The sequence below is a fragment of the Siniperca chuatsi genome, linkage group LG13, assembly GCF_020085105.1.
Source record: "Siniperca chuatsi isolate FFG_IHB_CAS linkage group LG13, ASM2008510v1, whole genome shotgun sequence".
Taxonomy (NCBI): domain Eukaryota; kingdom Metazoa; phylum Chordata; class Actinopteri; order Centrarchiformes; family Sinipercidae; genus Siniperca; species Siniperca chuatsi.
The window spans coordinates 22,294,268-22,530,381 of record NC_058054.1 but is presented as its reverse complement, the minus strand read 5'-3'; the positions used below and the strand labels follow the sequence as shown (position 1 = coordinate 22,530,381).

Below are 236,114 nucleotides of genomic sequence, written 5' to 3'. Positions count from 1 at the left end.
TTGGCCACAACCCAAACAGTGACGTCACAGCAGGTGTTTTAACTGTACAAAATGACAGTATTTAACTTGATTCAGTTTACCTACATAGGACATTTGTGTCTGCTCTCATCTGCTCAGTTCACCAAACATGAACTTCCAAGTCCATTTCATACTCTGACGCAGTGAATCGGAGGATAAACATACTCTTGCAGACTAAGCATAGACCAAGTGAGTTGATTTACAAATCAGTAAATATGCCTTTTTCACATTTTCACGTCACATTTGGAAAAGCACAAGCGTAAATAAAAAATAAAAATAATTAGCCTAATGATGGCTGAATTCCATGTAGCTGCTTCATTTTCAGGGTCCTGGCATTTTGCGTGCTGGCTCACTGTCACACTGTCAGGTCATGTCACTTGAATAGAAGTGAGCATTCATTAATGTTATTAGTAACACCACTGCTTTTCCTGCTATGACAAATCAAAATGTCTGCTGTGAAAAGGCCTCTGGTGTGGAGTCTGAACCTTTTGGAATGACTTAAAAATCCCTCAACACCTTAATAATTGGGGGTGCTGTCAGACTCTCTGGGCATGCCCTCTTTAGTCCAATAAAATGTTACAAATTTGCTCCTTTTGAGTTCATTTGTTTGTCCTGCTATAAAATAACTAATGTTTTTGCTATCATGACTCTACACACATTTGTGCATACAGTGTATACAGTAGGTGGAGAGGCTTTATGTGATTGGTTTGTCCATTGGAGGGAACTTTGATTTCTGTTCACTGCAGCAGTTACCTCTCCTGCCCAGTAGTTGACGCTCTCTACTTAAATCTAAACTGTGACTAAAATCCTAAACCAGTTGCCCTGGGTCTTTGAGCCGTGTGTGATGTTATAATCAGCTTAGATGCCGGAAACTAAGACATTTTAATATGACTACTGAAAATTGAATAATAGGGTTTGATACTTTACACTGCACATTTGTTTCATTGTCAGTTTGGGTGTTTTGGGTATTTTAGCCTATTAAAATCACCATATTAATACAACTTTATTGTATTATATTATATAGTGTATTTAAAGCATATCTGTCTTGCATAACAGCTCTGACAATGTCCGTAAAATCTTGACTTCAGTCAATGCTGGTCAGTCAGGTCAAAGGGTGACCTGAGGTGGGCGGGGCTATGTTGTTGCTTTCCTGTGGGCGGTGCTAAAGAGCGGAAACATTTCATAACATGTTGTAGGAACACCTCACAGATTGTATTCCTTTTGTGGTACAATGGTTGAAATGGTTCACCTACAGGGTGGTGCCAAGTGTTGAAACAAACTGCAGTACGAGCGGGGTTTCAGTTCTTACGTAAAGGCTATATTATACTGAGTTTAAGGTAAGACTTCTCAATGCCAGCCCTATATTTAGCCTACGCTAAATAACTAGCTTACGTTAGCTAGCAGTCTGCAATGTTTCAAAGTACCGCTATCTCTTGAACAGTGCTGGAATCAAGGCATGCGGTACTGACGGTAGTTAACGTTACTGCTAAAAGATACCTCACACCGAGCTAATATCTATTAATCTGTTAAACCAATTGTATTCAAGACGCACACAACCTGTCGGGTAATATCAAGTCAAGTCGATATTACCCGACAGGTTGTAGGACAAGTAGTAGAACTAAACGATTAATTGATTATGAAAATTGTTGCAAATACATTTTCTGGTGATCAGTTAATTTACAGTTTCAGCTCTAATAACAATAATAACTTCTGGGGTTTTTTAATCAAAAAATAATAACCATTCTCCTAAATTCCAATACTTGTTTTTACAGATGGCTGCATCTCTGGCCAACAGAGCGATAGGAGCCGTCGTAGGATCAGCTGTGGCAGATGCAGCAGGTTATAATAGTAAAAAATCTATCATACTGTAGAGTTAAGTTGTATCTGTACACTCAGTAAACTGCCTTAAGGTAAAAAAACAAAGAGCCTTAACATTAGTAAGCTCTTTTCTGCTGAGATTCTAGTTTTTTGCTATCATCTGAGTCTTTGACCTTGAAGACAATACTTTTGCATGTTGTCGCACCTTTACCATACTCAGCTAGCCATTTAATTTCAAGGGACTTCTGGTTCTGATCAGAATTAAATTGACCTGATGACTTGTCCCCTACAGCGCAGCCCCTCCACTGGGTGTACGACCTCCAGAAGCTGCAGGGGATTCTGGCTCAGGATCCAAACCCTGAGTTCCGCTCTGAGTCGGTCAACCCTTTCTACAGGAGGCAGACGGGCCAGCAGAGCTGCTATGGAGACCAGGCGTTTGTCCTGCTGGAGTCCTTGTCTGAATGTGGAGGTACCCAATAGACTGCCTCATGGTCACGTCAAACTTTTACATCTGAAAGAAAATAAAGCCTCAAAGTGTGCACTTCCCATCATTGTTGACACTATAATTAAACCTGTCGAGATGACTCAATAGCAGGGTGATGATCTCCACATCTTTTCGGGACATGCAGCATACCCATCCTCCCCACACCTGAATTATCTGCACATTAGACCCCTCAAAAATCAAAAATACATATTTTTCCTCTTACCTGTAGTGCTATTTATCCATCTAGATTGTTTTTGTGTGAGTTGCCGAGTTTTGAAGATATCAGCCGTAGAGATGTCTGCCTTCTCTGGAATATAACGGAACTGGATGGCACTCGGCTTGTGGTGCTCAAAGTGCCAAAAAAATACATTTGAAAAAACAGCAATGTCTCTTTCCAGACTCATCATGACCCGGTTACTCGAGATAATCCACAGACCTTGTTGTGAGCAGTTTCATGTGTGTATCTGTAGAAAGAAAATAGTTCCTACATGAAACTGCTCACAATTTACTTATCATGATTGTGTGCCTTAACAGTGTGAGGTTTATGTTTGCCTATTAACCTGTTTGGCCAGATCTAAATGTTGACGATCTGAAGCAGCGTACACTGAAATTCTTTGGGCCTGGATCAGAATATGACACGCCTGTCAACGATCCTTACAGAGAGAGAGGAGGTAGGAAAACTATCTTTCATGCTGTTGCTGAAGAATCAATTCACCTCTTTTCACTTAGTGGAAAGGTGGGAATGCTGATGATGTTGTGTTTGTCCTTGTGAATACCAGGGCCGAGACCTCAGCTGCCTATCGAGGGACCATGGAGACATGGGAGTTTGAAGAGCTTTCTGAAGAATGTGGATGCAGGCAAAGAGGAGACAGGTACATCTGCAGTAATTTCATTACAATGACTAAGACTTAACTAAGATAAACAGCTCTAACTAATGTGTTGTATTTGCCACAGGCTGTGAGAACGACTGTCAGGTTGATGGAATAGCCAAACTGGCACCGATAGTGGCTTTTTACGCAGGAAAGCCTGACATGCTGGAAAAGGTTGAGCAGGCAGTCCGTGTCACCCAGAACAATGATGCATGTGTGGCAGAGACTCTGGCAGCTGCAAGGTCAGTTTTCCATATACATCAATTTGCTCTAACTTTTCACTTTCTGTTACTGATGACAATACTGTTCATTTCTAAATCTTGGATCTGAAACAACTACTAAATGCCAAAAAAATCAAACAGGTGCAAAGACATTTTACCTGGTAATCAGCACTGACACCAATGACACTCTCGATGCAGTAGAAAGTAGATGCAGTAGGACACAAATGTACTTTATTACAGTTGACCAAATACAGGCACACAAAGGCCACATCTGTGATGGTGGAATAAACACAAACACTCTTGAAGGAGGGCATACATAGTATTAGAATGTACTTGTCATGTCGATACTTAAAATATGTTATATACGGGAAGTCGCAATGTCATGCCATCTCTCTGTCTCCACTCATGTCCTGTTACCTCTCTAATGTCCACTATCAAGATAATGGCAAACATACCCCCCAATACTTAAAAAATATATACATTGTGAAATATAATATCAACATATATACTTAAGTGTCTCTGCTGACAGAGAGTTGAATTCCAGATATGTCTTTTTGTTATTTATTTTTTGAATGCTTTTTGCCATCCCATCAGTAATGCTGATGCATCATCAGTGTAAATGCAGCACAGCTTTACTTACAACATGGTTTAAATCCTCAAAATAAACTCTTTAAATATAGTTATTGTTTGCTTAATTATTTATTGACATGCGTTATAAACATAAATCAACATAAAATTTGAAATGTAAAGTTGCATGTAAATGTCCCCAGCATTATCTCTGCCAGAGAGCAGCAGGAATCCTCAAACTCAAGCATCTACAATTCAGGTGTGCAGAAGCAGATCCAATGGTTAAATTAACTCACTCCATTTATGTAAAAAAACACCAAGCGCAGATGGGGATCAGACTAAAATTGAAATAAATAATGGATTGAACGTTGACTTATTTTCCAGGTTCCTGGAGTATTTCATCCTGAACGGTCCTGATCCAAAAGCCTTGGACTCGGTGCTCGATCAGCTCAGTGACCCGAACAGAAAGCAGCCCCAGGATCTGGACAAAGCAGTCATTGGTATGTGAGGCCTGCAGCATTGTTGCTTCATCACTACACCAAAGTCATGGGACTGAGTCAGGGGATTAAAGGGTGTACCCTTCCTCATTTTGTGCTAGTTTAATATACTGAATAGTTACTATGTTTGTAATCATTTGAGCAGACTTTAACATCGCCCGTGACTACATTCCTCAGTCTAAAGATACATTTATGTAACTTTACATTTGTACATATGGCATTTTTTAAAATATATTTGAGTGACTATGGGTTGACCTTCTTCTGTGATTGATTCCAGGGCACATTCATCAGGTGAAGGAGAATTTATCAAAGACTCCTCAGGAGCTAATCCCCACTGTGTTTCCAAACACATGAGGTATCCTCACGAAGCTCGTTTTAACCTTTCTCATCACTAAGTCGTACTTTTAATGAGCAAAGATCAGTAATCGATTACTACCTGTAACTTACGCAGCTGTCATTTACAAGACAACCAGTTAAAACGCCTTCATGCCGTTCACATCTGGTGCTGATGTTCTTTCAGGTTTGCCAGGTGCGTTCCAAGCAGCGCTGCATGGAGTCCTGACAGCCAAGCACTACGAGCAGGCTGTCAGAGATACCATGAGCTGCGGGGGTTGCACCTGCAGCAGAGGATCCTTCATCGGAGCCTGTCTTGGGGCTCAGGTATGACTGTGTGCTAACCTTACATTCATTATGTTTAATGTTATGCCAGTATTGTATGTCTCATGATTTATGAAATGTGCTATTTTAATTCTCACAGATTGGACTCGAGGGAATTCCAGCTTCCTGGACATCCAAAACCCTGCGTCATGACTCCGTGTTGGAGCATGCCGTGAAGATAACCAAACACCACCAATAGTTACTCTTTTTCTGGCAGTGTAATGTGTTTTACAATCTGAGGTGGCTGAGAACAAAATGAAAAACTGTTGAGCTTTCACAGAACAGTGAATGAACGTTCTTGTCTAAACTGTTGGACGGCAAGAGCCAGATGCTTTTGTCTCTGTTAAAGTTAAACATGTTTGTTCAGATGTTCAGTAACTGAGTCTTTCTGCAATAAAGTAATTCTGAAAAAAATATGTTATGTGCAGGGTTGAACTATGATGCAACCTATGTTGACCAGTGATGGTAAAACTCATTATGAAAATAAAACTAATAATAAAGCACTAACTATGTTTCATTAAAACATTATGACTGGTGAGTGATGTACTGTATGACTGTCCTCTGCTACCATAGCTGCACTAATAGTCATGGATAGATGGATTTGTGTAAACCTCATAGGTATCTTTATGCTTTCTTATTATAGAAAGAAGATACATTTTAAACATGTTTTTCAACTGGGGTTGAAAACTTCAAATGTTTTACTTGGATATAAATTTTGTGTAGGCTGACTGTAATTTAACATTTGTAGTGAATATGGCGGCCAAAGACCAGTCAAGACAAACTCAAAAACCTTTGCTCATCATCAGAGTATTTCTGGTCTGTTTTTTTTTTTTTTAACGAAATACATAGGCATAAAGCTTGGAAGATTTATAATGATATTATAAACTAAATAATTACAAACTATTAAGAAAGTCTCATCTAAGATAATACATGTAGTTTACTGTGAGAAATGTACTAATAATATTTAAAAAAGATATGGATTATAGTTGCAAGAAAGCATCTCCCAATTATTCTTTCAGTGTGTTTACTCGTCGGTACATATTTACAACATTTGGTTACTTTTTTAGGCCAACAAAAAATAAATCAAGTATTTTTTCACCACAATTATATTCCAGTCAGTGTGAGGAAGGATTTTAAACAAGATTTTGAGCCTCATGTTAGAAAATGACATTTATAGACAATATGATTAAAAAATTAACATATAATATGAAAAGGCATGTTAGAGACTATATATTTGGTAAGTTCCATGGGGAGGGGGACTTGACCTCAAAACCTGGCTATATCCCTGTTTGTAGATTCATGAAATACTTTTCTGTAATTACCATCATAACTTTGTATTATCCCGATGGAATCAAACAAGGTAAACAAATGCACTCTGAATCTAAGACTCGGCGTACAAACACCCGTTGGACTACAACCGCGAAAAGAAGATTGCCCCACCACAGCCACCGTAGAAGTTTCTGACGACAGAGTTGGTTAGCGCTTGGGAGTCAAACATGGCTGGTAAAGGGGGGAAACAGAGTCGTTCGGGCTCTGGCTTTTCAGGTAGAAAAGGTGCAGGTGAACAGGAGGAAGAGGAGCAGCCGCTGCAGGCTGTTTTAGTCGCCGACAGCTTCAACCGGAGGTTTTTCCCGGTGACCAAAGACCAGCCGAGGGTAGGCAGCGAGCTAAGCTAACTGGACCGCTAATTGGTAGCTAACTAATGTCCATGCTGTAAACAGTGACAGGGCTGCACTGACACTGAGGAAACCATTTTAACATCTCTAAACATGTCACCTTTAAGCCCTTGATTGAGCTGTTGTGTTGCTTTTGTTTTATAATGCTTGGTGACTTATTTTCAGTTTCCACCAAGAGGCTGTGCAGTTAACGTTACTCCACTCACGTCATCTGTCACATTGTCATTGTTGACAGGCTTTGCTGCCGCTGGGTAATGTTGCCATCATCGACTACACCCTGGAGTTCCTCACTTCCACTGGGGTGCAGGAAACATTTGTCTTCTGCTGCTGGATGTCCAGTAAAATCAAGGAACACTTGCTGTAAGTTTCCCCAATGCTGTGGGATTATCCACATCTGTGCAAATTGGTCTCAATGAAAGATGTTGACCTGTGGCTGTGTCTGACAGGAAGTCGAAGTGGTGTCGACCCACCTCTCCAAACACAGTCCACATCATCACCTCGGAACTGTACCGCTCCCTGGGGGATGTGCTCAGGGATGTTGATGCAAAGTCTCTTGTGCGCTCGGACTTCGTGTTGGTTTACGGAGATGTTGTATCGAATATTGACATCAGTCAAGCACTGCAAGAGCACAGGTAAGAGATTATCTAAGTCTTTTTTTATATAGTCAGGAGGAATGACAATATTAGAGATCCCAAGGTCTGGGTTGCCCTAATATTCAGTGTCATTTTGCTTATGCACAGGCATCGTAGAAAGATGGACAAGAACATATCCGTGATGACGATGATCTTCAAGGAATCATCGCCAGGTCACAGGTCCCGCTGTGAGGAAGATGATGTCATTGTTGCTATGGACAGCAAGAGCCAGCGGATTTTACATTACCAGAAAACACAAGGGCTGAAGAGGCTACAGTTCCCCATGGTAAGAGTTTCACATTTTTTCAAATCTTTAACTTACTCGGGCTTTGGATTGATGAATGACATTCGCTCCTGTTTGTTTCGCAGAACATTTTCCACAGTGGAAGTGACGAGTTTGAAATCAGACATGACCTCCTGGACTGTCATATCAGTATCTGCTCCCCACAGGTTAGTGTCCAAACAGAGACAGGAGCTATTGAACTCATCATTACTTATTGAGGTAACAAGGTTTTTCCAACTTTTTCAGGTTGCTGAGCTCTTCACTGACAATTTTGACTACCAAACTAGGAATGACTTTGTCAGAGGGATGTTGGTCAATGAAGAGGTACTACACAGCCATAGTTATTTTTATTGAAATTCATGTTATGCTACAAATGCCATTTAGTGCAGCCTAAGCCATCATTTATTTTATTTCTGCTTAGATTCTGGGCAACCAGATACACATGCATGCCACCAAGGATGGTTACGGCGTCCGAGTGTCCAACCTTCTCATGTATGATTCGGTGTCGTCGGACCTCGTGCGGCGGTGGGTCTACCCGCTCACCCCCGAGTCCAACTTCATTGACCAGAAGGGACGGAGCTGCACGTATTCTCGCCACAACGTCTACCGAGGGTCCGGAGTCAGCCTGGGCCACGGCAGCCAGATGGAGGAGAACGTTCTCATTGGCTGTGACACTAGCATCGGCGCTAACTGCTACATTTCTAACAGTGTCATCGGTAACAATTGCACCATAGGTGAGCTCCCTGACCAGCACCATCCCAAACTGCAAGTGCTGATTTGTGTGTGTTTGAAAGTAGGAGATGATATATAAGTATGTAATAAAAGTGGTGTTAACAGTCCCCCTTTTTTTTTATTGCAACAGGTGACAATGTAATCCTGGACCATGCCTACATCTGGAGTAATGTTCACATTGCCAGTAACGTGATGATCAGCCAATCTGTGGTCTGCGACAAGGCTGAGGTCAAAGAAGGGGTGACGCTGAGTAAACAGTGTGTCCTGGCGTATAATGTAAGCAATGTATATGTTATCATCATCTGGTTTCTTTACTCCTCTATGACAGTAAACTGAATATCTTTGGGTTGTGGACAAAACAAGACATTTGAGGACGTCATCTTGGCTTTGGGAAACTGATAGACATTTTTCACCATTTTCTGACATTTTATAGACCAAACAACAAATCGATTAACCGAGAAAATAATCGTTAGTTTCAGCCCTAGTAATTAGTTAAAAGCTCATTTGTGAGTTTGCAGAACTGCTGTCCATGTTAAAGATGCTCTGAGAGACTTTGCATGAACACACTTGAGATGTCTCCAACGCTTCCACTTGAGCTGACATTTTTACGTTGTTTCAAAAGCTACAAAAACTCAACACATTCCAACATTAAATCTGTTTCAAATGTTTCAACTGCAAGTTTGTATTCGCCAGCACACGTAAACCCTCTTTAAAATGTTTTCTAGTTAAAAGCTGATATATCAAATGTAATATTTGTGAGTTTACAGAACACTGTTAATGCTGTACTGGAGAACTTTGCATGTTGGGAAAGTTCATGCAAAGAGCTAATAGAACAGATATTGAGGACTGTATGTAGTAAAAGTCATGTAACACTGTTAGTAGGTTTAGGTTTAGAAGAGTCCTGCTTTTTTGGACAATGTGTTTGCACTTTACTCTGTAGGAGAGAGATCTTTTTTCTTTTAAAAAAAAAATTATTATTATCCATCGCTTTCTGTTTGCCAAGATGATTCTCCACCACTCCATTGTGAACAACGGCACTAGCAAACATTTGGTGAAATCTATGACTTTCTCTATCTCATCACTTAATTTTCTGGGAACTGTTTTCAAGGTGGTGATTGGACCAAACATCTCTCTATCCGAGGGCACTGTGGTGTCCATGCACCATCCAGATGAGGAGGAGGAGGACGAGGATGATGATGAATTCCTGAGTGACGATGCCGAGGTTGGTCACAGTAAAGACAAAACCAAACTGAAAGGTGTGTATTGACTGTGTACTGATGTATACATAAATGAACAAAACTCTTAAATGTTTCTGGTAATGAGCTTTGTTTCCTTCTGTCCTCCAGTATTCAACCCAGCAGAGGTAGGAGCAGAGGGAAAAGGCTACATCTGGAAGGCCAGCAGTCTGGATGACACAGAGGATGAAGAGCTGTTGCAGTGTCTCTGGGGTAGGATAGCAGCTTGGCCGGCTTGTAAAGTTTATCACAGAGTCAGTAAAACTGGCATTTCCCATGATGCTGTAGTCCATGTCAACAGCCTGGCTTTTATTTCTTGTGCAACAGGTTTGGTGTTGAACCCTGACCCTGAGAGTGAAAGTGAGGACAGCGAGCCTGATGGTCCTGACGATCCAGTGATCCCCTCCCCTGAGATGGATGATGTCAAAGGTGAGAGTTGTTAATTTCACCTGTTTGTGGAACCATATGACCTGCCCCCTACTGGCCAAAGAGACAAAATACCAACCACAAAACCAGTGATTTTAGTCATCCTCTGATTTATGTAATTACTCTCACAAAAACAGTTGTACTTCACTGTAATAGAAGGTTGAAATTTAGACAGAACATCAGGAAATTTGATAATGTGTTTTACAAATACATTACATACCCGAATGGAATGCATTAATCACTTAAAGGCTGCAACTTTATTAATGTACTCCTTGTTTATAAAATGTCAGAATATGGAGCTCATCTCAATTTTTCTGAGTCAATTAATCAACTAATTGTTTTAGCCCTGTTTCACACACTCATTGCATTAGATGGTGGCTCTGAGCACCAGCTGTTCAAACCTTTAGACAAATATTATAAAAAAATCAGAATAACATTTTTCATGAAAAAGCCATTAAAAAAAATTCCCTGGGCCTTTTCCTTAAAATAATCATTCTATGCTCACAGAATAAAGTCTGTACCAGAGCACAAAAGCTATTACATTTGCATTCATTATCTTTTGCTGCCTCTGTTTTAGGTAATTTAGGAATATAATTTCATCTGACTTTCTATCTGCCAACACATCATTTTAAGGTGCTGTAAATTCCTAATAATCTCAAAGGAAGTTTCCTGCAAAGAACTATGTAATTTAGTACTAATTACAGTGAAAATCGTTAAGCTAGCTTAACCTAAAGTCTTTCAGTCAGTGCATATCAGGTCAGCTGAACATGCAAAAAGGGGACATTTGTGTTATAGGCACCATTTTACATATATGGAGAATAAAGTTTCCCATAATAAATAAATAATGAATGAATATTTACTAGGATTTAAACGGGTGTTTCCTCTGGAAATCAACATTTGCTTTTAAACCCAAGACAACTAACTAAACTTATAATAATTACTACCAAATTACACAGTTCTTTCTAGGAAAAATTATTAGGAAATAACAAACCTGCAAAATAGGGTTATTTCTTTTTCCTTTCCTTTCTGACTCTTCTTCTTTGGTCTGTTCATGTGTAGTCTTCCAGATGGAGGTGCTGGGGACTCTGCAGAGAGGATTGGAGGAAAACATCAGCTGTGACAATCTTGTACTTGAGATCAACTCTCTCAAGTAAGGGGGAACTTCACATTGCCTGCAGTTCTATGGCTCTCTGTCAAAGTGATTGTTTTTGCACATTCAGTTTGACACACTCTTTCTTTTCAGGTACGCCTACAATATCAGTCTGAAGGAGGTGATGCAGATTTTAACCAGAGTGGTGCTGGAGTACCCTTTCCAGCAGCAGGGCCCACAGATTACCCCATCACAATATGTTGCTCTGCTCCTACCTGTAAATACGTTTTTTTAATTTTTTGTTTTTTTACAGCACATACATGTTAAGTGTAGATATGATAGAAATACATATCCTCAATTTAGTTTTGACTTTTGTCTTTGTCCTCCTCTCAGTTACTGAAGAAATGGGCGCCGGTGTTTAAGAACTATGTGAAGAGATCACAGGACCATCTAGACTGTCTCTCTGCCTTTGAGGAACACTTCCTGGAGAAGGAGAGTCACTGGGCTGCTATGGTCAAGGTCAGGGTCAATCAGCACTACCATGTACACTCAGTAATCTGCTGACTCTTATAAAGGTTGAACTCAGGTTACAAGAAAAGATGTTGGTCATTGAACATCAGGAACCATGTAATTCTGCAGTTTATACATCAAGCCTGGTGCTGAAGGTGCTGTGGGTGTTTTTCCTATCCAGGTCCTGATGAACATGTACCAGCTGGAGATCCTGGAGGAGGAGATGATACTGCGCTGGTTTTACCAGGGAGCCACCACCGACAAGAGCAGACAGCTCCGCAAGAACCAGGGGGTAGGTACAGTACAGGGGGAGCTGGGTCACAAAGGACACATGGCTTTATTAGATCATTTCACAATTATACAATAAAGGGTTGAAGTTTGGATGATGTGGTAAGACACCTATAGAGACAGAGTAAGAATGCGTCATACTCTGAAAACCACGCCCACCGGAAGGTAAAACAATCAGTGCCACAATATGCATCCAAGGGCTGAGATGCTGACAAAATGCCTGTAGCTAGCTAAAAACATTAGATTTCAGCATGTCAAAGGATTATTTTAGCACCCCATGTCTACCAGAGAGGAAAAGGTATATTGACAAACTCAATATTGTGGGTTTATCTCAGTGTCCCTTCTCCTTACCTCGCTTTTCTCGGAGAAATGTTACTATAGTAAGCGAAGGCACTTGGAAATGTAATACTGCATAGCTTTCTGATTTATCCACATTCCCCTCTACTGTCAAAATGCTTTAGCTTAACTTACAGAAATATAGTTAGCCTAAAACTGAATATTTGACTTACCAGTGACAAAATGCTTGCTGCACACGTAAGCGTACTGAGTGTCAGGATCCCACAGTTTTCCCATTCTTCCTGCTGATGCCTCACGTCTTATTGCCTGTATCCAATTTTGTCTTCTTAAAGGCTCTGCTTTTCGGTTCGGCAGCTTATAAAAACTTAGTGCTGGGTTCTTTACCCAGTTGGTAGTGCATCCGACCACACAGCAGGTTTTAGGCATTTTTCTGTTGTTTGCTAGCAGACGGAAGTGAATCTGCATCTTCACGCAATACAGAGTCAATGGAGAGCGATGAATTGTTTTCCCCTCCGGGTGTGGGCAGGACTTAATTGCGCTCTGTCTCTATGTAAAAATAAAACAGCAATATGTTACCAGCTGGTGTCAGCACAAGAGAAGTAAAACATGTGAGTATGGATAGCATTGAGTTAGTTACCAGTAGATGTTAAAGAGAGGAGTTCAATAAACACATTTGGCCTAATTCATCCTTTCTTTGAATGCTCAGAGGAAACTGCATTGCTTATGGCAAGGCGAGTTTATTTATGTGGCACCTTCCCCCCAGGTAATTCATTAATGCAAAGTTCTTTACATAAGGAATAAAAGGCATTCAGAAATAGACAATGTAGAGGAAGATAAAATGGTAGGGTAGAGGTAGGTAAAATTACACGCTGTAACACTATTGTAGTGACCCAGTGATCGGTAATAACTATATTATACTATATAACTATATGATTTTTATTTTCCATACCTATGAGCACTGTTGAACTTTCCTTGAAATTCATTTTAACTACAGTTGTTCAACTCGCCTAGCATGTGTCCACCAGCAAATGTCATGGAGTTTATGAATGCCAGATTTCTCACACAACCCTGTTCTGATGTATATTTTTCTCCAACAGCTTCAGAAGTTCATCCAGTGGTTGGAGGAGGCTGAGGAGGAAGAAGGAGAATAATGAGGAACACTTGAGACAGGACAAAGTTGACTCTGTAAAACTTAAGAACCTGTTGTGTGAATAAAGGGATCTAGGCAGTTGGTTTTATCTCTACAGCAGTTTTCTGCTACTAGTATCCATCAGGACCTTCTCTGTACAGTTTAAGCTGACATACATTTAATCACATAGTGCCACGTCATGGTAAGGGCTGCGTGCTATGAATGTCAATATCCAAATAAACAAGAAAGATGCTCGGACTGCTTGGAAATGCATATCATCTGTCTCACTTTATTGTCAACACAAAATGTCTCATTCAAGATAAAACGGTTCCTACAAGGTTTTTAAAAGCGGTTTTATTCAGACTAAAATCATCACATTTTTAAAAAGACTGAACAACAGTGTTTAGCGCCCTTTTTCCCTACAAACTGAACACTGACTGCAGGTCATAAAACAATACAGTAAAGACCTAATGATCTAAGAGGTAGAAGATTATCTGCTAAATTGATACAGTCCAAATCTCCTTAAAATTGGATTTTGATTCCATCCTGGAAACTTGGACAGACAGTAATAAAAAAAACAATCATTTCTTTGATCCAGTTCCCAGTTAAAATCTTTAATCAAAAGTGAAAGTAAAAGAAAATAATACTCACATAATGCCATAAAATTACTGATTTTATCTAAGATTACAATAAACACAATTTCATTACAAAAAAAAAAAAAATTGTCCCTTGATAAAGTAGCTTTGAATTCTAAAGTAATGCTCCCCTGAGTTGTTTCATCATTTGTCACATGCTTCTCATAATAATTATGGCCCCATGACAGCAGAAGAAATTAGAGATTGCTTTGAGGCCATTTGACCAGCCTGTTCATGATTTCAGCTGAATTTGTACATGTCATAGCTTGACATGCTACTGTACAGTGTTAGACCTACAAGGAATTTTTCTTGTTGCCAGGTTGCTTTTAATCCCCCTAAGTAGACTCTTTTAGGCCGACTTCTTCATGATACAACAATTTTTGACAAGCGGTTAAAAATCTTGTGGTCCATTACTTCAAGTACGGTGGCCCTGAGGGGCCAAACAGAACAACATTGGATACAACACTAAAACAAAATATCAAACATTTCAGGAAACACAATAAAAGAGAAAACACAATAACATTTTATAGAACACAACAGTTTAGAAAATACATAATTGACTTGGGTTCTGTCGAATTACGACATTGTCGCTACCTTTTCCGTTTTGTGAAATGTCATGTTTTCAGTTTTGATCATTTGTTTTCAGTTTTGTTGTTGTGTTTTCTACTTTGTAAATGTGTTTTTTTAAAATGTGCTTTCTATTTCTCTAACATGTTTCATCCAGTGTTGTTGTGTTTTGCCCCTCACAGCCACCGTACATAAGGCTCTGATGCACCATGACAAGAAAATACCTGTCGGCAACGAAACAAATCTAAACATCCAACTGAATTATCTTAGCATCAGGATGGTGCTATGGAATATAAGATGCAACACCTGAGGCAGTATTGGGACACCCAAAAAGCTGTGACACTTGTTATCTGCAGTATCCACGCCTTCAAGCCTACTTTGATCTGTCATCCTGTTTCCCCACCAAGCCGTAAATGACCCTGGCCAAAAGAGAAGCCCCTGTGATGCCAGTAACAGCAGTCAGTGTCTTCCACATGCTGGCTGATCTCTCGTGCCTGTCCAAGAAGCTCCTGTAGTCAGTGGGTACCAGGATATACCTGCGGCCGTCCTGCGGGGCCTGCAGCCTCATCACCTGGCCCCCCTCCAGCACCAACTCACCAAAACCAGTCAGGGTGCTCCCCACCCGCAGCAGCTCCTCGCTCTCCTCCATCGCCACGGGTTTCTCCCCGCTGAGGCCATGCATCACCACGTTCACCAAGCCCTCCTCAGCACGTCTTACTTTGAAATAAACCCTCTCCAGGTAGCACCCAGCGGCATCCAGAGGGTTTTGCACCTTCACGTACAAGTCAGTGATGTAGGCTCCAGGGCTGACCAGACTGAAAGGCACCGAGTTGTTGGTTTCTTTTCTGTTCATTGTCCGAGAATTCCTGGAAAAGTAATCAAACTGTTATTAACAGGCTAGTAGATTGATAAAGAGACATTTTTGATTTTATTCTATAGTCTAATGTACCATGTCCTGCTGAGGGAGTTCCAGTATTTCCAGTGCTCCTCCGCTGTTATCTTCTGAATCACACCAAAGCATCGTGGGACAAACTGGCTGGGCAGAGGCTCCCCATCTGCCTGGACCAGACCTTGAAACAGATATGAAGGAAACTGTGATTCGTCTTATCTTAAGTATCTCCGCTACTGACCCCATTCAAAACTGCATTTATTAAATTGTTAATTCTAGACATATTTGTACCTTCTACAGCTACATACTGAAGTCGCTTGTGGGGAGATGTTTTCAGTACTCTGACCAAATGCTGATCTGGCTTGAAAACGGGTATTTCCTAAAATGAAAATTATTTTTAATTGTTAAATAACTAGAGCTGTATTAATTAACGTGACTCAAACAATGGATGTACTTACCTTCAGCTTTTTCAACTCTTTTTTCTTTTCTTGGTATAAATGATAGAAAAGGCCAGAGAAGGCAAAGCTGGAACCGACGCCAATCAAAACCAGCGGGTTCACAGGGAAGTCACCCATATCTGTATCTATGACAGGAATGCATAAACAACAGTCAACTACAGTACACATAGAAATTATCAGCGCAGAACTACGTCGTATGTTTTTGAAGAATAATTAGATAAAGGACAGAGAGCTGGAACAAAACTTACCTGCTAAAACTCGGACACATGTGCAATTTGGCCACAGAAATCGAAAACAAAAGCTTCAATTACGTTAAGTTCATTTCCTTGTCTGCCCACGTAGCGTCATGTTTCATCAGCCAATAGGAAATAAGAAGCATTTTTCTTATGAGCGTTTTGACCACCAGGTGGCGGCAGTGTCCGGTTTACTACTACGTATTACTTTCTTGCACACATAAATTGACACTGTTCAGTTTAACATTTAGTGTCATCCCAGCAGTGTTTAATATGAAATTGAAGCATTTTGTTCAGCAGGCTACCTGAACTCTCTATTTATTACTTGTCAGCAAGCCCACACTCATTTAAAACCAGTGGTAGAACATTGTTTCAAATAATTTACTTCAGTAAAAGTAGCAATACCACACTATAAAAATACTCTATTACAAGTTGAAATCCATCATTCAAAATTTTACTTACAAAGAAAGTACAAAAGTATTTCCAACACCTTTTACTTAAAAGTACTCATTATGCACAATGTTCCCTTTCAGTGTTATATCATATTTGATGCATTGACATGTCAGTGTTACTTTAATGTTGTGGTTGGATGAGGTGGCACTATTTTTTACTACTTCATATACTTTTGGGTAGATTAATCTGTAACCATGCAGCACATTTTATAAAGTGATCACATGTTTTGTATGTAAAATCTTAATCTGAAAAGTAGCTGTTAAACAAATGTAGTAAAAAGTAGCATAAAATACCTCAAAATTGTATTTAAGTATAATACGTGGATACATGTCATTTGTAACTTTCCAACGCTGCTTAAAACATATTATGTGTCGTGTAAATGTTCACATCCAGTTATCTTGAGTTTCAGATTAAAAACACACAGACCATAGACCATGTCATATTGCTCAGCAGTTAAACAAAAAGATCTAAAAAATGAGGAAGGAAGACCCCGAAACAAGTTAGTTCAAGTCAGGTTTATTTGTATGGCCAAATATTACTTTACATATAAAGTCTCAATGGGCTTCTCAAGCCCACAACATGTGCACCAGCAGGACAAGAACTCCCACAAGTGGTTGCTAAGTACATTTTCTCAAGTACTCTACTTAAGTAGCTACAATTTTGAGGTATTTGTACTTCACTTGAGTATTTCCATGTTATGCTACTTTATATTTCTACTCCACTACATTTATTTGACAGATAGAGTTACTTTGCTAATTAAAGGCTCCGTAAACCCACAGGTGTTTTCAATTACTTTGGCTGATTAGACCTTTAGTCAGGTGTAAAGTGGGCGGAGCTATGCTGGAAATTACGTGATGTCACCGAACTCTGTGCACTAATAATAGTGTTAACAGGGTCAATTGTCCCGCCTTAAAAGGTACAACAAAATCAACAGGGGGTAAGGGAGCTGTCAATCAAGCACAGTTTGTACACACCCACACAGTCAACACGAGTGAAAGCACCTCTGTGGGTGGACTATGGGTGTACAGGGGCACTAAGATTTTACATGCAAAATATATGATCACTATAAAATATTACATATACATTATTATTGATTAAACTACCAAACAGTATAATAAACTGTTAGAATTTGCTCCACTTTGACCAGCTACAACGTTAAAATGCAGCTTATTGTTTGATGCATCAGTAGTAACAAATCAATAATATATAAAATAACACTGACAGGGTCCACTCTGCATGTTGACTATTTTTAATTTTGATACCTCAAGTACATTTTTTTTCTGATAATTCTTTTTATTTAAGTAATATTTTGAATGCGGGACTTTTTATTAGTAGTAGTATCACCTTTACTTAAGTAAAGCATCTGAATACCGATGAATAGTTGCTGCCTCAGCCCTGGCTCTCTGAGAAGATAACTTTTACTTTAATGTCTTTTACACTTCACGCCAGTTTAATGCAATATGTTTACTGCTTACTATCATGATGTGATACTGATTAGATGCAACAGATGTTGCCAGTCTGAATGCGGTAGTCATCAACCTCCTCATTACAGGTTGCATATGTCTACAGTATGAGGTGTGAGCAGTTTCACCAAGGAGGATTTTCCCTTCTCTGATGGTTTTATTATAATGACTTTTCCAGTACTCCTATCCAGTATTTCACAATAGGAGAAAAGTCACACAAAATTAAAAAATCATTTGTATAGCAAAGTGATGGTTTTCTTCTTCCTCTTGTATCATGTTAATCATCTCATGATCTCTCAGATTTAGGTCCAGATCACCTAAGTACACTCACCACTAAAGCAGCTAATCCTCTGATTATGTTTTTACTGAAAGTTGCCGGCACTGACCAACGTAATATACCCATGCATCATAAAGTAAAGCGTCACAGCATTTGCCAACTTCCTTTTTCTCTGTCTCTGTCTCTCTCTCTCTCTCTCTCTCTCTCTGTGTGTGTACTGAATAGCTGACTTTGTTCTCTTGGCAAACAGCGTTTGACTGTGAATGCACAACTGTTTTAAATGCGTGGTCATATTTTCTCCTGTCATTTGGATACTATCTACGCCTGTAGTTTCTAGACCCCCTTTTTTTTCAGGCTGTGAAAAGAGTTGCTGAAATTGACAATGTATCTGCACTGCTGGAAATACTGGAAATATATTCCCCTGTTGGTCCGTTTAATTCCTCAAATAGCAGGGAATCTTCAGGGTCATCTCTGACACCACTTTAATACAGTTTAACACCTGATGCCTAGGAGAAAAGAAGGCATATCATTAAAGAATGCCTTGATTTAGAGCTGCTTTTGTCTCTTAACTATACTTAATGCTCATCCTGATTGAGGTGTTGCTTCATTCCTCTTCAATATGTCTGTCCTTGACTGCTCAGTGAAAGCAAAATTGCGTTCAGTTCAAAATGATGGCGTCAGTTTTCTTATTGTTGGAATACCTTTCACTCAAACATACGCAACCTTGGTGCAGCATCTCCAAGCCTGCATGGAACAAAACCCTCGGATGACAATGACAACACTGACAGTCTCATATGAGATATGCAATGGCTTCATATACACAGGAAGTGATGTAAAGTGCCACCTCTTAAACTCCCGTGCTCCCGGTGGTGATGGAGGATTTAAGCACTGACCTACGCTACTCTCGATTGTTGGAAATAGGCCTTGACAAGGTTTGTGATGGTCTCTGGTATCCTGAAGAAAGGATGCCCAGAGGAAACTGTGAGGGACAGTTTCAAACGCGTTGGCAAGGTCAAGGAAAATAACATGGAGATCACTCTTCTCTTTCTTAGCAGTGTGTATTTGTTGCCAAATCATAAATCAGGACAAAATGAAAAGTCTGGCATGACCTCGTCTTTGGATACTGAATAGTTGTTATTCTTATTTCAACAGCAAAAAATGTCCCTGAGTTTTCCTTTCTGACTTTGACAGCTCAAAATTCTCACATATTTGTTTTAAAGACACACACACCCTTTGGCCCTTCCTTTCACTGATGAGTGAGAGCGGACAAAAGACACACTGCTTTAGAGCAGCCGGCCTGGATGTCTATGCCAAACTATTTCTCTGTGCTATTTCCCTACTGTATAAAATGCATTTAATACAGTGGAGAATGGGTGATACAGGAGTTATCCAATAATAACGGATGGTTAACACAAATGTCTGCATTTATGCTTTACACATCAGAAGCTCTTGACATAAGGGGACTTTGCGGCCTTGAAAATATAAGGTCTATTGTCCAGTATTTCAGACAGAAAGATTGTTTTCTTGTAAGACAAGTAGAAATGAAAGATGTTAACGATAATATAACACCATATCCATGAAATTTGGGATTAATTACATTGAACTACTGACTTCGGCTGATGTGAGGCATCCATACTTGTTTTGGTTTTTCAGCCACTTCCGTATTATTACCGAGTATAAGTATAAGTTTGTATAAGTACCGATATATACCGAAGTATAATTCGTATAAGTACCGAGTTGGAAACTCTGATATGATATGAACCTGGCATACGTCATGAAGTATTGGACACATTGACCTGATGATGGTGCTAGGTGGAAAGTTAGGGGATCACCAGAGTCGTTAGAAATGATCCTCTGGGGAACATTAATGTCTGTACAAAATTGAATCCAAAAGGGCCTGATTGGTGGACCGACCTGCTGACAGACAGACATTGCCATCCCAAGAGCCACACTGCTAGCGTGGCTAAGAATGACCTGGATGACAAAACCACTCAAAAGTCCTCTGAGTGCAGGTGGTAAATCCACTTCATGTGCGTCCCTGCAGGGAACTGCTACTAAAACATATCTGCCTGCCTGCAGTTTTGGTGACTTCATGTAATCTTTCCATTTTAAATGATAAATGACACAGTTGAGAAAATCCTACACTCAAATGGTTTATGGAACACTTTCAGCACCCACGAGATAATACCAAAAACTGTTTTCTGCAAACCAAAACAGAGCTGTCAAGCTGCTGATCAGCTGTTTCATTTTGTCAAGGAAGCTTGACAAAATGAAATAGTATTCCTCGTCTCATTGTTTTATCAGGATTTATAGGCATTCCCATCAGGCATTAAAGCAAACACACACACACACACACACACACGCTGTGCACTTACAAACTGATTTACATTGCTTTTGGTTTCCCTGCTGGGAAGATAATTTCACTCTGATCTTGATTTCAGTTTGATGACTTTGATGCACCTTCATAATTACCATCATTGCCTCCATTAAAATATCTAGGGCGTTGACTGACAGCTCGTGGATCAATTCAGACTCTCATATCAGCATCTCAATGAACCCCACAGGTTGTTTGTCAGGAGTTATGTTTCAGCTTGTGTGTTAAAGGCAAGAATTTATGCAGCAATTACCAACAATGAGTAATTCCCACATTCATTTTGAGCGATTAATGCTTTAATTACAGTAAATGAGACCCTTGCAGCCTCTGATTGGCACCACATTTCATACTGTTTGTCATCATGTTGAGATTTTGCAGCTGTACTACGACTGCTTTATGGCACAAAACAGGAAGATGTCGTTGATCTAATTGTGCAAACTGAGCTAAAAGCTTCCACACTTTCGAGCAGAGAAGGACGACAAATAGAGAACATGTAAACACGTTTATCCTCTTTAGAAGCAAAGATGATCTTTATGACAGAGGGTTTACGAGAAACGTGTTCTTAATTTTGAGACACTGGCAATAAAACGCCACTGCCAACTGGTATGGGAGAGTGGTAAACATGGTGGTGTCAAATGTTCGCTGTAATGACACCTAAGTAGCACAATTATTTTGACTATGAACTACTGAATTATTTTGAGATACAACTACTTTCTGACATTGCTAACAAGTGCACTCATTCTGGAATTAAATGTGATTGCACACTATCACAGACGACGTTAATAACACTTTGTGTTAGAAGTAAGGAAGCATGCACGCAGATCAGGCCTCATCAGATGTTTATGGATGAGCACAAGAAACTAGGGATGGAAAGGAGCTTCCTGTCCTGAAATTCCACAAGATTCATCCAGCAGAACTCAAACGGCCAAATATTTGACTTCCATCCCAGAGGAAGGTTATTCTGACATCCATCAAAGCTTTCATAAGCCTCGGTGAGTCACCCGCTGATATTAAAGCCAGACCAGTAAAACACAAGGTAAAGCACGTGCTGCCACCGGAGGATCCAGTGCATGGGAAACAAGGATCGGCTCTGTGTATTGTTATCAGTAACATATATTCCTCATGCACACTGACTCACGAGCGCGTGATGACAGAGCAACCGTCTGAGCAGACACAAACAGACACACGCTGTATGTTTTTCACTTGTGTCGAAAAGCAGAAATATTTTCTCTTCCCACACCTGTTTTTGATGAATTATGAGCTTCACAACTCTATTCTCCACAGTTTGTTGCAAACACTTCACACATGTGCACCGTGCATCATTCTCTGAGCACACAGTAGCTTTATCTTATCTGAGAGCAGTGTGTCAGCTATGACCAGCTCCATATCTGGGAGCCAACTGAGAGACACTGATTTTTATTGCATGTACTTCCACACTTCAGCTGAATGTCTACTGTATATGGTCTTCTATACGGTCTGAATAAAAGCAATAAAGAAAGATGGCTTAGTGGTTCTAGTGCGTATTTTGTTGGACTGTGAATGTTAAGTGACAGTGACATATTGGCTGATGACCTTAATCTATAGAAGCAATAATAACTGTTGAGACTGTAGAGAGGATGCTTCAACTTTATGGTCATTTTAGTGGATTTGGTTTGTTGCAATGTTTTATTGGATTGTATTATATTATAAGGTGTGCCTAATATTTCTCAGCCTCCCTTTTTCATCTATATACACTATACAGATGGGCGACAAATTATAGTTTTTTACAATTGCTATGACAGTTTTTTCGATACATTTAACAATTTTCTTAAACTCTTAACACACCTAAAACACACAATTGGCAAAATGGTTAATTTCATGCTCAAAATCACACATTGTAAACTAAACCCCAAAACTAATTTTAAAAATACTAATAATAAACTAACACAATACACTTTGTCTAACAAAACACTGCAAACATGTTTTAAAATCAAATAATTATTCAAAACACTAACACATGTTCTCTTCCATCAGGAACATTTAGTCAATCATAACACAATGACAAAAAAAACCCCACTATCATCAGCTAAAATTACAGAAACTGCATTATTTTATGTGTCAGGTCTGCCCTTATACAACAGACAGTGTATTTTATTGATCATAGATTGTGTTTTGCATTGTAGTTTCTTTTGAAGCCTCTCTACATTTTTGTTTTGTTGGGTTTAGTAAATGCATGTATATTGTTCCTTTTCCACACAAGATCAGCCCAAAGAGTCTTCTTTTAGAACATATGATCATGCGATTGAAAAAACCTCAACACCTGAGTGTGGTTCCTAGATGGGAATCAGCTGTGATTTATATATTTGCATAATTGCAATAAGCTGTTTCTCATTAGCAATGGAATAAAATACAGGGAATATATTTGTGTTTCAATTCACAATATGAACAGCTGTTCACTTTGACTTTAGCCTATATAAGTTTAGATATATAGATATATATGTTTAGAACATCCCCTCCTTGAACCGCCACCTTAACGTGGTGGAGGGGTTTGAGTACCCGAATGACCCTGGGAGCTATGTTGCCTGGGGCTGTATGCCCCTGGTAGGGTCACCCATGGCAAACAGGTCCAGGGTGACGGGTCAGACCAAGAGCGGTTCAGAAGACCCTTATGGATTATTTAAAATCAAGGCCAGTTACGTCGCCCGGATTGGCTCTACCGGGGCCCCACCCTGGAGCCAGGCCTGGGGTGGGTGCCCGACGGCGAGCGCCTGGTGGCCTATGGTCATGAGCTTTGGGTAGTGACCGAAAGGACAATATCGCGGATACAAGCGGCCGAAATGGGCTTCCTCCGCCGAGTGGCTGGGCGCTCCCTTAGAGATAGGGTGAGGAGCTCAGTCACACGGGGAGCTCGAGTAGAGCCGCTGCTCCTCCACGTCGAGAGGAGCCAGCTGAGGTGGCTAGGGCATCTGATCCGGATGCCTCCTGGACGCCTCCTCGGGAGGTGTTCTGGGCATGTCCCACCGGGAGGCGGCCCGGGAAGACCCAGGACACGCTGGAGGGACTATGTCTCTCGGCTGGCCTGGGAACGCCTCGGGATCCCCGGAGGAGCTGGAGGAAGTGTCTGGGGCGAAGGAAGTCTGGGAGTCCCTGCTTAGACTGCTGCCCCCGCGACCCGGCCCCGGATAAGCGGAAGAAGATGGATGGATGGATGGATGGATGGATGGATGGATGGATGTTTAGAACATGATGTTATCTGTTCTGACATACAGTGTGAAAGCATTTGTAAATTTGACTGTAAAATTACATTGTTTTGGTCTTGGTTGAGCTTGTGTGTAAAAGAAGTTCAAGCATTTTAAATTGGTGTTAACTGTATGCATTTTGTATCAAAGCAACAAGAAATGTGTTAATTGTATAGCCTACAAAAACGGATGTTGTGCTAACCGAGTTTAGGAAACTTGTTAAATGTATTGAAAAAACTGTCATAGCGATTGTAAAAAAAACTGTAAAGAAAAAACAACATAAATTGTCTCAGGAAGGTGTTGATTCACATCATTTTCATCCTCATCAAACCATTTAGTGACTCCTTGTGCTTTGTATGGAAGTATCTGCTTTCCTTATGTTCCTCTACACATTTATTCAGATATCCTTTAATTTGTCACCTGGTCTGTAAGCCCTCAGAGGGCTCATATTGCTGTGGTACTCAATAATGTTATTTAGTTTAATTTACAGCTGCAGTGGAGGAAGCACTCAGATCCTAGTAGTTTAGTCCAGTGGTTCCCAACCTAGGGGTCATGAGATGATTAATGGGGTGGGAAGCAGATGACGAAGCAAAGCACTGCTACACAAATTTTTATTCCTTTTTTGGACTTTAATCTTTGGATCATTTTACCTGTTTGGGCCTTTAAAACAGTTTTTAAATGAAACCATGTGAAACATTCAGAGGGGAAACAACTCGTAGACATCAGAAACATGACAAAGGGGCCCACCACGAAAAAAAAAACTGTTTACAAGCCAAAAAGGTTGGAAACCACTGGTTTAAGCTTTAACTATGAACTGTGTTTTATAAGCTTCTATTTTTTATGTAAATTCTTAATCTGTAAAGTAACCAGATAACTATAGCTGTCAAGTGGAGCACTATACTGTAGTGCAAGTATAAAGCATAAAACTAAAAAATACTCAGGTAAAGTACTAGTACCTGAAATTGTACAGCATTTGAGTAAATGTACTTAGTTACTTTCCACCACTACCCTTTTTTTGTACAGGAAAAACTCAGAGAGCTGTTTTACAGCAGTGTCCAGTTTAAAGGGTTTAAATAAGGGTATAAATAGATGCTGACACATTGCAGTTATGATAAAACACAACATTGCAGCCACAGTTACAAAATAAACATATGGTATTGCAACATATTTTTGTGACATTACATGATAAAGCATTTTTGCTTATCACAAATAGGTCATGCAAAATGAAACAAAGGGTCAGTCACGTCTTTATTTGAATGTACGGACACACTAGTTTCCTTCTTTCTTTGCAGCTACGTGTTTACGCCCTCATCCACTGACGTTCAGAGATGACCACGTATTGGTTACTTGTTGGTTGTTCAAGGTAAAGCCCGAGTGGGTGGAGGAGGATTTCAGGAGCGGAGCAGTTCACTCCACTCAGAGCGCAAGAACACACAGAATCAGCAAGGGTACACACACACACACACACACACACACACAGACCTTCGGCGGATTATCACTACACTTTCATTTTTTTTTTTTTTTGCCGTCAAGTACAATCTGTTGTACTTTTTTTAACGAATCAGCTACTCTAAAGGATATGTTGATGGAAGTTCCAAAGAGCATTTTAATCCTTTTCTCCTGCATGTTGCTGGAACCCGTGAGTATATTTAAACACTTTTGACTTTTCTCATGACTTGAACTTGGGCTCGTTTTCAGGTATGTGTCAGTTGCTCGCCTGATTTGGCAACGTAAGACCACACGTAGATCTTTCAAGATCAAGTATATGTTGATGCGCGCACTGGTGCTCTCCTAAACCAGTTTTGGATGCAGGGCGCACCGACGTGCCCCAATGACATGCTTGATTCATTCACTAGTTAACATGTGTGGAGGGGCAGGGGAGCTATGGAGAGTTTATAGTGCTTTGGTAACTTTTTCATCATCATGTATTTTGATATTGAAGACATTTTAAAACAAATATTTTAACTTGAGCTTTAAAAAAAAAAGTTTTTGAGATCACACTGGGCACCAAAACAAAACAGTTGGCCAGACTGTGATTTTTATTTTTTTTTCCCAGTGACATTCATGTGTTTTGATTTCCTAGCTGATCTCTTTTCGTGAAAATAAATTGAACATGAATAACTAGAAGAAGTCACAAAGTGCGGGTGGGTCTCCCTCGTCTGCATCTGTACTCTCTGGTCTCCAGCTTCCTTATCCACAGCTGTCTGCTGTAGAGAGGAATGTATGATTCATGCTGGAATTCAGTTGGAGGTCACAGCCCATAGAATAGCATGCTGGCGTTTACATCTGCATTGTATTACATGTACACACACGCAGACTGTTTCAGTGCATCTGTGTAGAAGTCCTGTTATTACTGGCGGGGAAGGTGAAAGGGATGATTATGATCATAATCATGATGATGGAGTACGGAAAGTTTTCTCCTGATACTCCGACTTGCACTGCTTAAGGCAGCGCTGATCCATCACTGACAACATCTTCTCCAGTCATTGTCCAGAGGTGCACTGTGGGTGAAGTGCTGCGTAGCCTGAGGAGCGAGATAAATCATACCCTAAATGGGGGAGTCACCTTGTGTAGGGGGAGAAGCTGGAGTCATATGGGCTCATTTTGTGGCTAACTATAGCCACATACTACCAGTCTGATTAATGCCCACAGAGAGGAGACTCATCCCAAAACGTAGAGGCAATAAATCTTCTGGTCCTGCAGAGGGTCTCTGTATATTCTCTGGTGGTAAACCCTCATGGCTTCAGCTTCACGTTGAACCAGTTCATGGCTGAAGGCTCCCTTCACATCTCCAAAACACTCACATGCAAATCTAAGGAATATGATGGTTGAATCACAGTCAAAAGATTGATTTTGTGTCTGCCATGTGTGTCGGGCAGAGAGATTAATGGCAGCCCAGGTCAGCTCATCTCAGGAAGACCCCAGTGGAGACAATAGATGTGTTTGCCTTGAGATGCAAAGCGCTGTTGAGAGAGCACATGCAGCATAACTCATGCAGTCTTCTGTGCTTCACTAATGACCTGTGACAAATGACCTGTGACTGACACTTTAAAAATGTCACTGCGGCCTAAGAGATATATAGAAAACGTGTGTAAAATGTTCTCTTCACAGGTGTTTTCGATGCAGAGTCAGATGTGTGACATGATGAAGGAAATAGACAAGGAGAGGGACATGTGTGAGGCTCAGATCGAGAACAAAACCACAGGTACGTAGGTTTTTTTATTTGTTTTAAATGCTATTAAGAAACATAAAACAGTGAGTGTGCAATAATAAAACTTAGCTGATTTTATGTGTCAATTTATTGTTGATGAACGTGGAATTACATGTTGCTAAGTGTGAGTGTTGCGTACTCACAGCACGCAGCACATAATTATGTTCTACAGAGAGATAATTGTGCTTCATTGAGCTTCTAGTACCTCTGTGTGTAACCGAAACCTCACTGATCCGAACTGCAGGTATCACAAGACTGTTTACTTTCACACAATGAGAAAGTCATTAAACACTCATTACTTTTTTAATTTAGATATCATTCAGCTTCCTATAGATTCCATCAAATGTAAATGCTGCCAAACCCTCAGGGTGAGGGTGCAAATATCGCCTTGTAAACTGATTTTTCATAGTGATGAAATGCTGAGCAGGTGCAGATTTTAAAAGTGGTATGACCTGATTCTGCGACCAAACAAGTCACAGTGGTCTGTTGAATTCAAATAACAGTGTGTAACAAAGGACAGGGAGCTGTTTTATTAGTCATGGTGGCGGCGTGTTAACTCAGGTCATCCGCTGTTATGGACCCAGGGCTGTAACAACAGCTGACTTGAGCTGCCACGTTTTGGCTGCCATGGGAACTCCAGTGCTCAACCTTCACCTGAAGCAGGTTGCTGTTTGTCACTGAAATGGAGTTATCGCACAACAGTTTTAGACTTACAGTTTAAAAAAAAAAAAAAAAAAAAACTGTTGTTCTATGTCGTTATCTTGGAACATGTGATGTTTCCATATTTGGTAATTACGAACATGCCTTGCTTTGGCCTCTCTCTCTGTCAGGCTGCAGGGGGACGTGGGACAAGATCACCTGCTGGCCCAGCGCTGATGTTGGAGAGGTGGTCACCATCGCTTGCCCCAAATATCTCTTCTACTTCTCCAGGGACATTCCTACACGTAAAAATCAAGTTTATAGAATACTCTGTGTGTGTGTGTGTGTGTGTGTGTGTGTGTGTGTGTGTGTTTAGGGAAAGAAATGGGGAGGGAAGGAGGCAAGTCACAAAATACTGTAGATGTTTGTGTGATGGTCAGCAATCGCACAAGTTTTTGGGATCTTTTGGCAGAAAAGTTGAGGTAGACAGTGCGGTCGCGCATCACTCAGTGGTCTCTTGCTCTTAGACTTTATTCCACAATGACCCTTCAGGAAGGTATTTGGTCACAGTGTGACCTCAAGCACCGACGACCATGTTTCACAGCTGGTCGATGATGAATTGGTGACACTTTTGACTCAAACGTCACTGTGAGCTCAAAACGACCTTGACAAACACGTTTTTGGCCATAACTCAAAAATTGATGTGGTAATTAAGGCAAAATTTCACACAGATGTTTAATGGGTTACAGCGATGACGTGATGACATTTTTTACCCAAAAGGTCAAAGGTCAGCTTCACTGTGACATCATGATGTCCTGGAAGAACACGTTTTTTTGGCCATTACTCAACACCGTAACTCAGGAACAGAAGGGGAGATTGTGACCATATTTCACAGAATGGGTGACACTTTTGACTCAAAGGTCGTTGTGACGTCAAAATAGGTTTTTAGCCGTAGTTTAAGAATGAATTTGCTGATTCCAGATTTCACACACGTTGAATGAGACAACACAATGAGTATACAATAACTAGCACAGTGCGGGCTTTCCTCCATCTCGTCCTTTCACTTCCTGCCTCATTTTGAATTTCGAGCATCATCAGAATCACGTGACCTCAAACAAACAACGTATTGGAGCGCGCCTAGCTAATCGTGATGTATGTATCATCAATATAGTGATAACTTCCATTTAGCCAAAAAATACATTTATACCTTTTATTCACTTCATTCCAAGTATTCACTACATATATTATATGAGTCTGGACAGACATATTATATTATTATTATTATTATTATTATTATTATTATTATGTTAATATATTATACTGTTTTATTACATTGTATACTATAGTATATTTCTATATTAATACAGACAAACACTAAGTATTATTACTTAATCATATTATATATTATTCTTATAGTAGATCATCATATTACTCTACATATACTGTATTATACGTAGCTGACTTTGCTGGAACTATGTCACTTCACATCAATACTGCACTATTAGTTTAAGTACAACATTTGTCGTGAGTACTGTATATGTACTGCTTGCCTTGTTATTGTGAGTTTAATTGCTCGTATATAGTTTCTATTTTGATTTCCATCTGTTCCATTCATTCTTTTATTTTATATACTTCTATTTATTTATTTGTTTATCACTTTCTCTATTTATCTGTACTTGCAACACCTGAATTTCCCCTCTGGGGATCAGTAAAGGATGATCTTATCTGATCTGATCTTATAATGACAAAGGATCAAATAACTATGTGTAATGTGAAAAGGAGTCGCTCATAGTGACCCACAGAGAATTATCACTCAATTCTGCAGTTCCCTCGCAGCTCTATGGAACGTTTTAACATCTTTTCGCTCATTGTTTTGGTTTTATGGCCCACAGCTTTACTGTTTTGTGTCACTCTCATCGCTCTCATCAGGTGGTTTCCAGCCACAGACAGCTGTTTTCAGCGTAAAAGCTCTAAAAAACGTTAGTAACTACTTTTGCTGGTGAACATAGCGAGCATTTAGCTGCTAAAGAGGCAGTTATTTCCCTCAGTAGTTGATGGAGACCAAAACGTAATATTGGACTTACATTCACCAGAAACACAACTCTAAATGAATAACGTTAACTTAATGTTGCTCAACTTTATAAATTGATAATATGTCAGTGCCGTGTTTATAGCTTTGAACCTATTTCTGTCTTTATCAAAACTGGGACAAACCGACATATAATGATACTCATCTCCCTGATCACCTGTCAAACGTCAAGTACAAAGTCCTGAAACATAATCGTGTAAATATATAGTACCTTCTTTGAAATTGGGAAATTATGACTACCTCACCTTAATTGCGACAGATTAGTTCTGTACACAGGGCTAAGCATATTAAGATATTTTCGAAAAACAAAATCAGTCTTCTTAAACAGCCTATTTACTGTATATTACACCAAGGATTACTGTATCACATCCATATCCTCGACTCAAAGATGAGCTTGAAATTTAATATAAAGGATGCCTATTCATGGAGGAAGGAGTTATGTTTTCAATATTTCAAAGAATGACAGATGCTGCTCATCTTGATCCTTCCTTAACCTCCCTTTTGTTGTTGATGTTCCAAACATTCCCTGCTGTTTAGTCTTTGTCAGTATCATCACTCTCCATATTTGAGACCAGAAACAGGAATTATGAAGTACACTGAGCATCCGAGCGGCTCACCCGAGCGTCGTTTCTATCTTTCCTGACACCCCGTATCATATATTACAAAGAATACAGTAAAACTCAAATCACATGGCACAGTTGAGTCACAAAAAGATAAACAACTTCTCATGCCAGCACCATCCACCCATCAAAGACACATTCTGTTGATTTTTCCTCCTTTAATCTCAGCCTCACAGGGAAGTATGAATAATTATGTGTAAGGAAAACCACTGTCTTTACTGGCTGAATTGCAGTGTGTTTGTACAGTAGTTCCTGAGATTATTCCCCTCTGAGTTTCCTGTATATCTCCATTTGTCTTTGATTACCGCACTGACGGAGTTGTTTATTTGTATTCAGCTGGCAGAGAGGCCTCAATTTCAACTTGGAACCTTGAGAATGTTCCTTTGTTGGAGTTGAGGCAGCTTGAAATTAGCTCGTAAAAACACGGGTATAGTTCTTTGATAAGTACTAATCAATGGATCAGATAGCTATGTGTTCTGTGTAGGGGTATGACGAAATATCGTCTCCATATATGTGGCGATATTTCTCGTTGAGCTGAAAAGCTGTCTCGCAGAGTAGTAGCCCATCCAGCTGCAGCCAGCATGACGTCGGAGTCTGACGATATTAGCATTGAAAATGCCCCCGCCACTTTTAAACTGTTTGTGTGGCAGCATTTTGGGTACCCAGTGGAAATAATAAACGGAAACAGAGTGACAGACAAGACACGAACAATATGTAAGCACTGTAAGAAAACATTGCCATACACCGCGGCAAACACGAGCACTATGCAGAGACACCTACAGAACCCACAGCTCTATACTAAAATCCCCTGCGTCTGTGAAGAAAACACTGAAAGGCCAGGCACTGACTAATGCCTTTGCACCTCAACTTCTACAGTCAAGTCCTAGAGCCATTGTTTTGAGACTCAGTCAAATAAAAGACTATTTTTCTAGTCATATATTTCATCATTGAAGTTTTCTTAAAAGTAATGTTAAAATATCGTCTTGTTGTCGTGAACCCAATATCGTGTATCGTCTCGTCTTGTGAGCTGAGTGTATTGTCACACCCCTAGTACTATGTGTCAGTTATAGTGACAAACCCACAGAGAATTATGTAAACTTGGCTTGGTTATTCAGCTCTACAGAGCTTTTTAGCTTTTTAGCCTTTTTGGCGTATTGTTTTGGTTTTCCCGAACTCTCACCTTATAAACCTTGTTTCAAGATGCAGCTGGCAGCTTTTTTCAGCAGAAAGGCTCTATGCTACCTGCCCAGCACCAAATGGCTAACATACAAAGTTAGGAACTAGCTACTGTAGAACTGTAGCATTTAGCAGAATGTAGCGTTTAGCAGCTAAAGAGCCAAGATATTTTTGTCAATGGTTGATGGAGAACCAAAACAGAGCTAAAACGAGAATTAATTTTGATGAACTTACATTCATCAGGGGGCCAGAGACAGGACTCCAAATGAATGCTAATGTTGCTTTGTGTTAGTTGGATGCATAAATATACAACTGTTTGCTAACACGTTCGCTTTAACAACTTTATAATGTGCCAATATGTTAAATGTTGTGTTTTAAGCATGTTCAGCAAGTGGCTGAAAAATCAATGAATGGAGCTTTGGTGTAAAAAAATGCATACCTACCTCTTCTACATTGCATTTAAAGCGGTCTGCTAATGAAAACTCTTAAAGGTCGAGAACATGTTCACTGCACACAAACAATTTCACAAATTCAGCCCATAGATGTTCCATCACCTTTGCTGTAAGTATAAATTTAAAGACTAGAGCTGTAAGTGATTGCAGTGCTTTTACACATGTGAGTGGCTCTGCAGACATGGTGAGGGGGTTCCTGCCCCCGGAATCTAACCAGTATTTTCCCTGTCTTATTGAGGACATGAGAGGGACTCAAACCGAAGATTTATCATCAGCATGTGAAGGCTCAGTGCAGAGGAGAAGTGTTTTCTGGGAAGCTGTGATGTGACCCAGATGGGAGATGGTGTGACCTGAGAGAGGAGAGCACTCTAGGGAAAAGAGATGAAGAATCACCAGATTTATGGGGTTGAAGGCAGAAGAGGTATTTTTCACTGATATGTTAAAGGTTCACATGATCATCAGGCCCCCACTGTGCCGGGACCAGGCTTAAGCAAAGGGGCCTTAAAAAAAAGATAAGTGATTATAAGTGACCTTTTCTGCACTGATGTGCATTATATCAATTATGCAGTAAATCAACAAATCAGTGCAGGTCTCTGCTGGTTCAACCTACTCTGCTCTCAGGTCATGTAAGGAGGACTTCATTAAAGGATGATTAATGGTCTGGGATTCTGTGCCTTGTAAATTACTGCTGCAGTTGGGTGAGATCCTTGTATGTCCAAATGTGAGCATTACAGGAACTAAGACAAACAGCCTTGTTTGTGTAGCTTGACCACTATACATTTAGCAGTTTATTCATTTTATTTTGAGAAGCTTTCGGAAACCCTGAGAGGTTAGAGAAACATTAGGTACATTTTTCAAGAAGTTGCCCTTTTTGTCAATTTAGCTTCACTTTGTATTCACTGTCAATTGCAAAAGACTCAAGTTATTGACACATCCCGAGCCATTCATTTTATAAGCCTCACACACACAAAAAACAAGCATTACGAAACCTGGCGCCACAGAGATTCAGGGCCAAGTCACAAATTTAGTTGAGATAGAGTTTGCCATTCTCATGAACTCTTTACCTAGTAGGTCTTACACAAACACAGAGTCATTCATCTCTTTCAATAACACGGGCGACTCACCCTCTCTGCAAGCTCAGAGTGACAGAGTGCCTGGCTGTCAATGTTTTCACGTACATGCCGTAATATTCAGTTGAGCTGAAGCTTATCATTGTATACTAATATGAATCTTCCTCCAAGATATAATTAGGAAGGGAAAAGCATTTGACTATACAACATTGACAGAAAAGCCAAAATTTAAAAAAAAAAAAGCTTTGAAATTAAAACAATGACGGGGTGATTAACTCGTTTGAGCTCTCCTCGTTGTCGTGCCTGACATTGAAAATCCTTGCAGTCATGTTTTGGGGGATGATGAAAGCATTCTTCTGGCATTCCCTCAAACAAGCCAAATCCAGTGGTGGCATGGGCTGAAACAGCAGGGGCTTATCATTGCCTTTGTGTCTTGTCATGTTGTTTGGGGAAGCTAAGCCTCCGTCTTCTCTGCAATACGCCACTAAGGTATTTGTGAGCTGACCATATTTTAATGCCAAATAGATTCTAAGACTTTGGATTGTTGGTAATTTCCCAACTTAGTCTTGATTTGATAGTGGCTGTGGAGCGATATGGTTGGGAAATGTGTGGAATGTCCTACATTTAGATTTCTGGATTAGATATGCCTCATAAATGTTGTAAGAAGGATTTTCAATCTAATTAATGATTAGTGGCTCATCTGAACATTGAATTTTCTTCCTGTTATTCAGGAAAAACTCCTAATCTATAGCTCTACATTTTGCCCAACATCTGTACATGTAGCACTTTTAAAGGAAACTATATGATCTAATGGTAAAATGCCTTTTTAAAGGATTTTGATATGCAAAATGAGAGTTTTTGTGAATTACTTGTGTGCACTCTAGTCTATGTCACACCTTCATCTTTCAGTTTTCTTTTAAGATTATTCTTTGGCATTTTAGCCTTTATTGACAGATATATGAAACAGAGAGGAAACATGCAAAAAGAAAGGGGGATGAGATCAGGCTCTCTCTGGGAGTACAGTACATTTAAACATTATTAAATTAATACTCTGCAACCCCAAAATAGAGCAAGCTCTAGTTACCAGATATATTTCATAATCTAGATCTATAACCAAATCACACATCCTGTTGTACTAGGATGTGTGATGGCCATTTGCCAATGTGTCACTGTACAGTGGCAGTAATTGCAGTTACCTTATGCACTCTAGCTGTAGCTGGCTGGATTGAACTCTCTGGGTCTGTCTGACCATGTGCCCTGACGTCTTGGTTACTTTGATTCAGTGGGACACTCTAAACTCTAAACTAAAGCACCTCAGTGTGTTCGCGTGTGATAGATCCGACCTGCCTTGCCTTGCCTTGCCTTGCCTTGGTTGGAAATAATGTTGTTTCCGTATTGTAGACTAATACATATTAATGATAAACAATGGGTAAAAAACAAAGTCAAACCTCTTTCCTACCACAAATATTAGTGCACCATGCATATAAATCCCTGTAAAAAGTCATTTGAAATTGAACTGATGGTTTTTATTATGCCTAATTTTAGGGGTTGCTGCAGCCCCCTCAGCACCCTTACTTCCTGCGTCCATGGATGAGATGCAACAAAGTTCCCCTGATCTTAACCACCAGGCTACCACGAAGTATATTTCAATTGGTTAAGTGATGCACAGTTACTGAAATAGCTCTTTGAACATTTACTTTGGACAATTTCTTAAAAAAAACATGGGACAGAGTGCAATAAAGAGCATTAATCTGATTTTAATGTTGCTTAAGTGACATAAATACTAAATAATACTTACTACATTTTTTGTAAAATGCGCTCACTGTGCAGCTGTCATTTACTGAGAAGTAGCTGTATACATAATGCAAGGGAGGGAGTGAGACAAAACACAAATATACAAATCCATTCACTTATTTATTCACTTATTTATTTGTATCTGTATCCATTCATTCAATCGGTCCTATTTGTTCTTTGCTCAAGCCTACTGTACCCTACAGATCTCTAGCGAGCTCTAGCCTCAGAGCTCTACTCTGCTCCTCTAATCTCCTCGCAGATGAAAGTGCCTTCTCCTCTTTTTATGGTCAGTCTAATGCACTTGGACCTTTCACTTATGCCCCCATGGGCAGGCCAGAGTAAAAATATCTCTCTGCTCGACTGTTGGCCTCCTGGTGTGTGCGCAGCCTGAGAGTAATTATGAAACAGATGGAGGCAAATACACATGGGAACCGTCTTGGCAACTCTGAGCCAGTGGGACGACTGATCCCCTTCAGTCATTCCTTCCATTTCCTTTTAGTTTGTGTGTGAATTCCAGTGAGACACATACATCTCAGTGTGACATAATTAAGTGCGAGTAAATGTAGAAGAAGTTTTTACTTTTAACTGAACCACAGTGAATCTGCCACAGCAATTTGTTGTATTCTTGCAAGAGCAATGTTGAATATTCCCTCTGTCCCTCTCATTAGGTAATCTGTCAAAGACCTGCACTGAGGATGGCTGGACCCCAATCAGCATAGACTCCTATACAATGGACTGTGGATACAATCCCAACAGCACCATGGATGATAATATGGTCGGTATGGCAACCATCGGTATGGTTCCCGCAACTCCTCCAGCCCCACGTGGCTACTGGCTTCATGTTCAGTGCAATATGAGCTGTTTTCAGTGAGTGTAACTGAATATGTTTTTGCAGGGAGAATTCTTCAACGCTATCAAAGTGGGTTACACCATTGGTCACAGTGTGTCGCTCATTTCTTTGACGATCGCCATCATCATACTGTGTCTCTTTCGGTAAGGAGATCAATCAAAATGCTACTTAATGTCCCTGCGTAAAGACAATTAAACACCTTTTTCCATCATTTAGAGTGATAAAACCCTCTCATTTCACACCATACTTCCTTGTTTTATTTTTATAGAGGTTTTACAGTGTTTTTCACACAGTAATGTGACTGCCAGATTTTGTGGGACAAGACGTCCAAATTTGACATTATCTGCTGTTGCAACATTTCTCAAACAAAGCGGTCAACTGCAAGCAGCCATAAAGTCAAACCACTTAGACGGGCGCTGTTGTTCACTGCATGTTCCTTTTTTACCTTCAGTCCTGGGGTTGCAGAGAGTGTGTGTGTGTGTGTGTGTGTGTGTGTGTGTACGTAGGTATGACACAGATCATTAGAATAAGTTTAAAAGTACAATGTGTAAGATTTGGCCAAAATCTTAGTTTAAAGTAGGGTGGGAGGAGGTGAAATGCTGCCCCCTATTTGTTTGGAGCATATGGCCAGGAATTACACATTGCTACTTTAAAGGTTCCATGTGTAAGATTTAGGGGGCTCTATTTGCAGAATATGGTGATAATATTCATAAGTATGTTTTCATTAATGTATAATCACCTGAAAATAAAAATTGTTGTGTTTTCATTACTTTAGAATAAGCCCTTTATATCTACAGAGGGAGCGGGTCCCCATCCACGGAGTCCGCCATGTTGCACCGCCATGTTTCTACAGAGCCCAGAACAGACAAACACTGACTCTAGATAGGGCCTTTCACAGCCACCGTAGTTTCTCCTACACGCTTGGAAGGGGAGGGTGATGTGAGCGGTATTCAAATGGTTTCAACCCAGTCTGTTCAGTTGGGTGTGTTTGCATTTGGAGTGTTTGTGTGTTACGGGCTAAACAACAAGTGATGTGTTTACTCCTCTGGCTTATAAAATGCTGATGGTTTGGACTCTCAAGCAGAGACACAGGATGTGAACAGTGGTTGCTGTTTATGTTCAGCTGCAGATGCTGTGTTCAGGCAGCCGGTTGATGTTGTGTGTCATCACACCCGTCCTGCTGGGATGACTCGCCTGATGGGTTTACACAATTCACCCCCCAATCATAAGCTCACCGGGAAGGCATTTGTTTGAGAACACCCAGAAGAGAGAATTTACATTAGTGACATTTTCTCTGCAAAAACCCCTGATTTGTTCTTGTTTACCTCTGTGCTGAATGTCAAGTCAGAGTTTTTCACATTCGTTTCTGCCTGATAAATATATGTTTCACTGGAAAACTACAAAGTATGAAACATACATAGCTTTTCTTGACAATTGCAGGGTTTATATGTAGCTTGACATTTAGATAAGACAGTACAGCACAGTAGGAGCACATTACAAGCCATGTACAGGAAGTGCTTATAATGACTACTCTCCTCAGCTAAAACACACATTCTTTCTGTGAATGTTTTCCCCACGTAAATTAAGTCAGTGAAGTTTCTGGTGAATATTTTCTTGATATATATTCCAATTGCATGCTTTGGTGCCATAAACACATACTTTATCAGATGATTTTTGGGATAGGTCATGTAAGCAGTTCATTGGAGATCTTTAACTAGAGGGAATTCATTAAGAGAATTATGCGTGTTGTTTTTCCTTCTCGATTTAAATCATCTGACTGTTTATTTGTCGTCTTTTACAGGAAGCTGCACTGCACGAGAAACTACATCCACATACATCTGTTTGTGTCTTTCATACTGAAAGCCGTGGCTGTTTTCATCAAGGACGTGGTTCTGTATGACGTCGGGGAGACAGACAATTGCCAGTCATCTGTGAGTGCGCTGCACACTCTGTGCTCCTGAAGGCTCCCATCTCACTCGCCAACATGTCCATTTTATTAGTGAAGCCATACATTTTATTGATTTTCTTCCCTGCATAATCAAAAGTCCTGCATCATAGATCAAGTTAACTCATCCATCTGATGTACGAGCAGCAGCCGGCTGTTAGTTTCTGCCCACAGATGAGGCAAACTGCATCACTCAGACTTTACTGACTTTAATGCTTTGTCTTGGCGTTTACTTAACGTCCGAGCGCTCAAGTGCTTGTGGGTGTAGCAGTGTTTGCCAAGTCCCTTCCACCCCTGAGACGACGTTTCCTCATTCATCTGTCCAGCAGGATGTTGTGAGAGTTCCTGTTTGCTGAACATTAAGCCTGAACTACAGAGAGCTTTGTCAATAAATCACAATCAGAGTTTTGATATCTAGTTTTAATCACGTCGTCTCGACAACATGATCATAGTGACAATATGAAAACGCTGTAAGTGCTACATTAAGATAAGGAGTTGGATAAGCTGCTGGATTGGGTATAGTTTGATATAATAAGGCTATTTTGTTCTTATTTGATTGATCGAGTCACCAGCGTTAGTGTCTCAGATCTTGCTCCAGCTGTATCCATCGCTTTATTACCAGAGAGGATTAGATCAGCAGACTGTAAATCATCTGCTTTACTATCTCTAAGTGCTGATTGTTAATGGCTGAGTTTAGTTTCCTCTTCAGGGTATATAGATTGTCCTGGTCCAAACACAGCTGCAAACCCTCTCAACTGTTTTTAAACTCAGCAATAAAGAAGAAAAAAAAAACGTTTGTAGAAAGCAACATATTAAAGGGGAACTCCACCGATTTTAGTTAAGGTCTTTATTTGTCATATGCACAACAATTACAGTCGTTGGTAATGAAATTCTTGATTTCAGGCTCCCTCCGACAATGCTCATACAAAATGTAGAAAAGAAAATCACACAAGTAAAACGAGAAATAGAGAAAAAGAGACTCTGAGACAACAACAGAAATAGTGCAGAAGTTAAACTATATGAATAAAATAATTAAATTCAATTTGTTTATATAGCGCCAATTCATAACAGAAGTTATCTCATTGCACTATTCCTATATAGCAGGTCTAAACCGTACTCTTTATAATATTAATTACAGAGACCCAACAAATCCCACCATGAGCAAGTATTTGGCGTTAGTGGCAAGGAAAAACTTCCTTTAAGAGGCAGAAACCCTTGACAGAACCAGACTCAATGGTGGGCGGCCATCCGCTGGGGGGTTTGACCCATATTAGTGACTAAAAGTCTGGATATCTCAGCCTGCTTCTTCGATTTTAACAATTATTTTTTTATCTGGCTCTCATGAGTCCTCTAGCTTTATGGAAGTGCAATACAAGATTCATTGGAGCGCCCCTTTAAAGTGAGACTGTATGTAACTTTTGAAAGAAGAAATAAAACAATTTTCCTCTTCCAAATGAAATGTTTAATTTATAAGCAGTACAAGCAATACAAACAATGCATTCAGAAGTTTTACCTCTACAACTCTTCTCATCTTGAGTTACTGTTATACTTTGTTTTATAGTTTACCCTTACCCCGTGATTGTCACTTGTGGCCTCAGTCTCAGTGGCCGTTGTTCAGGAAATGTCACATAGTCTAGCTTTAAGCTCTTCAGTAGCTGTTGCAGAGCAGGCGTTGCGGTGGATCAGCGTGCTACTCACCATGTATCTTCAATGTTACACCTACTGAGTCACCAACAACAGTATCTTCCCATTGTACTGTGAGGGGCTTTAGATATAAAAAAACAATATGATACACTTTGATTGCAGATTTAATTAGTCTGGCAGTCATAATCCTTATGATCAGCACAACCATAAGGAAACCCATGTAGACTTTGGTCTAATTGTATCATGCTCATATTAATGATAATGACTGTCTCCTCACTGCTGCTTCTGATAAGTGACTTGCTAAGTCTAGCACAATCGTAATCTTGTGAGTCATCAATATTAATTTTAGAGCAATTTACTAAAAACCTTCTCTATGTAGCTTCATCCACTGGCAACAACATTTGTCTTACTCATTTGAATTGTAATGAAATTGCATTTATCTACAGTCACTGGCAATGCAATAAGCCACTAACATCCTGGTTCTCCTGTAGGTGGGCTGCAAGGCAGTGATGGTCTTCTTCCAGTATGGGATCATGGCAAGTTACTTCTGGCTGCTGGTGGAGGGCCTCTATCTCCACACTCTGTTAGCCGTTTCCTTCTTCTCTGAGAGGAAGTACTTCTGGTGGTACATCCTGATTGGTTGGGGTATGTGCCGACCTCCTCTGCCATATGTTGATGAATACAGATAGCTCACATAAGGAGATTTGATCTATCCAAATCATCAAATGCCCATCGAGTCACAATCACCAGGCAACCTGAATGTCTGTTTTGTCTTTACTTCAGCAGCCACAACATACATGATCATATGTAAATGAATTTATAAGTGAGGTTTTATACATCCACAGGAAAATTCTGTGCCTTACCATTTGCATATGAATGAGTCTTGCTGGCAGTTTTAGATTAGCAGCAGCAGGCAGCTGCCACTCCGCTCTTGTTATAATTCAGTCCTGCTTTTGGTGCTTTTGATGCTCTTGATTGGAAAATAGTTCCTTTAACAAATGCATGCATCTATGGAAGACGTAATATGTGAATAAAATGAATTCCTCCCCAAACTAAGAGATCAGACAATTTAGACTTGAACTTTTGATATTTTTAATGGATAGATACATTTGGCAACAAGGATGCTTTTTGACAGCTCTTTTCAAATTGTATATATTCATCCAGAAGTACTGACTGAGCCCTTGAGGACTTTCATCTTAGAACTATTTTTTTTTAAATGTATATTCAACAACCATTCCCCAAATTTCTGATGTTCTTTTTTCCATCACACCCATAAAGTAACTCTATAAATAGGCCTGAAATGTTGTGTCTGCCAGCTGGAAAATGGAAACAAGCCTGTGACTTTCCTGCAGATACCCAGGATGAGCCAATATTGGCACAGAGCACATATGGGTCCAGTTAAAAATGATAAGCATACCCAAAATGCAATATTACTTTAGTTATAAAATCATCAAAAAGATTAACAGTGTACACACGCTCAAGGCTCAGTCATATTTGGTGGTGTTGAGTCAGTGTGGTGTTCGTTTGAACACAGTGGACAGAATTAATAGTTTCTCTCTGTGACATAGAGATTATTTTAATGTTGAAATAACTTACAACCAATTCTGTTTATGTTTCTTGTTTGCAGGGGCTCCAACCATCTTTATCTCAGCGTGGGTGATTACAAAGGCTTATTTAAATGACCCTGGGTGAGTTAACCATTTGTCTTTGTTTTAATCTTGTTGATTAAATGTATTTATCAGTGCAAGTGATTTAAAATGGGTACATATGCAGATGCAAATAAACATTACACACTCAAAAAATAACATCTAGGTTAGTGTGATGATTAATAGCTGGTCTCAGTGGACGTCTGAGGTGAACTATTAATCTGCAACACACAAAGTAATTAGCTACCTCAGACAAGAGCTGAGCATTTCATGGCCCTACAAAGCCAAAATGCAGTAACTATATATTTGTTCAAAATGAATTAAGACCAGACTTTTTGAAATGGGTTCTACCATATAAGAATTATTACATCATTATCTCACTTTAAAAATCTAAATCACTCTGTTTTGTTAGTCTGTGGGCTCTAGAACCTACCAGACAGCTAAAACAAGAGAGCTATGTTAAGTTAAGCTAGCTAGTGAGATAGCCACAGATAGCTTTAGCTAAATTTCCCTACTTTTTTCCTGTAATTGAAAACATGTGTTTTCATTATCTGACATGTTAGTGATACAGTGTGGTATCCCACATAAATTAGGCAGTAGCTAAACCCCATTATGATGGAGGAAAAAAACAAAACACCAGTTACCAGCCCTGCTAAAAGATAAGTAGCCTAGCTTAGCAGAATAAGTTAGCACCACAGCCTCTGACTCTACTGAAATTCATGTGATTCAGTGTGGTTAAGCTACATATAATATTATATTTAAATATAATAAACTATAGATTAATTTATTATACTAGTTCATTAGTTCAAATGGACAAGATAAAAAGAACACATTTTGTTAGATACTGTGTTTACCCTGCACCCTTTAGATTGTCCAAAGGTAGAGTGCAGTAGGCTATCAGAATTTAAGGTAATTATGTAAGAATGTTTCTGTTTCTGAAGTTACTGCTCTCTGCTTTTGTAGCACAGTTCAAGGGTTTGCTTTATCTTAATTAGTGTTTTTATTTTGTTTGTATTTACTCTGACAGATGCTGGGAGATAATCGATCTCGGACCATGGTGGATCATCAAAACACCTATTGTAGTCACCATACTTGTGAGTCGCAATGCCTGTTCATGAGTAACATTTTATATACAGCTCTGCATAATGCAGTCACATTAACAGTCTCTTACTCTCTCGGCAGGCAAACTTTTTCCTCTTCATCTGTATAATCCGGATTTTGCGTCAGAAGATGAATTGCCCCGACATCGGAAGAAAGGAATCCAATCAGTACTCGTAGGTTTTCAGTGCAGAATGTCAACACCTCTATCATAGCATGGGTTACAGTCATTTCTTATCAGATGACATTGAATACATTATTTTTATGTTGTTGATGGTGACAAGTATAGCCTTGACTCTAGCTTTTGTGGGTGAACACAAGCCTTCTCTTCACTTTTTCATGTTTCCACTTTTTTAGGAGACTGGCTAAATCCACTTTGTTGTTGATACCTCTCTTTGGCATAAACTACATCATTTTTGCCTTCATCCCTGACCACATCCACCCACAAGTGAGGATGGTAATCGATCTTATCCTGGGGTCATTTCAGGTAACGTCTCATAACAGCATAGCCTACAAGGTGTTAGGCAGTCTGTCGGCAACATTAACTTTCCAAATGTCAGATAGAAGCGGCCCTACTTGATGAATTAAGGGATTTGATGTACCTAATCCTTCTTTTGACTAATACAGGAATGTCATCTTGTGTTTTGGGCAAAATTTGTGCCACAAATATGGCACCAGATAGAAAGTCCTTTGATTCAGTGAAGTTACATGAAAACAGCTTGGTAGCATGAAGACGGTTTGCCTGATTAAGCAAGTGAATGGTTTGTTTAGCTGACATGTTTCATTTTGTATGTTTGAATAATGAGGTTGCTGATATACTGAGTATTAAATTGAATGTGAATGCTGAGAGCCAAGTGCAATAATGGAAACCTAGCGATGGAAAGTATTCTTCATTTATAACCATTTTAGCTCAGAATGATATCTCCTGGGAACATTTCCCAGCGATCTAAATGATGAACCTCCTGTATGAGCCTAAAGTTGGTCATAATCTTTCCATCATTATTCACACGCAAACAGTTTGAGTGTTTCCCCAGCTGTACTGTCACATGGGTATGTCTTTTCAACATCAGCTCTTAAGGGGCGGTATGTTTTATCTTCTCTCTTTTTCAGGGATTTGTTGTTGCGGTTTTGTACTGCTTTCTGAACAGAGAGGTGAGTAAATTCAAACAAAAAAACCCCCAGCTCTTTAAGATGTTTACTCCTATGTGTCATACCCTCTTAACGCCCCCTTTTCATCCTGTTTGTCCACCTCCTCGTCTCTCCTGCAGGTACAGGCGGAGATTAAGCGTAAGTGGCGGAGATGGATGCTGCAGAGGTTCCTGGGTGCTGACACTAAGTACCAGCAGCCGTCCATGGGCAGCAACGGCAACAACTTCAGCACCCAGATAACCATGTTTACCAAATGCAGCCCTACAACACGTCGGGCATCTGAGTGTCAGGAGCAGCTCTCTACCATCTGAAACCCATCTGAAGTTAACTCCCCTCTTTGTTTTTATTATTATGTAATGAATGCGTGGCTCATGTGCACTGTTCTAATGCAGTTGATATTGGTCACTGAAGGTCAATTTGACATTTTAGTAGTGAAGCTAATATTTGTTCATTGTAACTTTATCCATTACCTGTCAAAAGTGACATGTGAAAGTGACCAGGGTGGAAAGGCATCTGAGACCTCTTTCGAATCAAAGCACCGGTTTAGTAAATGGGTTAAGTTATTACCTTTACATGAAGAATTCATTTCCAAAAAACACAACAAAGAACATTGTCATTTTCTCAGGCTGTTCTAATGTAGCTTTGATCAGGAAGGAACTTCCATTGTACCGGAGGTTGACCGAACTGACTGGCGGGGATCTGATATTCACATAAAGGCCAGTGTCACACTGATATATAGGCAAACAGTGTTGTTCCTACTACAGTGTAAAGCTTTGTTGAGATCACATGATGAGTCAACCTGAACTGGCTACTGACAAGGTGTTGAAAATCAATTCTCAGAATAACATTAACTAAGTCTTTTAGAGGAAATGCACTACAGAATATTGCAGGGAGAAAGATCTTCATGACCACTATGTGAATTAAAGGGAAATGGCGCTCTTGGTCAATGTTTTCCATCTAATGTTAAGCAATAGATAGATGGAGCCAGAGACAAGCTGTGTCCTATAAGAAGCAAGATGTTTATTAAAAGGGTGTGTTACACAACAGGACTCCAAGCACTTAACCTAATGGCCCATGTTGTTTAGGGGACCAATGGTAACATTAATGACACTGTCAGGCTGTCATGAGCAGTAGTCACTGAGGAGGACTCTATAGCATAACCAGCATACTGGATGTTCCTATCCTGTCTATGACAGTTTTATACGGGGCATACACTCTACTAAATTACTGCCGGATAACATTCCAGAGGAGACGCTAAAGCTCCCGCTTGTGAAATTTATCTCAGTTTACAAAGGCTTTTAGTTTTGTTTGAGTGCACAGTCACTCAGTAGATGTTCATTTTTACTATTTCTGCAACTAATGGACCAGATGTATTCCATTATTAGTCTACAATACACAACATTGTGAATACATACGTGGCAACAGTGATTAACTTCCATTAACTCATTTGCATGGACAATTCATTTCATTGCATTGAGTGCTATTTTTCTATTCTATTCTATATTTAGATTAAATACATATGTTATTGTACCATACTGTGGATGGCAATGTCGGTCGGTCGGCCCACCACTTTGGTCCAGACTGAAATATATCAATAACTACTGGATTGATTGCCATAATATTCTGTACAGACATTTATGGTCCCCAGAGGATGAATCCTAATGACTTTGATGATCCTCTAACTTTTTATCTAGCGCCTCCAGCTGGTCAAAGTTTCCACTTATCTAGTGAAATATCATCATCTATAAGATGGATATATTTTTACAGACGTCCATTATTCCCAGTAGATGAATCCTAATGACTTTTCCTCTAGCACCACCATAAGGTTCACATTTGTGGTTTTGAGTGAAATGTCTCAACAGCTACTGGATGAACGTTTGTTCAGACATTCAAGTTCCAAACCCAGATGAATTGGAATTATTATGGTTATGCCTTAACTTTTTATTTAGCACTGTCAACAGGTAAAAAAATTCAATTTGTGCAATACTTTGATTTATCTATACTAAATAGATGCAAAACTAGCACAGCCTCGCACTAAACACAAAGTTGTACTTTGTGTTTAGTGCTAATTAGCAAACGCTAGCATGCTAACACGCTAAACTAAGATAGTGAACATGATAAACATTATACCATCTAAACATCAGCATGTTAGCATTGTCATTGTGAGCATGTTAGCATGCTGGCATTAAACTCAAAGCACTGCCTCACACAGATGCTAGCTTGGCTGTAGATTCTTATTCTTGTTTGATGTAATAGGATGTATTAAGCTAATGGCACTACGCATGATGATTGTTTTACCCTCTGTCTCACTCTCTCTCTCTCTCTCTGGGTGTGTGTGTGTGTGTGTGTGTGTGTTTAATAATGTTTTCAAACATTTATTTTAAGTGACCTCCTGGTCAAAAAAGACATTTTCAGACGGTAATGTGTAGAGGCAGTGACAGTGTCACCTTTCATGTGGGAGTCATGTTGAAGTTTGATGTTTACTTTTTGTTGTACCAGTGTGTGTAAAATGGAAACTGAACTTAAACTTACTGAAAGTACCTCAGACTTATTGTCACACATGTATATAATATCACACTATATAATGTGAAACTGTAAATACCGCTAAAGAATTGGTTTATGATGTGTTTTGTGGTGATGACTAATAGTGCTCAGGTGTCAACTGGCAATCAGTGTTTACATTTAATACTCTACGTTCCTCACTCATGCTATTTGTATAATGTCAATAAAGTGTCTCTTATTTGTTGCCATGTAAATCTTGTGTAAATATGGTGCGCTGCACAGTATGTGGAATCAGCTGTAAAAATGTCAGATGACGATGAATAAAACCATTTGCACTGTGGACAGGCCTTCTGTGTTGTTCCAACTAAAAGTGAGACTCGTCACTTAAAGCAATACAATCAACCCTTATCTTTATTTCTGCTTTAAATAAAGCAAACAGGCAATAAAGAACATTTATGAAATAATATAGCAAAAAAAAAACAACAGATGTACAAATCAACATTTTAACACTTTTTATCAAATAAATTTGGTGTGATATTCTAACGCATGTTGTTCACCTCAACTTTCACTTAGACTTAGCATGTGTCTGTCTCCCCCTGCTGTAAAACACAAGATAAAACAATTTGATGCTGATTTCACAACACTTTTTTTCATCTTCAGAGACCAAATTCAGTTGTTACCCTGAAACATTCTGCACCCCAAGACAATTTTGAGCCAATGTCCACAATGAGTACACTTGTTTACTTCCATGCTAATGTTACATCATTAGCCTCATGGCACCAACAATTCAGTTCAGTTATAACTTGGTGAGGCGCAGAGTGTTGAGACGCACTGGAAGAATAGTGGATCCCTCTGCATAGCTAATCTCTCGCAAAATCCCATTCCAGCACTTCTCTGACTCATCATACCTGTGGGAAACATAAATATTGTAGTGTTTGGTGATCTTATAGCATCATAAGATAGTACAGTAATGCCAAATGCAATCTCAATGCCTTTCATCTACAGGGAATGATTTGACATGAAAGGTGTTGCTCCATTAATTATAGTATAGGAAAAGAATGGAAAAGTATAGGAAGTAAATTTTTGGAGTCAAGGATTTTTATTTTCCCCTCCATTTTAGAACCTAATGAACTTTATGTGTATATGTTTAGAAATAAACCTTTTTCACAGAATACATTTTGACTTGTCATAGAAAGAAAGGCACATTAATAATGATGGTTCAGTTCCATTTGGGCATGCCAGTATGATGTGACAGCGAGCTAACATGCACAATACCAGGACCCTGGAACACCTAACTGGAATGCAGTCATTATTGTAACATATTATAAGACCGGTGTTATTCTATGTTTTTCTTATTGGCAACAAATTTCATGAAAAAAACAAAACCGACTCTAAAACAAATGGGGAAAAAAAACAACATTATTTAAACAGGCGATAATAGTGCATTTTGGGGGGTCTATTTTCAGCTGCGGATTAATACACATTTGGTGCTTGAGTGAGTATGAAAGGAGCTTCCTCTGTGGAGCTCTATGGCACGAGGAATACGCTATATGAGGCTTTGGCCAACAGGCAATACTTGTTAGTATCAATTAATTGTTGGTTTTGGTCTTTAATGGGATTTGTTGACAATTAGAAAAACAAATATCACCAGACTTATCTTTGATGGTTATTAATTAAACCCGAATGAAGGGGGCTCTCACCTCCAGATGTCAGTCATCTCTGTTGGGACGGGCTCCTCACTGGTTTCACTGGGCATCATGGCAAAGCCCCCCAAAGCGTACAGGAAACCTCCCATCGAGATCAGATTGAGAGAGCTGCGTTCCTGAGGGAACTCTGTGAAGTCAGACCACCTGGTGCACAACAGGACAATAACACACACACACACACACACACACACACACACACACACACACACACACACACACACACACACAGGAAATGATGATGGTGTTAAATAAGCTGCTATATTACTGTATGATACCCACAGGAGTACAACGAGTGCTATTTTATGACCTAATGATCTGCTATTCACGCTGAATGAGTCATTTCACTACTGTGGACATATGCTTCACCTCATAACGATGCGATAAAGTGGGTCATATAAAAAACAGTTGTCTCACTTGTTGGTGGCAATGTCGTAGACCTCCACAGAGCTGGTAAGGCCTGCATCTGTGACCCCTGTCACCACAAAGATCTGGTCTTTGTGGACGGTGATACCAAACAGGGAGCGGGCCGTCTTCAGAGGAGCCAGGTCCTTCCACTCAAACTTAGTGGGGTTGTAGACACAGACTCTTCTCATGCATTTCCTACATAAAACATTTAATACAGTGTGTTAAAGGGGATACTACTCAGCCTGTAAAGCCTGCATTACAAACTGGAGGTGTGGAGTTTAAAACAAGTGAGCATTTAGGAGGCAGGGAGGATCTGATGAAAGATGGTGTTGAGTTGCATTATGGGAAGTGCAGGATTTTTTGGAGCTTGACACATACTAGAGATTAAAAGTCAGGATGTCTCTCTCTCTCGGTTTCTGCTGCCTCGATTTTGACCATTGTTTTTAAATCTGTCTCTTGTGAGTCCCCCGACTTTACAGAAGTGCAATATCGTAGAAAAGGTTTCAGTCGTAGTCATCTGGACACTGTTTTCAGAATCAAGACGTTTCGGCTCCCATCCGGAAGTCATTCTCAATTGTGAAAAAATTACGATAGAACACTCCTGGACGAATGAGGGACTACACCGTCTTATTTAGAAGTGCAATACTAAATTACTGCCCCTTTAAATACTTAGTGGTTTAGTTCTTAAATGTCAAATTCTCTGTGGAATCCAAAGTGAGACCTGCGGTTACAAAATGATTGTATTTCACACTGTACAGGTAGTGATCGAGGAATATCAATTGATGGACACACAGTGTGAAAATGCAATCCAGAGGTGTAACCAAATGGTAAAGTATCGTACAGACTACTTGGAGTGCCACATACTTGCTTTCAGACTTTCCTCCAATGACATAAACAAGACCTTTGTGTGACACGGTTCCATGGCCATACACTTCATAAGGCAGAGGGTCAGACTCTCCCCATTTGAACGACCTGTGTGCAAAAAAGAGAATATATCATCATGAATTGATCCTGTAGATGATAAAGGTGAATCTAAAGATTCATGCAGCAGCAATTCTGATTTAAAAAATGATGCAAATGCTCAGGAGTTCAAGAAGCCATGTTGTTGTCAAAAGACAAACAAAGATGTATCTCCAGATTTGGTGATTTAGAATTTTTCAGATAAACTGAATGATTAAATGGTTAAACGTCGACCAACTGTTTAGACTAAATAAACCAATTAAAAACCCAAAGAAACAGGTGGAAAATGCATTGTCACAAAGCTGAAAACAGCTGTTTTTCATGACATTTTGAAGATAGATGGTTTTCAAAAGGACAGAGATGAAATACTCCTTTCATGTGGCATAAATTGCTATATCTAGAAATATATGTAATGCCTTTAATGTGACTATGCGACGAGCGATGGTTTTACACTTTATTGCATTGAATAGGAATTACTGACTATTTGAATGCACTAAAAGGAGGCTCGATTAGTGAACAATAGGATTTATTTCCAGAAAAGACATCCCTTGCAATAGCTAAGTGTTTTCATTTAGATAATGGATACAAAATTGACTATCATTTTAAAGTTCCATATTACATTTGTTATCCTTACTTACTGTCTGTCATAGATCATGACTGAGTCCAGGGCGTGCTCGCCGTCTTTCAGTTCCTTTCCTCCAACAACAAAGATGGAGTTTTCAGCTTCAGTCAGGCCAAACAGACAGCGAGGGCTGGGTTGTGAGGGCATCCCTAACCATTCTGAACTTACTGGGTCAAACTGCGGATGAAAACAACGATATGTGAAAACATTGATATGTGAGGAATGAGAGGCACAAGCATTCAGCATTTTGTAGAAGCAGGTTTCAGCAAACATTCGTCGTGTTTTACAGGAAGAGAAATTAAGAGAAAAGTCAAATGTTTCTACTGATGGTTCTCATGACTCATACACTACCTGTAGGAAGTAAGAGCTGAATGGTTCATCTTTGTCTTCCTCGTTGTAGAGAAGTCCTCCAACAACAAACACCTGGTTCTGATTGGTCACCAAGCTGCAGTGGTTCTTGGGAATTTCTGTAGACTCTGAGACCACGAAGCATTCATTTTCTACCGGTTCATAGGCCACAGTCCCTGTGTCACTGATCATTAGTATAAGGTCCAACTCAAACATCCCAAAGCGAGGGTTGTTGTTGAGTATACCCGGCAGGTAACCTTCCTCCTCATCGTCGTCCTCCTCACTTCCCTCTCCCCCCTGTGCCCTGTCACTGCTGGGCTTCCTGGGATTTGGGAGACATCCTCTGTAAGCATCCTTGACGAGATCCAGGTCCTTCTTGATCTCCTGGCTGAACCGGATGTACCGGTGATTCTCTACTTTCTCTTTGAAGTAATCCAAAGGTATGAGCCTGAAACGGACGCAGTGCAACAGCTCAGGCAGGTCCTTAACGCGGTTTGTCTCATCATGTCTGACCCAGTCCATCAGGGATTCAAACACCAGCTCCTCCCGCTCAACGTTGAGGGCGTCTGACGTGATGATGATGGCCAGCTCGCTCGGGCCCAGCTGCAGGAAGTCGTGGTCCCTGACAACAACCTGGTAGCGTTCACAGATGAACTCCCTAGCAGTCAGAGTAAGCCTGGGACAATCCAGCAGCAGTCCCAGCCTGAAGATAGCCAAGCAGTTTCCGAGCACCAGCTTCTCTTGGAGGTAGGACACACATACAGAGAAGATGGAGGGGATCTGGTACATGTTAGCAATCATGAAGATATCCTGGACGTTCTGTTCTGTCAGATTAATGTCAGAGGTGTATAAGTAGCGCAGGATCATCCCCATAATACCTGGCTCCACGTCTTTGAGGACAATCTCACGCTTTTTGCTTTCCTCCAGGTCAGACAGGAACATGGCCTTGAAGAAGGGGCTGCTGGCTGCCAAAACCAAGCGGTGGCAGGGGAACTCCTTGTCCTGAATTTTGAGGACACAGTCCACAAACCTGTCATTCTCCAAGAGGTCACACAGTCCGTCCTGAAGCAGAGTCTGTTGGTACATGCGAGGCTGCTCCACCGGGTCTATAGTCAGGGCAGCCATTTTATTCTGTCTCCTTGTCCTGGTTGGGTTTCGTGGGCACCCTACTTACTCCCCACAACAGAGCAGGACTGTTAGTGTTCACAGGGCTGCTCAGATTGCTGTGGATAGTCTCCACGGGTTGGTTGGCTGGTGGCTGCAGCTGTCCGTGGCTGTCAGTCACTCTGTAAATCCAGGATATTTATAGACAGGACCCTCACAAAGCTGAGGAATCCATTTTGGTGGACAGGGAAGAGGACCTATCCACTCCTGCACAACACAACACACAGCTGAATGACTAAGCTCGGGGGTGACAGCATGTTAAATCTAGCAGATCATCTCACCAGGTAGCCTGACTGGCTCTTAGTGCTTTGATATTTTCACACACTTTTTCCAAGTTGCTTTTGTCTTTTGTCTTTGCTGTTTTGTAATCCAATATTGACTTGATTAGTGACAGTGAATACACTGGCTACACTGACACTGGGCAGTTTTCCATATTGCATGTACATGTGGAGGTATAGTAGTATATATAGGTAACAGTAGTTCCTGTTAGATTAGCATTTTACGTAATAAACCTCCTAGAAATTAGCACAAACTCATGTTTTGGGGGGAAAAAAACACACACCAATCATTTAAATCACCAGAGAATCGCTCTTACATTTATAAAAAAAACACATAGAAATTGATGAAAATATCAGTTCCAACACATATAAATATTGAATTATACATTTACTGTATAATTGTTGAAATATGATTAAAACACCAGGTCAGTTCAAAATTGTTCATTATCAAATGAATCATGTTTCAGATAACAAGTCAAATTGCTCTCATCATTCATTACATATGGAATTATGATACCTGCTTACACATGTTATATATGTGTGATATGTGTAACCACTTTTACTCATTCATGCATCCATTGTGATGAACAACACTGGCACCTATTGGCTGAAAATGATTCAATGTTTCCCATCTGAAATTAAAATAGAAGCCAAATCTAGAGGGGAAATAGAATTTGTGGAAGATTAAGTCCACCACTTTCACTCATACATACACAGGAAATATTTTTTGTTACTTGCAATTCTGACCATGTAATTTATTCAATCAAATGTTTTCTCCTTGGTTTACTTAAAGGATATGACATGGCCAATGAAAATAAGAATGTCTGCGGTACATGAGAGTGGTATCAGTTGAGGAGATATGTCACCTGTGGCCAAACTCTTTGTAAAGGCTAACCGAACGGTTGCGATTGTGAGGTTTGTGGTAATTGAAAAAGTTGATTGTCCAACTAAAGGGAGGTGACAGAAAAAAATCCCTCTTGTATCCATAATTTTAATTCAATGATACCATATGAATGAATGAAGATCATTTAATGATCAGGATCATTTCAAATGATTTGCATCTACTGGGATTTAATCATGAAATAACCTCAGGATAATAAATTAAATCTATTTTTCTACTTTGTTTCTACTTATTTTCACTATATTGAAATTTGACTGTTCTTTAAAACACTTTAAGTGTGTGTCTTGTATGAATTATTGTCTACATCCATGTGTTCCCAGTCCTCTGCTTATGAAGCTTTCATTGATTTGTAAATGTAAGAGAACTGTTTTGGTGAACTGTTGAAGGAACAATAAGGGTTTAAAGAGTGGGCCACCTGTCGATTAATAATTAGGAACACAGAATAGACCTTGAGACATTTCACAGTAGGGATTTTGACTTGTCATAGCAGGAAAAGCACACATGGAACTAATAACATTCTTCTCTCTGTACCATTTAGCTGTGCCAGTACCACCACATCAGTGAGCCAGAATACAGGCCATAATTAACGTTACATCTGTGCATTTCTTGCAATAACATGTCAAACTGTAAATTATTCCCTGAACAAATAATACTTTTAAGTATTGTACCCATACCTGATATGTTCTTTAACTCTTGAGGGGGAAAAAACAATAGATTTTCTCAACTTCCTCAACTGTGGGAATTTATATAAGGGGCATGAATTAGAAGATAAAAAATACTGTATATTAAAGGCACTGCACCCCCTCAGAGGTGTTTTTAATTATTATGGCAGATTAGTTCTCTGCTCAGGTTGAAGTTGTCACTGAACAATACGCACTAATAAGAATAGGCCTTTTCACAGCAGACATTTTGACTTGTCATAGTAGGAAAAGCACAGGTGTTACCAATGACATTAATGATGGCTCAGATCTATTCTAAGTGTCCCAGTAAGCCAGTATGACAGTGTGACAGTGAGTCAGCATGCGCAATACCGGGACCCTGAACCTGAAGCAGCTAAATGGAATTCAACCATCTCTTATTTCATTATTTACACCTGTGCTCTTCCTACTGTGACACATCAAAGTGTCTACTGTGAAAAAGGCCTATGGTGAAGGTATAAGTTGTCCCACGCAGAGTGAAGGAGATGTCAATCAAGTTCAGACTGTACACACCCACACAGTCCTAATGAGGCAAACTAAGTGGAAACACCTGTGTGGGTGAACCATGGGTTCATAGAGGCATTTGATGTTTTAATCACGCATGCGTTAATTGCAGTCGACGATCAGCTTTGGTCAAACTGGGCCATCTTGTGGTGATAGATGACAATGTCCCAATACCATAAAAATAAAACCCAACTCAGTCTTTATAAACATTTCCATCGATGTTAATGAAATTACCTTTTTAAAATGTTTTAATGCAGACCATGCTCATCCAAGCAAAAAACAATATTTTAATCTCCTCTCCATAATGCAACAAAACAAACTTATAGCCGCACTTGTGTCACTTTTGGATGAAACAAAACTTTATTTCATGTCAAACGCTTGAAATGAACACCTTTGAATAAAAACCCTACAGTGATAAAAGGCATTACAATCTGCATAAACATTTTCTCTCTGCCTGCTGCACTGAAGACACACAGCAGGTTTCGATGACAGGCAGGATAAGACTGACCCATATTCCCCGCTGGGCCTATTGCCTTTCTTAGCGAACTGAGGGCCTGGATCATGTGAAAGAGGGCGGAGGGAAGATATGCCAAAATGTCACACCTACAGTAATATCCTGCAGACGATATGGTGGTGAAGTCATTCTCTGGATGGTTGAACTACATTCAATTTTTCAACATTATAAGAGATCTAATACATTCTCAATCAACATTAGAATAGACTATTCTATACATTGTGACTTGTATTTTTGCTTTGTGACAGCACAGCAAATATACATTACAATCACAGCACCCTATGTTTATTTTCTTCATTGCACTCTACAGGTGGCACCCTGACTTCAAGATTTTTTCCAAGTTTTTAACCCTTTCAGTGTGGTTAAACATTGTGATGATTAAGATCTGAGGCGTCTAAGGCAAAATTAAGACACCATCTGACTAAAAACAATCATATTGATGATGATTTTTTTTTTTTTAAGGAAAAATGTCCATATCTGAGACACAGGAGACAACCACACAGAGCAAAGTAGTTGTTCCTTTAAAATTATGTATGTCCTTATATATACTATTAGGTAAAGCATCATAAAATATTTGTCAGGCCTGTCATTTGCTAAACAATCTTTTGTTCAGATAAAATACAAATACAAAATGCACCATCGGTGGGTTTGTGCCAAAGGACGTGGTGATTATCTACAGCAAGTGCACTTGAGGATATTTCACAGTTCAAAACATTGCCTCGCTTCTGACAAACAAAAACACAGGCTTGTGAACAACAGAGGTGCTGACTGGCTGGCTACAGTCTGGTTCGGTGCAGTTCGCAAAGCCGAGGATGGAACAATGTGAGGGGGCTGTTGACCGTGAAGTCTGTGAAAGTCAGTTTTTCTGTCTGTTTATTCCGCTTTTTCTTTGCCACCATCTACTGGCTTCACCGGCTCCGGATCCTCCAGCAGGGCTTGCTGTCTCTCCCTTTCCTTCACCAGCTGCACGCCACAGTAGGTCACAAGTAACACTGAGAGAGTGGACAATGGAAAACCTGGAAGAAAAACACAAAGAAAGAAAGAGGAAGTGAAGGTGAGAAAGGAGAAGAAATAAGAACAGAAAAGTATGACTTTAAAGGAATGCAGCTCTCATTGTGCTGTGCCCTGAGTAGCTGTTTGACTGGAGATAATCCTGTGAACAATCTCCAATGCTCTGTTGTTAAAAATCTTTTATTCTATGTGAAAGAAAGCAACAAAGAGGATGTTAAGTAGTGTGATATCTGGAGGATGGCGCCCCTTGAGAGTCTATTGCTGTGTTGCTCTCGCTTTGACTAGAACTGACAGAAAAGTCTTAGTTTTATTTGATATAATATACCCTTGTTGTTACCCACCTTTGAAAATCAGTCGTCTTCCCACCAGTTTGGCAAACTCCAAACTGTTCAGGGAGAGAACGTTGTAGAGGACAATGGCCCAGAAGTTGGCAGCATTGAACACACCCCGAATCCTGCGTGACATGGCTTCACCCATTGCACCCTAGATACAGCAGACAAAGGTACATTAAGGGATACGGCACAAAATTACACATAGCATAATTCCATATATTGATTGTGGGTTAAAAAGAGTTGAAAGAGAGTGATTTTTAGCTTAAGGTTTCTCACCTCTATGGTAGAAAATGGCGGAAGGGAGAAGAACTTGGCCACCCACAGCTCAAAGTTGAGGCCAAAGCAGTTGAAAAAAGACCAGATGTAAACCAGCTGACATGGGCCCAGCCACAAGGTGGTGATAGCGAAGGTGCAGAAGGTTGCCAGGAGCTCCTTGAAGATTTTATTGTGATCCCCACCAATAAAGTCATAAACATACCTGCAAAATTACAACTCAAATTCAACTTGATGAAGTCTCAGAATCATCTTCTATATACTGTAGGTTCTGTCATTTAAACCCATGATTTTCAAATTAAACACCTACTTGCATAGCCAGTCATTGATGCCTCTGTCAAAGTGCCTAAAAAAAGAGACATTTTCCATGTAAAGATGTTTACACAATTTCAACAAAGAAACGACACCATGATTTCTTGAGATTGCACACAACTAGTGCCAGACACACGTACGTCTCAGCGAAGACGTAGAGCATGGTGATACACTTGGGAGGCTGAGGAGGGTCCAGGTGGTCCAGTGTAGCCACAGTGTTGATGACACCGAACATCATGGCTGCTTTCACCCAGTCATACACCAGGTTAGAATAAGCCAGACCAGCTGCAAAGGTACACATGGAAACAAAGCAGGATTCCTAAAGGTTCACTGATGGTAGTTGTTGAGAAACCTTAATACAGTATATCAACTTCTACTAAAGTGGTAGATTTTTATGTTTGATAAAGCACATAATGATTGGACTGTGCAACAACATGCAAAAGTGAAGCATAGAGCCAATATTAGATGTTAGCCCTTTAGTAAATATTGGATGTGAGCCCGTCATAATGACCACAACCACGTGAAAACAGTGTGGAAATCGTAATAAAATTGTATTTTCTTTAAAGTTTTATGTATCTATTTAGATGTAGGTTGTAAACTGTCTCATAAATTCTTCTACCATTAACCAAGTGCCTAAAAGAGAACCCTGACAGAATTAATTTGTCTGAGGTTAATTGAATTTTAGTGTTTATCATGGTCTTAATGCTTTTAATGTATAATTTCCACATCCATTTGAGGGTATACAGTGATAATTTGTATTTCTGAACAAAAAATGATACTGAAAGATACTGAATAATTAAATGTAAACTATCAGCATTTAAAAACACACAAGCATCAGATGTACCAGACTTATTATTATTGCATATATCTAACTCACCCAGACACCAGTCAGAAAGCTTGGTGACCAGCTTCATGTCACTGGGGATTGTCAAGATGTACAGGTAGTGGAAGAAGACATCCACCACCAGAATAGCACCCAGATGCAACAAGGCCTTGGTGGTGATGTTCCACATCTCCCTTTCCTTGCGGGTCAGCTGGGTGTTGTTCACCTGGGGAATTGAAAACATTCAGTTTTGTGAACAAGCCACCATTGTTTTGTAAAATCCCAGCATATCATATACATTAGTTGGAAAGATATTGTATAGTAATTGATGTATTCAATGGTTATTCCTTAATTCCTTAAGTAATAACAGTAACAGTAGTTAAAACTGTAGATTTATAAGCAAGTTGGGCCCAAACATTCTTACATTAAAAATATTTAGAATGGGCACATTCAGTAGATTAAAAGACAGTATTTAGAGTATAAAACTCATATATAGCTATGAGGGGAAGGTCATTTGAATTAAATAATTCATAGGCCTAAAATCTTTGTTTTCCTATGGCTTTAAATTGAGTTATACAAACATATGGCATTATGTGTGGGTATTACACGAGCCTTCAGGAGTCTTCTAGCACAATGTGCACATGAGTGATGGCTTAATAACTACTGTCAGATTTCAGATGGCTGCTCACTTGTCACTTTTACTAATTTTTCCTCCAATCAGCCACCACTTTCAGTTGAATCTTAAATCCTCACCTGGGCATGATAACGGTCGAACGTCATGATAGGTCCAAAGAAGAAGAAGGGGAGGTAGAAGTTGTATCTCAGCAGGTCAGAGAATGTGTAGTTGCCGTCCTTCTTCTCACAGTTCTCTAATGCAAAGCTCATGCAGCGCATGATGCTGAAGCCGCAGCCTCCATAGAACAGGATGTCTTGCAGGTCAAAAGAGCCAGTCACCAAGGTTTCCTGAAGACGGAGTCAGAGTCATTCAGAGCCTCGAACATCATCATTTTGCATATGGACAATACCTCTAGACTCCCCAGTATTTGGATTGACTTTTGCACATTGAAACAAGCACTTTACAACAATACACCTGCACCTTGTTCTCAATTCTATATTACAATTGCTATTATCATTATTATTATTATCACAATAGGAGTAGTAGAAGAAGTAGTAGGCACATATCAAACACTACATCATGTTGACTTATATTACTTATATCACTATATAACAATACTATATTACCGCTTATATTACCATTATTGTATTTTTATATTACATACTGCTGTATATGATGGAATCATTATCAATTTATCTTAAATATATTTCATAGAATTGGAATTATTGTGCAGTTTGTGTATATTACATATACTGCACATATAGAACAGCATATATTTAATTGTATATATATAATGTATATTATATATATTATATTAATATATTATTATTAGTCTAAGGTGCTGTCATGTATATAATTTATATAGCTTTTAATGTCATCTCTCTATGTTATTATTTTATTCAAATAGTTCTTTATCTTTCTTACCTCTTAGCCTGTCTCTTGTGTTGCTGTAATGTGAATTTCCCCTCACGGTAATCAGTAAAGTCTTATCTTATCACCTTCAGGCTCCTTTAATGCATCTGTTTACCAAAAGTTAATTGGAATTTAAGGATCTCTATATTTCTACAATTTAGATTTGAACTGAAAGCGCTGACGGTTGTGCAGCACAGCTGTTTAACCCTACTGCACTGTCCTTTTCACTGGTCTTCCTGTAGAAGCCATGCAACGCCTTCAGCTCATTCAAAATACAGAAAATTAAAATCAAATCATGTCGGTTCGCAAACATTTCCACTGGCTGCCTGCTCATTACAGAACTGACGATAGACGATAGAGCATTCAGTGTTTATGCACCTAAGCCATAGAACCACCCACTCACCTGCCAGGAGTTATAGGGCTCCAGCTTGATAGAGGCTAGCGTGGTCAGGCCGGCCGCAAAGCACATCCATTTGCTCTTGACCAGGGCGACGCTGTAGAGTATGATGCAGTGAGACAGAACCAGAGCCATGAAGGTCCAGCCCATCGTGATCAGGACTGCCAAACAACCGTACACACCAAAGATCAAGGATCTGTGCTGTGGGTAAAGAGGGGCCAGCGTCAGTGTGACGTCATGACAGGATTTTTGTACCATTCATAATTCAATGCAACACACATGAGGAGTAGTGGTGTTAGTACAATAACACTGTTGTATCTACAACAATGGATATACTTTAGGATGGAAAGAAGATTAAATTGCAGAGGGGAACTAATCTACTGTCCATGTATCAATGGTTCAAATGAAACACGTGACAAATGTTACATATTGGCAAGTTTATGAATGTTACCTTACATCCATCTATACCAATCTTCATTGTAAGCATGAAACAAGACAGAAAACATGTTTAAAACACAATGAATTGTTTTAAATATGTCAAATTATTCACAGGAAAGAATTACTGGCGCACTCAACAGACTGTGTCACAGTCCAGCAGAATCCAACTGATTATTTTTGCTCAGTAGAATAGGATAGAATAGAATTACATTGAATTGAACTGAATTGAATTACTTGTACAGCCCAAGGTCCACTGTTCACATCAGCACAATGTAGCTTTGCATTTAACGTGTTTATACCACATATCAAATTATATCTGGTCTGTGGCATTGATTGGAGCAAAACTTGTGTTCATTCATAAGTGCGAACACACACACACAAACACACACATATGTATACATATACAATACATAGATACACGTACACATAATAAGAGACATGCCATTATACCTGTGTGCAATCAGATTACAGTGCTAGCTCATGGGCATTCACACACAGGCACGCACCTTTGGAGCTAGCAGGGTGAATATCTTGGCAAAGATAACGTGACCGGTGAGAGCAAAAAGGATATGATTGCGGAATGTAGAGAACCACATCATCCATTCGAAGTCTGCAACATCCTGTGGCGAAGGAAGATGCATTAGTAACACATGACCACCACTCTCTTTTGACATCTTGCATCAGTAAATCCAATTATGGAACACAATGAAGGGATGATGTATGAGCAACTTACCATTTTCCTGCCAAAGTAATGCCATCCTGGTTTCACACTTTCTTTGAAGGCCTTTCTGTTTACATTCTCTGAATAAAGAAGAAAACATACATACAATACAGGGTATTCACCAAACAAAATGTAGCAAATTGTGCATAGGAAATAGTGTTTAATCAATAAAGTATTACAATTTCAACTCATGGTCAATATATGGTAATGCTTCTAGGTTGAGGAGTGCTAAATCCAGACTTCAGGCAGCTTTATTTTGGGGGGTCAGTGTGAACTCAAATAATCATTCTGAGAATTGTCAAAATTTGAACAGCTTTGGTATAATTGTCGGATTATTCACAGTGAATTTAAGGTGTGAGAGCACATTCAGTCCATTTGATAACATCAAATATTACATAATGTACTCATTGCGAAGCTTTCTATTTTTGAGGCTGACATCCACTCTCGTACGGTCATAATCTGGTTGTAGGAGATTAGTTCACTGCATAACCTGAATGAAACGCTAACACAGAAATGATGGAAATAACTACACAAATAGGTGTGATAACAATCAGAATCATGGCAGTGATGACATTCAGTACATAGCAACAAATGTGACTGGCAGGCGCCCCCACAGTAGCTCCTCCAGCTTTGCCTGATTACACTAATGGCCATGGAAAAGGATATCAAAATGTGAGGGTCAGTCAGGGAAAGCCTCTTACTTCTGGGAACACGGCCAGGCTTCTATTACGAGTATACAGTGCTACTGTAGCATGCAGACCTGAGCGTTATAAATGCCCACAGATGACCAATTCAAGAGACGGAGAGTGATAAAGAAAAAGAATCAGGACAAAATGATGGCTGACAACATGACTCTGCCCTGGCCAATCTGACTGTACAGACTGTGACAGACAGTACCACTCACCAGATTACACTCAGTCCATTCAGATCAGTGTGTGAGGATGATAGTTGAAGCATTTTACTGTCTGAATACATGCAAACATGTGGCAGTATTTCCGGATGAACGGTTTAGGATGTGTTGGCTCAGTGAAACTGAGCCTTAGTCTGAAATGTCTCCATCAGGAAAATAATTACAAAAGTAATTAGAGCATCTTTAAATTGTCTTCATATTAATAGGAACATGCAGGAATTCCTTAGAGGAGGGGGTTTCTCTTTTAATCTGCTACATTAACTTTGTTCTACACAGTTTTAGGTTAAATAGAGCAGTGCTATAGGTAGAGGTCTTGTTTTTTGAAGCAGATTTTAATAATACATTTTCATTGTTACATGGTAAGGGATTTTTCAGTGAGATCTATTTGGATTCAAAGTGTTGACTGGGGTGTTTTTCTAGTGCAGTCCATTGTGTGTCCATTCACTCTGACTTCAGTAAATAAGAAGGGATTTCAGTGAACTTGAAGTCCAGCATTGTGTTATTGATTTTTAACTCTCTCTCTTACACTGACAGTATGTGTGTGCTTTTGACATGTCATGCACTCACCACTTGAAGCTTCAAATATCCAACTGCCTGCCCATATCAAGGCCACGGCGAGCACTGCTGTGTAGAGATACAGCTCATATCTGGGGAGGGCAGCCTTGATCCCCATGGTGAATCTGCACACTGGAAGCCTAACGGGGTGAAAAGCAATCAGCCACACAATTTCAGACCTGACTGAAGGCAAACAGCATGAGTATGAAGAAAAAACAGACACATCTGAAACCAGCAATGGATGATTGTGAAAAATCAGCATGATGGTTTACCAAGGTTTATTGAACTGGTGTTTTGGGGGTGATGTTCAGGTGTCAGTGTTTATTCTGAAGCAAATGCTTTTTTAGTCAGATCTGAGACATTAGCGTGAAAGCAATACTGAATACTGTGTAGGCTCTACCATACAAATGTGACTAATAAGACAGACCCAGAGAGGACTATCATTAATAGCAAAACAACATGTAAAATGTATTGAAGCTGATATACACCACTGTAGATGTATACAATTTAGCAATTAGAATGTAGTTTCCCTGGCAACACTAAACCATTTTACCACACAGCCAAGTGGAATAACAACTTAATGCCTCTACTGAAAAAAAAAAAGGATACGCATACAAAAACACATTATGGTGGTTAAAGTAATATACCTTGTGCCAACACCAATCAGCACTGGTTCTTCATGTCAGATACAGACCAAGGTGTTTTAAAGAGGTGGCATTTTACTAATAAGCCTTTAGGATCAACAGGGCAGTGACTTAAATAGGACTGCAGAGCGGAATCAGCAGCGTCAGCTGCGCAACCCTACCTCTCCTTCCTATTATAGCTCTTTCAGTTGGTCTGCTGTACAGCAGGGCAGCTGCAGTGCTATATGATCTGAGAGGCGCCAGGGACTCACTTCTCAGAATAATTAGCACTGACTGGAATGACCAAGAATGGTACATCAGAGTAAGAAAAGAGATAGACAATTACTTTCCAGTGGATAATAATGCACTTGTATCTGGTTGTGTGTGTGTGTGTGTGTGAGAGAGAGAGAGATAGAGAGAGAGAGAGAAAGAGAGAGAGAGTGTGTATGTGTGTGTGTGTGTGCGCGCGCGCGCCCGCCAGGCTCATTTGAGTTGAAGTTACTGGAGTTGGACTAACAAGTCCTGTGCATGCCAAGATGTAACCATGGCTAAGCAGGACCCCAGCAAAGCGTCCTGCATACAAATGCAGGTTTACTGTTTCACTGCCCCATGCATACAGAGCACACAGACCTTTTTGCATTGATTTGCATGCTTACTCTTATATTTATCCCTATGCACAAATAACAGGGACTTGTTTTTACTAACCTTATGTCCGCTTCACACTGCCAAGATGAGGGCAGCAGTGTTTACAGCCCGACTCTTCACTATAGAAAATAAATGAAAGAAAAAGGGGGGTGGCGGTGGTTACAGCAGGTTTTCTAATTCATCCGTCTTGTGGGCTTGCCGCTGCCGCTGCCTGCGATCACCAGCCTCGGCCAGTCAGGATGTTGCGGACTCAACGAAAGGAGGAGGAGGGGGATATATTTATCCTTCACTACTGCACCGCAGTACTGAGGGGTGGTCCACACATCAGACCTTACTGGAGCGCAGACACACTCTGGGACAATGGTTAAAAATGAGGAGGAAAGCAGTTGCGCCAATCAATAGCAGCATCTACAATATACCAGAGTGACAGACGATACATTTGATGATTCTCTAGTCAAAAAATATAATGGTTTAGACTGGAGGAGAAGACATATGCCAATATCACATAATGTAGGCTATGAAATGAAATATGACTTTACTTATTAACAACTACAAACGCTGCTGTAAATGTATGATGTTCACCAATTGGCAGCGACAAAAGCAATTACAAGTTTTTTGATTAAGTGTTTTTTTTTGTCTATATCCTCTTTACTCTGTGTTATCAGAATACCAAATGATAAAGTCACGAAAATATCTGAGAAATTTGGTGATTTTTCATAGTTTTCAGTCATATGTCTCCGATCATAACATGCTTTGAAGTCCTTAATTAAAAGCAGTTCTGTGAACAAATAGCATCTTACCAGCCTATACGGTAGATAGCCTACCAAGTGGTCTCACTCTCTATCTTCAGACACACATAGGCTACACAAAAATAAACCAAGTCATTTGGTTAGAAACCGTCTAGGCTACTCCACATCCGATACTGCGACTGATGTGATTGAGTATCCTGCAAATGCGGGCGGTGTGCTCTGTATTTTATCATTATGAATGCAGGTTATCCTTGGAGCATTTTCCTAATTTAAACACTAGGTGGCGCTCTTGACCTGTTAAAATTAGCCACACACGGGGAAAAAACAAGCACCGAGGGGTTTGAATTAACGTCAACTATTTGTATTGTTGTACGGGCTGTTGTTTGCCCTGGTGCATGTTAAAGCTATGGCTGGGGTTTGCTATATTCAGTTAAAATTCAATACAAACTTTATTTCAGACTCACAAGATGGTCCATAGCAAAGTTAGCCTATGTTTGAATGTATTCTTTTTATGTTAATAATATAGAGCTATAATTTGTTGCGTTAGACCAACAGTAATTACAGAGGAAAGAAAGCTTGAGAAAGCCGCGTCCAGACATCTTCATGGGTTGAGCAATGTAGTGCGGCTGAGTTTGCACTGCCTGCCTGCGAGAATCCATCACAGAAACAAACCGCCCCCTCCCACTTCTCGTGCCCCCGCTTCAGATGCAACTCAAAATACATAAAGCCTCCATGTTGCACAGGGAATGTAGGGCCAGTAGATATGAACGTTTCGCCTAAATGTGTTAGCTAACTTTAACGTTGAGCAACTTGCGTTTGATACATGTTTTTGGACAAGAACAATCATCCGACGGGCTTCCTCGTGTTTTTAACGTTGTTCCAGACTCGGCCTCACATTTTGGATGATCGGAGCTTCACAGCTAACTCGCTAATCCAAGCTACTTGCTAACTTCAGCTAGTTAGCAATTCAACGTCGCTTGTTGTTGTTTTTTTAGACACACACGCTGTCGGTGTTGCCCACAAAAATACTTGTTTGCAGCAATGATATTTTGCGGAGAGCCATAAATGACAGCCATTCACTGGCTTCCATTCACCACCGTGCTAGCTGGCTGGCTACCACCACTGTCACAACACTTCGCCTCGTACGGTTGCCTGGCTTTGTGGGCTGGCTGGTCATCCTCATCTTAAACAGCAAGCTAACAGTAGCTAGCAAACGAAGCAAGCGCGCTAGTACGAATAACATTGTGGGAAACAAAACAGGAATATCCACCCGTCTAAATGGACCACATGTCCATAATAACCCAAGTTTCCAACCCGAAGGAGGAGGAAATCATATCCTTTAACCAGGAGAAAGGTAAGGAAAAGTCAATTAACGATAGAGAACTAACGCTAGCTGGCTACTACTACTTTTTTCGACTGACTTTAGCTTTTAGCTCGCGCTTGCTAGCTGCTCTAGTATAGTATCGTTAGTTGAAGACACTGGTTGCCCGTTTGTGATGGTCATAAAAACCTGGAAACATAATTAACGTTAGTTAACATGTTCTTAGTAAGCAACAAGTTTATCAGAGGGGCCTTGTCCCAAATAAGTTACTAGCTTAACGTTTGCCTGCTGCACGTCCAGTATGAAGTGCGCTCTAGTGTCAAGACGTGTGGTTTTATCCCATTAACGTTATCCGAATTAACGTTAACAAATTTGTTGTGAACCAGTAGTTGTCAACACCTAGTTAAGCCCAATGATGGCAAGTCTTGGCTTCTAAATATCTGTATTTTACACTTTTTTCTTTTTGTGTTTTGGTTACATAGCTGGACTAAATGATCTGATAGGTGATTCACTGTCGTTATATGAATAACGACCACAAGAAGCTAAAAAGTTCATGGTGGTTTGGTCTGTGGGGTAGCAAAAAGATTTTTGGGACGAAGCAAGCATGAGGAGAGAGGAGAACTATCTGCCGTCAGTAATGTTGGATGTAAAATATTGTGTCCGATGAAGATTATCTTATGTATTTACTGTGTTATGTATTATCCAGTGAAATTCACTACCAGTTGGTGTTTTCTCATTTTTATCTTAAGTAAAAATTGATTCTTATGTTCAATAATTATTTTGATTTTCAGTGAAAAATCATCCACATATATGGGGATCTCAGGGTCAAAATGGTTTCTCATGCCTTCATTTTCGCATCTGTCATTGCTCTTTATTTATGCTCTTTATTAATTTCTCTGCTCACTCCTTAGCATGATCTGCAGTCCAGGTCAAATCTCTCCTTCAAGACCATAGCTGCTCATTCCCATTCCTGAGGCTACACTGACACTTTCCGGGTCACCCAGGCCCATGGGACATGTATCAGTATCACATCTCAAGCCTCCCTTGTGAGACCATTAGTAATGTGAGAACTTAAATCTTTCAAGCACAACAATGCATTCTCCTCTGAGGGTACAAAGGTATCCCTCAGTAACTACTATGGATTCTATATGACTTGAACATATGGTTGCGTCATGTAAGATTATAATTGCAGGTATGTGGGAGTTATGGGAGAATATCATTACAGGTTGGGATTTGACCCATGCAATATGAATGTATGGCAGTAAAAATATGCAGATTCTACTGTAATGACGCACACTTTACTAACAGCTTGAGGTTATGTCTCAGTAAAAATATAATCAAGATACAGTTGTTCTGCTTGAAAGATATCAGAAGGTATTTTTAAGGGCTTGATTGCATTTTATAAGCCATAACTTGGTGCTTGGAGGCTGTGTTGTGTGACGTCATTTAGGGTCACTGGGTATGAGTAGTGCTGAAATGATTAGTCAATTAAGTGGTTAGTTGATAGGAAAATTCATCTGCTAATAGTTAAAATTAAATGAATGGTTTAGGTAACTGTTCCAGTAAAAATATAAGGCAGTGTGGGCTGTGGTTTCATACAAGCAGATGTTTTTTGCGTTCCTTTTGTTTCTTTGTAAATTGAAAATGTTCCTTTGGTCTTTTGGCTGTTGGTCAGAGAATGTAAGCAAATGTAAGGCATCATTTTGGGCCTGTGATGTGGATTTGTCTTTATTTATAGACTACATGATTAATTGAAAAATCAACAGTTTTAATGGATAGTTTTATTTTGTAAGTAAGTGGGTAGTGAAATATTTGTATTGTTCTCTTGAGCTCAGGATTTGATCACAGACAATAGGCCTTGTTGTCAAGTCATGGTATACCTGCATTCTGGTAGCATTTAGTATGATTGTTTATCAACAGAGGAGTTTAAGTAGCACTACTCACACAGTGGGAATTCACTGTTGTGCGTTAAGTTGCTGCATGAAAATCACACCTGATGTTAGCCTGAGTTAGAGGACAAAGTAGAGCAGTGATGTTGCTGTTTGTTTCCTGCCTCTTACATTTTCTCTTAAGAATGAGTCACACGGAATTGTTCCCCTGGGGCTAAGTCAAATATTACCACCATTATAGGAATAGTATGGCCATGTCCTTTCTTCCATTTGTTCTGGACATTTTGAAAACAGCAAGTTTTGAGTGGCATAGTCATCAGCTGTGTTCTGAACAGGAATTTAAAAAGATCCAGAAAGTTTTTGGGTTTGTTTGTTTTTGTATTTAACAGGTAGAATATTTTTTTAGTATACAGCACATTTCTTAGCTTTATTCCCTGAGTTTATTATACAGTGAGCCAATGGTTTGACTGTCCATTATCTATTGTAAATCACTTTACATGTAGCACATCCCAGCAGCTGTCCTAGAGGAATTTGACAGGTATTCTTCCATTGACTCCAACAGACTCCAAACTGTCTGGACAAAAATTGACCACCTTTGCTCTCAGTGTTCCTCTACTGACTGTCTTACTACATGTGCCTGCCTTTCACACTGGTTCGGCTGCCAAGCAGCGGCCTAAATATAGACTTGCTGCCCTGTTGGCCAGAGCACTACTGACCTCGAGGCCAAGTATAACCACTTGCAAAGATGACAATGATCTTCTTTTTTTTTTTCATTCTCTCAGTCATACAAAAAACATCTTGTTTTTTTAAAAGAAGAAGACGAAAAGAAGAAGGGCTGTGGTCTTAGTGGGTCTTTTTGTCTTGTTGGGATTTTGGAGGGTCTTGATGAAGGGGTGTTTCAACTATTTAAAATAGTCACTCCACTCAGATTTTTGCCCCAGGACCGTAATGCATTTGTGAGATGAATGGGTGGCTCTTACATGATCCCTTCACCCTCCTTTATAGATGTGGAATCCAAGACGTTTCTGAAGATTGATTTACGTGTGGGTGGTATGCATTGAGCACTGCAGTTGTTCAATGGTTGTCTCTGTAATTTCAGCAGAGAGGTTCTGTCAAATTTCAACTATATTAGACTATTTTTTTCCTGGGGTTCCCTGTTGTTGTTGTTGTTGTTGTTGTTTTTATTTTTATTATAGTAATGTTTTGACCTTTTTATAAGACTTATTTCAAGAGTTTGACTTGCAGTTGAAAACTCTGCAGCTGCCAACTATGTTCAACATGGATTACTCTGTCAAAATGAGCACAGGTTCAGTGGAACGTCAACTTAACTGCAAAAAAACTGGATGTACTGTGAAGTTATGTTAAGATCCTCCCAGCACAGGTAAATCAGATGAATGCTACATAATGCGGTATGTTGAGTTTTTCATTCCCCTCGGAAATTATAAAAAAGAACATGTCGTTTTTTTTAACTCAAGATGAGATAAAAAATATCGCTAGAGCAATATACATGACATGTTTTTATTATTAAAAGGCTTGTTGCATTTGATTATGACAAACAGGGTGGCCCGGCGACATCAGTGGTTAGCACAGTCATATCACAGCAAGAAGATCCTGAGTTTGAATCCACGGGTCAGTTGTGGCCTTCCATGTGGAGTTTGCATGTTCACCTCGTGCATATGTGGTTTCCTCCCACAGTCCAGATACATGCAGGTTAAGTAAATTGGTTACATTAAAGTGGCCATACATGTGAACGTGAGTGTGAAGGGTTGTCTGTCTGTGTCAGACCTGTGTGACTGCCGACATGTCAAAGGTATGGTTTGCCTCTTGCACAGTGTGTGCTGGGATAGCTTCCTGGCTGCTGCGCAGGATAAGCAAGTATAGAAATGAATGAATGGATGGAAGAATAGATCAGTTACTTTCAATCTATAACCTAATTAAAAATACATTTCTTTTTGCATATTGTTTTCCATTAATCTTCCAATTTGGAATTAATAACTTTAATTAATGGGGCTGTTGTTGCAAGTTTTAGTTGCTGTATGGTTAGTAAGTGAATCAAAATACATGTCAATTTGAGAACAATAGCAGGTTCCAATTTTGCTTAGATTTGGATTATATATTGTGCCTTTTTAAAGTTATTGTAACTTTACATTGTTGAGGCAGAGATCCATTCATGGTGGAAGTTAAGAGCGTATCACACTGCAGAGCTGAGGTCGACTCTCATAGCTGCTTGTGTTGTCACCAGAGTGCGTTCACAAACATTCCTCAAACTTGTGAACATGTTGCATTTTGAGGTGATAAAAGTGGTTGCTTGCATTGCTGCCTTTGCCCCATAGTCAGTAGATTATTGTATTCTGCTTTACGTATGACTTTTTAAAATTAAACTTTTTTCAAACTATCGATAAACACTCTTAGAACAGAGTCTAAATCGTTTGTCTCCACTTCTTCACACACACCTTTTTATTAGTATGCAGATATGCATGTTGAATGTCGTTGGGAGGCTTCACTCCATCATTTTCAGATTGAGTTACATTTTTTCTGTACATTAAAGGAGTAAAGGCACTAGACTCTGATAGATTAGCGTATTTACTATTGACACACTGTATATACATGTGTGTCCACTGAGAGATTTGTAGTATTATTTCGATAAAATCAGTGCACCACCTACAGTAGACCAAATACAAAGTGTTAAGATTGCAGAGCACTACCTAAAGCATGTAGTGTGGGAGTGATTAAGCTTCTCACTGTGCTGCACTAACCCTTAGCCAAAGCTATATGATGTCAACAATCACAAACCCCCATCCATGAGTCTAGGACACAACATACACTCCTCAGCTAGAGAGAGAGAGCTTTTCTTGGTCAGACCTTGACTGGTAGTTGTTGTCCCACCTACTGATATATGATTCATTGTGTGTTTGTATGTGGACAGCCTAGTGTTGGATGTTGTACCTGAAAGGCATAAGACCAACAGGAACGGCACAGAGAATATATTGCTGTGTCCAATAAATAGTTAATGTTTTTTGGTAATGAAACCTTGGAATGTGTGGTGGGAAATATGTAAATAAAGGAACTGAACTTGACTTGTAACTTCATTAATTAAACACAGTTTACCCTCTCCTTAGTGAACTATTAACCTCGGCCTCCATCCACCCCAGGTGAGCGATGTGTATTTGAGGCCCAGTTCTGCTCTGTGCATGACTCACTAGTCCTGGGTGTTTTCTGAGGGTCTTTGTGCAGGAATCGGCCGGTTGTATTGATGAGTCACAGGAATTTGACAACTGCTTTACTGTCCCAGTTTTACAGTAATACAGAGCTGAAAAGGCGAGACAACGTCCATTTTAATGAAGGAAGTCGTGTGGTCCTGATTAGGTTTTTTTTTTTTAGATAGAGAACAATTTGGTAAATTTTCCTTTAGAGTTATTTCGGAAAAAAATATATAATTTAATGTTCTGGTGATATCTCCAAACAAATCTCTAAATCAGTTTATTAGTTTAGTATTTGGTGGTTGTTGCAGTGTTGTGTAAAAGTTTGGTATTTTCCAGTGGATTGGGTCTGATGGTGGCCTTTATACTCTGGAAACATTGGGCAGGAATTTCTTATGCATCCTGTTTCATTCCTCTTCTCCGCACTTGCAGTATGCCTCTTTTTGTTTTGGACACTAAGAAGATGGGATAGCATTTTCCTGTGGGATTTCTTTTGCTTACATTACTTACATTTACAAAAGTGATGGGCATGGCCTGTCTCTTCATGAACCTGGTTTCACTCTGTTCACCAACAAAGCTGTTAATTTGTCATGTATCCATGTGTCAGAGTCAGAGATTACAAAAATTGTCAACAGATAAATATACCTATAAAAAAAAACTTAATTAATCCAGCTTTTCTACACATAAGTAATGCATGATAGTTTTGTTAAATATTGTAATAAAATGAACTATAACATAACAAAAAATATTGTCAGATACAGTTTCAGACATACTACTCCATTATCACTGCTTGACTGAGCAGTTCCATGTGTTTTAGGTTTTAATTTACTTAAAATAGTCTCTGAATGTTTTAATGTTTTTTTCTTGTTGACGGATTCATATTGTATTTAACTTGTTTTGGGGTGAAGGAGCTCGTGTCACTGATAAAATATAGTCTGAATATCCAGCACAGCGTGCCCTAGCTTGAAAGGCAGTAATTAATGTGACTGGAAGCCAGTGATAGAGGGAAATGACAAAGATTGCGGAAGGCAGAAAGTGTTTCATGTAGCCGTGACATCCTGTTACTCTGTCAGTGTCTTGATACCTTTCCTCCATGAGTATTTTTAGCGGTGGAATATAGAATTGAAGTAATATTCTTAAAACAATAGTGTGGTAACTCCACATTATGCCCTTTCATGACATGAGATGAGGCTCTGGCTGCTTTTGTGGCCTCAAGATACTATGGTATGGAGGACTGTTTTTTGTTGGAAAAACACTTGACAAAGCTGGATTGATGTAAAAATAGTTCTGGTATTTATAATGGTTGCCTAAAGTTTGTTGTTCTTATTAGTACTAGCTTGTTTTTCAGACAAGTCATTTGATGTATTTTCTTAATGCACCGTGTTTCTTATGACAAATGTCTGGTGGGTATTTGTTTAAGGTCAGGAGCACAAAGTGGCACAATATCAAGATGCCAAAAGACATGACATAATGCTATTTGCTCTTCGCTGGTCTTCAGTTGCAAAAGCATTCTGGTTGTGTGAGCCGAGGGGTGAGCAGTGGGGACTACTGGGTAGAGAGGAATGCGGCCTTGTATAGGCTCTGCAGGGTCTGAGGGCCTCCCACCTCCTCCCTCCCCTCCTCTCTTGTGCATGTCCAGGCTGCTTCAGTCACTCACCTGCCAGCTGAAACATGGGAGGGAAACGTAAGCAAGCTTTCAAAATGGAGACTCCTAAGCCAATCAGGTGGCGGGATCTACGGCAGGGTAAAAAGGAGGAGGGAGGAGCGTGTAGCTTCCAACTTGTCACTATTAATAAAAGCTCAGTGTCTGATTTAGGCCCTTCTCTGTAGTCCTGGAATGAGAGGCGATTTTGCAATCAGAGCAGAGCATGCTCTGAACTGTCACTATGTGTGACTGATGAAGTCATCCGGCCAGCCAAGTTATTTTCTGATCAGTGGTTCTGCCAGGTCAACGAAACCAACACTAATGCCATTTAATCACACTGCCAAGGTCTCACCTATTGTTGTGATTCAGTGTAGCTCACACCACTCTGGTCACTTAGGAGAATTGTAGTGAACATACAAACAACAGTTTGTTCCCAGTTATTCCAGCAGCATCCATGGCTCAGCATGCAAATAACCAAACGTAAATGCTTCCCAGCTTCAGCTTGCTCCATTTTTATGACAGAACATCGATTTGCATATCCACTTATTCACCCTCCGCTCTCCCACCCCTTACTGTTGTTTTGACAGTGTCCCAGTCGAACAGCAGCCTAAAGAAGCAGAGGAGCCGGAGCATCTTCAGCACATTCTTCTGCTGCTTCCGCAACTACAATGTGGAGCCGCCAGCCACCAACTCCAACACCAGCTCCCTGCCTCCACCTGTTGAGGAGAATGGATCGCCTCCCAAGGTGAGCTAATGCTCTACTGAACACATGCTATTTGTTTTGGGGTTTTTTTTCTTTATCTTGGCGGACCCCTTTTTGTCTTTTTTTTTTTTTTTGTTCTCCTTCCTACCCCTCACACTGTTTTTGTATGTGTGTGTCTATCTCTCTCGTGTTGTAGTGTGACCAGGTCGAGGTCATCCCTGTCCCTAGTGTATGTATTGCATATTTTTCCTTTTCCTTTGCATGCAGGCTGAGTGGGCTGCTGCTGGCACGTCCTGTCTGTGTGGGCTCCAGTTCTCCTCAGAAAGCTTTTGCTCTGCTACCGTACTGCGGTTAATTTTCAGCTGATCGTAGCACTGGCTGTGTGGAAGGTGTATGTGCACCTACGGGTTTAAATGGTACCTCAGTGCCTGATCTGCATGAGTGGCACTTGGTGGTTTGTATGCTTTCAGAAATACTGTGACATAGGGCTGGGCAATATAGCTTATAAATAATATCTCAATATTTTTAGGCTGTGACGTGATATGCAATATATATCTCGATATTTTCCCATTTTCTCCAAAATAACATACCATAAATTCTCAGATAGTGGCCAAGGCCTTTATTTCTCTCACCTGCCAGAGGATACCAGGACTTTATTTTTAAGCAGGCTTAGATATAGGTCTTTATTTCTAATTTCCTCTGTTTGATAGTATATTGTGTATCATGTTTTAGTATGAAGCCTCGTTGTTTTCTGATCTGCTCCCGTTTTGCTATGTTAAAGTTACTGCATTATGCTGTTAATACCAACAATGCATTTTTTTTATATTATTTTAATCATTTCCAGAAAAGTGATCAAATATCTATGTAAATAAATTGCACACTTATATAGATTTAATAGCTTGTTGTATTTGCTTTAGGAGTGATAACTGAAAACAAATAGCACCTATTATTTGGTATTTGACATCATTCAGAGACTAGAAGGTTTTTGAGCATGAACCACTTCAACCGCTTCAATCATTTCAACTAGGAACAGGATTTTGATGAGGCCACTCCAAAAACACTTTTGTAGAAATAAAATAATAAAAGACACAATAATAAGCTTTACCTACATACCAAATCTTTGTTGACCTGACAGTGATTCATCTTTTCTGAAGCATTAAAATATTGATTTCCGGGACACTGTGAGTTTACAACTGTCAGAGCCACACCCATTCTCTCTGTCTCTCACACACACACACACACACACACACACACACACACACACACACACTCTCGAAAAAGGCGGTAAATCTGCAGCACGCAAGTGTGGTAAGATCATTGATAATGACGCGCTTTATTTGATCACGTGGTAGCCTACATCATAGTAGATTGTATGTCTATACAAATCAGCTACCAGTCATCTGTAGATTCCTAAGTCCCCTAAGTTTTTTCCCTTCGGATCTACGCTCATACATGGCCTCTCTGGAATCTGATAGATGGAAATCCGTCGTAGCAACAGAGAACTTCGATCCCATAAACTTTAAATGTAGCTGCTGTCATCTTGTGGCACTTGTAAATTATTATATTTTATATAGCTTTATGCATTCTTCATTCTGCACTGGGGGCTGTTTTAGGTGAAGGGATAGATTTTTGGTAGGCTACTGCTGGCTTCAGTAGCAATCGTTTTGTGGTATATTTTGTAGAGGATAGTGGTTTGTTCGACATCTGCCCACCAGAAACTGAACCACCTCCATGTGATTGATCCACTGCTACCTTTGTCTGGAACTGAAGTTTAGTCAGTCAGGACAACAATGGTTAATTAGTTTGGGGAGTCTGTGACTGTGGGAGAGGGAGAGCGAGGCTCCTGCATGTAAACACCGCCTGCTTTTAATGCAGAAATAAATTACTAAAATACGCAACCAATAACTCGAATATGACGATGTGGTCATCTACCATATTGCTTCTTAATTGATGCTTGATTATATCGGGTATATTTCTTGTATCTTCCAGCCCTGCTGTGACACTGACTGTCTAACTGTTTCTGTTGATCGCCTCAGGTGCTTTCACGCCAGAAGTAAATCCATTTATTGTGCTACTTATCCATGCAATTGAATAATATTAGTGAGAGTTAAGCTCCACAGTAGCTTCTAGTCTTTAAGTTTGCTTCCTCAACTAAGAGTTGAAACTAATTCATCCCATCATTCAAGGAAGGAATTATATGTGATCTGGTGGTCTGGTCAACATACCGGTCAAATCATCTATCAGTGACTGTATGAAGGTCAACTCTTAAGATCCATCAAACGTGAATGGATTTTTAATACAGCAGTGTTCCGCATTTTCAAACTGATAAGGTTTAAGTTTAAATGATTTCAATGAAACTAAGACTGCTCTACAACAGCATCAGCTAACCTTTGCATGGCCTTTGCCTGCATGGCTTTTGCCTGTGAGAATGTGATGAAAAGTTTTGTTGAATCTCCACAGATTTGAAAAAAATCTGAGGGGATTTAAGATGGCATTACTCTCTGAGTAGGAGGCTGTAGCAAGGGAATGTTCGGTGTTGAAGAATCCCATAGGGTGATATTTTAAAGCGATGGGTCCATTAAATGCATAATTTCAGACATGACTATCTCAGCTGCTTTGTCACCCATGGAGATGCTCTTCTTAACATGGTGTTGACTTTTCTGCTCAGCCTTACACATTAATAAATGCAAAGTATGTCTTCTATCATTCTCTCTCTCTGTCTGTCTTTCTCTCTGATACTCTCTCTCTCTCTCTCTCTCTCTCTCCATATATCTGATATTATCTGCCTTGTCTTCCCCCCCAGCCACCAGCCAAATACCTCCTACCAGAGATGACAATATCTGACTATGGCAAAAAGTGTGTGGTAATTGACTTGGATGAAACGCTTGTCCACAGCTCATTCAAGGTAAGAAGAGGCTAAAGCTCAAATTGAGGTTTACTATTGATGTGCACAGTTCTGCCATTGTCAGCGGTCAAGGACTTCTGTGTTAGAAAGATACAGCCACCAGTTGGCTTGACCATCTAAATCTTTGCTTTAAAAAAAAAAAATGCAATTTGTAAATAGAAAAAAAAAATAACTTTCACTACCCTAAAAACATAAGTGCATTTTACTTGAGCACTGACTATCATTGTAAAGCATATTGTGTATATGCCTTGCAATGAGAGTAATACATATTGCATATCTGATGTTATCTTTGTTTTTATATCCAAAACTGAGCCAATAACATGCAGGAAGTCAAAGCTAATTAAATCAGTAAGTTAAATCCATTACATCACTGTGTAAACAAAGCCAAGGAAGGAGCAGGTGGTGGAGGATGTGCTGTAGTAAGAAGAGGGGCAATATGGGAATATTCCAGTCCTGATTGTGCATTTCGAATACAAGTAGGATGGTAATAGGAAAGTCTGAAGAGCAGTTGTAGTAACCTACTGTGGCTGTTTTTGTTATAATCCAGAATATCATGTGTGTAGACCTCATTGTGCTCCTCTTCCTGTTTATCTGCCTTCCCTTTTTTACCTCAACTCTTCCTCTCTCTGTCCAGTTCCTGTCAGAGGACGGCCACCTCGTTGTCTGTTGAGTTAGATTACTAGAGAGGTTGCAGAAAGAAGGAGGACAAAGTGGAGGGACTTGTTTTGGCAAAAAAGAGGCTGATTATTTTCTTCTTCCTGCAAGAGATATGACAACCTGTGAAATGCAAAGTTTTAGTGTTCCTAGCAGGACCTCTGCTGATCAGTTGTGGTACTACACCCACAGTTGGAATGACATGGATATGCTGTTGTGTTTCTTCTCACAGCCCATCAGCAATGCTGATTTTATTGTTCCAGTGGAGATCGATGGTACCGTTCATCAGGTATTGTACACGCACACAATAAAAAGACATTTTTAGTGAAGTATACCTTTTTTTATTAGGGGCAAGAGTTCCATTCTGTTCCTATGTGAAGATCCTGAAGAGAATGGCTGTGATCCAGTTCAAGTAATCCAGGATAGGCTGTGTGTATTCTGGTTGGCCTATTCATGATTACTTGCACTGGGTGGCAGCCGCTGGGCGAAGAGAGGAGGGCATCTAAACTGTGAGTGAGAATGATGTCTTTTAGAGAGGGCGGTCACCAAGCTGAAGATTTTTAATAATGCAAGAAATAGGTATTTTTATTTAGCAATCCTCAAATGTGTTCTTGTCGGTGACATCATACTGTCTTAATACTGCCATAAATCACGCGCTCCTCTTACATACTCCTCATACTTTAAGTCGTGCGCTTGTCTGACACGCGTGTTACATGTTGTATGTTGTTTTTTCTCTAACCTGGCCTAAAATCTGTGGTGTCTTTCAGGTGTATGTGCTGAAACGACCCCATGTGGATGAGTTTCTTCAAAAGATGGGAGAGCTATTTGAATGTGTGCTCTTTACAGCCAGTCTTGCCAAGGTGCGTTTAGGCCCGGACACATTTCTATTCTGACGTGTTTTGGTTACAAGCCAGTGACAGCAACATTTTCTATTTCCTTATTCTGCTCTGTATTTTTCATCTGCTCTTGCTGTCTGAATTTTCACACTTCCTCTCTTTCGCTCTCCATCTGTGTCTTTTGCATCTTAGCCAATAATGCATGGGTAAGTTTAATGAATGAGACAGAAATAACCCTGTTAAGGGCCTGGTGTTTGTGTAGTATCAAATGTTCCTCGTGCTGATTTACAAGCTAGGTGTCAGTGGTGCTTGTTGTGTCATAGAGTAGTATTTCCCGAGGCATCTTCCCTGTCAGGTAAACACAACTATGGTCGGTCACCTGCTTTGCTTCCTTTTGGAATAACAGTGTAGCATTTGCAAGTTGTTCTGTTCTAGCGCTCTAGTTGAAGCATGTGACCACAAAGATTTGCGTCGCAACATGTGTTTTCACAACATGCAATTTGATTAATCATGTGCATTTTTCATAGTTGTACAGCAGTGAAATTCAGGATATGTCTACTATTTGTTTTTATAGCAGCATAACATTTCCCTGTGTTTGTTCGGCTTGGACAGTATGCAGACCCTGTGGCAGACCTGCTGGACCCGTGGGGCGTGTTTCGAGCGCGACTCTTTAGAGAATCCTGCGTTTTTCACAGAGGGAACTATGTCAAAGACCTCAGCCGGCTAGGACGAGAGCTCAGCAACGTCATCATTGTTGACAATTCACCCGCCTCTTACATTTTCCACCCAGAAAATGCTGTGAGTTCCTAAACCGCTAATAAAATTGTCACAGTCAGACGCTACTTCAGTTATATAATTTGCCTTGCCCATTGGTTGTTACCTTGATGTAGGCCATTATCTTAAATATATCTGTATTGTACTTTTCCTAACATGACTTCATAAATCTACCCAAAAATGCAGTCAAAGAAGACGCTGGTATTAACTTTTAATATGTAGGCATATCAAGTTACTTTGAGGTCTGCCGCCTTTTTTTAAAAATAATAATAATAAGTTTGGGGTTCTGTTCCCATGTTTCGGTGGTAATCTTGGTGATATTAAATAAAAGCTAGGTTAAAAGGTTTTCCTGTCTCCCAAGGTCCCAGTCCAATCCTGGTTTGACGATATGAATGACACAGAGCTCCTGGACCTGCTGCCTTTCTTTGAGGGACTCAGCAAAGAAGAAGAGGTTTACGGAGTCCTGCAGAATCTGAGAGGCAGGTAGCAGGACACACCACAGCGCCGCCTGTGCTCTCCATCCTCCTCTGTCGATCTCTGCCCCTTTGTACAACCACATCTCTCAGACTCAGGCAGATCCTCCCACACGCGCCCCTCTTGTCTCTGCCCCAAGGGGACGCCTTGGAGTCTCACTGTGGAAAGCTTCATGTAACCCGTCTCTGCTCTCATCTCCTGGCGACTGGCTGCCTTCTGAGTGCCATCAGAAAACAAAACAGAACACTAAATATCCCAGGAGCACTGTGTTTCACAAAAATCACACCAGAAAGTGTACAGAGCGTCCTAAGTTGATACTATTGGGGACAAAATGCTAAGAGGAATGAACTCTGGTCTTTATTTTCAAACCAACAAAGATTTACTATTCAGTGAAGTGCTTGTTTTAAAACCAAAAAAAAAAAAAACAACAACTTTTTTTCTGAAACTTCTTTTGTGGTACCACACAAAAGTCTGAAAAGATTTTGTCCTCGTATTGTTGCTATGCAGGCAGTTTCTGGTAGTAGAAAGGACTGTGATTCTCTTTTCTTACTGAATGAAGTGCCTTGTGTGAATGTTGTTTATATGGGGAGATATTTTCTACATGGCATATTTCCAGAGTACTTCAGTCTTTTCACACACAATATGCTTTAAAGTGGACACAGAAGTATCTTGATATAAACGTTTTACTTCAGTTTTTTTTTTTTTTTTTTGATTATCAAGTCCTGGTAAATATTCTTTCTTTTCCCCAGTATGCTTGTGCCATTATATAGATGTGACTTTGTTTCTTTCTGCTTTCATTATATGTAGAAATAGTTCATTTGTTTTAGGCAAAGGAGTACGTTTGCAATTGTGAACCTCACGCCCCACCTGCAAGTAAAGTAGTTCTTTGCGTTTGATAGTTTGATCTGAAAGCTCACATAAAATTGTGCCATTTATTTTCTGTCTCTCTCATATTACCCCCCTTATCTCATTTTATTATTTGCCAAATAAGGAAATTCTTTTTTAACAGGCGTCATATCTTTAACAGGGGTTCAGCTATAACTTAAACCATTAGTAGTAAGTATAGCATTATAGGTTTTATTCTTTTGACAAATAGTTGTCAAATACATTTGTATGTTTTTAATGTTATGAGGTCCTTGTTTGTCATGTCGTGCTTATCTTATGGCTAGCTATTAGCCCACTTTTTTGTCTTTTTTTTGTGGTACACATAAGTGGTGCAGCTTCACCCTTAGGGGAGGATTTTTCTCCGGAATTGTACACAGTTGCAAACACTTTTTTGTTGTTTCAAATGGTCTGGGATCTTACAGTAAAGGGGTCGAGTGCCATGTTTTTATTTTTTCATGAGGTTAGTGTCTTTAGGGAATATAGGATAGTGTCGGATCGAGTCTGGACAGTGTTAAAATCACACCATTCTCCCCTGATTTACATACGGTGATGGCCCGGGCTCGTCCAGCTCTGGTGTAAAACCAGTGGAGACGATGTGTGGTGTTTACCTTCCCAGACTCTTTTTAACTGCTCTTCACCTCAGTGCCTACGTATGAGAGGAGCCACGCAAACCGAATGCTGCAACATTAGCTAACATGGCAATAACCTTTTTTGGGGGGGTTTCCATCCCAAGTGTTTGGTTTGGTGTCTAGAGCACTTGACACGGCTAGCCAGGGGAGGTTTAGTTGAGGCTAGCCTGGTTATCGCAATGACTTTTAGTTTTCATGATAGAACCTGCAGACATTCATTTTTCATTTGATCTGAAAAACTGGACATACACATAATTTAGTCGTTGAGTCTATTTCAGCCAAGCGACCTCATATAGTGAACTACATTGCCAATAGTTATCAGCTTTTGTTGTGGAAGAAAGTAAAAAAGGACACCTTCCAAACCTACAGATGGGTGCTCAGTCCTGGCCCACCCAGACAGCCTCCAAATGTTAGGGGCCTGCTCTAAATGGAACACTACTGGGGCACTGCAAAAAGGACTGAAGAACCTCATCATGGCATTGACGCCTTACTGCCTGTGGAGGCACAAAGCAATGTTTCTTCATTAATTCCGAGGTTACATATACACATTTAGCGTCGTCTCAGTAGTATTTTCTTATGGAGTGTGAAAATGGCTCGGCCATATATGTAGACCATATATGGTCAGGTGAATGAACATTGTGAAACAATAAAATGAAGCATGAAAAAGCTCTGGTGCCATCAAGGGATTGTACGCTCCAACAAACCTCATTTGCTTTATTGCTTTGTTTATGGGTCATGGTGTTATATAAAAGACCTACACTACTTCATAATTTCCAACTTTTTTTTTTTTTTATTCAAGTTGAAAGGCTGCTGCTCCTTCAGGCCTATTAAAATATTTTCTTTCTTTTGCATAAGCATTTGTGATGGTGAGTGTTCAGCTCATGATGGTTTCAGTGCAATGTCCTTTTTTAAGAAGCGTTTGGTCGACTCTTCTCAACCTCTCAATGATTACCTTTCTCTGAAAATGTTTGTATCATTGTGATATTTTTCTACCTACCTTTTGTCAGTATTTGGTTTGAAAAGTTGCATATTACCCATTGTATCCAACTTTTTCCCTCCTCTTCCTTTCAAATCTGTAATGTCCCTCTCTCTTGCCTTTGGTAAGAAATCTAAGTCAGGTCTGGTCTTTCCTATCAGGGTGTGTGTGTGTGTGTGTGTGTGTGTGTGTGTGTGTGCACAGGCATTTTGTTTGTGCTTCCTTAGTTTTTCTTTGTATCACCTCACTCATAATCACACATTCAATCATTTTGTATTGATTTTAACACCAAAGTTCTACAACACTTGAGTTCAAGTCACTATGGTTTTTTTTTTTTGTTTGTTTGTTTTTTTTGGTCAGGTTATTCACTTTTTTTTTTTTTTTTTTTTTTTAATCACTTGTCGGTTCTTGTTGGCTTACTTTGAGTGTTGGCAGCGTGTTGTCATCTGAACATCAGTTTTTTTCTCTTTCTTTCCATAATAAAAGGCTTTATTGAAACAATTTTGTCATGTCTATTTTGTTTTGTTTTTTTATTCAAATGGCTGATATGGTACATGAATTAAGGCCAAAGATCATCACTTCAGCTTGGTGCGATTGATTGATTGGTGCGTCTCTCTGTACCTGATATGGTCTGTTAACTCCAAAAGTCACGAGAGAGAATGTCAATGTGTTCTGTTAGTATATTCATTTATTTTGCTATTAATTTCCTTCCAGACGTCTCAATAAAGCACATTTTTATGGAGGAATGTTGCTTGTCTTCTGTCAGCAAACTAACCAACTCAGTTTTTAATTTCGCCTGAACGAGTTGGCAGGAGTGAGATCGTGTTGTCTTAGAACAAGCTCACTTGGCAGGTGGACGAATATTTGAACTTAAATCTCTATCTTTAATCAAATTATTTTTTCGGCCACTTAAGGGCAGCCGGAACAAGCTGTAAACACAAAACTGACATACCGTTTATGTTACGTGAGCTCTTATGCTGAAAACAGCGGCCGCTATGAGCGAAAGTAAAGCTGCGGGTCGTAAAATCAAAACAATGAGCTGAAAGAGGCTAAAAAGCTCCATAGAGCTGAGAGGAGCTGAGAGGAGCTGCAGAGTGGGTGACTTACTTTATGGGATAGTCACTAATCCCTTTCACATACAGGAAGTCATGCGATCCATTGTTTATATAAAATATCGATCATAGCCGCTTTAAGTACATAAGACATTAAATAATCTTACATTGGTAAAAGGCTTTCATGCCATTCAACAGTAAGCTAACCCCTGAGCTGCTCCCTGACCTCCCTTTGATTGTTGCACTCTGTATCAAGGGTGTGTCCATCCAAAGTTTACTAGTAGGTAATAATTGTATTCTGTGGAAAGGCTGAAGTGGCTCAGCCCCAAACACGTCGTCTCCTTTCTGTTTGCATAAAATAGAGTGGTTCAAAAAGGTACTTGATCTTCCTATTGTATGCCCTGTAGGCTACTGTTGAGCTGTAAGCTTTATTATTGGCTTAATGGTGAAACACACAAGTTCAGTACTATGCAGATGTATTGTTCCACTCTCTACCACTGGATGAGAAGCCAGAGAATTATTCATTTAATCTTCAAAGTCTTATGTGACTACAGATTAAAAGTGGGCCCCTTCAGAGTGAAAGTGAAACGCTGTTCAGTTCAAAGTGCTGGAAAAAAAGATCGAGACAGGTGCTCATGTTTAAAACTTTTATCTTCATCTTGATTTACAAAAAGTTAAAGAATTAGTGGTGATGATGTTACATGAAAAATAATCATACTCGATGACTAAAATTACTGATGAAGACAAAGCACATTGTTTTTCTGTTGGCTTCTGTTTCTCCAGAATTCATAAAATGGTCATTTGAATAAAAATATTAAAATAGACAATACATTAACTGACCAGAAATGTGGGACACAAGCTGTCTTAACAAAATCCAATGCCATCTCAAACTGAACATGGTATAACACTAGTGCAACTCATACAAACCAGTTAAAACAGTTTGTATAACAATCCCTGTAATGTCACTCATATGGAGAATTATAGTGTGTATGTACAGTATTTGCATGCATACACCCACCTGCCAGTACAACTCATTTCCAGTTGAAGATCTTTAGTTTAAACTGAGACAAATGTGGTTTTTATCTGACTTTTACAGTAGCTGCACAAACTACTGGAATTATGCCAATAACTTAATCATGAACTAAAACTATAAAAGGGCAACAACAAAAAAAAAAGAATGAATATAAAATTCAATTAAAACCAGCTAAAACATGGCTGTGTTATGGAGGTCCTTGTGTCCTGCAGAGGCACGTGCCAGTCGGTGGCGTCTTACTCAGCATCAAGGACCATGATGTGTACGAAGAGTCCAGCTGCGGGGAGAACGTCTCCGTTCTTATTGAGCAGAGGCACATGTCTGTATCCTGCGTGGGAGCACAGAGTGGCTGCAGTCAGTGATCAAAAAAAGGAGAATATTAAGAGCTCATTGTGCAGAGTGTGAATTGAGTTATCTGTGCTCGACCACAGAAGGAGAGTTCCTGTCTTTGTTCATTTATGAAGTGTGAAAACAAAGAACTATCAGTGGTTTTACATCACTGGGTTACAGTGAGGAAAAAAAAGCCTGATCAATTCTACAAATATCCACTGCCGGTTGCTGAACTTACCCATTTTTAAGCTGTTGAATGGAAGTGTGTACTGTCCAACAAACTCATTGTCAGACATGGAGTCGTAGTCTTCGACGACGAAGCGCACCAGTGCGAGATCTGGCACATACACATCAAACTGGAAGTTTTCATTCCATGCAGGGTTAAAACCTTAAACAGAAAAGAAGAAATATGCGGTTGTTAACTTGATGTATCACAGATGTTATGCATCATTCATTTCTGATGTTCAGCGCGTTCCAGGAGTTATTTAGTGATCTTTCAACCTGCCTCGTCTATCTGTGCTTCAAAGGCTTCTCACATTTCCCAGAATGCATTTCGACAACTCCCAGGGGGCGTGAATACATTAGTTGTATGCAGGTGTATGCAGACAGATATTACACAGGGAAGGCAGAGCAGGAGTTTTTCCCAGTAAACAAGAAGCAACAGTTTTACAGCTGACTCAAAATGCTACATGTGTTGTGGATGCACTGCATTCTGGTCTATTGAGGCTATTACTGGTAGAGACATGTTCTACCATGGCTCTAGATGATCCTTACGCCAAATACTGGCATTTACCTTCAGTTTTAGCTAGCTGAAAAATGTCAGCATTTTTCAAACAGCATTGTAACTGTGATAATAAAAATGTTGCATTGGTTACGTTCAGCTAATAATCTGTCAGAATTAGGAGAATATACCCGCTGGTGAAATTCCTGCCCTGTTATGCCCAATATCTGCTTTGTAAAATAAAAGTACAGTACAAAACACATGTATATAGTGTTTGAAAGGAAAGGTACCATTGTTTTCAACAGCACTGGTCTCTTTTTCAGCAACATCAGCTGGCACTCCGTACACCTCCACTTTAACCAGCGGGTCCACAATGGAGGATTTCTTCTCGTTCACTTTGGGGAGCTGCTGGGCTGATATAATCTGATGACAGGTGGGGATACATTATGTCAGATAATAAAGAATCTGAACAGGATACTACAGCAAATGTTTGGGCGTAATGTCAGTGTGTGTGTGTGTGTGTGTGTGTGGTTGGTTGTGTAAGAGAGAGAAGCACTCACCATGACATGGAGCGTCTTGTGCTTCAGCCAGTCTCCTCGGGTCAGAGTGATGGGGTCAAACTCTGTGGCTATGTCACTCATGTAGGCCGGTTTCAGGACGTAGCCGCTCTTTCCGTTAACCAGGAATCTGCCCTGGTTAATGTCCATGTCTGTGCAGGCTGTCTGGAAGTTTAAGGCCACTGAAAAGGAATTAATAAGGTCATGCAGGGACAGTGATGAATCAAGAATAAGCGACTGTGTGTACATGCAAGAGTTTGTAATATCCTCCTTGCGTAAGTATTATGTACCAATTTGGCAGCCAGCATTCCACAGAGGCACTGGGTTGTAGTTGGAGGAGTTGGTCCTGATACCTGCTGGATAGATCCGGCTCAGCTTGTGCGCATTATGCCGGATGTAGGCATTAGCTGCAGAGAACACAGAGACCGAGGAACAGAGTTAATCTACTGAGCTGAAAGTTAGATTATAATTTTCTGTCATCACACAGAAAGGTGCATAATTGTATACACTTTTTTCTGACAGAGGTGCCATCATAACTATAATCAACACATGAGGATACCTGGTGTTGTGCCTGATTTGACAAAATCATTTCAGGATGAGATGTTGTAGCCAGGGAGGAAGTTAATTCATGTTTAACTCATGTTTACATATTGGTTTCCAGGTCAGCCCTATTTCAGCACTTATTAAGTAGGAATAATAAAACAGGAATTTTAGGAAGCAGCAATAAGTAATTTAGAAAATATCCTTAAGATAAGATAAATCTTGACACTAAAACACTTGAGTGAATCCAGCCTGAAGTCTTCCTCACCCGACTCCTCTGCCAGCTCCATGGCCTTTCCCTCCTTGAAGGACGACATCTCGTAGAAGCTCTGGTTTTGTCTCGCGTCGTCAAAGCTGTGGAAGTGGACGCTCTTGCAGTAGATCACCATGTCGGACAGCTCTTTCGCTAGTTTCAGCTTAGTTTTCTTCTACACATTCAATGGAAATGAAATGTAAGTACAAAAGAAACGTCTGCTAACGCTAAACATGTGTTAACTGAGACGATTTATTTACTCTTCCTTGATGTGGCACCCCCCACCTTGCTTTTCTCTTTCTCCTTCTGTTCATCCTCATCATTTGACTCTTCCTCCTCCGTCACGTCCATGTCATCAGCTGCTGCCACCTCAGGAGCAAAGCTGGCCTCCAGTGTGTTTAACCTCTTCCCTTTGATCAGGAACTTCCCCTTTAGCTCCTGGTGGTATACACACACACACACACACACACACACAGTAGTGTAAGTGACTGATACCATCACAACCATCCGTCATTGATAAGAGTGGATACAAACCTCTGGAGATGGGAAGTTTGTGGGCATGCTGTCCCCCAGGGGGGAAGTGATGAGTGCACTGCCCAGGATGGAGCTCATGTGGTGGGCCATGACTGCCTGCTGATCCACACTGCAGTGGTTCTCCAAGGAGAGGATAACTGGGTAATCGGACGTCTGCGGACACAGAGAATTCAGATCGAGGAAACGTACATAGAGTGCTAATGGATATTTTATGATACTGGATACTAAACACACCTTAAAGGCATACTCCTTGATGGCTTTGATTGCGTCTTTGAAGAGGATCTTCGAGGTGAGTGTGTAGCCGTGGTAGATCACCGGCTCATCGTCTGATCCGTCCCAGCAGTCCAGCTCCACACAGCGGCAGCCCTTCAGCAGAGCCCTGAGAGAGTCACAACCAGCATTAGTGACTGAATGGTTGGACTACAAAGACGCTCTGTAAAGCAGCCCAAGGGTTGTCGTTAATAAACCTCAGATGGTTAAAATAACCAATAACTTGTTTACTTAAACATCCAGATAGTGATGAATTTGAAAAAATAATCCCAATCCAATCCCTAGTTACGTGTACCAGACCAGTATAGAAAGGGTAGAAATAACTTGTTTTTCCTCATCTTCCTCCATCAAACAGATTTCTATATTAGCAGGTTGTTTTTGTTTTTTAAATTTGGATATTTTCTGATCCAAACTGTTTCCTTTTTCTCAGCCAGAGCACACTGGGAAAAGAACATATTGCCAGGTTAAAACAGGCCACTCCTAATCATCCATCCATCACTTCATGAACTACACAGCATGAGTTCATCGTCATATTGCCTTGGGACAGGTGCTTTGCTCAAACTAGAGACATCCGGCATCTCTCAGCCTCCTCCCATTGGGGATAGAGAGATAACCAGAGACCAAAAGTTGGATAAATCTCTGCAGTGATTTTATCAGTACATCACAGCTGTAGCAGCTGAATTCAAGACTGGACAGATTCCTTTAGACCAGACGAAAGCTGTTACCTGACATAAGCCTCCGTACTGCTGGGCCCACTGAGCTGATCCTCCATGAGATAGGTGTTGTGCGAGGAGGAGATGAAGTAGTGGTTGAGGGGCTGGCTCATGTCCTGGTACACCTCTTTGTGATCTGAATTGAGGACCAAGGCCTCTGGATGGTGCATGTACATGAGGAAGCCATCTTTGGAGAGCAGCTTCTTCTCTTTGGCTGGAAGAACACAAGGACATGGCAGAACAACAAGCGTGTGAGTGTTATACATACGTATACTGTCTCCTTTAAGGGGAGCTGATTTCCCCTGTGCTAATTTCATATTGAAATCCAAGATAAAAGATCCTTGCTGAAAAGTTAGGCCCCAGAAGGATCACAGATAGAAAAAATATGTATACTGGAGGCCACAAAATGCTATTGCGTGCTTCATGATGGGAGGAAAAGGCTGCAGCCAGGGCTCAAAGTGTAATATTTTACGTTATCTCTTCTGTCATTCTCTTATTGCCCTTACTTTAAGCCCCACAGCAAAGCAAGTACACATTTTGACTGTAAAAAAATCTACCAACGGACCGCTTGTGTTAACTTTCCTCCCTGACAGCAGCAGCAGCAGCAGCAGAGATGTCGGCTCTCAGCATGTCTGCTGTCGACTGTCTGGAAGTGGAGGAAAGTTAATATAGAAAAGGGTCAGATGTGGATGTGCTTCCTCTCCACACCCCAAAGGGACAGATGATGTCATTCTGAATAATAAGTAGCCATGTGCTTCTGAGAGCATGGCTTATTATTATTCAGAATGACATCATCAAACCACTGTTCTGTGTTAACCTCCCTCTAGCTGTAAACCATAAACACCTTTCCATGCGCTCTCACTCAGGGCCAAATCCACAAACGCTGGCCTCTCACTGTAAAGTGTAGGACTGAGCTGTCCAGCTGGGAGAGCGCCTCTCCCATGATGTGCTCGTGCGTTCTGGAACCACCAGAATAACCGCCGGGCTACACTGAACACGTAACGTAGGCCTATGCAGAGCGCTTGGAGCGGATACTGCAACACTACACTTCCACTATAATCAGTGAAACTGTCTACACAATGAGAGCAGCGTTAGAAGATCTGTATTTGCACATCGGCTGGTTAAGCCCTTTAAGCGGTTCTCACTATATACACTTATCTCGTGCCCACGAGTTCATTAAAACGTGCAAACAAGTTAATTAAAATGTACGAACAAATTGTATCTCGTGGGCACGCAATAGCATTTCGTGGCCTCAATATACAGATTTTTTCTCTGTGTGATCCTTCTGGGGCTCCGTAATGTTCTGCACCTCTTAGCATTAAATAGGCTTGGCAAACCTAATGCAAGATGCCCTCGCCTGTGGTGCAGGTATGTAAAACACTCACGTAATACATTACTTATCCTTAAGAGCACCAACAAAACTGAAGACTGTTATCATTGCATACTGCATGTATTTTAAGTTTGTCTTGTAGGTTAATATTGATTCACCAGAGCAGAAAACTAAGCTTTAGCTTTAGATGTATAGTTAGATGTATTTTTTAACTTTGGACGGAGCTATGCCAGCTATTTCCCCCTGCTTCCAGTCTTTATGCTAAGCTAAGCTAAGCTAAGCTAATTGCCTCCTGAATCTAGCTCCAAATGTAGCATACATGAGAGTGGTATCGATCTCTTTATGTAACTGTGGGTTGGATCTGGATTAAAAGGAATAGTTTGACATGTAGAGAAACATGCTTATTTGCTTTCTTGCCAAGTGCAGTATTTTTTTTACTTAATGGTTTATTTAACGGGGACAATGCACATAAATACATAAACATTGCTGTAAATGTACCAGAGTTAGCCAAAAGGCTATTTTTCATCTGTAGTCCCTGGAACACAAGCTCTGTTTCCCTTTTACTCAACATACGATTCCTGCTTGTTTTTTAGTTTTTGGACAGGAATTTGATGCCTCGCAGCTCATATGACGGTCATATTATGGATACATAGAGGAAGACAATGAAAGCTATTTTTGCCCTATAGCTCAAAAGATTGAAAATGATGTCTGGTTTCAATCTCAAATCTCCTAGTACTGAGTTAGTGTGTTCAAAATAGATTAAAAAGGGTCATTCTTAAATACTAAAAATCGAAAACATCAAAAACTTTTAGAAAATGAAAGAAACATATCACCATTCCGATATTTAAAAGCAATACATATAATAACAAAAATGTAAATACAAATGCAAAATTAAAATGAAATGCTAAAAGAAAGTCACAGCCCTGCTGGTTTTCAGTGATTCAGCTGTGATGCTGAAAGACCAGGAGTGAGAACCACTGCTCCGCCACACTATAGAGGAACAACCTGAAACACAAATGCGTTATTTCAGATACGGTACTGACCATTTTCATCTGGCTCAAACTTCTCGATAATCTTGTGTGCGTCAGCCAGTGAGGCTTTCTCTCTCTGTTCTTTCATCAGGAAGTCCACCAGGTTTTCAGGACTCATAAAGCCCGTAGTTTTAGCGTACTCTCCATAGATCACGTCTATTTCCTCTCGATGGGTCAACAGGTCATAGAAATGTTCAATCTCCTCTCCAGACAGGTATCCAGATTTGGAGTTGTCACATTTCTGTATGATGGAAATGTAATATGAAAGTTGGTCCACACTTCACATTTAACCTGAACTCAATATTTTAAAAAAATGATGTTATCAGTCTTAGTAGGCATTAAGGTGAATACCTTTTTCATCAAGATTTTATTTCAAAATTTTTCCTAGCAGCCACTTAAGAGAAGAAGTGCAGCGTGGCAAAAGTCTAGCACATGCACACACAAAACAGGACAAAACAACACTTTCATACACACATAACCTGCTAGGGGCAAAATCACAGGCATAAACTGAACTTCTCTTCACTTAGATCAATGACAAATTGATCTAAAACATTTCTTTTAAATTCACATTTCAATCAATTCATTATTGCAAAGAACTCTTCTTAATTACCACCACATCTGACCTAATAGATCAAGTTAACACTGGTTTTCATGTTAATGTTTTCTGATATTGCGAGCTCTGCCTGCCCACCTTCAAACAGAACGGATTACTTCAGTTTAGGTGAGAAGTGTTGAAAATGTTTTTTTGTGTTGAAATCATACATTTACATTACATCTATGGACACTGCAGCAATAACTTTTAATCTGCTTTTTAAAATAGCTGCTGAGGATATCTACTTATGATGTTGATATTTAGGAATTATCAAAGAGCTCTGAGGGCGTCATCACCTTGAAGAGCGTCTCTGCGTAGTCGTCATCCACCTTGACGTTGATCAGACGCAGGAAGTTCTTGAGCTCTGACAGACTCAGCTTATCATCTTTGTTCTTGTCTGCTTTCCTCAGGCAATTGAAGATCCAGCTGAAAAGTTTTTGATGTAAGGAGTAGATGATATGTATTATAATTTATTATATTTTGATTTGCTTAGCACTTCTATTCCTGTGTGCATTGACGTAATAGTGAGCAGCTGTAACGAAAGAGTTTCCCCTCGGGGATCAATAAAGTATTTCTGATTCTGATATAATGACATCTTTCTGTCTGCATTCTCTAATTGGTTGTGACTCCTATGTGGTCATTCCTGTGAAATGCTGTAAATCAGTCTTGTTCACAGTCTAACCTCCACTATCATGACAAGGATACTGCTCTGTCTTCTGCTGGAGACTCAGGTTGTTTATGTTGGAGACCATTTTCTGCAGGCTGATGACCCACTGCTTGGCCTCCTCCTCTGAGCTGGCGATGAGGTCCAGGTTCTTGCGACGGCCCTTGAACATGATGGAGAAGCAGCGGCCCTCCACCTGCTCCTCTGTGTACTTCCTCAAGCCTTCTGACTGACGGCCCATTCGCACCGCTGATATGTCATAGAGTGAAACTGGAGACAGGAGAAGAGTTGTTAATGTCATTTTACACTTTCAATATATCATTTAGTAAATATCCTGCCATAGGGCTGGTAAAATACTATATGCCTAGTTCTGCTATAACAAAAGGTGGTTCTTTTGTGCTTTTGGTATCTTCAGACATCACAGACCAGCCCGCTTGGTAAACATAAACCTGCTGTTTGCAGTTTGCTGACGTCACATTACAAGTTTCTGGGAACTGAAGTTCGACGTTTTCGAACAGCTGCCTTTTACTTAAGTTTGAAGTCACTTGTGCAGAGTTGTTGGATGCACCTTTAAGGGTTGCATGTTATTTCACATGAATAAAAGAAATAAAGACATCACCATACTACAGTTATCAGACTGTGACTACGTGACAACAGTTTATTGCTGTAACCCAAGAGCAAAATCCAACCAGAGCCATTTAAAACCACTCCTCCATACACAATAAAAAAATTACTATCTTGATAAACACCCAGAAAACAAAGCACTGCTATTCAATTCAATTTTATTTATATAGCGCCAATTCATAACAGAGGTTATCTCATTGCGCTTCTTATAAAGCAGGTCTAGACCGTACTCTTTATAATGTTATGATGAACAACCCAGTTGCATATGATAGTACCACAGACTCAGAGAGAAATAATCTTTTATAGCTCTGTAATCAGTCCTCCACTTTTATTATCCATGAATGAAAAATCCATCTGACCTGAGAAAAGATATCAAAGAAACTTTTAGTTGTATCATCACTGGAAACACAAATGTGTTGATGTTGTTAAGTAAAAAATTATAAGTCAAAAGTAAAGAAGAGGTGTGAGACGTGTGTCAGCCACAACACCAGACAGAGGTGTGCAAGGGTTTTGCGGACCGGTCTACGCTGGGACAGCACTCACAGGTCTGGTTTGTCCTGAAGTATTTCTTCGATTCCTGCCACATGGTCTCGCAGTCCTCTTGGAGTTTGAAGTAGCGGGTCTTCTTCCACGACGGGGAGCGGACCTTGAGAAGATCTCCCCCTTGCAGGAGGAACTGGAGGTCCGGCTCGCCCTCCATACCTGTGAGAACGAGGAGCAGAGAATAAAATTCCAACAGATTAAAAACACGAAATTTTCTGCAAATCTACTGAGCTGAAGCCCATTTTACACGATCCATATGCCACTTGACTCAAACTTTAGACCCTGCTCTCTTTCCTCCTCCTCAACCTGTATTCATCTCATCAGAAAACTCGATGAAGAGTGAATGCCCAAGATCACAAACCAAGCAGGCAACCAAGGCAAGCCCCTTCCCACGTAATTTTATAGCGTTACACATTAAAGTTTAGATGTACACTGTAACAACAAAGCATGTAGTCTGACCCTGGATAACCCTTTGGTCACATCTGCTACAAGATATCGTTCAAATAACTGCAATGCAGCCTACCTAGGAGCTTTATGTTCATTTGTATCACCTTCTGGCTTTTGGCATCGCGGAGTAATTCCTCAGATCTGCTCAGTTTGGGTTGTCTTTGCAGGCATTTCATGGTGCCCTGATGCTGAAACACTACCAGACTGTGTTCGCAAGGCGGTGGGACCGAGCAGTGTGTGGAAGGGCGTGAACCAGCCCCACTCAAAGTTCACTTTTCATCTCCGACAGGACTGCCTTTAGGCGGTCAGCTGACAGCCAGACACGTATGTTACTTCAGCTACTACAACTAGCAATGTGTACATACCGCGGCAAGAGGAGGTGGTTCAAAACTTCTGTCCGGTTTATGCTAAAAGTTGGTAGAACGTTACTTATTTCAGGAGAACGAGTTGACCAGTCTTGAAGACAGTTAGACCAGTTTTGAAGACACCCAAAGACCCCATAGTTAACTTTAGATAATAACCATGCAGTGAAGCTAATACACAGATTTTCCATAATAGTTAGGTTACTTTTGCTGCTAGCTAAAAATCAAACGTCACAATGCATTAATTAGCTAATGTTAGCTGCAGAATTTCAAATTTAAGCTACATGACACTAAAGTTGGCGTCTAGCCAGAAGGAATAACAACAAACATTTAAAATGTGGATAGGTGAATCTATTTAATTAATATAGCGTATGAAAATATAATGTAACTATATTACAGCAATATATTTAATTAGCTAATGTAAGATATAACGTTACATCCTGCACTAAGTGTTGAGTCCTGCTATTGTTGACTCGCGGGCTCCATCTAATGGTGACATCGCGGTACTGCCAAGTGCTGAGATTTAAATCCAATTTAAATTCACCCGACCAGACTTACTCGTTTTACAAAAGTTTATAGATGGCAAACAGGTCTACAAACTAAACATAATGAATGCTGAGAAGAGAGAAACATGGGTCCATTTAGCGCCAGTGCTTGCAGTAGGGGTTTGTTTTTCTTCTCTGGTTAACTAGAGGCTGCGCTGTTGTGGTTTGGCAACACTTTGCACCAAGGTGAACCGAGGCTAAACGACTCCTAAAATGTAAACAAGTGATCTTATTCGAACACGTTTCGTTCAATGAAGTAAATATCCGCAGTTGGTGAAAAAAAAACTATTTGATTGCAACAATTAAAATGTAAGAAGAATTACTAAAAGCCACCCGAGTCTACTCAAATGCCATTTGGGTCTGAGGATTAGTCAATGTTGGAAAATTCTGGAACAAAATTACTTTAATTTGCTAGTTTAAACAGAAACCCAAAATGTGTCCTACCGTTTTTCCTTTCGATCCCATTCGTTTCCATCCTTTCTGAATTTGATCTCTCTTTTAAGCAGTCAGGTCTTTCCTGGTTTCACTTGATGCACCGTTTCATCTAACGTTACTTCTTCTTTTCATGAGCTGCAATGTAAGAAACCTGGGATCGTTGAAGCGAGTATGACGACAACACACCTAAAGGCGGCGACACAGGTGGGTTTCTCCTAGCAGTCTGAATGGTGTCAGCACTCCTGCAGGCTCCAACACCGGTTTGACGAGCCTGCCATGCAAGCAGCACTGCTGATGTCACAACAGGGTAGGTTACACTAACACCAGTTTATGCCATCAGGCACGGGACTGGTTAACATACCGTTTTATTTAACATCCAGAATTTAAAGCATGCCACGTTATTAGTTGGTCTTTGCACCTGCAGCTGAAAGGAAAAATGCTTCTTTAAGCCATACCTTTGATAATCCTGCTTTCTAAAGAACTTCAGGGCCCATTCTTCACCTAGAGGAAACTCTAGATGTGAATAAACAGGGTGGGGACATTCACCTGCAAAGCACTCCTAAGCTTCAAGATACTGTAATCAGGTTTTCTAAGTAATATGTATACAGTGTGGAAATTTCCTATCACTCCATGTCTATAGTCGACTTCTGCTAAAGCCTTTGACAACTAGATTTTTATGTGGACACCTGTTCCTCATTTGAACACAATGTAAACATCACCAAGAAGACTGAATGGCAGAGTTGGCTCGCTGCCCGTCCACATAGTTGACAGTGAGTTTGAGCATATTGGTTACATTGAATGGGGCAGATGAAGTTTTTTGCTTTCCTTTTCATGTGCAGCTTAGCCTTTGCAGGATAATAGCACTGCAATCACTGGTGCAGTGGGGCTCTTGTGGCTCTCAGCACTTCCCTTTCAGGCCTGGCTTACCCTCAGAGCACTGTCAGCATCAGGATGAGTGAGCTTTAATGCAGAATCGGGGGGGGAGAGCTTCCGGGCAAGGGCCGACCACTTGCAAAATCCACGAACGAGGTTCAGGGAAACGCGCAGGAAAACAGAGTGCGGCATCGTCTTTAGAATTTGTATCACGCATCTCTGCACGCATGTTTGAGAACAGAAGAAGTAGGTTACTTTCTTAAATGCATAAGAAACTAACACTGCACATGTGGTTTTTTTAGAGAGAAAAACGTGCAAGCAAACATACATTTTATTCTGGTTTCACATTTCATACACTTACATACCTTCATCTGGGAGCTTCTCTGCTCCATGTGAGCTATTTGGGCTCAAGTGCCTTGCTCAAGGGCATCTTAAATGAGGCAGGAGAGAGTGTTACACTTTCTCTGGTCAGATTGTTTTGACCGTCTGCTTATTAAACAAAAAAGAACATTTTCAATGGTAATAGTTGATTCTTTGAGTGAGACTAAAGTGACAAGTGTGGCGAACTGTACAATTGTTTCCTCACCCACAGCTGGTGTGGATGGTTGTGCTGTTGTACATCATAGAACATTTTTGCATTCTCAAAGTTGCGTTAAATTTGCAGCATGCCAAACTAGTCAATGTGTTTTTGTAGAAATCACTGAGTCCAGTCTTTTTGCAGCAAAGGTTTGTGTGTATGCAAACCATGGAACAAACCAGTGTCTGTGACTATTGTTAAATCAGTGAATTTGAATAAAGTGGACAGCAATTTAATGCATCACATAAAATGTCTCTTCAGTTCAGAACACTGTAAACAGAATATGGTAAGTGACTTCTCTTGGCCAAGTCTGTGTCTTTGCTTGGTGTCTGTGGCTGTTGAACAAGCAAGAACAGGCGCTACTGTTTCCTCACATACCACTGATTACCATCCCCACAACATCCTCATGTCTCTGGGCACAGTTTCAGTGACATAGTTATGCAATTCCTGGGTTACCAAAGGATATAGCCCAAAGAGGAATTTAGATAGGGAACAAATACAAAGACAATATCTAAACAATGGTCTAATGTGTGCATCTGCCGCAAACATTTAAAAAAAAAAAAAAAAAAACTGGGTTTGAGTTATGGATAGACTACTGCAGTCTGTTGAGTTTTTGCACAGTATAACTGCTTTTCATGAAACTTCTCGGCAATTCCCAAATTCCAACAAGGAGATTGAAAGATTAAAGTGGCCGACAAATAAACCTTAACAGGCTACTGTAGTCTGTCTGCTACACCATTGTGGAAAGTATCTAAGCACATTGGCCTATTGTACCAAAGTACAATTTTAAAGTAGTTGTGCTTTTCTTGAACATTTCCATTTTATGCTACTTTATTTTCCTACTCCACTACATTTCAGAGCGAAATATTGTACTGTAGGCTTATTTAACAGCTTTAGTTAGGCTGCTACTTACTTTTCAAGATTTTACATACAAAACATAGGCCTACAATGATTTTATAAAAACAATGAATTGTTATAGCTTAAACTACCTAGCATTATATAAATAAATACAAATGAGCATATTCCTGTAGCCTGGAGGTCTTTCAAATTTCACTGTGAAATGCACACATTTAGTAGAGGCATTAGCGCCCTCTCCTGGGTCTACTCTGCACACTACAGGTGCGGGGCGTAAGAATAGCGTAGGCCTAAAGACTAAAATATTTCAACTAACCGGCATGCCATGGTCCATGAACTATAACCTATTATTATGGTACACCTCTGAAACACCTCTGTTTCGGAGTTGTTCGGATTTTTTTTTTTTTTTACAGACATTTGGCAGACTTTGCCATACTCAAGATGGCGACATCTCTATGCCTCCTACTGAGTTCGTACGTAATACGACGCGTCAGTCGCGCGTAAAGTTATGTTGACAGGAGCGGTAGGAGTTGTCAGCGGAACAGCGGCAGCAGCAGCAGCAGCAGCATCGGAGACGAATGGAGTAATCACAAAGATCTTATTCCAGACAGCGTCTCTGTTATTATTTAGAAACATTGTTTACACCATCCAAACAACGACACCATGGCAGACGACCAGTCCTCTCAATCCTGGTCAATCGACAGGGATGACTACGATCTCAATGAGGTGATAGGTGAGTAGCTTAGCTTGCTAAAGTTAGCATCCTAGCCTCCCCTGTCTCTACAGCGGTGTCGGCTGCCAACTGCCATTAGCCAACTAGCATGGCATGTCTGTAGCTAACAGAAGGTCAGTTATAACCCGTAACTACACGACAGGAAGGTTATCAGCTCTGCAGGGAGCTGGCTAGGCCAAATTAATTAATGGTTGCTGCTAGTTGGCGAGCTAAAGTGAGATGGCTCCTTAGCAAGTCAGCATGAAGCTAAACGGCTAATTTAGCTAACGCAAGTTAGCCTACAGTGCGTGAAGATTCGTCAGTTGTCGGAGAGGGTGGTGCTCTTTTGCACAAGGTATGACACGGATTATAGTGAGCCATTCATACTTTACTCTAGTTCAGGTAACGTGACTGATGACTTTGAACAAAAGAGTTGGTCTGAAGTGGTATTTAACTGCAGTTTTCTATAATTCGGGATTGATGCTGCATATTACAGTATTGTGTAATACTGTAAATGACTTTAGTCCCCAATCTTAGAAACTAGTTTCTGTTTAAGTGTAGCACTCTCTCACATTGCATACAACATATTTAGGTGAGCTGTTATATTTGGACTGCTGTTTGGGGCTGTACTTTCTTTAGTACTTTCTCCTGTGTGCACTGACGTAAAGGCAAGCTACTGTAATAAAGAGTTTCCCTATGGGGATCAATAAAGTATTTCTGATTCTGATTTTCAAAAGTCAAAGGCTTTTCTGCTCCTACAGCGGGATGGTTTCACTCTTAATGTTGTCTCTCCTCTCCTCTCCTCTCCCCTCTCCTCTCCTCTCCTCAGGGAGCGGGGCCACTGCAGTTGTCCAGGCAGCGTACTGCAAGCCGAGAAAGGAGAAGGTGGCCATCAAACGCATCAACCTGGAAAAGTGTCAAACTAGCATGGACGAGCTCTTGGTAAGAAACTGTAGCAGTGTGTGGGCCAGTATCTGCAGTCCAGATGTTCTTTATGTGTGTGTCTGTTTGCTGGGAGTGGTATGGGTTGGTGGGGTCAGAAGTATCAGCTTGATACCACAACAACCACTGAGTACTAGAGCTGGGTGAAATCAATAAGAGAGACAAATTAAATGTGAATACATAATATGTTCCTGTGCAACAATGTTTTACCTGATGAGCACTGAAATAATATGTTTTCTGTACTTTATTTTTGAATGTTGGTGTTCAAATGTGACACAACTGGCAACACTCAGATGAGAGTCAAGTCAGTTTCCTACACATACTTCATCACTCTGTTACATAGCTCATTACCGCCAAGTTATCTCCTGTCACAACAACAGTAAACAATGGTTCTACACTAAGCAGTAGATAAACTATAATACAACTTATGATATGTAATGTGTTATTATTTACAGAAAGTGATTTATCAGCTTCAGAAAGCCTGTAAATAGGATATACAGTAGATGCATGTGCAACAGAAAGTTAAAGCTTTGCTGGACATTTCTGCTGAGTGCACGTGCTGGATTTTGCCATCTTGCACTTTCAGCACCCATAAAACTACATAAAAAAAAAAATCAGTCAGTGTTTCATGTATTGGTATTTCGTGATTCACCTGTGCGATCGGCTGACAATCCAGACTTCGGCAAACACTGTAGAGCTGGGCAATATTGATAAAAATCTGACCAGGGTGTATCTGATTTTATATTGCAATAGCAGTGTATATTGTGATACAGTAATTCAGGGTTTCCTGCCGCATTGTATAGAAGAGACATCCCACCTCGCCTAAAATAAAGAGCAACTCAGCTAGCGTCAGAAGAAATGATTACATTTTTATGAAATATAATATTAGGCTTATTAAGCTTTGGGGGTAACAAAAACACAAAGGCTGCATATTTAATGAGTGAGGTGATTGTTGAAACTGTTATCTAGTAACTACACTGAAAACGAGATGAGATGCGTCAGGATTCACCTCAGCAGGTGATTGATTAATTAGCTTTGCAGTAATTAATCTGATCTAATCTGACATCGATGCAAAAATCCTGTAAACCTAATACTGCCATAAAGCACACAGGTCTATATAACCACAAATTTTATAGAGGTGGCTACTTTTGTAGAATCGGTATAATCTCTATTGGTTGTCATATCTCGATCATCTCATGATATGGATCTGCTTTATCGGCTAACCCTACCGTACAGTTACAAATATGACTTTATTATGTGCTTTTGTGCAGATTTTTTCCCCCAGCTCTGCAGCAGAGCGAATCATTGACATGAAAATGAAACTTCAATTAGAATGTCAGAGAGATGACTCTGCATCAGTCAGTCAGTTCCTCCTCATCCAAGCACAATTATTTCAAAGACAAATATATATATAGTCAAATATCGACATTGCAATGTTTGTTGTCTGACGTGAATATATCGTATCGCCCAGGACTTCCACCTTCCCAGTAATTATATAATAGATCACGGTCCTGAATTCACCTATGTCTGTCATCTAGATTAAAAATGTCTTGGCTTGGTGGCTCAGTGATGATGTAACCCAGGTTACTCCGCTGTCTGGAGTCAGTTGCACTCTGTGCTCCTGATTTGAGATTGAGCCATTTTTAACAAGACAGGTTGACTGAGGAAAGAGTGATCGCAGGGCTTGTCGCATTTAAACCACACTTCCAGCAAGATTTTATTTAATTGAGTTGACAACAAAAGATCAGATCTTAAGATGCAGTATGACTGAGCTTCAGTTTGTCACTGAAAGGGTAATATTAAGATTTAGTTAGTGCTTTGCTCTGTACCACACTATTTCTGCTCCTTGTGTGACCTTGTATCCCATATTTTCTTCTTGGTGCAGAAAGAGATCCAGGCCATGAGCCAGTGCCACCACCCCAACATCGTGTCTTATTATACCTCCTTTGTGGTGAAGGATGAACTGTGGCTGGTGATGAAGCTGCTCAGTGGCGGTAAGTGCTGTAACGTTTAAAGAAACTTTGCTTCTGACTTGACTTGGCTAACTCTTATCTTCACCTTGACTTTGACTTGACTTTCTTTGTCATACCTCATACCCAACTTTGACTGAATGTTTGGAATAAGTCACTAGAGAGCCATTTGCCATTTTCTCTACCCTGTACCTATTAAACTCTGACCCAATTTCAATCAGCAGCCTTACTGCAACATGCTACGTTATTTGATTGAGGTGGATAAAATCTTAAGACTCATTGAGCAGGAGGTCTGATTTCAGCTTGTTTATGCCACATAATTTGGTTGCTAGTGTAGTACTTTTGGGTAAGTCTAACAGGTGCTGGAATACATTAGTAGCCCTGATCTAAAGTCTGTAATAATTATTAGTTTCTATTTGTTAGCCATGAGCCATTAAAATGTGGCTAGAAAATATTTAGTTTGAAGTGATAATCTGTAAGATTTCAGCCATGGTTGATTTGGCGACACCCGTGGTTATTGGTTTTACCAGATTCCAAGTGCGATAGAAAACACTCCTCGGCTGCTCTGTCAGAAATACAACAACTGGTGTATCTGTTTACAGTGCAAACAAACAGTAAACAGTGAGGCTGAGATCAGTGGGATAAAATTACAAACAGTAATGCTGGATTACATGCGGTTGCATTGTTTCCTGTGAATCCCTTGTACATTGACATAGACAATTTGAGTCCAGCGTGGGTTTGATGGGCTCCGCCAAAAACAATGAAAACTATTTATATAAAGAGGTTCTTACAGAATGAAAACACATTGACTATTGCTGAAAAAATGCCGACCATAGATATTATCAAAAACAGGGTTTGATTTAATGAAAATCTTAATATTATTACTTTAAACATTGTTAGTGTGAAATGTGTTTCTGGGTTAAAAACAAAAGAATGTAAAGCCAAGTTTCCTCAGTGTAGCTTAAGGGAAGCCATTGAAAAGTTGGTAACATGATATTTGACAGCCTTCAATTTACTGTCATGTGAAAGCTTTCCCACCAGAAGAAGCGTATTTCTTACAACTATTATTAGACATTTCTGGGCATCAACTTTTTTTGCGACTTGTGAAGGCAGGATCCCTTTGAAGAAGCAACTTTCCCAGAATTCACTCCCAGCTAGCAATCCATTCATAGACAAACAGCAGACTATTCATCTCATTATCATTACTTCAGTATATATGAGGTAAGTTCAGGTGCATTCTTCCAGAGGTTTAGCAGGTGAGATGCCGCTGTTGGCGCGCTCTGCGGAGGTCTGGCAGGCTGTGTTTTGTCGTGTTAGGAAGGCGGACACAACTGCAAGTTTTGTTTACAGTACAAACCACTACCAGATAAATGCCACTGTGTGCCTTCAACTGCTTGCCAAACTGGAGATTCCCTACATGTGTACTGTCAGCGTGTCTTGTGACAAGCCTCTGCCTCTCTCTCAGGCTCAGTGTTGGACATCATCAAGCATATCATCTCTCGTGGCGAGCACAAAACCGGAGTGTTGGACGAGGCCAGCATCGCCACCATCCTGAAAGAAGTCTTGGAGGGGCTGGAGTACCTTCACAAAAACGGGCAGATTCATCGGTGAGTTCTAATGATGTGTCGCCAGGGCTGCAGACCAGTGCCTTGTCATCACTGTACACTGTGTTAGTACAGTTTGAATCCTACCATACACTCCTGTCTCAGCTCACTCTGGCACTGAGCCTTTCATCTCTGCATATGAGCGTGTGGTTTGAACTAGGCCCCGCTCCTTCAATATTTAATACAGTGACAATGCATAATTGAGGAGGTTTGTTTTACATAAGAGTTTCACCCAGGAACACTGTGAACCACCACTGAGAAGAAGGCCTCTATATCCTCTGCGCCTTGTCGTATGACAAGTGTAATTGTTTTCTTTAGTCGCAGTATTGTGAAGTATTTTGACAGGTGGTTTATTTTTACGGCTACACTATGATGATTTATTTCATTGGATGAATCCAATAGAATCGTAATTTGATTTGCTGATATTTTAAATGTATCTGATGTTACAGTTAGAGTGTGAGTGGACAGTATTTTCAGTAGAGAGAGCAGCTGCTGACTGAGCTCAGATGCTGCGGCTAACTCACTTATACCTAATCAGGAAAGGGAGGGGGAGGGAGGCGATTGGGGCCAGGTTAATCCACTCCTGTTCTTTGTTCTTTTGTTTGCACTCAAAGTATGCAAACAGAAATAAGGTGGATTCAGATGTGGCAGATCGAAGGTGCAGCTTTAACTTGTTTGTGTGCAAGAGTAAAGAGTGTTTGCAGAGTCGGTATGCACAGCTTTATCCTCTGTTGGTGCAGTCACTGACTTGGGACATCTTGATTGTTTATCATGTTTTAATCCTCCCTCTCTTCATGCACAGGGATCTAAAAGCTGGAAATATTCTTCTTGGGGAAGATGGCTCAGTGCAAATTGCTGGTACACTCATTTTCTTCAGCATGTTTCTGCATAGTTCTAGTTTTTTTGTCCCTCTGTATACAGTTTTTCTGTCTAGATTTGTCTGTTCAAAATTCTGATCCATTATCTAGCTGAACAAACAAGGGCCACATTGTTTTTAAGGAAGTACAGGTATTTTTCTGGAGATTAGTTTGTCTAAATATTTAAGTAATTTCAATAACTTTTCAGTATTTTTTTCTCTCTCTGTCATACATTCCAAATCACACACTCCCCAGACTTTGGTGTGAGTGCCTTTCTAGCAGCAGGAGGAGACATGACTAGGAACAAGGTTCGGAAGACATTTGTGGGGACGCCGTGCTGGATGGCCCCTGAGGTCATGGAGCAGGTGGGAGGCTTGTTTTGTAGATGGCTTCTTTCTCGCCTTCTGTTTTTTCCTCTGTAATTCCCCGTAACTCAGTGATAAAAGGAACACTTGAGCGTTTTGTTCACTTCTGTTCTGTTTTTAACCCGCAGGTCCGCGGCTATGACTTCAAAGCCGACATCTGGAGTTTCGGGATAACAGCCATTGAACTGGCCACTGGGGCTGCACCATATCACAAATACCCACCCATGAAGGTAACTGTGTACTGGTACTTTGCTGCACGTCAGTAAGGCATCTACTGTCTCTTTGGGAACATGGCATGTTCACTTTTGCAAGCTACAGCTGTCTGCTTGATTAACTCACATGTGATTTTCTTTATTTCATCAGAAAAAGACCACTTTAAACAGCTCTAACAAAACAAGACCATTTTAAGGAGTTCTGCAGCCTGTGACACTTATGGAAATGCTGATGTCCTAAATTCTGAAGAAACTTTTGGAGTCCATTTGTTTCTGTCCAGCCAGTCTGCTTTGGCTGGACAGTGGCTTTGATAAAGGGTCTTTCAGTTTTGAATGAGCAGTTGTTTTCATATCAGTTTACTGACTGAAGCTGATCTCTGCATGTCTGTAGGTGCTTATGCTGACTTTGCAGAACGACCCTCCCTGTCTGGAGACGGGCATCACAGACAAGGAAATGGTGAAGAAGTATGGCAAGTCCTTCAGGAAGATGCTCTCCCTGTGTTTACAGAAAGATCCAGAAAAAAGGTCAGTCAGTCAGTCAAACCTTTTTTTGCCTGTTGCCAGATGAAAGTCGTGCTTGTTTTGCTTTCCATCAGATTCCCCAGTTGGTTAATGAAAATAATGAAGAGCCTTGTGTCTCTTTTTGTATTTAGGCCAACTGCAGCCGAGTTGCTGAAGCATAAATTCTTCACAAAAGCCAAAGTGAGCCTTACATCACTATCATAAAAAATCAACTGAAAAAAATGCTTGTGTTTTGAAGAGAATGCTGTAAGAAATGTTTGTGTTTCTGTTACAGAACAACGAGTATTTGCAGGAGAGGCTCCTACATAAAGGCCCAACAATAACGGAGCGATCCAAAAAGGTTTTATAGTCATTACTAATACACTACAGTACTTCTATTCCTGTGTGCACTCACGTGATAGTGAGCTGCTGGAACAAAAGAGTTTCCCCTCGGGGATCAATAAAATATTTCTGATTCTATGATTGCACACTAGCTGAAGATTTAATGTCTATCAGTAAGATTGTGTTGCTCTGCACTGGTCTTGTCTAGGGTGTGTTCCAGTTTCCAAACTTTCTGCCTAATGCGGGATACGCCCGTGAAAACGATTAACCAGAAAGAGGTGATGAGTGAGTCAGTATCATGTGTTGCATCTTTTTTTTTTTTTTTTTTTTTTTTTTTTAATGCATTGTGTAGGTGCGTCGTGTCCCCGGCTCGAGCGGACGTCTCCACAAGACGGAGGACGGCGGTTGGGAGTGGAGCGACGATGAGCTGGACGAGGAGAGCGAGGAGGGCAAAGCTGCTGTGGCAGCTCTGCGGGTGAGACTCTGCGTGCCTGTGTCTTCAGCCACTCCAGTTTACTTTATAAGGCCTCTATGCTGTATTTCTTACTTCACATGGCATCCTTATGGCCAGCAGATGGCGCTGTGGGACTGTTGACATTTCTTAGCCAAGCCGGAGTTTGCTTTTGTTGCAACCTGTTGCCTCAATGCCAGTGCAGTTCAAATTTAGATTACTCAGGTAAATCAACTGAGATCCACCAGATTCCAAAAATATATTTTGTTCTCGAGAATTGTTTTATCTGGTCTAGAAGCAGCATGCCTTTGTTGTATTATAAGCTCCATGTTGCTGCTGTTGGACTAGAGAACATTTTAGTGTAAACATAACAGGACCAATTATTGCAAAAAATGGGTGTTTCAGCATGCAAGTTGATTGTGTATTTACAACGACTCAACCTGTTTTGGGTTGTGGCGTGGCCTCAGTGTGAGAGAGATTTTGACCTAATACTGATTTGACAAGGTTTAGCCTTTTCAGAGCAAAATATGTAATTGTAGAAGATAAATGGTTTTCTCAGAACACACTGCTAATGGAAAAAAAAACTAGCTGGTAACTAGACCTGTTCAAATTATTCTCCAACGTGTGTTCACACTCAATTTATGTCTTGGTGTGGGATTTTATGTCATTTTGTGTGTAATTTCAGTTAAGCCCCGTGTTTAAAGTCACCTTGTGTCAAATTCCTCTAATCCAACAATACTGTCCATTCATTGGGGGGGATAAAAGGAGAGTTGCATGTTTTTAATCCTGACAATCTGTCATGTCCATTCTGCAGTCACCCAGAGTGAAGGACGGGTCCCAGAATATGGAGGTGAGTCCATTTGTAGTGGACATGACCTGAACATCTTGATTTATCGTAATGCCTTGACAAAGAGATCTGCATGACTGTCCTATGTGTGTTCTCTTTTTATTTATTCATGTAAAACTGAAAACACCAGCTGATTTATTTGCATATTCGTGTCTCTCTTAGCTTTTCCCACCAGCAGATGGCTCCGTGGGACATCTAAAGCCATCTGGTGCAGCGCATGAGAGCCCTGCAAATGTGGGCCAGACAGGAGAGGATGCGCCACCACAGGCTCCCAGTCAAACAGCGAGCCCTTCACATGCACCCACTGCTCAGGTAAAAACATGAAAATAAGTAAGAGGGGTGCTTTTTAGATAAAGAGCCAGTAGCTTTTGGGCCTACTGTAAATGCAGTTAGTTATGCTTACATTCAGTGTTACTCACCAAACCAAAACACCCTGTGTGTACCCTTTAAGTCTGGCAAGTCTCTTTCCTCTTAAAACATTTGCAAAGACGATTTTTCTTCAGTTCGAAAACCTGCGTTGTTTGCATCCATAGTTACTAGCTTGCAGTCTTCTTCTTCACTGCTTTTGTTGCCACATTAATATGTTTCTTGGTGCGTTACCGCCACCAACTGTCACTCAGTGGAATAGCGCAAACCCTGCGGTAGCCTGTGAATCACACGTAAGCGTCCTTGTGCATGTGCCATTACAAACAAATCGTTGATCCACTTGTACAGATGTGGCGCCACAGCACAACTGGTGGTCAAAAACACCACGGTGCACCTTTTTTAAGTTCAGCTTTCTGAAACCTACTGTGCTTTTGTCAAATAAGGGTTTATTTGTGAAGCCCTAATTCACAACTGCACTTACAAAAGGCCTTACAGCCCCTTCAGTGTGAAACAGTAGGTGATAAATGAGCATGACAACTCTAGAGAATCTCTCAATGGAAACAACAGAAACCTCCAACCACAGATGTTAATGATAGACAATGATACTCTTGGGGAGAGTAGGTGTGCCATGAGCACCATGAATGGGCAAGCAAAATTGAAATACTTGACACATGAATCGCCTTGTAGGAACAGGAACGTCAGCATAGGAATAACACATGGTGTCAATACATCCACTCTGGTTGCCATTGGCAAAAAACTGCCAGCCGTGATGAGGAGGGGAGAGTCAAGCATTTTTAGCTCCCTGTTGTGAATTCTAACCAGAAGTGCTGTACAGTAATTACTTTACTGTTGTGCTGTCGCAGGATCCAGCTGCAGCCAATGCCAGTGTTCCCATCAGCCTCGTTCTGCGACTGAGGAATCTCAAGAAGGAACTCAATGACATCCGATTTGAGTTCATGTCCGGCAGAGGTAGGATGCTTTCACTAGCTTTTTTCTCTTTCATCATGTTCTAAGAGACTCCGGTCTCAAGTCTAAATCTTTGGTTTTTCCTCTCCATGTCTGTCCTCAGATTCTGCTGATGGAGTTTCTCAGGAGTTGGTCTCAGCAGGTCTGGTTGATGGGAGGGACTTAGTCATTGGTAAGTAAGAGGATATAGGCCTGTATGGATATAATCAGTGTTGCTCAGATAACCTGATGAAGCCAGTTCTTACATTAGTTGGTCATCTGACACGGTCCTCTCACGTCCTTTTATCTTCTGTCTAGTTGCTGCCAATTTGCAAAAGATTGTTGATGATCCTCACAGTAACAAAAATGTGACTTTTAAATTGGTAAGTACACAGACAGAACGGTGTATGAAAATATACAGTGGATTTCTTCCACTCATGTATAATATATATTTATTTCCAGGTTTTCGTATGATCAATTATTGTTTCCATAGATTTAAAAATAGCCAGTACAGTTTATGATGATGTTCCCTCTCTTCCAGGCATCTGGCTTGGAGGAGTCTGAAATTCCTGATGATGTTAAACTCATTGGATTTGCGCAGCTCAGCATCAGTTAAGTCAAATAGAGCCAGCAACAAAGGACAGAAACTAATGGTATTGCACAGCTGCATTGTAGTCAATTCCAAGAAACCACTACTGCCAAAGAGTGGAGGAGGAGGATGATGAAGAGGAGACATGAAGCTGGCAGGAGTGTGACACGATTGCAGGATACATGAGGACCACATTGAGAAGGGGCTCAGTTCATCACAGGAATCACACTTGAAACGTTTACAGTGCGCTTATACAGTAAATGGGAGAAGAGATGCAATCAACTATATCAACTCCTAATTTCTTTGTCTTTTTTTTATTATTCCTCTTCATACATAAGCACAATCCAAACCATCTCCTGCCAGTGCTGGAAGTGATTGCCTTTTTTTTTTGTTAAATCAACTGTGCCACAAAACTCACTAGAGTGTCGTGCTAGCTTTATATGGCACTTTATGCTACACTGAAATTTAAAAGTGTAAATTCAGCCTTAGTTAGTCAACCTATAGATCTTACCAGTGCGTTAAGTGAAAAATTTAGTCTATCTGTGATTATTCGGTGTATTCTATGTACACCTATCCCAGAAATCTAAGAAAATCTCCCGTAAAACTGATACAAATGACTTAAAAACACACCGTAGCGTAGTTTTAGTTTTGTAATTTGGTAAATTCAGATGGGTTTTTACTCAAGATATAAGAAAATTACCAGATTCCTGTATAAGGCAGCCCAAGGCGTGTGGTGTTTTGTCAAAACATAACCATAGAGTTTAGGCTCTAACTGCACTGCTGAAATCATATAAATATACATAAATCAACTGTAACTGCTGTGTCCCATAACTGCAGTTACAACACTTTGTCAGATAGCGTTTTCCTGAGGTATTCAGAGACAGCATTATTTTCACAGATTGAGATCTGCCTAATATTTTTGTACTATGCAATAGGTATTTTCTTTTCACCGTATGTGACCACTGGTTGCTGATAATATTTCTTTTGAGGTGAATAAATCCACTTTTTGTGCTTGTACCTCACTAGGAGTTCATGAAGTCAGCCAGCCAAACAGGCGGCCTGCAGTGAGAATTTACTTTCAATTTTCACAAGCAGTCATCAAAGTGAAAACTTAACACACCAAGAGACAGACACAGGTAATAATTGCTGTTTTCTATGTCCCCTTGTAAGAGGTCATTTTGCCTGTTACCCATTATTGTTGTAACAGCTGGGAAGAATCCTGAATGCTGGCAATGAGTGTTGAGCCTGGGGCGGCTTGTGTTACAGGCTGACTGCTGATGAACTTCTGTGGAGGTGTGCACGCTCAAAAACTGAAAATGTTCTACCAAATTGAAATAAAGCTTAAAGGGGCAGTTTATCCAAATTGCAAAAAAAAAAAAATAATAAAATAAAATAAATAGATTGGGTCACTTGCCTCTAGTGGTATTTAGTTATGCAGATCGTTTTGGTCTTATTTGCAGAGGTTTTGAGATGTTTGTTTCTGAGATTTCTGCCTCTGCCCCAATACAATGGAGGTGAATTGAATTTAGTTTGTAGCCATGCTGCTAGCATGGCTACAAACTTTAGGAAGACTTTAGGAATGGCAGTGTCAGACTACTTTGAACCAGACTGAAATAACTCAAAAACTATTGTGTTGATGACCATGGAATTTGCTACATAGATTCAAGGTCCCTAAAGCATGAATCCTACTGACTTTGGTGATTCCTTGACTTTTCCTCTAGCGCCACCGACAGGTCAATATTTCAATTTGTCCAGTACGTTGGTTTATGACTGAATGCCTGCAAAACGAATAACATTCCCATCAGCCTCAGCTGTACTTTGTGTTAATGCTAATTAGCAAATGATAGCATGCTAGCACGCTAAGATGGTGAACATGGTAAACGTTATACCTGCTAAACATTCACAGTATTGTCATTCTGAACGTTAGCATGCAGACACTAGCGTTTAGCTCAATGCACTGCGGGCTGTAGACTCTTGCTTCAATGCTGTGAGCACCATGGACAAGATTCCATCTACCCCCATTGTTTTGAGGGGCAGCAGGAATCTTGAGACGGGTCTCTCAAAACCTCAACAGATAAAACTGAAACTGTCTGCATGTTTGGATACCACAAGAGGTAAATCGTTCATATGTTGGGTGAAGAGTAACCCTTTAAACTTCTCCAGAAGCCAGTTATTACTTTAGTTTTTGGTCACTAGACAAGTTGTTTTGACCGTACTCTAGTCTCTTAGCTTTATAAACACTCACCTACAAATCACTGTCGACACTCCCAGTGTAGCTGTATGGTTGTTTTGTACCATGTGCAAAGGGCTGTAAAATAGCTCCTAGTCAGGTACTGATGTAAATGGTGTATGTAAAGATGTTGTAAATGTACGTATGATGGCAACTCCATGCACTGTCACACAAACATGAGGTTTGTATGTAATGATGTAGATGCATTGACCATTTAAGTGTACATGTCAGATAAAAGGAACATTTTACTTGTAAATATTGATTAAGGCAAACAGATTGAGACTCATCATGTTCAGTAGACAGTTTAATTTGTTTTGTAGTGTTTCCCACTGTTTGGCCTTTGTCAGAGCATCATTAATCATGCACAAATTATTTGTTCAATTGGCACCTTATTGATCTGTTAACATGCGTACTTTTGGAGTTACATGGGGCTTGTAATCACACATTCTGTGCTTTGATGTCATGATATGGAACTTTTCTCACTGAAACCTGTCCAACGCTAATGGATAAAATGTCATTTTAATAAGACAGATGGCATGGGTTACACTTCTCTCTCCCTGTGTGTGTATGTGTGGGATTTTGGTGATAAAATGATAGCTCATCAAAGGCTTTGAGCTGAAAGTCACTTAAAGGTTCTAAATTTCTTGCCCTGTTATTGTTTACTCATCAGAAAACCATCATTCTGCCTCTTTATGGGGTCACTGAATGATTAGTATTAATTTAATCATTTGATTGGCAAGTACATTTTTCTCTTTTAAACTTTTTTTTTTTACAGATCATTACATATATTTTTAAAATATGATTAATTATAAAATGTGTACATCAACGAATGCATTATTTGAAGTGGAATATTTGTTATAACATACAAAAGAGATTCCTTGACACGTAGATTATTGGAAAATGTCAACACATGAAGATGATTTTTAGTAGCTGAATAAAGTCACGTGATGGAATTCAGTGAGTGAGGACAATGTCTAATTCCAATTCCAAATTAAACTTTATTATTCCCCGAAGGGGCAATTGGTTTTGCAGCATAAAGTGCAACATAAAAACAAACATTAAAAAGCACATGCAATAATTGAATTGTGATATCTTAACGCCCAGGTGTCATTATTTTTTGCTTTAACAGGTCAAACATTAGTAAACAAGGATTACATTTGGCCCTGAGACGTGGGCTCACCACACATTTAGTTACTGACTAAAGTCAGATGGTTAAACATTTATTTTGAGATGTAATAAAACGATCTACCAGAGTTTGTTTCACACATCATCTGCTGTGTGAAAATGGTGGATTTTGGAGAGATTCTGAGAACTATCGGAGACTTTGGTTTCTTCCAGAAGCTTATCATTTTGGGGTTAGCCTTCCAAAATTTCTTACTGCCCATTTTCTTTAGTAGTTTTCTTTTTATCCAGTCAGATCCAGAGCGACACTGTAACACAGACTGGATCCTTCAGGCTGACTCTAACCTGACTGCAGATGAGCAGCTGAACCTGACTCTGCCCCGGGAGGAAGATGGGACCTTCAGCAGGTGTCGGATGTTTGTCCCCGTGGACTGGGACATTGGTGCCATCAGGGAGTACGGACTCAATGAGACCACAGGGTGCCAAAATGGATGGGTGTACAGCAGCACGCTGTATGAGGCCACCATAGTCACTGATGTAAGTTGAGTATGATGTGTGTTTTCTTCTTTGGTGTCACCTGTACTGACTGCCCCACTGATTTCTACAGTGTTGTTTTGCAGTTTGATCTCGTCTGTGACAAGTCTAACATGGCTGAAGTTACGCAGACAGTCTTCATGACTGGTTTGCTTTCTGGTTCATTTATCTTTGGACCTATATCTGAATCGTAAGTGACTTGAAAAAGATATGTTAGGTCATGTGCTTCAAACCCTTCATTTGACGGTCATCCACTCTTAACTTTAGGTACGGCCGCAGGAGAACCACCCAGTTACCAGTTGTCCTTTTGCTAACATTTGTCACAGTTGCTGGTGTGTCTTCAAATTTCATTGTTTACGTGGTGTCACAGTTCATAGTTGGAGCTGCACTCGGAGGATATAGAATTAACTCCGTTGTATTAGGTATGACTTCTTTGTATCTAACCAAGATTTGTTTGATTTTTTTTTTTTTATGGTCAATATCACAAGCATGAAATTGTCTGGTTCTCATAAACCTTTACTTTGTTCTAGCTCTGCAGTGATTTTGGTGTTTAAATTCTGTTTGTAGCTACAGAGTGGATTGGGGTCACCAAAAGGTCCTTTGCCTCATGTATGAGCCAGATGTTTGGAGGTCTTGGACAGTGTGCCATGGCTGGTCTGAGCTATGCTATTCGTGACTGGAGAATAGCACAGTATGTCATGGCAGGAGTGCAGGCCTTTGTATTCATGTACATATGGTATGTGTTGTATATACTTTTTTATTCTTTGCATAGTGCTGTATTTGGACATTAACGCACTTCCTGGTCATACCTACCTGGTCAAATCCAGTTTAGCTGTGTTTATCTTGGCTTCATAGCTCTGGTGTTACTTCACTTAATGAGCTACCTTGTTGGTAGCTCAGTTTCTGATTTAGACTCAGTTTGTGAGTGACTCTGACACTTGGATTGTGATTAATCTTTTCAGGTGGATTCCTGAATCTGCAAGGTGGTTACTTGGACAGGGAAGAACCGAAGAAGCGAATAAATTGATACGTAGAGTTGCAGCAATCAATAAAAAGAAAATCCCAGAGAATCTGCTGGACGAGGTAAGTCAAGATTCAATTTGAATTACATTAGATCAAGTGAGACGGTCCGAACGATCCTCTAAGAGGCTGTACTTAGGCACAGTGGTGCTTTGAGCTAAATGCTAACATCAGCATGCTAACATGCTCACAATGACAATGCTAAAACATTGATTTTTAGCAAGTATAATGTTTACTATTCACCATACCTTAGTTTAGCGTGTTAGCATGCTAACATTTTCTACCTAGCACTAAACCAAGTGCAGCTGAGGCTGATGGGAATGTCATTAGTTTTTAAGGTATTTGGTCACTGGATCAAAGTTAATCGAATTCATCTTGTCCTGGGGACCATAAATGTCTTATCAGATTTCACAGTGTGCTAGTAGGCCTTTGAATGAGTAAGCAGATTATTGTTCATGCCAGTTATTTCCCTTAATTTGAAAGGTAATGGATAAAAAAAAGTTGAAATAACTGGCTTAAAGTCATGGATAAATGGTTGGAATAGGTAATGGATAAATTGTTATAGAGACAGTAGTTAAAAGTAAATGATAAACAGATAGACGGTTAAAATAGCCAAATATATCGGACCCAGGCCCAAATGTGAAATAGTTAACTGAAAGTATAAACAAATGCAAACTTGACCAAACGGACCTTAACATTAGTTCAATTGTGTGAAAACATTATTCTTTTATATAATTGATAGTGTTAAATAACATCCAGTTTAATGTCAGACAAAAGGTTGAATTTTTTGTATGATAACCATCTGTTAGTTGGATGTTCACTCTTTTTCAGAATAAATGTAATTGATGCCTTGATACATAAAATAGTAACTAACTATCAACTGGAAAAACGCTGCTAGTGTTGTCCTCCATATTATAATAACACATTTGCCCTTCAGGTAACTGGGGACCGAGAAGTCCAAAGTGGAGGAATCAAAGCAATTTTTACCTCAATAATCCTGATGAAATATTTCTTCATTATATCTTTTGCCTGGTAAGTTAAGCACATTTTGGAATGTAGTTTTTAAATACAAATGTGATTCATGTTTGTGTTTGTGGTTTGAAGGTTTTCATTAAATCTAGGCTACTTCTGCCTTGTTCTGAATGTGGGTAAGTTTGGTCTGAACATCTTCCTGGTTCAGTTCCTGTTTGGGATCTCTGAGATACCAGCACATCTCCTCTGTATCTGGGTTCTGGAATTGATGGGGAGGAAAAAATCCCTGATAACAACCCTCCTGACAGGTGGTTTTGTTTGCCTCTTAACCCTGGCTTTCCCTCAAGGTGAATTTCCTCTCCTTCACATTCAGTACATGAGGATACATCCACCTGACTGTCAGTGATTACTTAAATTTTAATTCCAGACAGTGCTGTTGTCATCACAGCCCTTGTAACCACTGGAAAGTTCTTTTTGAACTGGGCTAGTTCGGTATGTATGGTCTACATTCAGGAGTTGTTTCCCACTTCTGTCAGGTACGCAAAATAAAAGCATACAAAATATTTAATTATAGATGTTCTATATATGCATTGTATCTATTTGAAAGTTAACTCCACTCTTTCAGGCAAACAGCTGTTGGCTTAGGGTCTATAGCCTTTAGAGTAGCAGGCTTGCTGTCTCCGTTGCTCAACATGTTGGCCATATACCACTGGTCCATACCCATCACAGTCTTCAGCAGCCTTACGGTGATCAGTGGAGCTCTTGTCTTCCTGCTTCCTGAGACCAGGAGAAAAGAGCTTCCTGATTCAGCTAAAGAGGCCGAAGGCAACAGGTACGCAACCTGCATGATTTACTGAGGAATTGTGGCAATATTGGCTTTTATTGGGTGTTAACCAGGGGCATCCATCTGCACTAACATGGATATAATGGAGTTTATTTGTGTAGTAGATCGATGTTACACAGGTTGTCTATGGAATGACCATAACCCGAATTGGTTCTAATGTGAAAACTTGGTTGGTTGAAAATAGTGCAAATATAAAAGCTATAAAAGTGATTAAGGTGAACATTCTAAATCTGATGATTTGTAACTCTCAAGCTTGCACAACAGTAACTTTAAGATACTGCTGAGAGTTAGATAAGAAGATTGATACCACTCTAATATCAAAATCCACCTACAAGCACTGCTAAAGCTCACTAGTTAACATGTTATAACTCGTTTGCTTTATCCGTAAGAACCGAAATGCAAGTGCTGTTAGGGGAAGCTTCATATTTAATGGACAGACATGAGAGTGGTATTGATCTTCTCAAAAGTGAAAAGGCGTATTTATTAAAATGTCTATTTTTTACCTTAGCATGCTAGTAGGCCTTATGGGGAGTTAGGAGATTCTTTTGTTCTTGCCCTTTACCTCCCTTCATTTCCTTGTTAAAAAGTAGTCGCAAACACATCTGGAGTTGCATCTCAGAATGCAGCCTTTGCATTGAATTCTGGGTATTGTAGAACATTTTTAACTCCAAGCAAAACAATGATACACCAGTAGCATACAATGATACACCAGTAGCATACATGAGCAGAGATAAGAAAAACAGTTTTGTCCATCACAAATACTAGGAATTTGATTCATTCTACAGTAATAGGGTGACATATACTGTATATTCAAACATTGTGAGCTAATCTCACTTCATTTTGTCAGTACATCTATTCACAGTGTGTAGACTATGATGTTTATAAATGAGTGTGGTGTTTTCCTGATGATATGTGTTCTAATATTTATATCTCTTTTGCTAAAAAGCTGCCATAGCTCTGTCAGTAAAGCCTATTTTTATCAAATCTCTAAATGCTAACAGTACTAGGGAAAAAATGGTGTGGCAATGGTAGTTGACGTGACATGTGACATATTGACCTATACTGTATTCCAGGGCAATTGTATGACCTCGGGCAACAAATACACACACTGTTAAATAGGGAAGAAATAAAAACATTGTTAATCTCAAATCTAAAACAATCAAGGGCCATACATTTAGAAGTGTGTGTTCCGTGTGTGTGTGTGTGTGAGCAGCCTAGGAAGTAATTGATCTATATATATCTATATATAGATATATAGATATATATAGATAGATATATAGATATATAGATATATATAGATATATAGATAGATATAAAGATATAGATATATATAGATAATATAAATAGATATATATATATATAGATATATATAATCTATAGATATATATATCTCAAAATGGTGATAAATATACTTAAAAATATACATTTCTAAAAATATGTAAAAATAAAAAAGTAATGAAACTTTTCTAATTGGAAAGGAGCTAAGATAGCCAGGAATAAACAGTGTACTGTAACTGTTCTACTTAATTATCTAGTCCAACTGCTATATATTCCTGATTCCCTACCCATATATGAACACACTAGTAATGATTAAGATAAAGATAAAATTTTACTAAAAGTCAAATAGGTAAAGAGTAAAGGTCAGAATCATGTCATCTAAATGTTGTGTTCCTTTTCATTATAGGAATATGACCACCAAGAAGACGGGAAGTGACTCCAACATGGCTGAACACATCAGAAAATCCACCAAACTCTAGTCGGAATACTGTATTTTTACATGTTTTTTGTTGCGTGTGATATGAGCTTGTTAAGTAGAATATTCTAATTTGGACAGTTTGTACCTTTTTAATGCTGCGTTTAATGTTGAGTCACCCAGTGTGTTTGCTCATGTACTATATCTGACTCAGTTGTATGTTTTTGCTGCTGTCGTTACCGTTCTGTCGTTAAAATAAAACAGTGATGGAGAATGTACCCCTGACTTGCTTGTGAGAAGGTGTAACAAATCTCTTTTGATTTGATAAGCTCAGGTCAGCAGTAAATCTTGCATCTAGCACCATGAACTGGTCCCAAGAAGGCATGAATGAGACACGATATATTAAGAAAAACAGCAGTCAGGTTTAGCACTCCATGAAACTATAATCAGTACCAGTGAGCTCTTATTGCGCAATAGTAGCAGCCAATTCCAGCTTAATGGTAAATATATGACAGTTAAGAAATATGGCTTTGCGAGAACAGAGGAATAAGCTGGTCTGGAAATGTAAACACTTGTTAGCAGGGGTGAGAGCAAATTGTCCCTACAGTTGCTGCTGCGAAACTAACAGCCAGAGAGGACGAGACGGTTTCCCAGAGCCAGCACAGCAGCTCCAGACAGCGATACACACAACTCTCCTGCTACTGTAGCTAACATCACAACAACAGCATATCTTGGCAAACTAGAAAGTAAGTTGAAATATGTCCGTGGGCAAGTCATTAAATGTTACCTGGCGCACAAATCATGGCTGGGATGGCCGGAATAGTGTTGTGTGGCTCGGTCCGAACCACTTCCTTTATTTCCCATTTACAGAGCCACGGCTGTGTACAAACACCGGAGTTTTTTTTCACCGCGCATGCAAAGCAGACAGCTAGCGGACTGTGAGGAGATATTTGCTGAATTTGACAAAAAGACGTGTATTGGATTAGAATCGCATACCCCACCTTTAACTGTTGACCCAATGACCAATTCCGTTATTGATTAATCAAAGAACAGAAAGCTGCAGAGGCCATTAGGTGTAGTTATTTTGATATTTTGATTCTTTTGAGCACTGAGTAATAATAATGTGATCTCAACATAACCCAAACTGTCTTCTTCTAATCATTATTTGACAATGTACAACACACCTTTAAGGTTTGGGCTCTTAATGAACAAGGATCGCATAACCTCTTACTTATACAAAAACTTAGTAATTCAGTGGTAACCACAGCATGTGGATCAGCCAGGTAGGTCTAATGTAGGCATGACATAACACAAGACATAACATACATCGTGGAAATTAGAAATTGGAATTATTTTGTTCAATCTTTCAATTCTTTTTGAAGTCAAACTGAGGTTTTAGCTCAGTTGTTTTCCTCAGAATAGGGATTTCTGGCACAACCTCACTTCCAAGGTGCAGCGAAAAGGAAAAAAAGTCTGAAGAGGTTAAAACTCCAGCAACACTTGTAGCTTATCTTACATGTATGTCTTTTGATATAATACAATACAACCAGTTATATACATACACATGTATAGTATATGGTTGTCTGTATGGGTCAGAGACAAGGCAGACTTAATGTGCAAGTCAAAAAAGACAGAACTCAAAAAACTAAATTATGCCAGAAAACAAGTAGTGTTTTGTAATTCTTCACTAGGATTACGATGACTCCATATTATGTAACAGGTCACGTAGGAGCACTGGCAGAAAAGGTTTGATAAGTCAGCATATTGTAAAAGCTGGTGAAAGATCAACAACTTTCTGTGAGAGATAAGCAAAGTTATAGTACACTGTCTGCAAAGAATCATCAGTTAAGCAGCAAAGTGGCATTGTGCTTTTGTTCGTAGCATGTGTAGTGTGCTGGAAATAGATTATATTTATATCATATTATATATATATTAAGGCATCCTAACATTCAAGAAATGTTTTTGTATTATGCAAGATTGCTAAAATGCTTGTAATACGACCATTTTGAAAAGAAAATAAGTTGTTGAAAGTTGTTGATCAATTAATGCTGAGGTAAATTTAACTCTGGGCTTCAGGCCAAAGCACGGAGATAACATGAGGATGAAGAAAGGTAGACACAAAGAGAAAGGTAGAAGAGTGACATATCTGGTTAAATAATCATAAGTCTAGCTCTTTCTACAAAATCATCTTTTTTAAATGCTGTCTCATCCTTCCTGAAATATACAGTCCACAGGGTTTAAACATTAATGGGCATTGTTTAAAGGTCATCCTCCTGCAGCATCTCTAAAATGACAGTCAGCTCCCTGAACATGGCTGACTTTGGAGAGATCCTCCGGAATATCGGAGAATTCGGATTATTTCAGAAAGTCACCCTTTTTGCTCTTTGCTTCCCAAATGTTATTCTGCCTTTCCACTTTGCCAGTCTACTTTTTGTCCAGTCAGATCCAGAGCGACACTGTAACACAGACTGGATCCTTCAGGCTGACTCTAACCTGACCGCAGATGAGCAGCTGAACCTGACTCTGCCCCGGGAGGAGGATGGGACCTTCAGCAGGTGTCGGATGTTTGTCCCCGTGGACTGGGACATTGGTGCCATCAGGGAGTACGGACTCAATGAGACCACAGGGTGCCAAAATGGATGGGTGTACAGCAGCACGCTGTATGAGGCCACCATAGTCACTGATGTAAGTGGTGGGTCTGTCTCATGGACATTTATAATACAAATATTCAATTATCTTTATAAAATATCTTTATTAACCATTTGGTTTAATTTTTTACAGTTTGATCTAGTTTGTGACCATGCTAATTTGTTGGAAGTGGCACAAGCAGTGTTGATGGCTGGCATTCTTGTTGGTTGTCTCTTATTTGGACCTTCTGCTGAATCGTAAGTGTACTTGAAATTGTACAGAATATGTGTGTGACACATCTTGCTTAATGAAAATCCATCACACACTTACACACATAAAGAAGGTTAACAAATCACATATGGGTTTTATCTGTTCCAGGTTCGGTCGTAAACGAGCAGCTCAGATTCCAGTCATTGTGATGCTCATATTTACTGTAACAACTGGATTATGTCCCAACTTCTATTTCTATTTGGCATCACAGTTCATGGTGGGAATTGGCTATGGAGGTTATCGACTGAACGGTGTCATATTGGGTACAGTATACTCCATCATCTTGAATTTGAAATCATAGATTTTTTTTGGTCAGTTTTTGTTAAGCCGTGTATTTAACTCTTATGCAATGTAGAAAAAGGTTATCAGACAATTCAAAAATATAACAGATACTTAAATAAATAACAGTTAATTAAATCATTAAAACGGCATGTAAATATAAAGCTTTAATCTTTTCCTTTAACCTCCAATCCGTTGATTAAAAAAAAGCAAAAAGCTTTTTTTTTTCTTTACCACCCAATCAGTTGATAAAATAAATGAAGGCTTATTTTATTATTTATTTATTTTAGTCTTCTATTTGTCTTTATTTTTCAGCTCCGATTATTTTCCTTTTTTTTTTTGGTCTTGGCACACATTTAATCATTTATCCTTTCCCATGCAAAAAATCCTTTTCCTCACTGCAGTGGAGCAATCAAGAGGACTGGCTAGCTTAAGCTAGCTTAACTGAACACACTTGTAGCTAAACACACTGAGCAACAGCCTTTTCAGCGAGCTACCTAGCTGAAGCTAACTTTCATCATCATACTAAACCAGCCAGTGCAGATAATGTTAATCATCCATATACTGTACTACATACTGCTGTAGCATTGCTGTATAAACTCTTGTAACAGTAGCTAAAGCATTTTAGCCGACAAGCTAACACTAACAAAGTTAGCTAAGTTAAAGGAAAAAAATATAAAGCTTGTTGCTGTTTTCCTTGATTGATTAGAGGTTGAAGGAAAAAGTATGAAGCAATTATATTGTTATTATATATGTATTGATGTTTCAGTTATTTTTTTAACTTCTCTGATAACCTTTAAGTACATTTTGTCAGTTCTGAGGCTACATAATCCTTAGCAGTGGTAGGGATGCTAAGGTAGTGAACTCAAGGTTAATTGTCATTGATTTCCTGTTTCCAGCCACTGAGTGGATCGGGGTGTCCAGAAGGTCATGGGGAGCATGTGGGACTCAGCTATTTGGTGCAGTTGGACAGTGCGTACTTGCTGGTGTGATCTACTTCATCAGAGACTGGAGACTGGCTCAGCTAATCACGGCAGCTCCCTTTGCAGTTGTTGCTATTTACATATGGTGTGCATCAACTCTATTTATTACCCTCAAATGTTTTAAAGGTAAATTTCAGATTATTGATAAGTGCCACTGTCCTTGTTTCTGACAGGTTTATTCCAGAGTCAGCCAGGTGGTTGTTGGACAGAGGAAGGACAGAAGAGGCGAAACAGCTGATTACCAAAGTGGCAGCCATCAACAAACGCACTGTTCCAGAGTCTCTGCTGGAAAAGGTACTGAACCTTCACAAAAAACTTCTTTTCTTACAATTGTATCAAGACTTAAATGGAATATTACATATATCACATGGTATACCTATATTTACGGTGAAAAAAACGATTACATAAGATATGTCTACAATATAATGAACACCTGTAGAGCATAATGCAATCCAATACAATAGCCCTACTAGAACCTCAACTACTTACATTACAGTAGACTGTGTCAGAGAGCTCTTAATTCAATTCCTTTATAACTTTGAGACAAATCTTGCATTGGATTGTAATGGCTTTGAAACACTACAGTCAACTGGACTGGATTGCAGTAAATTGTTTAGGATAAAATAACAGAACGGCTCACATGAAGAGTTAACAATACCTCACCTCTCTGACACAACTCTCTGTTCAGTGTGAACAAAAACAAAAACTGAATACTTTTTGCAAGGCTGTGGGATTACATGATTTGCTAACATAAGCAAACGTTAGCATGATATTTTGTCCACCCCTGTGCATTGCAGATTGTTGAGAAAGAAACTGAGAAAAAGGGAGGCATAATAATGCTTATCCAATCATCTGTGCTTAGGAAGTATTTCTTTACCATAATAGTGGCATGGTAAGTTACATTTTACTATACACATAAGTCTACTTAGCCTATAAATTATTATGTTTTTATTTAATCGGGCAGGCTCAATGAGATTAAGACCTCTTTTCCAAGAGAAACCTGAGAACAAGAACATTCAAAAGAACACAAACAAAAAACAGAATCAACACAACTACACCATAAACAAGGAATTAGTAAATACAGTTACAAGAATCATTGAAAACATCAGATAATAAAATGATCATGATGAATAAAATAATGCATTGAGATGCTGAACTTATAATACATTTTACAATATATATTTAAAATTCTGTTGACTAATACTTGTTTTCTTTTTGAAATCCTCAGGTTCTCACTGAATGTTACCTACTACTGCCTTTCATTCAATGTGGGAAATTTTGGTTTGGACATCTTCCTGACGCAGCTCATGTTTGGTCTGACTGAACTACCAGCTCATATACTTTGCATCTGGCTGTTAGAAGCGCTGGGGAGAAAAGTGTCACTGATGTCAACGCTTCTGATTGGGGGATTCTTGTGCACCATAATCCTAGCTTTTCCTCAAGGTAAAGCACGTCAGATGTACTCATTTAGAAGGAGTTTGTTTTTGTCTGTTTTTCGATATGCTAGCAGCTAGTGGCTAGGGGCTGGGGATGGCAATGTTGGTTAGTCAATGCACCACTCTATTCCACAGTGAAATCTCTCTAGATATCTCCAAAAATTTGGTACTGACCTTCATGGTTCCCAGAGGGTGTATCCTTATGATGTTAGTAATACCCTTAATTTGACTCTCTACTCTACCAGCAGGTTGACATTTTTGATTGAGAGTAAAATCTCAACAATTGTCGGATGAATTGCCATGAAATTTAGTACAGACATTCCTCTTCCCTACAAGATGAATTGTAATAACAGCACTGGGTATACTTGAAACAAACTATTTCGTACGAAGTGTCGACAATGTCTGAAGGCAAAATAGCTGCTCCGAATGGCCACATTCCAAGGCGGGGTTTAAAAAAACCTGCTGTCAAGGGTGAGGCGTGATAATGGTTCAAATGGGGAAAACAGTGCACACTTTTCGGACAGTCCCTCCTGTGTGAAGTAAGTATACTTGTCAGCTTCAGAAAGTTACTAAAATAGTTGGACGCAACCGCTGTTCGACGATCCGACAAGCACTTATTTTGAAGCACATTGATGCCTTTAGCATAAGAATCAGAATCAACTTTTATCAACCAAATTTTTACTGCCAACTTTGGTGATCCCCTGACTTTTCATCTGGCGCCATCATTAGGTCAAAGTTTCAATTTGCCCAATACCTGGGTTTATTACTAAACACCTGCAAATGACAATCCCATCAGCCTCAGCTGTACTTTGTGTTTAGTGCTAATGAGTAAATGTAGGCATGCTAACATGCTATTTTATATATTATTATTATTATTATTATAAACCATAGACTGTATATAAAGATGGACGACTTGACAACTCCCCAAAAGTGAAGCCAAAACATCTTGCTTGTTTGGAATGCTGCAGCTTGAATTTTAGCTGGCACTAAACGTAGAGACCATATTACCCCAGTATTAGCACATCTGCACTGGCTACCAGTAAAGTTTAGAATTGATTTTAAGATCCTACTGATTACTTTTAGAGCGCAGAAAGGTCTAGCCCCTAGTTATATTACTGACCTTTTAACTCTTTTTGAGCCAGAATGCAGCCCGAGCTCCTCGGGCAAGGCCCTTTTGGCTAAAATCCCTTCTAAAAACACACTTTTATAAACTGGCTTTTATGTGAACTTGTATGTATAGTTTTTGATCTGTTCTTAATAATGTCTCTGTTTGTTGGTGTATTTTTAGCTGTATCTGTTTACCTCATATATTACCTTTACTTTTATTCTGTATTGCTAGAAAAGTTTTTTACAAATAAATTCATTATTATTTTTATTATTATCTCGATCGCCCCCTGGTGGCTGGCTGCAGTGTAGGTCATAAGCCCCGCACCCCTCCATGTTGCAGATGGGACATGGGCCATACTAAAAAATCAAAGTACACGTCAAATCCATTTTTCCCAAAGATGGTTTCTGTCGTTTTAAATAGTTCTTATCACGCTGATGCATGTTCAAGTGTTCATTTTTCTGATAAGTTTGGTTTTAATTAGTTTTTATTATTATAAAATGTTATTTTCTTATTTTCATAACAGTTTTATGGGACTTCATTTCATAAGATATTTCTGTTTCAAAATGCCATTTTTCAAAAGTCTGTTTTATTTCATAATTGCATTTCCCCCATAACACCTGTATTTCATGCCACTTTCATAATGTCACTTTTCATAATGTCACTTTTCATGACTTTTCTGCCTCTTTAGCAAGCAAGCTCAACAACTGCTACCAAATTTAGACAATGACAACACCGCTGTCATGAAAAGTGACATTATGAAATAAAACTTGACATGAAATGTGTTATTGGGAAATAAATTATAAATAACATTTCGTGATAATGAGTTGAGTATTAATCATTTCTTCAGAAGTTCAGAAGTTTCACTGAGAGGAGGCCTCTCTTTTGCAGGAACACCCTGATCACATTCGCACAGTTCCGCACATTCACACCTGGAAGCGGCCCAGTGCAACCACAGTCTGATCAGCTGGCCACTGAGCAGCTCCACTGGAGCAGCTGGGGTTAAGGGCCTTGCTCAAGGGCACCTCAGTGGTGGTAATGAGGGAGGGGCAAGCGCTGCTTTTTGGGGTTACATAGTTATCATTGTCACAATACACAATCTTCATTGTTTGACGATAGCATTATGTCAAACTGTACCTGTACATACATGAGGTATTTTATGGATTTTTAGCCACGCTTGTGGTGGCAGGGCTCTAGCGAGGGCAATGTCGGTCGGTCGGTCATTCCACCACTTTGGTCCTTAGTGAAATATCTCAACAAATATTGGATAGATTGCCTCATTCTGATTACAGCCTCACAGAGCCGCTAGTGTGGCTATAGACTATGTTGTGTTCTGCAGTTTACTAGTTTTTCATTTATCTGACTCTGTGTCATTCCGTTCAAGGTAATGCTGTTGCTGTTACCACGTTAGCAACCTCAGGACGTTTTTTCATAAACTGGGCAGGATCCATATGCAATGTGTATGTTCAGGAGCTGTTCCCAACATCTTTTCGGTAAGCTGAGTCTCTCCATCACACTATAGTGAATGATACAATTCACCATTGCAGTCTTTTTCAGATTACACCAGACATAATGCTAGTCAATGAGTTGTTGGTGTAAGTAGCTTCAGGGTTCACTGACATCTTTGTTTAAGTGTTTATTAACTGTTGCAGTCAAATTGGCCTAACATAAAATCTTGAAATCTAAAGTCTTTCAGGTACTGAATTGTATTACTGTTCTCATTAATCAGCTAACGTTGGACACTATTGTACTGTATCATTTGTACTGTATTTAATCTTATTTAAACAGTTGAGGAAGCTTTATAAGATTGCACATCTGAGCTCTGTATGTTTCTGTTTCAGACAAACAGCCGCTGGTTTGGGCTCCATTGCAAGCAGAGCTGGTGGCTTGCTGTCTCCGTTGCTCAACATGTTGGCCATATACCACTGGTCCATACCCACCATAGTTTTCAGCAGCCTTACGCTGATCAGTGGAGCTCTTAGCTTCCTGCTTCCTGAGACCAGGAGAAAAGAGCTTCCTGATTCAACCGATGAGGCCGAGGGCAACAGGTAAGCAAGCTGCAAGCCGACGGCGTCTCTAGATAAAACCTTAATCAAGGCCATGATCCTGCACAGTCAATACATCTATCAGTGTTAGGGATGTGTGCAGTATAACAACTCCTCAAGATGTATTACTGCATGTGTGAATTAGATAAGTGTTTGTAAATCTATTTATTGTGCATGCTTCAGGGGTTGTGCAGGAAAAAATCCTGCTGACCCATTTATGTGAAAGCCTGCACTCAAGCAAACTTTAACTAATGAACTAATACAGTCATTATGATAAAGACAAAGTATTTATTGTCTGTTTTGTGTGACAAGATGAAAATGACAAATAGTGCAAACGAAGAAGGACTGACAAACAGCACTCATTTTGTTTCTGTAGTTTTGTTTACAAAAAAAATTAGAACAAAATACATTACATATACAGAAAAGGTGACATGTAACACAAATGCTCCATACTGGGACACTATCCAAATGAACTAACATACACTTCTGTGTATTCCTTTCTAACACAGAAATAAGACCACCCTGAAGATCCAAAGTAAATCAAACAAGCCTGCACAAAGCAAATCTACCAAACTGTAGTCTGAATACTTCTATTCTTTACTTTCCTGTTTGTTGTTTTTGTGACACAGTTGGTTTGTCTGTCCACTTTGGTGCATAGTCAAGTAACTGCCGGCCACATTTGCATGGTTTTCAGAGATTAAATCCTAACCACCAACACTGAGTCAATTATTGTCTTAACAGTATAATGTGCCATCAGCTGAACTTTAGTACGTGTTTTATCCTACTGACTCATGAACCATAAGAATCTAGTATATTCAACTGAAATACCAATAATGTGTGTGTGCATACTGCTGTTGAACAGTATGTTGTTGAAGTCATATCAAATCTTTTAAAGCATATAGCTGCTGTTTAAAACCTTGTAACTCAAGCTTTGGTGACTGTTCATATTTTTTGCTTGCTTGAGAACTTTCAGAGACTCTGTGAACCCTTTTTTAAAACCTATTGTGTAAACTCACAAATTAACTGTTGTCAAGCTCAAGACGAACCTGTTTTTTAGGTTCCTAAGAATTCAACATTATTGGAGATTTTTTTTAATATCACAGGTTAATGCTTATTACTGAGCCAGATATGCTGCTGCCTAAACATAGTGGATTTTACCTGTGAGCAACAGAATTTGGATCTATGATGTGTATGTGTACACATTGTGATGACAATGATTTTTGAAACACCTCTATACCAAATGAATAAGCTTTTGAAGAGGGGATCTTACAGTATATAGATGTGCTGGCTAGATGCAAGATGACATTCTGGAGTTCTGTTCAGATTAAACATTAATGGATGTTGTTTAAATCTGTGGTGCAGTCTTTTTTAAACAAATACAAAGTTAGATAACTGACATCAACATGGCTGATTTTGGAGAGATCCTCAGGAACATTGGAGAATTTGGATTATTCCAGCAGCTCACTCTGATTGCACTTCGCTCTCCAAATTTCATTCAGTCTTTTGTCTTCGCAAGCTTTCTTTTTATCCAGTCAGATCCAGAGCGACACTGTAACACAGACTGGATCCTTCAGGCTGACTCTAACCTGACCGCAGATGAGCAGCTGAACCTGACTCTGCCCCGGGAGGAGGATGGGACCTTCAGCAGGTGTCGGATGTTTGTCCCTGTGGACTGGGACATTGGTGCCATCAGGGAGTATGGACTCAATGAGACCACAGGGTGCCAAAATGGATGGGTGTACAGCAACACTGTATGCGGCCACTGATATAAGTGATGAGTGTAGACAAGCCAAGACATTTACCTTCATGAAACATTTCATGGAACATTTTTAAATAAAAAAAAAAAAGTTTGATCTAGTTTGCGACAAGGCTAAATTGGTGAAAGTGATACAAGCAGTGCTCATGGCTGGCATTCTTATTGGTTACCGGATATTTGGACCTTTTGCTGAATTTTAAGTGTATTTCATGCACATTACAGCTTGCACGTACTACAAACAAAGTGTAAAAAAAAGATGGGGGGCAACCTCACGGTAACAACAAGATTTCAGGAAGTCACTGCACCCAGCCAAGAAATTGTCCACCATATTACCCATGGATGTATTAAGGAGAACTGGATACCATGGTCAAAGATGGCACCCCATTCATTCCTATGAGAGTTGCTCACTGGAAAATAAAGCATGCCCACTAGAGCCCTTCTGTCATTTCAGCAAAATTGACAGTTGCTGGCCTCCTTCACCTCTGTCTGAAATCAAGGACCCCTTGTTTCAAACATTTCTAAGAATTTTGAGTGGAAAATCTGCAGTTGTTATCATTGTAAACTGCACACGTGCTGTGTGAGAATGGAAAGTTTGACGTGTAGCAACAATACGTAAGGGTTTCCAGGCTTAGCAGTTTTTTTTATCCAATCGTACCATAGATCTTATCAGATGCTTTGGGACTACAAAGGCAGCAGAACTGATTAAAGTCACAGGCATAATGACAAATTGATTGCAATATTATAAGTTAAGTAAACTGAAGTTTTATATGATTTCAAGTCATTCATTGAAATAAAATGTACAGAAACAGGTACTATAGGTATTTGTAGTAGTTAATGTTCTAAACATTCAAAACTTTAAATCTTTTACTGCAGTTGTTTTACATGAGTGGCCATTTTGATGTAATGTACTACAAATTTTATATTTTCCTAATTTCAGCCAGTGACTGGATCGAGTGTCCAAACAATCATGGGGAGCATGTGGGCTCAGCTATTTAGTGCAACTGGACAGTGTGTCCTAACTGGTGGGATCTACGCCATCAGAGATTGGAGGCTGGTTCTACTAATCTCAGTAGCTCCATTTGGCATGGTTGTTATCATATGATGTGCATTGTCTTTTTAATTGCCTTTTATTGTTTTATTTGTTTATTGTTTTATTTGCAGCAATTATTTTATTAACCTACTGGGGTGTTCAGTGTCTTGACACATTTGGCAATAGGTCCTGAAAGGTTAAAACAATCACAAGTATATTTAGTATATTTTTCCAGTGTGTGTTCAAACCAACTTTGCGAGTTAGCAAATGAGCTATTTGCGCCAAAAAGGTTGGGAACCACTGACTTCACATCACAACAACAGACCAAAAAGCAGCTGTAATAAGAGCTAGAAATGTAATTAAGAGCCATACGTACATGATAAAGTGGTGTACGCATGAAGATTTTCTATTTATGCTTTCACATTTTTATACTGCTTTAATTGTCAATAATTGAGTTGTCAAGTTATCAGTGATTTTCGATAATGCTCTTAGACAGTGTGTGCTAATAAGAGCACAATGTGAGGATGCTATATATCCCGGTACTAGAAGTTGATCCCCTCATGACTTCAATTAACCACCATGTGGGACCTTCTCTCATCTTTCCTGTTTAGAGTAGGGCACACTTTGTATTACATTTAAATGTATTCATTTGGCAGACAGTTTTGTCCAAAGCAATGTACAAATGAGAACAATCCAAGCCAGCCAACTACAACAAACAAGTAACGTGATGTTCTCTAGATATCTTAACTTATTTACCAGAAGATAATCTGTCTTATAAATACGGTTTCAAGTGAAAACTAAATGCGTCGGTTTGCTCCAACCGAGGTGCTTCGGATGGGTGAACAGCATCTGAAATGCTCCCCCCACACCTGACATCAGAATTGAGGGCGCTGAATCTAAAACGGCAATCCAACAAGCACACACACAACACGCAGTAATTAGCCTGGTGTTCTGAGCTCAAGCTCTCTTTAGTTCTTTATATCTGGCACGTTTTGTGTGTACAACCTAGCCACGGTACCCTGAAAAAAGATCTTTCCACTAACCGCCCAATCGGGGTGTAGTAGGCACCCAGTGTTTTACATTCTGACGCATTTTTCAATGATAATGTTCTGATTTTTTTCTTCATGTCACTTTTTTCAGTGACAGTTTTTTTTTTTTTTTTACGCTGTAAGTTGTTTGTCAGTGTCACTGGTTTTCAGTTTCAACTTTCTGTCACCTTTATGCCCACTTCAAGTTGAGCTTACTTCTTTCTTAAAGGTGTATGACCCTACGAGGGCACTCTGTCTTTCATCTGTTCCTCATGTATTTTAATTAGCTGCTACGCCCCAAAAAACTTTGAAGGAAATATTAACTTTGAAGAATAAGATATGCAGAATTTGCATAAACAATGGTATAAAAGTATAACTATGTAATGGTATAAAAAATATTTTTGCAAATGATAGTTCACAACATTAAATTGATACATTTTTTTTTTTTTTTTTGTGCAGTGGTGGTAATTGTTCATCAAATCATTAAACAAACAAATGGGTTAAAACAGTATTTTTTGTCCTCTTGTCCAGCTCACCAGCTATTTAAAAGACATATGATGGCAAATGCATGATTGATCAATGTAAATCTAGCTGGGTATTTTTTATTTATTTTTTTTATCAAAATGTTGCTGAATGTCATTTCACCACAGAGTACTAGTGAGCTGAGGTGTCTGCACACCTAAAAGTGTTATTTGACCAACAGTCATGAATATCTGGATGAATATGCCCTCTGTGGACAGCAGGGTACGTTTCTCATCTATAAAGAAGATAAATCTCCATTACCAGCACAATCACACATTGAAGTTACTGCCTTTTGCAGTGCATACCTGCCTGTGGGCTGCAACTATAAATTTACTGCACATAAATGAATGAGTGTACAATTTGTCAATGTCAGTATTTGACAATCATCTTCATGAATCATCTTACTGTTATGTTGTCAAAATGATATAGACAAGCTCAGAAGTATATGTAAATGACTGTCAATGAGGCAAATGTAACCACAAGCAATTTCTCAGTTTGGACACATTTTTATGATTAACTTGCTTGACAACACAACACCAACAGTATCTGCTTTATTCTCTTGGAAAGAGCCTTTCAACTCCTAGAACTGATTTCCCTTTAAGTAGCTTCAAAGAGAGCATTACATTGTAACTCAAGCTTTGATGACTTTTATCATTTTTACTTCAAATTTTAATAAAAAAATGATGTGGTGAAAACTTTCAAAACACATGGCTATGTGAAAACCTTTTGACCTTTTTTTAAACCCTATTGAGAAAATACAAAATTAACAGTTGTCAAGATCAAGACAGCCTGTTTTTTTCAGGCTCATAAGAATTCAACATTTTTGAAAAAGGTTAATGCCTGTTTATATTTTTCCAGATATGTTGCACCCAAAACATAGCAAATTTAATTCATAAGCATCAGAATTCAGGATATGTAGGATAATTTGAGAGAAACATTTCAACCCCAAATTAATTGTCATTTAAAGTGGACATTGTAGAAATTTGCTAGCAAGGAGTCAAACATAACAATCTGGACTCTAGTCCAAGTGAGAATAAAAGACACATTCGATAAACATTCTTCAAAATGCACCATAGCCTTCAGTCAATAATAAAGTTTTAGTGTACCAGTTGTGTAAAATAATCAGTCATCGGTTTACTAAAATATAATTTTGTTATGTTAAACATTAATGGATGTTGTTTAAATCTGTGGTGCAGTCTTTTTAAACCAACACAAAGAAGATAATTGACATCAACATGGCTGATTTTGGAGAGATCCTCAGGAACATTGGAGAATTTGGATTATTCCAGCAGCTCACTCTGATTGCACTTTGCTCTCCAAATTTCATTCAGTCTTTTGTCTTCGCAAGCTTTATTTTTATCCAGTCAGATCCAGAGCGACACTGTAACACAGACTGGATCCTTCAGGCTGACTCTAACCTGACCACAGATGAGCAGCTGAACCTGACTTTGCCCCGGGAGGAGGATGGGACCTTCAGCAGGTGTCGGATGTTTGTCCCTGTGGACTGGGACATTGGTGCCATCAGGGAGTACGCACTCAATGAGACCACAGGGTGCCAGAATGGATGGGTGTACAGCAACATGCTGTATGAGGCCACCATAGTCACTGATGTAAGTAATGAGTGTAGTAACTGGACAAATTACCTTCATGAAATCCTTCCTTCCTTATACATTTGTTTAGTTTTTTATTTCTTTCTGTCTTTACAGTTTGATCTTGTTTGTGACAAGGCTAAATTGGTGGAAGTGATACAAGCAATGTTCATGGCTGGTATTCTTGTCGGTTCTCTCATATTCGGACCTTGTGCTGAATCGTAAGTGTACTTCATGTAGTAAAAAAAATGTTTTTTTGATCTATGTTGTGAAGATAAAGAAATGTCCTCAAACAGCTCCAGTTAATAAATATTCATTTTTACATATAAGATGCACAAATGTATACCATATTTGTTGCCAACACTAAAGGCGTATCTGTAGGTCTTGAATTTAGTTTACACACAAAAAAGTCTTAGAAAGTATTTAAATTTAATTAACAAAAGTCTTAAACATTGTCTTGAGGACTGTTATAAAATGTTTTTGTATCTGATTACCAAAACATACAGACATAAGAGCACCATAAGCTCTTTTAATTTTGTGTGTTGATCATAACAGAAGCTGGTCCTTTTTTCTAAACTGTATCATTTTGTTCGTCGCAAACGAGCAACTCAAATGACAATAGTCATAATATTCATATTTATTACAACAACAGGGCTATGCCCCAATGTCTACTTATATGTAGTATCCCAGTTCTTGGGGGGACTTGGAGCTGGAGGATATCAGGTCAACTGTATTATACTGGGTACATACTGTATACTCAGCACCATGCACATTTTCTTGTAGCAAGTATCATCATTTAGCACATGCCATAGATTTCTATCAGAAATGTCCCTTTATCCAAATCAATTTACATGAGACTATAGACAATAAAATAGCAAATTGCCATAACAGCAAATTGAAAGCAATATTATTTGATTTTATATAAATATTGATGATTTAAAGTGATCCACAGAAGTAAAATATATATATATAGCAAGATATATGATTATTGAAAACCTTTTATGGGATTATTATCTCTATTTAAGATCGTGTTGTTTTAATTTGAGTGCATGACTTATTGATTTCAGTTCAGATTTTGTAACGCTTTCCCTCAAAACCCTGCCCTCGCACTTAAATAGCCCCTGCTTGCACTTAGATTTGCTCTGCTTCTGCTCAAACTGTGTGCTGGCACTCAGACATATTGTTGCTTGCACATTCTATTGATTGGGGGATTTTGACAGGGTTATTGCTCAAAAAAATCCAAGAGCAGAGGAGAAATCAGAGATCAGAAGTTTCGCCAGCACACAGAAGCAGCCTGAGCACAAGGAGAAGGGCTGAAGCTGGAGCTCAGGAAATCTGTGCAAGCAACAATATATCTGAGTGCAAGCACACAGTTTGAGCAGAAGCAGAGCAAATCTAAACGCAAGCAGAGTCTATTTGAGTGCGAGGGCAGGGTTTTGAGGGAAAGCATTACAAAATCTGAACTGAAATCAATAAATCATGCTTTCAAATTAAAAGAACATGATCTTTAATAAAGATAGGAAAATAATCCCGTAACCTTTGACCACCAATTGTTTTGAATAGTTTTTTAAAAGTTAATTTAGCATATTTCCAATTATTCTTATGATGTTTTTGTAGAAAAATAAAAGCCCAGTGAAAACTGGTAACTTAACAAAGGAATAAATTGTATATTTTCTTGTTGCACTGAGTGGATCGGGGCATCCAAACGATCATGGGGAGCATGTGTGACTCAGCTATTTACTGCATTTGGACAGTGCATACTTACTGGTGTGCTCTACGCCATCAGACACTGGAGGCTGCTTCAACTAATCACAGCAGCTCCACTTGTCGTGGTTGTTATCTACATATGGTGTGCAAGTCTTTTTATTTGCCTTTTATTGTTTTATTTGTTAATCATAGATTCTTTGAACTGTCACTTTCCTTGTTTCTATCAGGTTTATTCCAGAGTCAGCCAGATGGTTGTTAAACAGAGGAAGGACAGAAGAGGCTAAACAGTTAATTGTCAAGGCAGCAGCCATCAACAAACGCACTGTTCCAGACTCTCTTCTGGACAATGTACTGACCCCTCACAATTTCTTTGCTTTCCATGATCCATAGTGTTGGGAAATAATGAACTAAAATGATTTGCTTTTAAAAGCTGCCACATGCAGCATTTTTAAGTATGGGTTTACTACCAGATTGTCTATGATACTTGTTAATGCAAATGTAATGTCGCCCTCCTAGTTACAGTGTGTATGCTTTTATTTTGAAGATTTCAGTCGTAGTCATCTGGACACTGTTTTCAGAATCAAGACGTTTCGGCTCCCATCCGGAAGTCATTCTCAATTGTGAAAAACGGTACCAATGACTTGGTGGTGTGCCCGGGAACGAGGATTTGAGAAGAAGGCATTATCCTCGTTCCCGGCACACCACCAAGTCATTGGTACCGTTATGTGGATGACACCTTTGTGAAAATCAAGAAACAAGACTTGGAAGCGCTTCTCAGAGCATATTAATACGGTGGACCCCAACATCAAGTTCACGCGTGAGGATGCAAAAGAGAACCGCTTGGCCTTTCTTGATTGTTCTACTCTCAGAGGAGAGGACGGAAAGCTCCAGATAGAAGTGTACAGGAAACCAACACATACGGATCAATACCTGCTCTTTGACTCACACCATCCACTACAGCACAAGCTGGGTGTAATCCGGACATTACAGCACAGAGCCAAAGAAGTGCCCACAGGCTCAGAGGGTAAGAAGAAAGAGGAAAGGCATGTCCAGAATGCACTCTCAGCCTGTGGTTATCCTACTTGGGCTATCAACAAAGTTAAAAGAGCCAAAAACAGGACAAAAGTGTAACTGAACCAAGAAGGAACGGTGTCTCCATTCCTTATGTGTCTGGACTGTCTGAAAAACTACAAAGGATCTTTAGACAGCACGATGTTCCTGTCTTCTTTAAACCAGGCAACACTTTAAGACAGAAACTCGTTCACCCTAAGGACAGGTTACCCACACAGAAACAGAGCAATGTTGTCTACTCCATTCAGTGCAGTGAGGAAAACTGCAAAGAACGGTACATAGGCGAAACCAAACAGCCACTTCACAAAAGACTTTATCAGCACAGACGACACGCTAACTCAGGATTACAGAGCGCCGTGCATTTGCATTTAAAAGCTACAAACCACACATTTGAAGACAGCGAGGTGAAGATTCTTAGTAGAGAGAAGAGTTGGTTTGAACGGGCGTCAAGGAAGCCATTTTTGTGAAGAAAGAGAACCCTCTTTGAACAGAAATGGTGGTCTGAGATTTAATCTGCCCAAAGTCTATCAGAGTGTATTATCACCTTGGTCACGCCTATCACATGCTAATCAGGCACTTAGCAGTGATGAAGTAGATGCAGCCAGAGAACAATAGGCCTGATTACTGGTCCATCTTGAAACTATTAGGTCAGTTTCAGGTGAAACTAGCTATTTACAGATACTCAGGCAGATTCCTTCCTGAGGGCAGGGCTTATGTAACTCAGAGTAGTTTAAATTTCCAGTTCCCGTCCAATTTTTTCACAATTGAGAATGACTTCCGGATGGGAGCCGAAACGTCTTGATTCTGAAAACAGTGTCCAGATGACTACGACTGAAACCTTTTCTACGATAGAACACTCCTGGACGAATGAGGGACTACACCGTCTTATTTTGAAGAGTTTGAAACACAAAGCTTTCAATTTTTCTGCAATTCTACAATCCCCTAAAATGTATCAAGTCTGAGAAAATAACTGCTAGTGATTTCACAGCTATCTTGGCTTAGGTTCAGACTACTGAAAGCCTGCATTGAAAATTTTGAAAGGTGTGTTTAGTGGGTAAACTCTTCTAGTTGAACTGATATTATAGGTGTGCAGTCAGAACTGAGTCAGAAGTAAAGTTTTATAAAACGTGTTTAAAGAACAAGTAATACAGTTATCCAGTATTAGAAATTACGTATACCCAACTACTTACCAATCCCCGTAAACTATTAATATGACCTGATATCAAAAACTATGCAGAAGGTGTAAAATTAATAACAACTTTTCAGTGTTTCACTAAAAATATTTCTGTTACAGATTGCTGTGAAAGATGTTGGGAACAAAGGAGGCATTAAAGTTATTTTCAGATCGCCTGTACTGACCAAATATTTCTTCCTCATAACATTGGCATGGTGAGTTAAAATTTCCAAGAACTCCACTAACGTCTTAAGGCAGAATGAGTGGGATTTGTTGGTAGCTGTTTGTAAACACATGATTCAAAGTTGGCCCCTCCTCCCCGTCTCAACGACGAGAGACCAAGCGGCGGTGGTCGACCGATCTAGAGAGTGAATGAAGAGAGGGAGCGGCGTTAGCGAGAAAAACGCAGTGAATCATAGAAATGAAAAGTTATTTTCTGATTGTTTCATGGCGGTTACCCTTGTGACATTGCCGGATCTTGTATCTGAAGCAACACTTTACCCTTTCTGCTTCTGCTCTGCCTGTGTGTGTGTGTGTGTGTGTGTGTGTGTGTGTGTGTGTGTGTGTGCGTAGCTCAACCCCGCCCTCGGTCATAAGGACACATCCATAGTCTTGCATAGCCAGACGTCTCTGCACACTTTGTTTTAGCACTGTGCCAGCGCTGGAGATACATCCATGATACAGACAGAGAACAGAGGAGAGAGACGGAGACAGCGATGTAACCTGGTCGCTGCGTTTTTATGGAGTCCTGACCTCACACTGTTATTGGCTGGGGGCTACACACCACTGCTCAAAGGTTGATGCCCAGAAATGTCCCGATCACAGCAAAATAAGCAGAAAATAAGAAAATACAGGCAGAGGGATCTCTTAAGGTCTCATCCCCTGTATGACTAATGTGTTTTCTTCCTGTCTTTAAACTTAGGTTTTCAGTGAACCTTTCCCTCCACTGCCTGTACTTCAATATGGGAAACTTAGGCTTGAACATCTTCGTGACACAGTTCTTGTTTGGTGCTATTGAAATACCAGCTCATATACTTTGCATGTGGCTGTTGGAGGTTTTTGGGAGAAAACTATTACTTGGAACAACACTTTTGACTGCAGGACTCTGTTGCATGCTTATCCTAGCTGTTCCTCAAGGTAAACCCCTTACATTAGTACATTTTAGCAAAATGACAATTTCATGTTTTTGCCTTGTTTGTCTGGTCAAGTTTTGTTTATGTATATTTTGTTTTTTCAGGACATGCCACTGCTGTTACATCCTTAGCCGTCATATCACGTTTTTTCCTGGTCTGGGCTAGTTCTATATGTAATGTTTTTGTTCAGGAGTTGTTTCCAACGTCTGTTAGGTAGGTCTTCACAGCTTGTATGTGCAAAATGTTACGTGTTAAAATTGATTAAATGGTTTGTATTAACCTACTTGGGTCTCCAATGAATGGGGCAATAAGTACTGAAAGGTTAAGACAGTCACAGAAATAGATTTTAAATTATATTGAGTATATTTTGTCAAAGATTGATAGGCTCCACCACTGTATATTTAAACCAAGGTTTCTTGCAAAATTTTATATTGACCCAAATGTGGAAATGTCACTGTAATAGTTTCCACTCTACCCCTTCCAGACAAACAGCCACAGCTTTAGGAGCAATGTCAGGAAGAACAGGTGGATTACTGGCTCCACTGCTCAACATGTTGGCCATGTACCACTGGGTCATACCCATCACAGTCTTCAGCAGCCTTACACTGGTCAGTGGAGCTCTCAGCTTCCTGCTTCCTGAGACCAGGAGAAAAGAGCTTCCTGAGTCAGCCGACGAGGCTGAGAACAACAGGTAACTATGGCAAATATGTTCCATCATTATGTATGACATTAGACAAGTTGATCTCTCTTACATTTCACCATTTGCTCCCTAATATCTCTCATCTGTCCTTTCAGAAACGGGACCTCCACAAACACAGACAGTTGGTCAAATGCAACCAAGCTGTAAACATGTGTTTAAAATACAGAAAGCATTTACTGCACACTTAACATCATATGAACAGACCAAACGCATTCCCACCCTTTGCTTTTGTTTCCTTATGATACTTATTTTATCATTAACTGAGTTGTCATGAAGCTCTCAATTGTTGGGCACACTTTGTATATAAACATGATAAAATAAAATGTTTACAATAAAATCATAAAGATCTGGCATTAAAAATTACTCTGAATATATGAATAAAATTTGGTATATCTCATATAATATCATATCTAACATATAATATGTTAATTAGCGAGCTTTAGAGGTGCTGGTAGGTGGATTTTGTTAACTTTAACTTTGGCCAGAGCCAGGCTACCTGTTTGCCCCTGCTTCCAGTCTTTATGTTAAAATAAGCTAAGCAGCTGCTGCTGGTAGCTCCATATTTAGCGTACAGATACGAGAGTGCTGCTGCAAATCCACCATGTTACAAATAATGACTAACAGGTAGAGACAGGATGAAAAAGAAGCATCTTACATCAATATTCTAGTGGGTATTACTGTGCGATCGCTGTGTCACACACTTTTTAATTGGCTTGATGAACTGCCAGAGTACATGGAGTAGCACAGCAGACCGCAGTTTTAACTTTTGACTGTCTGATTGATCAGGGAAAATCCCCACACTCGCTTGCTGAGGTGCATACGTGTTACCATAGTTACCAAATGATTTACACATGTGATGTTATACATGGCTTATACAGAATGATTATAAGATCACTTTTGAACAGATCGTGATCAGCTGATGTATTTAATGGTAGTTAGTAGTAGCTTGTGAAATAATGTTGAAAATCATATATCTACTATCAAAAAATACTGTGATTGGTCCGTTTGCTTTTTCACACCACAAATCGCACTAACTGGGCATCAAACAAAACTGCCTCAGTGCTCAAAGTTGTAATTTTATTACAGATTAATCATTAATCAGAATACAGACTTTTATATCATAATATTTAGTTTTAATTTCTAGAATGTATACAGACATTTTAGTCAAATAAGACATTATAGTTATGACTCTTGATTCTTTTATTCTATTAACTATTTATTCATGCAAAATCACTAAAATATATCATTTAATATAGCTTTGAAAGAAAATTGTGTCCATGTCATAAAATACATTTGTTTTACAGTTGTAATGTAAACACACATACTGTATTTACAGCACAAATTTGAAATTGCATTAATGTTACAGATTGTGTTTGATACAGATTTCTAAATAAAATGCAATGGTAAATGAAAACAATATTAGTGGTGTTGTGGTGATCATATCCATGCACCTAAAAAGTGCTTTTTAAAAACATCTTACTATGATTTTTTGTACATTCTAACTTTTTGTATTACATCATGTAAACACAGTCCTGCTATTACCCAAGCAAATCATCCATCCAGCTATTCGTGACAGTATTTTCTTCTGTTTGCTCAGTGCTGTTGTCGGACACTAAAAGACTGTCCACAAATAAATGTACATCACTGGGCTCAACCACTGGCAGCAAAGGTGGTTCTGATGCAAAAAAGTCATCAACAAAATAATTTGTCTGAGCTGAAGGAGAAGCAGTAAAAGATGTATCTGAACCAAGTAAATCATTCAGTGAGTTAGAAGTGGTGGGTGGCAGCACTGCAAAAACATTTGTACTGCTCGAGATGTCACTAACTCCAAAGATGTCATCGGGAAAAGCAGACGGCTGGTTTGTGGAAGCATCGGCTCCTGCTTGATCAGGCACATTAACAGTAGGTGGCTGAGTGAACAGAGCGTCATTTGAGCTGAATACATCAAAGTTGGTACCCTGCTCTCTTGTCTGGCTGTTTGTAGTGAAAGGACTTGAGGTTTGAATCTCGTCTTGGTTTACGGGTGCTGAATCTGGGACAATAAGCTGATCTGTCATGCCAAGCGTTACTTCATTCTCAGCCTGTACTGGTTGAGAGTCAAGCAGGCTAAAAGTATCAGCAGGAGCAGCTTCAGATAAAGCTGTGTCACTCGAAGAAGATGAAAATGTATCACCGGGGGTGTTCACAAACATTTCCTGAGAGTTTGGCGGACCAAAGTTAGAGGAATCTTGAGGAATTTCGTGGTTGAGACTCAAAAGCGCTCCGCTGCACAGGTTTCTTCCCCATACGTCTGGTACATCTAGCAGTTCATTTGGCTTTTGAGCAGATTCCTCAGTATTTATCTGAATGGCCAATGGGTCAACAGGGGCTGAACTGACACAGTCCTCAAAAATACTATAATTAAATGGAGCACTCGAAACTTCATCACCACTTTTCTCAGCTATCAACTGACTGACTGACTCCTCTGTTGTTTGGCTCACTGATTGCACAGTAATGGCAAGATCTTTAGACTCAGCTACTCCAGGATCATTGACAGAGAGGCCTGTAGAATCATTGCTTTGTGAATTTGATTCTTGATCATCAGTTGGATTTTTATCAGTTTGTTCTGGAGCTGTTAGGTCATCTTGTGTTTCACTTGTCTCGAGCAGGTTGGATGGCTCTATAGATTTGCTTACAGCCTCACTTTTGTTACTATCCAGTGTGTTGGGCTCAGCAGAATGTGACTTTTCCTTTATATTCTCCCCAGCCTCCTGTTCCTGAGGTGGTACTTCAGACATGTCACCCCCCTTTTGCATCTCTTTTATAACGGCCTCCTTAACCTCCTCTATCTTCTTGTCATCAGCATGTGTTTTGTCATTTTTTTCATCTTGCACAGCCAATTTCGTGGTGTTCTCAGCCTTCTCTGAGGATGACTGAAACAGTCTTCCTAGGAGTCCAACACTAGGTTTGACATCTGGTTTCTTGGCATCTTTCGGTTCAACCTTGTTTGTTTTGTTATTTCCACCTGATGTGAAGAGCTTTGACAAAGGACTCTTTCCTTTGGACCAGGATCCCAGTTTATCCTTTGTCTTTTCAGCCTGTTTTGAACCCGTCAGAGAATTTGTTCTCGCAACAGGCTCCTTCTGACTACCACCATTTTCTGTGTCAGTCTTTTCAAATAGATTTGTATTGCTTTCAAGAATGGCCTCCCCTCCGGTCATATATTCTGGAGGACTGTGTGGAGTACTTGAATTTTCTGATTCACATGAGTTGACAGAGTTTCTTGGAATGACATCCGATATGTCAGATGGCTCTTGGTGTTTCACAACTTCTTTAGTTGAATTAAAAGTGTCAGTGAAACTGTGAGTAGCAAGTGATTCCTCAACCTTGTCTACAACTCCATTCAGATCTGTTATATCATTCTGTGGGATCTCTTGCCTGCTTTCCACTTTAACATCTGGCTCTTGGTTCGACGTATTGCTTGGTTCTCCATGGCATTTATATTCAGGGCTTTCAAGGTACACCTCACTTTCGCTCTGCTCTTTGCTGAACTCTAATGACAAATGATCAAAGTTATTTTTGTCACTGACATCTTTTATATCCTTGGATTTATTCAATTTGCTCTGTTCAGTTTGGTCTGAAACCTGCGTACCGTGCTCTTCACCTTTGGCTCCCATGGTCAGTTGAGAGGACAGGTCATACTGAGCAACATCAAGATTTGGAGCAAATCGTACAGACTTCCTAACTTTATTTGGATACGTGTTCAGCCTGTTAGATGTTGTGTTGTAGTTTGTTTTTGAGGTGGGTGCCACATTTTTCTGTTCTGTTTTTTGGTTTGTGACAGAAAAGTTAAGCACTGTCGGAGAGATGCTGTCTTGGGAATGCCCTGCTTTGGTTGGATCACCCCTGGGTTTTGTTTCTTCTGAGGGCAACTTCTCAGCTGAGTAATAACCTGTTGTCTTAGATCGTTCCTCGACTCCTGAAATGAAGGAGCTTGACAATGTCTTCACTTTATCTTTAATTTCTCCACGATGGTTGATCTTGTGATTCTCTAAAAAGCTCATACTATAAGTAGGTGCTTTGCCAATGTCAGATATCTTATTTTTCACATATGTTCGCTGTGCTGGAACCCCAGTACTCTTGTTCTCTGGTGGCCAGCTCATTTTTAGTTTGCCCTTAACATCAGCACCACTGTTATATCCCGGCTCTCTTGCAGACAACTTCTTAACAAACACACCAACAGAGGACTCTCTGGAGCCATCAGACGTGTTGATTTTTGTCATTTTGGGTGTGGACACAGCATCTGGTTCATCTGTGCCTTTTTTTTTCTGAAGCCAATGGTCTTTATGTTGCTTGTGCCCAAATCCTTCATCATAATTTCCTTTTCTTTTAAAAAGCTGTTGGTAGTGAGAAATGCAGTAGAACTCTCCATAAAGAGATGAATAGTTGTGGATGCTGCAATAAAGTACAAAAAAAATTGTCATATGATTTGTTATTTGTGCTAGATCAGCTGCTGTGAATGATTTCAATGCATTGGAGATTTGCAATAATCATAACGTCATTTCTAAAATCCTCTCTAACAATGTCTTTGCTCATTAATGCCAATATTACTTATATTTTCATTCTAGTAAATTATAGTATTAATTAGGGTGAAAATCTAACTGTTGATTTGAGTCATTTTATCATTCTCTGAAAAATATCTCACCTTAGCTTCTTCTTACACTGTTTACAGCAGAAACAGCTGTTGTGCAGGATAAGTTTATTGGCCACCATTTTTTCCACTGGATAGACAGGTGTCAAACAAGCAGAACACATTTCCTTGGCAGATGACTGGAACTATGGTGATAAAACAAATTCAGTTAAACATAACTAGGATTTTCTCTTAAACATTTCATTTAATTTGACCTTTTTATGTCTCCAACGTTTTGTCTGTATTGGAATGATTTATTATGGTTTAAAAACATTTTTCTTAAGGATTTTTGTTCTTTTGTTTTCCAAACCACAGGGACACAGTAGGACAGAGCTCCTTACACCAGCAGTTGCCCTTTCAAAATATTATATATATTAATATAATATAATAACGTTACAGTCCGTACATTGTTTAGCTTTGCTTAGCACAAAGGCAGGAAGTAGAGGGAAACAGTTAACCTAGCTCCTTCAATGGTCCCTTCAAACGACTCCAAAGCTACCTTGCTTACATGTATCTTGCCTATTTAATGTGTAAAAATAGAAAACCAGACATTGTGGTTTTTAGGAGCAGTTAGCTTACGCATTGGAGCTATTTCCTGCCAAACAAAGGCTGGTGACTGCATGCTGCACGGAAGTCCTGCCCTGAAGTGGCCAGCTATTCCTTTAAGCATGCTTACTTATTTCTATTGCGAGAATCATTTAGAAAGTGTGTATAAGGAGGTGAACATTTAGTACATTCTTTGACTGTGAGCTAACCTGCTTGTAGCACATTTATAAGCAACATCAATAGTTGTTGATGTTGATGTGGTTGCTCCACAATCATTTTCTATACTTAATTCACTTCACTAGGTTTTAAAAGTTGTGGAAAAATAATAAAGGACACATATAAAGAATCGAAGTCATTTTTTACAATCACATCTTCTAAACTATTATTTATTCGACAATTTACACAACAGAACATACAGCATCAACCATATTAGCTTTACGAAAAGAACTTAACACTCATGTGGTTACAGTATAAAATCTATCAGACACATTTTATTTAATTAAGTCAACATTTTCATGAGTTCATAAAATCAATTTTATGACTAACAAAACCTTTTCATGAAAGCATAATGTAATAAATGCAAAAATTTAATAACTGCTTTTCTAAAATTAAAGGAGTGGGAAACACACTGTCTTATTTAGTGCTTTTCCTTTGGTTGGCTGAACGTTACAAACACCGTCCCTTCCTCCTTGGCGTTGCTCACTTTATCTTCAAAAGGGCGACCAGATCTTCGAATTAATGGGGATGTCATGACTTCATATCTGGCTGGACTCCCAACTACTTCAAACAGTGCAGATGATTTACTGTCAGACTGTTTGGTGACAAATGTTGAAGTCACAGAAGAAACAAATACATTGCCAAAGCCATCGGTCTCTTCGTATGTTTCACTGACAGTCTTTGTGCCAATTATTCCTGCGGGTTGCTCTGGAACGGTTTTCACTTCGAGCACACTGACCTTGCGTTGTGCAGGACTTTGACAATTTTTTGAGGATTCAGCAGCAGCAGAATCCTGTCCCAGATCACTATTTGCATCATGGTAACTTTGAGAATTAACCTCTGTTTTTGGTTTAAATGTTAACATGGGAGACCTCGGTTGTTCGGCAGGCTTTCTGGCAGCTGAGTGAATGGAGATGAATGATGGGGAAGACTGGGAAGAGGACTGTCTGATGAGTGGCTTGTGTACTTGTCTGGGCACTTCTTGTTTAGAAGGACTTGAATCTGAAACTGTTTGCATATTCATGTCAGATGTCTCTTTGATTTGACCTGATTTGACCTTGCTTGACACAATACTTATTTTCCTGATGTTGTTGGCAGGTTGAAAGTTTTGCTCAGATTTCAAAGATTCATCAAACAGTCCTGACAACCCTGCAATGTCAGCCTCAGATTTCAGATTGGAGACAGAGTACAAAGCCTTTTTAATTGCCTCTTCAATGTCAAGAAGTTTTGTTAGCGTTTGTTCCTTCAGATTCATTATTTCCTTGCTTGCCTTTTCCAGATCTTCAAATGCAGTCTCAACTGAGGATATGCTTTCTAGATCATCATCCTGTGTCTCTACTTCAACTTTCTTTTCCTCTGTTTTACTTTGCTTTGCATTTCTACTTGGTGTAACCATCCAAGCAGGGACATTTTCATATAATGTCTTCAAGGAGCCAACGTCTGCACTGCTGGTCTCTCCCTCTATCTCTTGTACTTGAGACAGGATTCCTTTAAGTTCTTCTCGTTTTCTCAAATTTTCAAAGATTTCCATGGCCGCTTTCACATTTCCTTTCATAATCTCCTCCTTGTGGACAGAAAGCCTTTGTCGTCTTTCATCATCTGTCTCCTTTACTTTCTTCTCTCTTAAAACAACTTTATCCTCAATTTTGGGTTGCTTTTCAATGAGGTCATTTTGCTGTATATGACATGCATCAATTAGACTTTTGGTCTCTAATGTTTGCACTGTGTCGTCAGTGTTGTGTTGTTTTTGGGGAGGTTGTGGATGCAGATGGGATTTGTGTTGTTGAGCAGTGGTTTTGTTGGTTTGTTTATGGTCACTAACATTATCATTTATTACGTTTACCTTCTTGGACAACAAAGGGGCTCTTTTGTCCAGAGTCTCACTATCCTTTCTTTCAAAGTTCTGTAGAGTATGCTGCAAGCTCATGTTCATTTCATGTTTGCCATCTTCTGCATAATTCTTCATGCACATTTGTATTTCCTCAGCTGCATTGATTTTCTTTATTACATTTCTCTCCATTTCCACTTCAGTACTGTTTGACGTCATTACTTGGCAGTCTGATTTGCTCCCTGTAAATGGTGCTGTTTTCTTTTTCTTCTTAATTCCCTGAACCTTTGAGTCCATTGGTAGTCGTTGAATTGTTTGATTTGAGTCTTGCACTGCTTCATCAACACAGTTTTGGTGGTATGTTTCATGTAAGGTCTCTTTACTGATTTTGTCACGTGTTGTGGTTTCTTGTAGTTTATCTGAAGAAGGTGTAGGAAACAGTTTGCTTTGTTTTGGAGGAATCACTGCGCTTTGCTTTCTTATGGGGCAAGCAACTTCAGGAGGAGATGTTGGTGAAATATTCTGTTCTTCCACAACTACTGATTTTGTCCATTGTGGCTTTGGCGGTAAAGCTGGCTTCTGTGATTTCTCACTTGTCTTTTGGGGGAGTGGAGGTGGAGTTACACTCTCAGCGCTGGATGATTTAGAGTTTCCATTTGCTACAGGGTTGATTGTTGAATTCTGTGTTGTGATTGATGGTTGTCCTTCACAGGTTACTGAAATTGAAGGAGACAATTTTGTGTCAGATGGAGGCATAGACACCACAACACACTGCTTGTGAACAGTCTTGCTCCTCCCTGAACCAGCCCTCCCTGAATTCCTGTATATCATTGCAGCTTTATAGTCTCCTTTGGATACATTTACACTAGACTTCTCAAGAGATTGCAGAGCCAATTGGACATTACCTCTTACAATATCTTCTTTATCTAGGAGCTTCTGCTCTGTTGCTGCACTCTGCAGAGACCTAATAGCTGCCTTCACATCTCCACTGATAACTTCTTCTGTCTCATCTTCTGTTGTCTGACCATTACACTCACAACTTACAAAAGATGGCAGTGATTCTGGTGCACAATTACTGACTATAACTGCACTTTGTTGACAAGCCTCAGAGGAAACATGGCTTTCCTGATCTTTCTCTGCATCACTGACCTTTGGATAAGTCTTGATTTGCTGGCATCTGGAGGAAGACAAACATGTAGATTGTATCACTGCTGAGGAGCTTTCCTCTTGTGCTGTGACATTCACGTTGTATATTTTTCCAGGGACAATGACTTCACGCTCCACTAGCATGCTATTCTGCTTAGCTATTTCAAGGGACTTTTTAGCTGCTTTCACATCTCCGGATACAATGACCTCTTTTTGTGCTTGGCTTCCTTCTATTTCAGGACCTTCAGCTGACAAGTTCATGTCATAGATAGTTCCAGGTTTAATGATCTCCCGCTCCACACACAGGCTCTGTTGCTTTGCACGTTCTAATGACTGCATTGTTGCCTTGATGTCCCCAGCCACAATTTCCTCTTTTTCTACCATGATGGGTGGCTTTACTGCAAGTTGTTGCTTTGCTGATGAGACATCCCCAGGGATTATTTCTTCCTTTGGAACACAGTTTTCAACACTGAGAAGGCACTCTGACGAAAAAACTTTTTTGGTGTTCTTTACATCCCCTGGCAAAACATCAGAAATGGTTCGCTCTACCTGCTCTTTTCGCTGACAGAGACTTCTCTTTGCTTCCTTCACATCCCCCTGAACTATTTCAATGTGCTCCTCAGCCAGAAGGCTGTGATCAACTTCATCTCCTGATGTCTCTGTATGAAGACTTTTCAGATAGTGCAGATCTCCTTTCTCAATGCAACTTTTGTACAAATTCACATTTCCCTTTTCATTTTCATCCACTCTGCAAGAAGCTGCAGTCCTCTGACTATTGGCAGTAGCTAACAGATTTCCAATCGTAGACTTTACATCTCCCTTCTCTATAACGTGACTTTCAGTTTTGGTTTCACAATTGCAGATGAGTGAATAAACTGACATCTCTGCTTGTCCCCCGGCAGTCTCTTGCATTATGATTCCTTTTTTCAAATCCTTATCTTGAACAAGCAATTCATCGATCATCTGGACAATGTTTTGTATTCTTTGATCCCTCTCAAGGTTGATAGTTGTGGCTGACTGGTAGACTGGAAGTTCTACTACTGTGGTATTCATTTCACCCATCTCTACTTCTCTAAGGAGACTAACTTGGGGCTTTAGGGTTGGTTTGAGTAAGAGTTGTAACATGATGTTCCTGATGTTACCCCCAACAACCTCTTCTTTCTGGATTTGCACACCCTTGTTACTTTCCAGCAGATATTTTGCCATGTTAACATTTCTACTCTCATTTGCTTCTATTATGATGCCGCTTGAGTGAACAAAAGTCTTTTGATACAGATAGGACAGGGTGTCAGCAACACTGTTGGCAGTGATTTTGTCCAGTGGCGTGGTCTCAAAGAGCCAGGTAGTGCACTTCACATCAGCTTTTGGTATCTCCTTCTCAGTACCTTGCTCTGAGGTATCCTCAGACTCCTTGATCTTGTCCAGTGGCTGCGATTCAAACAGCCAAGTGCAGCGTTTAACATCTCCTTTCTGGCTGTCTTCTCTGTGGACTGTTTTTACTGGACCTTGCTCCTGAGGTTCCCCTTTCAGACTGTCAATGGTTTGATTCTCAAAGAGCCAGGTGGAGGTCCTGACATCACCATGCTGGACATCAGTGACACTAACCATTCGTACGAATTGCTTGCATGACTGCTCAGATTCAAATATCTGTTTATTGAGCTGCACATTGCTTCCTAAGTCTTCAATGACCCTAACAGATGGTTCATCTCGGCTGGTATTGGAGTCCAAAGGTTGTGTCTCAAACTTCCATCTGGCTGATTTGACATCTCCTTTCTTGACATCTTCTTGGGTGACAGCTCGGATCACATAAACTTCATTCTCTGCCTTGATGGCGTCAAGGGGTTTTGTCTCAAACATCCACCTTGCTCCTCTTACATCACCACTCATTACCTCCTCTTTTTTCACAGTTGTAACCTCATGAAACTGGCCCTCTTTGTCTCTGATGGCATACAGTGGCAGGGACTCAAACATCATGGTGCTTGTCTTTACGTCAACATTGCTCATAGACTGTTCTACAGAGTCTGACTTCTGTTCAAGGGGTTGGTCATGGATTTTGTCCAGTGAGGAGGTTTCGAATATAAACTTTTTGTTCTGTACATCACCACTCTCTGCACCACTGACTTTCTGAATGTTTGCATCACCGTTGTCCTTATTGATCAGGTTCATGGGACAGTTCTCAAACATCCAAGTAAATGTATGTACTGAACCCTTTTCAACGTGTTCATCTTGTTTCTGTTCATCAGATGTTGTCACCATTTCTGATCCTATTTCATCGAGGGACTGGGATTCAAAAAGTTCTTTGACTCGTGAGACATCTCCAGATTGAAAGTTTACCTGGCTAACACACCTCACATTGTGTTCAGAATTTACATCCTTTCTTATTCTATCCAAGGTTTCTGTTTCAAAAAGATGTTTGGCTGTTTGAACCCCAACCTCCGATTTGACAGAATCCTGTATGGTGCTGCATAGCTTCAAATTGTACTCTTTCCCATCTTTGATGCTGTCTAGAGGCTGTGATTCAAAAAGCCAAGTAATGGACTTGACATTGGTATTGTCAATGGCTTCTTTATCGTTTATATTTTCTGATTTGTCATACAAAATGTCCATTGGTTGTGTCTCAAATAACCATTTACAGGTCTTGACATCACCTTTACGAGGCTCCTCTTCTACAGAAGCATTCTGCTCTGTCTGGTTGAACTTGGAATGGATCCCATCTATTGTTTGTGTTTCAAAAAGCCACTTTGCCATCTTGAAATTGCCCATTGTATCCTCCTGTCTGGTGATGCCTTTGATTACCTCCACATTTTCTTTTCCCTCTACAAGCTCGTCTAAAGGCTTGGTCTCGAACATCCACTTATAGTTTTGGACCTTCCCTTTGATGAATTCTTCTCGGCTGACTGTTGTGACCTTATGGAGGTTTCCAGAGCTGTCCTTTATTGCATATAAAGGAGGTGTCTCAAACATTGCTTTGTTACCTTTTACATTTCCTTCTGCAATAGCATTTTCCTTCTCAATAATTTCCTCATCAGAACGAGCAATTTTGCTCAGAGGAATTGTTTCAAAAAGATGTTTGAATCCCTTAACATCGCCCTTTTCAATCTCTTGCTCCTTCAATGAGGTGTTCTTTTGAATACTGCTCTCAAATATTTGTTTTTTGCCTTTTACTTCTCCTTGTTCTTCAGCTGAAAGGGTAACTTTCTTCAAACGCCCAACTTCATAGCTATCATTAAGGGTCTCCATGGGTTGAGTTTCAAATAGCCACAGAGAAGTCTTGACATCTCCCCCAATAATTTCTTCCTTTTCCAAAGACTTTTCTGCAGAGTCTCCTTTTAGTGCTGCCAAGGGTTGCATCTCAAAGAGCCTCCTCTTGTTGTCGACGTCGGCCTCTCCTGCGCATTCAGTCACCGTTCCTTCAAACTTGTCCATTCCCACAACCTCTTGTATTGTGTCAAATGACTGAGTTTCAAACATCCACCTCTTTTGGTCAACTCCTCCTCTGTGCCCCTCTTCCAGAGATATACCCCGAATTATTTTCACCCCATCGGTTCCCTTATTAATCAGATCCAAAGGCTGGGTTTCAAAAAGCCAACGGGCAGTGCTGATGTTGCTGCTGTTGATCTCTTCCCTGCAGATGGATTTAATCTCATGGATATTGCCACTGTTGTCTCTGATGACACAGCAAGGTTCTGCCTGGAAGAGTTTTACAGTCTTCTGGACATCTCCTTTCTGCTCCTGAAGCTCAGATCTCAGTTTGAGGAAGCTATGGTCTTCTATGGAGTTGCAGCGTCCCAAGTCACTCAATGGTTTAGACTCAAAAAGCAGCCGAGTCCCTCTCACATCTCCTGGCTGGATGGGTTCTTTGAGCACTGCTTCGACCAGTTCACCTTCTTCTATTTTTGATTGATTTAGAGAATCTAAGGGCTGGGTCTCAAACAGCCACATTGATGTTCTCACATCCCCTCTGACAGAAGTCTGTCTTTTAGCAGACATTTGTCCAGTGCTGTCAATGTGCTCAAACATAGAGGAGGTGCCTCTGACGTCTCCACCTTTCAACTCCTCATCATACAGCAGCTTCTTGGTTGCATGAGGGTCCCCAATATTGTCCAGAGTCCAGTTCTCAAAGATCCACCTCATGGACTGCACTTCACCCTGATAAGGTGCATCCCCTGCCTGAGTGTTTTCTGACTGCACTGCCTTCATTATTTCATCATCCACAGCATCATCGAGACTTGCCCGTAGGTCTGGGTGGATGTGTTTAAAGAGCCTCTTCAGCTCACTCTTCTGCCGTTGCTGGTAGAACGTGGAAAAGGTTTCTTTAGGTGGAGGCACAGGGAGGCTACTTAATGCTGAAGGCCCTTCATAGTCGAGGGGTCTAGGTGGTACGGGAGGAGGTGGGGGGAGAGGCAGGTCGTCTTCATCATGAGATGATTGTGAAACTGTGATTTTCCTGGCTGCTTCAGCCATCTTTAAATGAAAGACAGATGGGAGTAATATTGTCAGGTTTCAGTATTCACAAACAGTATTAGTTAATGTACATGCAAATATTTGAATGACATGCATTTTAGCAAGTGAAGCCATACTTTACCTTTCTCTAAGCCCCGTTGATGTTTTTCACAGCAAACCATCCTCTGTCACACCAGGGTTAACAAAACACTTCATAGCTGTTAGTAGGTAACCGTCACACATACACCTAGTATATACTGTAAGTTATATTAATAATTACATTTCTGCCACTTTTCTCTCTACAGAAACACCTGGAAATATAAATCTGCATAAACTTATTTTTTGCAACTTGAGGGCAGCGGAAACAAGCTGTAAACAAAACACTGCTATATTATCACCTTTTAAAAATTGTGAACTTTTTAGCAAACAGTGGCACATCCAGCAGAAACGGAGAAACATTATCATTAATTTGAAGTCTGGTGACCTGACGAATGTAAGTCTAATATTCACTTTCCTTTTAGCTCTGTTTTTGGTCTCCACCAACTCCCGAAGGAAATATCTGGCTGCTATATGCTCCACTGTGTTCACCACAGTGGGTTTTCAGAGCTTATTTGCTAGAAACAGCTGCCTGCTGCGGTCGAAAACAACACTAATGAGAGCAGCACGACTGAACAAAAATAGTAAAGTTGTGGGACAGAAAACCAAAACAACGAGCTGAAAGATGGTGAGATGCTCCATAAAGTCGAGGAGTTGGGTTCATAGTTGGGTGAGAGCTATCTGCGGGTTTGTCAGTATCAGCGGCTCCTTTCACATACACGTAGTCATTTGATCTATTGTTAATATAAAATATTGATTATAGCAGCTTTAAGGGTGTTCATATTGTGTAGGAACTGTAGCTCCGTCATTGTTCTGCTGCACTGTTCAAATATAAAAAGGCCTTCAAACCGAAATGGATGTGAACACCCTCAGCACTTAAACCTATTAGTCGATTTATTTCAAATCCAGTGTGGTGGAGTGCAGAGCCAAAACAATACACAATGTGTCACTGTCCAAATATAGTACTTACAGACTACATTGTTCGCCTGTCAGTATATGACAGACAATTTTAAAAACTTTTTGTCACACAGTCCATATCTAGTAAACAAGCTTAGTAATAGTGTTTGATTCGAATTCAAACTTGATTTCTTTTTAGTTTAGAGAGGTTTGGAATATGATTTAAATGTTGTTTCATATTTATTCTCATTATTATCTATGCAAGATCTTCCTTTTTGTCAGTGTTTTTGTTCATTTTGTAAAAAGAAAAAAAGAAGAGTTTAATGAAATCTTAAAGTTTCAGTGTGTAGGCTTTAGTGGCATCTAGCGGTGAAATTACAGATTGCAACCATTTGAATACTGCTCGCCTCACCCTCCCTCTCCAAGAGTATAGAGGAAACTACATTGGCCGTGAAACTTGCGAAAAACGCGACCGGCCCTATCTAGAGCCAGTGTTTGGTTTGTCCGTTCTGCGCTACTGTAGAAACATGGCGGTGCAACATGGTGACCTCTGTGGAAGGGGACACGCTATCTATGTAGATAAAAACGGCTTATTCTAAAGTAATGAATAAACACAATGATTCTTATTTTCAGGTGATTATACACTAATGAAAACATACTTATAAATATTATGTTCCATTTCTGCTAATAGATCCTCCTAAATGTTACGCACTTGACCTTTGAGTAAAGAGGTAAAAATGAAACACTTAAGTATGGTTAACATTTTGTATTACCTTGTCATTTGCAAGTGCCTTCATCATTTCAAGTGTTAAAAGTGTAAAAAATAAAAATAAAAACATTTTTTATTTCATGTTTACACGTATTTGTCATGCCCATTGAGATTTTCAGTTTCAGGTTTTAAGCGAAATGTGCAAACGCTAACGTTGGTCTGCACTGGGCGTTAACAAAAGTGAGTCAAAAACCTTGATGCTCTCCTGTTGATGGCACTGTACCTTACTATTTCAAGGAATACTGTTGCCTCGTCATGCAGAAATTAACCTAACATTGACATCAAATCTGAAATACATCACCAGTAACTGTTTGTTGATTGTAATGCTAAGGCCATGGGAAAAGAAAATGGTCCTGTACATAAAGCAGTTAAGTTGTTCTCAAGGTCTTTATCAAAATGTAAATTTAGAAAATGTAAAGTCACTGTATTTTACTATTATGATTGCTTCTTGAGTACTAGTTCAAATGTTAACTGTCTTTGGTCATACAAGCAAAATAAGAGTTAGTTACACAGCACACATACTAACAGCACCCACACATTGTAGTAAAGGATGCTAAGTGAACTATATCGTACCTTACTGTTTTTAGCCCTCGTTCCTGGAGTACCAATGAATTCCTGTTGAACAACAGAAAAACAAAGTGTGATTTAGATCAGTTTGGATCATGAGTAAGTTACATTATTTTCTATAATAATAATAATAATAAAACTTTATTTATAGAGCACTTATCAAAACAAAGTACAAAGTGCTTCACAACAAGAAAAATAAAATAACACAGTGAATGACGAAATATAAAGAAATAAAACACATGAAATACAGAAAAGCAATAAAATAAACAGTAAAATAAACAGCCAGTTCAGGTAAAATCAGGATATGCTTTCAGATAAAAATGTGTTTTGAGACGAGATTTAAACGAAGACACTGACTCAGACAACCTAATTTCTTCGGGCAAGTTGTTCCAGAGCCTCGGGGCCCTGATAGCAAAAGCTCTGTCCCCTTTAGTTTTTTCTATAAAAGTATATACATTTAAAATATGCAATGGATTTATTGTAAAATGTTGAGTCGCTCCTATTGTGACAATGCATAGTGGTCATTCCCTATTGAAGCCCTTGACCTCAGAGTGTGGGGAGGAATGAGAGGCATTTCAGGAACTCACTGGCTGTGTTGAGCCTCCTGTGGAGTTGATAGCTGCTGCTCTTGACAGATAGAGAGTTGATCTGTCTCTCACTGAGGAGGAAGTAGATATCCTGTCTCTGGTTTGTGTTGTCTGGGGGCCCCCCTTAGTCAGTGATGGACTATATTTGTCATCTGCAATAGAAAAGACAAAATAAAGTCAATATCATATCAACATAAAAGTCTATGACTTATTATTTCTATGACTTATTATTTACTCACTGATCTACTGTATATCATTTATTTTTGAGTAGCATAAAGGGAACTACAAAACAAAATCTCATTATACAACCCCTGTGTTGTAAAATGATCAATAAATCTATCTTGTATCTTGTATTTTTGTAAAATATTTATAAAAACTTGCTCAATAAGATAACGATAACTGAAGTAAAATAACCTTAATGGTATTGCTTTTGCTAGTTTAGATTTGTTGACAAAGTAGGACTCAGATGTATCCCAAAACAAGCAAAGCAGAGTGTGTCTAATGCCAGCAACAAGTTTAATGCTAACACTCTGTGTGTGTATTTATAGTTATGTTCATAGTGAGTGTATTTATAGTGATGTTGGACTCTTTCTTATCACAGTAACTTGTGGAAACTATTTCATCTGCCACAAGGCCTACAGTATATGGCATCCTAACAGTGACTTTGAGTAGCTTGGGGGACTTACTATTTAAATGAACCTATATATGATTTATTGTGCTAAACATTGGAACGAACAAGTCAGTCTATGAAGGCTTTGATCCCGGTAGCTGACAAGACAAATAGGCCCACACAGCCAGCCTGCTCACCAAACTGCATGCCATGGTCTGACCATGACGCCCAAGAAAAAAAAAAAAAACCCCAGCAACTGCTAGCTCAGCTGGAGTGACACAGATTGTTTGCACATTGTTTGTGTGAGCTCTCTGCCATCAAACCATCAACACCTGACCAAAGGAATGTGACTGCCTGACTCCGTGAAAAATGTGGAAATTATCTCAGCTTGATGTGCATTATTTCACCTGAAGTTGTTTTACCCTGCAATAATACAGTAAAGAAAGCTCAGTACATATCAGCTGAAAAGAGTTAATCATTCTGAGTTAAGAATATGGTAGATGTGATAAATTTGGAAAATATTTCAACAACAACAGCACTGTGAACAATATGGCTAGAGGTCAACAGCCCAGGCTGTATTGCACAGGCCATCCAGCTGTAACTAATAGCCAGATTTGAACACACCTCCCCTTTTCACACACTAAGCCCTCACAGGACAAAAGGATGGACCAGCAAGCTGGCGCCTCTCACGAGTCCGGACTTAAAGCATTTACATAGATGGGTGAGCAGACAGAATGAGGCAACTGAGTGCCATGCGTGAGCTGATGAAGTCCTCACACACTAAACTGAGAGGTCAACAATAGCTGGTGAAATCCAAAATTACTAAATCAAAAGTGACTCAAAGACATTAAGCTTCATTGACTTTTGCCATGCTCGCTGATTCCCACACTTTCAAAGAAATTTCTGCTGATATCTCTTTGATCTGGGTTAAATCTCCAGGAATGAAGAGGAGCTATTAGCGGCTCAGTAATGTGGGGGTGTTTTGGGCCGCCGGCAGCTGTACAAATGATGGTGAAATGCAGTTGTTATTTATTCTTCACTACCACCACCTTCACCACCATCAGCTGTTGGTGATTGTAGCCACATTCACAGACTGTAATGAAAACCAGCATGCCAAAAGGCTGCTCATACTTCACACAGCACATCACACCACTGTGTTACACCAGTCAATAAAAGTTTTATCAGATTTTCCTTATTGCTTTTATGACCGATATGCTGCTTCTCATTTCATAGTTCATCATCACCCTTTTGATGATAGAAAGAAGGAAAGCTAAACTCTGAGTGATCCTGTTGTCTGACCTTCCATTCTGGAGATCTCTAAGGATAATGGGCTGAAAATTGATAGCCACTTAAGACTTAATGAAGACGCCAGCAATATAATCACAACACTTTGTGACCTTGTTTAGCTGTGATTTCACTCACAAAGAAATGGTCATACGTAAGAGCAAAAGGGAAAGCACTCAGATCATCGTATTTTCTTTCTTTTTCTTTTTTGGGGGTTAGAGGTTCAAAGTTGGTAATTTAATCATTTATTCTATGCTTTTATCCTTTGAATTAATCTTGGAAAAGCATTTTGTTTCACAGTGACTTATCATTGACACACTGGCACAATATTAATCTTTTGAACACTGTTCGAGACAGAAGTTCTACTTATCGTACAGATTGAAATCACATCACACAGAATAAAGTACTGTAATATAAAACAATGTATACATTGAAGTAGCTTTCTCAGTCATTATTATACAGTAGAACTTGTATTTTTTACATTAGCTACACATTCGCATCAGTTTCCTCCATTTCAGTAAAGTTAATACTCATGATACTCACTAATACCATCCACCGTCGCTCTCTGTCACTTCCCTGTGTATCTCCGCTGTTGTTGGATAACTGACTCTTAAGGCCCCTGTGATGTGTGATACAGCCTGTCTCCTCGCTCAGTGCTCCTCTCTGCTTCTCAGTTTACTGTGACTGAACTCTTTCTAGTCCTGTGGCCTTGGTGACAGCTGATTTTTATCAGAGCCCGCTGCCCCAGTGGAAGACTTTGGCTATTTTGGGAGGGTGGGCTGGCGGCTGCTGCTACTCGACTGAGTCAATCACCTCTGTTAGTCACCGAGGGACTGGGTCACCCCTCTACCTCCCATTCCCATTGATACATTGTCACCCACTATAACGGGCACTGGGTGGGATCTGCAGTATGTGTGTCAGTGGGTGTTTGGTGGGCAACATAATCTAAAAAAACACATACTAAAGGTCTTATTTTGGTAAAGTGGTACACTGATAAGGTTGCTAAGGAGACTATTTCCTATTGTCATATATATACTACTAGAGTGCTAGGAATGATGATTTTTGTCAGTAATCCTCACCGTAGATGTCCACTCACATTCCTGTCCGCGTCTTACTCACACCAGACACATCACAGGGTCAAAGTGTCAACTACGATATGCTGGAGCTAAATCAGTTCCAGGACACAGTGCGGCATGGCTCAGAGATCTTTATTTAGCTGTTTCCCTACAACTCCCAGGGCCAAAGGACACAGAGGTTAGTGCTTATCCAACTCTGTCAAGATATACATGGTGAAACTTTGACTACCAGAGGCCTTGATCCTGACATTTTTACTCTGTGGTAACTTTATATAGGTTTAATATACTGGATTTGTGGGGACGCTCAAGCACTGTTTTTGACACAGACGGGTAAATATCTCAGCCAACATACGTATTTCAAAGAACCAGCAGGAACACAAACATTAGCTTGCTCAAAGATCAGTGACAGTAGTCTTAAAAGTTTTCAATAGTCCTATATTGTGAGGACAACTGATTGTGAACAGTGGCACCAATATACAACAGTGATCTCATGCCTTTGAGTGAACCTTGGCACCAATCCCATCTGCCCTATCAGATCTCAGTGACTATAAACATGAAATCCAGCACCACTGCTCACCGTGTGAGTATCTGGATGCTCTGTCGTAAGACTCTGGGAGCGCATTCATGGCCTTTCCTCTCTCCACCTGGGCAGTTCTCTGTGGATAAACAACATACAGTGTCATGAAGACAGTTACAACACACAGTTTTTGGTACACTATGTCTCTTTTTGGTTGCCCTGTTCAGGAAAGTGGCCTGCCAAGATTTGAACCAATGGGAGCTTAAAGGAATAGTTTGATGTTTTGGGGAATAAGTTTATTTGCTTTCTTTCAGAGAGTTAGATGAGAAGATTGATAACACTATGATATCTGCCCTTTAAATTTGAAGCTTCAGCCAGGAGACGGTTATCTTAGCTTAGCATAAAGACTGGAAACGGGGAAACAGCCTGGCTTTGTCCAAAGTTTTAAAAATTCTGCCTGCCAGCACCCATTAAACTAAAGCAACTCTCCAAAAAACATTAATTGTTTTTACATTTAATTTTATACAGGTTAAATAAATTAGATATAACATATTAGTTGGTGAGCTTTGTTACCTTTGGCCAGAGTCATGCTAGCTGTTTCCCCTTGCCTCCAGTTTATATGCTAAGCTAAGCTAACCGCCTGCTGGCTCTAGCTTCATATTTAGTGTACAGACATAGTAGATAGACAGACATAGAGAGTGGTATTGATTGTCACATTTCACTCTCGGAAAGAAAGTGTTGTGTTTCTCTCTGAAGCCTCTGGTGTTCAGTGTTTGGTTGCTTATGTTTATTGTCTGCATCCACACACTAAATTAACTGTTAACTGAAGCGTTCGGGACCTGGAGTGTTGGGTGTGTAAACACGTTGTACATCTGGTCACTTAATGCTCACAAGCACTTGGATGAACAATGGTATGTTATGTTATGATGTTAACATTATGTGTAACTAATTTGCCTCCCCTGGGTTGCTTGGTGGCTTTGACTCTAGGATATAAAGAACCAAGGAATGCATCACTGAGCACAGTCAATGTAGTAAAATCTGGTAGGTATCATGCTGAATCATGTATAAAACAATAACACTAAACTCACACACCTGAATGGTTGTTTCCTTTAAAGGCGTGTTGTGACTTCTCCGGTCCTGCAGAGGGCAGTCTCTCCCTGTCTTACTGCGAGTAGCAGATGCTGAGTTCAGCCGAGGGCTGCTGTTAAAGCTTTGCTGCAGGGTGGCCTTGGACTCAAACAGGGCACACAGAGCTTTGGTGCCTGAAGACTCCCTCTGAGGGAGGAAGTCCATGGAGCGGCTCCTGGCCAGATTAGAGCTTCTTCCAGATCCCCAGAGGGCCACATTCTCCCTGCTCTCCAGCCTCCTCCATCGACTGTCCGCACAGCTTTCTGACACCTGAAAGCAGAGATTGAGTTTTATGTGTGTTTTTGGACAGTGTTGTTGTTTTAATGGTTGTCACATTTATTACTCGTAATGAGAAAAAGATATACTACCTGGAGTTTATGCTCCACTTTTTCAATACTCCTTAGGTCAGCACAGCTTTGGTAACTGTTTGAACAAATGTATCGATACATTTATTAACAACGACACTGATTTGAATCCAAGCATCATCTGGGAATTTGTGAGGACTGTACTGGGAAGCTCCCAATGTGTGTGAAAGTGTGAATGTGAAGCGAGGTGAGGCAGGACAAACTCGAGCATGCTCAATTTACTTTGCTTCTAACAGTATTTAATGCTGTATTCACATACAGCATTAAATACTGTAGCATACTGTGCATATACAGTATATTGTGCAGAACTTACTGTTGTACCAGCTGAGACACAGACTTCCTGTCCCAGTGGGTGGGAGCTGGCATGACCCATGACCTCTCCTGAACCCCAGAAAGACTCCTCAGGGACTGAGTTCTCCTCAGACCAAATGCCTCCATAGCTTTCCCTCTAACAGCAGCTAAAATAAGGAAATGTTACAGCAATAATGTGTGACAACAACCTCGAATGACCTTCATATACAGCATCTTGTAAAAATGATTTGTAACAGAAAGTATGTGACTTGTAAATGCTAAAGCACTTGATCACTTACAACAGCATTTTGTCACATTTAGAGCAGAAAAGATTCAACATTCTGACTAGAATTGAAGCTTACAGCTGAGGTTTAACTTCATTTGAGTTATTATATAACAGATTGTCACACTGACAGTCATATGACTCTGTTAATGTTTATGAACCCCTGTACTCAGATACAAAAAGTTTTACACCGTGTTTTACACTATGACTGTGTGCTATTGTACAATCAATATATGATTATATTGTTGCTAAAGGACTACTCTAAAAAAAAGAAAAAAAGATCTAAATTTTGAACAGAGCAATATATATTCAAATGTATATTCTATAACCTCATGCAGGTAAAGGAATCCATAAGCCACAAAGCACAACACAGTTACAGTATTGTCATTGCAAATAAGGTTATGTTGCTCTAGCTGCAAAATCATAAGAATATTCAACCCCATACCTGAAGAGAAGACGCAGAATTCCCCTGTGCATCTCTGTCTTTGTGACTTGTGGTTTAGGAGCATCTCTCACAAGACACAACAATTTCTAGTGGCCAAAGTCCTTTAACACCTTGTGATTCAAGGCTTCCGGATGTGAGATCTGCTGCCATAAAAGCACCACAGAGCGCCTGTGGCCATCAAACTCTTCAACTCCTCCCTCTAACTGTATGACCCTAAGTCATTAAACTGGACATTGATCATTACATCTCTGCAATACTTGAGATAATTGTGCAATATCCTGTGTTAATACTCCTGTGCCATATACCCTTTTCAGTTTAAAATTCCCTATTTATTGATATTGATATTTATTCATACCTCTATTACTGCTGTGAAATATCCTCTGTCTCATTATAAATAAGCTACATTTAACTTGGCAGTTCATGCACTATTACTTTATACCATATTATTATCATCAACCGGTAAACCCACTTTGTACTTCACACTTATTTTATTTTATACTTATACCCACTTAGTACTTAATTTATTTTCTGACCTCTATTATAGTGTATTTATTTTTTTTTTGTTTAGTACTTCCATTCCTGTGTGCACTGACGTGATAGTTAGCTGCTGTAGCAAAAGAGTTTCCCCTCGGGGATCAATAAAGTATTTCTGATTCTGATTCTGATAACATCACCTGATAACTTACAGATCAATAGAACCCAAGACGTGTTTTTATTATGCAAAGCAGATGACAAAAATAAAATTCACGTCTCAGTTTCTTTTCAGTTTGGTATTCAAATACTTATGACAGTGATGCATTAAAAAACACTGAGAAACCAGAGAGCAGACCTGTGTGTACTATGACAGCTGGTCCAGTCAGATGTCAGTGTTGAAATGCCTGGCATAGCCACTCTGTTACTGTATCTCATGCCAAAACTCAGAGCAGCAGCATTTTATCTGCACCTCACATGCTTATCATAGCCACTGTATTACTGCAGCAGGAGTCACATTCGTTCACCTCACACACCAGTGTTCCTAAATGTGCTTAAACAGATGATACTGTGTTAAGTTGCTACTGCTGCCAATACAGGACATACCCAAAGAACAGGAAAAGCTGACGCTGCAGGTAAATCTATGTAGCCCTCATTCCTGTTGATGATTACATCAAGAGTCTGCTGGTGCAGAGTTGCAATTCTGCCAAACTGTTGGCACATGAATTACATTCACCAATAAAGAGAGAACGTTATATATTACTTTTCCTGGACACAGGAAACACAAAGTAATCATTAACTGTCATTAAGATTCACTAATGTACAACATTTAACAATGCAACATTACACTCATACGGCCTCAAACTATAGCACAATGAGAATTAAAGAATTGTTTGAGACCTGATGTTTTGGTTGGCTTTTTTATGTGTTGTCCCAAAATGCTGACCACCCTTAACTGTTATCATGCCCAAAATCATTATTGTGTTAGCTTACTTTGGACCCACCCTTATTATCTTTTGGTTATTATTCAAAATGTTTTGTGGCACTTTTAAGGTGCTGAAGCACTCACCTGCTCTCACCTAAAGCAGCCGTTACGTTTCTGTAACGGCTGGTGAATGTGCAAATTGTAAATATAAATGCAGCCATTTACCATTTAAAGAGCCAGATATTTCCTAGTCTTTCCTAAGACTGTACTTTGCTGTGTTTCCGGTTCATATTAAAATCATTTGGCACCTGAATTGACGTTGTCATCATTCATGTCATCTAACCACATCACTTCTCATGAGCATTTACCATGTCGACCTCCAGTGGAGAAAATAGTTCATTCATTCCCTCATGGAGAAACCCCACCATTGATGGTGCCTTAACATCATTTAACAGCCAGGAGATGGCGCCAGAGCGACACACCTCCCCCATCAACGACAAATATGGTTAAAGGACAGAACATTTGTTATTATACTCATCAGTTAACCAGGTGAGTGCACGTGTATAAATGGCAGCTATTTGCAACACTGTAGGATTGTTGGGCTGCCTTTGTTCATAAACATCTAATGCACCAATAAAGTATCACAATACACCTCAATGCTTTGTACAAACACACGAATACATGAGAACAGTGGAGTCAGACATCAGTGAGAGAAGTGAGAAGCCCATCCTGTGTGTTGTGTTGTCAGCCTTTAATGAATGTGTTTTGCCAGCTGCAATGGAAGAAGAGAGAGGCAATCAGTGAGTGATTGAGCATGTAGGGGAGGGAGGGGGGGGTCAGACAGTCTCACCCACACAGCTCCACAGAACAGTCAGTACTGGCCTGAACAGCTGAGAACAGAGCAGGTCTGCTTCCTCCTCCTGTTGCTGTCTGCTCCCGTAAAAGCCTCACATGGAGCCACATGTGACAGCCAACACCAACAGCAGAATACACTTTGCTGGAACTCGGTGAGCGCAGGAGCTCCCACTGCAGTCAGTGGCAAGATGAGAACAGGAAAACACACTTCTTCCACACATTCTGTTAGCGGGCATAATGAAACAACAGAGACGTAAAGAGAAATACGTCTTTACTGCGTTCCTTCAGGGAAAACGGCTTTTGTGTCCGCGCTGGATCACACAGGCCAGTTTGTAAGTCTGTAAGAAAGGTCACCACAGCTCTGTGGCTAATGTTGACAAGAGGCTCATTGTTGAACGGGGGGGGGATGTCAAACCCAATCACACAGCTGCTTGGCTGTCACAGCTTTTGCTGCTCACATGCAGCAAGATAAGATCACTTCTGTTGAAAATTCTAGTTGTGTAACCTACTTTGCACTCTGGGCTGCAGCTTGACTTGCTTTTGCAACAATACTGTAAAAGAGATAACGCATGGATGATGTTTTGCAGGGATACAATGGGCAACATTGCCCTCATAAAAAGAGTCGTCAGTTAGTTAGTTAGTCATATTAGTTAATAAAATGATATATCTACTGTATATTGCCTGAAAATATTACATTAGCATAGCAGCTTTGAGCCTTACTCGTCTAAGCAATGATAAAGCTGCTAAGTGAAGGCATTTGAATTATACATTGCAGTTCATCTCAGTACATGCACTGTGTGTGCAGGTTACTCGCTATTATAGCAAGTCTTTCAAATCAATTTTTCAACCTTCATGTTGCACAGAGAGCACCCTTGGGCTCCAGGATGTTGTAGCCCGAGTGACTATGCTACAGAGATATGATATCACCCCCTGGACCGGCCCCTGGATTGGGCAGACGTGCACTTGGCACAAGGCCAGCATCCGCTATTGAGGTGTCACAGGAAGTTCTCTGGTGTCACTCCCTGGACTGATACCACTGCACAGACAAAAGGATGGCAGGTGACACATCACGTAGGGTGTCACTGTTGAGAAATATTACCCAAAGTCTTTATCTGATGGCATTTTCCAAACGGAGAAAGTGAGATTGGCATCTCTTCGAATTAAGTTTGGCACACAGTTGAGTTTAAAGGCGCTGACATTTTTTCTCAGTCAGCTTCTTACTGAGAGCAGTGAGGTCCAACATGAACAGTTGTGGAGTACATTAGGGATGTAAATATTAACCGATACAACCGATCTGATACACAACCACAGATCAGGCCCAAATCCTGCATGAAATTTGGGGGGGGGGATCGATACGGTTGTCAAAAACCAATCTGTCCAAGTAACTCTCTCTATCCCTGAACTTCTGTGACTCTAGCATGTGTGACCCACATCTCTCCCGCTACCTTGCTATGTTCCCCAATCACATGCCTGCTTCAAGCCGTCCACAACATCCTCGCACTAAAAAAAGAGATGTCCAACTACCATGTACGCTGCCTGAAATCTCTACATTGCATGTGCAGTCTTCAAAACACACAATTGTATCATAAAATATGCAGATGGCTCCATACACCTCTCTACTCTTATAAGACAGTGGCGCGTGCACTGACAGCAAAGTAGCTGAGAGAAGCAGTCAGCGCAATACTTGCCGCTGGCCCCAACTTGTCCTGGTTGCTGAAGACATGTGCTATTCTATTTACCTGCATTTACATGTGCCCATACAGTTATTAAAATACTAAATTCAGAAGGATGAACTGAGGTAAACAATGGCCAGTCAGCAACATTTGTTATCTGTTGAAAATGTTATCTACTTTAGAGGCTGGCTAAAAAGGTTAGGGTGTCACTTAGGGTGTCACTGCCCATGTCTGTTGTTTGTGTGGCAAACAACAGGGCATTTCTGAATCAGTATTTGAAATAAAAAAAGAGGAAATAATTGATTTATTTTAATCACACTTTTAAAAATTTAAAAACTAAAAATATCAAAACCAAATCACAACTGAATCACAGTGTATCATAACAGATTTATTTGCACTGTTTTTGTATTGGATTGTATCTAGGTATGTATCAAATCACCAGGAGGGGGAGAGATACACATCCCTATTGCTTATGTGCTTATGTTACCAGCACTGTCAATCAAATTGATCTAACCACATCCACAAAGTTCTGATGAAGCACATGATCTGAGTTTTTGAGTGTAAATAATGCCTAGCAATGTTTTTTTCCTCTCCAAACTTTAACTTTGCTTGTTGCTTATTTAGTCATGAATATTTCATGTTATAGACAAATGCTTAAGATTTGACATTTTCAGGGACTTTAACGTTAAACTCTGAACACTCATCAAAAGCCTGCATTTAAATCTATTCAAATCTAGCAAACTGATGTAAATGCTTCAGACATGAATACCAAAATGTAAAAAGATGAGAAAACCTGAGGTCAGATTAAAAGGATCCCGTATGAAGCCAAGAACACCGCTGACGTAAAAAAAAATGATGGCGCTGTGACTGCAAAGATGTTGACAAAGTTGATGATGATAGCAGTCATGCTGCTGCTGATGATGTTGATGAAGGCAAATATAATGATTCACTGCCTTTCCATTCTCTGAAATAGAAATGGCTGGGCTATATTTGCCCTCGCGACCATGGTGACGACTGTCAAAATATGACATCAGAGGCTGGGTAAAAAGGAGCCATCTCATGTGTACATGTGACATTTCCCTGAGAGGAGTCGGAGTAAGACATCAACAATTCAGAGAGACAGAGAGAAACAGAATGTAGGAGGATGTGCTCCATTTCTCGATATCATGAAGGAGTGAATCATGTTCAGTTTTGCCTCTGCACTGAGCTGAACTTATTTCCCTATCTATCTAATTCTGTAGTCAAGGAAGTATTTTTCAGGGTAACAAAACAATCTCCAGGCAGCATGTGGCTCCATTTGGCATTTGGCAAGCAGTAACACACAGCCACCTGATACTTTCTGTTATGCGCAAGAAAACTGAGAGCGATCTTTAAAAGGGGGTAAATCCCTGAGATAGGGTCCACAGGAAGGAAGGAGGAACTGGGGCACAGTTTTACATGCCTGAAGCTTTGTCAAGCTCTGTCAGTGTATCGCTGTATGTGGGCCATCGCTGGCACAGCTTGACTGAGAAAACAGGGCCACAAGAGCCAGTGGCAGCAACCTGAGAGGCTGCCGCAATGTAGGCTAACTATAAGTTATGTAACATGGACTCTGGACAGAGAGCACAGTGAGGGTTCACTCTCACTGTTCTCTGTACGAGCAGATATGAGATAAGATCATCTGTCAGACACAGAAATATGAGTGGAAGACAATGTTGAGGAAAGCAGCTCTGTGGCTTAATGTGTCACTTCCTCGTTGCTATTTACCTAACATGTGAATGGAATTTAATCTGAAAAAATAAAGTAAACAAATCAGGTTAGGAAACTGGTTCTGTTAGACATTGATGGCTGCATTGATAAAGTGAGTAAATACAGTAAAATGTGACACAATGTGTGTATTTACTGTACATGCTAAATCAGAAATGACCATTTCAGTGCCGTTCAAGTGAAATGTTAACTTTCCTCTATGACTCATCTTCTTCTCTGTTAGTGCTACACCAGTGTGATTTGAGAAAATCTGGATCAACCTCCTGACGCATTTAAAAGTCACACTGTGTGCGGTAATAGCCAGCAAAAAGAATAGGAAACTCTAACTGTATTGCACATATGTATTTTTAAACAGGCAGTGTGATTGTACTATAAATAGCCACGTAGCCTCATGTAGCACTTTGATGGTGTTTTATGAGTAAGTCACACCAAGATCTCGGAGAGGATACACAGCTGCCAAATCTACCTTACATCAAATAGTTTCACTATATTAGTAATTCCCTGCTTTCCTGATGCACTGTCAGTGGAATAGAAACACACACACGCACTAGAGTGATCCTAGCCAAAGTGGGTCACACTCTCATAACACACTTTCACTGAGTGCTACTGAGGTCGGGACGAGCAGTCCTTCCTCTGGCCAGAGTATTAGGACCAACAGGTATTAGTGTTGTTTTTCTTCAAACTGAAGCACTGACACAGGGTCAAAGCTCGAGAGTATTTGGATCTGTTACGCTGTCACTCTGTTTGTCTGCCTCTCTGAGCACTGAGCTTCATTTTCCTCCCAGACAGAGTAGTAGCCTATGATTATCTTTAAAAGCAGAGACACTGAAATGTTAATCCAGTCACTTTTTCTCACTCAGTATTTTCCCAAAAACTACTGAGTTAACCGTTTGGATAGTTCAAAATGAGCACATGCATGTGTGCGCATAGGCAAACTTCAATTTCTACCTAATGCTAACATCTGTTAACAAGAAATAGAATATAACAGGAAAGCGGGGAAGATGATTTTTCTTTGAGTAGAAGAGGCAGAGGCTTTACACCCAAATCCAAAATCCTGCCCATCTACAGCTGCAGGGAAGAGTTTAGGAGTGTCTGACTTTAATCACTATTTCAGAGAAACACCAGTGAGTCATATTATAGTAATGTACGATGAATACCTGGCAGTATGTGTCACCTTCAAAAGAGGTCTGATCACCATTTTTATAATAGTTCTGAAGGCAATTAACACAGACACAAAATACCAGACAGTCTATGGAAGCAACGAAAGGCGAAAGGATTTGAATCTCATAAGGAACGAAATACCTAATTGTGAAATGTAACCACAACTGAATACTTACAGTAATGTTGAAATTAAATACCACTGAATTTGTGAACCAGAAACTAAATCTAGTTTTTGAAATTTAAAAGAGGGGAACTCAAACCACGTCAAGCATTTCTTTGCTTCCACACAGTCGCTCCCTGAATTGCTGTTGTATCTGTCACAAACAATGCACATATTATGAAATATAGACAGGGGAAGAGGAGGAGATAAGATGAAAAAAATCACAACATATGTCAACTATAGAGTAACAATACTACAACCTCTAAAATGACCTTTGAGTTGAATCAACAACTCTGCCAGCCTCAACAAAACCTGAAAAATATATATTTGCTTCACCCATTGTACTGTAGGGTATTACCATTATTTTGTCCCCCCTCACAATATCATTGAGTTTCTTTTGTTTTAATTAAAGAAATGATCCAAGTACAATGCTACTACAGTCCAAATGAGTACGTGTTCTAACTCGTTTATAATGGTGATTGATTGCCTTCAGATAATCACCAGCTGGAAGTTTAAAGGTTATTTACATCACTGGTTGTAATAGTGCAGGGTGAACACAGCAGATAAGGATCTGTGGGCGGCAGTGACAGCTAAGAGCGTCTCCTGCCTCTGCTTGTGTCACTGTCTGCGTCAAGCCACAGAGACGACTTATGTGAAACGAGATTATTCCCGCTCCCAACCACTTCCGGTTTCGTTGGGCAGAAGAGCTGGTGTTAGCCGGCTAACTATAAGACTTTCCATGAGCAAATGGTTGCTAGATATGTTTAAACTGAGGTATAAAGTTGAAAATAATTTCATTATTTAAGCTGGAGCGTATCAAGTTTGGTTGTTTTGGTCTGAACGAGGTTCAACTGATTTCAGACCGAACAACGTCTTTAGCTACGTTTAATGAGAGCTTTGTTATGTGTTTGAATCAGTAAAAAAACGCTGTTAATGTTTTATGAGGTGAACTATCATGTAACTGTTAACGAATAGCTTATGTCTGACTTTTCCTACATAAATAACCGCATTGAATTGCTAGCTACCCTGACAGTTTGAGGAGGTCTGAGGAGGTTCCCAGGGGATGAACTATCTTGTTGCAAAATGTCGTCTCTTTGGGAGCTCCCAGCCAATCCTCTCATGTTCAAACTGGTACTACTGTGAGGCTTCACATAAACACAGAAGGGCACACAATGCTCAGCTGGCCGGACCGCGGACGAGACCCGTAACTTCGTGTCAATTTCAGCCTGTTATTATTATGCTGCATTTTACTTTGTGGTGAGTAACTGACGAAAAATCACGGTATTACTCCCAAAGGGTTTCTGTCAGTAATGACTGTGGTTTATATAGTTACCTAGTCGTATTTTATCTTTATGACTTCATATTAGCTTACGTTTATCTAGAAAAACGTAGCCTACAATTCGGTAGAATTTGGGCAATTACTGTTAATACTATGTTTTCACGAAGACGCAGACAGCCCACTAATGTTTAAACAAACTTCCTATCACAGCGATACGGACTCCACTGTGTGTTTGTGCTGTCCTGCTCTGAAGCAGCAGAGGAAGTTTGCTCTGGTTTAAACGGGACTGTGCCTGCCAGTGTTCACTGCTTGGAAGAAAGCGGCCGGGCCGGGGGAACAGTGTTGTCATTGTAGCGGACATGATCGCCGTGAGTCTCCGCGAGGGGTGAAGAGGTCAGCAGCCTAATGACTGTTGTTATGTCAAACAGGAAACGACTCCTGCACCCGGTATGACATCCGCGCAACATTCCTGTAGGGATTTAAAGAGTTTGACACAATAGTGAAATTATTGTGAACGTATTCCGCGTCAAGGTAGTTATATTTTCCAATAGTGTCACTATAAAAAAAATGGCCTGCAGCCTATTCTTAACTATTTCAGTACATTAATACAGTATAGTCCCACCTCCTGATTCACACGAACGCGCACGTGCACTTTGTGCTTCTGCTGCTTTGAACCTTTAAATTATTGATGTGGTCTCAGTGCATGCCCACATGCACAGTAAAGTCTTTCCACTCTGTCAGATATTAAATGTGATATAATTGGGACAAGAGTCAGCTATAATAATACTGCAGTGCAGCATTCATTAGAAATACTGTCATTTTATTTTTAGGAATATTAAACAGCCATGCAGATGTTTTTCAGCTGCCTATGCAGCAGAGGGTTCTCCTCTGTAAACAGCTTAATAGCACAAGGAGCTGTCTCTTGTTTCACCTCACCTATTTGCTGATGGATCCAGGAAGTTGCTTACTGAGTTTGCACACACACACACACACACACACACAAGCAGCCTCACTGGTTTAACTATTTGCTTACTGCAGACAATCAGAAGCTTCTTGTGGACCCAGAATGAGTGTGTATTAGTGCAGCCTGTTAGTGCAGAAGAAGGTAGCCAGTGGTTTACATAGCTTTTTCTGATCAGAAGCAATGTCACCGTTTTACCTGATGTACTCTCTCTTTTAGAAAGTGCACATGCTGTACTGTTTTCAATGCTTTCGTGTTATGTTGAACGCTCCCTACCCTTCTCTCTAGGACTTGAGGGGAGGTCAGTCTAAATCCTGGTCAGCTGCTTGTATCAATGTCACTTACAATCTTGAGGTCAAACAGTTCCGATTGTTAGGAGCCATAAAGAAGAGTACAAGTTTTATTAGTGAATATTCAGTTTGCAGACTTTAAAGAATAAGACCAGAAAGATTTTTATCACTATTACTCCCAGTAAGAAAATCTAAACCAAACTAGAGCTGAAATGATTAGTCGATTAATCGTTTAGTCAATCGTTTGACTTAAATTGATTGTTAAAGTCATTTTTTGAAGAAAAAAAGGTTTTCTTAGACCTCCATTACATAGTAAACAGAATACCTTTGGGTTTTGGATTGTTGCACAGACTAGACAAGACATTTGAATATGTGAAATTGGGCTTTAGGGAAATTGTGAAGTGCATTTTCAGTGTTTTCTGACGTTTTATGGACCAAGCCGATTTAATCAAGAAAATATTCATGTATATAAAAGTTATCGTGTGTTGCAGCCCTAAACCAAACAATAGCAGTCTGCCTGACATCCAAGAGGTCATAGGCTCCCATTGTTTCCAAAAATGAGTTAACAGCTTCTACACACACACTGCTAACTTGAGTTGCATAACAGACTATGTTGGACCAGAATAATGACCGCTTTTCTTTACTAACACCACTCTCTTTTACAACGCACTCTGCTTAGATTATCTCTGTTACTCGGTAGCTTTGAACGGCCCCGCTAAGGTTTGTTTTCCTGAAATTACTCGTTTGGATTTCTTTTCCATGTTCACATCCAAAAATAGCAGCCACTTGAACCATTACACCCCCTAGTTCTTAGCACACAGCCATTGGACGGTCCGTTTCCACATATTCTTGACAAAAAACTTGAGGAATCATTGGAATGTTAATTACTCTGCGGGGAAAAGAAAAAGGGCTGTAGATTTTTTTTTTTTTACTCTCTCAAGTGCTCAGCTGGTTGTAAGCGAAAGTGGGACTTCAGTCCATATTTGTGCACTTATGAGACATCAGTTTGTTGGATAATCATTATCAAGATGTAACTAGCCTAAACAAACTCGTGCCCTGAAACCGGCTCGACCAGCTGCAGCTCTGAACAGGAAGGAGCTCTCATTCCTGTCATTTGCAAAAGACGTATTATTTGACTGTGTACATTTGATCTTTCAAACAAAAGAGGAAACGTGTCATTGTTGCTGTGTTTGTGTTATTCCATTATTAATTAATTGATTTACATAATGTCTCATTTTATGATCCTTGGTTAGGAATGCTGAAACGCTCGGATAAAGCCACACAATGCATGACTTGATCATGATTGATCTGTGCATATATTACCACAGTATAATAAATATTGAAACCAGCGCCCCTTTTTTCTTTGTGTTCATGCAGAATTTACATCAACCACCACAGCCAAACAATGAGAGGCATCCTTAAGAGAAAGTTTGCAGAGGTAGATGACAACCCCTGCTACTCGTCCTCCTCTCCTCCGTCCTCTCTCTCCTCCCCTGCCTCCTCAGAGTGGGAGTCCGACAGGGAGAGCAGACCCTCTGACCACCACGATTTCACACCTCACAGTCCTTCTTCACCCACCAGTTTACCCAGTAAGTCTCCAAACCAACGACCACTGTGTTTTGTTTTTTTCTCCCCCTCTTTCAAATAATGCAGACCTCTTCCTTATCTGGCCGTTTTTCCATCTGTGTTTTATAGGAGTGTCTCTTATCAGCCTGCAGCAGCACTGGTATGAAAACACTAACCTTAGGGCCGTTCTAGATAATGCAAATGACTCGCTTCTGGACTGTCTGTCCGGTTGGGTAGAAGATCATTTGCCTGAGAAATAGGATGTTGTGGAATTAATTTGAATAGCAAGGGCCCTTTAAACAAGTCATATCAAATGGCCTTATTAAAATATCACACAGCTGCACAGAGGGCTTGCAAAGACAACATATTCTGCAGTTATTGTTGTACGGTCTAAAACCTTATATGTAACAGTTTCAGGCTTGTTATTTTGAGTCTATTACCAAGTCACAATTGAGTCGTGGTGCAAACAGTGCCCCAGTGTGGAGCTTTTTAGACAGACAAAGCAGCTGAGACGAGCTTAGTCAGCTGGTCTTAGTTGTTTACTGTCTTAGGGACATAGGGAACCGAGTCGTACTTTGCGAGACCCGTTCTTTTTATTGTTCTGCCCAAATTTCACTGCCTGCCCTAAATCCACCCATCCCTTTATTAATAATAATAATAATAATAATAAAACTCTACTCACAAACTGTCTGCGACTCATAGCGCCGTAGTGGGTCCATTTGATTACAATCTCGGTGTACGCTGGTGTCACATCAGCTTGCCAGAGTTAAAACGTTTTCTAATATTAAGTGTTGCATTATGTAAATTCAAAGTAATGAATTCACTGACAAAGCAGAGGATATGGTGTCACCTTGTGTAATGTTTACAATGCACTGACATATCAAATCCCTGACATTAGGTCTGGTAATACGAGTAATTTAATGCTGCTAAACGTAGTCCACACATGCAAAATGAAATTATATTGGTGGGATGTCTAAGTTTGAATCTGATCCAAATCTTACCCTCGTTTGGAGTATTAGACAGCTGTAAAATATCATTGTAGGCCTCATGTCAAAATCATTTCTGTAAATTCACCCAGTCTTTTGAAATAAACCACAGCAATATGAAAATATCTCTCAAATATTAAAGCCTCAAATATTTGGTTTTGTCAAAACAGTATTGTTTCTGCCTGAACGCCATCTCTTGGCGATTCCTAACAGGTTAAATAGGTTGATAAAATGCGTTTACTCCTAGTCCTAAAAGTACCAAACAAGCATCACTCAGATCATTTTTGACCATGTGGGACTGATTTTATACTCAGACTCTTGAGGCCTAGAACTGGACTGCCCTGACAGGCTTGCTCGCGTTTTCACAGTATGTTGTTATGCTCCTACTTGTTAAAGCACCAGATGCTCACTTTAAAGCTGGACCTGACAGTGCCTCACTTTTTCTGATGTTTTTTGGTGTCTCTTTTTCTAACACAACCAGTTCGGTCCAACCTGAAGAGGCCCAAGCTTGCAGACGCACAGAGCAACGTGCGCTTTGACCAAGTGACGGTGTTCACTTTCCCGCGCTGCCAGGGCTTCACCAGTGTGCCCAGCCATGGAGGTGCCACCCTGGGCATGACGCGGAGGCACAGCACCCTCCAAAGTTACACGGTGGCAGAGCATGCCCTGGAGCAACGGCACAGGCGCAGAGAGAGGCTCAGAGAAAGACTGAGAGAAGAGAGGTTAAAGGCGTTGAAACACAAAGTGAGTGCACTTCATTTCTACATTAGTTTGCATTGCTCGTCTTACACAGCAGTCTCCTTACTTTATCAGTTGTGCTGATTCCAGTTGAACACCAGTGGGGCCATTGACCAGAGAGAAGCAGACAGGCTCACAGTGGATCAAAGCCCACATGAAGACCGTGACATCCACATCAGCGATGCTGAGCTGGAGGATGGAAGTTTCCTTCAGCCGTACTCCTCCAAACAGCGGCAAGCTCTCCTCCAGGCAGCGGGGGTGAAGCGCATTGACAGGGAGGAGAAGAGGCAGCTTCACGCCCTGCGTCTCTCCAGGGAGGCCTGTGGATGTGACTGCCAAGGCTTTTGTGAACCAGAGACCTGCGCATGCAGTCTGGCAGGAATCAAGTGCCAGGTACGACACTTATACATAAACAAAAACAACGACAACCTCTAACAGCATATGGGTTTGATTATGAACTCATGACGAGTTTTATGAGTGCGTTATGAGTGGGTTTCATGTTTTAATTTTGCATCTGAAATGTGGACAAACTTGAATGTAAATTGTAGTTTGAGTTGGTTAAGCATCTCATGAATCAGTCAAATGCATGTTGAAGGCATGTTTAGTAAAGTAGCACGTGTCTTTGGTGCATAGTGGTGGGCAATATGACGATACATACTCTGAGATGATATAAATGTGTCTATTTTATCATACTGTTCATACCGTGGCAGCTGTCCCTTTAATTTATACGGGTGTATTGGGTGTATTTGACCAGTGGTTCCCAACCTTTTTTGCCTGACATACCCTCGCAGCCCCTTACAAAAGAACTCAAGTACCTCTTCATTAACACCACCCGTCATGTTTCAAATGTGTTCGTTTGAATAGATTTTAAACTGGATGTTGTTTCACATTGTTAATTATAAAAAAATGTATGTTGTATTGTACAATTGTATTGTATGTTACAATATTTTTTTAATGCAACTGTCAATATTTGTTGGTTTAGTCAAGTTTGCATTTGTGTTACTACCACGACTTGGAGTAGCAGAAGACTTTTCAGCCATTTATCCATCACTTTTTAAAGAGCTCTATTTCAACAGTTAATCATTACTTTTATTAACTATTTGGTTACACTTTATTTGGATAGTCCGCCTACAGGTAGGTTATATATTATTATAGAGTATTTGTAACATTTTAACAGCTTAATAGTTAAGATTCAACAATTCAACTGTTTCACAAATAAAACCGTTTTCTAGGTTTGGTTAGGTTTAGGCACAAATAACATCTTGGTTAGCGTATGTTCATGAATTGTATATATACTTTATTGATAATCTGTTACATCTACAGACAAAGCAAAACAGTTGAAATGTTACAAATACTACTAAACTATCTGTAGGCGGCCTATCCAAATAAAGTGTAACCAACTATTTCAACCATTTATCCATTATTTTTAGCTGTTTCAACCGTTTAGCCATACTTTATTCTACCGATTGTCCATTACTTTTAGCTAAGTGTTTCAATTAGCCAAAACAGATATTCCTATCTTGTTATTTTATACATAAACAATTTTGCAATTGATTTTCCAGAAAATTTTATTAAAAAATTACATATACTGTAATTGAGGATTTTATCCATATTATCCATCCCAATGGGTGCTATCATTTTTCTTAGCACTACTGTAATAAGTAGCCAATCAGGAGCCTGTTTTTTTTTTAGAAAACAAGAGTAAACACTGTAAACAGTTACGGAATTTTATTGGAATCTTGCAGATAACCTTTTGATTTACCAGCCAAAAACACACTTTACCCGCACTTGTTTATTATTGTTAACTTCAAGTCCTGATATCAATACTCTGTATTGTATTTTAGTACCCGTAGCGCTGATTTTCTCTTTCTGCTGTCTTTTACACACAGGTGGACCGCTTGAACTTCCCATGTGGCTGCACTAAGGATGGCTGTGGAAACACTCAGGGGCGCATCGAGTTTAACTCCAGACGTGTGCAGACTCATTACATCCACACTGCCATGAGACTCGAACTGGAGAAGCAACTACAAGATGAAACACTGAGCCACGAGGACCAGACAGGACTTCCAGAGGACCTTCAAGAGAATGTGGACCAGGATGAGGCCGGTCCGGTGCAGAGTGCACAGGACAAGAACTGCCCCTTTGGGTTCGCCATGGAGGAAGATGATCTTCCTCTCACCATGCCCGCCACTCCTACCTTTCATTTCATCCCAGAGCGGTTGGTAGTGGAGGAGAACAGCTGCAGCAGCGACATGACCGAATCCTCCTGCTCCTCCTCCGACTCTGATGCAGGAGGATGCCTTAATGGGAATCCGAATCTCCCTGAAGTTGATGGAGGGTTGTCACGTGCCCTCAGCATATGTGACTCTAAAAATAATAACTACTCTATGTGCAGCCAACTGAGGCACACAGGAGAACCACTGACGCAGCACAGCAGCAACTCTGCCACTTACAGCACATCTACTGACAGTATGGGACCACTGACAGCCACATTCACAGACAATATAAGCTGGACCTCACTGACAGATTACCTCAATGAGAATGCAAACCAAGACTTCCTTGACGATGACTCTCTTGAGGGCTTCCCCAACACTCCCTCCCCGACTGTGGACTATTCCTCAGGCAGGTACATGGACCTGAGTCTCTCCTCTGACTCTGACCTCGTGTTCTTTGACTGTGACTACACCTCTGAACCTCTGCACAGCTCTTTCAAACTACACAGACACCCAGACAGCTTTTGCCCCCTCCAGCTGTTTAGCTCTGTTAATTTGCCACAGTACGAGTCGAGCACATACCTCCTGGAGTCTCTGATCGGCCTGACTGAACCGAGCCCAGAGCAGGGTTATGCAGTCAGCGATACCCAGCTTTTATAGCTAATTCAAGTGACATAACAAGAAACTGTGTAAGATAATTTTATGTATAAAGCACTGCTTTTATGTATTTCTAAGAATATTTCAGTGTACAAAGAATGATTGATAAAATATTTTTTCCTAGCTGGATATTTATTTCTATTGCCTAAAAAGAATGGTGCCTTTGTTTCAAAGAAACCACGCTTGAGTTATTAATATATGTCTTGTTTTTTATTTCCTGAAACTAAATAATGATCTCTGTCATGTTATTTAATTTCTTATACCATGGCCACAGAGAATATTTGGATTGGATGGAGGGCATGCATTATTTTCAATGAAGCACCCGGCTCTGATGCAGGAGCCTCATCATTGCTGGAATGCCTGTCTAACTACAATTTCTCCTATTTTTGGAGTAGTTGTTTAATATAGTATTCCAAAGGCCACAAAGGTAGAGGCAATAAAAAGTTCCCATTTCCAAAAGTATTGCCCCAGATATATAAAAAAATCCATATTTACTGGCAGCTGGCCATGGTATAAGCAGGATAATCCACTTTGACGCCTGCGGTAATGTAAAAATAACACTCCATTTTCAACCTCCAGCTTGTGAATTATTTTTAAATAACTGCCTGGCTAATTGTGGACTATCTTGTATATGCTTAACAATAAGTTTAGAGTATTTCTGTATTGGAGTAATAAATTTTTATTTCCTTTTTTTATTCACTGATTTCAAATTTATTTATTGAGTGGTATTTTTCTATTCATCCCCAATACATGTGAATACATGTGAAGTTGTCACGGCAGCGGCGGATGGCCGTCCACCATTGAGTCTGGTTCTGTCCATGGTTTCTGCCTCTTAAAGGAAGTTTTTCCTCGCCACTGTCGCCAAATGCTTGCTCATGGTGGGATTTGTTGGGTCTCTGTAATTAATATTATAAAGAGTACGGTCTAGACCTGCTCTATAGGAAAAGTGCAATGAGATAACTTCTGTTATCAATTGGCGCTATATAAATAAAATTGAATTGAATTGAAAAAACCAAGACTGGGCAAGCATCAAGTTATAGGAGCAATAATGATAATGACATTAATCGGATTATATCTTTGGCTTGATACAATGGTGTAATGACTGTGGTTCATGATTCTTCTAGTGCCAAGAAGAACTACTTAAAAGTTTTCCTTTGGCTTCTGTTATCATACACCAAAATGATTAATTGATTCAGTACAATATCCACTATGTAACTCATTCCAATGGTTTCCATTAATAGGCCTTTTGCATGGGAGACATTGTGACTCTTCATTGCAGGAAAAGCACAGATGTAAAAAATCACATTAATGAAGACTAATTACAGTAGTTACATTAAGTGTCCCAGTGAGCCATGCAGCATTCACAACACCAAGACACTGGAACTAGCTCACTTTAATGAAATGGAGTCGTTATTAATGTTTTTCATTTCACCTGTGCTTTCCCTGCTATGAGATGTCAAAGTGTCTGCTGGTAAAATGGTCTATTCTCCTAGTTGTGATGCCACTATTGGACCTATGCTTCAGAAACTATTATGTTTAAGGGCATTGCATCACCATTACATATTTACATACTCCATAATAAAATAACATATTTCACCGTAGAGGTCATGTTAGTAGTTGTGGCCTCGTTAGCACAACTAATATCAAGCTGGGACATGAAGCAGCTCTGCTACTAGCGCGTGCGTCCGTGTTCGACACAAGCGATGTTCGATTGTTTTGGACTGCAGACAAGATGGCCGCGGATTGTCAACCGTAATAATTCTCACATACTTTGTTATTTTCAAATGATATTAGCTAATATTTGAAAGTTCCCGACAGACATGGGTTTATCACAGAGTTCAGAAGTATCCGAAGGAGGAACGTATGGATACCATGTGCACGGCGTAAGAAATTATTCAGCTTCCTTTGTGTTTGGAACAGCGTATACAGTAGCTTATCATGAATTGATAGCGCTAACAGATAGCTAGCTAAGTAGTTGCTGAAGACCATCTGGTAAAACCTGATGAGCTGTCACTGTTTACCTGTTATTCCAAGTTGACACAATGCAACAGAAATGTTGTATTTATTTACTTAAAAATTAAGCTTGGATTCAGGCTCGTAACTTGTCTCAAAGAAAGTCTTCCAATAGTTCTGAATCCACTGAGCTATTACAGTGTCCAAAATTATTTTTCATCTAAGTCGTTAAACACAAGATGAATGCCTGCAGCTAATGCTGTGGCTAATATCATGGTTTTCGGCGTTAGGGCAAATTAGATAAGATACATTTTTACTGGCTTTCGATGAATAGCATACTTCGACCTTTTCATGCTGTTACAAAAGATAGAATATTACATTAGTACATTGAATTACATTATTGCTGAAATTATTAATCGATTAACTGATAAATCGATCAAGAGAGACCGAGCGAAAATGCCAGACATTTAACGTTAGTAGATCAAGCTTATCAAATGGGAAGATTTGCTGCCTTTCTCAGTTTTATATAATTGTAAATTGAATATTTATGAGTGTTGGACTGTTGGTCAGACAAAACAAGCTGTCTTAAATTATTGGGCTCTGGGAAACGAAAATATTAATTGAATAGTAAAAAAAATACATACATTAATCCATAGTCACAATAATCCCCATTTGCAGCTATTTACAGTGTGGTACAGTTGGTAAAAGGCTATGATTTAGATGTTCCAAAAAAACATACTCTGGTTGTTAATTTATTGTAATATTTTGAAAATTAATTTCCCAAATAATATTCTAATAGCATCATTTTATTTAAAGATGAAGCAGCACAAGTTTTCAAAATGCTTGTGTCGGTTTTGACAGGTGCAGCCGAGTTCCCCTGCAGAAAAGGCTGGGCTGCAGCCCTTCTTTGACTTCATTCTGTCTCTGGACCACAAAAGACTTGTGAGTTTATTGATTGTCGTATTGTAAGTAGTTAAGTCACTAGTCATTGACTGCAGGCCTTTTTTTGACTCTGTTCTTACTGCTCATCAGAATGAGGAAAATGACCTGCTGAAGGAGCTTCTGAAAGCCAACGTGGAGAGACCAGTGCAGATGGAGGTGTACAGCACTAAAACCACATGTGTTCGTGAGCTGGAGGTGTTGCCCAGTAACATGTGGGGAGGACAGGGCCTGCTAGGTGCCAGTGTTCGCTTCTGCAGCTACCAAGGAGCCACTGAGAATGTGTGGCACGTTCTGGTGAGCTTCTTCATCAGGAGCTAGGAAAACCAAACCAAATTGATTTGAACTTCTACACCCCATTATAGCTTTGTCTTTTCTTTGCTAACTCCTATTTCTCTCCTGTAGGATGTGGAAGCTAGTTCACCTGCTGCACTGGCAGGGCTTCAGCCATATAGTGACTACATTGTTGGAGCAGATCAAGTGTTGCAGGATGTAAGACCCATTTTCATATAATGCTTTATTGCTAACATTTGGCTCTGATATATTTAGCAAAAAATGCTATCTCTTAACAAGTCTATGAAAGATGAGTTGTAGTTAATTCAAAGTTGCTGATTTCCAGTCAGAGGACTTCTTCTCGCTGATTGAGGCCCATGAAGGGAAGCCCCTGAAGCTGCTGGTGTACAACATACAAACAGATGCCTGCAGAGAGGTGGTGGTCACACCAAATGGAGCGTGGGGCGGAGAGGGCAGGTACATGACAATACACAGATACATAAGGTATTCAGGGGGATTAATACCACTGCATTTCACCTTTAATAAGTTCATCTTTTTGCCGTAGGACTGTTTTATCTATTCTAGATAACATTCACCACTTTTCTATTTCAAAAAATAACACTGGAGTTAAATGCAATATGAAGAGCAAGGTGCATGCAGATCAATTATTTTCTCTTCTGTATAAGGGTACACAAAGTCAGTTGGCCATTAATTTACATTGAGGCTTTTTCAGACTGTACAGCATTATCTTATGTTATAAAGTGTATGAATTGTTTAATAGTGGTGTTATAAATGGTCTTGAAGCATTTAAAAATCTTTGCTCTTAGTTTGGGTTGTGGCATTGGTTATGGCTACTTGCACCGAATCCCAGCACATCCTGACGTATCGACGGCAAAGCCTTCCACCCCTGTTCCTGAGGAGGAACCCTCTCCAAAGCTGCCTGCTCATGGATTCACTGAGGTAAATCTGGATGCACATTTACCACATTTAGTGCTGCAACTAATGATTCATTTCATTGTTGACTAATCTATTACTTACTTTTTAAGTAATTAATCGTAATAATAAAAAGTAATTCATTTTTTGACATTTTATAGTCAATACAATGTCAAAAAATGGTTAAAAGTCACATTTGAGAAGCTGACATCAACAAATGTTTAGCATGCTTGCTAGATAAACTGCTTTAATGACTTATAAATAACAAAAAATGTTCAATCAAATCAATTAATTGACTAATTGTTTCAGCACCTTTCATGTGTTTGTTTCACGGCTAATTTAGCTATTGACTGACTTAATGTACTGTTACATGAGATCAAACTATTGGTAGTAGCAACAGAGCTTATTTCTGTTTGTTTTCCAGGCACCTTTGATGGCACCTTCAAGCCAAAGTGAAGATGTGTTAGACCTGGAGCAGGTCACCTTCCAGGAAGCTCCTCTACCTCCACCCATCCAGAGAGTCATGGACCCTGGTCAGTTCAGACATACAGTGGTTTTAGAAGATGATGATATATGACATATGAGTGTTGTCTCCTTGCATCTCACTCTGTTCATAAAAATCTGATCAGCAGGCGTCTTGTGTTTGTTCTTCCAGGTTTCTCTGACTCTGAAGTGGCAGTGATGAACCCTGACCCTGCGGATTTGGTGGACAGACTGGATCTGTCCATGTCGTCCATCGACATGACCAACACTTCACTGACTATGCATGAGGAGAAGGACGGTGAAATCTCTGGTGTTGGTAAGTTAGGAAAGCAGCAATTCATGCCAATGTCCCAGAGCTTTCATGTATAGATTTGGCAGAAGGAATATGGACTATGTTTTAAACTGTGTTGTATTTCCTGTCGTGCAGAGGAGCTGGAGGACAGTGTGCTGCTTTCATCATCAGCAGACAACCAGGCTGACCCACAAGAGCTGAGCTCCCAGGCAGCCATGGACCTCACTTCTGCTCTCGCTTCCACCGACACTTTGTCAGATTCAGGCGTCGCACCAGCTGAACCATCTCACCTGGTCACAGAGTCCACAGACCTACCTGGCTCTCTGTGTGAGTCTAGCGATAGCCCAAGTCCACCTCCTATGGGTGCGTTGTCTCTCCCTGAGTCCTTAGAGCCTCCTGCTGAGCCCACTGTCCCAGCTGAAGACCCTCCCTACCCATCTCCTGTTGATCTCCTCCAATCCTCTGCTGTTAATGAGCCGATGGCAGACGAGTCTCCCTCTCAGGCTGTCGAGGATGCAACAGGGCCAGTGGAGGAGCCAGCAGAGCCCCTAGATATGGCTCCTGCTCTCCACTGCAGCCATGAGAGTGATGAGGAGGAACCAGAAGAGCCACCTCTTGAGTAAGCTTGCATCAGGCCATACACAGAGTACAAAAATGTAAAGTGAAGTTGACAATCACTTTTTAAAGAAACACTATATAGGAAATACAGGACAGACCGAGGGAAAAGATATCTAATTTGATATTGATATTTGTTATTGACTCTTTGTATGGCTCCTTCATCAGGTTAGTTACACAGTTATACAGAAACCAGCTAAAGCATTAGGATATAAGTAGAAAAACACTTAGAGGCACCGTAGGAACATCCTATTTGTTTTATATGTGAGAATTTAAAGTTACTGCTCATTTGTATGCCAAGAGGCTGAAATATGATCAACATGTTTCCTTGCTTGGTGCAAAACTAGATTATACGGGTGACGAGTCTTTGCCTCTGATACAGTAATGTGATGAATACTTGAACACTTCCAAAGATAAACACATACATTTACTACAGCAAAGCTGCACCTTCATATTCATAACACTATCAGAAGTTTTTGAAGCTACCAGACTGTTGGCAGTTCAGTTGAGTTGTTACAGTCCTGTGGTGCAGTGTTACATCTGTTGTCGATGTGTTTCAAAGAAGCAAATAATGATTCCTACATTTCAGCTTTTAAAAATAGCCTACTTATAAGATTATAAGGGGAACTTTTACAATAGTTCATGGCCCATGTATTGGATTTTAAAGTCTGAAATATTTGTCCACTTGTACTGTGTGAAACCAGTCAGTGCAGTTTTACACCAGATTTGATGGTCAGTATGTTTTAAACACTCTTTAATTTGATTTATTCAGCCATGCAGTCTGTGATCTGTTTGAAAACGATTTTTACTGCTTGTATCGCTGGAATTATGTCCACGTCTCATTCAACACTGCCCTTCCTTTGTAATTTTTGTGATCTATGCAACAGTAGACGAATAGTGCCTGTGACTTGACTGGTAATGCGTAAATCCAATAGGTGACAGACCTTTCATATACAGTATGTAAATTGTCTGGTAACAGTGATGATGCTGCTGTTCAGTAATTGTTTTGTTTTTCTAGGGGGCTTCTTAATGTTTTTCACAGTCAATGTAGGTGCTAGTGTGTAAAATAAGGAAAAGTATTTTTGCAGATATTTTATCAATTAATTGTATGTTTTATTAGGAATGAGTGCAGAGTATTTTGATGAATGTGAAATGGGTGAATCTTTGATGGTTAAACAATCATATCACTTGACTTAAATTTTTTTTTGCCTTTCCTTGTTTTTCTTATTTCACACATCAGCTGAACACATTACAACTCAAGAAACATCCATTTATAAATCCCATAAATCTGTCATTGTTAAACCATTCCAATTTATTTCTTCGAATGCCTAAAATATACATATTTCACAAATTATTACAACAAGGGATATTGCAGTGTTATGGCCTAATTATGGTACCCATCATGTTTGTAGCCAATTAGAGCTCACTCGATGCGTTCCCACTATGGCATTACACACACTCTTCATGGCAAAATTAACTGCAGAAAATTTACAATGAAAAGATCTGTTGTTCTGCTTGGTGACACACCAAGAGAGAAATGGGTATTACAGTTTATTTCACTTTGGTGAATTTCCCAGTGGTGAATATTCATATATTATCTTGGACGAGATTCCCCTTCAAGTTATATTCATGTTTCATTGAACTCCTATTGAATCTAAATGAAATATACATTAGGAACAGCCCTCACTGCCATCAAAGTCACTGCTCATGACCCAAGCACAGAGCGAGTAAGCATGAGTTATTGTTAAAGATACATACCTTTATATATAATTTCCCAATTGCTAAGATGACTTGGATGACTACTAATATTCTTAAGAGTAAACTGCAATTTCTGGGTTGTAGTGAATACAACAAATGCAATTTTTAACATCCAAGTCAAATTACCATCATGATCATGAATGTGCTCTAGGGATTTGGAAAAATAACAGTTGGTTTTAAGTAAACTGTACAACAACACAATAAAACTGCTGCAAAACCAAAAGAACAAAAAGTCACTTAAATCAAAAATGTTGTACATATATTTACAAAAAAAAAAGAACATTCAGTCCATTGATAACAGCACAGCTAAAAAGAAATGACAAAGACAAGTGAGGTTCAAGCTCAATAATTAGATGTCTAAGCCAAGGTTAAGTTCAAGTTAAGATGACAACAGAACAGAGGAGGATTGCTTTGAGGGACTGTGATGCTACCCAGAGAGTGTACTCCTAAACTGCTGAGACAGGTGTGGAGTGTTTGTAGAATAAGGACAGTTTCTGGAATGTACTAGAACAAACAGTCTACTACAACCATGTGCATATACACACACGCTCACACACAAACAAACTAACTTTTGTCGCTTCAAAATAAAATGCCAATCTGAAGGAAAGAACAAACAAAGCAGTCAAAGTAAAAGATGTTTTTAAAAAAAAAAATGACAGAAGAAAATTGGTGAGCGCTGGAGAAAACAGAGTCCATTCTTCAAACTGTAAAAAAGAAACACTACGGACCACTTATCTCCCAGGTGTCTCTTGGCTGCTCCGGCCTATTCTGGTCAGTTCCCTATGATACACCATGAGCCACGTCCTCACAAATTTTACTGGTTTCTCATTGATACTGCAACTCTTGTCCACACAATGGGGTTTAGGGTACTACATGTCAGAGGTGGGAGGTGATTGGCAAATGACGAAGAGTTCTTGTTTTAAAAATTATGATTTTCACGTGGACTTCTGCCTATAGTGAAGCGTCAAGTCCCCTCCACTCTTCCAGATAAAATGTTTAACTGTTCGCAGGTCCATGTTGGGATCTAGAACCTGGTTGAAAGATAAACAAATTAAAAGTTAATACACTGAACAATGAGGATGCACAAGATGTACTCATGTCAAAATGTACAAGCAAAGACAGCGTGCCCACCTGGTCTTGACACATTAGTTCAATCTTCTCCTCGGCTAGCATGGCCATGTCCTCCTCCTTCTCCTGCTCCCCGGGCTTATCGTTGGCTGAGGAACTGGTGGTCTGCGACTCGTTGTCCAGGTTGATGATCTTCTCGTAAACGTGCTCCATCACCTTCCTCACCTGGAGCATGTCACTGGCCGACAGACGGTCCCTGCAGAACACACAGCAGGTAAAATCCACTCTCAACAGGTGGGATGCAACACAGATCTGCAGCATCCACATCTGTACAGATGTACTGGTTTTCTGCTCACTGCATTACGTAATCAAAAGGAAAAACAATTCAGAGTAGACAAGAAACTCACTTCTTTAGAGTTTTTGCACCAGAGGACGAATGGGGCTGGAGGTAGAACGGGATTTTGTTGAACTTAGGCATATTTTTCTGGAATATAAGAAGAAGGATAATACATGTAATTCAAATAATAATAATAATAATAATAATAATGGCAGGAGCAAACTGAAACATTTCCTCCTGGGAAAAATACAGTGACATAGCCCTTCAAGTCTAAATTCTGACTTTCAGTAGGAAAAGCACAGGTGTAAATAACATTAATGAAGGCTGACTTCCATTTTGCTGCTCAACTTTCATGGCTTACTGGGATTCTTGAATAGAACGGAGCCTTCGTTAATTAGTTCTTAGTAACGCCTGTGCTTTTCCTACTGTGACAAGTCAAAATGTCTGCTGTTACAAGGGCCTACAGGTTGCTGCAGGAACTGCCTGTATTGCCTTCCCACACTGAAAAAACAGCATCTAACTTCCTCTATAGTTAATATCATCTTTAACACATTGACAAAAATGTATTTTGTTGGCTTCTCTGAATGAGAGCTTTTAGATATACAAATACCAATATGCATACAACATGCACACAAAAAAAGTAACAAATACAAACACTCTCACATTAGCCTCCAAATTTTAATTCAGTCTATTTAATCTGTAATCATTTTGACTTTGTCTTATTTGATTTAATGTTAAACATAAAAATGTACTCACGTCTACAGTTATATCAATAACCCACTGTGGAACTGTCTCATTCAACAGCATGGACTCAGTCTCTCCACCTGAATCTCTACATAGCAACCTGCAACACACAAGACATGACCTCAGAAATACAAATGACAAATATAAACTGATGACATTACAAAGCCCACTGCAGCTTTCTCAATATATATTTAACCTGCGTTGATAGGTATGCTAGTGAAAGATTACCTAAATAGAGTTCTGCCTCCTGCTTCCCCAAAGATGACCGGTGTGTGTGGTGGTACTTGGAAATATCCATTTCCTTTCTGGACCCTGTTCTCCTGCTCTCCGTTCACTGTTGGTACAAGAACACAATCCTCCTGTAAGACCAACTGAATGACGCTTTGAACACCTGCCGCTCACTGACAACAGCAGGAAATGATGTGCAGCCAGAGTCCAAGTGGATAAAAAGACAAGTGGACTAATGAATACACACTGCTCACTGAAGTTCGCAGAGCATCACTGCAGAGGTTTGGTTGATTTAGTTTCATTATAAAGTGCGAGTAAAATCTCGTTACTGAAAGTGCAATAAAAGCTAATAAGAGTAGTTCAACCAGTCCACCACCTCCTTACCGTGGTTCACCTCGTTCTCTTCCTCGTCCATGGGGTTGATGCGAGTTCTGGGCCAGAACTCCAGCAGAGCCTGGAGCAGCAGTCCACCCAGGTTCACTGCAGAGGTGGAGGGGCAAACTAAAGTTAGCAAGTTAGCAGTGGTGCAATATAAAGTTAGTTTCGGTTCAGCATCCCAGTCCCTGAAACGTAACAGTTATTTGTATATAAAATGTGATACGGTCAGATATCTTACGCTTTGGGTCGGATCCATCAGCGCTTGAAAACCCAGCGTCCTTTGCAGACACCCAGGCAGCGAAGCAGTCGCTCTCATCCAATGTGATAGTGAGCATCTATTAAAAAAAAAAGAGATGAAAAATGCACAACTATTAGACTAACTACTAACTGAGTTTGAAATAGTCACAGCTGCTGAGACAGATGAAAAGCTAGTATTGTATATCCAGGTTTTGTGACTCACCCCAGTTTTCAGATCAACAGAGAACCAATTTGGCACATAGACCATCTTGAAGCGCTTTTTAATCTCTTCATCGAACTCCACTTTCCCCAAGTCTTCACCCTTGCAAGCCTGAAGGTAAAATATACATAAAGTCTATTCAAACCACAGGTACCACCAGGAGTGAGTTCTCACCACACTCATCAGGAGCTGCGATTCATTTCATGGGTTGTAGCTCATTAGGGCAGGTGAGCAACAAATAACCATGACTGTCCTCCTTTAACTGGGCTGGGGTGTAATTTGCTAGAACATAATGTGAACAACCAGAACCAGTGAGGTTTGGGCAAAAGAAAAGCCAATGCAATCAAACTTTTAACAGAGTCATAAATATCGGAACTACAGTGTGGAGTTTACCTTCAGAACATCCCAAAAAGCCACATTGTTGTTGGTATCTTTGGTGAGTATGTGTCTCTTGTCATTCAGAATGTGGCACTGTATGATACTGGCACCTCCTGCAAACACAACATAGAATTTGACTTAATAAAATGTCAGGGAGAAGGATTTGGGGAACAGAGTTTCAGATAAAACACAAGTTTACCCTTGATGACTTGTTCTGGCTGAGTGCACAGTGGTGTCAGAGGGGTACTGCAGTCATTGTCATACTCCCCTGATGATCTGAAGTTGTGCATTCCCTTTAGAGACTGCACACACATACACACACACATAGAGAAAATAATCATTAGAGATTATCCTGGATTTTAATAATCGCTTCTTCACTCTTCCTTGCAGAAATAGCTGTGATTAATGTAATGCAATTATCTTTTGTGTATCACCCCCGCCATCACAAAGCTGGTTTAAATTTCTACACAAATTACAGGAGGATTACTACTGAATAGCATTAGGTGTGGCCGCATGCACAACTATCTACACTGTATTCCAGAGTCATTATGTTGACAGTCGACCAGTGATCTCAGAGGTGTCACGCATGCTTACCCATTTATTAACGGATGACTTGGTGGTGGAGACCCAGATTGCTGGAGGTGGGTCAGCAGATCTGTCCAGTTCCATCTGAGCAAAAGAGAAAGACAGCAAAAGGTTGAATGACTCCAAATGGTTAGCTATGAGCAAAGGAATGGCTGGGTAGAATACAGAACTGTTCAGAACTTCTTTTCATCTTTTAAAAATACAAGTAAGGTTGTCACAATACCAGAATTTTAAACTTCGATATAATACTAGTATATATAAAAAAAACAAACAATACTCTTTCGATACCACAGCAAGAAGAAAAAAATGTCCTAGGCACACAAAATATGATACTTTTTTTTTTAAATTAACAAGCTGCACACCGTGCTGGTACAGAAAAGTCACTGAACACACACCAACACATTTGTAATGATGTTAATAAAAGAATCAGTCAACTCGATGGAGTGGGTGGATTCGAAGGTCAGGAGCCAGGCAAGTCAGACAGCCGTTATATCCATATGCCAGTATTTACATCTACACTGTAAGCAGACACCAGTTGACCAGTTGTTTTTAGTGAGTACTGCTCACTAAAAATTAAAAACTAAAAGTTTTCATTTTAAACTAGGGCTGCACAATTAATCAAAATATTATCGAAATCGCAATATGGCCAAGTGCAATATCCAAATGGCAGAGACAGCAATTTTTTAATAAAAGTAAAATGTGTGACAAAACAGCATTATAATGAAGCACTGCAGTGCTGCAGAGATGCCCTGGCCTACAAATCTCGCTCTCCAGATGGAAGAAAACATGTTTGTTTTGTACAGACCCCAGCAAATGTCATATCACCATGATTTTAATATTTTTTTCAGTGAAAATGAAAATTGTGATGCAAAAATGATCATTCCCACTAATCGTGAATCATATTGCAATGATCGTAATATCTGTCAAAATAATCGCAATATGATTTTTTTTACCATATCATGCAGCCCTATTTTAAACATGTCCATTAAAGGTTCAGTGTGTAGGATTTAGTGGCATCTAGCAGTAAAATTGCAGTTTGCAACCATTTGAATATTGTTCGCATCACCCTCCCCTTCCAAGCATTTAAGACAAACTACGGTGACCACAAGACTCTAAAAACACAAAAGGCCCTATCTAGAGCCATTGTTTGGTTTGTCCGATCTGGGCTACTGTAGAAAGATGGCGGTGCAACATGGCGGCCTCTGTGGAAAGGGACCCACTCCCTATGTAGATAAAAACGGCTTATACTAAAAGGTAATGAAAACACAACGATTCTTATTTTCAGGTGATTATACACTAATGAAAACATACTTATAAATATTATGTTCCATTTCTGCCAATAGCTCCTCCTGAATGTTACACACTGGTTCTTTAAATACTGTAATGCATCACAGAGTTACACTGTTATTACACAACAGAAAATCTGTTCCAGGTTAAAGTGTACTGGCTTCTTACCTTGAGCACGGGGGCCTTCTCCTCACAGATGAGCACACGGATGTCGGGGTTACGCAGATCAGTGCAGTAGATTTTTTTGTCTCTGCCTCCAGAATAGACGTGTGTAAAGGCCTCATTGACCTGCAGAGCCCAAACCCCTTCATCGTGCACCCGGTAGGTGGCGATACACCTCTGCTGGCCGAGTGACCACAGGCGGATTGTCCCGTCTGAACTGCCCGACAGGCACTGTGGAGAAGGACAGCAGGTTTAGATTTTACAATTCCTCTGTTTAACAGCTGCCACCACTGTATATCTTAGATATCTTAACTCACCTGAGTGCCATCTCGATTCAGCAGCAATGACTTGACGTTGTCTGTGTGACCTTTTAGCTTCATCAGTTTTGCACATGTTCGAGGATCCCACACTCTCAGAACCTGAAGAAAGAAAGAAAAAAGGAGGGAGATCAGTCGGGCACTTCTTCATTACATTTTACATGCATACTAGACCAGATTACTGTGACTAAACAAAGTAAGGTAACAGTTAATTTTAAGCATTCACATGGTTTCAAAGTAAGTGAACACCTCCTGTAACCACAGTTTTCAGTGTTTGCTGTGTAATCTCATTTATGTACAGACAGATGTGTGGTAGCCTACAGGAAACATCTTATGAATGTTTCAACAGAAAGGAAGGGGAAATAGAAGTTGTGTATGCCATTTTCTACATTGATGAATCTGAAGAGCACTTTCGCATTGGCAACTAGCAATAACACTGGCATCAATTATGAATAGAAATACCATCTGTAATCTTTCTGGTGCACATGTGGAATCCACACAACATGCAGAAATCAAACTAAGACATAAACGCTCCACAATAATTCAAGAGATTATCGAGTAATCTACTGCGTATCTGTCACTGGAAGACATTCTCAATCTAGATTCAGGCTAAAAAATTAATATTCTGTTAAAATGACAAGTGAAATGATCTGAGTGTCTTAATCTAGTTTAATTGAACTATGTATGTGAATGACACTGATGGAAACCCAAACCTTTTCCGTGGATCCAGATACAATGACTGTGCCCATCTGGTTCATAGCCAGACTGTAGATAGAGTCTTTGTTCCCACTGAGTGAAGAGGCTGTTGGGAGACAAATTATAGTGAGTCCACAGGTTCAGAATATCACTCAGAGAAAGAGATTATCAATTACAGAACAACAGTCTGTACAAATGCACAACAATCAAAACTACAGTATTTATGGGCCTGAAATGGGCAAAACAGTAACACAGAAACAAACAATACTTACTGGTGACAGTGTTATTGGAAGCAGTGAGTGCTGTTAGTGTGTTCACATCCCAAAGAAAGATCTGCCGGTCCAGGCCTGCTGATGCCACAAGCTCCTTGTCCTTAGCATAGGCCAGAGCTTTCACGTAGTCCTTGTGTGTTCGTAACGTTGACATACAGAATCCCTTATGAGCGTTCCATACTTTGACTGTTGTGTCTGATGAGGCAGATATCACTGAAAATGGAAGACAGTGTGAAAGTGTATCAGTTCAATCTGTCAACCAGAATAGTAGAATAAAAGATTAGATGCTAAACAATGCTTAAACCCTAAATCAAAATAGCTGTCAGTAATCAAACTCACATGTTTTTCCATTGCAACAGAGAACTATGTCATTAACCCAATCTGTATGATGCTCCATCGAGGCAATGTATGGGTCCTGCTACAATGACAGAGAAGAGAAATGAAGACAAATCCACTGTTGAGAATAAGAAAATACGATGCATGTGACAACACAGCTGCCTGATCATATCGGGAGTATAATGTTTTAATATAGATTCTAGAGTCTAAGAAGCTCTACTTTGTGCTGGTAGACACTCCATATCCGGATGATAGAGTCCCTTCCAGCAGTGAAGAGCCGGTTCAGCGCTGGGTCTAGCTGGAGTGCATTCACCCCATTTCGATTGTACTTCTCCACCTCATCTCTAATGACATAGGACACCTGAAACACAAAGAGAGTGACCACTTATGGTTTTTCCCAAAACACACCCACTTCCTTGTGCACATTTCGAAGCCTCAACACGCTAACGGTTAAGTTTCATGCACTTGCGTTGCTAAGGAAACATGTACACTAGTTAAAAGACACATATATTGGGAAATAATTCCCCATAGATTCATATTAACAATTGACAAATGCAGTACTTAGAAAGCGTTTTGATTTGGTCGCAATGGATACTGACAGGGTTTACGACAGAACCACCGAGACACGTATGTTTTCCCAGCAATTAGACCTAGCCCAGATACAGTGTAGCTAAGCTACCATTAACGCTGTAACAGCATAAACATGCTGATAAGACAGCACATGAATCATGTGTGCTAATTCATAAATAACTCGTACTTATGATTATATGACAATTGCTCACAAAAACATGTAATCATTTAGACGCCAGCGTTAGCAGAAGATGCTAACAACTAGCTAACGTAAGCTAAGCTAGCTTGGTTAGTCGGCTTGAGTCATGACTCGTAACAGCAACGTTGCCTTTTGCGGACGGTTTTTGCTGTCAGTCAAGTATCCGTGAAGCACTTTTTAAAGCTGAATACCTTAATGCTGACGTTGGCAGGCACCTAGCAATAATGCAAGTAATATAATTTACCTGTACTTTTCTCCGCCCAGCAGCATTTTGCCTGTGATGTGTGGCCATCTTGCATGTTGACAGTCAATTCTTATGATGCTACATCCGGAAAAAAAAGAAAACATGCACCTGAGCTTTATGGGTAATGTGGTTTTCACACTGCCCTCTAGTTTCCCTGTAGGAAGGATATTTTACAAGTCAAAAAGCCCTCAATGCTTTTCTTTTATTACCATCAGTGCTAAATTGCCCTGAAGACACACACGCAGGCAAACACCAAGCAGGCCTTTAATCCTTTAAAGAATGGCTTAGAATATATTAGAAGATCATTTCTCATATGGTCTCCTTTTATAGCCTACCATAATTAATACACAACATGGATGTGCAATATGAATGTTGACCCAGTTGACAACATCTTGTGCCTCATTGTAGCGTTCCCTGCCAAAACAGAAATATTACATCATATTGTAACCAGGGCCGTATCCATGATTTTAGAAATAGCCTACTGAGGTCGTGTGTCAAAATCAAGTGATGCCATTTTATTTCTCAACGTGAAAGTATAAATGCAGTTTTAAGGCCCTCTTTACGCTGCCAGAAATAAAATGTTGTTGAAGAAATAGAGTCTCAGTGGAACAAATACTGGGTGTAAAAATACAAGAATCAACCTAAAAATGTGTACATTGTAATTGTAGTACAGTAGAATGTAACCCCCTCCCCCCGATTTACCATAAAAACTACATAGGACATGGACTCAGTCTCTTATTGGCCACTAGAGGGCGCAATAGAACACTGTAGGCGTGGGCTACACCGCAAGGTAACCCAAAACCACCAGCCCAGCCCACTGGGAACACACATCAAAAACGCTGACAGCTTCTGTTACGCCATGTCCTTTTTGGGGTTCATTCAAGTGCAACAGGTTTTGATTCCAAATCGTGTGAATTGATAAATTCCTCTGTGGCTGCTAGTGAAATCAGTTGCTGTCTCTGAACTGCAATGTTAAGTCAAATGTGGTGTAAATGCGACATTAAATAGCCCTTTCTGTGATCGAAACAAACTCCAAACAAGTGCATATACTCTCAGAAAACAATAGCCTGCATGTCGTTCACCTCCTTGATGCTCACATTAGGTTACTTGTAATGTTTACCACAAAGGTAGGCCTACCACATAAAAAAATAAAGCAGCCTCTTTTATGGCAGCCTGTACCTGGAAGGTCAAGTCTTTCCCGCGCAGAACGCTGGATAAAGTTCAAGTTTCCCCCTCACTGTGTCCTTTATAGGCTACTGTATGTCTTTTGCGACTTGCTGATGTGGGGGAAACTACCTGTTACTGTAACATAACGTCATATTTGAGTGTGTGTCTATAGGGGCGGTAATCCTCTGGTCCAGCAGCATCCTCCCTCCCTCACGCTCTTTGCTCAAGGGCGAATCGTCAGCGCAGCATCCTGTCCAAACTCGGCGGCTCGGGACTTTTCCTCTGTGGGTTGATTGCGGAAGGAATCGGACGGAAGGACAGAGGACAACTTGCACGTTTGCACGCCTGTGGCAGGCTTCAAAATGTCCAACGTAAGGTGTTTAGACGACTGGCGTTTGTCTAGAAGTCAGTTTTGACCGCTAAACTTTGGATTCTGGTGATTCTCCCGTGCTGCTTGGATTGTGAGTTTTGGTCCATCATGAAGACTAAGCCTTGAGAAGAAGACATGGGTTCTGCTCGGAGAGTTTGGCTGTTCCTTCTTCTGAAACCCGAAGAACTCAACTCTGGAAATGATGCTGTAAATCTCAGAGTTTCATATGTAAGTATCTCTGCGAGGATTTCTAGAGTTTGGAATTAATATTGAGCATGCATCAACTATGTGGCCACACAGGCAGAAAGGTAAATCACTTCTCAAAGAGCAAATGCTCGACATTATATGTTAACTGTTTGGTCCTCAGCGTTTCTGAGTTTTCACTTTAATTGAGAACTTCTCTGTACAATTTTAAAAAATTAAAACAAATTCTAATTCTGCTTTTAGGGTATATCTATTATTTAAATCAATACAAACTATGCTATACAGTATATCATATACTAATATGACTAATATACCAGAAAGGGCATAATGCAAAATATCCTTTGAATGTTTTATTTTTGAAAGTGCAGTGTTGAGCATTAAAGGCTTACACTTACTTAGGTAATTCACTTTCATGATCTCCCACTGTGGCAAAATCTGTTGTAAATACCAAACAGGGATGACAGACATTTCTAGTGCAAAGTGTGGTGTTCCATGGCTTCCCGAACTTGTGACACATTACATAATGATATGTGAGGCAGTGGTCACACATTTGAGATCAGTTTTCCTCTTTTGTTGACATCTGAAACCTTCATCATCTTCTGGTCTAATATAACTGATGTAACTCATGATTAGTTTGAAGATTTCCCTGTTTTTGGATCGGGATTCAAATAAGCACAAACATGGATATGTCTGAGACAGCAGAGCTCATAAAAAAAAGTTTTAGGTAATATTTTCACCACTATCTCATTTTGTAGGTCTATACCTTCCGTAACTTACGTATTTAAGCTATCTGATGCAATTACATTGAAAGGTTTTTGCAGAAGAAGTAGGTCATCAGTTCAGTCTGCGCACCGACTGGAGGATCACAGTATGTAGCTCTGAGAGAAACGTAACATGGCCCAGTCAAGTCTGACTTCCAGTTTGTGTTGGAACTTTGTTTCCAAATGTTTTCATATTATTAGTTATTATTAGAAGTCTGTCTGTTAACTTAAACAAAGTAGTCCTAAATGAAACCACTCATTTGAGATTTTGTAATCAATCACCATGAGTGAACAAAGAAATGCTGGTTATCCTACTATCCAGAGAAACACAAAACCCTAATATTAGAGTAAAAGTAACACAAGATGCTATTTTTACTACATAAACCTTTATATCATTGTTTGTTTGCAGAAATATCCTTTTTTTATTATATTTGGCAAAAGTTTTAGTACATATTACACAATGACCATAATGACAATGAGGTGATCACACTTGTTCTATTTTAAAGACACAATCTGTTACATTAAATGCAGGAAATTCACAGGAATACATGTTTTCTGGTATTTCAAATGTTACGAAAAGAGAATTCGGCAAAAAACTCAAATAAGAAAAAACAATGACTAATCAGAACTTTTCAAATGCATTTTGAAGCCTTGAAGAAATGTTAATACACAGATAAAATGGTCTTTTAAGAACTTTGAATGATGTTTGGGTGACAAAGTAACAGAAAACGTATTGTCATTTGTAAGAGCTACTCTCCATAAATAACTTTAAAAAGTGACAACAGGATCTGGCTGTATGTCAAAGTATGGTCAGGTGATCTGGTCCACAATCAAGCCCAGGTCCCCCCTCCGCAGTATTAAGGTAACAATATTTGTTTCCTGTTAGTCTTGGAATTTGATAGAAATAGATGTGGAGACAGAGCAAAGCACCTGGTATAGTCCAGTTAATAAAATATAGAGTGTAACAGATGTAGGCAGCGTGCATTTGATAGAAGAATAAAATCATGATCTCTTTTTGTGTCCACGCAACATTTCAGATGGTTACAGTGAGATGATGGACGTAAGACAAAATGAGGTTTTGAGCTGGATATTTGCCAGAGAGACTGACCCTCTCACACCAAGTCTCACAAAGCTGAAATGAGTTGAAGTGATGTGAAGTGACGTCATGTGGGACCACGGTCTTCTCTAAACCTGTTCAGAAACCTAACTCAGAGGAACTTGTTGAGCTACTGCCCTAAATTTCAGTTTTCACATGCATTTCTTAACAGCTTTTCAACTGTGTGCTTACTGTTTTCATATGCAAATTTAAACAGAGCAATTTTTCTAATTAGTAGCTTCCTCTATAAAATCATTCGTGACCATTTATTTGTTTTTGTTTTCATTTTGACTGGAGAAGGTTATTATAGTAACTAGAAATATGGGAGAGTGTAATTAACAGCTAAAAGCTAGAAAACTTTAGTAGCAGTACTAGTAACACTTAATCGTGTTTTAGAGACATCTATCGATGTTTTAGATATCTATAGTTTAAACTTTTTAATATTTTTGCACTTTTATGAGAAAGAAAATGAAAAGAATGTAAAGAGAGATAAGGGCAGTGCAGAGCATTTTATTACCTAAACTGCTCCTATTCCTGAAGGCAAAATAAGGGTTTTACTCCAGCAGGTTATGATAAAAGAAAAGCTAGATTTGTCAAATTTAAGAAATAGTATCTATGTTCATATGTAAAACATACTGCAATTACAAACAAGTAACAAGTCATGAATCAGTACAGTTCCTACCCTAGAAGTACTGTTTTACTCCTGAGGGCCACAAGGAAGTTTGCATCAACATATGGTCAGGGTAGTGCCAAACCTCAGATTAAATGTTGTGATATGATTTGGTAGTGTTATTGAAGCTTATAGTTTAGTGTAAAGCTATGTCTACTTGCAGAGGGAGATAGTGCAGAGGATAATCTGTTGCCTGTTTTGTCTTATAGTTTACTGACTTTCATTACAGCTTTACATTTTACTGTGCAGCAAATGCCTCGGTCTATTTAAAGAAAAGGAGTCTTCTTGGCTCAAAATTGAGTGTTTTGATTTATATGTTCAATATAATTTTAGGGTTAGGATCTGTTACTTTACTTTAGTAGTAAGAAGTTAATATTGTGTTACCATACCTGAGAAATGTTTGAAAATTAAATCAGAATTTCAAAGTTTTAATTAGCTGGGCAGTACGCCTGCTGTCAGAGCGAGATGGTAGACACCGAGCAGCTGGGGTAGCAATGCCTTACTCATGGGTACATCGGTGGTAGCTGATAAGAGAGACGAAGGTATTACTCATTCATTTTCTCGGCTGCTTAAGGGGTTCAAACAGAGCTAGACCAATAAATCAGCCAGGCTGATATATCAGATAATATTAGCTTATTTCAGATATATCATATTGTGTCGATACGTAACAAGAAATTGCAGAACAGAAATGCCAAACATTTATAATTTAGAAACATTTAGAAATAGTGTCACAATTACATAGTTTGTCCACCAGAGAGCGCTGACAAGTCCCCCTTAGTATGTATCTTGGTCATGTAAAAAAAAAATCTAAGGGATCCGTATTATGATTGTTTGTTTAATTGCTTTTAGCCAATATGTCGTATCGGATTTCTAAACCCCCCAAATATCGAAATCAGTATTGGCCTCAAAAATTCTGTATCTGTCGGGCAAACCAGCAACCCGTTGGCTACAGGTCTGCTGCCTGACTCTTATCATAATGTCATCTGATTTATTGTCCAGCTCTCAGTTATGAGAATTTAAAACAGTAGTATCGCAGAACACGTGTCAAGTTGAGGGGGTGTGTGCGTGTGTTTGTGCGTGCCATTCCATGGCTCTGCTCTACTTTCAATCAAATTATCATAATTATTTGCAGTGATGATGACCATATCACATCTGGCTGTTATGGGAATTAAATTTCATTCAACTAAAACACTTTTTTTTCTTTACCAGCATTTCCTAGCGTGCAAATCGAAACAGTGCACGGTGGCAGATATTCTCTCAGATATATTTTGATTATGTGCGCCACAGAGTAAAGGTCATTGTCATAGCTTCTTACTGTTCTGTATCTTTCGTTACCTTTTATAAAGGAAACGCTGACTGTCTGCGTTTCTGTGGACGATTCGTCTCATCCTGTCACATTCTGACAGAAATATCCTTGCTTTGAACCTGTTTATCTGCTTTATGACGTTGCAAATGGACCTTAACCTTTTTATTTTGATAGCAAATGGGAAAGCGCTGGATTCAGTGTATGAGACAAGCTGATCTGAGATCAACCTGGGCCAAATAAGCAGATCAAGTGAAAGCAGATAACTAGCGTCTGGCTGGACGTGTGAAAGGATCAATGCATTTCAGGACAGGAGGAGATGGAAAACTCACAGAGCTTAGTCAATATGAAAAGGAGACAATGGTATTTCTCTGTCAAAAGGGGAACATAGAAATGTAATCCTCTCTTTGGAAAGCTTTTTCAGTTATTAAAATATCAGACTGTCACTGGCTAAAATGAGGGAGTGAATTTTTGGTCGTGGAGAGGCCTTTAGTATTGTCTTTATTTAGACTTTGATCTCTGATCAGATTACCTTCAAAATGTCTTTATGCTTTATTTAAGTCCAGAGGAACAAAGTTTGCCAATATGAAAAAAAGCAAATGTGTTCCATAAGATTTTAGACACCCACACGTAGCATTTCAAGCTATTCAAACTATATTTAGTAACTTCTCTGGTACAAGTAATCTGTAATTTTCTGAATTAATTAAACTAGAAATGCAATAGATTTTTTTACTTACTTTTTTACTATTTTATATATAAGACGGTGTAGTCCCTCATTTGTCCAGGAGTGTTCCATCGTAGAAAAGGTTTCAGTCGTAGTCATCTGGACACTGTTTTCAGAATCAAGACGTTTTAGCTCCCATCTGGAAGTCATTCTCAATTGGTCAATCAATTGTGTCCAGATGACTATGACTGAAACTTTTTTCTACGATATATATATATATATATATAGCATTTTTGCATCTTTCAGCTTGTTTTGGTTTCATGGCCTGCAACTTGACAATTTTGTTTGTCTCTAATAGCAGACAGACAAATTTAGCGACTAGCTGGCGAATGTAGCGGAGCATTTAGATGCTAAAGAGAGAGTGAGACCACCCTTTGTCTTCAAAACAGCATCAATTCTTCTAGGTACACTTGCACACAGTTTTTGAAGGAACTCGGGAGGTAGGTCGTTCCAAACATCTTGGAGAACTAACCACAGATCTTATGTGGATGTAGGCTTCCTCAGATCCTTCTGACTCTTCATGTAATCCCAGACAGACTCGATGATGTTGAGATCAGGGCTCTGTGGGGGCCATACCATCACTTCCAGGACTCCTTGTTCTTCTTTACGCTGAAGATAGTTCTTAATGACATTGGCTGTATGTTTGGGGTCGTAGATTTGGGGCCCATCATACGCCTCCCTGATGGTATTGCATGATGGATAAGTATCTGCCTGTATTTCTCAGCATTGAGGACACCATTAATCCTGACCAGATCTCCAACTCCATTTGCAGAAATACAGCCCCAAACTTGCAAGGAACCTCCACCATGCTTCACTGTTGCCTGCAGACACTCATTATTGTACCATTCTGCAGCCCTTCGGCAAACAAACTGCCTTCTGCTACAGCCAAGTATTCAGTCCAGAGCACCTGCTGCCATTTTTCTGCACCCCAGTTCCTATGTTTTCGTGCATAGTTGAGTCGCTTGGCCTTGTTTCCATGTCAGAGGTATGGCGTTTTGGCTGCAACTCTTCCAAGAAGACCACTTCTGGTCAGGCTTCTCCGGACAGTAGATGGGTGTATTTGGGTCCCACTGGTTTCTGCCAGTTCTGAGCTGATGGCACTGCTGGACATCTTCCGATTTCGAAGGGAAATAAGCTTGATGTGTTTTTCATCTGCTGCACTAAGTTTCCTTGGCCGACCACTGCGTCTACAATCCTCAACATTGCCCGTTTCTTTGTGCTTCTTTATAAGACCTTTAACACCACATCTTGATACCCCAGTCTGCTTTGAAAACTTTGTCTGGGAGAGACCTTGCTAATGCAGTATAACTACCTTGTGTCTTGTTGCTGTGTGCATTTTGTAAATTGATTTAAAAAACTATTATTAGTTATATTTTTGAAAGTATTCTTAGTTTACAGCATTGTTTCACACCTGCCTAAAACTTTTGCACAGTACTGTACATTTATCAGCTTAATCAACTAATTGAAACAGTGACAGTTATATTGTAGCGTCAAAATGTAAGAATGATCATTTAAATAGCCTGCACCAGTACACAGTTCAGTTTGAAAGCATCAACAAAGAGCTAGGAAGACATTTTGTATCTTTAAGGTTGCTGGCAGGTTGATGTCCAGGCCCTGCAGTTTTCTTCAGTTCAGCTGAGGCAAGCGAGTGATCGCCATCCTATATCAGTGCTGGTGAAAACCCTTGGTCAGGGCTACAGCCTGTGGACTTAATCCCTCTGACTCAGAACTATGGCTGCCCTAGTTTTCAGAAACAGTTGGATAACAGGAAGCTGGTGGTCAGTGGTAAGGGTAAAATATTTATATCATGTCTCTGGACCTCCCTCAGTACCATCTTCCAATCAGAAAATCAGAGGCAATCCAGCTTTTGACTTAAGCCTTTATGCATTGCAATTACACAATGTTTGAAAAAGAGAACATGAGAGAGCTTCAGTGATGGTGACCTATGTACCTGTGCCTGTGATAACACGTATTCCATTATAGAATTGTTAGGCTTTCCTTATATTTCCTGTTGCTTAATTGCTGAATATGAACTTTTACATTATTGGAAGACAAGTTTTTACTGAACAACTTTTCTATTCTAAGTACTTGTTAAAGCCACTATGTGTAGAATTTAATCATTCTGATCTTATACGTTTTTGTTTGTAGAAAAATGATACAAACCTGGTAAAAACTGGTGGAGTCTTTGTGTTACTTTCTGCCCATTCATCTTAAAGTCCCATGGCTTGGATTCAGATCTTTTTTGATACTAGCACTAGCAGTGCCAGAGTCAGAAATTTTAAAATTGCTCACATAGAGGCTTTAAACCTGCAATAATTGATTTTTTTGACCACTTGGGGGCAGCACAACAAGCTGTAAAAACTACAGTAGATTGACATATTAATACCTCATAAAGTTGACATGGCAAACGTGTTAGCAAACAGTGGCTATTATTTACACAAGCAGACATGGAGTAATTTTAGCATTCATTTGGTAATAACGTCATGACCCAACTCTTCCAGCCGCTCCTGGACGCCAGCTTTGTTCCCCACATATGGAAGGAGTCCACCATTATACCTGTACCAAAACACTCAAAAGCTAAGGTCCCAAATGACTACAGGCCAGTAGCGTTAACATCTGTGCTGTGTAAATGTATGGAGCGTGTGGTGTGTGACCACCTCAGTTGCAGACAAACTCAACCCACTTAAGTTTGCTTATCAAGCAAAGCGAAGGGTTGAGGAAGGCCCTCTGAAACTATTGGATACTGTGACCAAAAGTTTGGACTCCTCTCATTCCCACACAAGGATTTTATTTAGGGACTTCTCCTCAGCTTTTAATACAGTGAATATACACACCTTGCGTAACCGCCTCTCTGGACTGCAGGCCAACTCAAGACTGGTGCTATGGATTAAATGCTTCCTGCAGGATAGGTCACAACATTTAGTGGTTAATGGTTAAAAGCAGTTAGATGTAAAACACCCCTCATCACACAAGACTCTACACACCGCCTCCATAACTCCTTCCAACTCCTCCCATCAGGCCGCCGTTATTTTCTCGATTCATTAATGAATTGTTTACAAGATGTCCAAAATTAGGGAAAAATTCCACAGTCCAAACCCTAAATATACTCGGTTTACTATATGACAAAGAAAAGCAGAAAACTGAACTTTCGACTATCTAATGTCAAAGCAGAAAGGCATTAATTTCTGTTTTTGTTGTACATTTCAAGTTTAGCCAATTTACTTTAAATGACATTATTATTAAAATCAGCCACGTTTTGCACCATTTCAACAGACATGTATTCAAACTCCCATTAACATGATAAACAAGCTAAGGAATTAGGACTTGCACATAAACATGTAAAATGTGTAAATAGTAAATACATATGTATATATTTTTTCTTTTAACACAATGTGCATATTTTTGCAAGTGTACCTGTGTGAGCCACGTCAGAGACAAGTTTTCTGATTCTGATTCTGATTCTGAGTTTGTTGTGCTAATTACTGACACAAAAGACTGCAAAAAATTGCATTTTGGGAGGTGATCTGATCTTTGTATTGAATAAAGACACCCAAGGGTTGTTGTTTCATAAGCCTGTATGATTGAATCAGATTACTTATTCTTTCTCTCCTTCTTCCATCTCTGCTTTTCCTGTCTTCACTCCCCACTTCCCTGTCTGTAGCTGTAAGTAAATTCTAGTACAGGAGAATCAGGATGAAAAGATGGCAGCCATGCTGTTACCAACGGGTCCTGATGGCTTGCGGCGGTTCACTCGCGAATCCTTGGCTGCGCTGGAGCAGCGGATTGCGGAGGAGCAGGCCAAGAACGCCAAGGATTGCCATGAGACTTACAGGAACGCAGAGCCACCCAAACCCAGGGCCGACCTGGAAGCAGGAAAGCAGCTGCCGCGCATCTTCGGTGACATCCCTCCAGAACTTATCGGGGTGCCACTGGAGGACATTGATCCGTTTTACTACAAGAACAAGAGGGTGAGAGCTTCTGTGTGTGTGGTGTGAGTTTGTTGGGTGGGTTAAATGGTGGTGGTCGTGTGTACGTCTGGACAACAAGTGATCAGATTTTAAAGGGGGGTCAGGTAAATGACTGCATTCAGTCTAGGCTGAATGCAGTTATTCACCTGAATTAAGATAAGTAGGGCTGCAAATGATCATTATTTTCATTAATGATTAATCTGTCGAATATTTTCTCAATTAATTTCTGAATTGTTTACAAAAAAAGTCTCCAAAATGTCCAAAATGAGTGAAGCATTCCACAGTCCAAACCTTAAATATACTCGGTTTACTATATGACAAAGAAAAGCAGCGAACTGAACTTTCAACTATCTAATGTCAAAGCAGAAAGGCCTTCATTTCTGTTTTTGTTGTACATTTCAAGTTTAGCCAATTTACTTTAAATGACATTATTATTAAGATCAGTCACGTTTTGCACCATTTCAGCAGACACTGGAAGGAACAGAGGCCTAATGGTTTGAAACTACAAAGTTTCAAACAGTTCCTAGTCCACAAATTTGAAGGTGTTGTATGGGCAAAAGAACATCTTTTATCAAAGCTAATGTGTGTGTTTAATACAGCAACTCCTATTAAGCTTAGTATGATACAATATACAAAAATATACATTTCTCCAGTTCAAAGAACTTTACCTGTGAAGAAATCCACAGTCGTCATTCTGTGCAAAAATATATTCAGACGTTTAGCTGAAGTTATTATAAAGATTCAGTTAATCCTATCAGGTTGGTATCTTCTCTTTTTGTTTCCCCAGACAGTGTTTCCTGAATGAGCCACAGTAGAGGGATAAGTAACACAAAAAGGAAAGTTGGTACTGAAAAGACCAAAGACAGCTTTGGGAGATACCAGCTTTATTCGTTGAAGCCTAATATTATCAGAGCGAGATAGATTTTGTAGATTTTGTTCCCAATCACTTAAACTGCAAAAGCAAAAATGGTTTCAATGTACATATGGACACTTGACTATTGTTTTCACACAGACTTGAAATATTGTAAACATATTCTTTAATTCTTTACTACGACTGAATGGTTTTCATTTCCCGCAAACAACTTGCACTAAACAGATCCGACATTTATAGGTTTCTGACACGATTGCATCTCAAGAAATGGTTAATGGTGGTTAAAATGGTGACTGATGATTTATCATTGGCATATGAGCAGTTTCAGTGATGCTATTGTACTATTTTACTTCTACATTTTCCTGCATGTTAAATTATCATCTGGACTTGCGAACATGATATGGCAGCGATCCTCCTGATCAGCAGAGGATTTCACTGAATTCACCAAGCGGTGTTTTAGAGCAGCTAGCAGCTGAGACGAGAGGAGAGCGACTGCATCTCTTTAGATCTCTTGTGGATGCAGAAATAGGATTAGCAAGTTTTGATTTGCAGAGTAGATCAGGCTGCTGCCAGCTAATGGGCCGCTTATGGAGAGATGAAAAAGGACGTGGCAGTCATTCTCAGGGTCTCTTTGTTTTGGCATGTGATGCGCTGCTGGATAGGAGGATTATCCAAAGACGAAAAAATATTTAAATAAATGCCACATCTGTTGGGGAAAGGTTCAGCCCCGCTTTGGAGTTGCCTCCATTATCTCAACTGGCCTTGCTTGTTGTGCGTATATGTACACTCACTGCTTTCTTGGAGGCAGAAGTGCTTGTGGTGGAAGTTAATGTAGACAGAGTGATAGACTCAACACGGCCGTTACATTATCATCCCATGAAAACAGCTAAAATGCTGCTCAAAGCTGCTGCTGAGCTTCTCTGTAGAAATGGAAACAAATGTGCCTGAACGTGATGGGAAATTTTTTTTAGCAAATGTATTTACATTCTGATGACTTGTTGCAATTTCTTTTATTTACAGAATGTAAGCAATAATATTTGAAAAATGTGATTTTTTTCCACTAATGATTCCTGTTTTTTTTTTCTGTTTTCTTTGCAGACTTTTATAGTACTTAACAAAGGGAAGGCCATCTTCAGATTCAGTGCCACATCTGCACTTTACATATTAAGTCCATTTCACTTCATCAGATCAATCGCCATAAAAATTTTAGTCCATTCATATCCTTTTTGATTATGGAGCACCTGTGTCTCTTCCTGCCAGAGACATGTAAAATAATCATGTGATTGTTTGAAGTACGAGCCAATTATTTCCTGTCGGAACCATATTTATTGTCACTTTAATTAGTTTGTTTAAGGGTGATATTAATTACATTTTTGATAAAGTTCTGGTGGGTGAACACCCTTATGGGGGAAAATGCTTAAAAAATAGATAATATAAGTGATAATGTTTTAGATAGAAGATAATAATCAGGATTAGGTGAGCCTGAGGGTGACAAAAAACGCTTTCAGATAATTCTTTTACACACCAGTGTTTGACAACCACTCCAAAAAGTGCTTCACTTCAAAGTAAAAGTATTAATGTCAGTGTCCTGACATTTGTGATAACATGAAGATTAGACTGTGAATCGGGCAGCCTGCTGAGAACAAACCACTGTGAAAAGTGTCCTCCAAAATAATAATTTGATGCTGTAAAAAGCTGCAGCTCATACTGGCAGATAAGCCAATTTCTAATATTTACTGATTCCCCCCCGTAGGTTTCTATTGGATTTTTCTATAGTCCCATTTTTGAAACAGCTTTGTAATGGTCCTCTCTGGCATCGCAAAACCAAATCCCCTCATATCCCTCTTTTAATCTCTGAAATGAAATAAGAGCAAGGAGATTTCACATCATGTGATGGCTGCCTATTAGTTCTCAGACAGCCGATTCGTGTACTTTACATGCAGGAGGGAATCTTTCCTCTGGATCTCTTCTATAACATCTATTGATCAACTTATCTATTAAATAACATCTAGCAACTGTTATTTATGCTCTGCAACTGATAATTCTACTACATTTTAAGTCCTATTGGCAAAAAAACATTTTTAAACGTTTTTATTTTGTAATAAAATGTATATTAAATCATTTAGATCATTTAAATGATTTCATGTTTCAAAGTCAGCAGTTGACAGTTGTTGTTATTGTTTCATTCATACATAAGAGAGAATGATATCACTGCCCTGATTTAATGTTGAAGTGGAATTTACTTACATTTTCTATAATCTGCATTTACTATAGTTCTAATGCTGTTGGCATGCACAGTGATGGTTTGTCCTAATGGGTATATTTCATAGGATTACAAGAAACAGTGTGTCATTGTGTGATACTTTCTTCTGATAATTTCACAGTACACTTTCCTTAACCTTGTTTCCACATTGTTTAGCCTGTTCATAATGTTCACCATACTGACCAACTGTTTCTTCATGGCCATGTCTGATCCGGCACCATGGACCAAGTACCTGGAGTAAGTACACACAGTATTTAAGATGTAATCTGACCCTAAACTTTGTGTCTCGGACAGAAATTGAAACTCTGGTATTATGTTCTAATGTGGAGCTTTGCTGGGGTTTGTTGTTTTGTCAGTGATGATTGAAGAATCAGTTGACATGTGAGTATATGATGCATGTAATATTCACTGCAGTCAGAAAGGCACATAGGCATGTTAAAAGAAAGCATGTGGTGTGGAATGAAAATTGTTGCTTAAAAGTCTTCAGAAATAATGTGATATGCATGATGTGGAAGATTTGGCCAAGTTATTGTCATATTCTGTGGGTCACAGGCATTTTTAGCATGCAGCATGCTATCTGCAATGACAAAGACTTTTAATTTGTTCATTACTTTTTTAATTTACTTACTTTTAAGAGCGATACCACTCTCATATCTATATGTTAAATATGAAGCTAAAGCCGATTAGCTTAGCTTAAAGACTGAAAACAGGGGGAAACAGCTAGCCTGACTCTGTCCAAAGGTAACAAAATCTGAATTCCTCTCATCACCGGCCAAAAACTGTAGTTCCTCGAATGGCCACTAGGGAGTCAATCCGTGTTAAAATGCCCAACTTTACAGCAGAAATAAACATGTTTACAGCCTGGTACAAAAAACGGTTTTGGTCTCTATAGCTAATTTCCCCATTCATGACAACTGCATGGGGTTGAATTTGTATATAAGTTACCCGTTTAAATTATATTAAGGTTTTAAAGTTCCTCTTAGTCCTTATTGTTACTGATTGTGGTTTATTTTAATGCTCAAATCCATTTAGAGCCTGCAGATAATAATAATAATAATAATAATACATTTTATTTTTAGAGCGCTGTTCAAGGTATTCAAAGACACTTTACATAAGTTAAAAAGATCATATAAAAACAACACAATAAAAATATATAACATTATTCACACATTAAAAGCAGTTCTGAAAAGGTGAGTTTTGATTAGTGATTTGAACATGGACAGACCGGGTCTCTGATGTGTTTGGGGAGAGAGTTCCAGATGGAGGGGGCAGCTATGGAGAAGGCTCTGTCGCCCCAGGTCCGGTGCTTGGTCCTGAGTGGTGGGACAGGAGTTTGGCATCAGAGGAGCGGAGGCTGCGGGGAAGGGGTGTGGCGGTGTCTTGTTCTGGATTCAGAGCTGACTTAATTTTCTTTTTCAGGTATACTTTCACTGGCATTTACACTTTCGAGTCGGCGATAAAGATGTTTGCGAGAGGATTCTGTATAGTGCCGTTCACCTTCTTGAGAGATCCATGGAACTGGCTGGACTTCACTGTCATTGTCATGGCGTAAGTAACAATATCATTCATATGTCATTCATATTGACAATCAATCTCACATGACATTCACTTTACATTAGCAGTGGCTACAACTAGAGAATCATCTAATTACAAAGGTCTTCCTTAATTCAGTGTTCACGATCTTTCTTGTGGGACAGTTACTGTGCAAACTGTAATGACGAGCAGATAAACATGAACCTATTCCTTCTTTCAGTATTTTTCAGTAATGTCAGTCAGTCATCCTGAGTGGTGATTTGAAACACTAAGAACGATAAGCCAACTGTTGTGGTCAGAGATCTGTTTGCCATGACTCACTACCCATGATGCAGGTGGCAGATTAGACAGGTGACCTCTCGATGCGTTGGTGCGGCATTGTCCGAGACCAATCATCCAGAAAGGACATTTGCTTTGTTTGAAAACAGCGAGACAAAATCCCTTTACTGCGTGTAGACACACTGAAAGCTGTCATTACCTTCAGCAATTAATTTGTTTTGATTAATTATGGTTCAGTCAGCCAGTTCATTCAGTACAATTAAGTCATTTCTTGTCACAGGTACTAAACGCATGCTACTCTGTTTTAACTGTTAAGGAGGCTATAATCAATGTTTTTATATAAACAATGGATCACATGACTGCTTGTATGTGAAAGGAGCTGCTTGTAGTGATGAACCCACAGAGAATTATCACTCAGCTCTAAGGAGCGTTTAAGCGTCTTTCACGTCATTATTTAAGTTTTCCAGGCTGCAGCTTTACTGTTTTGGTTCACTCTTACCGCTCTCATACTGTAACGTTGTTTTTGGCACCAACAGGCAGCTGTTTTCAACAAAAACGTATTTTTAAAAAAAAAACCTGTACGCTATATCCCTAGCACCAAACAACAGATAGACAAAGTTAGTGACTAGCTGGTGAACATAGTGGAGCATTTAGCAGCCCCCGAGTTATTGCAGGTTTAAGTAAAGTCACTGACACATTCTATGTGTCTATTCTACATTATTTTGTTTAGAAATTTGTTCACTGCAAATCGATATGAACTTAAAGAATGACTGAAAGAAACCTGTGAAAATGTTATGCCAATAAAAAGACTTTTATTACAAACTCATAATGTTATTTGATTGAAATGTATTTGTAAAGACGTGATATATGAACCGTTAAGTATGTCTGAACGTTAATTATTAACCCCGGTGATCATACCATACGGTTAATACTTTGCTAAATCATCCCGCAGATCTTCATAAATCTCCTTATATCAAATTCCAGATATGTGACAGAGTTTGTAGACCTCGGAAACGTCTCAGCATTAAGAACCTTCAGAGTACTACGAGCCCTGAAAACCATCTCAGTTATTCCAGGTAAGGTCAGGTCAAACCTCAGGCCATGTATCTATGTCTCCTCTCTTGTTTCCAATCATGTCTGAATCTGCTTTTCCCACATCAACAGAAAACCTAATTTGTCTGTGTGTTACCAAACAATTGATTGATATTGTCTCCTCTCCTCTGTCAAGGTCTGAAGACCATTGTCGGCGCTTTGATCCAGTCTGTGAGGAAGCTGGCAGACGTGATGATCCTGACCGTCTTCTGCCTCAGCGTGTTCGCCCTCATCGGCCTGCAGCTTTTCATGGGGCTGCTGCGACAAAAGTGCATCCGCAGCTTCGCACACTGCATCAACTCCTCCTACAGCTCCAACGCATCCTTCATCTGCAACAACAGAACCTGGAGCTCCAGGGCGGACTTCCTCAGCAGCGAAGGTCAGCCAAAAACAAAAGAGACTGGTGTTAAGAAAGCGTTTCACACATGTACAATGCTCTGAATACTGGCCAGTATCATTAACATTCAGTAAAATGCAATTTTGTTCCTTTAACTTCTTTTTCCCCTTTCCTTAGATAATTTTTATAAAGTTGAAGGAGCAAAGGATGCCTTAATATGTGGATATGGAAGCGATGCAGGGTAAGTGAGTGTTTGTTCTGCTTACCGCTTGTTAATCATCTGCAGTCTATTACATAATATCAAAGCGTCTAAGGCTTGGCGCAAATACTTTTTCCAAAACAAGAAAAACAGATACAACAATAGGTGTGCTTTAGGCTTCATATTTAAATCTGTGACTTAGAGGTGTAATGTATAGAGGAATGATCCCGTCAGAGGGAGGAGTGTAGCATGAGAGAGGCTGTACACAAGACAACATGTAGTGTAGATAATCACCACGGCTCCAGTGGAACCCTTTACTGAGAAACATGGAGTTGCCAGCTGGAGGGGGGGGGTCTCAAATCAAAATCTCTATGACATGATTAGGTTAACCGGAGTGGACCAGATCGCTTCGGATTGATATTCTGTTATTCCTGAGAGAAATACTGAAGTCTTCAAGCAACACCTCAGTTTGTGTCTATGTGAAGTACCAGAAACTGCTTTGATTTAATATCTAACATCAATATAAATATAGACATGCATAGATGATATTTCATCTGTGCAGTGATGGACTTGCTCCCAATCAAAGGCACAGTGTGAAACCATCCAAATATTGCTAGTCAGCCTACGCACTAAATAATCCTATAAATCCAAATGCTTTTGAAACAAGCACAACAGGATGACTCTGCCCATGCCAGGCCCAGTTCAAGGGTTATAGTGAACTAAATACCCATCTGTGTGAATCTGAAATCCTGCAGCTTCAACAAATGGCTTCCATTAGGTGCTCTTGTTAATGATACAAGATAATGGATGATAGCAAATAAAAAAAATAGTGACAATAGTAAAAGGGACACCCAAAAAATACATATTTTTCCTCTAACCTGAAGTGCTATTTAGCCATCTAGATTGTTTTGGTGTGAGTTGAGAAATCATGACCCAGTTACAAAATAATCTACAGACCTTGTAAGCAGTTTCATGTAGGAAGTATCGGTAGAAAGAAAATAGTTCCCACATGAAACTGCTCACAACAAATCTGTGGATTATCTTGAGTAACCAGGTCATGATTTCTGGAAAGAGACATTGCTGTTGCGTTTTATTTTAATGTTTTTTTTTTTTGGGCACTTCGAGCACCACAAGCCGAGTTCCATATAGTCCCATTATATAAAAAAAAGAAAGAAAAAAAAAGGCAGACATCTCTGCGGCGGATAGCTCCAAAACTCAGCAACTCACACCAAAACAATCTAGATGGATAAATAGCGCTACAGGTAAGAGGAAAAATTGTATTTTTGATTTTGGGGTGAGCTGTCCCTTTTAGCTTTAACAGGAGGAATAGGGGGAGAACCCAAAATGCGGACACTGAAGCACAGCAGGTGCAGTTCGTGAGTTTTAATGGGAGAAAAAAAAATTGAAAACGTACATAGGATACTGATACAGGTAGAGAATAGAAGTAGTCCATGAGTGGCAGACAAATCCAAAGGAGAAAAATGGACGTAGTGTGCGTGACGTCTCCCATAAGTTTCTGAAGAGCCGTTGTGAAGCTCAAAGTGGGCGCCTCTGGTGGCTCCGGCCGTCGCCATTTTGGCAGTCCCTGACTCTGGCTAATCCAAAAATGGGCAAAGACGTGGAGCTGAAGCGGGCCGAATGAAGCCTGGTTGATGAAAGGGCACTGAGAGGGCACCCACCTGTCACTCAAATACATAACTTTAAAGCCTTAATATAATTTAAATGGGTGAGTTATATAAAAATTCACCAATCCACTGAGAGTAAAGTTACATATGTGACTAGCTAACAGTTAGCCTTAACTGACATTTAGCATTGATAACTGACACGTTAGCAAATAATTTGACTTGTGTATGAATCTGTAGACGGTTGAAAAAAAGACTGCTACCAGCCTGGGTTTGCCAAAATTGAGTTAACAGCTCTTGCAGACTGCCACAGCGCTGTAGCGCTCCTCTCCACAAACCGGAAAGTCAAAGAACATCATAAAAGCTTATTTTTTCTGTGTAAATCTAATATTGAACCTTTTCACGATGAAAGGTTCTTTGGTTTAGGGTTTAGGTTTAGCTTTTTTTTTTGTTGCATAGGATTAAGCTAATATTGATATTAATGCAATATTTTAACCAGTTAATAGAAAAACAATATAGACACAGTGGAGGTAGTTACACATTTTTGGCATCAGAGTGCAGCCAACCCTTTAGTTTTTAATCTCACTCTGTAACCTCTCCTCCAAAAACACAGGAACTTAATCTCCCAAGAAGTAAAATCTGATTCAGTAATTTGTGTTCAAGTCAGAGTGAAAAGAGGATACATTTGAGGGCATTCAGGGGGAAATGACATCATTAAACTCCCATAAATAGTAGGTCAGTAAGATCAGATTAGTACCAATATAATTTATCCAGCTGTCCCAGAGTTTACCTCAAGTCACTGCAATTGGACTTTCTTAGATTTGCTGCCTATTGTTGGTGTTTCTGCCATTTGTGAAACTCAAACAGCGCACTGTGATCGACATTCAGTCTGTTAATGGCTCTTTGGAAAATAAGAGAACAAGGAGGATTAGTCATTTTGTCTCCCTTTAATTTTAACTTTGCTCTGTCATCTCCAAGAATATGGTATTTATTGCATTTTTCATTTCTTTGCAATTAGATTGATTAAGTCAAAGACACAATGACACAGGTTCATGACAGACTTGCCAGGTTATAGGTTAAAGTTACCATAAGGTAGCTTATGTGTCTGTTGCCAAAATATTGAGACAGTTTTTTAAATTCTGTGACATTTTGCATGAAACTTTCTGAGGCTGGCTGTGGAGAAGGGCAAGATATTAAGCAGGTCAGGATGGAGGACGTAAAACATAGAGGATGCTTAATCTTTTGAGTGTATTCCAACAAGTAATCCCTGAGTAGATTTCCAAATTAAATCTTTGGATACGTTATGATGACAGACACAGTCACACACATGCACACAGACACACACAGACACAAGTGGGCACACATGCACGCAGCACACACACACACACACACACACATATTCAAATGATATTTTCAGCCTAGATGGTTAACAAGTTTGTGATAAATGATTTGCTCAGTGGTCCAAGCTGTTTCTCATCGCGCCTACTGTAGAGTTCAGGCAAATGCTTTTCCCCTCACATCTTAAAGCCACTGTGCATCAAGGATTATGACTTTCAACTTTTGCCCTTGAGCCGACTGTTGGAAACCCACTGCCTCAGCCCCACCCACCGTAGAGGGAAAACACTTTGCTGCGATTGACATATGTTCCTTTGCTGTTCTGTTACACAACTGCAGGAAACTGATGGTACACTTTCAAAGATACTACTTATAAATAATGTAAACATGTTAGCAAAGAGCTTTCATAGAGCTCTTACACACCCTAGACTGTGTTGCTTTGGTTATATGAGATGACTTGCAAACTTTTATGAAAGTTTAAAGGAACATACTGTAGTATTTGACCATTTTTGCTCCTTGACTACAAATCATTTATACTTTAAATTCTATGTTGACTAGTTTCAAATGTTGTCAGTTTTAGATTTTTGATGTATTTTTCCTAGCGTTCCAGGAAGCCATTGATTTCCATTCATTTCTGAACAGTATGAAATCAATTAGCAGACTCTTGAAAAGTGAAGTGAAAACCTTTTCAATCAATTTGACCTTAGACTGCATTACAGTGCAATAACAATAATGTAAAAGCATGTCTCAAGAGTCTGAACAGAAATAATTGAAAAACAATGGTTGCCTTAAATAGTAGGAAAAATAATGTGATGTAAAATACATGTGATTTGCAGTTTTTTTTTTTACTTCTGGATGAGGACTGTGTCAGATTTAATTGCCTCAAAAGACACTGAAAGAAATCTAATTAATACTTATTACTCCTGAGTAACACACTGTAGGATGTACAGTGTATTACTAATGAATACAAAGTAATACACTACAGGATGTACTCAGAAAGAGAAAAACACTGGTATGACTACATATTCTGGACTACCCTGTGCAAACCCAGCCATCAGTGCGTCATGCTGGCTGTGGATGTTGTCTGTGTGGAGGCAGATCTGATCTCACAGTGAGTGCATGTGGCATAGCAGCTCTCCTTGAGGAGATTTTGAATGCTTTGGCTCCTATTTTGACTTAAAAATCTGTTTTTTAATTTAATTTAGACTGATTTCATACTTTCCATGAATACTTGTTTTCCATGAATTAGATTGTAGTATGGAAATAATATAGTATGGAAATAAATGCTGCAGCGGTTAATTTTCATGATTGATTAATCTACAGATTATTTTCCTGATTAATAGTTGATTTATATGTCAATAAAATCGCAGAAAATGCTGAAAAATGCCCAAAATCAAAAATTCCTGAAGCTGAAGGTGACGTCTTCAGATGTCTTGTTTTGACCAACCAGCTGTGCTGAACCTTAGGAGTTTGAATTTACAGAAAAGAAAAGCAGCAAATCCTCACAAGTGAGACGCTTGAACCAAAGAATGAAAAATCACTGACTCAATGATCGAGAATCAAAATAGTTGTTCATGAATATTCTGTTGATCAACTCATTAATTAATCGACTCATGATTTCAGCTCTAAAAACAAAATATGCAGAGACTTGAATGTTGCTTAGATGGGTGATCCAACACAGTGAACAAATCCAGAAAAGAAAAACTGGATCACAAGCTGTGTAGGGAAATCATGTAAATTTAGTTTTAAAATTCAAAAGGGCAACGGGGTTTTCTTAAATACAGCAACAGGAATAGTGTCCCTTCTTGCAACTTAAAAATTAATATAAAAAATGCCTCCTAGAAGGTAGGACATCAATCTAAAAAATGTGGTTTGCTTTGCAAAATGGTCAACAGTAATGTAATGTATTCACTAAACAAGATAGAGTCAATGGGCTGGTTCTGTGTGTGTGTGTGTGTGTATGTTTTGTCATATTGAGTAAAAGAGGCGAACAGATTGGTGACAGGTTGAGCAGTGCAGCAGAGGGAAGGGACAGCCTGACAAGAAGATGTCGGCCTCACGCAGCCTCCTCTGTCCTCACTGCTGGATATTAGTGAGCATTCCTGCTCAGCTGGCTGGTTGGTGAGATCTACAGATGTTCTCACAGCAATGCTTTGCCGCCCAGCTGTTTCCCAGCCATTATGAAATTATTCTGCACTCAGATTGACATGGCAGTCCAGCTTGTTCTCAGCTGCTGGACTTAAATATTTGCTGTAATGCCACTATGCTAACAATGAAGATAAGAGATGGAGGCATGGAGCTGAACATTTTTGAACTGCAATTTGATATCCATCTGGCTCAGCGTAATCCCTTTTGCTCCGGTGCATTTTAGTGCTCCTGCCTGGAATGAATTTCAAGTGCCCTCTTCAGTTGAAATAATGGTGTTGATAGCAGTGTATGTACTTACTGACTCATCCGCTTCTCTGCCCTGTAAAGTCAAGGACACAGGGCTGCATGTAGATACCAGAGATGTTTTTAACTCTGGTACAGCAGTCTGCATGCTACCACAGCTATATCTGCCCCAGTTGCCTTTGATTTAATTGTGCACCGCCTTTGTTTATCAGTGTTGTCCCAATAATTATCTCTCTTCTGCCTTTCAACTGTTTGTGCATTACAGGAAGTGTCCAGATGGATTTGACTGCCTAAAAGTAGGGAGGAATCCAAACTATGGCTATACTAGTTTTGATACCTTCGGCTGGGCTTTCCTGGCCCTCTTTCGACTCATGACACAAGACTACTGGGAAAAACTGTTTCAACAGGTGCAATTGTTGAATCTCATTTTTAATCTACCAATATCCTGTGATGATTTGCTGTACCAATTGAATAATAATATTTTTAACTCCTCATAAATTTCAGTTGATCCACAGATACATAGTAGAATGCAACTGTTGTACTCAACCAAATGTCAAATAATGATGCTTAAGTTGCATTCAGTTTGTTTACAACCTGGGTTGTATTTTCTTAGACTGGCCATTATTTCTATCGGTTATGATAGTATTTTACTTATCTGGTTAATTTGGGAGATATGCGTGACGCAGACTCAACATCTTCACAATGTCGTCCATAAGGGCAAGCAACATTAACAGTCAGACAGGATACCAACAACAATTTTTACCATCTAAAGCACTTACTTTTAGTGTAAACAAAAGGTTAAAGCTGCAGTAATATTAAAAAATCAATATTTTTATATTAACAGTGGGTCAAGTGACTATGCGTAATGTAAAAGGGGTCGCTCGTAGTGACAAACCCACTAAGAATTATCATCTGCAGTTCCCTTCTACGGAGGGTTTTAGAGTCTTTTAGCTCATTGTTTTGATTCTGCGGCCCGTAACTTTATTGTTTGGTTTAAATAAGCTTGTTTGCTAACACATTAACCATAACGACTTAATAAGCTGGTAATATATCAGTGTTGTCTTTATCCCAAGTTTGTCCCAAGTGGACTAAATATCAATTAATGCATCTTTAAATGGTTGATTGGGGAGATACGAAAACCCGGTGTCTCAACATAGTTTTACAACGTAGTGCATGAGGGCAAGCAACACAAGCATTGGAACAGAATATGAACATCTCTCAAGCCTAACCATATTAGCTATACCACTTACTATAAGTGTAAACAAAGGGCAGTGGTTGTTACCCAGACTGTGAACTGCCTCTTAAATTGTTAATTACATTTTACAATGCATTTTCTGCCGCTTACCTGGCAAGCTAAGCAAGGTAGTTCAGACGTCCCTCTCCCCAGCAACGCTCTCCTGCTCCCACCTGGGGGATCCCAAGGCGTTCCCAAGCCAGATGAGATATACAATCTCTCCAACATGTTCTGAGTCTACCCCGGGGTCTCCTACCAGTTGGACGTGCCCGGAAAACCTCCAAAGGAAGGCGCCCAGGAGGAATCCTGATCAGATGCCTGATTTAGAGAAAAAGAATAAAACTGAGGATTTGTTTATCAGACTGTCTGTTGCTTTCCATCTTGGACTGCTTTGTGTAGCCAAATCAGAGTCCCAAAATCTCAGCAATGAAATTATTAAATAAAATGTTATCCATCATAACCATACATTATGCCAAAACTACAGAAACATGACTCAGGTTTTAGAAAGGCCAGTTTTCTTTTAACACATGAATTTGATTATACTGACTTCATGTCTGCTCCCTCAGACGCTGCGCTCAGCAGGGAAGACCTACATGGTTTTCTTTGTGCTGGTTATCTTCCTGGGCTCCTTCTACCTGGTCAACCTCATCCTGGCTGTAGTGGCCATGGCCTATGAGGAGCAGAATCAGGCAACCATCGCTGAGGCCTGGCAGAAGGAGAGGGAGTTTCAGCTGGCTATGGAGCACCTTCGCAGTGAGCAAAGAGTAGGTGCAACACAAACAGTCAGCAAGGATTTTCACATTTTCATGTGTGTTTTCAACTTATATCCTGTAACATAATTTCTTTCTGTGTGAAGTTGGCAGCAAAAAGACAAGCACAGGATACAGACTCAGTGTTGTCCCCAGAGCTGTCTCCATTTTGTCTGAAGACAGGCGGCATACGTCGAAGCAGCAGCAGAAGAAGAAGATCGCACAGAACGTTGTCAGAAGAAACAGCAGAGGAAGCTGCTGAAGAAAAGTTTGACCCACTGGATGAGCCAATGGTACATCACCCAACAATCACACTCTAAACGTTTCTCCCAGTCTTTGATGCTCTCATTAAAAGCCATTGGAGCTAATGTATCCTCTGTGTTTCTGTAGCCTCCTCTGTCTCCCCTTCCAGTCCACCCTCTGCTGGCCACTCTCTCCTCTCACCCCCTCAGCACCAGGAGAGGAAGCCAGAACAGCATCTTCAGCTCTTTCCGGGCGCGCAACAACTCGGAGGCTGACTTAGGGGATGATGAGTACAGCATTCATGGGGACGCCTTCAGGAGTCGCACCAGTTCAACAGCAACACCCTGGAAGAGAAGGACGGGCAGCGTGCGGAGCCACTGCTCCCAAATCTTCACTCCCAGCCTCAACGTCAATGGCCGCCTAAACATCTCCCTAGATCAGAATGGAGTCACCACTCTGGGCCTACATACTCCCACTTCCATGCCTGCTTACAGCATGGAGAGGATCAGGGAAGACACAGTGAGTGATAGAAGCCTGCGTGTAGTTAGAAAATCCTGCAAGAGTGAAAAAGATGCTTTTATTAGGCTGTAGTACTCTGAACCTCTCATGCTGGAATAACTTCACATTGATCTTAACTGATCGATCTTAATTAACAACCCAACAAATAAAAGGACAAGAAAGCCTGGTATTTAATTTCTGGGTGTTTTCTGTCTACCAGAAGCCCACCAGTGCGGAGGACACGGTTCCCAGACATCTCCTTCAGCCTTCCCCGACAGTGACCGAGCCTCCTCCAGTGCACAGGAAAAGAGGGCTGAGCTCTGTCAGCTTCCTCAGCGATGCCATGGATGGTGAGGCCTTTTCAATATCAAAGGAATAATTTGACATTTTGGGAAATACGCTTATTTCCTTTCTTGCCGAGAGTTACATGAGAAGATCACTCTCATGTCTGTAAGCTCTAATCAGCAGCTGGTTAGCTTAGCTTAACACAAAGACTTGAAACGGGGGGAAACAGCTAGCTTGGCTCTGCCCGAGGGTAACAAAATTCACCTACCAGGACCTCTAAAGCTTAATAATTAATAAGTTAAATCTCATTTGTTTAATTGTTTAAAGTGTAAAAACGACACGTTGTAGTTTTACGAGTTGTTATGTGCTGGGCTATTTCTTGGCCGGGTGCAGTACCTTCCTGGAGTCTTGTCGTTTTCACAAGGTTTTTGTACTGTTTTTGTACAGATTAAACAAACAAGATTTAATTAGTGAACTTTAGAGGTGCTGGTAGGTGGATTTTGTTACCTTTGGACAGAGCCAAGCCAGCTGTTTCCCCCCGTTTCAAGTCTTAAAGGCCTGCAGATGAATAGTTTACCTTGGTGTGTCTTTGCAGAGCTGGAAGAGTCGAGGCAAAAGTGCCATCCCTGCTGGTACACATTCGCCAAGAAGTACCTGATATGGGACTGCTGCCCGTGGTGGCTGAAGATGAAGGAGTGGGTGAAGTTCATGGTGATGGATCCTTTCCTGGATCTGGGTATCACCATATGCATTGTGCTGAACACCCTCTTCATGGCCCTGGAGCACTACCCCATGACTGATGAGTTCAACACGATGCTTTCAGTGGGCAATCTGGTAAGGGGTTTTTTAATGATAGGGCAGGTTTCCAGCATTTGACACACTTTCTCCTAAGTGCTTTTGGGTTAACAGTGGAGAGGACTGAAAGCCTCACTGAGAAGAAAGTAAAGAGGAAAGAAAGGGCATTGATTCAGATAATGTATTTCTATATCGGACAGCTGGGCTTTTTATAGCCAGTTATGCTGTGCTGGACTTAAGGTCAAATAGGGCCATGTTGATCCGGTGTCAAAGGTTCTGCTTTAGACTATTTGTGATTATCCTTGGTAAGAGGGAGTATTTTTAGCAGGAGGTGGGACTGATTCCCTTATTTGTATTTTGCCATCTCCCCCTACTGGTAAATTAAAGACTCTGCCAATGTCTTCAAGTTTGAAAACCCACTGAAAAGAAGGCAAATTGAAATAATACTTTCTTATTTATTACACCAGGTTCCTTATGTTTTTGGATATCTCAGAAACCTTCACATATTTCTATGAAAGAATCAAGTGATTAGTTTGTGGTGCAGATCCAGCAATTATTTGAAGTTTTTTAACACTGTAAGAGGACATTTTGAAATACTCTGGATATTTTCTCTTGAACTACTACAAAACTGGCACATTGCTAATCCACTCTAGTGCTTTCTAGTTGTTTTTTTTTTTACTTTGACCTTTACCTCAGTGATCTTAACCTCAACTTAAACAAACTTAAAGCTGCATTATTTGATCTTTTTTTGTTCCACTACGTTCATCAGCCATCTGTTGCTTGGTGCTGGGCAGGTAACAGTGGATTTATCGTAGCTTTTTTTCACTGAAAACAGCTGCCTGCTGCTGGTTGATGAGAGCGATGAGACTGAATCAAACAGTATGGTGTATTTGTGAGCCATAAAACAAGAACAATGAGCTAAAGAAAAATCAGACTAAACATTCAACATGTCTGCTTTAGGCCTAAAAGAATAATAGATAAAAATACCTTCTCATATTACTGAGGTAACTGGGCCTGTTAACGTGTATAACAGTATATAGCTTATAGTATATAGTGTTTTTGAGTTCTTGAATGTCATTAAAGGGTTGATATCGCTGAGTGTTGCTTCCTGTCTCTCATTCCGCGCTGCTTGCCACAATATGTTATTTTATTCTCCACAAGCATTTGGAGACCACTGGAAATTATCTCGCGACCCCCAGTGGTTCTCACACTGAGCTAAAGGACACTAAAACGCTAATTGAGGGGAACTGCAGAGTCGGATGGTAATTATCTGTGGGTCACTACAAGCAACATAGATCATTTGAACTATTGTTAATATACAAATGTTAACAATATCAACAAGTGCAGGGCGCCCCGGTGGCTCACCTGGTGGAGCGTGTACCACGAGTCGGGGCTGGGTCCTTGCCATGGCGGCCAGGACTCTTTGCTGTATGTCATTTTTCCACCTCTTACTGTTTTTCTGTCCCTCTGCGTCTTTTCTAGGTGTTCACAGGGATCTTTACAGCTGAGATGGTGCTGAAGCTGATTGCCATGGACCCCTACTACTACTTTCAACAGGGCTGGAATATCTTTGACGGCGTAATTGTTTGCCTCAGTCTGATGGAGTTGGGTCTCTCCAATGTAGAGGGGCTGTCTGTCTTGCGATCTTTCAGACTGGTAACAGAAATCTTTAACTCTCACTCGTACAACTTTTTTACTAATAGGTTTTTGCCATTGCCTTTGTATTCCTTTTAATGAATGCAACAAATCAAAGATTTGATTGACATATAAGGCTAATGATGGATGACATGTTTTAATATAGTAGATTAAACTGCAATTAATACTGTATGGAAAATGTAATTAATATTTCATTATTTGTTAAATGCAGCTTGGCATTTTCCTGTTTCTTTTTGCATTAGTAGTATAACAAACAAGAACTAATCCTATTGTTTGGACTAAGGCTTGGTCAACACTCACTCACTGAGAGCATAAAATTGGCATAAATATTACAAAGATTCATTTCTAAAGTCTAGAACATCTTATAATCCAATATCAAACTTAAACACACAGTTTCTTGTCTTGTAAAGATGCAGCATCATTTGTTTTCTTCACCTTGTTCCCTTCATCAGTTGCGAGTCTTCAAACTGGCAAAATCCTGGCCCACTCTCAACACTCTCATCAAGATCATCGGGAACTCGGTGGGCGCCCTGGGAAACCTGACGCTGGTGTTGGCCATCATCGTCTTCATCTTCGCCGTGGTGGGCATGCAGCTGTTTGGCAAGAACTACCAGGACTGTGTGTGTAAGATCGCCATTGACTGTCAGCTGCCTCGCTGGCACATGAAAGATTTCTTCCACTCCTTCTTGATCGTGTTCCGGGTGCTGTGTGGCGAATGGATCGAGACCATGTGGGACTGTATGGAAGTGGCCGGACAGCCCCTCTGTATACTGGTGTTCATGTTGGTCATGGTCATAGGGAACTTGGTGGTGAGTATTAAATTGGACATTTTTATATGATTTAAAATCTCTGTCAACAAATCCCACAACCAAAACCAACACTGAATTGATCTTGATACTAAAAAGTATTGACTGTGTAGCCAAAGCCTCATATAGCTCATACCTCTGTATCATAGACCTCATTGTGAGAGACCGTTGCACTGGGTGACATGTTCCTTCATTATGATGAACATGGGCACTGTAGTTTATCTTGAGTCATTACAAAAAAAATACTTGCTAGCACACAAAATCTGCAGCTGAAACAGCCCAAACAAATGCACTTTTTACTCCTGCTAGAGTAACGTTTGCTAAAAACCACAGTGCCCTGCTGTTTAAGGAGCTTATTTTGCCTTTTTTTTAAATGAAAGTTTATATTCCGATATACAATTTTAGTAGGAACCAGTGGGCTTGGGGCTAAGATCCAAAGACAGAGTAACACATTGTTGTTTTTTGGTCTTTTTATTGGATTTGTTGACAACAACAAAAATACAGAATATCGCCAGCCTTATCCTTTTAACAGTATATGGTAACAGGGAGTCTGACTAGAGAGAAATTCAATTGCATGTCAATGCAACCAACTGTAACTGCTGTCAAAGCCAAGTGATGATGTCATGAGTAATCAGGGATTACGTTGCACCAATGAGGATTCGTGATTCCATATTATGATGATGGGGCATCCATGAAAAGTTGTTGGTGCCTCTTCGTGATACATTTTGCAAACTCAGATATCTGTGTAGCTACAATGGTTTGTGCATTTTTCCTTCAGTGCTCTTGAACTCACGCTTGTCACTGAGAATGTGGTTGTGTCACAGCATCATGCTAACTGTCTTGCAGATTAGCATTAGCGGACTTCAAAAAAGATCATGTCTTCTGGAAGACATATAATCCATCTGTTGCCCCCAAGTAATATACCTATTATCTGCACATGCTGTCGTGCAAACTGTAGCCACAACAGACACACTCATGTCCTACAGGGCTGAATGTTTTATCCTTCGCTAATGAACTAAGCCTTATGGGTGACATTGACAAGTACTGTACAAAGGATCAGCCAAGGCCACAGAGCGTTCTTGCTGTCGTTCCAGCTTTTGCAGCAGGTACTGATTTTCACACAGGATGAAACACAACTTGCACACCATTGCATGCAGCGGTTTCTATAAAGAAATAGTTAATCTGTGTGACAGCTCTGTTTGTACACAACTGCTGTCACTCTGCACCATAGCAAGGATACGTATATTCGTCCACCCATATGGTGATTTGTTGTCCAGCTGTGTCCTGTAAGCTAACATTAATGACAACAGATTTAAAAAAATCCCCGAAGTGCAGACAACCAGCAGTTGCTGCATTTATTTATGGCCAGTGTAATTTTATTTCTGATGTGGGGTGATTTTAGTGCTGATTCTTGAAATATATAAAATCACATGATGTAGTGTTGTAGTCTATTTCTGCAGTACTATTTCAGCCTGAGTGAGTAAAATCTAGTTTTTATTTTATTATTATTATCATGAATTTTTGCCCTAATCCATTTCCAGGATTTATTTTCATTTCATTCTATACTAAGGGTATGCTTAGACTCCTGGCCTGACTAACATTAATTAGCAAGAGATATGGATTATGCAAGTCTGAACAAGAAACAAATGTGCAACCAGCTAGGGGCTTTTCCATCTCATGCTAAGCACATATTAGAATAGTATTATACACTGCAATATGAGCATCATCTGCACTACAATCAATTCAGTTCTGTCGCATAACTGTTTTAAAACCCTGTCAGGCTTTTTAAAAAATGGAGCAAGGCTTTGAGTGTGGAGTTCCTGTTGGATATGGTTCAAACACCTGTTCCCAGCATGCCCCCTTTTCCCTCTGCCATTAAATGCTAGTTTGTTCCACATTTAATCCTATACTCTGAAATGTATCTGTCTGTCAGAAATGTTTTAAAACCTTTTTTTGGTTAACTCTAAAATATTTGTTAGTCTCTGTCGGGATGATGACTGACACTTTTTCATGCAGATCTATAGGTGGTGCTATTTAAACTAAAATATCTATGGCTCGTGAATAATAGCAGCTTCTTATAATTATGTATTTCCTGACAATATATACAGAAAACAAAAATTTTAAAACATTTCTTCAAACTATAACTCATGATCATACTATAGAACAGTTGTTAAACAAGGGCTGAACTTGCTATGCCAACTTAGCATTAGAAAATTACTCGTTCAGGACTGGAACATCCACAGCATGGGAGCCTCGATGCTAGTATATCAGAGTTAAAGATGGCGGATCTGTCCTGCTCTTTATTTGGTTTTGGGAAGTTTACTTTCGAGCAACTCCAGCCAAACTTGCGCTAGTGGTGTTACTTTTGCCAAACTCATCGTTATTTCTCATCATCAAATCTTGTAAAAGTAAAGCATACTGTTTGAAAATATGTACATTAAATCATAAATCTAGTCACTGTCACTATCTAGTCTAGGATGCTGACTTATTTGTAGCTTTACCCTCAGTCTTTTAGCACAATATCATTTATGTAGCCATCATGTCCATTAAGACCATTTTACAGGCTTTCAAAAGAAAATCAGTTGGAAACATTAAAAAGTCAGCTGGAGACAGAGTTTTCAACCAACTCACAGAGTTTTACCGTTAGCATTAGCTTATGCTTGCTAGCTACAGCTGATGAAATCAGCTAGCCTTTTTAGCCAACGAAATCCATGGTCACTGTCTAGAAATGAAGAGTCTGTTTTTGTTTACTTCTGTGTAAAGGCCCATTGTTTAAAAAAAAATGACTAAGAATTTAAAAGTAAATCTGCCATGGTTTATCTTTGTAAACTGTGTCGTGCCAGAATGCAAGGCTTGACAGGAGTAGTGGGCTTAGCAAATGGTCAGTTGCAAAATCACCTGTATACTCTACCTCCAGCACCATTATATCATCTTTACTCTGGTGGTTTCACACCAGTTCACACCTTCTGACTCTTTAAATACTCAATATAGCTTTAAATAATCATTAACTCTGCCCTTTCAGTAGCACTGACAAAAGATGAGTGCTGAAACAACTTAAAGAAAACTTAAAGTTCTCTTGTTTTACAATTGCTGGATACAGACACCTTCAGTGACTGTTGCCTTGTTAGGGCAAAGAGCAGATCACAACAATGCTCCTTATAGTTTTGAATGGACAGAAACCTCCTCTGCACATGAATCGTGGGAAAGCTGTTGATCCAAGGGATTATCCACGATGCTTAGGGGCGAGAAGGTCGGAGGGCATTCATCACTAATCACATCTGCTCATGCTCCCCATCTCTGACTGACTCAGTGGCTACAGATGATCCTTACCAACTGTGCACGTCACACACACACACACACACAGAAACATACGTTACTGTGCAGAGATGTGCTTGATGCTGCTGCTCTCTAAGCTAGTAGACAGATTACTTGGTAGTTGGTTGTTTGGAAACTTGAGTTTAGTGTAGCTGAAAGCACCCAAGCATGTGTCATGTGTCATATGTCTAAGCATATCTGGGTAGAATATCCTCCTGCATTTACAATGCAGGATTTGCCAGTGTTGACAAAATATGTGGGATATCATGTTGTGCATTCGGTGCACTTATCCTTTAGCTTACAGGCTAAACTATGCTCTGATTTGTAAAGAAAAATAAATGTTGACATAAGCACAATGTAAATATAGCATTCGCTGCTATATTCAGGCTAAATGGCTTTAAAATGATCACAATGTTCTGATAATTTCTCCAAATCAAATGTAATGTAAGTAACATAACATTTGTCTGTCAACAGGTGTTGAATCTTTTTCTGGCCCTGCTGCTCAGCTCCTTCAGCTCCGACAACCTCTCTGCTCCAGACGAGGACGGCGATTTGAACAACATTCAGATCGCCATCGCCCGCATCAATGCCGGTGTCTCCTGGCTCGTCACAAGCGTCATCGACCTCTTCAACCGCAGCTTAAAGCGTCGAAAGCAGAAGGCCAAAGAAGCCGGTCAGGCCATCAAGCTGGTTGGAAATCATGTGGAAAGCAATGGGGGAATATTTGGACGCTATGGAGAGAAGTACATCATACCAGAGGAGGACAGCTACATGACAAACCCGAACTTGACTGTCATTGTTCCCATCGCACCCGGAGAGTCAGATGTGGAATTTCTCGAGGAGGAGGAGATTTCTGAGTCATCAGAAGATGAAGACAACAAACCGGTGAGTTTTTCAAGTCCACATATGTGTGTTTACACTGGACCTGAACCCTCATGGTTTACTGTTGCCACTATAACAGTAAACCATCTTTGGACCAATAGTTTTTTCTAAAATATGATTTACTTAAAATATTGACTCAACTAACCATATTTACTAAGTTTAAAGAGTAAGTTGAGAATGACTTCCGGATGGGAGCCGAAATGTCTTGATTCTGAAAGCAGTGTCCAGATGACTACGACTGAAACCTTTTCTACGATTTAAAGAGTAAACTCATACTTCATCACATGCTGCTCTGCTCTCTATGGGATGAAATGTTTGAACATTTTGCACACAATCCCAGGGTGCACTTCAGTCATGTCAAAGCAGGTGTTTTGCCTTTGACTCCTGATGGAAACTACTACTGTTAGCACCACTGCTTTGGGTGACGGCAGAAGCAACATTGTCAAAGTAAGAAAAATCCAAGTTAATTCCACTTCTGTGTGGAATTTGCATATCCTCCTTGTGTTTGACGCAAAAGTTTGACGTAGGTTTCTGTGGATTTCAGACTCTAAACTAACCTAAATTAATCTTTTCCAGGTTGTTTTCATGCTTCCTGCCTGGTGCATGCTGGGATAAACTTCAGCAGCCCATGCTGGCAATAAACAGAAATAGGCTATGAATTTAAGATACATTTTAGCAAATGTTAATATAGCTAGCAGCTATACATCTCTCACTTTATTAGGTATATGATACTAAAAGCATTATGGCTAACGGTTTATTTTATGGGTCCATAATTTCGTAATAATATCCTAGAAAGTTTCCTGAAAATATTTATGTACAGTAATTTGGTACAAATTTAGACAAATTTCACATCTTTGCATGTACAGCTGCCTTGCGGTGGACTGACTCGCTAGATTACACTAGAAATTCATTAGAATGAATTCATTGGAAGTGTACTAAACGAACTAAACACTGGCTCTATTTTCCCAAGCGGTAACAAATTACGTTGTACTTTTCAAGAAATCTCTAGCAAAGTATGGACACGTAAAATAAAGTGTTAAATGATGTTATGTGACTTGTTTGAGTGGCTCATGTGTGGACCGTCATTTACATTGTTGTCATACTATTTACAGTACAAGTGTAAGACAAAAAATGTAAAAAGAAAGGTAGTTCTGCATATTTAAATAATGGAGGAGGACATGATTTGAGTTCTTTCAAAGGATTCATCAATTCAGCAGCAGTAGAGGTGGGGATGGGCTGTGAAGGGGACGGCAGTGTGTGGACACATAAGCTGTTAATCTGTCAAGCAGACAAGGTGAACTCTGATAGAGACTAGTGCCTTGGTAAGACACATATAACTTGGGAATCCTAATGTTTGATCTCAGTTGGAACAACTGTTAAGAGTTAACGTCATGCAGTCAACATCTGGCAAAGTCTTCTCAGAAAGGATGACCATAATAACAAAAACATTGTTTGTTTTTTTTTGTTTTTTTAGGCTATTCATAAATCAACCAGACCTGACCCTAATTTGTTACATCATTAGCAATTATACAAACTGGCCAAATGACAAAGAGCATATTTTCATCTACAGCAAGTTGCTGTACGAGATGATGCAGGGACAGTTTAATAGTTTTACATCTATTTGGAGTTGCCTAAACTTTAGCTGTCACTGAACAACTACACTCAACCAGCTGTGGTTTCAGCCATTGTGACATTATTATCATGTTATACTGCTGATAAAATGTTATTAGCCACATTTCTGTATGCCACAATAAGGTGCTGTTTAGCTGACTCAGCCCCTTGCTGTTAATCTCGATCAGATAGTCCGACAAACATGTGGATCAGATGTGAAAAAGGTCTCGTAATATGCCTTTTCACAGAAGGCATTTTAACATGTCACAGTAGGAAAAGCACAGGTGTAAATAATAAAAATAATCATGGCTGAATTCCATTTAGCTCATTTAGCTGTCAATTAAGTAAGGTTGATGCTTCCCCACACACTTGTGAGAAGAGGTCTAATCAGGTATAATAACTGATAACACCTGCGTGGTCCCCCTGTTTCCACTCTCTGTTAAGCTAAGCCAACCAGCTGCTGGTGTTACCTCCATATTTACAGCACAGACACGAGAATGGTATCGATCCTCTCATCTAATCCTCAGCAAGAAAGTGAATAATTTCCCAAAATGTCCCGCTTTTCCTTTTTAAATGTTACATACACCACTGTGATTGTCACAGCTGTTCAAATATGACAGAAGCAATGTGACTGGCTGAGAGAATCACCGCCACACCCTGATGGGTGAAATGAGACCTGATTTTGGGAGAACCTGTGGTTAATTGGACCGGATTTTGTTTGGATCTAACAGAGCCAAGTCAGGGCAAAATCTTTAGATGGTTATCAATGGCTGATGTGCTGCCTCCAATAACATTTCAGGCAAATCCCCTTGATAACTAAAGTTAACTAAAGACATATTTATGAATATTGAGTAAGGTTAGAATAATTAACTTGCAGTACTTATTACTTATTAGCATTTAAATTAATTTAAAGTACTATTGTTGCCTTTGACCCATTAAACTGTCTAACCACCTTATACTCTCTCTCTCTCTCTCTCTCTCTCTCTCTCTCTCTCTCTCTCTCTCTCTCTCTCTCTCCCTCTAACTTTCATGTGTATTTATTGAGCAAACGTCTCTCTCTCTCTGTGTTTCTCTTTATCAAGCTCTATCTTTCTCCCTCTTGCCTTACTCTCATTCGGCCTTCCTGTTTCTCCTGGATTCCTCTGTGGGTCGGGGGTTTGCTGAGGTGGAGGTTGTGTCGCTCCTGTCCTCTCTGGCAGGCAGACAGCAGCAGGCCAGATGTGGAGCCAGGCCCTGCAGAGCAGATTATACTGACCCAGCTGAGCAGAGCCAGGCAGGGCCAGGCTGAGCTGAGCGGGCTGCAGTCTGGCGCTCTCTCTTCCTCTTTCTCTGCCGTGCTCCGCTCCACACCACACCACACCAGAATTAGGGGAATCAGGGAAAATGGAAATGAAAAAAAAAACCTCCAGCCCTCCATCAGCTTAACTGGGCATCAGCAGCTGCTCAGCAGTAAAGAAGGATGCATTTTACATGTGTAGAGCTTTAGATACACACACAAAAAATGGCAAGATTGTGGTTATTAAGAAGTAAGTTACGCATAAATTGTTACTCACTTTACACATTTTTAAAAGTAGATCACTTTAAAGAATAAAGAGCAATCAGCCCATGTATCACAACTGCATACATGTGGCAATAATTATCACTGATCCTGCTGTTAAATACAACGTTGGACAACAAAACGCCATCAGTGCACATTCTCTCTGCTCTGTCTTCGAGCACTAACACTGGTAATGCTGGTAATCTGGTCTCCAGGTCCTGTGGATGCTCTTTAATGCTGGATTAGACTTTGTACCGATTTATAGGATTGAAGCTGTACCTCTGTCCTATAAATCATGTTAAATATGTCGCTGTTACAACACATGAAAATGTCATCAAAATTCTATTAAGGCTGAGAAGAGATTGAAAGGCAAGGCAGTACATCTAGGTGAACTTGCTTTGATGGGATGAATCCACACTGAATACAGGGCAGAAAAGTGCTGCTACACTGCTCTGTTTGGTTTGAAACTTATAAGCATATTGCACGTATGGCCACACCCCAAACAGTGATGTCTCAGCAGGTGTTTAGCCTTTGACAGCTGATGGAAAACACCTGCCAAATCCACCAAAACAAACAACTGTCTATATTCTGTGCCATACATGTGTATAACAACTCAGTACTGGTTCATACACTCTTTCCATATTCAGTACATATAAGTGCATAATGGATCTAAAATTAATGAAAATACAAGTGAGAAATTGGTTGGTTCTCAGGAGGAGATCAGCCTATCAGAGGGCAGCACGGTGGATCTGAGGAAGCCTGGAGATGAGCTGGACAACTTATCAGAGCTGGCTGAAGAGAGTATGGAGCCGGAGGAATGCTTCCCAGAATGTGAGAATTAAGAATTTAGAGTTGTAATCCTAGTAAAACTGTTAACAAACTGTATGATGAAAGCTTTTGCAACTCTCATTTTACATGTTACAAGTTCTCTTTACACCGTAGTTCCTTCATGTGGTGTAATCTGTGCTGGTTTGTTTTTGCCTTCCCACTCAGTGTGCACGAGGCACTGTCAGTGCTGTGACATCGATACCAGCCGTGGTTTGGGCCAGGCCTGGTGGAGGCTGAGGAAGACCTGCTACCAGATCGTGGAACACAGCTGGTTTGAGACGTTCATCATCTTCATGATCCTGCTCAGCAGTGGGGCTCTGGTACGGCTGCTAGGTGCTATTAGAAAGCTGATCAAATCTTCTCATAAAGCAGTAACCTCAGTGTTCTGTCATAAGCAGACGGTCACACTGAGCCAAACAGCAGCCCACACCACAACACAAGAGCCACAGACTTTGAACAGCAACCCACATTAGCCTGTCTGCTTGTTAACTTACAAACATGAACACACTTCTTGTCCTGCACCTGAGCTTGTTGAAAGAGCCACCAAACAAACATTCACCGGGGAAAAGTGCACTGCTAACAGTCAATTTGCAGGCTAGATAGCTAATTAGCTGGTGAGCTGCAGAACATTAAACAGCATGTAAAGCTACCTGCAAATGTCACTTAGGTCCAGTTAGATGCTGGTGTGGTCATTACTCTTCAATACCACTGCTAACAACACATTGTCTGCTCATGGGTTGTAAGTCGTTCTCCTGCCGGTGCTCAGCCTGCCAGCTGCAGTCAATCAAACACACAAACACTGACACGCCCCTCCAGCCGGCTGAGACGAAAAGGAGCATTTCTGATATTTCCCTAAAGACCCTTTTTCTTACTTTTAATAATAAATTACTATTAACAATACATTTAAGAAAAACATGTTGAGACTATTTTTGACTGCAAAAATGAATGACTAAATGTCATTTCAGTTGGACTTTCAAAGCAAAACACAGAACTTTCCGGACAGATGTTTTGTATGTTCAACCAACAGTAGTGTCGTGGTGTGGTGTGGTGGTCACACTGCTGTCCCTCTTCTGCTGCAGGCATTTGAAGATATCTACATTGAGAAGAGAAAAGTCGTAAAGGTGGTGTTGGAGTCTGCCGACAAGGTCTTCTCCTACATCTTTGTGCTGGAGATGTTCCTCAAGTGGATCGCATACGGCTTCAAGAAATATTTCACCAACTACTGGTGCTGGCTCGACTTTCTTATCGTGGATGTGAGTGAACATATTGCTTTATCTCACGTATTTTTGTTGCACTACATCAAAGGATGCCAGTAATTAAAAATCACTTGTTGAGAATTCAGGTGGAACTGTAATCCCTCTCATTGTAGCTGAATGTAGCTTTTCATGTTTGTGGGATTTACAGCTTGGCGAGTGTCACATTATTTACAGGAAAGCACTTGACAGTTCATTTATGTTTTGCAATAACTGGCCACTTTCTTGACTGAAATTGTGCTTCCCCCACCATCAGTTACTCCTATTTCAAACAAACTCTACTCAACTGTTTCAGGACCTGGATGAATTTACTAGAAACATACAGATTGCTAAATCACACACTAACCAGTTGTTACATTGCACAATTTTACATTTGCTTTAATGCCAGGATTTTGCCAGACAAATTAAAAGAAGTGCCCCAGTCATCTGATTCATGTTACACTTTGTGAGCGTCTTCATGTAAACTGTTGGGTAAAATGGATGTGGCGTAGTGTGTAGTCATCCAAAGTGCCCGAGGCGTGCAGCCCGAGGCCTGACTTGACCTCCTCTGATTTCACCTGCTGTTACACAGATTTCCACAGACCGCTCTATTGTTAGGGTAAGTTGTAGTTAGCAGGTCCCAGGTGAGTATGGGCTCTGGGATTGGAAACTTGCATCTGCATCACAAATGCTTCTGTGTTTCTTCACTCGTAAGTGCTTTCTGTTGTGATATTAAAAGCCACCGTCTTGTTTCTAAACAAATGCACTTCTTATGAAACGTGCAAATTTTTTGTTGTGCTATAAAACAGTCACTCTTTGAATCAGTTACCTCAGGACCTTGGCTTTTATATCAAAAACAAATGCAGTGCCATGTACTCTAAGGTTTATCTACAGAAGATCTGGTGTTCTTTATACAGCATATTAAACCTATAAAATGTTGCTTGACAGACGTTTTTAGTCCTATTGTTCATTTAGAAATGCACCGGTTGAGTTCATGTCTAAACTGTTGTGTCTACTTCATATACTGAGTCTTATTTGTTATGTTTGTTCAGAAAAAAAGACAAATCCTGTTGTAACTACCTACCTTTCGTTTCTCTCTATGAAAAGGACCACCTTACTTTCTTTTACTGTGTTTTAGTATTTTTCCGTCTGCACTTTCTTGGAGCCAAAGACTTCTCTTGTCCCGAGAATTAATTGAGTATCTTCTTTAGATATATTGGACAAACACATGTGTAAATAGACTTTTATAAAGAAATACAGACCATTGGGACCTTATTAGTCCCAAATTGTTTTTAATGAACTTATTGGATCAATTCGATGCAAATTGGGAAACAAATTTGGCAAAGACAGATATAAATTCTTTATAAAACTCACTCTATTTGATATATATACATATTTTAAATGTATATATAGCTGAGTATGCATGCATGGACACTATTTGTCCATGTGTGCATACTTGTCTGTGTTTTGTCATCATCAATCATGACATAAATTTATTATTTATTTCATTTATATCATGCCATTTTCATTCATAGCTGTCATCCAAGGGTCATTCAACAGCGGAATACCATTTTGTTTTGTCCGTTTTGGATGTAGAATAGAGTGGAAGTCTAAATTTGCTAAAAAATTATATTACAACCAAACCAAATCTAAACCTCAAAAATTAAGTAATTGTGTTCCTAACTGTGGAATGTCCCAAAATACACAAAAACTCTAAAATATGGCTCTTCAAATGTTTTCTTTTATGATCTTTATTATTATTATAGAATTATTTTATCTTTAAAAGCTATATAATTGCTCCTTAAATATATGCAGTTCCTTGACTGTGTTGATAAGACTATGCATGTGACGTTGCTTTATTCAGTGCTTTTCACTTCTTATTGTATTATTTTTTTTAAATGTTGCTACCTTCCCCCTGAAGGTTTAAACTTGAACAAGAACTGACTTGAATGAATTTGATTTCATTTTATGATTCTCAAAGTATACATGCCTTTCTGTACTCCACATAGGTGTCCTTGATAAGCCTGGTAGCAAATTCACTGGGATATTCTGACTTTGCTGCAATAAAGTCCCTGAGGACCCTGCGGGCTTTAAGACCTCTCAGAGCTCTGTCCAGATTTGAGGGCATGCGGGTGAGAAAAAAACAAAAAGTTTTCTGAACGACACTGATGTTACACATCCCTTTTACAACAGTTAAAGTTTCTGTTGACTAGTAATGCGCTGATTAATCTCAGGATTATTACCTCCACCAAGGAGGGTGTGTTTTCACCCTAGTTTGTTCATTATTCTGTCTGACAACTGAATAATCTCCTAGTAAAAAAGATTCCCATCACATCTGACATGAAGTTCAGACCAAAGATATGGGACTTTCCCTGTTTGACGATGATAGGTTTTAGCCATGCTAGCGGCATTGCTCTAGGGATGGCAAGGACAATTAATCAGTCAGTCAGTCGGTCTAATCGACCACTTTGGTCTAGGCTGAAATATTTTAACAACTATTTGGTGGATTGTCGTGACATTTTGTACATACATTCATGGTGTTTTGGAGGATAAATCCTAATGACTTTGGAGATCCCTTTACTTTTCCTCTAGCACCACCATGAGATTCACATTTGTGATTTTGACTGAAATGTCTCAACAACTGTTGGATGGATTGCCATGAAATTTGATTCAGACATTTATGCCCCCCTCAGGATGAGTTGTAATAACTTTTATGATCCTCTGACTTCCTCTAGTGCCATCATCAGGTCAAAATTTTAATTTGTCCAATACTTTGGTTTATTACCAAATACCTTCAGAACTAATAACATTCCCATCAGCCTCAGCTTTGTGTTTACTGCTAATTAGCAAATGTTAGCATGCTAACACGCTAAACTAAGATGGTGAACATGGTAAACATTACACCTGCTAAACATCAGCTTGTTAGCACTGTTGTCATTGTGAGCATGCTGACGTTAGCATTTAGCTGCTAGCATGGCTGTAGACTTGATGGATATGGCTTGATAGCAAATAATACAGGCATGTTTCCACTTAATTAGATTTAGCCTTAAAATATAAGTGATTTCTTTAGGAAGTTTGAGAAAAGTCGAGTTACATTTCAACTTGAAGGCACTCAAAACAACAAGAACCAGCAGAATAAGAACCAGCTTCATAATCAGACTGAATTGCCATAAATTGCTGTAAAAATCAAAGATGTGGGCAGCGATTCTGAGATCTGAAGCCAGGCTAATAGAGAACCTCAGTGCTGTGAGACTAACCTGTATCTTACCTGTTGCTCATCAGGTGGTCGTGAACGCTCTTATAGGAGCCATCCCCTCCATTATGAATGTGCTGCTCGTGTGTCTTATCTTCTGGCTCATCTTCAGCATCATGGGGGTCAACCTGTTCGCCGGCAAGTTCGGGAAGTGTGTGAACAGAACAGGCTTCATCCACAGTGTCACTGTAGTCAACAACAAGTCAGAGTGCCTCGCTATGAATGACACCCAGTTCTACTGGACAAAAGTGAAGGTCAACTTCGACAACGTGGGACTTGGCTACCTTTCCCTTCTGCAAGTGGTGAGTTTTTTCTGTTGCACTGTTGAATTTGGAATTTGTCAAATCTGTCAGACACGCTTTCATTTTAGGAATCATGTTGTGTCTTGAAGAATATACAGTATGTGATCATAATATTAGTTTTGTAATAGATAGATAAATGATTCACAATACAATGCAGTGCCCAGACAGTAATGTTGCGTAATACTGTATTATAGGCTACATTCAAAGGGTGGATGGAAATAATGCATGCAGCTGTTGATTCAAGAGGAGTAAGTATGTCTATCTACTTCCAGGGCCTACATCATAAACATGTTACGGTAACCAGCTGACTTATAAAGCTGTTTGGTTTCAGGTGGAGGAACAACCCATCAGAGAAATCAACCTCTACATGTACCTATACTTTGTCGTCTTCATCATATTCGGCTCCTTCTTCACCCTCAATCTCTTCATCGGTGTCATTATTGACAATTTCAATCAGCAGAAAAGAAAGATGAGTATTGAGAACACTGATGTCAGGCTCAGTCACAAAGAATTACAAAGTCATGGATTTGGAATATACATATTTCATTCTCCAGGGAAAACAAAATATGTATATAAGGAAAGAGCTTGTTTTTGCCACCTTCTGTTGATCACTAAACAATTATTTTAACATTTTTTATGTAAAAAATAATGTTTGGTGTTTTTGCCTATACTTAGGTGGACAGGATATCTTCATGACTGAAGAACAGAAGAAGTACTATAACGCTATGAAGAAGTTAGGATCTAAAAAGCCTCAAAAGCCAATACCAAGGCCTGGGGTAAAATAATCTAATTCTCAAATCCAACAAATTTGTCAGACATTGACTAGTTTTTGTACATTTTTACAACATCCTTTCACATAAATGTGTATATGTACTTTTTCTTACATATTTCATGTTGTATTAATAACCCCTAATCCTGCATATCGCCCTGCCTGCTAACATTCTTGATAATATTGTACTAATAATTTTATATTCACTGACTGATTTGCCACTTGTATTTCCCAATCCTAGAACATTCTCCAAGCCTTCTTCTTCGATCTTGTGTCCAAGCAAGCCTTTGACATCATGATCATGATGCTCATCATCGTCAACATGGTGACCATGATGGTGGAAACCGATGAGCAGTCAGAGCGCATGGAGTCCATCCTCAACAAGATCAACCTAGTCTTCATCGTGATCTTCACCACCGAATGCCTGATCAAGATCTTTGCCCTCCGTTGTTATTTCTTCACAGTTGCATGGAACATCTTTGATTTTGTGGTGATAATTCTCTCTATTGTGGGTAAGTAGAGACACACTGTAAAAACGAGATACCCCATTCACTATTACCTCTACCAAGGGGGTTATATGTTTCAGTACCATTGGTTTATCTGTTGTTTGTTAGCAGAATATCTTAATGATCTTTATGCTATTTTCTCATGTACATTCTTGAATTAAAAAAAATCTAGATGATGTATCCATGTGTACATATTTAATGCTGATCCATATCCAGGTGCAGAATAAAATATCTTAACATTTTCTTTTATTCAAATAACAGTAATAGAGGATTTTGCAGCCTTGACAAAGGCTTTGTAGTTAATTCTTTTTTTTTTGTCCTTCGTTCCTTTGATGCTAATTTCAACAGTATGTCATAAAAGATACACTACTGACTGCTGTTCAACAAAAACAATATGTATGAAAGTCTTAAAGCTGCATTAACCGATTTTTGGCCACTTGGAGGCAGTAGAACAAGCTGTAAACACAACTCCACCAACTCCCAATGGAAATATCTTTCCTTTTAATGCTCCATTATGTTCACCAGCTAGAAGCTAACTTTTTGTGTCGTTTGGTGCTGGACAGGTAGCATACAGTGGGTGTATTAGAGCTTTTTCATTGAAATTTGCTTCCTGCTGCGGCTAAAAACAAGGTTGTTGAAGGTGGTGAGAGTGAACCAAAACAGTAAAGTTGTGGGCTGTAAAACCAAAACCTTGAGCTAAAACGCACTAAAAAGCTCCATAGTGCTGAGGGGAACTGTAGAGTCTGATGAAAGTTTTTTGCGCTAGCGACCCCTTTCACATTACACAGTCATTTGATCCACTGTTAATATAAAACTTTTGATTAGTGCAGCTTTAAGTATATTTAAGTGCATCATTGTGCAATGAGACAAACCTACTCTTGCCTTGTCTTTCTCTGTCTTTTCAGGAATTGTTCTTGCAGACATCATTGAGAAGTACTTTGTATCTCCAACCCTGTTTCGAGTCATCAGACTGGCAAGGATAGGACGTGTACTTCGACTTATACGTGCAGCCAAAGGAATAAGGACTCTACTGTTTGCCTTAATGATGTCCATGCCAGCACTGTTCAACATTGGCCTCCTGCTTTTCCTTGTCATGTTTATCTATGCTATCTTCGGTATGGCAAACTTTGCCTACGTGAAAAAACAAGATGGGGTTGACGACATGTTTAACTTTGAGACCTTTGGGAATAGTATGATCTGCCTTTTTCAGATCAGCACCTCGGCAGGTTGGGACAACCTCCTGAGTCCTATAATGGCCAGCTCCCCAGAAGAGTGCGACGTTAACTTTGTCAACACTGGCACTAACACCCGGGGAAACTGTGGCAGCCCCTCAGTGGGCATAGCTTTCTTTGTCAGTTACATAATCATTTCTTTCCTCATTGTGGTAAATATGTATATAGCTATCATTCTTGAGAACTTCAGCGTTGCCACAGAGGAGAGTACAGAGCCACTGAGCGAGGATGACTTTGAAATGTTTTATGAGGTTTGGGAGAAGTTTGATTCTGAGGCCACACAGTTCATTGAGTTTTCCATGCTGTCAATCTTCGCTGACACTTTGTCGGAGCCGCTGCGCATAGCCAAGCCCAACAGGATCAAGCTGATCTCCATGGACCTTCCCATGGTCAGCGGGGATAGGATCCACTGCCTGGACATCCTGTTTGCCTTCACAAAGCGTGTCCTGGGTGAGTCGGGTGAGATGGACGCCCTCAAGCAGCAAATGGAGGAGAAGTTCATGATGACCAACCCCTCCAAGATCTCCCACGAGCCCATCACTTCCACACTGCGCCGCAAACTGGAGGAGGTGTCCGCAATCATCATCCAGAGGTGTTACAGGAGGCATCTGGTGCGCCGGCAGATGAAGCAGGCATCCTACCTCTACAGACAAATAAACTACGAGACTGTAGTGGATGTGGAGAATGCTCCAGAAACTGAGGGACTGATAGCCTCCATGATACAGCACTATGGACCTGTGGGGGTGGAGGTTGTACAGACAACAGAGGACACTTTAATGTCCTCACCACCATCTTATGAAAGTGTGACCAGGGCAGCCAGTGACCTCTCTGAGGTCGTCAGATCAATATCCAGAGACTCTGAACTCGGGGAGCCTGGTGAAAACTATGAGGAAACTTTTCTTTGAGACTCGATCGTGTGGAGAGTGTTTGTGTGGTTTTTGTCTGTTTTGTTTACAGCAGAAAATATAGCTCAAAATAGCTCATGGTCAAAGAGATGAACTTTTTTATGTAATAGCAGATACCAAGGAAATATGCAATATTTTTATGTAACTCACAGCCTCTGCTCTAATTGAACAACCCAGAAGTCAATTTTGTTACACAGTCACAACCTCCATGAGAGGAGGAGGACTCTAAAGTTAAACTTGTCCTCGCACAGTCTTGAAAATGAACATTTGGCAGATAATATCAAGTTTATAACATCAAGATTAAAAAAAAGATGTTTTTATGTATACCTATATAAAACATGAATAACACATGGGCTTACATGTGTTACATACATTCACTCAAAATGCCACATGATCTGAAGTTTTTTTTTTAACATATCAGTAAACACTGGACATCAACTTCACCACAGGACACCTTTGTGAATATTAAATTCTTATTTATAATTTTCAGAAATATATATAATAATATGTATAAAACGTGCGGCGCAATATTTTTAGGAATGTTTTTTCAGACATTATACAACTGTACAACAAACACAAAGTGTTTCATAGGCATAATGGAACAAGTCGTCTTCTTGGACCTGTGGTATTTGTCCAAATTCAGTCATTTTGCCACTCCTAGAAATGTTGATTGTTGTTAGCTCAATAGCAGACTAGCTAATTAGTTACAATCACTGAAATGATTTTACAACAGTTGACATTAGTTTATATTAATCTGTTTTTGTTGCAAAAACTCCTCATCACTTGTACAGTGAAGTTTGTATCAGAAGCAAAATATCACCTCAAGGCCGAGGACAAGAGAGACACTAAACAAATAAAATCCGGTTCACCTAATTGACCACAGACAACAGAAGGGGACACAGACCTACACAATAGCCTGCAAACAAAAAGAAAGAGAGACATTTTTAAAAGAGGGCTCTAAAAGAATTATTTTCATTGGCAGAAGTAGCTAAAAAAGTAAAGTAGCTAACAAAAACCAAATTCAGCTAAACATTAGCTACATTTCTTACACGAAACAGCATTTGAGAGTTTGTAAGAACAGATCCAAGCAGTTGTAATTACTAACCTGTGTTTGTGACAAAAAAATATTTAGGAAAAAATATATTTGTGTGAGAAAACGTTCTGCAGGTTTTTCACATTTTCTACATATCCAAATTATTTTGTGCACATATCCAGATGTTTTGATACTGATACAAATTCCACTCTCAGAGGCTTTGAAACACTTTTACTGCTGTGTGGCTGTCTGGTTCACCAACATAGCCGTGCAGTTCATAAACCAATAGGCCGGCAAGGTAAAATCAGACTGAGAATATTGAGCAGCACACACTTCTGACCAAACATTTCCCAATAAGCTACTATACTGTAGCTAGCAGGCTATATTGCCAACTAATGTTGACATGAGGGGTGAATTTGCATTTATGACTGTAGCTGCTATGAAGCTCTTATTCAGGTGTTACTAAAGCCTCATTTCCACTGCATGGTACGGCTCGGCTCGACTCGACTCGCTTTTGGCACCAGGTACTTTTCTCAATTTCGTTTTCCACTGCAGATAGTACCCACTCAATGTAGGCTGAATTCTTAGTAGATTGTCATAGTGATGCCGCGTGAAACTGCAGTGACATCAACTTCAACGCAAGACAAAGGGAACAGGAACTTTCACTGGATCCTTTCATCTGCAACCATGCAGAGGAACGTCTGCACTTCGTCAATTGACCACGGCATGGCTGCCATTTTTAAAAATCTGGGTCAAGTGAATAAAAAAATTGCAGTTGGTATTGATGGTCGCTTGGGTATTTAAAAATGGTGGGTTTGTGACGCAAGTGACAATTCTAGTGAAGATTCTCTCAGACCAATCAGTGGTCTGCAGTATTTTAACTCCACCTTTTAGTATCTGCGATACCAAAAAAAGTACCAATTACTATCCACAAATGTTGCCAATGGAAACCAAACGAACGGTTCCAAGCGAGCCGAGTCGAGCCGTACCATACAGTGGAAATGAGGCATAGTATAATTTTAACCAAAGCGGATATTTGCTCATAAAATTTTCCTATTTAAATTTTAACATTTTAAAATGTAAGAAAAAACACATGAATTAAAGCTAGGGTAGGTAATGTGTTTCAGAAGCATTTTTTGTTATATTTGTTGAAATTCTCTTTACATCCCGACAGCAATGAGTAAATCAAATGCTCTGAAATTTATTTTTTAAATATCTGATATCTGTGGCTGTCGCAGGCCTGTAATAAGCCTTTCCAATCATTTTATGAAATGATTGGCTGGCCTACCTGGGTGGCCTACCTGCCTATCTACCTGCGCACACTCTGCCCCTGCACTCATTGCGCATGAAAATGTGATTGAGGGAGTGGCTTTGGAGGGAGGCCTGAAGGGCGGGGGTGGGATTTCTTCGGTTGGATACTCAAAATCTAGCTGTCTCTTGCCAGTTTCTCCAACGTTACCCTAGCTTTAAAAATAAGAATTTCTAATGTTTGGGATGGGGTTTTTTTGTATTAGTTGTGTGATCAATGAAATGATTTCTTGAAATGCACTTTGATTGAGTTGCTTTATACTGTATGTGATAATAGAGATATGGACCCTGGTTAAAATAAAGTGCATTCAGGTAATGGCACAAACACATGAAGAAAAGCACAATTTCTTGTTATCTTATTGTTCAGTATATACTACTACTACTATGAAGAAACATACTGTAATGTTTCTTATGTGAAAAACTACAATTTCTACGGCAATTACTTATTTACTCAAATAAAGCACATTACAGGTTTAACTTGTATCGATTACATAGAAGGGCTATAGTATATAATCCCTGAATTATGTGCCTGATTTTGATTGTTGTCCGCACAACTCTCTGAATCTCTTTAGACCCTTTAATTTGATCTGATGGATGTGGATTGGAAGAGCATGAATGCACTGAAAGCTCATTTTGTAATTAACTGTGTAAACAACTTTGAGGCTGTGTAATGTATGTAAAGCTAATTTTTACCTATTTTTTGTAATGTATTTATATTGAAAGACCATTTCAGTGACTCTCATGATGGCCATAACAAGATATGATCAAATTATATAAATATACTGTGTTCATTTTTATATAAACGACTTTCCTTGAGAACCTGATGGCTGTATTGCATTTAGGTTGCTCATTTCATGGATTGTTTTATTAAATGGTAATAAAACTCTTTTCCATATTTGTGGGTTTTCCAATTCTCAGTACAGTTCAAATTGTTGGATGACATGTTTTGGATTACTCTGAAAACTTTAGCAAGGCTTTATAATCGTTAACACATTTAACTTAACATAACATTTAACTTTTATAGATATGGTTTTGAATTTACTCTGTTGTACTGAAAAACAAAAGCAAAATTCAACTGTGCAGTGTCTCTCCATTTTCTCATGAGGAACCAGTTAGCTGATTTGACCTCATTATAAGGCAGGACACTGTTAAATCTCTCTCTCTCTGATATTCATTTAAGTATGTTAGAGAGAAGATGCTCATGCACAAAGAAATATATAATGCTGCTGCGTGATTTACCCCCCAAAACTCAACTGTAGTCATGGAAAAATACAATATTAAATAATGCACAGCCATAAAAACTAATAAAACCAAAGAAACTGGAATTTCTCTTTTTTTGGCATTTGTGTGTATTTTCC

The 236,114-nt window shown here is 39.8% G+C and overlaps 17 protein-coding genes across 43 annotated transcripts; 11 read left to right on the top strand and 6 right to left on the bottom strand.

Moving 5' to 3' along the window:
• Nucleotides 1-1,170: 1,170 nt before the first annotated feature.
• Nucleotides 1,171-5,654, top strand: LOC122887173 (crystallin J1A-like). Its single transcript, XM_044220131.1, has 10 exons — nucleotides 1,171-1,355; nucleotides 1,791-1,857; nucleotides 2,129-2,305; nucleotides 2,893-2,991; nucleotides 3,100-3,192; nucleotides 3,275-3,431; nucleotides 4,362-4,477; nucleotides 4,752-4,829; nucleotides 4,995-5,134; nucleotides 5,232-5,654. The coding sequence occupies exons 2-10, from the start codon at nucleotides 1,791-1,793 to the stop codon at nucleotides 5,328-5,330; spliced, it is 1,026 nt and encodes a 341-aa protein (XP_044076066.1). The 5' UTR covers nucleotides 1,171-1,355; the 3' UTR covers nucleotides 5,331-5,654.
• Nucleotides 5,655-6,580: 926 nt separating this feature from the next.
• On the top strand, nucleotides 6,581-13,702 carry eif2b5 (eukaryotic translation initiation factor 2B, subunit 5 epsilon). The gene is made up of 16 exons (XM_044219282.1): nucleotides 6,581-6,786; nucleotides 7,043-7,167; nucleotides 7,254-7,439; nucleotides 7,548-7,725; nucleotides 7,809-7,889; nucleotides 7,969-8,046; nucleotides 8,144-8,456; nucleotides 8,585-8,730; nucleotides 9,563-9,710; nucleotides 9,801-9,902; nucleotides 10,017-10,118; nucleotides 11,175-11,265; nucleotides 11,359-11,482; nucleotides 11,599-11,724; nucleotides 11,897-12,007; nucleotides 13,398-13,702. The coding sequence occupies exons 1-16, from the start codon at nucleotides 6,628-6,630 to the stop codon at nucleotides 13,449-13,451; spliced, it is 2,124 nt and encodes a 707-aa protein (XP_044075217.1). The 5' UTR covers nucleotides 6,581-6,627; the 3' UTR covers nucleotides 13,452-13,702.
• On the bottom strand, nucleotides 13,699-18,379 carry LOC122886736 (mitochondrial ubiquitin ligase activator of nfkb 1-A). Its single transcript, XM_044219283.1, has 5 exons — nucleotides 16,227-18,379; nucleotides 15,979-16,103; nucleotides 15,812-15,899; nucleotides 15,581-15,701; nucleotides 13,699-15,497 (listed from the first exon to the last, which is right to left on the bottom strand). The coding sequence occupies exons 2-5, from the start codon at nucleotides 16,093-16,095 to the stop codon at nucleotides 15,005-15,007; spliced, it is 819 nt and encodes a 272-aa protein (XP_044075218.1). The 5' UTR covers nucleotides 16,096-16,103; nucleotides 16,227-18,379; the 3' UTR covers nucleotides 13,699-15,004.
• Nucleotides 18,380-25,302: 6,923 nt separating this feature from the next.
• LOC122887068 (vasoactive intestinal polypeptide receptor-like) lies at nucleotides 25,303-46,221 on the top strand. Of its 2 annotated transcripts, XM_044219910.1 has the most exons (14): nucleotides 25,303-25,635; nucleotides 27,108-27,201; nucleotides 28,038-28,151; nucleotides 32,422-32,604; nucleotides 35,716-35,822; nucleotides 35,943-36,040; nucleotides 37,699-37,828; nucleotides 39,978-40,131; nucleotides 41,114-41,174; nucleotides 42,160-42,226; nucleotides 42,315-42,406; nucleotides 42,588-42,717; nucleotides 43,341-43,382; nucleotides 43,499-46,221. In XM_044219910.1, exons 4-14 carry the CDS (start codon nucleotides 32,565-32,567, stop codon nucleotides 43,688-43,690), a joined length of 1,113 nt encoding a protein of 370 aa, XP_044075845.1. In that variant the 5' UTR covers nucleotides 25,303-25,635; nucleotides 27,108-27,201; nucleotides 28,038-28,151; nucleotides 32,422-32,564; the 3' UTR covers nucleotides 43,691-46,221. The 2 variants fall into 2 exon arrangements, with proteins under 2 accessions (XP_044075845.1, XP_044075844.1); XM_044219909.1 differs by lacking the exon at nucleotides 32,422-32,604 and having other exon boundaries at nucleotides 25,307-25,635.
• Nucleotides 46,222-46,378: 157 nt separating this feature from the next.
• klhl40a (kelch-like family member 40a) lies at nucleotides 46,379-53,068 on the bottom strand. The gene is made up of 7 exons (XM_044219908.1): nucleotides 52,940-53,068; nucleotides 49,926-51,293; nucleotides 49,591-49,751; nucleotides 48,857-48,964; nucleotides 48,002-48,187; nucleotides 47,582-47,731; nucleotides 46,379-46,789 (listed from the first exon to the last, which is right to left on the bottom strand). Exons 2-7 carry the CDS (start codon nucleotides 51,045-51,047, stop codon nucleotides 46,678-46,680), a joined length of 1,839 nt encoding a protein of 612 aa, XP_044075843.1. The 5' UTR covers nucleotides 51,048-51,293; nucleotides 52,940-53,068; the 3' UTR covers nucleotides 46,379-46,677.
• A 736-nt stretch (nucleotides 53,069-53,804) lies between these two features.
• hhatla (hedgehog acyltransferase like, a) lies at nucleotides 53,805-63,490 on the bottom strand. Of its 6 annotated transcripts, XM_044220800.1 has the most exons (14): nucleotides 63,350-63,490; nucleotides 62,610-62,901; nucleotides 61,294-61,421; nucleotides 59,829-59,896; nucleotides 59,602-59,715; nucleotides 59,109-59,129; nucleotides 58,664-58,858; nucleotides 57,486-57,695; nucleotides 56,787-56,958; nucleotides 56,050-56,194; nucleotides 55,908-55,943; nucleotides 55,601-55,802; nucleotides 55,334-55,475; nucleotides 53,805-54,997 (listed from the first exon to the last, which is right to left on the bottom strand). In XM_044220800.1, the coding sequence occupies exons 3-14, from the start codon at nucleotides 61,397-61,399 to the stop codon at nucleotides 54,855-54,857; spliced, it is 1,554 nt and encodes a 517-aa protein (XP_044076735.1). In that variant the 5' UTR covers nucleotides 61,400-61,421; nucleotides 62,610-62,901; nucleotides 63,350-63,490; the 3' UTR covers nucleotides 53,805-54,854. The 6 variants fall into 6 exon arrangements, with proteins under 6 accessions (XP_044076735.1, XP_044076738.1, XP_044076736.1 ...); XM_044220803.1 differs by lacking the exon at nucleotides 59,109-59,129; XM_044220801.1 differs by lacking the exon at nucleotides 63,350-63,490 and having other exon boundaries at nucleotides 62,610-62,938.
• A 150-nt stretch (nucleotides 63,491-63,640) lies between these two features.
• On the top strand, nucleotides 63,641-80,931 carry LOC122887512 (CTD small phosphatase-like protein). 2 transcript variants are annotated; one of them, XM_044220806.1, is made up of 8 exons: nucleotides 63,641-64,652; nucleotides 71,941-72,098; nucleotides 72,253-72,285; nucleotides 74,860-74,961; nucleotides 75,848-75,904; nucleotides 76,383-76,475; nucleotides 77,064-77,249; nucleotides 77,587-80,931. In XM_044220806.1, the coding sequence occupies exons 1-8, from the start codon at nucleotides 64,577-64,579 to the stop codon at nucleotides 77,710-77,712; spliced, it is 831 nt and encodes a 276-aa protein (XP_044076741.1). In that variant the 5' UTR covers nucleotides 63,641-64,576; the 3' UTR covers nucleotides 77,713-80,931. The 2 variants fall into 2 exon arrangements, with proteins under 2 accessions (XP_044076741.1, XP_044076742.1); XM_044220807.1 differs by lacking the exon at nucleotides 72,253-72,285.
• Nucleotides 80,932-81,874: 943 nt separating this feature from the next.
• plcd1b (phospholipase C, delta 1b) lies at nucleotides 81,875-92,907 on the bottom strand. Of its 5 annotated transcripts, none has more exons than XM_044220793.1 (15): nucleotides 92,775-92,907; nucleotides 90,977-91,135; nucleotides 89,851-90,079; nucleotides 89,442-89,571; nucleotides 88,566-88,794; nucleotides 86,205-86,406; nucleotides 85,444-85,588; nucleotides 85,210-85,362; nucleotides 84,961-85,113; nucleotides 84,691-84,850; nucleotides 84,173-84,289; nucleotides 83,886-84,064; nucleotides 83,616-83,748; nucleotides 82,843-82,992; nucleotides 81,875-82,623 (listed from the first exon to the last, which is right to left on the bottom strand). In XM_044220793.1, the coding sequence occupies exons 1-15, from the start codon at nucleotides 92,803-92,805 to the stop codon at nucleotides 82,511-82,513; spliced, it is 2,283 nt and encodes a 760-aa protein (XP_044076728.1). In that variant the 5' UTR covers nucleotides 92,806-92,907; the 3' UTR covers nucleotides 81,875-82,510. The 5 variants fall into 5 exon arrangements, with proteins under 5 accessions (XP_044076728.1, XP_044076729.1, XP_044076726.1 ...); XM_044220794.1 differs by having other exon boundaries at nucleotides 81,875-82,602; XM_044220791.1 differs by lacking the exon at nucleotides 92,775-92,907 and adding an exon at nucleotides 91,500-91,827.
• A 119-nt stretch (nucleotides 92,908-93,026) lies between these two features.
• On the top strand, nucleotides 93,027-108,549 carry LOC122887509 (serine/threonine-protein kinase OSR1-like). Of its 2 annotated transcripts, none has more exons than XM_044220799.1 (17): nucleotides 93,027-93,072; nucleotides 96,612-96,724; nucleotides 98,610-98,718; nucleotides 100,160-100,301; nucleotides 101,101-101,156; nucleotides 101,411-101,520; nucleotides 101,649-101,750; nucleotides 102,124-102,257; nucleotides 102,386-102,434; nucleotides 102,529-102,594; nucleotides 102,928-103,050; nucleotides 103,841-103,876; nucleotides 104,036-104,185; nucleotides 105,103-105,208; nucleotides 105,309-105,377; nucleotides 105,503-105,567; nucleotides 105,726-108,549. In XM_044220799.1, the coding sequence occupies exons 1-17, from the start codon at nucleotides 93,042-93,044 to the stop codon at nucleotides 105,798-105,800; spliced, it is 1,536 nt and encodes a 511-aa protein (XP_044076734.1). In that variant the 5' UTR covers nucleotides 93,027-93,041; the 3' UTR covers nucleotides 105,801-108,549. The 2 variants fall into 2 exon arrangements, with proteins under 2 accessions (XP_044076734.1, XP_044076733.1); XM_044220798.1 differs by lacking the exon at nucleotides 93,027-93,072 and adding an exon at nucleotides 95,570-95,803.
• On the top strand, nucleotides 106,771-114,466 carry LOC122887508 (solute carrier family 22 member 13-like). 2 transcript variants are annotated; one of them, XM_044220797.1, is made up of 11 exons: nucleotides 106,771-106,909; nucleotides 109,417-109,662; nucleotides 109,746-109,849; nucleotides 109,927-110,081; nucleotides 110,227-110,395; nucleotides 110,622-110,742; nucleotides 111,617-111,711; nucleotides 111,784-111,998; nucleotides 112,079-112,187; nucleotides 112,277-112,483; nucleotides 114,180-114,466. In XM_044220797.1, the coding sequence occupies exons 2-11, from the start codon at nucleotides 109,540-109,542 to the stop codon at nucleotides 114,250-114,252; spliced, it is 1,371 nt and encodes a 456-aa protein (XP_044076732.1). In that variant the 5' UTR covers nucleotides 106,771-106,909; nucleotides 109,417-109,539; the 3' UTR covers nucleotides 114,253-114,466. The 2 variants fall into 2 exon arrangements, with proteins under 2 accessions (XP_044076732.1, XP_044076731.1); XM_044220796.1 differs by lacking the exon at nucleotides 106,771-106,909 and having other exon boundaries at nucleotides 109,095-109,662.
• Nucleotides 114,467-114,969: 503 nt separating this feature from the next.
• Nucleotides 114,970-124,284, top strand: LOC122886649 (solute carrier family 22 member 13-like). The gene is made up of 10 exons (XM_044219102.1): nucleotides 114,970-116,873; nucleotides 116,970-117,073; nucleotides 117,195-117,349; nucleotides 118,265-118,433; nucleotides 118,522-118,642; nucleotides 119,146-119,240; nucleotides 119,577-119,791; nucleotides 122,274-122,382; nucleotides 122,731-122,937; nucleotides 123,444-124,284. Exons 1-10 carry the CDS (start codon nucleotides 116,478-116,480, stop codon nucleotides 123,511-123,513), a joined length of 1,641 nt encoding a protein of 546 aa, XP_044075037.1. The 5' UTR covers nucleotides 114,970-116,477; the 3' UTR covers nucleotides 123,514-124,284.
• Nucleotides 124,285-124,471: 187 nt separating this feature from the next.
• Nucleotides 124,472-135,852, top strand: LOC122886650 (solute carrier family 22 member 13-like). The gene is made up of 8 exons (XM_044219103.1): nucleotides 124,472-128,880; nucleotides 128,977-129,080; nucleotides 130,794-130,914; nucleotides 132,932-133,026; nucleotides 133,734-133,948; nucleotides 134,049-134,157; nucleotides 134,429-134,635; nucleotides 134,740-135,852. The coding sequence occupies exons 1-8, from the start codon at nucleotides 128,506-128,508 to the stop codon at nucleotides 134,789-134,791; spliced, it is 1,278 nt and encodes a 425-aa protein (XP_044075038.1). The 5' UTR covers nucleotides 124,472-128,505; the 3' UTR covers nucleotides 134,792-135,852.
• A 4,359-nt stretch (nucleotides 135,853-140,211) lies between these two features.
• Nucleotides 140,212-156,564, bottom strand: xirp1 (xin actin binding repeat containing 1). Of its 4 annotated transcripts, XM_044219100.1 has the most exons (9): nucleotides 156,408-156,564; nucleotides 155,702-155,846; nucleotides 155,392-155,446; nucleotides 154,988-155,293; nucleotides 153,956-154,034; nucleotides 150,409-150,560; nucleotides 149,828-149,869; nucleotides 143,053-147,513; nucleotides 142,466-142,619 (listed from the first exon to the last, which is right to left on the bottom strand). In XM_044219100.1, the coding sequence occupies exons 1-9, from the start codon at nucleotides 156,469-156,471 to the stop codon at nucleotides 142,617-142,619; spliced, it is 5,307 nt and encodes a 1,768-aa protein (XP_044075035.1). In that variant the 5' UTR covers nucleotides 156,472-156,564; the 3' UTR covers nucleotides 142,466-142,616. The 4 variants fall into 4 exon arrangements, with proteins under 4 accessions (XP_044075032.1, XP_044075033.1, XP_044075034.1 ...); XM_044219097.1 differs by having other exon boundaries at nucleotides 140,212-147,513; nucleotides 156,408-156,563; XM_044219098.1 differs by lacking the exons at nucleotides 153,956-154,034; nucleotides 154,988-155,293; nucleotides 155,392-155,446; nucleotides 155,702-155,846; nucleotides 156,408-156,564 and adding an exon at nucleotides 152,846-153,142 and having other exon boundaries at nucleotides 140,212-147,513.
• A 7,935-nt stretch (nucleotides 156,565-164,499) lies between these two features.
• LOC122886383 (cysteine/serine-rich nuclear protein 1-like) lies at nucleotides 164,500-172,783 on the top strand. 6 transcript variants are annotated; one of them, XM_044218484.1, is made up of 7 exons: nucleotides 164,521-164,655; nucleotides 164,888-165,070; nucleotides 167,306-167,517; nucleotides 167,624-167,654; nucleotides 168,962-169,224; nucleotides 169,309-169,611; nucleotides 171,108-172,783. In XM_044218484.1, the coding sequence occupies exons 3-7, from the start codon at nucleotides 167,371-167,373 to the stop codon at nucleotides 172,089-172,091; spliced, it is 1,728 nt and encodes a 575-aa protein (XP_044074419.1). In that variant the 5' UTR covers nucleotides 164,521-164,655; nucleotides 164,888-165,070; nucleotides 167,306-167,370; the 3' UTR covers nucleotides 172,092-172,783. The 6 variants fall into 6 exon arrangements, with proteins under 6 accessions (XP_044074418.1, XP_044074415.1, XP_044074419.1 ...); XM_044218485.1 differs by having other exon boundaries at nucleotides 164,888-165,124; XM_044218483.1 differs by lacking the exon at nucleotides 164,888-165,070 and having other exon boundaries at nucleotides 164,500-164,655.
• A 974-nt stretch (nucleotides 172,784-173,757) lies between these two features.
• On the top strand, nucleotides 173,758-178,774 carry gorasp1a (golgi reassembly stacking protein 1a). Of its 2 annotated transcripts, none has more exons than XM_044218486.1 (9): nucleotides 173,758-173,971; nucleotides 174,903-174,983; nucleotides 175,074-175,277; nucleotides 175,386-175,472; nucleotides 175,600-175,757; nucleotides 176,081-176,213; nucleotides 176,611-176,719; nucleotides 176,842-176,985; nucleotides 177,097-178,774. In XM_044218486.1, the coding sequence occupies exons 1-9, from the start codon at nucleotides 173,909-173,911 to the stop codon at nucleotides 177,582-177,584; spliced, it is 1,467 nt and encodes a 488-aa protein (XP_044074421.1). In that variant the 5' UTR covers nucleotides 173,758-173,908; the 3' UTR covers nucleotides 177,585-178,774. The 2 variants fall into 2 exon arrangements, with proteins under 2 accessions (XP_044074421.1, XP_044074423.1); XM_044218488.1 differs by having other exon boundaries at nucleotides 173,760-173,971; nucleotides 175,600-175,730.
• A 93-nt stretch (nucleotides 178,775-178,867) lies between these two features.
• LOC122886382 (WD repeat-containing protein 48) lies at nucleotides 178,868-188,853 on the bottom strand. Of its 2 annotated transcripts, none has more exons than XM_044218479.1 (19): nucleotides 188,772-188,853; nucleotides 187,593-187,670; nucleotides 186,800-186,940; nucleotides 186,583-186,658; nucleotides 186,244-186,456; nucleotides 185,989-186,077; nucleotides 185,276-185,377; nucleotides 184,965-185,189; nucleotides 183,519-183,593; nucleotides 183,124-183,226; nucleotides 182,940-183,037; nucleotides 182,550-182,657; nucleotides 182,328-182,424; nucleotides 182,096-182,191; nucleotides 181,712-181,817; nucleotides 181,496-181,583; nucleotides 180,810-180,886; nucleotides 180,466-180,658; nucleotides 178,868-180,365 (listed from the first exon to the last, which is right to left on the bottom strand). In XM_044218479.1, the coding sequence occupies exons 2-19, from the start codon at nucleotides 187,638-187,640 to the stop codon at nucleotides 180,270-180,272; spliced, it is 2,031 nt and encodes a 676-aa protein (XP_044074414.1). In that variant the 5' UTR covers nucleotides 187,641-187,670; nucleotides 188,772-188,853; the 3' UTR covers nucleotides 178,868-180,269. The 2 variants fall into 2 exon arrangements, with proteins under 2 accessions (XP_044074414.1, XP_044074413.1); XM_044218478.1 differs by having other exon boundaries at nucleotides 186,583-186,661; nucleotides 188,772-188,849.
• Nucleotides 188,854-189,008: 155 nt separating this feature from the next.
• On the top strand, nucleotides 189,009-235,651 carry LOC122886381 (sodium channel protein type 4 subunit alpha B-like). Of its 4 annotated transcripts, XM_044218473.1 has the most exons (28): nucleotides 189,009-189,357; nucleotides 197,549-197,855; nucleotides 199,825-199,943; nucleotides 201,137-201,226; nucleotides 202,409-202,537; nucleotides 203,786-203,877; nucleotides 204,030-204,272; nucleotides 204,408-204,471; nucleotides 210,043-210,184; nucleotides 211,578-211,775; nucleotides 211,868-212,053; nucleotides 212,151-212,522; nucleotides 212,722-212,851; nucleotides 213,382-213,620; nucleotides 215,064-215,237; nucleotides 215,690-216,046; nucleotides 219,833-220,243; nucleotides 224,102-224,219; nucleotides 224,382-224,536; nucleotides 225,296-225,469; nucleotides 226,041-226,067; nucleotides 227,458-227,580; nucleotides 228,731-229,003; nucleotides 229,198-229,251; nucleotides 229,335-229,472; nucleotides 229,675-229,779; nucleotides 230,014-230,284; nucleotides 231,184-235,651. In XM_044218473.1, the coding sequence occupies exons 2-28, from the start codon at nucleotides 197,589-197,591 to the stop codon at nucleotides 232,413-232,415; spliced, it is 5,883 nt and encodes a 1,960-aa protein (XP_044074408.1). In that variant the 5' UTR covers nucleotides 189,009-189,357; nucleotides 197,549-197,588; the 3' UTR covers nucleotides 232,416-235,651. The 4 variants fall into 4 exon arrangements, with proteins under 4 accessions (XP_044074408.1, XP_044074409.1, XP_044074410.1 ...); XM_044218474.1 differs by lacking the exon at nucleotides 226,041-226,067; XM_044218475.1 differs by lacking the exon at nucleotides 229,198-229,251.
• Nucleotides 235,652-236,114: the final 463 nt, after the last annotated feature.

Excerpts from the sequence above, each read along its gene's own strand:
- LOC122887068 (XM_044219909.1), top strand. The coding sequence starts at position 25,576 with ATGTTGATGGAAGTTCCAAAGAGCATTTTAATCCTTTTCTCCTGCATG. Across the intron at positions 36,041-37,698 it reads ATCATACTGTGTCTCTTTCG|GAAGCTGCACTGCACGAGAA; the intron begins GTAAGGAGATCA and ends CGTCTTTTACAG. Across the intron at positions 42,407-42,587 it reads AAGGAATCCAATCAGTACTC|GAGACTGGCTAAATCCACTT; the intron begins GTAGGTTTTCAG and ends CCACTTTTTTAG.
- LOC122886381 (XM_044218473.1), top strand. The coding sequence starts at position 197,589 with ATGGCAGCCATGCTGTTACCAACGGGTCCTGATGGCTTGCGGCGGTTC. Across the intron at positions 229,004-229,197 it reads ACCTTTCCCTTCTGCAAGTG|GCTACATTCAAAGGGTGGAT; the intron begins GTGAGTTTTTTC and ends ACTGTATTATAG. Across the intron at positions 230,285-231,183 it reads GATAATTCTCTCTATTGTGG|GAATTGTTCTTGCAGACATC; the intron begins GTAAGTAGAGAC and ends CTGTCTTTTCAG.
- eif2b5 (XM_044219282.1), top strand. The coding sequence starts at position 6,628 with ATGGCTGGTAAAGGGGGGAAACAGAGTCGTTCGGGCTCTGGCTTTTCA. Across the intron at positions 8,731-9,562 it reads AGTGTGTCCTGGCGTATAAT|GTGGTGATTGGACCAAACAT; the intron begins GTAAGCAATGTA and ends ACTGTTTTCAAG. Across the intron at positions 11,483-11,598 it reads ATGTTGCTCTGCTCCTACCT|TTACTGAAGAAATGGGCGCC; the intron begins GTAAATACGTTT and ends TCCTCCTCTCAG.
- gorasp1a (XM_044218486.1), top strand. The coding sequence starts at position 173,909 with ATGGGTTTATCACAGAGTTCAGAAGTATCCGAAGGAGGAACGTATGGA. Across the intron at positions 176,214-176,610 it reads CTGCTCATGGATTCACTGAG|GCACCTTTGATGGCACCTTC; the intron begins GTAAATCTGGAT and ends TTTGTTTTCCAG. Across the intron at positions 176,986-177,096 it reads CGGTGAAATCTCTGGTGTTG|AGGAGCTGGAGGACAGTGTG; the intron begins GTAAGTTAGGAA and ends CCTGTCGTGCAG.
- LOC122886383 (XM_044218480.1), top strand. The coding sequence starts at position 167,334 with ATGAGAGGCATCCTTAAGAGAAAGTTTGCAGAGGTAGATGACAACCCC. Across the intron at positions 167,518-168,961 it reads TTCACCCACCAGTTTACCCA|TTCGGTCCAACCTGAAGAGG; the intron begins GTAAGTCTCCAA and ends TAACACAACCAG. Across the intron at positions 169,225-169,308 it reads TAAAGGCGTTGAAACACAAA|TTGAACACCAGTGGGGCCAT; the intron begins GTGAGTGCACTT and ends TGCTGATTCCAG.
- LOC122887512 (XM_044220806.1), top strand. The coding sequence starts at position 64,577 with ATGGACCACATGTCCATAATAACCCAAGTTTCCAACCCGAAGGAGGAG. Across the intron at positions 74,962-75,847 it reads TTGTCCACAGCTCATTCAAG|CCCATCAGCAATGCTGATTT; the intron begins GTAAGAAGAGGC and ends TTCTTCTCACAG. Across the intron at positions 77,250-77,586 it reads TTTTCCACCCAGAAAATGCT|GTCCCAGTCCAATCCTGGTT; the intron begins GTGAGTTCCTAA and ends CTGTCTCCCAAG.
- LOC122886650 (XM_044219103.1), top strand. The coding sequence starts at position 128,506 with ATGGCTGATTTTGGAGAGATCCTCAGGAACATTGGAGAATTTGGATTA. Across the intron at positions 128,881-128,976 it reads AGGCCACCATAGTCACTGAT|TTTGATCTTGTTTGTGACAA; the intron begins GTAAGTAATGAG and ends CTGTCTTTACAG. Across the intron at positions 133,027-133,733 it reads TTCCTCATAACATTGGCATG|GTTTTCAGTGAACCTTTCCC; the intron begins GTGAGTTAAAAT and ends CTTTAAACTTAG.
- LOC122886736 (XM_044219283.1), bottom strand. The coding sequence starts at position 16,095 with ATGGGTGACTTCCCTGTGAACCCGCTGGTTTTGATTGGCGTCGGTTCC. Across the intron at positions 15,900-15,978 it reads AAGAGTTGAAAAAGCTGAAG|GAAATACCCGTTTTCAAGCC; the intron begins GTAAGTACATCC and ends TTTTCATTTTAG. Across the intron at positions 15,498-15,580 it reads AACTCCCTCAGCAGGACATG|GAATTCTCGGACAATGAACA; the intron begins GTACATTAGACT and ends TTACTTTTCCAG.
- LOC122887508 (XM_044220796.1), top strand. The coding sequence starts at position 109,288 with ATGGTGGATTTTGGAGAGATTCTGAGAACTATCGGAGACTTTGGTTTC. Across the intron at positions 110,396-110,621 it reads TTTGTATTCATGTACATATG|GTGGATTCCTGAATCTGCAA; the intron begins GTATGTGTTGTA and ends TAATCTTTTCAG. Across the intron at positions 111,999-112,078 it reads AACCCTGGCTTTCCCTCAAG|ACAGTGCTGTTGTCATCACA; the intron begins GTGAATTTCCTC and ends TTTTAATTCCAG.
- xirp1 (XM_044219097.1), bottom strand. The coding sequence starts at position 156,471 with ATGCTCCTAAACCACAAGTCACAAAGACAGAGATGCACAGGGGAATTC. Across the intron at positions 154,035-154,987 it reads TAAAGGAAACAACCATTCAG|AGAACTGCCCAGGTGGAGAG; the intron begins GTGTGTGAGTTT and ends GTTTATCCACAG. Across the intron at positions 150,561-153,955 it reads AGCATCCAGATACTCACACG|ATGACAAATATAGTCCATCA; the intron begins GTGAGCAGTGGT and ends TTTCTATTGCAG.
- LOC122887509 (XM_044220798.1), top strand. The coding sequence starts at position 95,734 with ATGGCAGACGACCAGTCCTCTCAATCCTGGTCAATCGACAGGGATGAC. Across the intron at positions 96,725-98,609 it reads CTAGCATGGACGAGCTCTTG|AAAGAGATCCAGGCCATGAG; the intron begins GTAAGAAACTGT and ends TTCTTGGTGCAG. Across the intron at positions 102,435-102,528 it reads AATTCTTCACAAAAGCCAAA|AACAACGAGTATTTGCAGGA; the intron begins GTGAGCCTTACA and ends TTTCTGTTACAG.
- LOC122886649 (XM_044219102.1), top strand. The coding sequence starts at position 116,478 with ATGACAGTCAGCTCCCTGAACATGGCTGACTTTGGAGAGATCCTCCGG. Across the intron at positions 122,383-122,730 it reads CTGTTCCCAACATCTTTTCG|ACAAACAGCCGCTGGTTTGG; the intron begins GTAAGCTGAGTC and ends TTTCTGTTTCAG. Across the intron at positions 122,938-123,443 it reads GATGAGGCCGAGGGCAACAG|AAATAAGACCACCCTGAAGA; the intron begins GTAAGCAAGCTG and ends TTTCTAACACAG.
- plcd1b (XM_044220791.1), bottom strand. The coding sequence starts at position 91,599 with ATGAAATGCCTGCAAAGACAACCCAAACTGAGCAGATCTGAGGAATTA. Across the intron at positions 85,589-86,204 it reads AGTACGGAGGCTTATGTCAG|GGCTCTGCTGAAGGGCTGCC; the intron begins GTAACAGCTTTC and ends TGACTCTCTCAG. Across the intron at positions 84,851-84,960 it reads AGGAGAAAGAGAAAAGCAAG|AAGAAAACTAAGCTGAAACT; the intron begins GTGGGGGGTGCC and ends TTGAATGTGTAG.
- hhatla (XM_044220800.1), bottom strand. The coding sequence starts at position 61,399 with ATGGGGATCAAGGCTGCCCTCCCCAGATATGAGCTGTATCTCTACACA. Across the intron at positions 57,696-58,663 it reads AGCCCTATAACTCCTGGCAG|GAAACCTTGGTGACTGGCTC; the intron begins GTGAGTGGGTGG and ends CTCCGTCTTCAG. Across the intron at positions 56,959-57,485 it reads TCGACCGTTATCATGCCCAG|GTGAACAACACCCAGCTGAC; the intron begins GTGAGGATTTAA and ends TCAATTCCCCAG.
- klhl40a (XM_044219908.1), bottom strand. The coding sequence starts at position 51,047 with ATGGCTGCCCTGACTATAGACCCGGTGGAGCAGCCTCGCATGTACCAA. Across the intron at positions 49,752-49,925 it reads TCAGCTCTTACTTCCTACAG|TTTGACCCAGTAAGTTCAGA; the intron begins GTAGTGTATGAG and ends TTTCATCCGCAG. Across the intron at positions 46,790-47,581 it reads GAGATGACTGACATCTGGAG|GTATGATGAGTCAGAGAAGT; the intron begins GTGAGAGCCCCC and ends TGTTTCCCACAG.
- LOC122886382 (XM_044218478.1), bottom strand. The coding sequence starts at position 187,640 with ATGGCCACACATCACAGGCAAAATGCTGCTGGGCGGAGAAAAGTACAG. Across the intron at positions 181,584-181,711 it reads GGAGGCAGAACTCTATTTAG|GTTGCTATGTAGAGATTCAG; the intron begins GTAATCTTTCAC and ends TGTGTGTTGCAG. Across the intron at positions 180,366-180,465 it reads AACTAATGTGTCAAGACCAG|GTTCTAGATCCCAACATGGA; the intron begins GTGGGCACGCTG and ends TCTTTCAACCAG.